Source organism: Plecotus auritus (assembly GCF_963455305.1).
Source record: "Plecotus auritus genome assembly, chromosome: 6".
Taxonomy (NCBI): domain Eukaryota; kingdom Metazoa; phylum Chordata; class Mammalia; order Chiroptera; family Vespertilionidae; genus Plecotus; species Plecotus auritus.
The window spans coordinates 325,643-566,601 of NC_137773.1; the positions used below are offsets into that span (position 1 = coordinate 325,643).

The 240,959-nt window shown below is 61.2% G+C and overlaps 9 protein-coding genes across 33 annotated transcripts; 5 read left to right on the plus strand and 4 right to left on the minus strand.

Moving 5' to 3' along the window:
• Positions 1-9,459: 9,459 nt before the first annotated feature.
• Positions 9,460-53,014, plus strand: SUN1 (Sad1 and UNC84 domain containing 1). Of its 14 annotated transcripts, none has more exons than XM_080676751.1 (23): positions 9,462-9,573; positions 23,666-23,762; positions 31,096-31,284; positions 32,677-32,846; positions 33,633-33,659; positions 33,763-33,927; positions 36,634-36,831; positions 37,554-37,634; positions 37,921-38,037; positions 39,062-39,160; positions 39,633-39,726; positions 41,238-41,296; positions 41,470-41,615; positions 42,258-42,497; positions 43,274-43,360; positions 44,228-44,271; positions 45,230-45,365; positions 46,020-46,274; positions 46,768-46,852; positions 48,475-48,590; positions 50,427-50,594; positions 50,887-50,979; positions 51,348-53,014. In XM_080676751.1, exons 2-23 carry the CDS (start codon positions 23,686-23,688, stop codon positions 51,459-51,461), a joined length of 2,760 nt encoding a protein of 919 aa, XP_080532877.1. In that variant the 5' UTR covers positions 9,462-9,573; positions 23,666-23,685; the 3' UTR covers positions 51,462-53,014. The 14 variants fall into 14 exon arrangements, with proteins under 14 accessions (XP_080532879.1, XP_080532877.1, XP_080532884.1 ...); XM_080676758.1 differs by having other exon boundaries at positions 9,466-9,573; positions 41,238-41,292; positions 41,469-41,615; XM_080676757.1 differs by lacking the exon at positions 9,462-9,573 and adding an exon at positions 21,168-21,186.
• A 783-nt stretch (positions 53,015-53,797) lies between these two features.
• GET4 (guided entry of tail-anchored proteins factor 4) lies at positions 53,798-69,440 on the plus strand. Of its 5 annotated transcripts, none has more exons than XM_080676765.1 (9): positions 53,798-54,604; positions 63,335-63,413; positions 63,556-63,637; positions 63,997-64,146; positions 65,613-65,751; positions 67,041-67,181; positions 67,662-67,737; positions 67,834-67,906; positions 68,766-69,440. In XM_080676765.1, exons 1-9 carry the CDS (start codon positions 54,450-54,452, stop codon positions 68,849-68,851), a joined length of 981 nt encoding a protein of 326 aa, XP_080532891.1. In that variant the 5' UTR covers positions 53,798-54,449; the 3' UTR covers positions 68,852-69,440. The 5 variants fall into 5 exon arrangements, with proteins under 5 accessions (XP_080532891.1, XP_080532892.1, XP_080532893.1 ...); XM_080676766.1 differs by lacking the exon at positions 53,798-54,604 and adding an exon at positions 54,676-54,916; XM_080676767.1 differs by lacking the exon at positions 53,798-54,604 and adding an exon at positions 54,684-55,128.
• Positions 69,441-71,289: 1,849 nt separating this feature from the next.
• On the minus strand, positions 71,290-108,184 carry ADAP1 (ArfGAP with dual PH domains 1). Of its 2 annotated transcripts, none has more exons than XM_080672650.1 (11): positions 107,955-108,184; positions 94,105-94,235; positions 89,701-89,792; positions 85,428-85,510; positions 79,092-79,204; positions 78,121-78,267; positions 73,550-73,633; positions 73,245-73,307; positions 72,320-72,388; positions 71,855-72,083; positions 71,290-71,777 (listed from the first exon to the last, which is right to left on the minus strand). In XM_080672650.1, exons 1-11 carry the CDS (start codon positions 108,034-108,036, stop codon positions 71,749-71,751), a joined length of 1,122 nt encoding a protein of 373 aa, XP_080528776.1. In that variant the 5' UTR covers positions 108,037-108,184; the 3' UTR covers positions 71,290-71,748. The 2 variants fall into 2 exon arrangements, with proteins under 2 accessions (XP_080528776.1, XP_080528775.1); XM_080672649.1 differs by having other exon boundaries at positions 72,320-72,391.
• An 8,916-nt stretch (positions 108,185-117,100) lies between these two features.
• Positions 117,101-120,651, minus strand: COX19 (cytochrome c oxidase assembly factor COX19). The gene is made up of 3 exons (XM_080672232.1): positions 120,516-120,651; positions 120,094-120,205; positions 117,101-117,783 (listed from the first exon to the last, which is right to left on the minus strand). Exons 1-3 carry the CDS (start codon positions 120,595-120,597, stop codon positions 117,708-117,710), a joined length of 270 nt encoding a protein of 89 aa, XP_080528358.1. The 5' UTR covers positions 120,598-120,651; the 3' UTR covers positions 117,101-117,707.
• A 7,825-nt stretch (positions 120,652-128,476) lies between these two features.
• CYP2W1 (cytochrome P450 family 2 subfamily W member 1) lies at positions 128,477-133,355 on the plus strand (the record flags this gene model as incomplete). Its single annotated transcript, XM_080674040.1, has 9 exons — positions 128,477-128,650; positions 129,272-129,434; positions 129,621-129,770; positions 129,837-129,994; positions 131,749-131,922; positions 132,260-132,398; positions 132,488-132,672; positions 132,905-133,046; positions 133,159-133,355. 9 exons carry the CDS (start codon positions 128,477-128,479, stop codon positions 133,353-133,355), a joined length of 1,482 nt encoding a protein of 493 aa, XP_080530166.1.
• A 2,263-nt stretch (positions 133,356-135,618) lies between these two features.
• CHLSN (cholesin) lies at positions 135,619-206,277 on the minus strand (the record flags this gene model as incomplete). Of its 5 annotated transcripts, none has more annotated exons than XM_080677048.1 (6): positions 135,621-136,080; positions 136,444-136,525; positions 136,899-137,080; positions 144,315-144,613; positions 145,155-145,246; positions 145,859-145,905. In XM_080677048.1, the coding sequence occupies 4 exons, from the start codon at positions 144,411-144,413 to the stop codon at positions 135,895-135,897; spliced, it is 549 nt and encodes a 182-aa protein (XP_080533174.1). In that variant the 3' UTR covers positions 135,621-135,894. The 5 variants fall into 5 exon arrangements, with proteins under 5 accessions (XP_080533176.1, XP_080533174.1, XP_080533175.1 ...); XM_080677049.1 differs by lacking the exon at positions 145,859-145,905 and adding an exon at positions 145,531-145,676; XM_080677046.1 differs by lacking the exons at positions 144,315-144,613; positions 145,155-145,246; positions 145,859-145,905 and adding exons at positions 201,019-201,142; positions 206,195-206,277.
• Positions 151,507-161,769, plus strand: GPR146 (G protein-coupled receptor 146). 2 transcript variants are annotated; one of them, XM_080673871.1, is made up of 2 exons: positions 151,507-151,640; positions 160,271-161,769. In XM_080673871.1, exon 2 carries the CDS (start codon positions 160,287-160,289, stop codon positions 161,286-161,288), a length of 1,002 nt encoding a protein of 333 aa, XP_080529997.1. In that variant the 5' UTR covers positions 151,507-151,640; positions 160,271-160,286; the 3' UTR covers positions 161,289-161,769. The 2 variants fall into 2 exon arrangements, with proteins under 2 accessions (XP_080529997.1, XP_080529998.1); XM_080673872.1 differs by lacking the exon at positions 151,507-151,640 and adding an exon at positions 152,004-152,063 and having other exon boundaries at positions 160,271-161,729.
• On the plus strand, positions 178,089-181,620 carry GPER1 (G protein-coupled estrogen receptor 1). Its single transcript, XM_080673398.1, has 2 exons — positions 178,089-178,229; positions 179,801-181,620. Exon 2 carries the CDS (start codon positions 180,284-180,286, stop codon positions 181,391-181,393), a length of 1,110 nt encoding a protein of 369 aa, XP_080529524.1. The 5' UTR covers positions 178,089-178,229; positions 179,801-180,283; the 3' UTR covers positions 181,394-181,620.
• Positions 206,278-208,195: 1,918 nt separating the features above from the next.
• On the minus strand, positions 208,196-215,058 carry ZFAND2A (zinc finger AN1-type containing 2A). Of its 2 annotated transcripts, none has more exons than XM_080673352.1 (5): positions 214,808-215,058; positions 213,430-213,519; positions 212,566-212,660; positions 211,558-211,712; positions 208,196-209,448 (listed from the first exon to the last, which is right to left on the minus strand). In XM_080673352.1, the coding sequence occupies exons 2-5, from the start codon at positions 213,482-213,484 to the stop codon at positions 209,160-209,162; spliced, it is 594 nt and encodes a 197-aa protein (XP_080529478.1). In that variant the 5' UTR covers positions 213,485-213,519; positions 214,808-215,058; the 3' UTR covers positions 208,196-209,159. The 2 variants fall into 2 exon arrangements, with proteins under 2 accessions (XP_080529478.1, XP_080529479.1); XM_080673353.1 differs by having other exon boundaries at positions 211,584-211,712; positions 214,808-215,026.
• Positions 215,059-240,959: the final 25,901 nt, after the last annotated feature.

Consider the following 240,959-nt stretch of genomic DNA (forward strand, 5'->3'; position numbering starts at 1 on the left):
TGTATTTTTGCAAAATACAGGTGGGCTAGGGTGACTTCACCTCTCCTGGGACAGATGTGCGAGCGACATTCAGCACCAGGGCTGACCCTCGTGTCTCAGAAATGGGCAGGCTGGTGAGAGGCGCCAGTGGATGTCCTAGGATTCGAACCTACAACCTTACGGTGCACAGGACGACTCTCCAACCAACTGAGCCGCCGTCCGTCTTCCAGGGCACTTGGACCATTTGATGTCCCTACCGTGAGTGTGAGTGAGTCCGTGTGCCCTGAGCCTTCCCATCACGTGTGTGCTCAGAGCTTACTGGATAACCCAGGGAACTCAGTGTCCCGGACAGGCAGGCCCCTGTCCTACATGGAAAGGTTGGCAGGAGTTTCCTGTGGCCGGTGTTGGCCTGGGAGAGGAGGGGCCGCTGGAGAGCTTCCCTGGTGCCAGGCTGAGGAAGGACTTCCTGGGAAACCCGGCCCCGGGCGGGGGCCAAGCCAGCTGCCAGCTGCCTGCCTGGCGTGGGAGGGAGCAGTTGTTCCCACCCCACTCAGCTAATCCCCTGCTGCCCCACCCCAGTGCCTGTCCCCACCGCCTCCGCCGCCTCCTTCGCCCTCCTCCTTCCCTACCTTGCTGAAATCTCACTCCTGATGCCCCTCTCCCCACTGCCCACCTGCCTTCTGGTGCTTTTCCAAGCATTTCAGTGAGGCCATGGGGAGCGGGCAGAAATTGCGCGGTCTCTCACAGGGGCCTGGTCTCCGCGGCCCGAGGAGAAAGCAGTTTATAAATAGTTCACAGGTCTGCCCTTCTATAAAAGAAGCATAAATGTCCACAGCAGAGTGACGGCGCAGACGTGAGCCTGTTCTCAGAATTTTCCCGAGTGGTGGGTTTAAGTGATCTCTGGTTTTTAACTTTTTTACATAGTTGCACGTTTCCTAGACTGGGGTTATGAGGGGGCAGTTGGCACAGCAGCTGAAGCTCCGGCTGTGGCATCACAGGGACGTGGGTTCCGAGTGTTCATCTCCCCACTTCCAAGCAGAGTGGGCACCCCACCCGCAGCCTCGGGGTCCTCGCCTGGCAGAGCCATGTGAGCGAGCCTTCAAGACCGAGTGTGCACCCAGCCAGGCCCACCAGGCCACGCTCCTAAATGCCGGCCATTGTTACTCTGTCGATTTTAGGATCAAAAACACACAAGCTTGCAGTTTGGCTCAGTGGGTAGAGTGTTGGCCTGTGGACTGAAGAGTCCTGGGTTCGATTCCCGGTCAGGGCACATGCCCAGGTTGTGGGCTCGGTCCTCGGGAGGGGGCGTGCAGGAGGCAGCCGATCAGTGATTCTCATTGATGTTTCTGTCTTTCTCTCCCTTCCTCTCTGATTTCAATAAAAATATATTTTAAAAAACCAAACCTAATAAGCTTTGTGCCAGGGTTGCTTCCCAGCCCAGTTCCCCCGGAGACGCTGCAGGCTCCTCGGCCACACGCCCTTATCACACAGAAACTCATGTACGCTTTCAGTAGCTCTTCGTCAGGAAAATCAAACCGTGACCTCCTGGCTCGTAGGTCGATGCTCAACCGCTGAGCCACGCCAGCTGAGCTACGCGTATTAGGTTTTGGAAAAATATTTGTTGACATAACTTTTTCAGAGGGGTGGGTGTCGTGCCGTGAGGGATCCACAGGGTCTGCTGAGCAGGTGGTGTGGCCCGGCCGCAGGGGCCAGCAGGCTGATGGAGACCCCAGGACGGGTGTTGGGGCGGGGGGGGGGGGGGGGCGGGAAGGGGCAGTGCTGCCACACAGGAAGGCTTCCGGGCGGGTGCAGATAGGCAGCAGGGGAGATGTTCTTCGCCATCATGTCCAGTAGCGCCGTGTCTGCTTCCGTGTGTCTCTGCAAACAGTTCCTTGGGGCACAGTGTTGCTTTATTTTGCAGTTTTCACATCCAACAGTTGGAGGCCTTATTTTTTTCCTCGTGATTCCGGCTAATGGTAACTACCAGTTACACTCACTGGTCCTATGCTTGTTTTGTTTACATAGTGGCATGTATTTAAACAGGAAAGTGAAAATCCATGGTTTTAAAGAAGCAGCTGTTTTTATCTGTTACATTACAGTGACGGCCGCCTGTGGATAATAGTGTTTTGTCAGTGTTCCCGGGCAGGCAGGTGGCTGTGTCCCCTAAAGCCCATTCTAGATGCTCAGGGGGGTTATTATTTTGTCTTTCGGGACGTAAATGAATTTGCTTAGCAGAGAATTGGGGTGTTTTGTTAAACAACTCTAGCGGGTGGGAGAGTGACCCCCAAGAGGTGTGCCCACCAGGAACCTCGAATGTGACCTCATTTGGAATGAGGGTCTTCGCAGATCTAATCAAGGTGAAGAGCTGGACGTGAGGTCCCCTGGGTCAGGGTGGGCCCTCCATCCAAAGACGAGTCACCCTCCCGGAGGAGGAAGAGAGCAAAGGAGACAAACGCGGGGAAGTGAGACAGCGAGTCGGGCACAGACGAGGCAGCGGCCACAGCCAGGAGCCTCGGAGCCACCAGAAGCGGGAGACCAGGAAGGACCCTCCCAGGGCTGTGGGTCCGTCACGTGCCAGCCATCCGGACGCGCCCGCCTCACCAAGCCCACAACAGACCCGGTCAGCAGGGACGCGCGGGTTCCTGGTGGTGAAAAGCTGGCCAGCACAGGACGTCCGGCTCTCTGTCGTGGGCCTACCTCTCCCACGGGCACACCAGCTCCCGGGAGCCTCACTGCTGGCCATAGGGCACTGCCCCTGGGAGGAAACGGGCATTTCCTTGCGGGCACCCCGCCCCTTGCCCAGCAGGACGGAGGCTCAGGATGGCCAGAGGTTGGGCAGGCTCCTGAGCCTGTGAGGTGCTGCTCTGCCTGCCTGCCTCTCCCGGGCTGGCCGGCCGGCCCTCTGTCTCCCTGACACCTGGTCTCTAGGCACACAGCCCGGCTCGGGTTTCCAGCCTGTCTCTTCCCTCCCCGGGGACCTGAGCTCACCCAGAACAAGGGCTGCTGCCTCCTGGGAGCTCACAACATGGTGCTCCCTGGTCTGCTTGTGGCCGTGAGCCGGGGAGCTGGCCGGCACGTCTCTGCCCCGGCTCCGCTCCTGGCAGGCTGCGGGCGCGGCTCCTGCCTCGGTTTCCGTAGCTGTGAACAGCGGTCCCACGCTGCTCCGGCTGCTCAGTGGCAGTGAGAAGACGGGAGGTGCGGCGTGTCACCACGTCTGGCCAGCGGTGCGCCCACAGGCAGAGGAACACTGGCCCAGTGTCCGTCTCCTGGAGAGAGAAACCCGGGCGGTGGGCTCTGTGTGCAGAGCTGGCACAGCCGCTGCCAAGCTTTCCCCAAAGCAGACCTGGGGTCGCACAGGGGGTGGGGAGGGAAGGGAATCCCCAGCCGTCGGACTGACGGGAGCCTGTGGGTAGCTGTGGACCAGCTCTGGCAAGCGCCTGCTCGCCGTCCCGTGTCTGTGGGAACGGGGGGTGATGTCCAGGCCCCACCACACCCAGGAGCTGGACCCACTTTATAGTTGACACCCGAGCTTTATGGACTCTGAACTAGCCCGGCCCACTTGCCCCCGGCCAGCCCGCCCACTCGGGGCCTGAGCCCCTGGCCCGGCGGCGAGAGGCAGGTTTCCTACCGTCCTCCTTAGGCAACCAAGGGCGTTGTATACCGGGCGCTCCCAGGGGCCAGGCAGGGCACCACCTCAGCTCTCACAGGCCCTGGGCAGGCATCCTCATCCCTGCGGAGGGGGCAGCTGGGGCTCAGAGAGGCTCAGACCTTGGTCAAGGTCACACAGCTCCAGCCGGCCGCCCCCCACCCACCTCCTCCCATTAACCCTTTGGGGAAAATAACCCGACATGTCGCCTTCCATCCTTCACACCCAGTGTCCTATTCCACGCCCATGGGTTAAAGTGTCAGAGGGACTCTGTTGAGAAAGCTTGCACGTGTTGCTTCTCTACCTTAAACCTGTTCTCCGTGAACACTGCAACGCATGCAGTTGTAAGTAAGTTATAGTTCTGTTCATGTGTATGATGGATAAGTAAGTGGAGCCCAGTTTTTTAATCTCTGTGGTGCATGTAGATATCTGTAGGATATGTGAATATGTTGTTTTTACACATAATATTCATTTAGTCATGTGTTCATAAGAAAAGTTTTAAGTATATTATAAAATAATTCTTGCCCTGACCGGTTTGGCTCAGTGGATAGAGCGTCGGCCTGTGGACTGAAGAGTCCCAGGTTCGATTCCAGTCAAGGGCATGTACCTTGGTTGCAGGCACATCCCCGGTGGGGGGTGTGCAAGAGGCAGCTGATCGATGTTTCTCTCTCATCGATGTTTCTAACTCTCTGTCCCTCTCCCTTCCTCTCTGTAAAAAATCAATAAAATATATATTTTAAAATAAATAAAATAAATAAAATAATTCTTAATAGAGATCAAGCATTCTATATTAATAAAAGGGTAATATGCAAATCGACCGAACGATGGAACGACCGGTCACTATGATGCACACTGACCACCAGGGGAAAGACGCTCAACGCAGGAGCTGCCCCCAGCCCGCAGCCAACCTCTCGGTCCCTTCCCCTGGCCGGCAGGCTCCAATCGCCCAATGACGAATAAGGAACCGGGGATGGGTGGTGGCAGGGGGTGGGGCCAGCTGCTGGCAGCTTGGGAAGATGGCCCTGATCGCAGGCCAGGCCTAGGGACTGTACCCATGCACGAATTTTGTGCCCTGAGCCTCTAGTTTATTATAAAGACTAGCGGCCCCTCGTGGGGTCCCTTGGCCTGGCCTGCGCCCTCTTGCAATCCGGGACCCCTCAGGGGATGTCAGACTGCTGGTTTCGGCCCGATCCCCACAGGCCAGGCCAAGGGACCCCACAGGTGCATGAATCCATGCACTGGGCCTCTAGTATGCATATAAGATCTTTGGTTAATCTCTTCCCGTCCTCCCCACTTCCCTCTGAGATTCATCAGTCTGTTTCATGTTTCCATGCCTGTGCGCTGAGCATCTGCCCTCTGGTGGTCAGTGCGCATCATAGCTACTGGTCAAACTGTCCAATGGTTGCTTAGGCTTTTTATATATGTAGATAACTTGTGTTTATCTTGTGGATGGAAAAATAAAAAAAGGCCACATGCTACCCTGACAAGCTCAGAGAAGGCCTGCATGGCAGTCTTGCAAGCTTGAAGACCTAAAGTAACCACAAGGGTTGGTCTGAAATTAAACTTTAACTAAAAGCAGTTATGGTGGGGAGTCATGTCCTAGGCCAGTATTTTCCCTGACGAAGTCAGCTTTTACCTTAACTGAGCCTACTGTCTTTTTGCATCTAAGATAACACACCTATGAAATGTAACTCCCCCCACCTACCCATACCCCTGGGGCACAACCAGATGCCCTGGGTGCCAGGACAGGAGACCATAAATTGCCTCACTGTTATTGTTATCATGGTAACTGTTGACTGTTAAGTATCCTGCACCCACCTAAGCATGTGTCTATCATTTTACTTTTTATCCAATCCCAGAGGTTCTCCCCCTCCCTTTGCTTTCTCCCGCCTCTCTAATCTATCACCCGTGGATTTCATGTAACCCGCCTACGTCCCCTCCTTTGACTGCAGTGTATAAAAACAGAGGAGAAACCGCCATTCTCTGGAGCACCATCCCAGTACGTTGAGGTACTGCTTTCTGGCAATTGTTGACAGTTTGGCTCAAGTGAACTCACAGAAATTCTTTACAGGTTTGAATGGTTTTCGTACGTTAATCTAAAATGGATAAGAACATAAAATAAGAATTGGCTTGCACGGTATGGAGACCAAGTTGTCTGCTCTGTAGCCAGCGAGCTGGAGACCAGGGGAGCAAGGGGGTGGGGGACTCTGGTCCGGCCACAGTCCAAGGCAGGGGAGACCCACGTCCCAAGGCAGAGACCACCTGGTGGAGAGGAAAACCTTTTCTGCTCGGCCTGCCGTGGCCTGGGTGAGGGCCACCGGCTGGACTCATCTCCTGAATCACATGTCCATCCCATCCTGAAACACCCTCCAGGACACTGGACACATAGCGGGCACCCCGTAGTCCGAACCAGTTGTCTCATAAAATTAACCAGCTGTCCCGGTTTGCTTGGGGCCATCCAGCCGTGTCCTGGTTTGGAGGAGGAGTTAATGTCCTCGCCGCCCCACTCGGGGACGCTGCCTGTCCATATACCTCACAGACCAGGTCAGGCCGGGCCCCTCGGCAGGAAGGGCCGGTCCCATCCCCTTCCCGTGGGCCAGGGAGCGGGTTTGCGAGGTCAGGGGGCACGCGTGTCCCTGTGCCCTCCAGCACTCAGTTCTCTCCTGCTGATAGTTGCCACTTGGACGGTCACAGAGGCGTGGAGCAGCCCCGAGGTGCATCGCTCTGATTGCTAGGAGCTTCGGCTTCTAGACCAGTGGTCGGCAAACTGCGGCTTGCGAGCCACATGCGGCTCTTTGGCCCCTTGAGTGTGGCTCTTCCACAAAATACCACGTGCGGGCGCGCACATACAGTGCGATTGAAACTTCGTGGCCCGTTGGCAGAAGTCGGTTTTCGGCCTGGGCGAGTCTATGTTGAAGAAGTGGTTCTAACGCCAAGCCACACTCAAGGGGCCAAAGAGCCGCATGTGGCTCTCGAGCCGCGGTTTGCCGACCACTGTCCTAGACCCCTGGTGTGCATTCAGGTTCCTCTTCCTGTGGATTCCGGTTTCTTTTCTTGTGGATTCCGGTTCCTTTTCCTGTGGACTGCCCGTTTACCTCCTTTGCCCAGTTTTCTGTTGCATTCCTGTCTTTTTCTTTTTGATATGCAGGAGCTCCTCGTATATTCTAAATGGTAGCCCCTTGCCTGTTTTTAACATTGCAAGTACCTTCTGCTGTCTCCTGGCTGCTGGCGTGCTCACGGCATCTTTTATTGAACAGGTATCTTTCATTGTGATGTAATCAGAGCCATCAACGTTCTGCTCTGCCGTAAGGTTTGTTTAAAAACCCCTCCTCCCCCGCCGCTGGGAAAGCCGCTCCTTGACTATCTCGTTCACACACCACACGGTTCCTTTCCCTTTAGGTTTTCGTTCACTTCAAGAACAGTTTTATTGAGTTTATTGAGCAAAATACAGATAACGTCAAATCAGGAACCAGCCTGTGACACTCCCGCTTGGAGAGAGCCACTGGCAGGATGTTTCTGTGCCTGACGTAGGGGGGTGTGTTGGCGTGTGCATGTGCGTGTGCACACACGTGGACTCGTACAGCACACACAGTTCTCAGTGAACAGCTCATCCCTTCCTGAAGGGGGCTCATGCCCTGGTCCCCGTGACTCCATCAGGCAGTTTTCAAGGGCTGGCCTTGCTGCTGGAGATGCCTCCCTCCCGCAGTCAGCCTGTAGGCATCAGGCTCCCGGTGAGGTTCCCGTTGTGACCATTCCCACCGATTCCGTCACCTGAAGAATTCTACCCCCTATCCCCCTCCTCCTGAGGAGCTGGACCAGGCCCTCCCCCGCCAGAGCCGCTAAGGTACCAGATGGGCTCATTTAAACTAACTCCCTGGTACAGACCAGCCCCAGCCAGTTCAGTCCAGTGGGTATCAGACCAACCAGTTGGACCAGATGAAGCCCACACAAACCAGATGGAAGGCAGTCAGGGTGGACGTGGTCCCATGAGGGAGGAGTCCAGGCACGGTTGGTCCAGCCGCCTGCTGCCTGCCCAGCAGCCCCGGTGGGTGGGTTACGCCCAAGGACCCTCAGGGTTTTGTTGACTCCCTTTTATGATCTGGCACCTACCAGGGTCCCACTGACCCTCACCAGCATCTTGTCCACTCCCCCTCTTATATCATGTGAGTTTGCACTTCCCTTGTTCATTGTTGCTGGTGAACTTTTTAAAATATTGATTTTAGAGAGAGAGGAAGGGAGGGGAGAGAGGAAGAGAGAGAGAGAAACATTGATGTGAGAGAGAAACATCAATTGGCTACTTCCTGCACACCCTCTACTGGGGATCTAGCCTGCTACCTGGGTGTGTGCCCTGACCCGGAAGTGAACCCGGGACCTCGTGGTCCATGGGATGGTGCTCAATTCACTGAGCCACACCAGCCAGGGCTGAACTTTTTTAAAAAGCTGTCTTTGGTCAATTTTGTAATATTGGCAGAAAGAAGACGGATTCTGTGATCCACCTCTAGGGCAGAATCCTTACCCAGAAGTCTCCACTAACACCTCCGCTCACTAGAAATAGCATTCCAGCCACATATGCAATGTTACATTTCCTAGTAGCCACATTAAAAAAAGAAACAAATGATGCCCAGCTGGAGTGGCTCGTGGTACAGTGTGGACTCATGAACCAGGAGGTCTCCTCTCTATTCCCGGCCAGGGCACATGCCTGGGTTGCAGGCTCGATTCCCAGAAGGGGGGTGTGCAGGAGGCAGCCGATAGAGGAAGTTCATCAGTGATAGTTCTATCTCTCCCTCTCCCGCCTCTCTGAAAACAGTAAAAATAAAAAAGAGATGAAATTAACTTGATCATGTATTTTAATGAGCTAATATATCCAAAATATTATAAATTAACACAAGTGATATCTTAAAATATTGAGACATTTTACCGTCTTTCTTTCCCGTAGTCGTATAAACTGTGCGTGTGTTTCATACTCGCTCAGCACATCGCCAGTGCTCACCAGTTGCAAGTGGCCGGGAGATACAATCAGGACCTTCATTCTCAACCCAGTCCCCTCCCCGCAGCATGAAACGGCAGCTGCCCCTCTGCGCCCCACCTCCACGCCTGTTCAGCACCTGCCCCGCAGGGAAAGGCACCTGGAAGACATGCCCAGTGACGTCTGTGCGTTCGCGGGAAGCCCCAGACGCCAGGACGGTTGTAAACCCCGTGTGGACACAGCGGAAGTCGCACAGCCCATGGCCACTGCTGCGAGTAAGCGAGTCCTCGTCACGGCGACGGCGCAGCTCTTCTTCGCGGGGACGCCGCCCTCCTCCGTCCGCGCGGCGGGCTGTCCTCTGGCTGCTGAGGGCCCCGGCCCCCCGGAGCCCGCTCCCTCCTTTGCAAAGTGAGGATAAGAAAGAACAGCTCCCCGTCTACCTCGCAGCACAGTCGTGACATTCAAAGGGCGGCGTGGGAGTGGATCGGGCGGGCCGCAGAGGCTGGAGCAGCGTCCAGGGCGCCAGGAAGGGGGTCCCTCCGCGGGTCAGCGCATCTGGGGGCGCGCCGCGCAGCTGAGCGGTTTGGGGGCGCCAGGAGGGCTAGGAGCCGGCGGCGAGGGCCACGGGACTGGCTGATGCCCCCGGGAGACCGGGGTCCTCCCGAGACACCGGGGTCCTCCCGAGACACCGCCCCGCCCCAGTTCGTTCCCTCGCCACCGACCTCGCACGTTGCCCCGCCCCGCGACTTAGCCTCTGCTCGTGATTGGCCGTGCTTCTAGATAGGCCGCACCCTCATTGGCTGAGGGCTTCAGATAGCGCGGTTGGGATTGGTGAACGTCCTCATTGATCCCGCCTCCGGCCCCGGACGCGGCGCGCGATTGGCTGGCGCCGGAACGGTCTGCTCCCCGGCCGGGCCGGGGCGGCGGAGACTAGGCCTCAGGCAGCGGCGGTGGTGGTAGCGGTGGCGTCGTCGCGAGGCAGGTGAGGTCCCGGGCGGGGGCCGGGCCGGGCTCGGGGTGCGGCGGGTGGGGCAGGGTGGGCGCCCCTCACGGCGGGCGGGGGCTGCGGGGACGCGCCAAACTGCGGGCTCCGCCTGCGCCGCCAACGGCAGCCGCCCCCGCCTCAGCGCCTGAGGCATTCGCGGCCTGCGGCCCCTCGGCCCGGCCCCGCCTCCGTCCCGCCTCCCTTCGGGCCTGTCCCTCCGTCCTTCGTCCCGTCCGCCAGCCCTCCCTCAGCCCTCAGTGCTGCGGCGTCGCCCGGAGCGATGGAGCCCGTTTCCTGCGGGCGGGCGCTCCCCTGTTATCTCGCTGTCAGGCCTCGGCCGCGCCGCCCCGTGTCTGTCCCGCCCGGAGGCCAGTCTGTCTGCTGATAACCTCTGTCGTCTGCCTCGTCGTGTATCAGTCTCCCAGCGCCTTTTGGTGGTTTTCCCGAACCTTCAGCGGCACGTTCTTGTTTGGCAGCTGCGGGAGCGCCACATTCCCCTCGGGCGTCGGTCCGGGTCCTGCGATGCGTGTGCGGGCCTGACCCGCCGCCCCCGCCTGGGCGGTGGAAGTGGGTGCCAGGCTGTGCCCTCCTCAGAAAGGCGGCCTGCACCTGCTCCTCCTGTACCCGCACCCGTACCCTCCGTCCACAGCCGGGTCCCTGCACCTGCACCTCCCCCCAACTCTGTCCACAGCCGGTTCCCTGCACCCGCACCCGCACCTGCACCTGCACCCGCACCCTCTGTCCACAGCGGGTTCCCTGCACCCCGCACCCTCCGTCCACAGCCGGATCCCTGCACCGCCCCCCCCCCACTCTGTCCACAGCCGGTTCCCTGCACCTGCCCCCCCCCCACTCTGTCCACAGCCGGTTCCCTGCACCGCCCCCCCCCACTCTGTCCACAGCCGGTTCCCTGCACCTGCCCCCCCACTCTCTGTCCACGGCCGGTTCCCTGCACCCGCACCCTCCGTCCACAGCCGGTTCCCTGCACCCGCACCCTCCGTCCACAGCCGGATCCCTGCACCGCCACCCCCCCACTCTGTCCACAGCCGGTTCCCTGCACCTGCCCCCCCACTCTCTGTCCACGGCCGGTTCCCTGCACCCGCACCCTCCGTCCACAGCCGGTTCCCTGCACCTGCCCCCCCCCACTCTGTCCACACCCGGTTCCCTGCACCTGCCCCCCCACTCTCTGTCCACGGCCGGTTCCCTGCACCCGCACCTGCACCCGCACCCTCCGTCCACAGCCGGGTCCCTGCACCTGCACCCTCCCCCCTCTCTGTCCACTGCCGGTTCCCTGCACCTGCCCCCGCCCCACTCTGTCCACAACCGGGTCCCTGCACCTGCCCCCCCACTCTCTGTCCACGGCCGGTTCCCTGCACCCGCACCTGCACCCGCACCCTCCGTCCACAGCCGGGTCCCTGCACCTGCACCCTCCCCCCTCTCTGTCCACTGCCGGTTCCCTGCACCTGCCCCCGCCCCACTCTGTCCACAACCGGGTCCCTGCATCTGCACACACACCCCCCCCACACACTCTCTGTCCACGGCCGGTTCCCTGCACCCACACCCGCACCCTCCGTCCACAGCTGGTTCCCTGCACCTGCCCCCCCCCCCCCACTCTCTGTCCACGGCCGGTTCCCTGCACCTGCCCCCGCCCCCCCCCACACACACTCTCTGTCCACGGCCGGTTCCCTGCACCTGCCCCCCCCCACACACACACTCTGTCCACTGCCGGTTCCCTGTACCTGCGCCCCCCCCCCCACTCTCTGTTCACGGCCGGTTCCCTGCACCCGCACCCCGTTTCTCTATGGCCGAGTGACACTCGTTGTATGACTACCCCGCAGCTTGCTTGTCTTCGTTAGCGGACGTTCACGTTGTTCCACCTTTCTGGAGACCAGTTCCGCTGCAGCCCCGTGCGGATCCCCGTGCGGGCACCTGTGTGCAGTTCCTAGGTGCATTCCTGGCAGTGGGGCTGCACCGTGGGTCCAGGGGTAACTGTGACTTCCGGGAAACCTCCACCCTGTTCTCCACAGCGGCTGCCCGCCTGGCACCCCACCAACCGTGCAGGGGTCCCAGTGTCCGCACATCCTCAGCAGCACGTGTTTATTGTTGTGGTTTTTAAAAAATACGTTTTGTTTGTAAACAATATTTTTACTGACTTCAGAGAGAGGAAGGAGAGGGAGAGAGACACGTCAGTGATGAGAGAACCATTGATGGGCTGCCTCTGCACGCCCCCTATGCCCTGACCGGAAATGGAAACGTGACCTCCCGGTTCATGGGTCCCTGGGTCAAGGCCCAACCACTGAGCCCCACCAGCGGGCTGTTTACCGTTGTTTAAGTCATGGCCGTCCAGTGGGCGTGTTGTGAGGTGGGAGCTCAGGTGGATGTGGGTGTGGTTCCCTGTTGATTAAAGGTGAACGTCCCTTTTTGTGCTTCCGGTGTGTGGCTGCCCTGGAGAGTTGTCCATGCAAGTTCTGCCCCTTGGGAAGGGGTCGCTGGTGTTTTTGTTGGGTGGTGAGCGTTCTGCGCGGGCTCTGGGTGCCGGGCCCTCTCCCGCACGCTGTCTTCCATGCTTGGTTGCCTCCTCTCTCTCGATGGTGTCCTTTGGTGAACTAAAGCCTTAATTTTGAGGGTGTCCAATTTATCTGAGTTTTCTTTTATTGCTCACACTTTTGGTGTGATAACAGGTAGCCATGAGGAATCAAAGCCAATGGAGACTGCCCTGTGTTTTCATTTGAGTTTTCCAGTAGTTCAGCCCTTGTGGTTAGGTCGTGGGCCCATTTTGAGTGAGCTCTGTGTGTGGTGTGAGGCACGCTCGACTCCATCCTTTTGCATGTGGACATCCAGTTGTCCCAGCTCCACTGTCGAAGAGGCTGTTTTGAGTGGTCTTGGCCTGCTGGTAGGAAATCAGTTGGCCATAAATGTGTGGGTTTATTTCTGGATCTCAGGCTGTTAGTTTATACGTCTGTCCTTATGCCAATAACATACCGTTTTTAGTAAGTTCGAAGTGTGAGTCTTCCGACTCTTTTTCAAGGTTGTTTGTGGCTATTTGGGTCCATCTGTTCCATAAACATTAAGGATTAGCTTTGCCATGTCTGCAGGAAACGCCATTGGGATTTTGGTAGTTGCACTGACTCCACGGAGCACAGGGAAGTATCACAGGCTGAAGGCCCGGGCCCGGGGCTCTCTTCCCACCCATGCCCCGGGCTGTCTTTCCATTGGCTGATGTCTTCTTTCTTCCACAGTGTTGTGTTGTTGTTTTTTAAAATATATTTTTACTTATTTCGGAGTGGAATGGAGAGGAAGAGAGAGATAGAAACATCAGTGGGTATCGAGCCCGCAACCCGGGCATGTGCCCTTGACTGGAATCGAACCCAGGACCCTTCCGTCCACAGGCCGCTGAGCCAAGCCGGCTAGGGCAGTGGTGGGCAAACTCATTAGTCAAGAGAGCCAAATATCAACAGTACAACGATTGAATTTATTTTGAGAGCCAAATTTTTTAAACTTAAACTTCTTCTAACGCCACTTCTTCAAAATAGACTCGCCCAGGCCGTGGTATTTTGTGGAAGAGCCACACTCAAGGGGCCAAAGAGCCGCATGTGGCTCGCGAGCCGCAGTTTGCCGACCACGGGGCTAGGGCTTTCACGGTGTTTTAGTGTTTGGGGCACCAGTCTTGCACTCCCTTGATTAAATTTATTCCTAAATTTGTTATTTTTTTTTTGATGCTGTTGTAAGAGGAATTGTTTTCTTAATTTTATTTTCAGTTTGTTTATTGTTAGTGTATAGAAATGCAACTAATTTTTGTGTTGTTGACCTTGTATCCTGTAACTTTTACAATTTATTAGTTGTAATAGTTTTTTTGTGAGTTCCTTGGGATTTCCTGTATATGAGATTATGGCATCTATGAGCCGAGGGAGCTTTACTTCTTCCTTTGGACGCCTTTCATTTTCTCTCCTTGCCTAATTGCTCTGGCTAGACTCCAGGAGTGCTGGGTAGCAGTGGTGACAGCAGGCATCCTTGTCTTGTTCCTGATGATCTCAGGGGAAGCCTTTCGGTCTTTCCCCCGCAGTGGGAGGTCAGCTGTGGGTTTAGTAAATGCCTTTTGTCAGGTTTCGACAAGTGCCTTCTTGCCAGTTGAGATGATCACGTGGTTTTGCCTAAGTGCTTCTTAACCAGACTTTCCGCATTCGGTTCCTGCAGTATTTGGTTCTGTCCTGAACCCTCACGTGCAAATGTATGTGGGTGCCGCGGTCTTGTCGTTGGTGGGGAAGGGGGTCCATGAGGAAAATTGGATTATTTCTCAGTGTTCCTCATTGTAAGCCTTTGATTCATTTTTTTCTGACCTAAGTCAGTTTTCATTCCCCCATTTGTTTTATAGCTTCCAAGTTTTTTACTGTTGTCTTTTCTCCCTTGGGTTTTGTTCTTTGGGGAATATATATGCCTTTTAAAAAGTCCTTTCCAAGAGGGGAGTCTGGAAGAGAGTGGAAGCTAACACCTGTGTTCAGTGCACCATTTTTAAATGGAAATTCCTTTGTGATCTAGTTTCAGAGGATGCTGGTGTTGGACAGGGTGTCTGCTCATGGCCATTGTCTCCTCATCCTGAATTTATGATGATCAAATGGCCCCCAGATTCTGTGCACAGAGCTGGTTTGAATTTGCCCGCAGGAAATGCCTGCCCTTACCTACGCCGCTCAGGTGAGGGAGAGTCCAGGGACGCAGCACCTGTTGTCCGCCGCTGCTGATTTGGGCGGCGTGCTCGGGAACGCACCGCGCACGGCGGGGCCCACACCTGGACTCATGGTGCAGGTGGGAACAAGCGGGAAGGCCAAGCACAAGTGGTGCCCGACTAGACTTGCTGCTGTGAGTGTCCGTGGCAGCTGTGCTCCCTGCCACCTGTGGGGGCCGCAGTCTTATTGAGTTGATTGGAAACACTCTCATTTTCCTCTGCCCCTCGCTTCCTCAATTTGGAACTCGTTGCTATTCTGACTGCTTGTCGGACTTGATTTTCAGATAGAGGAGGCGAGACTAGACTAGACCTGCTGGGGCTGTGTTGGAAACGGTGCACTCCCATGGGACCAAAGTAAACGTAGGGTTTTCAGGGAAGAATACTTATATGGGCTCTGTGTTCTAATCAGAGGCCGTGAGTGGCCCTCCTCAGGGAGGAGCTGCGTGGCTTGCAGCTTGAACTCTGTCAGGAGCGAGCTGCAGCTGGTGCTTGGCTTTTCGCTGCGTCGCAGAGGACACTCAGTGAGTGGTCACCCGCTCTGAGTTCTAGTTTAGGAGCTAAGAACTCTGAGAACCCTGCGGGTCCCGGACGCCAGTCACGTGGAAGCGATCGTGTGCCGATCGGATTGGCAGTGGGGTCAGAGGCGCTCCCAGGGGTCGGGAGCGGAGCTTGGCTGCTTGCTTCGGTCTCCGTCGTTCCGTTTGCCTGGTCGCACCCTTAGTTAGCCCTCCTGGGCGACGTCGGCTCGATCTAGACGAGGAACGATCAGTCTAGTGATTGCTACGCAGGCTGCAGCCCTTCAGTCCTGGGAGGCACTCGCCTTCAGCCTGCTACTTGGCATGTAAGGGTGAGGGGAAATGGTGTGGACTAACTGCTGGCATTTATAGCACGCATGCAGTCCTGTGCCTGCTCTTCTAGCTATCACTCCCGCTGTACTTGGCAGTGAAGCGGGGCTGACACCACTGTTCTCACGGATGAGGAGAGAGGTGCTTTGGATGCCCTGGGAGGACTGAGGAGGCCCGGTCCTGCTCTTCCTGGTCCATTCAGCACTGGGGCGGGGTTTCCTGGGTGTGGGCGGACAGGAGCAGAGGGGTGAGATCTCCGGGTATTTGCAGCTTAAGGGCAGAGCAGGGAGCCTGCTAAGTCCTCGGGTGCTACAGGAGAGGCGTAGTTCTTGCCCTCGAGAGCTCAGGGTCTAGCACCAGCAAGAGATGGTCGCCGGGGAGCCCAGGCAAGAGGGTGATGCCCTGGGAGGAGGTGCTGCTGGTCTGAAGGGGGTGGGGCAGGCCGGCCAGTGATTGGACAGGTGGATGATTGCGAGGCAGGAAGCAGGCAGAAATGCTCTCCAGGAGGTAAACAGGTGCCTGCCTCACTGTTTGCACAGGTCGGGTAGTGAGTTACACTTGGCTGGAAGTGCAGCGTCCCATCAGTGAGTAAGAGAGTCCGGGACCGACTGCCCATGTGTTCCTGGGCCAGGGAAGGCCTTTCCAAGCCGGACATGAGAGGCAGCCAACTCAGTAACAGATGTGGGGGCGGGGGGGGCCCTGGCCTAGGTGACATGAGTACGGTCAACATCCTGTCCAACCATAAGGAACAGACAAACCTCCCACTGGTCGCCTCACTGTTGGCCCGGAGCCCCGGAGTCTGCTGCTCCCAGCGTTAGGAACCTGTTGGGCGTGGGACACCCCAAGCTCAGTGCACAGTGTCAGTGCCGCTGAGGGTATTGGCTGTGGACACGCTCTTTCCGTGAGGAACAGCCGGGTGGGCAGCCCTCCTAACGCGGCCGTGCACTGACTGACTGACGGGTCCTGCGTGCTGGGCCCGAGGCTGCAGCAAACCTGTCCATGCTCTGTGTTCGGAGAGGCCCGCACAGAACACACCCTTTGCCTTTGGACTTTGGCTGGAACACGAGGAGCATCGCTGTCAGAGGAGCGGGGGCTCTTGTGGAGAAGGCCTGGAGCACGTCCTGGGGGCGGAGGGGAGGTCTCCAGGGAGGAAGCCTTCTCCTGGAACTCAGCGCCCTGTTGTTAGGTGAACAAGCGGATCTAGCCTCCACCTCTTCCTGCTGTTTCGTCATTTCCAAAAAAAGGAGAGAAACATCACATCTTGGCGAGAAACTGCCTTTCAGTACAGAGTTACTGCTGAAAATAGCTGACTTCTATTGTTTTACTTATTTTTAAATCTACTTGTTATGTTTGTAACAGCATTTAACCCCGCGTAGGGCAGTGCCCAGCGGGTTGGGTGTATTAACTGATTGCCCCGCGGCCGCTCCGGAGGGTTAGGTAGGTACCGTGTGTACTCTCAGGAGCAGCCCTGTGGGTGGGGTTCGGGTGCCCCCCTCCAGCTCATGAGCGCCACAGCTGAGCCACGCCTGTGAGTCTGGCTGCCCCGCTCTGCTTCATACCGAGCACTAATTATTTTTCTTTTTGAAAGTAATGTTTATTGCGTTAACTGCTTTTTATACAACCAATACTCAACTCTTAAAAAAAATTCAAACAGTACAGAAGGGGTAAGTGAAAAGGAGAAGTCCCATTCTCTGTCATTTATCATTAAACGTAGTGTAGGGTTTTTTGGATGTTTAAAACATACTCAGGTGTACAGATAGCATCATAGCATCCTATAAAGCCCTTTCACATATTTTCAGGGAATAGTCATTTATTTCCAATTGGCTGTTTTAAACAATCAGTTCATTTTTAAGGTGTCTCAGTATAAATCATAGTTGTTGTTTTTTAATAAACGTTGTTTTGCTTCTTTAAAATGAAAATAGAATGAGATGCCAGTTCCTGTTTATGATGTTGTAGGAGTCGTTCCCTGGAACATGGTCTTGGAAATAATCGTGTCTGACCCAGTTTGTGATTTGTTAAGTCTATAGGCAGAAATAACGAATGTCTTTATTAGTCTTCACATTATTTGGTTTTACAGAATTAAGATCCTGAGCAGAGTAATTATATTAAGGTTTCGTGCTGATTTTTAAAGGGGCACCTTGGAATTTTAGTTTTAAACGTGAGTCTGTACCATCATGAAAGGCCTGAATGGGCGCAGCTGCCCTTTGAAACCCACCCAGGTGATAAGGAGGGTGAGGGTGGAGCAGGGCATGTGTGTGTGTGTCTGTGTCTTGTCCCCGCCCCCCCCCCTTCTCTGGAAGGTCCTGAGGGCACAGCCCAGGGCAGAGGGGCCCTGAGGGCTTGTGTTTTGCGGGAGGAGCCCTGTGGGTCAGCTCCCCAGGGCACCGTGGCAGATGGCGCATCTGGAGCTGTGCTGAGCTGGGTGGAGGGTCCTGCCTGTCGCTGTCTCCTTGGATTGCTGCTCTGTGCACAGCTCTGAGGGGGTCAGGGGTGGCGTGCCATTCCCACGGGGTGAGGAGTTTCAGCTGGGCTCCCTTTAGGCGAGGCTGCTTCATCGCGACTAAACCAGCTCGCCGACACCGGGCTCCTCATGGCAGTGCCTTCCCAGCAAGCCCGACTGCTTCCTGCATGCTCATGCACCAGTCGGCGCCGGCGCTGGCCCTGGCAGTGGTGAGGGACTCTGCCACCCGCGCCCCTTCCCTCCAGACTGAGCGCCCAGGAAAGAGTGGGGCTAGCCTCGCTTCAGAGCCAGTGCTGCTGTTCAGGAGCAAACACAGAGCTCTCGTTTCCTCTCTCCACCTGGTGTAAATGTTCCAGGGCCGCTGGAGCAGGTGGAGGTGCTGAGGGAGGAGCCCGAGGTAATTGAAGAAGAACTTAGCTCTGTTTGCAGCCCTCAGGGCATGTGCATTGGCCTGAGCTGCTGGCCTGCATGGCCTCCCTAGCAGAGCAGGTGGAGGAGGCCTGGGCACCTAAGCATGGGGCTTCCTGCTCCCTTGCGGTGGCGCTCTTGGCCCACATCTCCTGGGGGTGCGGTTCCTGTTAGGTCTGGCAGCTCAAAATCGAACGCTGTCCACCCCAAAAAGTACTCTGTACGGGGACAGGAGTGTGACAGGCCACGGCCAGCGTGGCTTTGGGTTCAGAGGCTTGGAGAAAGAGCTGACGCACAAATTGATACACAAGAAATATTAATTTGATTATGGGGGGGGGGCAGGGAAAAGCTCAACTATAGCAGTCAAGTTCCACTGAGTCTCCTTTCCCAGCTGCTTTTATTTACTAGAATACACAATTGCCTTTTAGGAATGCAAACAGACATTTCAGTGGTAATGTTTATAGTAAACCGTAAGATTATCAGGTTTGGGGGAGTTTGCTTTAGGCCATGGAGTCAGCAGTAGGTAATAAAATGCAAATATTCACCCTGTGAACATCAGAGGGGAGCCCAAACCCAGCCTTCTGGTGGACTCCTCTCCATTTATATTAATTACTGTTGATCTTGGTTTCCAGCACAGGAGAGGCTCTCTCGTCATCCCCCCCCCCCCCCCCGCCCACGCTGCCTGCTGGGCTGGGCAGCCTGGGGGGGTCCTGGGGAGCTCTGGGCCCCGGGGAGGCCTGATGGAAGCCCCAGCCCCTTTCCCAGCCTCCCTCCTGCAGCCCAGGCCACTCCCTGGGACCTGCCTGTGACAAGGTTGGACCAGGGACAACACTTTAGGGCAGTGGTCAGCAAACCGCGGCTTGCGAGCCACACGCGGTTCTTTGGCCCCTTGAGTGTGGCTCTTCCACAAAATACCACGTGCGGGCGCGCATGTACAATGCAATTGAAACTTCGTGGCCCGTGCGCAGAAGTTGGTTTTCGGCCTGGGCGAGTCTATTTTGAAGAAGTGGCATTAGAAGAAGTGGGGGTGTCGGTCGCTTGTGGCTCGTGAGCCACCTGCGGCTCTTTGGCCCCTTGAGTGTGGCTCTTCCACAAAATACCACGGCCTGGGCGAGTCTATTTTGAAGAAGTGGTGTTGGAAGAAGTTTAAAAAATTTGGCTCTCAAAAGAAATGTCAGTTGTTGTCCTGTTGATATGTGGCTCTGCTGACGAAGGAGTTTGCCGACCACTGCTTTGGGGGCACGAAGGGAGTGGCCCAGAAGGGATGGAAAAGTGAGGAGAGTGAAGCCTGGACAGGGCCCCTCGTTGTCACATCAGTTTGCAAAACGTTAACTTCCAGTTCTTTCCAGGCGTTTCTGATGCCATTAAAGGTGTTCGGTCCACTCCCCTTGCTGTCTCAATACTCTCCAGAGGTTGAAGGCCATCAGGCCTCCCTCGGGTCTCAGGCCCAGGCGGGTGGGGCCGCGCCTTCGCCCGGATACAAATAGGAGGCTCTCGTGTCACATGTGGGCTTTAATTAGCAGTGATGGAACCGAGACTGGAAGCTCGTTTTGAAAACGCTCAGCATGTGTGTTTAGCTTTCAGTAGATGAGCTTGCAGCTCAGATAGGCTTCGCAGAGGCTGGTGCTGGCTCCAACCTGCTGGCCCCAGTGAGCCGTCCTGCTTGGCGGACTTTGTCCTTTGTCCTTGATGGAAGGGGTGAGTGCCTTCCATCTCAGGGACTGCTAACTCAGAGGAAAACGACCTTCTTTTTAAAAACTTAGAGCATGGGCTACATGGCTTCATTCCAGAGTGAAAGCTGACGCCGAAGGGCACGTCGGGCCCTGTGTCGGCCACACCTTCCACGCATTCGACTTGGTCCTGGGCTGTGCAGACCCCGGGCCCAGGCAGCTCTGCGCCGGCCACGGGCCTGCCTTACACTAGACGCCTGTCCCTGAGAACATAGCATGGCACTCGTGTGCTTACGGAGCAGACCGGCCTGAGCAGGGAGACGCAAGGCCTTCTGATCAGCACCCTGTGCCGTGGTGGCTGCCGAGGCTGGCCGTGGGCATCGGTGGGCTCTCCGTCGTCTGGGCCTGAGCCCGCTCGCTGCCCGGATCCCCACGCTTCTGCACGCTTCTGCTGCTGTTCCTCCAGGGGGCTTACCGTTGGGACTTTATCACACGTGTAGCTATTTCACCAAAAATGTACCACTGTGTCTGTGACTCAGCTGTGGCTCCCATTGTCAGCTGTGGGATTTTTTAGCCTCTTACTGCTACAGTCCCATCACAGCCAGTCATGGCCCTCGGCTCTGATAGAACTTTGTTCCAGAGACAAGGAGCCACATTTCTCTTTAAGCCACGGCCTGAGGCCTACACCGGCCTGGGGAGGGGTGCGGCCCAGCTTTGTCTGCGTCTCATTGAAACACGTGGTTGTAGCATGTTCCGCGCCTCTGACAGCTGATGAAAACATGGTTTGTTATGCATTAGAAGGGACCCAGTCTGTCTCTCCAGGTGGATGACAACGCGAGAACGTACTAATGTAACTTTTAAAATAAAGGCTGTAGGTTCACGTTCCTGTGTGTGTCCTCACCAGGCCCAGTGACTGAGCCACGGCCAGCCCTGTGCCAGGATGTGAGCCCGGTGGCAGGGCTCGTCCCTCGGAGGTGGTGCCTGGTGCCTCCGCATCACAGTCCTGGTCTGTAAACTAAATGCCATCACTGGTCGGCGCCAGGGATTCTGTGAACCAGTCCTGGGAACTTTCAGCCGCCGAGCACTTGGCGCTCCAGCTGTAGAGAGCGGGTCGGCACTAGTTAGCCTGGGGTTAGTGACGGTCATAACGCAGGCACTGCAAAATATTTTAACATGTTTACGTGAGAGATCACTTTGGGAATGAAGTTAGGAAGTTTGGGTTTTGTTAGTGAATAACTAAAAGGGACTAAAATAAAAGGAGTCGGCGATCCCTCTGGAGTCTAGAAATGAACAGCAATGGGTATCAGTCCTGGTGATGTGCAGCAGGCTGTGGTTGCCTAGTGAGTCACAAGTAAACATCCTCCGCGCAGCCTTAGCGCCCGCTGCTGGGTGTGGCTCTGAGTGGGAGGAGCCCATCCTCTGGCTCCTGGTGACAGAGCCTCCTGGGACCTGTTCTGAGCCACATGGAAGGGTGGGGTCGAGTAGACAGGGAGCGAGGCCTCTGAGCAGGTACCGAGCAGCTGCCTGCCTGGGTGGAGTACTGTCTCACAGGTATCAGAGAGGGTTAAGCGTAGATTACTGAGTGCCGGGTAAGAGAATCGTACGTATTGAATGTGTGTTCTGTTGGGCTGGTGGGCTAGGTCCCAGGAGGAACCAAGCCATGTTGGAATGTTTGTTAAAATGCAGGAGTTTTGTAGTATTTGTTGAAATTAGTAGGCGTAGTAATATTTTTATGTATAAACACTGGCCTTTATTTCTATAGGTACTTCATTTTTTAAAGAATATTTAGATTGTTTCACAGAAACTGGTGTGAATTGAAGTACATATGTCTTAGCTTATACAAATCAGTCATTTTATTTAATTTTATTTTAAAAATTCAATTTATTTAAACTAATAAAAACTCCAAACAGTTCACCTGTTTTTCCCACTTCCCATCTCTGGCAACCACCATTCTGTTCTCTAATATTTTTGTTTGTTCATTTATTTAACATTTTAAAAAATGACTTTTCTAAAAGAGAGATCGTATGGTATGTGTCTTTCTCTGTGTGACCTCACTTAGCAGAATGCCCAAGTAGTCCATCGTGCTGTCGCTTTCATTCCTTTTAGGGCTGAATAATACTCCATTGTGTACATGCCCCTCAGCTGCTTCGTCCACTCATTTGTTGACGGACACTTGGCTGCGTCCATGTGTTGGCTGTTGTAAATGCTGCTGCAGTGAACACATGGGTACGCAGTCTCTTTGAGTTAGTGGTTTCACCTTCTTTGGATAAAAACGCAGAGTTGCTGGAGGCTGTGGCAGCTCTAGTTGTAATTATGTGAGGAGTCTCCATGTTGCTTTCCCGGTGGCTGCCCCAGTTTACATCCCCCCCAGCGGTGCACGAGGGTTCCCTTTCCTCCCGTCCTTGGCAGCACGTAGCCTTTCTGCCGGTGTGAGGTGGCATCTCACTGCACTGCCGGTCTCCCTGCCCCTGAGGACCAGTGATGTGAGCACCGGGTCACGTGCTGGTCGGCCACCCCTACATCTTCTTTGGGAAAATGTCTCTTCAGGTCCTCTGCCCATTTTTCATTTGGATTGTTTGTTGTTTTGCTGCTGAGTTGTATGAGTTCTTTATGGATTTTGGATACTTACCCCTTATCAGATATGTGACTTGCTAATGGTTTCGCCCATTTGGTTGGTTACCTTTTCATTTTGTTGATAGAAGCTTTTTCATTTGATGTGGTCCCACCTGCTTGCTTTTGCTTTTGGAGTTAGACCCAAGACCTGTGCCAGCAGCTTATTGCCACCACTAGGTTTGCTTTCATTATTTCAGGCCTCACATTCAGGTCTTCGTGTTCCGTGTCAGACAGCAGTCAAACTTCACTGTTCTTTCTGCACGAGACGCCCAGTCTTCCCAGCACGTCTGCTGGAGAGACCGTTCCTTCCCCACGGCGCATTCTCTCCTGTGTTGTCGAGGAATCGATCATGTATGGGAGGGTTTATTTCTGGGCTCTCTATTCCTTTCCTCTGTGCATCTGTTTTTATGCCAATACCATACTGTTTTAATCGCTGTAGCTTTTTTATATAGTTTGTCATCAGGGAGCATAATGCCTCCAGCTTTGTTCTTTCTCAAGACTGCTCTGGCTATTTGGGGTTTTTGGTGGTTTCATACAAATTTTTGGATTGTTCTATTTCTGTAGAAATCAGTCGTTTATTCATAAATATTTTTTTGTCCAGGATGGTTTTTATTTTTACTTTTATCTTCCTTTAGATTATTCAGCAACAGATTGTGATTCACATTACTACTATGAGCATTTAAAAAGAAGTTGGAGTAACTGTTTGTGTGTGTGTGTGTGTGTGTGAGTGTGTGTGTGTGTGAGGGGGGGGGTGTGTGGGGGGGTAGACAAAGGAAAGGTTGAATCATTCCAAAGAAATCTAGGTGACAACCTGAAAAACAGTGTGCTCAATTCAACACTTTCTAATTTGAAAATACGTTTTCTTTGGGGGGAAAATAAAAGTACAAACAATGCCTTAAGCTGCTTTGTTGTCCCAAAGTTTCTGACTCTGGAACTTGGCTGTCTAGGGACGCACAGGGGTGCTTCTGACTGTGCAGTAGAGTCTTTCTATTTTAATTAACAGCAACGCAAAGTTATTTCAGAAGCCTGAGAACACATGACCCCTTCGGGAATTAAAAATAGGTTGTGAAATGGGTCCTCAGTCTTTGGAAAGTGCCCCAGTTTTCATAATTACAAGTCAGCCGATGTGGTGTCTCCCCTGGGTGCGTGGAGGGATCAGTCTTTTAGGGACTGAATACAGCACAGTGCTCCTGCACTCACGTGTAATTATGAGAAGCCTCTCCTTTGTTCTAAAGATAAGAAACAAAGAACTGCCCGCCAGCTAGCACTGCTTCAGCAGTAGACGGTGGCGGCAGGCCACCAAGCATGCGGGCGGCAGGCAGGGCCCCTGCGTGTGCTCTCACCTAACCTGACTTGCTTTTTCCACCTTCTGCAGTATGAGTTGAGACCGTGAACATGGACTTTTCTCGGCTCCACATATACACGCCGCCTCAGTGTGTGCCCGAGAACACTGGCTACACATATGCACTCAGGTGAGCATGTGTGTCTTGTCACTCCTCAACTGCCATTGAATTAACGGGGCCTCTGTGGGTCTAAAATGTTATGTTTAGGAAGGGAAAATATCTATAAACTTTATTATACTATTTTTTTATGAGATTACCGAACTGACGTGGACATTGTGAGGGTGTTGTAAAAACGGTACGTTGCTGATGACTCAGGGATTAGTCATTGCACATGAAAGGCTGTTTTAACCCCACCCAGAGGGCTGTGCCCCGACTGAATCTCTGTGGTTATGTTAGGGCCCTGTGACTTACATGGTCGGCTGGGTCTCTCATAGTTATCCACCACCTCTCCTGGGAGGACTGCCTTTGAGAGGAGGCACCCCAGGGGGTGGGCGGGCTGGGCAGCCAGGTCCGGAGCCCCCCTCCCGACGCTCAGCGCTCTGCTCTTGCACGTGCTCCGACCCGAGTCTGCACTTAGAAGGTGCCAACTTGTCCTTTGCATGTCCAGTTTATCAAATGGAAGGATGGTTGGCGGGACCCTTAGGTATCGTAAATCACAGTTAGTGCCGAAGGACGGCTCACGGATGGGTGGGGTTTGATTGGCAGTTAGAGAGTCTTTGCACCTGGGCAGGGTTTGCGCACAGGAGATGGCTCTTCTGAGATAAAGGGTGATGGGAACTTTAAGGACATGGGAGGGTATTTTAAGGACAATCCTTTGTAAGGGCATTAGTCAAATCTCACGTTTAATGATTGTGTTTCTATTCACACTTTCCATAGTAACACACTCTTTATTTTGTTTGTTAAAAGTCCTGTAGTATTGCCCTAGTCGGTGTGGCTCAGTGGATAGAGTGTTGGCCTGCGAGCTGAAAGGTCCCAGGTTCGATTCTGGTCAAGGGCACTTGCCCGGGTTGGGGGCTTGATCCCCAGTGGGGGACTTACAGGAGGCAGCAGATCCATGATTCTCTCTCCTCATGGATGTTTCTATTCTCTCTCCTTCTTCCTTCCTCTCTGAAATCAATAAAAACATATTTTTTTAAAAAAAGTCCTGTAGTATTTTATAAGAAATTGAGTGAGCCATCTCAAGTAAACTATTCCTTATTCTATATTGTGGAGCATAGTTATTATTCTCACTATTTTTAGCTTTTATAACCTATTTTAAATATAGTTTTTAGAATATGCTTGTGTCTGGGTCTCTGGGGACAGCAGCGCTGTGAATGCAGTAACTGGCAGCCTTCCCTGAGGTGGAGGTGGGTGGTGAGGGTGGCCGAGCCCTAAGGAGGAAGGACGGGCCGGGTGGTTCTACAGGCTGTGCTGGGTCTTTGTCGAGGGCAGTGGAGACCAGTGAAGGGTTTTAACAAGGAGCAACGTACCCAGGTCTGTGCCGGGAAGGACACGAGGCTGCAGTGTGGAGAAGGGGGTTCCCAGAAGGTGTCCTCTCGGCCTTGTCCTCCAGACCCTCCCCGTCCTGCTCCCCCACCCGTGGCTGATGCTCTGACCACTCTCCCAGCTGGTGGGCTGGTGACTGAGCTCCTGGTGACGGCTCTGTGTGCAGCGCCGGCTTCACGCTGCGCTGTCTCCGTGGGCACCGGAAGGCTCCTTCCCATCCTGACGGCTCTGCATTTCATGGCAGCGTTTTCCTGCTGGGAAACTGCCCAGCCCTGCCTCCTGCCTGGCATCAGCAGTCTCGCCCTTGGACTCCCCTTCTCGCCCCAGTGCGTTGTTTTGGAGCAGGTCTCTGAAGGGTGAGACTCAAGCACAGCTCTGCAGAGCCCTGGTCAGTAAACCACTGCCAGCAGCTCCCCGTAGTCCGACACCCAGTCAGGACGCCAGCTTCCCAGGCCGTCGTCTTCTTATTAACAACTGTTTTAAAAGTCGGCCTGCACAGGACTCTCCCATTCTGCTGGTGACGTGTCTGCTGGTGACGTGTCTGCTGGGTGACGTGTCTGCTGGGTGACGTGTCTGCTGGTGACGTGTCTGCTGGGTGACGTGTCTGCAGGGTGACGTGTCTGCTGGTGACGTGTCTGCAGGGTGACGTGTCTGCTGGTGACGTGTCTGCTGGGTGACGTGTCTGCTGGGTGACGTGTCTGCTGGGTGACGTGTCTGCAGGGTGACGTGTCTGCAGGGTGACGTGTCTGCTGGGTGACGTGTCTGCAGGGTGACGTGTCTGCAGGGTGACGTGTCTGCTGGGTGACGTGTCTGCAGGGTGACGTGTCTGCAGGGTGACGTGTCTGCTGGGTGACGTGTCTGCAGGGTGACGTGTCTGCAGGGTGACGTGTCTGCAGGGTGAATCGGTGCGTCCGGGAGCTGCAGTTAGCTGGAGAGATTTGGTCGGCCCCAGGTTTCCGTGGTTTGTGGCCTGACTGCACGGCAGGTGGTGCTTCCTGCTGTGCTCTGAGCGGGTACATGGGGTCTGTCTCTCCCCTCAGGTGGGGAGCTTGGTCAGTGTTGTCCACTTCCCCATTCACTGAAATCCCATCACTTCCGCGGTGGTGGGCGTGGCATGGCAGCACTGCGGAGCTTTGTCAGGCCTCCATCCTGTGGTGGGCACCCTGCTGGGTGCAGGCCTGGCTGGGAGGAGCTGGCCTTTCACTCTCGGGAGGTTGGTCTTCTACCCCTGATCTTAACCCCAAGAGGCTGAGAAGTGATGGGGTCGGGGGGTAATGTAGCCAACAGGTTGGCTGATAAGGGGAAAGAAGGGCATGCTGTGATTACTTCCTTATCTTACCACAAGGAGAGGGGGAGTGTGTCTGGACTCGGGCAGTAAGGAGCCGTAGAGAGAGGTTGAAGGCAGAGAAGAGGTGCCTGACAGTGAGGCCCCGAAAGTGAAGGCGCAGCACGATGGGCTCTGGGGTTCCCTACACTGCAGATGGCAGTGTGACTGTGATCCTTCATGAGCGGTCTGAGACACTGCCTACTCTCGAGGGGGAGAAGGAAGCAGGGACTTGGGGACTAGAGAGCCGAGGTGGAGGCAGGGGAGGGTGAACTGGAAGTGAGGAGGGGACAGAGTTAGCAATGCTGTCAGCACCTGGGACCAGGTGACCCACACAGGTTGCCAGGCAGGAGCGAGGACCTGTGGGGTGGGGACAGAGGACCTGTGGGTGGGGACAGAGGACCTGTGGGTGGGGACAGAGGGACCCCCTGCTCCTTGTAGCCATCGAGAACTGAACAGAGAGAGCTGGGAGAGATGGCCAGGCCCTGGGACAGTGGCCCGCGGGGCGGGCATCGCAGCCCTAGGCTGCTGATCATGGGATTGGAGGCCTCTGAGGCTGAAGGACATTGTGGTGAAGGTCCAGAGAGACGGGGGACAAAGGGTCAGGGTGGGAGGATCAGCTTAGAGGTAGATATTCAGAAAGCACACCACTGAGCATGAGTGTGAGGTCAGTCTTCAGCTTGTCGCTGCACACGACTTGCTCGGCCCGCAGACCAGCCTTGGCAGGTCCCCTGGCGTCCCACTGCCCACTGCCCACTGCCACAGCTCCTCGCCACCCAGGGTCCATAGTAGTTTCCGGCTTTCAATGGCAGTAGATTCCCTTCAGTCTTTTGATTAAAAGTGCATCTAAACAGATTTTTAAAGACCAGTAGGTGTCCATAGCAACACATAACTGGGGAGAGAGCCAGACTGAAACCTGGCCCTCGAGGGTGGAGCTCGGCTCCCTGTGGGGCTTCATCTATGCTGCCTTCTTTATCTCCCCGTATGTCACTAATGCTCTCACCCTCCGTTTACAGTTTTGTGTCCCCCCCCCCCACCAGCTTCACAGAGAACCAGCGAAGGGCTTGAGCACCCATTGACACTGGTGTTGCCGTTGGGTGCCTGGTTCCTCTGGTCTCCGCAGACGTTTGGGTCTTTCCACTGGGGCTGCAGCGCATCTGCCTGGAGGACCCTGTTTCATAGGATGGCGGGGCCCAGCCCAGACTGAGGCCACAGCCCCTGCTGGTCCTGGATGCAGGTCCCTGCGGAAAGAGGGCTGAGCCCAAGAGGGGATTGCTGACCCCTGCCCTGCCCTCCCTGCCGTGAACCCAGCCTGGTTTAGCTCTGGGGGGCGGCAGCTCTGTGACCAGTTGGAAGAAGACCTTCCAGGTCTTTCTGTGCTTTATGTGTAAGATGTGGTTTGTTTTCAAGTTTCAGTCTAAATAGGACGACCCTGGAGTGTGTCTTCCTGTGAGAGGAGGTACAGACCTTTTGAGGGTTCGGGCAGCCTCACAGCTTAGGAAGCATGGGCGTGGCATGTTTAGCTCCTCTCTCTCCCCACCCACCACGGGCGGTCTACATAGGCTGCTGTTCTAACATTCTTCCAGCGGCTTCTTCCTGTCCCGCTGTCACCTGCAGGGCGCCTGGGGAGGGAAGGGAGAGAGCCACTCCCTTTGCCCGTCCTCTGCATTGCTGGTTGACTGTGCCCGTCACACGGGTGTGGCTTGGACAGAGGCGGGCAGACCTGGCCGTCACCATCCTTCCTGAGGTTAGTTCATGAAGGGCCATCCGTGACCCGTAGGGGGGTCCATACCTGCATGCGGAGCTCTGCTTTGAAAGAACATGCTTTCCTTAAACTGAAGTCATCTATATATGTAATCCTATATAATAAAGAGGTAATATGCAAATTGGCATCACTCCAACACACAAGATGGCCTCCCCCATGTGGACACAAGATGGCCTGCAGGGGAGGGTAGTTGGGGACAACCAGGCCTGCAGGGGAGGGTAGTTAGGGGCAATTGGGCCTGCAGGGCAAGGCAGCTGGGGGCGACCAGGCCGGCAAGGGAGGGCAGTTAGGGGCGACCAGGCCGGCAGAGGAGGGCAGTTAGGGGTGAGCAGGCCAGCAGGGGTGGGCAGTTAGGGACAATCGGACCGGCAGGGGAGCAGTTAGGCGTCAATCATGCTGGCAGGGGAGTGGTTAGGGGGTGATCAGGCTGGCAGGCAGAAGTGATTAGGGGCAATCAAGCAGGCAGGCGAGTGGTTGGGAGCCAGCAGTCCTGGATTGTGAGAGGGATGTCCGACTGCCCATTAGTCGGACATCCCTCGAGGGGTCCCAGATTGGAGAGGGTGCAGGCTGGGTTGAGGGGCGTGCGTACACACACACACACACACACAGTGCACAAGTTTTGTGCACCGGGCCTCTAGTCTATATACACTGAGTGACCAGATTATTATAATCTCTGAACACATAATAATCTGGCCACTCAGAGTATATCCTATATAATAAAAGACTAATATGCAAATTGTCTCCTCAACCAGGAGTTCGACCAGCAGGCAGGCCAGCCAACTTCCCATGTCCCTTATCCCTGGCCAGGCTGGCCAGACCCCACCCATGCACGAATTCATGCACCGGGCCTCTAATATATATATATTGAGTGGCCAGATTATTATGTGTTCAGAGATCATAACAATCTGGCCACTCAGTGTATATATAAAAGGCTAATATGCTAAGTGTCCAACTGGTCGCTATGATGTGCACTGACCACCAGGGGGCAGACGCTCAATGCAGGAGCTGTTGAGCTGTAGTGACTTGGCAGCAGTGGTTCTCAGGTGATGCACCCCGAAACCAGAGAGGAGGGAACCCGATTGATTCCTTGCGGGGCCGCATGATTCCACCTTCGTCCATCGGTTAGGTTGTTGCTGGGGCACTGTCGGCCGAATCTGGTTTACTGCACACTTGTATTTGCATTCCATACCCTGTATGACGGCAACTTTGCAGAGTGCTCTCGTGCACTCCGGGACCCCTCGGGGGATGTCAGAGAGCTGGTTTTGGCCTGATCCCCGCAGGCCAGGCCGAGGGACCCCACCTGCAGGAGGGACCCCACTCACTCCATAGACGCCCTTCAAGCCACTGCACTGCCCCAGGTGCGCCGGCTGGGGAGGGACCGCGGGAGGTTGGCTCCAGGGCGTGTCCAGCCCGTCATGCCCAGTCCCACCCCGCAGGCCACCTTCTAATTAATTTCCTTTCAATGTGCATGAATCCGTGCACTGGGTCACTAATAGTTGTATAAAATACTTTGGGAAGAAAACAGGCGATTTTAGCCTATACCAGTGGTCGGCAAACTCATTAGTCAACAGAGCCAGATATCAACAGTACAACGATTGAAATTTCTTTGGAGAGCCAAATTTTTTAAACTTAAACTTCTTCTAACGCCACTTCTTTAAAATAGACTCGCCCAGGCCGTGGTATTTTGTGGAAGAGCCACACTCAAGGGGCCAAAGAGCCCCATGTGGCTCGCGAGCCGGTTTGCCGACCACGGGCCTAGACTAAAACTATGTCCTTGGCCTCCTTGCTGCACACTCAGCGTGGCTGCCGCAGGCTCCCACTCCAGCCCCTAGGTCCACACGAACAGCCTCGGAAGGCGTGTGGCGTGTCCCACACCTGTGATGTGGAGCCGTGGTGTCAGCTACTGTTGTTGTGACTGCATGTTCTAGTGTGAGATCTAATGAGTTTGGGAGGAATTTGGTTGGGAAACTGTTTCTGTAATATCAAATATAATGCAAAACTGTTCTTAAGCCCATTCACTTCACTCCGATTGCCAAGTCCTTCCCACGCTCTCTTGGGCAGCGGGCGTCCCACACCACCGCTCCCGTGGGAAGCCTCTGCAACACGTGGCACTCCCAGGCTCCCTCCCCCCACCTCCATGCCCTGGGTCTGCAGTCTGTCTCCCTCAGGGTCTCAGGAAACCCTCAGCCGGGTCCTGCCCCTCCCTCCTCACAGTGACCTGTGCTCACCTCCTCCTACCTGCCAGGTGGTGGCTCCTCCCTGCTGGCGACCCTGTAATATGCGTCCTGGTGTGTGGGAGCCCTGAGCACGCTCGGCCACCGGGACCTGCTGGGCAGGGCAGGAGGCATGGTCCCACCCCGAGGTGTCACAGAGTAGGTGCTCAGAGAATGTTCCTTGGTTTGGAAAACCTTGCTAACAACACAGAGGGCCACGCCTCTGAGTTCACGCTAACTCCATGGAGGGCTGAAGTGCGCTCCCGGGCTTGTCTCCGCTCGATGGTGCGTTAGAGGCAGACTAGCAGATGGTCTAGCCTAGCACCTGCTTCCTCCTGTCCTGCCATGGGTCATTCGTGACTGTGGGATTCCTGCCAGGGAGGGTCGCTGTTGCTGCTGCTTGATCGGGTGTGGGCAGCACGATTGCCCGCAGGTGGGATTCTTGTGAGTCAGCATGGCTACGTCCAGCGATCTCAGGTCTGCTCTGACTTAACCATCAGGCACCGGGGCTGGTTCCCCGCACCGATGGGGCGCAGCCTGTCTGCCTTGTAGAAAAGTCGTCACAACGCTATGGGTGTTCGGAAAGGCACCACGGGTCCCGCCGTCTCTGTTCCTTGTTTGTGTGTTTAAAGCGGTGCTGTGAGCATGCCTCTCTGACACGCTGCTCTCCTCCAGTTCCAGTTACTCTTCCGATGCTCTGGATTTCGAGACTGAGCACAGATTGGACCCCGTGTTTGATTCTCCAAGAATGTCCCGGCGTAGCTTGCGCCTGGCTACCACTGTGTGCGGCACTGAGGGGGGCCAGGCGGGGGACGCCGACTCCTGCCTCAGCAGCACAGCCTCCCTGAAGGACAGAACGGCCAGGTGAGCCCCACGCCTTTGTGCCCACACACGTGCTAACACCAGTTAGAGCCTAACGCACACACGCGTGTCCTGAAGGCCAGCTCTTGAATTTGAGGACAGGCGTGCACACAGACCCACAAGTGGTCTCGTGGCTGTGCTGTAAATAAGGGTTGTCGGCGTTGGTGTCCTGAGGGTAAGGTTCCCCAGGTCTGCAAGCCTGGGGAAGGTGTGGGTGCCCATCACCTGGGCACATGCCACCAGAGGCTGTTAGGGGCGGGGCCGTTGCAGCCAGTCTGTTACTAAAACCGTGTGCAGTGCAGACTGCCTGTGCCCAGAGGAGCACAGTGGGCGAGCTCGGTATGCATTCGAGACAGAGTGGACCTGCAGTCTCCTGTGGGCCACGTGAGAGTGACAGGTTCCCCACAGGCTCTTCTGTCGGGAGCGGGGAAGGTGCTGTCAGCAGGGACGCTGCTGGCCTAGCGGGCTGGATGCTCCGGTCGGAGTCCTCTGGGAGTTTAGAGACGGAGTTTGCACCTCCCTCCCGCCTGAGACTCAGCAAGAGACCGCAAGCTGCGATGGTTACAGCTTGGTGCGTGGTGTGGGCACGCCCGGCGGTGTGGGCACACCCACGGTGACCAGGTGTCCTAACGCCATGCGCACGCCCTCTGTGCCCGCTGCCTGCTCCCACCCAGCACTGCTCCCTCAAGGGGCTTCTGCTCCTGGTCTTAGCGATGTACAGGGTCCGAGAGCCTTAGTGTTCAAGGCCTTCATCTTTGTCACTGTGCTCACGGGAATGGGGGCACTGGGAATGCTTGCCGGACTTAACGTCCTTCCTGGTGACTGAGAAGTAGAATGGGGTGTAGGAGTGTGTGGTCACTTGGTTTAAAAAGGGAGGGGGTAGACTTAGAAATCATACGCTTTTTATTTTCATACTTAGGCAGCTTTTATACTAGGTTGTTTTAAGTTTTCACCACTACAGTTTTAGAAGGAGCTCTTGGACCCCAGCTTAGGTCTCCCTTTTCCAGATCAGTGGGTGTTTCATTACAGCAGAGAGATGGACAAAGATGCTGCCTTAAAAATGCTGTTTAGCCCAGCCGGCATGGCTCAGCGGTTGCATATGGACCTATGAACCAGGAGGTCACGGTTCCATTCCCAGTCACGGCACAGGCCTGGGTTGCAGGCTCAATCCCCAGAGTGGGGCGTGCAGGAGGCAGCCAATCGATAATTCTCTCTCATCATTGATGTTTCTGTCTCTCTCTGCTTCTCCCTTCCTCTTTGAAATTAATAAAAATATATTTTAAAAAATTTTAAATGATATGGTTTATTCTCAAAGGTTTTGTGTGTGTAAAATATAATCATTTTGTATTTACAAGAAAAGGTCTATGAACTTGTTCCTTATTCCTTTTTTTTTAGAACAGCAAAGCAGCACAGAAGTGCGAGCAAACTGGCTTTTAGTGTCAACCGCCCCTCGAGGCAGGTTGCTGCTGGCCAGAGCGGAGGTCTGCAGGGCGCGGCCTGTCTACGGCCGCCCGTGCTGGACGAGTCTCTGATCCGAGAACAGACCAAAGTGGACCACTTCTGGGGTGAGTTGTCTGCGGTGTGGTTACTGCTCAGATGGTTCGGGAGGGAGGGAGGTCATGGCCAGTGGCGCCCGTAAGGTCAGGGTTTTGCTCAGGCTCAAAGCCCACACAGGAAGCTGCACAGAATGGGTCACGTCTGCGGGTCAGGCAGCAAGTGGAGAGCTGCTGGTCAGCGCATCACTTGTGGGTACTGGCCGTCCGTGAGCAGTGAGCTCAGGCTCCCTCGGCCTCAGCAGCGGGCAGGCAGTGTGTGTGAGCCATCGGACAGCACCCAGGGTAGACACAGGGACTGAGCTGACGTGACTGAAGGCAGCCATAGGACGACCCCACTCCTGCAAGGAATGGCATGCTTTGGGCGGCAGCTTTGACGGGCGCAGAGCCGTGCTGTGTCCCCTCCATGTCCTGGCCGGCCTCAGCAGACGGAAGCCTGGGCTTGTTCCAGGAGTTATGTGCCGCTCTAGGGAGCGAGGCAGCGAGCAGGGGGGTCGGGGGGTTGCCGTGTCTGAGAAACGGCTGGTCCCGCAAACCTTGCCTGCATGCTGCATCCTTAGCATGGGCAGTGTGCGCGTGTGGGTGCATGAATGCATTTTCGTCAATGTCCTTCCATCTCCGTCAAAAGAGGGTGTGTGTGTATTGGAGAAATTGCCATGAATGTTAGGTGTCTTGGGAAGTAAATCTTGACCAGCACCATAACGCTGAGTCATTAACCATTGTGACCTTTACTTTTTTGAGTGGGTTTTGCTGTTTTGATCATTTGAGCTCAACTGCAAAAATATGTGTGTGTTTTAGGTCTTGATGATGATGGAGATCTTAAAGGTAATGACTCAGTCCTTTTTCTGCCCTACGTTTTAAGATAGAGTGTGAGTGAGGGCCCACAGGTTGTGAGCAACAGGCCCCCTCTGCTTTTTGAAACCTTCAGGTGGCAATAAAGCTGTCGTTCAGGGAAATGGCAAGGTGGCCGCAGACGCAGCCTGGAGCAACGGCTACACCTGCAGGGCCTGCACCCTGCTGTCCGAGCGCCAGGACACGCTCCCCGCGCACGGCGCCTCCTCCAGGGTCTACTCGAGGGACAGGAGTCAGAAACGTAAGTCCCGCTCACTTGTTTCAGTGGTAGGAAAAGATTCCACGTCTCCTCTTACAAACCTCGTCTCACAGGCCTCAGCATCTGCACTTTGTCTGTCGTAGACTTGAACTCAAAATCATCCTGTAAAAGTTTAAGAAATGCACCAAAAAGTAGCTGTGCTCCTTCTCATCCTCTTTCAACTTACATTTCTTTAAAAATATATTTGATTGATTTCAGAGAGGAAGGGAGAGGGAGAAAGAGATAGAGTCATTGATCAGCTGCCTCCTACCCACCCCACACTGGGGATTGAGCCCGCAACCCGGGCATGTGCCCTGACCAGGAATTGAACCGTGACCTCCTGGTTCATGGGCTGACGCTCAACCATTGAGCCACACCAGTCGGGCCATCAACTTCCATTTCACGTGGTTAGTGTTTCTGTCCTAGGAGTGTCTGAAAGTCCGTGAAGTTGCCCGTAGATGAAGCTGCTGGGACTGCGGTCCCTTTGAGACACGTGCACCCATGGAGCAGCTCCACAGGGTGCTTTCGCCTCCTGCCAGAGGGGCTCGTGCCAGTGGGAGTGAGGACGCAGTCCCTGACCTCCTGACTCATGATTGAGGGAGCTTCATTTCGGGGACAGCTCAGCCTGTTGGGGTGGCAGCTTCACTTCCTGGCCCGCGGGAAGGCACGGCTCTGGCAGCAGGTGCTGGAGCACGGAGGCCCTGGGAGGCCCTGGAGCTGTGTGACCGTTGGAACTGCTGTGGCCTCGCAGGCTGGGCTGCGGGGCTGCCTCCTGCCCCCGAGCTGCAGGCCTCCCTCCAGGTTCTGGCGTGTGGCTGAGATGCCCCTGCTGGCTTGGGCCCTCCACGCCAGCCCGACTTTCTGCCTGCGGTCCCTGTTCACATGCTCGTGGGAGGCTGGGGAGCCCTGGGCTGAAGCTGCATCACCTCATGTCCGAGTCCTTGCTCCTGTGCGCTCAGTCTGGGTGTGGGTCAGCCTGCAGGGCCGGAGCCACACCTGGCAGGTGACCAGGTGGGGACGGAAGGTGCCAGGAGGGCAGGGCCATGTTTGAGCGCGCGAGTGCTCAGTTAACATTCCTCAGGTGACTGTGGACGTAATGGACGATGGTACCAGGACTCAGGTCTTGTCACAGCTCTGACGCTTGTGGTTCTGTCTGCTGTGGCGTTAGGGACGCAGTAGGAAAGCAGAAAGGGGAAGGGGAGGGCAGTTGTAACGGGATGACTTCCTTTCTAGCGTGGCGTCGCATCGAACCTGGGTTGGCCATGTGGAGCCCGCATCGCCAAGCACTCCCTCTGCTGCGGGCTCTGCCCCAGTGTCCCGGCCTCCTGGCAGCACTGCCTGTCCCCACCCTGCAGGCTGCCGCACTGAGGCTCAGCTGTGCAGCCTGCTGGGTGGTGGAGCTTGGGGCTGGCCTTGGGCATCTTGCCTGCAGGTGCCGTCCCGGGATCCCACTGACCCGGTCACTGTCCCACTGCAGCTCTAGGAGGGTCCCAGCCCAGAGACTTGACAGTTCTTCACATTTTCATACTTGAAACATTTTTCAAGCTGATGGGTGAAAATTGGGACTTTGGTGTTTTTTATCAGGGAGACTGACCCTGCGTTACCTCTTACTAAAGGGCTCTGCTTTCCAGCCTCTGCTCAGAGTGCAGGCAGCAGAACAGGCTCTTGTCCAGGTGCCAGCCCCCAGGGTCGGCTGCTTCACGAAGCCGTTTGCAAAAAAGCTCTACTTCTACTTCTTTAAAATGACTCCAACCCCGTCGCCCCCAGCCTGCTGCCTCCTGCCCGTAGTCTGAGTCACTAAGGCTTCTGCCTAGGCGCAGTGGTGGGCAAACTCATGAGTCAGCAGAGCCAAATATCAACAGTACGACGATTGAGATTTCTTTGGAGAGCCAAATTTTTTAAACTTAAACTTCTTCTAACGCCACTTCTTCAAAATAGACTCGCCCAGGCCGTGGTATTTTGTGGAAGAGCCACACTCAAGGGGCCAAAGAGCCGCATGTGGCTCGCGAGCCGCAGTTTGCCGACCACTGGCCTAGGGCAAGTGCGAGCCAAGGTTCAGAGCACCTCCTCGCAGACCGGTGGTCTCCAGTGGTCGGTGCACTTGCCGGGTGGGGCAGGTGCTCACCCGCCTCAGTGACATGAAGAAGCTTTTCCAGGAATAAAGGTTTCTGGCAACTGAACCTTGTAGGGTATCCCCCCACGTGTGTTAGGGTCACAGAGGGAAAGTGTCAGGGGTCACATCGTGTGTCCTGGAGCTCGGGCACTAATGGAGGTGCGCTGCGCGACAAGGCCTGGTGCAGCGCTCCGTGAGTGCCCAGCTGCCTCCAGAGGCCACGCCTCTGTCTCGTCGTCCCCTCGAGTGGGAGGCTGTGCAAGGACCTGGGAGGTGCGCGGGCCTCGCCTGGCATCCGTGCTCCAGGCAGCGGGCAGGAGGTGGGTGGGCGGTCAGGTGGGGGTGGTCACTGCAGGGCCTGAGCACGTGTGTGAGCAGCACTGGGTGAGGTGAGCTCAGACGGGGTCTCGTGTGAAGATTGCCGGAGAGAGATTCGTGGCGGCAGCTCTGACGTGTCGCCTTCCCAAGTGGTTGTCTGGTGTCCACTTACAAAGCGATTCTGGTTTGCCTGACACGAATGGTTTGGCTCTGATTGGTCGGGGAGGAAACGCTGGCTTTGTGGGAGGCAATTAACTGTGTCCACGGTTTTTTGATAGGCGGTGCGTCTCTCTACGTGGATAGGATTCTGTGGCTGGCCACGTACACTTCGTCATCCTTTTCATCATTCTTAGTGCAACTTTTCCGAGTGGTTTTAATGAAGCTCAATTATGAATCAGAAAATTCCAAATTGAAAAGCTATGAATCAAAAGATCGTGAATCAGAAAGCTATAAGTCAGAAAGCCATGACTCACAAGGTACTTCAATACATTTTTTCTCTTTTTTCCACCAAATAATGCTTTCGAGGTGGAGAAAGCGCTCCTTTTCCCAGCGCGGCACGCACGCTTCTGCTCGCTCGGCCTCGGCGCGGACGCTCGTGGCTCCGGCTTTCCTCTGGGAGTGACGGAGGGGTCCTGTCTTCTGTGTGTGGCTCAGTTCTCTGGCAGTCAACCAGTGTTTAAACATTTTTAAGTCGCTTTTTTAAAACCCTCATGCGAGGATATGCTTACGGATTTATTTTCGTTTTCAGAGAGGGGTAGTGGGGAGGAGAGAGAGAGGGGGAGACATCGATCAGTTGCCTCCGGCATGTGCCCTGACTTGGAATCGAACTCCCAACCTTTGGGTGTGTGGGAGGACGCTCCAACCACCTGAGCCACACGGCCAGGGCTTTAAGTCACCTTTCAAATAAAAACTTAATATGCTCAGTTTCTGATTCTTTTAAAGCAAAAACAGTTTATTTGAATGGCATTTAGAACGATGTTTGGACGCGTTCAAGCAGCCCCGTGCGTTGTGTTGGTGGGCGTACTGTTTAGCCAGCGGGGCCTGAAACTCTCTTCCTGTCTCCTGTGCTCCTCCTGCCTGAACGAGCCACCAGCTGTGCTGAGCCGGTGGCCGCACGTGCGCTCTGCCTGGCCGGCTCCTTGGGCCTAGGAGGCGTTGGAACGCGGAGCTTTCTAAGCCTCTTTTGCGTGTGTTGCAGCTCGTTCAGATCCCTGTGGGAGGAGGACAGTAAAAGAGTTTCTCAGAGAGGACGGTGACCTCAGTGTAAATGGGGAGTCGTGTAAGTATGGCCTCGTCTTGCACCCTGCTCTTGGGTGGTTCCCAGGTTGCACGCAGGCCCCTGACGCTGGGGCATCACTCCGTGAACTCGAGCCTCCCTGGGTGGGTGGGGTGGCCCGAGCTGCTGCTTAATCCTTAACAACAGAAGCTGGCGCCACCGGGTTCATTTGCTTTGCCTTTTCTCTTGTTCATAGTGGAGCTTCCTACTTTTTCAAACTGCCATTGTTGTGCACACTTTTCGAATGGACAAGGTTTGCATATTAACTGCTTGTCACCACCACCCGCAGGCGATGACTATCGGGGGACCGGTATGGAGCACCTCGAAACCCACACAGCCACCCTCCTGCGGTCCCCCAGGACAGAGAGGGCAGCAGGGACCGCGCGGCCCACCCTGTCTCGTGCAGGTTGTCTCTCACCCTCTTCCATTTTTGTCACGTTCTCCACAAATGCCTGTTGTTCCTTGTCCACATTGGGAATCCAGATGCCCATTAAAAAAGGACAGGATTTGAGTTAACTGTGGTTTAAAATATGGAGACTGTCTCTCTTGCAAACTTATTCGTACGTGTATTTAGTATGAATTAGATGAATGATGAAAGAACTTACGTGAGGTTTAGTTAAAGGTTTAGCTCAGCGATGGCTCTCTGCCCCTCCCCGGGCAGCAGGGAGATTTACATGGAGTTAGGTGTCTGGTTTGTACCTGTAAGTTTCTTGGGAAAGGGGCACCTTTTAAGGGGAGCCTTTTTTTTTTTTTTTTTAAGCTGAGCTTCAAAAATAGTTGTCAACTGTTAATTAATAAACATAAAACAGTCGACTTTCAAAACCCTCTTAAACCATATTTCTTTGCATATCAGCCATGTCGGAATTACTTAATGGTTTCAGGAGTCGGCACACACGTGCTAACAGGAGTGGATAACTCGGCAGTCACTCTTAAAAACGAAGCAGAATGGCTTGCTCAGCGGTGTCGTGCGTGATGTGCACTGTGTGACGGGGCGCTGTGTGCTTGCTTCTCGCACCCCGTGGCCGCTGCACTCCAGAGCCCTCCCGCTGGGCAGCATTGGCCCATTGGTGTCCATCTGGTCCTGAGTGGTCCTGTCTCAGCTGAGCGTGTTAACTGGTGTCTGCGGGGTTTTACGTACCTCTCTCCGTGTGAATCCGCGGACACCGCCACCAGCCTGCGGGCAGCTGCCCCGCCATGGCGTCCGCGGGCAGGAGGGAGGGAGGCGGTCCCACGGCAGCCTCGTCTGAGTTCATGTCAGTGTCTTGCTCGGATGCTTTTTGTTTTTCTGGAGAAGGGAGTCGACTTCCTCAGAGGAGCATTGGGGTAAAATCAGACTAGCAGGTGTGTCCTGCTGTGTGGTCACTGTGGGGAGCTGCTGCTCTGGGGTCTCGTGTGTGAGTGTGCCCCCCGCACGCGTCTGTCTGCCACAGGTCACGTCGCGGAGCGGGCGCTGCGGAGGATCGGAGCTGCAGGGCGGTCTGTGTCGCAGGCCGTGTGGTCGGCCCTCTGGTTGGCCGCGGCGGCTCCAGGTGGCTATGTGTGCTCACACTCTCCCAGGCTGGGCCGCTAACACCGCAGGGAACGACTCCCCTAACCAGCGAGCATCCCCGCTTGGCCCGTGCTTGCTCCTCCTGTGGGGCGCTTCCTTCTGGGCTGGTGCATGGGCTCTGTCCCCAGTGTCCGACGCTGCGAGGGTCTGGCCGCCCGGTTTGGCCGTAACTGAGATGCATGCTCTGTGTCCCCTCCCAGTCGTGTCTGGTGTGCTGACGAGCACACTGTGTGGCTGCAGCCTGTGCTTTCCATGTGGGAGCGTGTGGATTCCTGCTGTGCTGACCAGCACCCCTTAACATACCTGCTCCTAAACTGCAACCCCTCAACTTCCCAAACGTCTATCCGTCCGTTTCCCGGTGCTCCCAGCGTGGCCGTCACTAAAGCGGTTCGCCTAGGAGCCTGGCTTTCCTGAGAACGCTCCCGGGACAGTCTGGTCTTTTCCTCTTTCAGGGAAGGCAGCCTCTGGCGTGTTCTGGTGGCTGGGGAGCGGATGGTACCAGTTTGTGACTTTGATTTCTTGGCTGAACGTGTTTCTTCTTACAAGGTAAGGAAACGGACGTCACATCTGCTTGGTGTTTTAAAGAACTGATTTTGTGCCCTCACCGGTTTGGCTCAGTGGATGGAGCTTCGGCCTGTGGACCGAAGGGTCCCAGGTTTGATTCCAGTCAAGGCTCCTCCCCGGCCTGGGCCCTGGTCAGGGTGCCTGCAGGAGGCAACCCATCAATGTGTTTCTCTCACATGGATGTTTCTCTCTGTCTTCCCCTCTCTCTTCTCTCTGAAAGATCAATGGAAAAATATCCTGGGGTGAGGATTAACAAAAAACATGCTGATTTTGTGCTAATTGTAGGACATCATTTGATTTATTCTATCTAATATGCAAATTGACCATCACTCCAACACACAAGATGGCTGCCCCCATGTGGACACAAGATGGCCGCCACAAGATGGCCAGCAGGGGAGGGCAGTTGGGAGGGACCAGGCCTGCAAGGGAGGGCAGTTGTGGGCGATCAGGCCAGCAGGGGAGGGCAGTTAGGGGTGACTAGGCCTGCAGAGGAGGGAAGTTGGGGGCAACTGGGCCTGCAGGGAAGGGCAGTTGGGGGGGACCCAGGCCTGCAGGGGAGAGCAGTTGGGGGGGACCCAGGCCTGCAGGGGAGGGCAGTTGGGGAGGACCCAGGTCTGCAGGGGACAGCAGTTGGGGAGGACCCAGGTCTGCAGGGGAGAGCAGTTAGGGGTGACCAGGCCTGCAGGGGAGGGCAGTTAGGAGTGACCAGGCCTGCAGGGAAGGGCAGTTAGGAGTGACCAGGCCTGCAGGGGAGGGCAGTTAGGGGCAATCAGGCTGGCAGGGGAGTAGTTAGGCATCAATCAGGCTGGTAGGGGAGTGGTTAGGGGGTGATCAGGCTGGCAGGCAGAAGCAGTTAGGGGCAATCAGGAAGGCAGGCAGGCAAGCAGTTGGGAGCCAGCAGTCCTGGATTGTGAGAGGGATGTCCGACTGCCCATTTAGGCCCGATCCTACCGGGATCGGGCCTAAACGGGCAGTCGGACATCCCTCGAGGGGTCCCATATTGGAGAGGGTGCAGGTTGGGCTGAGAGACCCCCCACTGCCCATGCACGAATTTTGTGCACTGGGCCTCTAGTTGTTTTATAATGATTTAGCTTATATTTATAGTCTTGTAGTATGGTATGTTAATGCCCTGCATTCACATGTCATTTTATGTTTTACGAAATGCTTTCCTGTTCTTATGGGAGCGTCACTCAGGGAGGAGGCCCTGTCAGGGCTGGGGCAGCTCCCACGGCCCAGGGTACCTCGGGGCCCATGAGTGAGGCACCCCATGCTCCCAGCGGCCTGTGTGTGCTTGTTGGCGTGAGCCCAAGCCACCACTTAGAGGCAGGGCTCCTGCAGTGGAAACACACCTGGTGGGGAAACTGTAACTGCTTTCCAACCTGTGGGCTCCTCTCATGGGACCCGGGGGCAGGAGGGGAGGTGTCACCTGGAGAGGTCAAGTGAACGGGGACCCCTGCCTTGTGCTTCCTCACGGCAAACGTTGTCATTCCTAGGTGCCTTCGGAATGTTTGCAAGTTTCTCATCGTGCTCATTCCACTCCTCCTCCTCCTCGGTGAGTAAGATGTAACCGCGTTCCCTGGGAGGGCCACTGCACGCCATCGGGAGGTGCTGAGTGAGCGTCGGGCATCGGAGCACCTTGTGGGAGGCGGTGTGCCTGTGCCGACCGGGCATCGGAGCACCTTGTGCCTGTGCCGACCGCGACCGCGTGGTTTTCTCTCCTTCAAGGTGCCGGCCTTTCCTTACGAGGCCAGGACGGCTTCCTCTCCCTCCTGCCCGTGTTCAACTGGACACACACCCTCAGAACACAGAGGGTGGATGACCCCAAAGACCTGTTCACACCTGAGACTTCTCACCTGAGCCAGCCTCCAGAGGTAACCAGTTAAAGGCCTCACCTGGCATTGCAGGTGCAAGGGTGCCCTGTTTTAGGAAATGCTTTTAAATATCAAGCTCCTTAAATGCTCTGCAGTAGTACAAGTAATGCATCTGTAAAGTAACCTCCTAATTCAGTTAATTTAATTTGAAGAAGAATAGTGTTCATTATTTTGGGAAATACAGAAAGTACAGAAAAGAAAATGAACCCACCACTAGCTTGCCATGTAAGGAAATGCACCAATAGGCATGTTTGCGTATTTTCCTTTCATGTACTTGTGTGCGTTATAGTTGACACTTGGCCGTACTATTCTGTCTTGTAGTTGTTGTTTTTTCGTGGGGGGGGAGGGGTTGGTAAAAATTTTGTATTGATTTTTAGAGAGAGAGGGAGAGAAACATCGATGTGAGAGTGACACATCAGTGGGCTGCCTCCCGCACACCCTCTACTGGGATTGAACCCGAAACCCGGCACGTGCCTCGGCCGTGAATGAAGTGGCGACACCTTGGTGCACAGGATGACCCCAGCCACAGCCACGCCGGCCAGGGCTCTGCTCTGTAGCTTTGACTTACCCTGTAGTGAGGTTACCCGATGCTGGTTTAAGGTCTCCCTCACGTTGCTGTGGGAACGTCTCCTTCCTGTTCAGGGTGCTGCGGAGGCGTCTCCCTGGCGTTGGATGAGTGAGGTGGAGAGGCAGGTGACCTCGCTGTCCGGACAGTGCCAGAGCCGTGACGAGAAGCTGCGAGAACTGACAGCTTCGCTCCAGAAGCTGCAAGTGCGGGTGGACCAGATGGACGATGGGGGTGCCGGGGTGTCGTCCCTGGTGACAAGCATGGTGGAGCAGCACTTGAAGGACCTTGGAGCTGGCGGGCTGCTGGGCTCCCAGGTAAGGCTGCGAGGCCCTCGCCGCATTTTCTCTGGGACCAAGGTCAGGAGGACACAGCCGTGAACCTGGTCCTGCTCTTCCTTTCGGACCTTAAGAAAACCAGCATCAGTGTTGAGGAGGGTGGGCTGACGGTTCTTTCCTTGAGCATACCAAGTAAATTAGACCTGCACGGAGCTGCTCATGGCTCCACGTGGGACAGCAGCTGCTCTGCGTTGCTACGCGCAGGGCGAGCTTGGAGTCCCACCCACAGCCTGGACCCCCGGGGCATCTAGCTGAGGCCCCTGAGTGCTCTCCCAGCACGGATGCTCGTGACAGGGAGCTCCCAAACAAGAGGGTGGCCAGCAGGCCGCCCTTAGTGCATATGGTCCATTTGAGTTCTCCTTTAAAGAAAAAAATGACATTTAGAAAAAGAAGAATCAGTTTCTCTGGTGTTGAGATTCTAAGTCTGGTTGGCTCAGTAAGCTTGGCCCACTGTTCTTGGCCGTCTCCCCTGTTTGCCTGAGCACTGTGGTCACGGTGACCCCAGAAGGAACCCCAGCTTGTCTGCGGCAGGCAGCCACGTGGGTGTCTTTTCTCCTGAGCTGCTGGCACGGTCTCGGGTCTCTGACATGGCGGTAGAGACGAGAGCCGTGGTGGGTGGTGAGCCCTTGCAGTGCTCTGCCACGTTGGGACCAGACGCGCTCCCCACGTGGGTGTTCCGTGTGGGAATAACTTGCCGGGTGTGTTTATTTGTCGCTTACCTTTCTCTGCCATTTGTTCTCCCATTTCTCTCCAAGGACAACTCGGAGACCTCCCACCACCAGCAGGAATCGCGCATCTCAGACTTGGAGGCTCTTCTGGGGAAGCTGGCGGGGAAGTTGGAGGTATTCCTTCTCGTCACTGTGGCCTCGGCAACGTGCTCTCCTACATGAAGGCCCCGAGGGTCGGTGCTGGCACGCCCCAGCCTTGAAAGGGCCCTTTCGGGCATCGGCTGCCGTCCTGGATGGACGTGAAGAGGGCCTCTGCCGGGCCAGGGTTTCCCTGGGAGGTTCCATGTGTTGCCGTGATGCTTCATGAGCATGTCCAGCTCCTGGTCCGAGGTGTCTTTCGAGGGGAGGCCTGCGCCCAGGGATCGGCCAGGGCAGGGCTGTGGACGCCAGGGGCCGGCTGAGTCTGTGCCTCCTGCTTGTCACGGCCACCTCCAGAGGCACCTGTGTGCAGACGAGAAGTCAGTTTCTGGAGGGAAAGTGTGTATCTCAGATGCTGAGGGAGGCAGAGGACGGAGGCCAGGTGCTGGGCTGGCACAGAGCAGGCACAGCCGGAGGCTGTCTGCTGACCCAGCGGGAGGCAGGGCACAGCCACGACGAGTCAGAGCGGCGAAGCTCACCTGTCTCCGGGCCTGAGGCTGCGAGAAGGCCTCTCCTGCGCTCTGAGCGGACCCCGCCGCCGCCCGTGGTGGGGGCGTGTGTGTGCCTGTCCTGTGCTGCCGTGGAGGTGACCGCCAGGGCACTGGGCTGGTCCGGAGCCGCGGATGTGGGACATGCACCAGCTGCTCCTGTGGGACTGCTCCTCTCTCAGTGTCGGAAAAGCAAACCCTTCCCTCCAGCCGGCAGCCGGGGCTGGGGCTGCAGGGGAGGAACCCAGGCAGGCGTGGTTATACACTACGTAGGTGTGTGTAGTTAACCACGTGGGTGGCTTCATGAAAAGCCAGCATGGCATCGTGAAAACAGGTGGTTTCTTGTGCTTTCTAGGCCATCCAGAAGGAATTGGAGCAGAGCAAGCTGAGGACAGAGAGGTAGGAGGCTCGGATGCACCACGTTCGGCGTGTCGTGGGGCTGCCACCTGGGGTGACGAGCTCCGGAGGGGACGCAGAGCTGTGTGTCTTCCTGGGAGGGGCCTGTTGGGTCTGCTGCTCTCCACAGCACCCCAAGGGCAGGGCACCCCTTGCTTTGACTTGGAATGCTTGGAGGACCGCCCTCGGGGCGCAGATAAGCCCAGGCTCATGTCACAGTGGGGGGACTCGGTGCCTGGAGCTCTCTGGCACATGGGCATCAAAGCTCAGCCCTTGTCCTGTGGGCAGGGCCTGCATGTGAGACGGGCCTTTGCACCCCACTGCAGCTGGCCCCTCGGAGCAGGGCTCCGGCCTTCTAGCCGTCCCTCGGCCGCCCAAACAGCCTGGTGCCTCAGCAGGTCCTGGGCTCCTCACTGCGTCCCATGCGTCCCTCTACAGCCAGCCCTCCCCCGAGCCCTCGGACACTGGACTCCCCTTCTCGCTCTTCACTCCTTAGTTTCATCACACAAGTCCCTCCCCCGCCCTCCAGTTTGTCTAAATACAATACCTTCACCCTTCGTTGCTCAGTGATTCCTGAGGCTCAGCTGGGGACCTTGTCCCCTCTGGCTGCTGTGTCTGACCTGCGGTCGGGCTGGACCCGTGTGCCGTGTGTGTCTGTGTGTCTCTGTCTGGCCGGCGGTCGGGCTGGACCCGTGTGCTGTGTGTGTCTGTGTGTCTGTCTGGCCGGCGGTCGGGCTGGACCCGTGTGCTGTGTGTGTCTGTGTGTCTGTGTCTGGCCGGCGGTCGGCCGCATCAGCACACGTGGGGCAGGTGCACCCTTGGGCGAAGGGGACCCTCAGGGACCCGGCCTGAGTGTGTGGAGCTCCTGTGCATGAGGCGCAGGCTGACGTCACCCACTGCGTCTGGGGCCGTGCTTCTCCCGAGTTCACTGAGCCTGTTCTCTCCCCACCCCGACCGCCAGCACGCCCGGGCAGGAGCAGCGCCTGCTGTCCATGGTGGCGCAGCTGGAGCGCGAGCTGGAGCACCTGAGGTCAGACGTGGCGGCGTGGCAGCCTCTGAGGAGCAGCTGTGAGGAGGCCCACACGGTCCTCGGAAAGGTAAGCCTCCTCCGACCCTACATCTCGGGATCGTGGCGAGTAGAGTGCCTGCTTCCACGACTGCCCGGCGCCGTTCTGTACACAAGTGTGCGGAGCAGTAACACCTGAGGGCGTTTCTGGAAACAGTGACGTTTAAAGTGCTCTGTGCCCCTCACCCGGGCCCTCAGGGCTGGGTGGGCGAGGCTGGACGCAGCGACTCCTCCTCCTCCTCGGCCTGAGGCACAGGCTCCACTTACGCTGTGCCCCCTCACACTCTTGTTCTCTGATCTACTCCAGCATGTCTGGGGGGTTCTTCCATTTAACTGAAGGGAGGAAATCGCCAGCCGGCGTGGCTCAGTGGTTCAGCGCAGCCTACGAACAGGAGTTCAGGGTTTGATTTCCGCTCAGGGCACGTGCCCAGGTTGGGGGCTCGATCCCCAGTGTGGGGCATGCAGGAGGCAGCCGATCAATGATTCTCGCTCATCCTTGATATTTCTCTCTCTCTCTCCCTTCCTCTCTGAAGTCAATAAAAACATATTAAGGGGGGGGGTGGCATTTCCATGATGGACGTGAAGAGCTGAGGGACACTGCCATCGTATCTAAGCCTTAGATTCTAAGGTGAGGGGCATATGGAGCCGCGGTGATTGCTCGTCTCTGTCCTCGTGGTTTTATAAGGTCGATGCCCAAGTCCGAGAGACGGTCAGACTCCTGCTTTCCGGCGACCAGCAGGACGGCTCCCTGGACTGGCTGCTGCAGAAGCTGTCTGCGCAGTTTGTCAGCAAGGGCGACCTGCAGGCTCTGCTGCGAGAGCTGGAGCTGCAGATACTGAAGAACATCACCCACCACATTTCTGTGACAAGACAGGGGCCAACCTCTGAAGCCATCATGGCCGCGGTGACCTCGGAGGGGACTTCTGGGATCACAGAAGCGGTAGGTGGAGAGGGAGGAGGTGACACTGTGGCGAGGGCGCTGAGGGCCGGGTCCTGAGCAGCCAGACGGGCGGTGACAGGTGGGTGCTCAGCCAGGGAGGTGCAGAGGTCGTGGGCGCCCAGGTGGCACTGCTGCTGGGGAGGACTGCTCTGCTAACCTCTGTCCCAGAGTCCGGTTGCCTGGAGCCGCACACCTGAGGTCGTGTCTCCCGTCACAGAACCAGGCCGCAGTGCCCGCTCTGAACCTGCGTGGCCACCACTCTGTGCGCCCGGGGCGGGGTGGTGGGAGCCCTGTGGGCAGGGTGGGCACCCTCGCCTTGTGGCCCCGCCCGGGTGCAGGCTGCAGTTTGGATTTCCCAGACATCCCCAGGCCTGTCGTCCGCAGCACAGCTGCTGACTGCTCTCCCTGAGACGCCGGGCCTCCGCGCCTGCCGTTAACGTACCCTTGTCTCCCTCCCCTGGGTCGGGTCCCCTCCTGCGCTGCCTCCGCCCAGCAAGCTCGCATCATCGTGAACAACGCGCTCAAGCTGTATTCCCAGGACAAGACCGGCATGGTGGACTTTGCCCTGGAGTCTGGCGGTGAGTGAGCACCTCTGGTGACTGCCGGAGGCCACCTGCTGGCAGGTGCAGCTGTAGGGGCTGCCCCTCGCTGTCCAGCACCAGGACTCACTCGGTCTTGAGTGTCGTGCAGTGTGTGTCAGCGTCGCAGGTGGTACGTGCTTGTTGTTGTGTGTCCTCGCTTGATAGGTTCTTACTGTTTTTTTGAGAGGGGGGTGGGGAGGGGGGAGAGAGAACATCCGCGTGAGAGAGAAACATCAGTTGGTTGCCTCCCGCACGCACCCAAATGGGATGGAACCCGCAATGGCCAGGGCGCTTTTTTTTACGAATTGAAGGCAGCCCCAGCAGAAGGACACTCAGTGTGTTGTGACCCCGCTTTGGTGGTGGTCGCCGAGGTGACCTGCAGGGAGGTCAGTCACGGGCAGCAGGCAGTTTCTTCCCGCGTCTCCCAGGAGGCTGTGCTCGCGGCGTGGGTGTGGGCTCCTTCTGGAACTGGGCGAGCCTCCCTCCAGCGCCTGCCTCCTGCTGGGACCGCGTCCCCGGGACCGGTCCTCAGCCATAGGCCTGCAACAAACAGTGGAGAGGGGTGGGGTTCCTCACGGAGTAAGGAAAGCGTGGTCTGTGGGCGCTGCCGGGCCAAGATCGCAGGCCAGTGTACTCGAGAAAGCAGACTGTGGCTCAGGGAAGGGTTGGGGCCACGTACATGCCTTCGTCACCTGACCTCTGTGACACTGGATCAAACACGGGAAGGTTTCTGTGACGAAATCGTGGATGCTTGTAGGACACGAGAGAGAAAGACCGAATGACTTCACGTCCGGTCGGTGGGGAGGTTTTGCCACCCTCCGTTTGACAGAGCATCTCGGGTTTCGGAACGTGTCACGTTAGGGATTACAGGTTTTCCTGGGAAAGGAGGTTCTTCACGCGCTGTCGTGTGTTGAAGGGTTGGAGTCGGCAGGGGTGGTGGTGATCTTACGCACTGTCCGCCTGTTTAGTTTGCCTCATCCCAGCAGCATAGGAAGGAGGGGGGCCTGACCCCCTAACCCCCAGCAGCTGGCCGTGGGCCTATTAAGTCAACCCTCTAACCCTCACGGTCCAGGTAGCAGCGGGCCTGATTGGATTCATTATTATTCATTGAGAAACATGAGCAGCCTGGCTGGTGTGGCTCAGTTGGTTGGAGTGTCGTCCCGCGCACTGAAAGGTTATGGGTTCGATTCCTAGTCAGGGCCCATGCCTAGGTTGTGGGTTCGATCCCTGATTGGGGTTAGGGTGGGTACAGGAGGCAACCAACCCATGTTTCTCACATTGATGTTTCTCTCCTTCTTCCCCTTCCTCTCTCTAAAGTCAATAGAAACATACCCTTGTGTGAGGATTTTAAAAAGCCATGGACAAAAGTTTATTCAGAGTTGCTGTCCCAAGAGGTGCGGGCGGGCGGGGAGCAGCCATGTTTAAGGGCCTCCGCGTTGGCCGGTGCACACTGCGCACTGAAGGCAGGCACCTCCTGGCACTGGACTTGGACCACGTGGGGCCGAGGGGGGCTGACCCACAGTACCGAGGCCAGTCCTCCCTGCGGGGCTGGCCGGCTACTCCGGAGGCGGGCTACTCCGGAGGCGGGCTCAGACCCTGACACAGGTCGCTGCTTCCAGGGGGCAGCATCCTGAGCACTCGCTGCTCGGAGACGCACGAGACCAAGACGGCGCTCATCAGCCTGTTTGGCATCCCGCTGTGGTACTTCTCCCAGTCGCCCCGCGTCGTGATCCAGGTGAGGAGCTCTGTCCGGGCCCCTGCCCGGCGGCATGTGCTTGGCGGCTGGCATACCGGGGTGCCCATTGTGACCAGCTCTGCGATGTATTTTTAGCTTTTTGTGAAGGTGTAGGGTACCTACAGGAGTGTGTGCCCTCGTCTGTGTCCACTCAGTGAGTTTTCACACAGCGGACACATGCGGGCCAGCACCCCCAGCCCCTCTTGTCCCCTCGACCCAAGGTTGGGCTTGTAACTCAGTCCCATCTTGTCTGAGGTGTGAACTGCAGGGCCCACTGTGCGAGTGAGCTTTGCCTGCTCACGCCCGAGAGAGCGGGGTGCCCCGCAGGCGGCACGCACACAGGCCCCACGATTCCGGGCGGTGTGCCTTCCCGGGGCCTCCTCCTGCATGGTCTCAGATTCCAAGGCTGCATGATGAAGAGTGTAAAGCATCAGATACATTTCGTTCGGCCTCAGGGCTAAACTGCTGCCTTACATTATGTCTTCGGAAGAAATTTTAATTGCTTTTTTAACGTGAAACATTCACATGGTAGCGACCTTTCACTTAGAAACACACGCTCAGCCTGAAAGCTCAGGAAGGAGCTGAGCGGGGAGTGAGTGCGTCCATGGGCAGTGCTGGCCCCGCCCCTCCCCTCGCCTGTCCTAGGTGCCGCTGGTGTCTGACCTGCGTAACGCTGGCTCCTCGTCCCCAGCACTCGCCAGGCCCTGGTCCACAGGGTCGCTCACCCGCATACCTCAGCTCTGCACGGCCTCAGGCGCACGCACGGTCTGCCCTGTGCCGTCGTGCTGGCCTGGGTCCCAGCATGTCCCCTGGAGGTCAGGAGGCAGCTGTCCTCTGCATGGTAGACGTGCGGGGCAAGAGTGAGCCGTGCCTGACCGGGAAGGAGGAGAGGGTGCCGGCTGTGCTGGGGCAGCAGCAGGGGTGGCTGCTCGCAGGAAGGAGTGTGGGCCTTCGCAGGGACAGCTGGCGGAGGATGAGCTCCCTCCGACGGGCAGGGCAGCCCCGGGCTCAGGCCACACCTCCTAGGAGCGCAGCCACGGCTCACTGAAGGCTGCCACACCAGGAACCTGCGGAAACCCACTGGGCACAGAGCACCGAGGGCTGCGGGAGTCAGAGCGTGGCCTTGGGTGGCCGCTCCTTCAGACGGCAACGCGTATTTAGGGCCCAGGCCCCTTCTCACAGGGCGAGCAGAGAGGACACAAAGAACCGAGATTGAGTGTCTTTTCCTCGTGTCATTCCATCCTGCCCCTCCCTCCCACCTGGTCTGGGCCGCACCGCAGAGCCGCCGGCACCAGGGCAGAGCCTCCTCCGCTGTGGAAAGGACTCTTGCCGCCTGTGCCTGGGCCGGGTCGTTTTGTACCCTCGCCAGCGTCCCCGGGTGGAAGTGGGCATGCGGGTCAGAGGCCGCTGTGCCGGCTGGGCTTCAGAGCTTGGCCAGCGTGCACTTCCCACAGCGTCAGCACAGGCACCCACCTCGGGATGATGGGAGTCTGCTCCGTGAGCCCCGGGACACCTGCCACATAGACTTGGCTCCCGGTCCTGTGTGAGCTGGGCCTCCTTGTGGCTGGGGACATGGACACCCCATGTGGCCTAGGTGGTGCGTCTCGCCCATGTTCCCTGCGGTCCTGGCCACGTGAGCTCCGTAGAGCTCACCCACCTGTGGGAGGCAGTCACTCTTCCCCAGGTTGTCTTTCGATTTGGCTTTTGGTAACTTCTTACCACGCAAAATGCCTTTACTTTTATTTCAGTGGCACCGTCTTTTCTCTTACTGCTCTGCTTTATGAATGGTGACGCGCTTGCCCAACTATTAAGTGTTAGTGTTTTGCCTTTCCCCAGCCTGACATCTATCCAGGGAACTGCTGGGCATTCAAAGGCTCACAGGGGTACCTGGTGGTGCGGCTGTCGATGGAGATCCACCCGACCAGCTTCACCCTGGAGCACATACCAAAGACGCTGTCGCCCACGGGCAACATCACCAGCGCCCCCAAGGACTTCTCCGTCTACGTGAGTGTGCTTACACCCGGGGGCCCAGGGGTGCTCTCCTCCCTGCCCGCTTTCCCCCAGAGCGGTACAGGCAGCGTGGGCCCAGCGGAGGGACAGTTAGTCTCAGTGATGGAGGAACACCTCCCGCACGGGCAAGGAGTTGGGAAAGCCCTGGATAAAATGCCCGGGTGGCAGCCTCGCAGAGGCCCTGGTCTCCGCGGTGATGGAGACGGGTTTCCCCCACTCCTGCTGGAGAGATGCCGTCAACCGGTGTCATTTCCACGATCCGGTGACCATCTGGTTTTGCTTTCAGGGACTAGAAAATGAGTATCAAGAGGAAGGGCAGCTGCTGGGACAGTTCATGTTCGACCAAGAGGGGGAGTCGCTCCAGACCTTCCCCGTCCCGGTGAGCACTTGCCGCGCACATTGGTCCCAGCCCCTGGCCCCAGTCAGCTGGCCCCGCTGCCGTGAGCAAGCTGCCAGAGGGCGTGGCTCAGCCTCGGGAAGGGAGCGGGCTTCTGCCCTCCCCGAATGAGCCTCTGCAGTGCATGCTTTGCTCCCGTCGATGTGTCCTGCACAGAAGTCAAGTCTGTGCTCACGGCGGGTTCTCAGCCACCTGAGCTGTGCCTGTGACATGGCGCAGTGCCTGTTCCCAGCCTGGCCCCTTCCTCTCAGGAGCCTCGGCGGTCGGGGGTGGGGGGGCAGGGGGTGCGTGTTGGGCTCGGGAGTGTTGATGTGAAATAGTGTGAATTTTTTTTCTCCCTTCGATTTCAGAAAAGACCTGAAAGAGCTTTCCAAATAGTGGAACTTCGGATTTTTTCTAACTGGGGCCATCCTGAATACACATGTCTCTATCGGTTCAGAGTTCACGGAGACCCTGTCAAGTAGAGACGCTCCTCACTGCTGCTGTACATTCTGTACATACGGGGCAGCCCGAGACACGGGACCTTCCCTCCGTGAACAAGGGCGTGGGACATGTGATGTCCCCTGTTAAATAAACGCTGCTGACTGCCAGCAGGACACGGGAATTAGCAATGAATGTTGTGCGCCCCTTGCTGTTCTGTCTATGGGAAGCTGCGTGTTGAGGGCTTGGGTTTATGGAGATCGTTAGCCACAGGGATCTCGGAAATTCCTTTGAATGTATGGCTCACAAAGACACTTTGTTTGGGGGATTTGTTCTTAAGCATAAAGCTGTTTATATTCATTATTTTCTCGACATCAGGAACAAAGCAATGACGTTAAAGGTTTGATGTGTTCTTGAAGCCTCTACACTTGGTGATCACCGGCCTCCAGAGGACGTTGGGGCAGCTGCCTGTTTCACCTTCCAGCACACAGCTCTGTCCAGGAGTGGGTGTCACCAAACGTCAGTCCCAGACCCCTTTCCTTCAGGGTGGGCGGTGCTTTGTTCCGCACCAGTCGTCTCCCGTCACCAGGTGGGGAGGTGATGGGAAGGTGTTTTTCTGTTTCGCTTGCTCCACTGAGAAAGGTTCTCGAAGTCAGAGGTTGTGTGCAGTACCCGGCAGGAACACGGGAGAGTGTCACCTCGCGTGGCTGAAGGGGGCCTGACTGGGACCGGGACGTCTAGGTGTAAACACACAGAAGTGCGGGCTCAGCCCACACGGGTCTCCCGCAGGCTCCCCTTCACAGTATGAACAGGAACGACGACCTCCGATCCTGTGGGGGGTTCAGGTTTTCTTTCCAACTTTGCAAAAGCAACACTAACATGCTCCCACCACTCAGGCTGTTGGTATTCCCCTGGTGGCATCGCAGGGGACTGTCCAGCGTGGCCAGTGCATAAAGCCACCACGTCCTGGACGGTCCTCACAGCGGCACTTGCACTGGCTCGGGTGGCACGGCCTTTTCTTAAGCTGTCGGCCATTCTCCTCCCATTCCTGGGAGACCCATTTTGTCATAATTAATATTTAACACTGAGGCTATTTAACACTGAGCAGGCTTTATGAATGAGATATCCACAAGGCACGTAAGATACTACAGATGTTTTAAAGTTAAGTTTTATTGGGCTAAGACAGTTTCTTGGTGTACTATAAACGTTGTATTTTCAAAAAAAGAAAATGATGGTGCTGACAGGTTTTCTGGAGTTTATGTATATTGCGCAATAGTCCTCAAATACACAAAAACTAGCTTTTCTTTTTCTCACTCTTAGAATTGGAGCTATTGCCTAAGCAGTTAAGTTGGATAAAATGTATACAGATGTTTCCTATATTAACAGGATAAATATGAGTCAGAATTTCCTATATAAAACTAAATTTGGGAGTTGGGTGGACATATTTTGAATATTAATTTATTTTTAAAGATGCAAGATAGGACTTGGTGCAGTGTATTTTTGTAAATGCTTTTCCAAATGTCTGGTAGTGCTCCTGTTGCTGCCACCAAACTAAGATGCTATTGAGATGTTTAAATAAAGAGTTTTTAATTTTTAAGAGTGCATGTGATACTTCAAATGAGTAATAAACAGCATACTTCTTTCGCCAGTCTGCTTTGTTTCTGCCCGGGAGCTGTGGGGGAGGGACGACTAGGTTTGCGTGTTCTCGCACGTGTGTGTCTGTCGGGATTTAATGTAACCGCCTCGCGCTCACCCAGCTTGACCAGCCTGAAGGCAGGGCACCCTCGGGTCGGGACGTCTCGGAGGACAGGCTGAATGGCAGAGGTTGCTTGACAAGGAGAGAATTAGGAAAGGAGTCCTGGTCTTCCGTTACTGACAGGTGTGGCCGGAGCCCGCTTCCCAGCCTAACCCAGATTTGATTCATTAGTAAAGTACAGGGCGGGCCGAACTCCAGATTGTGCCTGTTTTCCACACAAACAACGTAACCCTACGCCTGCCCCACCCTGGGTGGATGAATGCCCCGGGTTGCATGTAGGGCACTGAGCGAACAATCCGGGGCGGGCTCTGGTCCTAGGCAACGGGCAGGGGCTGCGGGGCTGCAGGCCTGGGAGGGCAGGGCTGCAAAGGCTCCGCTCCCCGCCCCACCTTTTAAAGTTTGATTTGGGGGAGAGGGTGAGAAACATCCATGATGAGAATCATTGATCAGCTGTCTTCTGCGTGCTCCGCGATTGGGGATGGAGCGCGCAAGCCCAGCATGTGCCCCGAAGGGGCATAGGTCCACGCTCAACCACCGAGGCACAGTGCCTGGCCCACCACATGTTTATTCTGGCGGCAGGTGTGCCCGCCTAACGTACACACCCGTCCCTCCTCCCTCCCGCGCAGGCGACGGCGCACTCCGCTCTGTTCTGCACCCGCTCTTTTCCAAAGACCGGGAATGTGTTGCGGGCTCAGGTCAGTGGGAACGCTGTGGCAGGTGTGACCTCGGCTGCATGGACGGGCGTGGGTTCACGACACGCACCATCCACAGTCGGTGACAGGAGCAGTCGGGGAGGGGCGCGGAGCAGGGGCGCGAGGCGGGAGGAGGCTGCCCTCGGGTGCCTAGTCCCGGCCGGTCTGAACCTGGTCTGCACCGCCCGCTGCCGCCGAGCGTGGCCTTGAGACTTGCCACCGCCGCTGAAGTGGCTAAAAGCCTTTATTTTCAAGCCTTTACACACGTCAACGATCGCTGGACCGCGGCTGCCCCCCGGGGACCACGCTCCGGCCGCGGCGCCCCCGCCCCCACCTGCGGCCGCCATTGTGGCGTCAGCGTGCCGCCGCGGTCACGTGGCCTCTCGGGCTCCGCCTCCGCCCGCGTCACGTGCTCGCCCCGGCGGAGCCCGCGGTCACGTGGCCGCCCGTCGGCGCGCCCGCCCCCGACCGCGCGGCTCCTCGCGGCCACCGTAGAGGACGTCGGGCGGCCGCCGGGACGGAAGCCGAGAGGCGCTGCCGACCGCGCCTGCGACAGCGTCAGCCCTGCGCGGAGCGCCGGCCCGATGGCGGCGACGGCGGCGATGGCCGAGCAGGAGGGCGCCCGCAACGGCGCCCGCAACCGCGGTGGCGTCCAGCGCGTGGAGGGCAAGCTGCGCGCCAGCGTCGAGAAGGGCGAGTACTACGAGGCGCACCAGATGTACCGGACCCTCTTCTTCAGGTAGCGCTGCCGCGGGGTCCCCGCCCGGCGCCCCGCCCCCGCCGCCCATTGGCCCGCGCCACTGCCTGTCGCCACGGCGGTCGGGACGGGCGGCGGGGCGCGGGCGAGGGGCCTGGGCTCCGAGCTCCCCCGCCGGTTCCCCCGCTGCCTCACCGCCCTCACTCGCCTCCCCTGCCCAGCCCCGTGGCCGGTCCCCACCCCCGAGCGCCGTTGGTGCGAAGCCCCCACGCGAGGTCGCACGGCTCTCCGCCCACTCGGAACGCAGTCATCCGCTTGTGTCGGGGCCCGTGCTCGCCGCTCGATGTCGTGTCGGTACCGGATCAGCCGTGTCTGCCACCCGGGCGGCTGTGGCACCTGTGCTGCCCACGTGCGGCCGTGCGCTGGGCCGCGGGAGCCCGGGCGGCGCGTGGGGCGCTGGCTCCGTGCGGGGGTGACCCTGGGTGGAGTGGACGAAGCAAACGTGCCTCCTTCACGTGGCTCAGGCCTCAGCCCTGCGCGGCTGCCCCGTCACGGTGCGTGTCACGGTGCGTGGGCCGTGACCGATACATGGACTTTATGTGCGTGCGACACTCCCGGGAATGACGCGCGTTCGGCGACCCTGGGCGGCTTCAGGCGGGAAACAATGGCAACTCGGAGGCCAGCTGTTGTGGGAGAGCCTTTCTCCAAACCGCCGGCGGGGCCCTGTCGCTGCTGGCGGGCCGGCTGGCCTTGGCGCCGTGGGCCTGGGGGGGCTGTTTCTTTAACGCCAGGGCAGTCGGTGCCGGGGCAGCCCGCTTTGGCTCCGTTGGCCCGTTCATGTCGGAGTAACAGGCCGCGGACGGTGCGCGGGCTGCGTGGCGGAGGGACGGGGTGGACGGCTCTCCAGGGGCAGCCAAGGAAGCGAGTGGCCGCGACCTTCAGCCTCCTCCCGCCGCGCTGAGCCGCCCGAGGCTGGGACAGGAGCGCCGGTGGATTGTGCGGGGCGCTGGCCGTGCGTGGGGGGTCTGTACGTGGTGGTTTGCACCAGCGATTCATCAGCAGAACTGGACCTTCCCGACACAAGCGGGCGCTCCCCTTGGGAGCCGGCCCTGCAGTGGTGGCCTCAGAGTGGCGAGGCCCTGGGTCCAGGGTCCATCCCACCGGCCTGGGGGATGGGGAGGAACACGCAGGCTCTCCCAGCCCCGCCTCCACCTGGGCTTGCCCCACCTCTGCCCTGTGCCTGACCCGTGACGCAGGCGCACCTTGGGAATCGGAGCCCTGGCTTCCTCGTGGGTCACCTGAGGCGCTCCTGCCCCCTCCGGAGCCAGGAGAAGGGACCGCTCTGTGCCCCGCCCCCTGGACAGCTCACGCTCGGGCCGCATTCTGGATTGGAACCCTCCTCGGCGTGTAGCTCCCGGAGCGGGCAGATTCACCACGTCACACTCACGTTTAATACCTTCCTGCAAATACGCATCCGTATATTACATTTAAGTGTTCACATAACGTGCCAGTGGGTGAGTTCGCACACGCACACCCCCCCCGGAAGCGATGCTGAAAATACCCGTGGCCTCAGTTTCTCTCTGCTCACCCTGCTCCCGGCGCCCGTGGCCTCTGCACCGGAGGCTGGCGTGTATTTCCTCGGGCTTTATCTGACATGGTGAATTCACTCCGCATGGGCCGTGTTCCCACCTTTACTGCTGGTGGGAACCACTGCGCAGATGGGCTGCATCTGGCTGCCCCGCACCCATTGGGTGAGTCACCACGTCATGCCGTTCTAACTCGCTGACACGGTGCCCCCCTCCCGCCGTTTGAGGACCAGAGAGCAGGAATTGGGCAGCCCGGCAGGTGGGCGTCGCGTGGGGCTGTGTCCACAGGAGAGGTCATGGGCATGGCCGCTGGCTCCTGGAGGCTGAGCCTCAGTGCCTGCCCCAGTCCCACCCAGGGAGGCAGCAGCTGTCTCCCCACTGGGGTCTGAAATCAGGTCTCCTGCCCCTGGGTTTCTGAGTTGGCGTTGATGGTTGATTGTGGCCTGTAACCTGTTTTGCCTCAGACCAAATGAAGAAATTTTTAAAAAGAAAGCCTTACAATATGCGTTCTCTGCTACCCCATGGGTAACCTGAGCTTCCCTACGGAGCTGCTGAGGCTGGCAGCTGTGTTCTGGGGGGGTGGGGGGACTCGAGGGGGCAGGGGTCAGCTGAGACTTGATGTGTCTCTATCGTCATTTGACACAGTGATTTTTTTAATTGATTTTTTTTAGAGAGGAAGGGAGAGAGAGAGAAACATCAATGATGAGAGAGAATCATTGATCGGCTGCCTCCCGAACGCCGCCCCCCCCCCCCCCGGGGGATCAAGCCCACAACCTCAGCATGTGCCCTGATAGGAATCAAACCCGGGACCCTTCCGTCCGCAGTCCGACGCTCTATCCACTGACCCAAACTGGCCAGGGCCATAGTGATTTTTTAAATTAAATGTATTGAGGTAACAGTGGTTACAACATAAATTCAGGTGTGCACCATTATAATCTGACGTTTGCGAGCGCTGTAGCGAGCTCTCCACCCGAGGCCAGTCTCCTGCACCCAGTTCACCCCACACCCCTCTCCTGGGCAGCCGCCCCTTCGCTCTCTGTATCTGCGAGTTTGTTTCCGTTTTGCTCCCTTCATTTTCAGATTCCGCGTGTGAGTGAAATCACGTGGTGTGTGTCTTTCTGTCTGAATTAAGTCACTTAGTGTAATAGCTTCTAGGCCCATCCACCCATCCGTGTTGTCACAGGTAAGATTTCACTCATTTTCATTTCTGAGTAATACTCCATTGTGTATATGCACACAGCTTTTTGTTAATTTCTTTCTTACTGATTTTAGAGAGAAACATGGATTTGTTGTTCCACTTACGCATTTGTTGGTTGACTCTACGTGCCCTGACCGGGGATTGAACCCCAACATTGCTGTATTGGGACGACGCTCAACCATGAGCCGTGGCCAGGCCAGCGACCATCGGCGGCACGTGGGCTGCTTCCGTGTCCTGGCTGTTGCCGGTAACGCTGCGGTGGACATGGGTGCGCGTGTCTTTTTGAGCTGATGTTTCCATGTTCCTTGGGTAAACACCCAGAGAGGGAGTGCCGGGTCATGTGGTCGCTGTTTCTAGTTTTTTTGAGGAAACGTCACACTGTGTTCCACGGTGGCTGCACCAGCTGACACCCCCCAGCGTGGCCGGCGCCCCGTTCTCCACGCCCTGGCCAGGGCTTGTTCTTTCTTGTCTGACAACAGCCTTTCTGACGGGTGGGAGCTGGTACCATGGGGGTGGTTCGCATTTTCCTACTGAGCGATGCTGAACGTCTTTTCATGTGCTTTTGGATGGAGCGTCCCCCGTCTTCCTGTGTGGGTCATCGGTCCGACGCGGGTGAGGTTTTAACGGAAAGCCTCCCGCTCGGGTGCTGCTGCGTGTCCCTGCCTTGACAGCTGTTCGTCGGGCACATACGGAGTAGCGAGTGTTACTTGGTCTTGATGGATTGCCCTTTCTCGGTATAAGACGTCCATCTTTGTCTCCTGTTACCTTTTTTTTTTTTTTAATCTTTATTGTTCAGATTATTACAGGTGTTCCTCTTTTTTTTTCCCCCCATAGCTCCCCTCCACCTGATTGCCCACCCCACCCCATGCCCTTACCCCCCGCCACTGTGTTCATCCATAGGTGTAAGATTTTTGTCCAATCTCTTCCTGCACCCCTCACACCCCCTTCCCCCTGAGAACTGTCAGTCCACTCCCTTTCTATGTCCCTGATTCTATTATATTCACCAGTCCATTCTGTTCCTCGGATTTTTTATTCACTTGATTTTTAGATTCACTTGTTGATAGACATGTATTTGTTGTTCATAATTTTTATCTTTACCTTTTTCTTCTTCCTCTTCTTAAAGAATACCCTTCAGCATTTAATGTAATCCTGGTTTGGTGGTGATGAACTCCTTTAGCTTTTTCTTGTCTGTGAAGCTCTTTATCTGACCTTAAACTCTGAATGATAGCTTTGCTGGGTAGAGTAATCTTGGTTGTAGGTTCTTGCTATTCATCACATTGAAAATTTCTTGCCACTCCCGTCTGGCCTGCATAGTTTCTGTTGAGAAATCAGCTGACAGTCGTATGGGTGCTCCCTTGTAGGTAACTAACTGTTTTTCTCTTGCTGCTTTTAATATTCTCTCTTTGTCTTTTGCTCTTGGCATTTTAATTATGATGTGTCTTGGTGTGGTCCTCTTTGGATTCCTCTTGTTTGGGGTTCTGTGTGCTTCCTGGACTTATAAGTCTATTTCTTTCACCAGGTGGGGGAGGTTTTCTGTCATTATTTCTTCTAATAGGTTTTCAATATTTTGCTCTCTCTCTTCTTCTGGCACCCCAATAATTTGGATGTTGGTACGCTTAAAGTTGTCCCAGAGGCTCCTTACCCTATCTTCCTATTTTGGGGTTCTTTTTTCTTTTTGTTTTTCTGGTTGGGTGTTTTTTGTTTCCTCATATTTCAGATCTTTGGTTTGATTCTTGGGGTCCTTTGATCTACAGCTGAATTTCTGTATATTCTTTATTTCAGACAGTGTATGCTTAATTTCTGACTGGTCCTTTTCCATTTTTTTGGCATTCTCATTAAGGTCCTTGAAGGTCTCACTAAGTTCCTCAGCGGTTTTTAGAAGATTCTTGAGTAACCTTATAAATGTGGTTCTGAACTCTATGTCGTCCAGTAGTTTGCTTTCCTCCATTTCTTTCATTCGTGACATGTTTCTTTGTCTCCGCATTTTGCTGCTTCCCTGTGTTGATGGAGTGGCTTTGTGTGGTAGGTGACCTATAGGGGCCAGTAGCTCAGCCTCCCCAATCACCTGAGGTGGACGCTCTTGGTGCACCCCTTTGTGGGCTGAGTGCAAAGTCTTGGTGTAGTTAAGCCCTGATTGCTGTTGGTACACTGGGAGGAACTGACCTCCAGGCCAATTGGCTGTGAGGACCCGCTGGGTCTATAATGGAAGAATTGCTGCGCTGGAGACACACTTATGGTGCAGGACTTGTTTCAGTGGGGCTTTGGTGCTCGCTGAGTCTGCCTCTTGAATGTGTCACTTACGGATGTGAGGAGTTGAAATCTGGTGTCTCACACTGACCACTAGGTACACTGGCTTCTGGATCTCCAATGGGGTGCAGGTCAGCTACTGTCTGAGGCCACCCCGCAGGAGCTACAGCGAGAACTACCGTTTTCTCCTCTTTGCTTGGGGTTTGGAGGTTTTGGAGCTGTCGGACCAGAGCTGCAGTTTGCTAGGTTAAGCTGCGATAGGGCGGGCCATTCATATGCTAAAGCCGCTGTGTGGAGCTTGGGTGGGTTTGTAGATTGTGCGGGGCGGGGTCTCAGGGCGTCACTAGGCTAGGGCGTGGCAAACATCGATGGCTGCCAGTCAGCCGTCTCTGCATCTCCGCGTTTCCAAGTCCCCGCGTCCCGCGCCCCAGCGCAGTAAACAATGATTGCTGGGCGCACCTCTGCAAGAAAGCCACCCTCACTTTCTGACCCGATGGCAGACAGTTCAGCTTCTCCCCGTAGGAGTTTGGGGTCCCCCGCGTCTCCCCAGAGACTGGAGTTCGGAGTAATCTGGAGCTTGTCTCCCTTCGGGTTGAAAAAAGCAGTGCTCCCAGTCGCTCGCCCGATTCGCGCGCCTCCGTACCTCAGCTTTTCAGCGCTTGTGCACGTCTCACTGCTCTTTTCTCTTTCCTTCTAGTTGTAGAACTTCCACTCAGCCAGCTTTCCCGTGGTTCTGGGTGATAGACGTTTGTCTTTTAGTTGTAGTTTTGAAATTGTTGTGCGAGGCAGCAGTTTAGGTGTTTACCTACGCCGCCTTCTTGGATCCTCCTCCTGTTACCTTTCTTGGCCTGACGTTTATTCTGTCCGATGTAAGCATGGCGGCAGCTGCTTCCTCCCGTACTCCGCGTGCTGGGGTGCCAGCGTCCCCCTTCATCCGAGTCTGTAGTCTCTGGAGCTGGTGGGTCTCGTTTCTGGGTCCGTCAGCTGCTCTGAGCCTGGAGGTGGTGAGCCCGTCTGTTCACCTCCGGTGGCCAGTGCTGGCTGGTGACGTACGGCGGCCCCGTCTCCACCGCTCTTCCCCGGTTCCTGTCGCCGTTTTAGGTCGGTGGTTCGTTCTGACGTGCTTCTCTGTGTCCTGTTTCCATGCTCCGTGCCTCGCTCTGGGTATTGGTCTCAGATAAAGCCGTCCTTGTTCTCTCCGCAGCTGCTTATCTCCATCTGCCCGACGGGTGTGTGCGTCCCGCCCCCTCCCAGGTATTTCTGCCACCTTCTCCGAGCTGTTCTCCGCGACCAAATGGAAGCGGCCGGAGTTTTCCTAAGCTGTAAGAGGACATCAGAGCGGTAGAAAAAGCAACTCCTGAAGGAAACGGCTTAGGGGACGAGTTTCAGAGGCCGCGGAAGGGCCCTGGGAGCCGGGAGGGAGCGAGGGAGCCGATGCGAAGGGGCCTGGGGCGGGCCGGCGGGAAGGCAGGGCCGGCTCGGAGGGAGCGCCAGCTGTGGTCACTCAGTGCCCTTTGCCCTTTCCCTTTTCTGCTTAATTAAGTGCTCAACACCCTGTTCGTCTGTCCCCTTCTACCTGGCGGAAGCCCGTCAGCCTGGCCCCCGAGCCGCCGCCTCCGTGAAGGTCTCAGGAGCCTGGGGCTGGGGCTCCTCCGTGAAGGTCTCCCCGGCCGCCTTGAGGATGCGGTTTTGTCCCTGACCTGAGTTTGTTACAATGTGTCTTGTCACTTCCCGCCTTGAATATCCGGGGAGCCCCCCCCCCCATACCCACTGTCCCAGGTTGCCCTTTCCCTTTCTGAGTGAGTGGAGAGCTCCCCTCCCCCATGGAGTCTTGTCTGTCTGTCTGTCCATCCTCCAGCCCCGATTCTCCTAGGCGGTCGGCTCCGTCCCGTCGCCCTGGGCGGCCTTCTCACGGGGGCCCTCCGCTCCGGTGTCTGTCTGTCCCCTTCAGTGTCCGTCTCTGGGTCAGGCGCTCACTGTGCGCGTCGGTGCCGTTCTGAGTCTCGGTGTGTCTTGCTGCTTCGTGCTGGCTGCCGTGGGTTCTCTGCGTGGCTTTGAACTTGCTGTCTGGGCACGCGTCGTTTCCTGTGTCGCCCGTCGGGGTGTTCGTGGTGTTCGTGGCTGTACTTCTCGCTGGTGGCAAGTGGCGGGCACTGTCTTCACGGAGGCGCTGAGGGGTTTACAGTCCAGCCGGTGGGCAGTCGCAGGTAGCTGTTGGCCAGGAGATGGCGCTGTACACAGGCGTGGTTCCACCTGGGGAGCCGCTGCCTGGGAGGATCTGCAAGCTGCTGGGCTACTCCCGTCCTCCCCGCGTCCCGGGAACGTGGGCTCCCCGCTTTGGGGGCAGGTTCTTGCTCGTCTGGTGTCTGCGATGTTAGTTACCTCGCTGCCTGAGGTGGAAGGGCCCGTTGTCTCAGGAGGAAGCCGAACGGGCTGGTGTGCTGTCCCTTGGGGTGGACGCTGTGGCCCTGGGGTCCATGCAGGTGGAGCTGTGGCTGTGGGTACTGTCTGGAGGACCAGGCCGTGTGTGTGTGCATATGTGTGTGTGTGTGTGTGTGTGTGTGTGTGTGTGTGTGTGTGTGGTGGGCACACCCCTGTCAGCAGTGCTGAGGCAGAAACGGCCGTGTGTATACATGTGTGTGCACATGTGTATGTGTGTGTGTGATGGGCACACCCGTCAGCAGTGCTGAGGCAGAAACGGGTGTGTGTGTACGTGTGTGCACATGTATATGTGTGTGTGTGATGGGCACACCCGTCAGCAGTGCTGAGGCAGAAACGGCCATGTGTGTACATGTGTGTGCACATGTGTGTGTGTGTGTGTGATGGGCACCCCCGTCAGCAGTGCTGAGGCAGAAACGGGCCGTGTGATGACCTGCACTGGTGCAGGGTTTCCTGCGAGTCCCCGGGCCGAGCCGCCGGCCTGCTGCTGGCAGGATGGGTGTGCCGTGGGGCCTTGTGGAAGGACAGACCTTGTCTGTGGGGACGGGGACAGCCCGCCATCGCTCCCCCGGGGGAGGGACGCCGCGGCCTGGCCTCTGCCCCCAGTGGTGTGCGCCCAGGGGCGGGCTCCTAGCTGTGCTCGCCCCGGGTCACCGAGGCCCACGGAGCGCAGGTGCTCCCGCACCGCCCGCCCAGCTCTGTGCCGACCTGCTTCCTGCGCTTCTCAGGCCGCTCTGCTGCCCTGGACACTGCGACGGACGTCCCGTCCAGCCGTCTGCCTCCAGTCCCCGCAGGCTCCGGCGGCACTGCCCCTCCCCCGCCCCCCAGGTCCTGCCCTTGGTGACCCACGCGTTCGGAGTGGGGTGCCCACGCAGGGCCAGGGGTGGCGGTGCCTCCCACGGAAGGGAGGGCACGCTGAGAAAGTCGGCGCAGCCACGGTTGGCGCTGTCCCTGTCTCGTGTGCCGTCCTGGCCTTTGGTTCTGCCCGTAGGTGGGGGTCACCCAGACTCTTGTGGTCCCTCTGACCACCCTGGGCCCGAGTTCCTGCTCCCGTCCCAGTCCTGAGGCCACGGGGCGCCCGGTCTGCTGTCCTGAGGCCCCATTGCTGACCACAGGGCTCCGTGCAGCCACGCAGGGCAGGGCGCCAGGACCCGGGTGGCGGGACCTCAGAACCCGCACGCAGCCTGTGCCCGCCCCAGGGGGAGGCCTTCCCGCCTCATCAGCTCCCCCGTGGTCTTGGCCTCCGCCTCCCGACCCCCCTCTGGGCTGGGGGGGGCGACCTGACTGGCTCTCTCCCTGCAGGTACATGTCGCAGAGCAAGCACGCCGAGGCCCGCGCGCTCATGTGCTCGGGGGCGCTGCTCTTCTTCAGCCACGGCCAGGTGAGCAGGGCGCCGCCCGGGTCTCCTCCACGGGGGCGGGGCTGGGCGGGGCGCTGTCTGCCATCCGGGCTGCCGGCTGTGTCTCTCAGCACAGAGCTTCCCCTCTAACCACATGGTTCTTGTCTGTTTCCATGTTTGGTAGCAAAACAGCGCGGCGGACCTGTCCATGCTGGTCTTGGAGTCGCTGGAGAAGGCAGAGGTGGAGGTGGCCGATGAGCTGCTGGGTGAGGCTTCTCATGGCGCAGGTTCCTTTCACCTGAGCGTTTCGGGGCCGGTGTCTCACGCCGCAGCCCCTGCGCACGCACCCACACGGAGGCCGCTGTGCTGTGCTGTGCTGTGCCGTCCCAGGGGTTCCTGCAGCGGCCTCGGCCCCCCAGCTGTGCTCCCAGGCGGGGCAGGCCCCTCTGGGTGCTCTGGGCAGCACGGCCCGGCGGGGGAGGGGGGGCGGGGTGTCCAGCAGGACCCGCCCGGGGCTGCCGGCTGCCTGGGAAGTGGTGGTGGGGTCTGTTAGCTCTGGGGGCGCTGTGGGAAGCTGAGTCCGGGTGCCCTCCCCTGAACAGGGCTCGCTCTCTGCTGTTTTCAGAAAATCTGGCTAAACTATTTAGTCTGATGGACCCGAACTCTCCAGAGCGAGTGGCCTTTGTGTCCAGGGCCCTGAAGTGGTCCAGTGGGGGCTCCGGGCGGCTGGGCCACCCTCGGCTGCACCAGCTGCTGGCCCTCACCCTGTGGCGAGGTAGGTCTGGGGCACGTGGGCTGGGAAGGCGGCCGGGGCCCCTGCGCGCCCGCGGCTTCTGCTCGTCTGTGTCCTCACTGAGCTCCCGCCTTGGCCGACGAGGACCGGGGTTCCCTGTCGCTGAGCTAAGGCCGTACCACACGGGCCGCCACCCTTGGTTATCGCCTGGCGAGGGGCAGCCCTGAGGCGTGAGGCTGGAGTGACCTGGAGGTGGCCACGGGCCTGGCCCTTCCTCCCCTGCCAGGCCCCGTAGGGCTGCCTCCCACCACGGGCCTCCTGTGCGGACACGCTCCCCACCCGCACGGGCTCTTCTCCTCGCACCGCCTGCCTCTGCTCAGCGTCCAGCACGCGTCCTGGACCCGGTCTGCTCGGCGCAGGGAGAGGCAGGCGGGAAAGGGCAGCTCCTCACGGGTCAGAGGGCTGCGCCCGCCTCACTCAGCGCGTCTCTGGGGCCCCCACCCCTCAGGCCCCGGCTGTACCTGGGGACGCCCGGAGCGGGTGCGGAGGGGCCCAGCCTATGCGTTTGAAGCCAGGACCTCAGAGGTACAGGCCGGAGGCAGCTCTGCTGACGGCGGGTGAGCCTTGGAGGCGGCTCTGCACTCTCAGCAGCTGCCCGGGAGCCAGCCTGCGGGCTGTGGGTGCGATGGGACACCTGCAGCCGGGAAGGAGCAGCCACGGAGCCCTGTGGGCCACGGCGGCCAGCAGGCCCCTCCTCACGCCTCACGCCCCCTGTGAGCGCCTCCTCCAGACTCGGCCTCTGCCCAGCGCTCGGGGCCAGTCCTCCTGCCCCTAACCTCGGCTGACGTCCCTGTCCCACGGGTCCTGCCTGGGTGCTCGGTCCTCACTCAGCCTGTCTGTCTCCACCCACAAGCCTCTGCCCGGAGCCCTGTCTGGTCTCGTTGCGGTAGTGCCAGGAGCCCTCGCCCGTCCTGCCAGCCCCTCCCGGGCGGGCCCAGCCCCTGCCTTCTCCTCAGGGGAGTGGGCCGTCTGCAGGGCCAGGTGGAGTCACCCAGTCAGGCCTGTGCTGCCAGCGGCATTTATTTGGCCCCGTCTCCCTGCCTCTGTCTGTGGGGCCCCCGGGGCGATGCCAGGCCGCTGGCCGTCCCTGCCCCTGTGGCTGCGAAGCAGCGTGCACGGTGCAGACTCGGCCGTGGGCTGAGAGTTGTGGGCATGTGTGTGTAGTAGTAACGGCTTGAAACCAGGACTCAGGCCTCGTATGTCCTGCCTGGGGCCCAGACCCCGGGGAGACAGGCACGGAGGCCGGCGGGGCCCTCCCTCAGGCCCCACAGCTGTCGCAAGGCCGGGCGGAGGGCCACCCGCAGAGCCTGGGCTGACAGCCCACGTGGCCATCGCTGCACTGGCCGTCCCAGGCCTCGGGGCGGGAGCCTCCTGCTGGCGGGGCCGGGGCGCAGGGCCTCCTGCTCCCTCGAGGGTGCCCCTCGCAGTGACAGCCTCTCCCTTTGCAGAGCAGAACTACTGCGAGTCTCGGTACCACTTCCTGCACTCGGCCGACGGGGAGGGCTGCGCCAACATGCTGGTGGAGTACTCCACGTCCCGTGGCTTCCGCAGCGAGGTTGACATGTTCGTGGCCCAGGCCGTCCTGCAGTAGGTGCCCCAGGGGGGCGGGGGGGCCCCTGGAATCACGTGACATCCCCACCGGGCCCTGCACAGACCACGCCCCTCCCCGCTCAGGAGCCGTGCAGTCAGGGGCTTCTGTCACATTTCAGATGAGCAGTGGGAGAAGTATGTGGGTTTCTGTATTTTATACGAACACCAGAAGCCCAGCGCACGAAATCACGCGGCCCCGCCCACCCACGTGCGCCTCGCTCTGCTTACGGCCCCGCCCGCCCGCCGGTCCTTGGTCGTGTTAGGGCCATTGGGTTTTTACAGTACGAAGGTTCTTACGTCACCACTGGCTTTTTTGTCTTGTTTTTGTCTTGTCCCCCTCCCCCACTCTCTCCTATGCTTTTGACTCTCTGGTGTCAGGCAGGACGGGTGATTGGCAGATTTTAGGCCGCATCTTGCAGTGTGGTGTGAACCTGCTTTCAGAGGCTTTTCCAGAGGCTGTGCTGGCCTCTCCAGCTGGGTCCGCATCGCAGCCCTTTCCCCTGAGGACGCTGCGGCTTTCGCTCCGGGCCCTGGGTCTCTGTCCGTTCGGCCCTCCCCCCGTGTCCTCTTCCCTTCAGTTTAGCTTGAAAGTGTGGGAACTCGCCACGGGGGACGAGGTGCCGGGGTCCGCTCGGCCACGCGGGCAGGCACCCACCGTCAGCAGGGCCGCCGGCTCCAGGCGGCCTGAGCCCGTCCCTTCCTGACGGGAACATTTCCCGTGGGCTACATGGAATTCCTCCCACAAACACGCCTGCCGTGTGGCCAGGCGCTGGGACGGGGCTGCTGTGTGATGGAAGGTCTGCACGCACGTCAGGCCTGACCTACTGGCAGTGGAGCAGGGTCCCCATCCCGCTCACGGTCCGGCTAGTGGGTTCAGCGCAGACACCTCTCGAGTGGGCGTGGCTCTGCGTAGAGGGTCTCGAGCCCCTTCTCATGGAGCCCCCCTTGTGCCTTAAAAAAGTGACCCCGCCCCACACACCTCGGCCCACCCACCCGCCCACCGCGGAGATGTCCTCCCTGGGCCCTCAGACCATGGGCCCCCGGTGCTGACAGGTGTGCGGACAAACTCATCCTCACCCTGTCGCCTCCCACGCTGAGTGTTACTCCCTTCAGCTGGGAGGCGTGAGAGCCCAGCTTGCTCACTTCGGGGTGCTGCCCAAGCAGTGTCCTCAGGTGTATGAGAGTGCGAGTCCCCTCTGTGCCGTGGGGGCCGCGGCTGGGAGAGGGCCCCCTGCTCACCGCTGGGCGACAGGCCTGTTCCCGTGACGGCTTGTGCTCGTTTCCAGGTTCCTCTGCTTGAAGAACAAAAGCAGTGCGTCCGTGGTGTTCACGACGTACACCCAGAAGCACCCGTCCATCGAGGACGGCCCTCCCTTCGTGCAGCCGCTGCTCAACTTCATCTGGTTCCTGCTGTTGGCCCTAGACGGGTGAGGAAGGGGGGGTGTGGGGGGGAGTGAGTGTGCGTAGATGTGTGAGCGTGTGCAGGGGTACATGGGTATGTGTAGGTGTGTGTGTGTAAGTGTGCATACATGTGTGAGTGTGCGGGAGTATGTGGTATGTGTGTGAGTGAAGATGTGTGTGTCGAGTATGCATAGATGTATGAGCATGTGCAGGGGTGTGTGGGTATGTGTGAGAGCAGATGTGAGCGTGTGCAGGAGTATGGGCACGTGTAGGTATGTGTGGGGGGGGTGCGTAGATGTGTGAGCATGTGCAGGGTATGTGGGAGTGTGTAGGTGTGAGTGAGCGGGAGGGTGTGGGTGTGTGAGTGTAGGCGTCTGAGTCGGGAGTGTGGGTGTAGGGCTGTGAGTGTGGTGTGTAGGCGTCTGCGTGGGGGGAGTGGGGGTGGCCTTTGTCCGCCCCTGGTTGTCTGGAGACCCCAGAGCTGTGCCCCTGCTGTCTGGTTTCAGAGGCAAACTGACTGTGTTCACGGTGCTGTGTGAGCAGTACCAGCCGTCCCTCCGGCGGGACCCCATGTACAACGAGGTGAGGCCCGCAGGCGTTGGGCTCAGCGGGAGGGGCCTCGCGTGGAGGGCGGGTGGGGCCACGGCGCGTCCCTCACGCGTGTCCTTGCTCCATCAGTACCTCGACAGAATAGGACAGCTCTTCTTCGGGGTGCCGCCCAAGCAGACGTCTTCCTACGGGGGCTTGCTAGGTAAGGGCCGCAGGGCAGGGCCGGCTGCCTCCCTGTCCTCCCCTCCCCCCCATCCCCACCCCGACTCACCGCCCGGGAAGGAGGGCCCCACAAGGAGGCCAGGTCTCTCTTCAGCTTTTACTGAGGGGACGGGCACGTAACGTAACTTGGCCGTTCTCACCGCCTCTGAGTGCAGTTCAAAGGCCATAAGGGCATTCACGTTGCGCAGCCCCCACCTGGACCCCGCCCAGCCCCCCTCCCGCCTGCTCCTGGCACCTCACTCAGGCCGTCGCACAGGCGTGTCCTGTCTGGCTCACGCGCTCGCAGGCATCCCCTCAGGCTGATAGTCCGTGTGTGTCACATGCACGTGTGTCCCTCGCGGGACACGGGCCAGCTCCCGCCATTGTCCCCGTGAACATGGGTGTGCCCGTGTCTGAGGCCTCCCCGTGCGGGGGTGCAGGCCCTGCTGGGAGCTGCCGGGCCACGTTGGTCCCATGCCCACTGACAGAGGCTGCCCGACAGCCGTCCCCGCAGGTGCAGGGCGGGAGCCCGGGGTGTGAGGGGCCTCTCGTGGTAGCCGACTGCACGTCCATCTTTTCACGGGCTCCTTGGCCATCCGTGTGTCTGTCCTTGGCCATCCGTGTGTCTGTCCTTGGCCATCCGTGTGCCTGTCCTTGGCCATCCGTGTGCCTGTCCTTGGCCATCCGTGTGCCTGTCCTTGGCCATCCGTGTGCCTGTCCTTGGCCATCCGTGTGTCTGTCCTTGGCCATCCGTGTGCCTGTCCATGCAGCCACGTGACCTTTTGAATTGGGAGTGTCGTCAGGAGGGCGTGGAAGGCGGGTACGGGGGCCAGGGCCTCTGACGAGGTGCTTGCTTCCAGGCAACCTTCTGAGCAGCCTCATGGGCTCCTCGGAGCAGGAGGGCGAGGACAGCCAGGACGACAGCAGCCCCATCGAGCTCGACTGACGCCCCGACCTGCACGAAGAGGCGCCCTGCCTGGCGGCGGGTTCCAAGGGCCTGGCCGCGGCTCCCAGGCGCGGTGGTTCTGGCGGCTGTCGGTGTGCCCTGGCTGAGGGCACAGGCTGTGTGGCGTGGCCTCTGATTGACCCACAATAAAGCACAGGCTTGCGCGCCACCGCCTCTCCGTCCTTTGTTTCGGGTGTGCTTTGGGGCACCGGGTCGGGGGGCTGCCTTCGGCCGCCCCACGTGGACGCCTGTGCCAAATCCCGGAACCATGCCTGCACGGTGGCATCGCAGACGTCGGAGCTGCCGGACGCCGCCTCGGGACGCAATATTTATTTCCCGGTGACGATTCCTCCCCGCGGCCTAGGTTTTCACCAGGTGCCCGGCCCACGCGAGCAGCCCGGCCCCAGCCCTACAGATGTCCCGGGGGGCAGCCGGGACACACTATTTTTTCACAATCAAAGTCAGAGTTGTAGATTGCTATACCGTGATCATGCATGAAGGAGCGGCCAGACCATGCTATTGGCTGTGAAAGTGGGACCTAAAGGGAGGTGTGTCCGTCGCTGAATTTAAATAAATTCTTTCTACTGGGTTTCGCTGTGCTTGTCCTTTCTGGGGGCGCTGGGCGGGGCCGCTGGGGCTGGGCGGAGGACGCAGCGCCGACCCGTGGGAATCGCTCTAAGTTTGGAGACGCCAAACCTGCCAACAGGTTCAGGTCACAGCTTCTGTGAGCGGCTGGGGAGTCGGCGCTGACGGGGGCCCTGAGGTGGGAGCCCCCTACCAGCTGTACAAGGGTTCTCTGGGGAGGGTGGGGGGCCATGGGGAAGGTGGGGTGCAGGGTCAGAACCCACAACGACTCCCCCAGTCCCGCCAGGTTTGAAACCATGAATTGCACCCAATGGGGTAGGTTTGGGGACACTTAGAGCCGAATGCCAGTCTGCGCCTGTGCTCAGGGCTGATGCTAGACCAGCAGCCGGCTGGGCAGCTGCGCACATAGGCCACGCCCCACGGGGTCTGCTCGCTGCCCTCCTCGGCCCTGGGGGCCCCTCCAAGTCCCAGGCTCACGGCTGTCTGTCCTGACCACCCAGCCCGGGGCCTGCAGCGTCCCGGGGCCAGGGAAGGCGGCTGGGAACCGTGCACTTTCTGGGGACACGTTCCGGGCTGCGTGTGCCCTGTGTGTCCACCAGGGGCTCAGGAGGCGGCTCGGACAGTGCAGGGCTGAGACCAGGACGGCTGTTTGCACGGGGCCTGCACTTGATTGACCACCAGCCCTGTGTGGGCAGGTCTCCCGCCGTCCCGTCGCCCAGGCCTAACGTTGTCCTGATTCCTCGTTAGGGTGTTGGTCTCCTGGGGCACGCGCACACACGCACACAGATGCACACGCACACGCACACAGACACTTGCACCTCTGGCTCAGGGCGGGTCTAGGTCGGTTGGAGGGGCGGTTGCAGCTGGCCCTGCCTGGTGGGGCCTCAGGGCCTCCCTCAGACGACGATCCTGCCGCAGGCTGCAGTCCCCACACAGAGCGAGCGTGCACGGCGGGGCTGTGGGGGCGGCGGCCGGTCCTAAGGAAGGGACCCCGTCTGCCCCTCTGGGTTGGGCACCTCAGCGGCAGGAAGTGTTTGCTCCCCAACGCGGCCATCCTGAGGTCCCTGCCCTGGCTGCGCTGAACAGCGACGGGCCAATGGGGGCCCCTCTGCAGCACCCCCATCTAGGTTTACAGCTGGTCTGAGCTGGCCAGCAGGAGTGGGCTCAGGGACAGCCCCTGGTGCCCCCCCACCTACACCTGGGTGACTCGGGCACGTCCTGGGCACGCCCCCCTTCCCCGCTGTGGGCAGGTCCTCCTGGGGCCCACGGCCCCCACACCAGCCTCCAATGCGCAGATCAAGCCACAGCACAGCCCACTTTATTGCAGGCTGTGATGGGTGGGGGCTGTAGAGAAGCAGACACCCCGCTTTGAGACGCCCCCCCCACTGCCCCAGGCTCCCCTGGGGGTCATGGTTTGGCTGGGCAGGACGAGGGGCAGGGGCTGGAGGCAGCCAAGGTATCTGGCAGGTGACCACCCCCCCTCAACCAGGCACTGGGGCCTCCTGGGGAAACGGGGCCCCCGTGCCACCCCCTCTTCCCAAACCCCTTCTCACAGACACCGTCCAAGGCGTGGAGCCAGGGCATCTGGGACGTCTCGGGGCTGTGACTGCTGACGACAGCAGCTCCCTGGGCCCAGGTGAGCTGAGCTCAGGCCTCCTTCCTCCAAGGGGTCAGACAGCAAGGGCGGGCCTGGGAGTGGGGGTCACTGGGCAGCGCTGAGCCCTGAACTGGGCCTGTGAGGAGCCCCGGGGCTGGGCACTAGGTGGGGGCCGGTGACCCCAGGACCCATGGCTTTAGGGCCAGGTTTGTCCCACCCCCCCCTCCAGCCCCCAGACCCCACGACTAACACAGCAGAGGCTCAATAAATACTTGTTGAGGGGACGGGGGGAGGGGGGAGGGGGGAGGGGAAAGGGGAGGGGAGAGGGCAGCACAGGGGGCCTGCAGGCCACCCGCTGCCCCACAGTCCAGCCTCCTGGTCGGGTGGGTCCTGCTCAGGGGGATGGGTGGCAGGGGAGGAAGGGTGGTCAGTGGGCCGGGGCGGGGAGGGAGGGGACAGCAGCATGATGGGGTCAGAGGTCAGACAGGTTGGCCCGCGATGAGGTTCTAGAGAAACAGGTCCTGGTGTTGAGGGCTCAGGGCCCCGCGGAGCCCAGACTGCCCCCGGGACTAAGCCCGGGCTGTCCTCGGGGCTGGTGGCCGGCTTCCTCGGTCCGCAGGCCCCTCGGTCCACAGCCCCTCGGTCCGCAGCCCCTCGGTCCGCAGCCCCTCGGCCAGGCCCGCTGAGTCCAGTCCTCGGCCCCAGGCCCAGCTCCCTAGGGCTTGTGTTTGAAGTGAGCTTCCACTGGAAAAGACAGGCGCTGGGCTTGGTCACAGCCACGCAGGGTGCCGTGGCCCCCGGCCAGCCCCGCCCGCCCTCACCTGCGTACTCCTGGGGCAGCATGGGCCTGTCCACCACCTTCCGGAAGGCCTCCACCCACGCCCGCTGCTCCGGCTCCGTCTCGCAGGCCAGCAGGAACCTGCGCTCCGGCGTGACGATGGTGATGCCGTGGGGCCAGCGGTGGCCCTGGGTGGACGGCGGCAGCCCGTCCAGCACCGTGTAGCCGCTCTCCCTGCTGCCGATGAAGACTTCCCCGCGGGCAAAGGCGTCCTGCGGGTGGGGACAGGCTGACCGGCAGCCCCCGGCCCACCACCCGCGGGTGCGGGGCCACGAGGGCAGTTTCCGGGGCAGCCCCCCGTCCAAGCCCAGCTTCGCGCAGGGCCGGCGAGGCCACGGCGAGGACCCCGCGCCTTCCCTCCCCGCAGCAGAGCTGCCCCAGGCGGGGGCCCAGTCTCAGGAGCGGGAGCAGGAGGCACGTCCCCCCGCCCGGCGCGGCCCTGCCCTACCAGGGGGTCCTTGAAGTACATGAGCCTCCGGTCGTCCATGGTGAACCAGCGCCTCCGGAAGCCTTCCGTCTGCTGTGGGTCAGAGCCGGCGGCCGGTGGGTTGGCCTGACGCGGCCCTTCCCCCAGCTGACCACAGCTCAGCACCGGGCGGGGGCAGGGCCGTGGGCCCATCACCCAGCAGCCTCCCCGTGCTCCTGTGGGCACCTGCCCAGGGCCTGGCCCCTGCTGCTCCTCCTGCTGTGCCCCTCCCTCCACTGCCCCCCGCCTGCGCCTCCCGCCCCCGGGGGCCTTGTCCTCCCTGTGGGCCCAGCGTGGTCTGGGCGGGGGGGCCACCTGGGTCCTGGGGCGGGGCCCAGCAGGGGCACAGGTATGTGAAAGAGGGGCGGGGCCTGACCTGAGGTCCCCTCCCCCTGGTCGTGGGTCCGTGGGGCCCCTGCTCTTACAAAACATTTGGGGGGCCCGGGCCATCCATACCCAGATGACCCGCTAGAAATGCACAGGCAGGATGAAGGCTCGCTGGAGTGTGGCTGCGCTTCCGCCTCCCCCCCTAACTCCACCCCCCCCCAACTGACTCTTCCACCTCCAGGACCCCCCAACTCCACCCCCAACTCCACCCCCACCCCCCACGACTGACGCTTCCACCTCCACCCCCTAACTCCACCCCCCAACTCCACCCCACCCCCCACGACTGACTCTTCCACCTCCACCCCCTAACTCCACCCCCAACTCCACCCCCAATTCCACCCCCACCCCCCCCAACTGACTCTTCCACCTCCACCCCCCAACTCCACCCCCAACTCCACCCCACCCCCCACGACTGACGCTTCCACCTCCAGGACCCCCCAACTCCACCCCCACCCCCCACAACTGACGCTTCCACCTCCAGGACTCCCCACGCCCCCCGCCTGAGGCCGACCGGACGCACCTTGGGCCCCGTTTTCTCCATGTAGCCCTCCTTCAGGTAGTTCCTGGTCAGCTTCGGCACCAGCTGGGGGGAGGTCCCGCTGTCCAGGTGTCTCCCCCCTCCAGCCCCCCCGCCCCCCCCCGCAGCTTGGGGCAGAGCCTCAGAATAAAGGTGGGCTGCTGTGGCTGCTTCCGGGGGCCACAGAGGTCAGGGGGCCACCGGCGCGGGGGGGTCACAGGCGTCGGGGTGGGGCCTCTGGGGTCCATGTGGGCCTTGGTCAGCCCCCAGCCCCCCACCCCAGTGGCAATGGCGGCAGCGCCACTCACGTCAGCGTCGCTGGCCCCCGGGAAGGCCACCTGCAGGTAGTGGAAGCGGGCGGCCCGGAGCGCGTTGAACCAGTCGGCCATCTCCTGGGGGCAGAGCCGGTGTTGGTTGCAGCCCCACAGAGGCCTCCCTCCCAGCGCCCTGCCCTCTGCCCGCGGCCTGGCCCCGTGGCTGAGCATCAACCCATGGACCAGGGGGTCACGGCTCGACTCTCGGTCAGGGCACAGCCCGGGTTGTGGGCTCGATCCCTAGTGTGGGGCGTGCAGGAGGCAGCCGGCCGTGTTCTCTCTCATCATTGATGTTTCTCTCTCTCCCTTCCTCTCTGAAATCAATAAAAAAAATGGTTAAATGTTAAAAAAAAAAAAAGAGAGAGAGCCCTGCCCGCCTCCCGCAGGCCCTTCCTAAAGCACTGAGAATGGGGTGGCTGGAGGGATCCCCGAAAGTTCACACTGGGCCATGACGCCTGCACCTGCCCACTGCACCTCCAATAAGGACAGGCTCACAGCAGGCCACCAGGCCCCCGCGCCACCCACCTCGGCAGGACCTCCTGGTACCATCTCCACCGCTTCCTTTCCACCACGCCCCACACCGTCTCCTTCTCAGCTGTGCCAGCCACAGGCCCTTTGCACGTGCCATTCCCCCTCCTCACCGCGGTCCTTGCCCCCGGTTACCCCTCCCCGTTGTCCGCTCTCACTCCCCCCGGTTGGGATTTTAGACCCTTGGCTCCGACGGATGCCTGTCTCCTGCCAGACCCCCCTCTCTCCATGGGCACAGCCACGTCCAACAGGCTCACCCCATCCACTCCAGGTCCTGGCCCCCAGCAGGGGCCCACACCCTTCTCTAGGGAGGAAGGGCGCTGCGGCTGCACTGCCCTCGCCTGCCCTGGTCTGTGTCCCCACAGGAAGGAGAAGTCGAGGCTCACCCATGAAGCTGGTTTGCCCAAGGCCTCGGGCCAGGTTCCTCAGGGAACAAACTGTTCACACTGCGTGAGGGCTGCCCTCTAAAGGCCTAAACCCAGGAGCTGGGGAAGAACAGCCGGGAGAGGCCTCAGGTGAGGCTCCAAGACGTCAGGGCCCAATAGTGACAGCCTGACAGGGACAGCGACAGCCTGGGCCACGGGGAGAAGGAGCCTGAACCACACGGGGGAGGAGGAGGGGGAGATGGGAGAGGAGGAGGGGGAGGAGGAGGGGGAGGGGGAGAGGGAGGAGGAGGGGGAGGAAGGAAAGGGGGAGGAGATGCAGGAGGGGAGGAGATGGAGAAGAGGGGGAGGAGATGCAGGAGGGGGAGGAGATGCAGGAGGGGGAGGAGATGGAGAAGAAAGGGGAGGAGATGCAGGAGGGGGAGGAGATGCAGGAGGGGGAGGAGATGCAGGAGGGGGAGGAGATGCAGGAGGGGGAGGGTAAGATAGCCGGGAGGCAGCCCAGCCTGTGCACAGCCCCAGGAGCTGGGAAGGGGGAGCGGGTCTGGGCTGTGGGAGGGGATCTGAGCGGAAGACCTGCTGGCTGACTGCCCTGCCCCCCCCCCCCCACGGGTGATGGAGGCGTACTCTGCAGAGGGTGGAAGAGAGGGTGGTGTGGGGGAGGTGTGCATGTGGGCACACAGCCAGGCCCAGAGCCCCCGTCCTGCAGCTGGCCCTGTGCTGGGTCGGGGGCACATGCAGGAGGGTTTCCTCCGGGGGGTCTGACCAGCCCCCATTTCAGGAAACCTCCGGTGGAGAAGGAAGCTCAGGCAGGCAGACAGGAAGGAGCATCGATGTCAGAGATAAGACTACAGTCATGGAGGACCGTGTGCATTTGACAAGGTCACGCCAACCGAGAACAAGAACAGAAACAAAAGACCTGAAGACAAGCTTGAAGGAATTTCCCAGAAAGCAGAGGGGAAGGAGGAAGTGGGCGTGGGGGGTGCGTGGCTGGCTTCTGAGTGGCAGGAGATTCGGGAAGAACGAGAACTGAGAAGGCGGAGGAGGGACCTGCAGAAGAGACAGGTGGAGAGAACTGCCTGCCGTCCGGCTCCCGGGTCCCGGCTCCCGGGTCCCCGGCTCCTGGGTCCCCGGCTCCTGGGTCCCGGGCTCCTGGGTCCCGGGCTCCCGGGTCCCCGGCTCCTGGGTCCAGGGCTCCCGGGTCCCCGGCTCCCGGGTCCCCGGCTCCTGGGTCCCCGGCTCCTGGGTCCCGGGCTCCTGGGTCCCGGCTCCTGGGTCCCGGCTCCTGGGTCCCCGGCTCCTGGGTCCCGGCTCCTGGGTCCCGGCTCCTGGGTCCCCGGCTCCTGGGTCCCGGCTCCTGGGTCCCGGCTCCTGGGTCCCGGGCTCCTGGGTCCCCGGCTCCTGGCCCGGAGGACAGGCCGGCTCCCAGCAGAGGACAGACCCGTCTGGTCCCAGGGTCAGCGCCTTCCAGACCAGAGTCCAGGTCCGGCCACGGAATCGGAGGAGCACAGCCTCCCACACGGGCCAGGTCCAAGGAGACTCGCTCGCACGCTCTTTCCCGGGAAGCTACGAAGGGGTGTCCCCAGCAGAGGCAGGAAACAGGGTCCGCCCAGGGGGGAGTCGGGCTGCAGGACAGACGCCCGCTGCCTGGGGGCCGGGCTCGCTCCAAGGCCTTAGATCAGGGGTGGGCAAACTTTTTGACTCGAGGGCCACCATGGGTTCTTAAACTGGACCGGAGGGCCGGAACAAAAGCATGGATGGAGTGTCTGTGTGAACTAATATAAATTCAAAGTAAAGGAGCGGAGGGGAGAGCAAGAGAACCGGATAGAACAGCCGGATCCGGCCCGCGGGCCGTCGTTTGCCCACGGCTGCCTTAGATAATCAGTGGAGGGAGGGGGGGTGGGTAATAAGCACGCAGGTAGCTGCGTGGGGAAGACAGCGTCAGCGCCAGGGAAGTAAGACTCGCAGGAAGGAAAAGAAAGCAGTTTGCCCTCTGGCTCAGGTCAGATAGCACACGTGGTCACGGCCAGGTGAACCCTACAGTGGGCAACCTTGCAGTGCGTGTGAGTGCGTGTGAGTGTGAGTGAGTGTGTGAGGCGGGCACGGGGCAGTGCTGGGGGCCGTCCTCTGTAGGAGGTCATGGCACAGCCGATGCAGACAGGCCTGGCAGCTGTCAGTCACACACGCAGCCCTGAGCCAGGGCTCCTCAAACTTTTTAAACGGGGGCCAGGTCCCTGTCCCTCAGACCATGGGAGGGCCGGACTATAGTTTAAAAAAAAAACTATGAACAAATTCCTATGCGCACTGCGGGCCCGGGACGCGTCGGCTGCTAAGCAGGACAGGCAGCGGCCCCCGGCGGGCCGGATAAATGTCCTCGGCGGCCGCCTGTGGCCCGGGGCCGTCGTTTGAGGACCCTGCCTGAGAGGGTTCTGGGAGGAGGCCGAGCAGGAGCCGGGGAACTGTCCCCCGACCCGCACACCCACTGCAGGGACAGTAAACTCTAAACGTCCGTCAGTTTCAGCCCAGCACCGGCCGCTGCGCAGCCCTGACCGGCCCGAAGCGACCAGCACGCGCTGGGCTGGCAGGAGCCGGTGGGCCAGGACCCTCCTCAACGGCCTGTGCTTGTCGCTGGCGGCTCTGGCCATGGAGGTGCCACCACCGCTGTCCACCTCCCCTCCAGCCAAAGGGACATCCAAGGATTTAAAGGGCCAGTGTCCTCTTTTTGCCCCTTCATTTAAAAAAAATTTTTTTATTGATTTCAGAGAGGAAGGAAAAGGGAGAGAGATATAAACATCAATGATGAGAATCATGGACCAGCTGCCTCCTGCACGCCCCACACTGGGATCGAGCCCACAACCCGGGCCTGTGCCCTGACCAGGAATCGAACCCTGACCTCGTGGTTCATAGGTCAGCGCTCAATCACTGAGCCGCACCCACTGGGCTTGCCCCTTCTTTCTTTGCTTTTCCCCTTTGGGGAGTCAGACGTTAAAGACCAGGACACCCCGAAGAAGCTGAGCATTCGGGGGAATTAGAAAGTGACCATGTGTGACCAGAAAAGGCCCGAGAAGACGTTAATCTACAGCTCAGGTTGTCTCAGCACAGAACAGCCCCCAACAACACACACTCACACTTTCACACACACTCACTCACACACACACTCACACTCTTACACACACACTCACACACACTCACTCACACACACACTCACACTCACACACTCTCATACTTTCACACACACATTCACACTTACACTCACACACTCTTACACTCACTTTCACACACTCACACACACACTCATACTTTAACACACAGACACACTTTCACACACACACACTCATACTTTCACTCACACACTCACACACACACACACTTTCACACACACACACACACTCACACACACTCTTACACTCACACTTTCACACACACTCACACACACTCATACTTTCACTCACACTCTTACACTCACACTTTCACACACACACACTTTCACACACTCACACACTCATACTTTCACACACACCCTCACACACACTCTCATACTTTCACACACACACACTTTCACACACTCTTACACACACACACACACTTTCACACACACACACTCACACACACGCACACACACAGAGAATGAAGGACCCGCCCAGCCGCGCCCACCTTCCCGTCCTCGTGGTAGATGAAGATGTTTCGGGTGCTGTTGTCCTTCAGGTAGGTGATCTGCAGGCCGTGCGGGTGTCCGATCTTGGCCGGCTGGAAGGTGGCGTTCAGGTGCTCAATCTTCATGACGGCCTTGGGCTCCTTGGCCTGGAAGCAGGGCCAGGCTCAGAGCCAGGCAGGCGGGGTCTCCACACTCGAGCTGGAGTGGGAGCGGGCAGGGGGAGCGGGCAGGGGGCTCTGTGGGAGCCCCTCTGGGCCTGGGCTCCTGGCCTGGAGTCCACAGTGATGGCTCCGGTAGGGAGGACGCGGGCGCCCCACAGTTGGGCGGGCCCTCTGCCTGCAGCACGAGGCTCCGGCTGACCTGCCGGCCGGGGCGGCCCTCCCTCGCCCTGTGCCCGGCCGGCCCCATGCTTATCTTCATCTCAGTCTCCGGGGGGTCTGCCCGCTGCAGGGCCTTGGGGACCCTCGCACCCCCACATGTTGCCTGGGGGACCCAGGTCCAACCCAGCATGTGTGGTCCTGTCCCTCAGAGGCCTGGGAAATGCCACCAGGGAAGTGCCCACACCCGTTCCCAGCACCCAGGCCTGGCTCACAGTGACAGACCCAGCGCTGGGTGGGGAGCAGGGGGCACGTCCCTGAGGACGAGAAAGTCCCCTAGAGCTGCGTGCGGGCAGCTGAGGACACAGACACGGCGCCGCTGCCCCAGGGTGGGGCCCCGCCCCCACCCCCACCCCCACCCCACCCCCACCCCCACCGCTCACATCACCCTCCCCCACCCCCACCGCTCACATCACCCTCCCCCACCGCTCACATCACCCTCCCCCACCCCCACCGCTCACATCACCCTCCCCCACCGCTCACATCACCCTCCCCCACCGCTCACATCACCCACCCCCACCGCTCACATCACCCACCCCCACCGCTCACATCACCCACCCCCACCGCTCACATCACCCGCCCCCACCGCTCACATCATTTCTGTTGAAATACTTCAGGGCACCCTCACGCTCCGTCAGCACAAACTTCCGGCTCAGAAACTGCCCGTTGTCCCGGCCGCGCTTCCAGAGAAAGCCCTCTCGGTACCCTGTGGGGAGAGGGGACGCAGTCAGTCACAGCGGGCCAAGCCGGGGCCACCAGCCCAGACGGCTGGCTGGCCCAAGGGCACTCGGCCCAGGGAACAGGCCACGGGCCTTCGGGTCAAGTGCTCGGGCGCAGCCTCTCCCACAGGCCGGGGCAGGACCACCCCAGCATCACCCGGGACGAGGCCCCACCCGCTCCTGACACCGCCCCTCTCATCCATCCCCAGAAGGAAGCACTTCCTGTTCTCGTCCCCGCTGTACAGAAGAGGAAACTGAGGCTCCGCCCGAGGCCACCTCACCAGCAGGAGCCCTGGCGGGAAGGGAAGCCGTGGCCACAGGCCTGGAGCCCTCGCCCCCCTGCCCTGCCCGCCAGGCCCAGCAGGTGGCAGCAGAGCCCAGGACAGCCGGGCGGACGGTGAGGCCCGCCGTGACCCCACCTCCTGTCAGCTGTGCTGAGGTCTCCCCCAATCCGGAGAAAAACAGCAGGGCTCGCCCCAGCCTGGCCGGCCCACCAGCCGGTGCTTCCCGCCCCTGAGCCGCCAGACGCCTCCCTCAGGTGCCCCGACAGCAGCAGCAGCAGCAGCAGCAGCGTTTCCGATGGGCGATGGGCGATGGGCGATGGGCACCAGCTCGGCCCCACAGCGGACAGCGCCTGGCCCTCAGCCTGAAGTCAGCGTGGGCTCTCAGCTCGAGCCCCAGGGCGTGGGGCGTGGGGCGTGGGCCGTGGGGCATGGCATTTCCCTGTGAGCTCCAGGCCCAGCGGCATGAGCTGAGGTGCAGTGCCCAGAGACACAGCCCAGCCCGGGGGGCCTGGGGCTTGGCCCCACAGCTTGACCATGCCCCCCCGAGAGAGACCTGCCCCCCGAGAGACACCTGCCTCCCCGAGAGAGACCTGCCCCCCGAGAGGGACCTGCCTCCCCCGAGAGAGACCTGCCCCCCGAGAGGGACCTGCCTCCCCCGAGAGAGACCTGCCCCCCGAGAGAGACCTGCCCCCCCCCGAGAGGGACCTGCCCCCCGAGAGAGATCTGCCCCCCGAGAGAGACCTGCCCCCCGAGAGGGACCTGCCCCCCGAGAGAGACCTGCCCCCCGAGAGGGACCTGCCTCCCCCGAGAGAGACCTGCCCCCCGAGAGAGACCTGCCCCCCCCCGAGAGGGACCTGCCCCCCGAGAGAGACCTGCCCCCCGAGAGGGACCTGCCTCCCCCGAGAGAGACCTGCCCCCCGAGAGAGACCTGCCCCCCCCCGAGAGGGACCTGCCCCCCGAGAGAGACCTGCCCCCTGAGAGGGACCTGCCCCCCCCCGAGAGAGACCTGCCCCCCGAGAGACACCTGCCCCCCGAGAGAGACCTGCTCCCCGAGAGAGACCTGCCCCCCGAGAGGGACCTGCCCCCCGAGAGGGACCTGCCCCCCGAGAGAGGCTCACCAGGCTCACCCAGTGGGCCGGGCCCCGCGTGCCTTCACTCATCCAGCAGCAGCACCCAGCCAGGAGGGTCCCTGGACGTGAGCTGCAGCCGGGGGCCCGGTGGCAGGGCTCTGACCTACAGCTCTGTTACTGGGGCGCTGGGCTGTGTCCCCGTTTTGTGCACAGGGAATCCAGGGCCCAAAGATACTGCCTGACCCCCCAAGGTCACAGAGCAGCCAGCAGGGAATTGGGGACCACCCTGTTCCCTGGAGGGAGGCGGCTCTTGGGGAGGCTGGGGTCTGGCCGGGGGCTCCCCGGGGTCACCATCACCCCCTCGTGGTCCCCCCAGCACCCACCACAGGGCGCACAGAGGAGACCCCCGTGCTCACAACGGCCTTGCCAGCCTCCGTAGCACGCCCCGCCCAGGCAGAGCTGGGGTTGGGACCACATTAGCCCAAGATCACCCCCCTCCCCACCCACATGCCCCAAACCCTGAGACCCACAGGAGAACAGCAACCCCGACACCCACGTGGAACACGCTGCCGGGACGTGGGGCTCAGGGCTGAGTCCAGTGGGGAGCCTGCCCAGATCTTGGGGGACAGATGCCCAGATCTCGGGGGACAGATGCCCGAATCTCGGGGGACAGATGCCCGTATCTCGGGGGACAGATGCCCGAATCTTGGGGGACAGATGCCCGGATCTCGGGGGACAGATGCCCAGATCTTCGGGGACAGATGCCCAGATCTCGGGGGACAGATGCCCAGATCTTGGGGGACAGATGCCCAGATCTTGGGGGGCAGAGTTAGTGTGCCTGTCTCCCAGCTGAACCTCACAAATGACTCAAACCCCCACCAGCCGCCAGGGGGATGCCGCGGGCCCACTGTGAGCCGCACTGACGTGGCTTAAGGCTTCCAACAATAACCCCAGACTGGGCACCAGGCCCCCACAGGGGGGGTGTGGCCGGACCTCCTGCTCTACACAGCCGGGTGGCTACGGGTGGCTACGGGGGGGGGGGGGGGGGGGAGGCCTGGGAGAGCGGGTGTGCGGCCTCAGCGGGAAGTGCTGTGTCTGTTGGTGCCCGGGGCATTGTCTGCGGGTGAAAGGCCGCCATTGAGGCTCTGGCTGGAGGCGGGCGGGTGTGGGGAGGGGCCAGAAGCAGCTGTTCCCAGGGTCACCCCCGGCTGGCAGGGGCCTCGGGGACCGGGCCCAGGGACCGCCCACATGACCTTGGCCGAGGTGGGGTGGGGAGTGCCGGGCTGGCACCTGCCCGAATGGGCCCACCTGGAGCCTGGCCCCTCGCCGCAGCCTCGCTCCCTGACAGCAGGCCCCGCCTGGCCTGTGGGTGCCCGAGCCGTGACGAGGGCCACGGTGGCTGCGTGCCCCTGGGCTGCCATCGCTGCGCCGTGTGGCCCGCCACCGAAGCCCGGCCCACAGGACCCCGTCCTGTGCACAGAGGTGCCCCCGGTGCCCTCGCCCGCCTGCCCCCAGCGCAGGCCCTGCACCCGGTGCCCACGTGGCTGCGTTCCACGCTCGGGACGCGCTTGAAGGCGGCTGGCCGGCGGCTGGCCAGTGTCCCCCAGGCTGTTTCTGTTTCTGTTTCTGTTTCTGTGCATGTTGTCAGCGTCGGAGGGTGATGCCCGTGGTGGTGACATCCGTGGTGGTGACATCTGTGGCGGTGACTCCGTGGCGGTGACATCTGTGGCGGTGACTCCGTGGCGGTGACTCCGTGGCGGTGACTCCGTGGCGGTGACTCCGTGGCGGTGAGGCCATGGCGGTGAGGCCGTGGTGACGTGTGAGGTAGAGCTGGTCACCCAGGAAGGGGGTCTGCTGGGTCAGTGCCTTTCCCTTTGTCCTCAGCGTCAGGACCACACCCTCGGAGGCCGGTGTCCACGCAGGTCTTGTCCCCGGGGGGCTCCTGGCTGCACGCAGCCTCCAGTCTGCATTTCTCCGCCCGTAGGCTGTTTCTGCTGAGAGTGCGCCCACCCCTCCCTGGTTCACCGTTTTCTGTGTGGACCACGGACACGTCCGTCATCACTCATCTCGTCGTCGGTCAGACTGTCCGCTCCGGCCACCAGGAGCCTCTCCCGCCGCCCGGTGTAGGACTGCCCCGCGGTGCCCGGGGCGAGCGGGGTCCTCAGACCAGGACGCGGACGCGGCAGCCCGCGAGCCGGGAGCTTCCCCTCTCTCCTCCGGGACTTCCGCCTTCCCCGTGAGAACGCCTTCCGTGAGAAAGTGGTCAAATCTGGCGGCAAATCGAGGCAGGGTAGGAAGTGCCCCGGGAACCCCCACGCTCCTCGCAGACCAGACCCAGGGCTGGGATGGGTCCGGGGTGGTCAGCCCCCTCCTGCAGGGGCTCATCTCTCCGTCTGCCCTCCAGGCCTGGACACGGGCAGCGGTGAGGCAGGAGGGAGGGGGAGGAAGGCTAGGGGGGCGGGGCTGGAGGCGCTGAGGGCCCCCTTTGTCCCAGCTGAGTGCTGGGCAGGATTTGGGTCTGAGTGCCCTGGCCGGCCAGGCGGTCCAGGCTGCGGGGGGCTGGACATCCCTGATGCTGCTGTCATCCTGGCGGGAGGCCAAGCCGTGCAGAGGCCCTGGGTGACAGGAGGGGAGGGGCGGCCCCTGCATGAGCAGGTGAGTTTAGAGGCTGTTTGGGTGGGACCCACGCACAGGGCCACGGCTTGGGTCCTCCGTGTCTCTCTCACACACACACACACACACACACACACACACACGCGCACACGCACGCGCACACACGCACACGCGCGTGCACACACGCACACACACGCACACGCACGCTGCTCCTGGAACCCAGCCCCGCCCCCTTCCTCCCGTGAGGACGACCCCGGGTCCACGGGCACACATCCCATCATGGCGAAGGTCACACGCCCACCCTGACCCGTCGAGCCAGAGACCAGACCTCCTCCCACGTCTGTGACCATCACACAGCCCCTCTGCGCACAGCACCGCACGCCAGGTGCCGTCGGGACCTGCGGGACTGCGGGTGCCAGGAGGGCTGGTCCGACCAGGGAGGCAGAACCGGAAGGTGGACGCGCTGAAGCTGAGCCCGACAGCTCGGACCGGCCCCGGATCCAGCTGCGCCTGAGGCAGTCCGCCCACGTTGGCCACGCATTTCCCCGCTGCCTCACCCCTCAGCTGGATCCCCGTCACCGACAGCCAAAGCTTCCTAACCTGGCAATGTCTGCCCCCCGCTCCACCTCTGGGACGAGGTCACGCGCTCTGCTGTTACCCATCTAAGACACTCCCACCTGACACAGAGGAGCCCTGGTGAGCTGGCCTGGGTTCCAGAGCAAGCAGGCAGGGTGCCGGCCGGGACGGGCGTGGGAGGGACCCGGGGGCTAAACAGGCACAGAAGGCCATGGGCGCCCCCAGCCCCGTGTCAGGGACTGTGAGCAGAGGAGGAAGTGGCCGTGTGGGTGGACGGCCATGGAGTCGGCTGCACCGTGGCCAGGTGTCGGGGCAGAGGGCTGGGGGGACCCGAGTGGCCTGCCTGCGAGAGCACTGGGCCCGAAGAGGCACTCCCGCCTTGGCACCAACGCTGGAGTGGGAGCCAGCCCCTGCCCCTGCCCCTGCCTCTGCAGCCCAGGGGCGTGGGCATGGGTGTGGAGGGACCTCTCCTCACAGCCCGTTCCAGGCAGCACACACCCACGGGGTGACAGCCTCTGGGCACGGGCCGCCCCGGCTCTGTGGCACCGCCACAGCGTCCCCTCTCGGCCCCACCTGTCCCTGCCGGGACCTGCTCGCCCAGCAGAGCCGCCCACACCGGCCAGGAGGGCCCGGCGCAGCTCTGCGGGTCCCCACGGGCAGCCCTGAGGGTCCCCACGGGCAGCCCTGCACAGTCAGTGTGTGGCTGTGAGGGGCAGGGACTCTGAGCAGCAGGGGCCCAGCTCACAGCCAGGAGGGGACAGGGACAGGGACGGGGACGGGGATGGGGAAGGGGATGGGACGGGGACGGGGATGGGGACGGGGACGGGATGGGACGGAGAGGGGACGGGAGGGACGGGAGGGACGGGGACGGGACAGGGACAGGGACGGGGACGGGGATGGGACGGGGACGGGGACGGGAACGGGAACGGGACGGGGACGGGGACGGGATGGGGATGGGGACGGGGATGGGACGGGGATGGGGATGGGGACGGGGATGGGACAGGGACAGGGACAGGGACGGGGACGGGGACGGGACGGGGACGGGGACGGGAACGGGAACGGGACGGGGACGGGGACGGGAGGGACAGGAGGGACGGGGATGGGGACAGGACGGGGATGGGGATGGGGACGGGGACGGGACGGGGACGGGGACGGGACAGGAGGGACAGGAGGGACAGGAGGGACAGGAGGGACGGGAGGGACAGGAGGGACAGGAGGGACGGGGACGGAATGGGAGGGATGGGACGGGATGGGGACGGGACAGGAGGGACAGGAGGGACGGGAGGGACAGGAGGGACAGGAGGGATGGGAGGGACGGGAGGGACGGGAGGGACAGGAGGGACAGGAGGGACGGGAGGGACAGGAGGGACGGGAGGGACGGGAGGGACGGGAATGGGGACGGGACGGGGATGGGGACGGGGACGGGGACGGGGACGGGACGGGGATGGGGACGGGGACGGGGACGGGGACGGGAGGGACAGGAGGGACGGGAGGGACGGGGATGGGGACAGGACGGGGATGGGGACGGGGACGGGACAGGGACAGGGACAGGGACGGGGACGGGGACGGGGACGGGGACGGGAACGGGACGGGGACGGGGACGGGGACGGGGACGGGGACGGGGACGGGAGGGACCGGAGGGACGGGGACGCAGCAGCGCGCCTCACCTGCTGAGTAGGGCTCCTGCTTCTCGGGGTCGGTGAATTCCTGCCGCTCATACTTGGCCCGGATCCACTGCTCGCGCAGGAGGCTGGGGACAGAGCACAGGGCGGGAGCTGGGCCTGTGGAGTGCGGCTCCAGCAGGCGCGTGTCCAGGCCCCGGAGGCAGGGCGGAGGGCCCAGCTGTGGCGTCTGAAACCGCTGGCTGGTCAGATGCTGTGTCACCAACACTTCCCCTTCCTAACACGGAGGTGCGGCCCACGCCCCATCGTTCACCCATTTAAAGTGATCCATTCGGCGGCCTCGGTACAGGCACAAGGCGTGCAGCCACCACCGCAACCCAGTTCCAGAACGTTCCGTCACCCCCAACAGAACCGTGCCGCTAGCAGTCACTCCCCAGACCCGAACCGTGAACCCCGACCGTGCAGGCGGCGGCTGTGGGACCGTTTCCTCTCGGAGCACCTGTGTTCGGGCAGCCGCAGGGCGCGAGGTGCGGGGCGGGAGGCGGGGAGGGGGGCACGGCTCCCCTTTCATATGAGTCCCTGCTTGTGAGGGGGGCTGGACTCCTGCGGGACTTAGGGAAGGGTCAGGCCCCGCCCCATCCAGGGTGAGGCCCCGCCCACAGCAAGATACCCAGACTGAAGCCCCGCCCACCCAGGTGATGCCCCGCCCACATGGAGGCCCCGCCCCCAGTGGGTCCTGTGGCTCTAGGCAGGGAAGGGCCCTCTGGCTGCACCCAGAGCAGATGCTGCCTCCTGGAGCTGGAGGGTGGGGTGATGGGGTGTGGGGTGTGGGGTGTGGGGTGTGGGGTGTGGGGTGTGGGCTGGGGGGTGATGGGGTGTGGGGTGTGAGGTGATGGGGTGTGGGGTGTGGGGTGGGGGGTGGGGGGAGAGGGTCTGGGGTGTGGGGTGTGGGGAGGGGGTGTGGGGTGATGGGGTGTGGGGTGTGGGGTGTGAGGTGATGGGGTGTGGGGTGTGGGGTGTGGGGTGGGGGGTGGGGGGAGAGGGTCTGGGGTGTGGGGTGTGGGGAGGGGGTGTGGGGTGATGGGGTGTGGGGTGTGGGGTGTGAGGTGTGGGGTGTGGGGTGTGGGGTGGGGGGAGAGGGTCTGGGGTGTGGGGTGTGGGGAGGGGGTGTGGGGTGATGGGGTGTGGGGTGGGGGTGTGAGGTGATGGGGTGTGGGGTGTGGGGTGTGGGCTGGGGGGTGATGGGGTGTGGGGTATGGGGGTGAGGGGGTAGGGTGATGGGGTGTGGGCTGGGGGGTGATGGGGTGTGGAGTGATGGGGTGTGGGGAGTGGGGGGTGGGGTGGGGGGTGGGGTGAACGGTGGGGGGTGGGGGTGGGGGTGGGGAACCTGCCACATGCCCCTGTGGACACGGGCCCGGCTCATTTCCTGGGCTTCCGCACGCTGGTTCTGGGGTCTGACCCCCCACCCCGAGTGCCTTTCTGCACCCCACCCTCCTGCTTCAGGACACCCTGCCCAGAGGGGCCAGGCTTGCCTCCTGGGAAGTGACCCCTGGACGTGTGGCTGCCTCTGCCTCCTCTTCACGTGGCCGTTGGGGGCCGCACTGCGTCCACCCCTCCCCCATAACCTCACCCCAGGCCCTCAGATGGGCCCTTACTTGGGACAGGCCAGCTGCAGGCAATAAATTAAGAGGCCGTCACCCTGGGGTGGGGGCCCCGATCGAGGGGAAATCGGGATGCAGACAGGGACGCCAAGTGAGGACACGCCCAGGAGAGGCCCTGGGGGGCCCCCACGCCCTGCTCAGAGCCCAGCGTCCAGGGGGGCCCCCACGCCCTGCTCGGAGCCCAGCGGACAGGGCTGAGGGTGGCGCTCTGTCAGCCCGGCCCCGGGAGGTGGGCCCAGGGAGACGGGGCTCTAGACCTTCTGGGGAGAGAGGGGCGCCCACGGGCCCACGCTGCTGGGAAGCTGGCTGCTCGGCGCCCCGCCGGCCCTCTACGGTGTGCACGGCATTAACACCCCCCCACAGCACCCCGCAGTCCCCCCCCCCCCGCCCCGAGGCAGGTCCCTGTGGATCCCAGCCCAGCCCAGCGAGAGGCTCTCTGAGACCCACCCTCCCGTCACCCGTGCCTCGGGCCTGCCTGGCATCAGAGCCCACGCCCCCGGATGCCCAGTCCCCGGGGGCAGCTGGCCACCCACCCGCCAGGGGCTGCCCCAGGGACGGGGTGCCAGCATCCCAGCAAGGACACGGCCTGGGGCCAGTCTGTCCCGTCACAGACCCAGACGGGCGGGCGGGAGACGCAGGGCACGAGGCGAATGACCCGACCACGGAGCCGGCTCCGCTCAGAACAGCGGCTTCGTCCGGGGCCCGGCTCCCCTGGGCCTGAGGGGCCGCGCGCTGGAGGACATGCCGCCCCGTGCCTCTGGGGGGAGGGGGGCTCGCGGGAAGTGCCATCTGTGACAAACAGTGGCCGATGGCCCAGCGCCCACCCCCCACTCCCCCCACTCCCACGGGTGGTCAGTGCTCAGCGCCCACCCCCCACTTCCCCCTACTCCCCCACCACTCCCCCACTCCCACGGCGGTCAGTGCGCAGTGGGTCAGGAGCAGGACCGGAGGTGCTGCCCGGAGGGCGGTTATTTGGCATTGCTGGCCTGGGAGGGGGCGGGAGGGGGCGGGAGGGGCATTCATGGGAGGAGATGACACCCCTTCCTGGTCCCGGCTCCTAGGCTGGGATCCGGGTCACCCTGGGAAACACTCAAACCCCCCCCACCCCCCCACCCCACCCCCGCCTGGGACTCAGCTCCCTGCTCCAAAGGGGGCTCATTCCGTTCCTCCCCGAGCTGTGCTTGAGCAGCGTGGACCACGCAGCAGAGGGGCAACCGTGGGGGGTCTGAGTGACGTGAGGGCCAGTCCCCCTGGGGAGCGCAGAGGGACCTGGGCACAGGGCGGGGGGCGGAGAGCACTGCTTCAGAGGCCCCAGGCGTCCTCAAACGACGGCCCCGGGCCACATGCGGCCGCCGAGGACATGGATCCGGCCCGCCGGGTGCCGCTGCCTGTCCTGCTTAGCAGCCGACGCGTCCCGGGCCCGCAGTGCGCATAGGAATTTGTTCATAGTTTTTTTTTTAAACTATAGTCCGGCCCTCCCATGGTCTGAGGGACAGGGAACTGGCCCCCTGTTTAAAAAGTCTGAGGACCCCTGGGAGTGTGGGGAGAGGGGGAGCCAGGGCGGGAGGCTGTGGGAGGGGCCTCAGAGTGGGAGGGTCTCCCGGGGCCCCTCCCTGAGAACCTGGGGCCACAGGCCCTCACACTCACCCAACTTCCAGAACCCACAGGGGTGCCCACCCTGTGCTGGGAGCTGGGAAGAGGGAATCCGAGGGGCCGCCCCCCCCCAGGAGCCTCCAGCCCACAGGATCCCAGGAGGAAAGTGCTAAGTGCCCCCCCACCCCCCTGTGAGTGGCCAGAGGAGAGTGGGGCCTCAGGAGAAAGAGAAAACGAAGGGAGACAGGTCCTAGGGCACTGGGGGGAGGGCACTGGGGGAGGGCACTGGGGGAGGGCACTCGGGGGAGGGCACTGGGGGGAGGGTACTGGGGGCAGGGCACTGGGGGGAGGGTATTGGGGGGAGGGCACTGGGGGGAGGGCACTGGGGGAGGGCACTCGGGGGAGGGCACTGGGGGAGGGCACTCGGGGGAGGGCACTGGGGGCAGGGCACTGGGGGAGGGTACTGGGGGGAGGGCACTGGGGGAGGGTACTGGGGGAGGGCACTCGGGGGAGGATACTGGGGGAGGGCACTGGGGGGAGGGTACTGGGGGGAGGGCACTGGGGGAGGGCACTCGGGGGAGGGCACTGGGGGCAGGGCACTGGGGGAGGGTACTGGGGGGAGGGCACTGGGGGCAAATGCGGCGGGTGGGGGTGGGGACGAGCATCCGGCCTGGATAGGAGGCAGATGCCAGGGCTGGCAGGGAACCCAGGCCGAGCGCAGCCCTGTGGGGCCCACAGAGGCCCGTGGAGGTGAGTGAGGGATACAGGGTCCCACAGCCACCCGGCCCCTGAGCCAGGAGAGCTGCACACAGGACAGCTTCCCAGACCCCGGAACCGGGCTGAGCGACCAGCTGCCAACCGCCCTTCAATGCCTGGGCACCAGCCGCCTGGCCAAGGACCAAGCCGGGCGAGGAGGCCCAGTGGGCTGCCCTGGGCGGCCGAGGCCCAGCCTCCCCAGCTCTGGGCACAGCCCTGCCCCGCCCTGCCCCGCCCGCCCGTGGCCTCCCACGGCCCCCCGCCCCCCGCTGTTTACCAGTGACCGACAAAGCCCAGCTGTTACTCACTGACAGTCGGCGGGCGTGGGCCGGTAGTAGAAGGATGGCACTTGGGACTCGTATGTGGCCCTGGCAGCGTCGTTCCCATGGGAGGCCATGAACTGTGAGAGAGAGGACGGGTCAGAGAGCCCCAGGGCTTGGCCATGGCTGGGCTGGGACCTCCCGAAGCCTTCTGTCCCAGGGACACGATCTGGGGTGAGCGGGACAGAACCTCCCCTTTCCCCGCAGGTGGCAGGGGCCCTGGGAGGGTGCACAGAGGGGAGCCTCCTGGGGAGGGTCTGAGTTCTGTCCCAGTCCCATGGCCACCCCGACATGAGACGGGCACCCCGCTGCAGGCTGCTCCCCCTCGAGGCGCCCCCCACACGGCCTGGCTTATTCAATCGGGGGACCCTATTTAGGGAGCAGCTAGCGTGTGCCGGTGTGGCTCCGTGGATAGAGCCTGGGCCTGCGGACTGAAGGGTCCCGGGTTCGATTCCTGGTCAGGGTACGTGCCCAGGTTGTAGGCTTGATCCCCACGAGTGTGCAGGAGGCAGCCAATCAAATGATTCTCTCTCATCATTGATGTTTCTATCTCTCTCTCCCTCTCCCTTCCTCTTTGAAATCAATAAAAATATATTTTTTAAAGAACAAATAAATAATAAAATCAGTTGCTGTTAGGAAGAAAGATAAATAAAAATAAATAAATAAAACCGGTCACTGTTCTGCAGCAGGTGTAACAGAAGGGAGGTCCGCTGACGATGCTTGGGCCTAAGAATCAGCCTAAGGAGGAATGTTCATTCTCTACGCAGAAACCCTGTCCCCTTGCCTGGCTGGCGTGGCCCATTGGCTGAGCACTGACCTGTGAACAAGAGGTCACGGTTCAATTTCGGGTCAGGGCACATGCTCGGGTTTCAGGCTCCATCCCCATTAGGGGGCGTGCAGGAGGCAGCCCATCAATGATTCTCTCTCATCCATGTTTCTCTCTCTCTCTCCCTTCCTCACTGAAATCAATAAAAACACTGTTTTTTTAAAAAATCAATGAAAAAAATTATCCTCGGGTGAGGATTAACCAAAAATCACGGGAGGAGGGGTGGCAAGAGATTAACCAAAGAACTTATACGCACGTGTGCATAGCCCGTGGACAGGCCGTAGTTCAGGGGAGGCCTGGGGAGGGAGCCGGAGCCGGGTGGAGGGAATCAGTGGGGGGGTGAAGGGGACGTTTGTAATACTTTCAACAATCTCTATATATAAAAGCCTAAGCGACCGTTGGACAGTTCGACTGGTAGCTATGACGCGCACTGACCACCAGGGGGCAGACACTCAGAGCACAGGCATGGAAATATGGAACAGACTGATGAATCTCAGAGGGAAGGGGGAGGACGGGAAGAGATTAACCAAATATCTTATATGCATACTAGAGGCCCGGTGCACGGATCCATGCACCGGTGGGGTCCCTCGGCCTGCCCTGCGGGGATCGGGCCCAAACCAGCAGTCTGACATCACCAGAGGGGTCCTGGATTGCGAGAGGGCGCAGGCCAGGCCGAGGGACCCCACTGGGCCTCTAGTAAAAAATAAAATGTCAAACTCAAACAGTACATAAATAAATAAATAAAACCTCCCACCTTTGACTGCAAAAACTGAAAACTAAAATAAAAAATCAGGGGATAATTTTCAGAATCATTTGAGGAAACCATAGGAGGAAACCTTTGTGACTTTCGCTTAGGAAATGGTTTCTTAGATCTGATACCGAAAGTACTAGCAATGAAAGAAAAAAAACGAACTTCTTCAAAATTAAACACGTTTGTGTTACAGAGGAGGCCGCCAAGAAAGGGAGATGTGAAGAACCTCAGAGGCACGGTGCTGTAGGAGGGCAGCCAGACGTGAAAGGTCACATGTTGTGGGTCCCACCCGTGTGTAGCTGTGTAGCGTGTGTAAGGTCCAGAGCAGGCAAAGCCAGGGAGACAGGAAGCGGGAGTGGGACCAGGGGCTTGGGGGCGGGGCCAGGACTCAGGGCGGAGCCAGTGCGCAGGGCGGGGTCAGGGACCTGGGGTGGGGCCAGGACTCAGGGCGGAGTCAGTGCGCAGGGGCGGGGTCAGGGACCTGGGGCGGGGCCAGGACTCAGGGCGGAGCCAGTGCTCAGGGCGGGGTCAGGGACCTGGGGTGGGGCCAGGGCTCAGGGCGGAGCCAGTGCTCAGGGGCGGGGCCAGTGCTCAGGGGCGTGGCCAGGACTCAGGGGCGGGGTCAGGGACCTGGGGCAGGGCCAGGGCTCAGGGGCGGGGCCAGGGCTCAGGGGCGGGGTCAGGGACCTGGGGCAGGGCCAGGGCTCAGGGGCGGGGCCAGGGCTCAGGGGCGGGGCCAGGGCTCAGGGCGGAGCCAGTGCTCAGGGCGGGGTCAGGGACCTGGGGCAGGGCCAGGGCTCAGGGGCGGGGCCAGGGCTCAGGGGCGGGGCCAGTGCTCAGGGCGGGGTGGGGCCAGGGCCTGGGGCAGAGTGACTGCTGGTGGGCGGGGTCTCCTCCAAGGGATGGGAAGGTTTGGAACTAGACGAGAGGTGGTGGTTGCACACAGTGTCCATGTGCTAAATGCCCTGAACGCTTCACTTTAAAACTGAGTTCACCACAATGCCCCTTAAGAATATAAACTGTACCTTTTGCATTTAAAAATTACTGCAAAAGGAAGTTAAAAGACAACCCACAATGAGAAGAAGTTGCTTACGAACACCTTAGGTGCTAAGGGACTGGTCTCCAGAACATGTAAAGAACTCTTCATAATAAAAACCCCGAACTCGATAATAAAAGGACAAACCGCCCATTTCCTGAAATGCGTAAAGGATTCGCATAGACATTTCTCCAAAGATGGCACACGCGTGGCCCAGAGGCAGCTGAGAAGAGGCTCAAGGCCATCGGCCAGGATGCGATCGCAGCTCACACTCGGGGGACGGCTGCTGCCGTCGGAGACAGACCGTAGCCGTGTTTACAAAGAAGTGGGGGTCACACAATCTGAGTGCGCAGCTGTTGGGAAAGTCTGGCAGATCCTCGAATGTGAGAGTCACCACAAGACCCGGCAATTCTGCTCCAGGCTGGAGAGGAGAACGCGCCCACACGGACACCCGCACCCACGCTCACAGCGGCACTCCCGGCAGCGGGAGAGGCCACCCAGGTGTCCTGAGCTGGAGCGTGACACAGGGTCCATCTGCGGCAGAAGGTGCTGGGGCAGCTGCTGCTGAGCGAGGAGCCGTGAGCAGTGCGGAGGAGAGCAGGGGACGGAGCCTGGGCTGTGTGACCCCCCCGGGGTGATACCCCCAGCACAGGGGCTGGCGGGGGAGCCGGGGAGGGCGGCAATGGGTGCCGGCTTCTTCCGGGACATGAAGCTATTCTGAACGTAGATGCCGGTGGTGGCACAGCCCGGGGACTTGGCGCTTTAAAAGGGTGAGTTGTGAGGGGTGTGAGTTACTCTCAATGAAGCTGTGATGAGTAAAAATAGTTCTGGGGTAGCGCAGCCTGCTTTGCTAGAAACCCTCAAACCACAAAAGAAAAGGCTGACAAATCTGACATCAACGTGGAAAGTTTCCACTGAGAACCCCCTGAGCAAAGTCAAAAGGCAAGTGGCCTGGAAAAGCAGCAACGGTTCAACCCCCTGAAGCATGAGAACCTCGAGAAAATGGAAGTCCCCCGCCCTGTTCCCCGAAACCTCACACAGACACTCGCTTTCATCTAAGACAAGGGAATGCCCCACGAAGACCCCTCGGGGACAGTTACTCCTTTCCCTCAGCAAAGGGCCCTCCTCGGAGCCAGCATGGGGGACGGGGGACGGGGGACGGGGAATGGGGGGGCGGGGGGCGTGGCGGACAGTACAGGCAGACTTCTCGGCTGCAGTACCGACCCTGACGGTGCACGTCCCCCGGAGCTGGGCTTCCCTGAACCCCCAGCCACCAGGGGGCCAGACCCCCCCTGCTCCACCTCCTCCTCTGCCCCACACCCACCTGGTGGTCTCCCCAGCCCGTGTCTGCTGCCTCTCCATGACATTTGGGCTAAGGAGGGGACCCACCTGTCCCCCTCCCTAAGGCCAGCAACCTCCCCAGCCCTCCTGCAGCAAGAGATCGATAGACGTGGGTCAGGGCGGGCGGGGTCGTGACCCTCCAGGGCGCCCACGAGGGTGAGCGGTAAGACCCTAAGAGCAGGAGGGCCTGTCCTCGGCACAGCTGAGCACGGCCCCCGGGTGTTGGGACTCGAGCCCCAGGAGCTGCCTGTGGAGGAGCCGTTCACCCTGTCTCTGCAGCTGCCCCACAGGGAGGTGGGGGGTGGAAATCGCCCCAGACGGATCCCCGGCCTCGGGTCCCCCCAGGCCCAGCCCTGGAGCCTGGAGCACAGGGATGAAGGGGCCTTCGAGGGCCGGGCCGAGGGCCCAGGGCGGCCCTGAGCGCCCCCCAGGCCATACCTCCACTTGGGCCTCCTCCCAGGCGTCCAGGCGGATGGACTTGACCTTGCTGACCTGTGGGATGTTGCGGTGGATGGCGGAGCAGCTCAGGCAGATGAACACGCCCAGGGTGTAGGAGGCCCAGTCGGGGTCTGGAAGGCAAAGGCCAGAATCTCGTCAGAGCGGGGCGCGGGCCGGGGTCACAGCGGGGAGCCCCAGCCTGCAGGGGCCTCCTTCTGGCCTTGGCTGCCCCATCTGTGCAGGGCACCTGGGGCCAGAGCTGCCCAACCCCGAGTGGACACTGCACCCCATGGGGGACGCTGACGACCGCAAGTCCAAGGACGGACGCGCAATGACGCACACGTTTGTCCAGCGTGACGAGGACCCCGGCTTGGCCGTGCACACAGCACACTCCGGGGTGGGACACACCGTGGGTCTCGTTTACTGAGAAGGCTGAGCAGACTCGAGTGTGGGTGATGCCGACCGGCAGGTGCTGACCCGAGCCCACGCGGGCGGGGTCAGGGCTGTGTTTCTGTGGGTTGATGTCTCTCTCCCTGACCCACAGCACAGGGGCCCTCCCTGCCCCCCAGCCCACTCAGTGTCCAGGCCCCTCCCTGCCCCCCAGACCAGCTCAGTGTCCCAGGCCCCTCCCTGTCCCCCAGCTCAGTGTCCAGGCCCCTCCCTGTCCCCCAGCTCAGTGTCCCAGGCCCTTCCCTGTCCCCCAGCCCAGCTCAGTGTCCAGGCCCCTCCCTGTCCCCCAGCTCAGTGTCCAGGCCCCTCCCTGTCCCCCAGCTCAGTGTCCAGGCCCCTCCCTGTCCCCAGCTCAGTGTCCCAGGCCCCTCCCTGTCCCCCAGCCCAGCTCAGTGTCCAGGCCCCTCCCTGTCCCCCAGCTCAGTGTCCCAGGCCCCTCCCTGTCCCCCAGACCAGCTCAGTGTCCAGGCCCCTCCCTGTCCCCCAGCTCAGTGTCCAGGCCCCCCCCTGTCCCCCAGCTCAGTGTCCAGGCCCCTCCCTGTCCCCCAGCTCAGTGTCCAGGCCCCTCCCTGTCCCCCAGCTCAGTGTCCAGGCCCCCCCTGTCCCCCAGCTCAGTGTCCAGGCCCCTCCCTGTCCCCCAGCTCAGTGTCCAGGCCCCTCCCTGTCCCCCAGCTCAGTGTCCCAGGCCCCTCCCTGTCCCCCAGCTCAGTGTCCAGGCCCCTCCCTGTCCCCCAGCTCAGTGTCCAGGCCCCCCCTGTCCCCCAGCTCAGTGTCCAGGCCCCTCCCTGTCCCCCAGCTCAGTGTCCAGGCCCCTCCCTGTCCCCCAGCTCAGTGTCCCAGGCCCCTCCCTGTCCCCCAGCTCAGTGTCCAGGCCCCTCCCTGTCCCCCAGCTCAGTGTCCAGGCCCCTCCCTGTCCCCCAGCTCAGTGTCCAGGCCCCTCCCTGTCCCCCAGCTCAGTGTCCAGGCCCCTCCCTGTCCCCCAGCTCAGTGTCCCAGGCCCCTCCCTGTCCCCCAGCTCAGTGTCCAGGCCCCTCCCTGTCCCCCAGCTCAGTGTCCAGGCCCCCCCCTGTCCCCCAGCTCAGTGTCCAGGCCCCTCCCTGTCCCCCAGCCCAGCTCAGTCTCCCAGGCCCCCCCCAGCCCCCCAGCTCAGTGTCCCAGGCCCCTCCCTGTCCCCCAGCTCAGTGTCCAGGCCCCCCCAGCCCCCCAGCTCAGTGCCCAGGCCCTGTCCTGAAGGCTGGGACGGGTCTGGCGCAGTAAGTGGAGGCCAGAGGCAGGTGGCCGGCCCAAGACACAGCTTCTAAGTGGCACTGAGAATAGAGAAGTTTCAGAGAAAAAAGCTGCGTCACCGGCGGGCCTGCGCCCAGCCGGACGCTCCCGGGGCTGTGGGCATGGAGCCTGCCTCCTGGGGGTGGACGGGTGGGAGGGCAGGCCCGCAGGAGTCTATGGGGTGGGGTGGCTGGGGTGGGAAGGGGCTCCTCTCACAGGGACCCCTCCCTGCACCGGGATTGGCTGACATCAGGGGGCCCTCCAAGGCCTGCAAGGGTGGGGGCAGTGCAGAGACCCCAAGGCCTTGGAGCCTGGGCTCTGGGGGGCCTTCCCCCAGCTTAGAAGCGCTGTGACAGGAGGGAGGGCCACAGAGGCGGGGCCCCTCCCGCCGAGCACACTCCTGTCCACTGCGGGCTTCCTGCCCCTCCACCACGGCCGCGGCCATACTTTCGGGGCGCCCAGCACACCCATTTTCTGCTTAAAAGACCCTCCCAGGCCACCTCCAGCCCAGAGGCTGCCCCCCAACCCCTAGGGACCCCCCCCCCACTGCCTGCGCCTCAGCTCAAAGGTCACGCACACAGAGCTCCCTGACCACTGGGGTGAGGGGGCACCAGTCAGAGGCCCTGTCACTTCCCCAGAGCACCCACCCACGGGCATTTCTGCTCATTTGCCTCATGACCACCCACTGCCTCGACCCCTGGAATGTACCGGGCGGTTTGCTGGACCCCTCCCCGCAGCCCTGGCCAGGTGGCCACCTGCAGGTGAGGTGCCCAGATGTCTGCACTGCCCTGAGCTCCCCTCCACCACGCCCGCCCGAGTGACCGCCCGCTGCCAAGGGACAGGCCTCCAGCCTGTAGTGACCAGGGCTGGGCGGGACCAGAAGGCAGGCATCTGTGAGACGCCAGAGGGTGGGCAGCAGGCTGGGGGGGGGGGGGGGCCACGTCCCCGGTCCTGAGCCTCCGTGGGGGCAGGGGAAACACTGACCGGCCGCCACCCACAGGCTCTCCAGCCAGACAGGAGGCCCCACCCGAGACCAAGCTTTCACGGGCACGTGGGGACCACAGGTTTCCCAGTCACAGGCCCGTCCTCTGTTCTCAGTCTCCCTTGACAGCTGCAGCGGCCCCTGCAGGCCCCGCCCCGCCCCGAGGCCCCGCCCCGCCCCGAGGCCCCGCCCCCAGGGATCCCGGGAGCTTGGGGGGCACAGCCCACCCACGGTCCCCCGCAGCCACTCCAGGACATCATGGACACGGGGCAGGCAGCCCCTCCTCGGCCCCAGGAGCCAGCTCCCTCTGCGAAAACGCTGTCCCAACAAGGAATGAGGAAATGCTCGGACCCACGGCCGGCACCTCAGACACATGAACAGGGAAGGGGGCCCCTTTTCCCGGGCACAGCAAACCCCGGGGGGACGCTCAGGCCTCGCGGACACAGGTAAGACGTAGCGGCCTTGCCCACCCCACCTGACACAGTCTGCAGCAGGGCTCGGCCGGTGGGCGGTGCCTCTGGGGATGGGGCATCCTGGGGTGGGGCCTCCTGGGGCGGGGCTTCCGGGGTGCTATCTGGTGGGCAGGGCCTCTGGGGCGGGGCCTCCTGGGGAGGGGCAGCGGGCGAGGGTGGGGCCTCTGGGGCGGAGCCTCTGGGGGTGGGGCAGCGGGCAAGGGTGGGGCCTCCGGGGTGCAGCCTGGTGGGCGGGGCCTCCTGGGGTGGGGCCTCCTGGGACGGGGCCTCCAGGGTGCTGTCTGGTGGGCGGGGCCTCTGGGGCGGGGCCTCCTGGGGAGGGGCAGCGGGCAAGGGTGGGGCATCCTGGGGCGGGGCAGCGGAGGGTGGGGCCTCCGGGGTGCAGCCTGGTGGGCGGGGCCTCCTGGGGTGGGGCCTCCTGGGGCGGGGCCTCCGGGGTGCTGTCTGGTGGGTGGGGCCTCTGGGGCGGGGCAGCGGGCGAGGGTGGGGCTGGGGCCCCAGCGTCAGGTTTCCATGGAAAACCACAGGCGCAGGGCAATCAATGGTTTTCTCCCAGAGCAGGAACGGGGGCTGTGGCTCCCTCAGCCGCCCACTCAGCGGCCAAGCCCTCGGGACACAGCGGGGTGAGCGGCTGTGACAGGTGGCGGCGGAGCCTGAGTGCTCGCTGTCGGGCCCTCAGGGAGCGCTGAGAGGGTGTGGCCCAGGGAGGCTGCGCCCAGACGGACCACCTGCCCCACATCTGGCAGCGGGCACCTGCCGCCCACCTGGTGTGTGTGTGCGTGTGCATGTGTGCGTGTGCGTGTGCGCGTGTGCGTGTGCATGTGTGTGTGGGGGGGAGGGGGCCAGAACCCATCTTGAGCAGATGCTTGTAAGGAGGGTTCAAGAAGTTTCAAGCCCTAGCCAGTTTGGCTCAGTGGATAGAGTGTCCGCCCGCAGACCAAAGGGTCCCGGGTTCGATTCTGGTCAGGGGCACGTACCTCAGTTGCAGGCTCCATCCCCAGCCCCAGTTGGGGTGCAGACAGGAGGCAACTAATGGATGTTTCTCTCGTACATCAATATTTCTCTCTCTCTCTCTCCCACCCACCCCTCCCTTCCACTCTCTCTAAAAATCAATGAAAAATATCCTTAGGTGAGGATTAACAACAAAAAAGCTTCACATAAGAATAAAAAGACCACAATCCCAATCAGATGCACAAGCCCCCCATCAGGCCTGCCCCCCTGAACAGGCCCCCCACCAGAGCTAGGAGGGAGACAGGAGGGTGTCCACATGTGTACAAAACCCCACATCCTGAGTTCAGGGTCCTCCCTGGGGGAAGGAGGGCCTGTGGTGCGCAGAGCTGGCTGGGGCACCCCAGCACCAGGACCCCTTCATCCGGCCAGGAGCCCCACACCCTCGTCCTGGGCTCCACGTCCCTGTGCCCCTCTTCCCAGGCCAGACAGAGGAACTGACCGGACCTGCTCGGCTCTCTGGCCTCCTGAGGGCAGCCGGGAATCGGAAGTCCCTGCCCAATGGGCTGGAGTCAAGATCCAGGGCCTGTGACCCCTCCAGGGAGACCACGAGGCCAGTGGGTGCGACCCTGGGCCTACAGGGCGGCGGAGGGCCTGGGGTGGACACCTATAGCAGCAGGAGGGGTGGGAGGCGGGACCAGGCCTGAAGCTCCAGGTACACTCCTGCCCCCAACGTACGGGCTGCCTGGGTGTCCCAGGCCACTACCTTACTCTCAGTCGGGGAGACATCACCTGTGGCTCAGGGCAGACCGTCCCAGGCACCAGCTCCCCTGGCCGCTCTCCCTCCCCAGCCCCCCAGCCCCACAGCCCCCAGCCCCACAGCCCCCCAGCTCCCCAGGCCCAGCCCCCCACCTCCCCAGCCCCTCAGGCCCCCAGCCCCTCAGCCCCCCAGCCCCCCAGCCTCCCACCTTCCCAGACCCCCAGCTCCCCAGCCCCCCAGCCCCACAGCCCACAGCCCCACAGCCCCCCAGTTCCCCAGGCCCAGCCCCCCACCTCCCCAGCCCCTCAGCCCCCTAGCCCCCCAGCCTCCCACCTCCCAGCCCCCCAGTTGCCAGCGCCTCTGTCTGCCCCGCTCTGCCCTGCCTTCTCCAGGCCATTCTGGTGTGACTCAGCCCCCTCTCCATTTCCAGGAGGTGGACTGACACCTGGACACATGAGGCCAGGTAGGGCTGAGCCAGCAGAACAGGTGTGTCCCGGCAGCCAAGGCCCAGCGGGGGGGAGGGGTTGGCCGAGCCCTGTGGCCCCGCTCCCAGACCTTTGCCCTTCCTGAGGAGGGCCATGACGGGAGGGCTGAGATCTGGTGCTGACAGCCATGGGGCTGGCTCTGGGCCAGCTCAGCCGGGCGGGGCAGGCCTGGGGCCCATGTCACTGTCTCATCTCCAAGGCTGCCTCCCCTCCCCGCCCCGCCCCGCCCTGTGGGGCAGCCCAGGCCCCTCGCCCTGCCAGGCGGGTGTCACCTCCACAAGCTACATTTAATATATTTTATTAATTTTTTACAGAGAGGAAGAGAGAGGAGAGGGATAGAGAGCCAGAAACATCGATGAGAGAGAAACATCGATCAGCTGCCTCCTGCACACCCCCCACTGGGGATGTGCCCGCAACCAAGGTACATGCCCTTGACCGGAATCGAACCCAGGACCCTTCAGTCCGCAGGCCGACGCTCTATCCACTGAGCCAAACCGGTTTCGGCAACACAAGCTACATTTAAAGAAGAATTAATACCAATCCTTCTCCAAATGCTTCCCCAAACTAGAGGAGGAGGAACTGCTTCCGGTCTCATTCTACAAAGCCAGCATCATCCCGATACCAAAAGCAGACAAGGAGCCACGAGAAAGGAAACGGCAGGCCAACAGCCTCACGAACGCGATGCAAAAACGCTCCACAAAATACCAGCAACACGCCGTCAGCGGCGCATTAACGGGATCGCACACCGGGACACACCGGGACCAGGGGAGGTCAGTCAGGGATGCGAGGCTGGTCAGAGGGACAGACCAAACCAACACACGGAAGACAGAAATCGCACCATCATCTCAACAGACGCCACAAAGGCATTTGATGAAACTCAGTGCCCGTTCCTGACAAGTCCTCTCAACAGTACGAGGAGTGTGCCTCCACCTAACCAAGACCACGAATGACAAGCCCACAGCCAACGCCACCCTCAGCGGTGAGACGGAAAGTTCCCCTCCGAGATCAAGAACACGACAAGGATGCCCACCCTCACCCTTTCATTCCACGAGTCCCTGCAGTTGCAGCCAGAATCAGGCAGGAAAGATAAATGAGCCAAAACCAGTTTGGCTCAGTGGATAGAGCGTCGGCCTGCGGACGGAAGGGTCCCGGGTTCGATTCCGGTCAAGGGCATGTACCTTGGTTGCGGGCACATCCCCAGTGGGAGGTGTGCAGGAGGCAGCTGATCGATGTTTCTCTCTCATCGATGTTTCTAGCTCTCTGTCCCTCTCCCTTCCTCTCTGTAAAAAATCAATAAAATGTATTTAAAAAAAAAGAAAAAAAGAAAGATAAATGAAAGGCACCCAACGCGGAAAGAAGGGGCCGTTTCGCTCTTTGCAGATGACATGACGCTATGTGTAGAAAATTCTACAGGCTCCACCCAAAACGGTTAGAACGAACAGACACACTCAGCAAAGTTGCAGGATACAAACCTCGACATACAAATAAATATCTGCTGTGTTTCCGGACACGAATGAACCGTCAGAAAGGGCAATTGAGAAAACAATCCCACTTATAATCGCAGTAAAGAGAATAAAATTCCTAGGAATAAACCTAACCAGGGGCACATCTAAGCATTTGCAAAGCATGGGGACAGGCTCTGAGGAGACATTTTCCCGAACACATCCGTAGGCGGTGAAAAGCCTGCCCGCGGAAAACTACGAAACGTCAAGGAAAGAAATTAAAGACACGGAGAGCCCTAGCCGGCGTGGCTCAGTGGACAGAGCATCAACCTGGAGACTGAAGGGTCCCGGGTTCGATTCCAGCCAAGGGCACATGCCTGGGTTGCGGGCTTGATCCCCAATGGGGGGCAAGCAGGAGGCAGCTGATCAATGATTCTCTCATCATTGATGTTTCTAGCTCTCTCTCCCTCTCCCTTACTCTCTGAAATCAATAAAAATACATTTGCCGAAACCGGTTTGGCTCAGTGGATAGAGCGTCGGCCTGCGGACTGAAGGGTCCTGGGTTCGATTCCGGTCAAGGGCATGTACCTTGGTTGGGGGCACATCCCCAGTGGGGGGTGTGCAGGAGGCAGCTCATCGATGTTTCTCTCTCATCGATGTTTCTAACTATCCCTGTCCCTTCCTCTCTGTAAAATATCAATAAAACATATTTTTAAAAATAAATAAATAAATAAAATACATTTTAAAAAAATAAAAAAATAAAGACACGGAGAAATGGAACGATACTCCTTGCTCATAACTGGAAGAAGGAACATCGTTAAAACGACCAGATTGCCCAAAGCAATCTACAGATTCAACGCCATCGCCGTCCAAATCCCCATGGCCCTTTTCACAGAAATAGACCAAACAATCCTAACATTTGGGTTTTTGTTTGTTTGTTTGTTTTTAAATATATTTTATTGATTTTTTACAGAGAGGAAGGGAGAGAGAGAGAAAGTTAGAAACATCGATGAGAGAGAAACATCGATCAGCTGCCTCCTGCACACCTCCCACTGGGGATGTGCCCGCAACCAAGGTACATGCCCTTGACCGGAATCGAACCTGGGACCCTTGAGTCCACAGGCCGACGCTCTATCCACTGAGCCAAACCGGCTAGGGCCAATCCTAACATTTGTATGGAACCACAGAAGACCCGGAATAGGCCAAGCAATCCTCAGGGGGTGGGGGAAAAAGCTGGAGGCATCATCCTTCCAGATTTCAAACTGTATTACAAAGCTACAGCGATCAAAACAGTATGGCATCCGCATAAAAACAGACGCACAGAGGAATGGAATAGAGGGCCCAGAAATAAACCCTCGCATGCACGATCGATTACGACACAGGAGAGAATGCGCCGTGGGGAAGGAACGGTCTCTCCAGCAGACGTGCTGGGAAGACTGGGCCGTCTCGTGCAGAACAGCGAGGCTGGACGGCTGTCTGACTCCGAACGCACCAATCAACGCCGGATGGGCTTGACATCTGAGCTAAGACTTGGGACCGTAAAAACGCCTAAACGAAGCACAGGGGGTGAGCTCCTTGACCAATGTTTCTGGATTTGAAACTGAAAGCAACGGAGGCAAAAATAAAGTAGGGCCACGCGGGCCTCAAACCTTCCGCGCAGCGAAGGGACCCAGCAACATAAGGAAAGGCAGCCAGCGAACGAGAGAACACAGCTGCAGATCGCATCCGATGAAAGCTTATCATTCAGAAACACACAAAGAACTCCTACAAGCCCTGGCCGGTGTGGATCAGTGGATAGAGCTTCCGACTGTGGACTGAAGGGTCCCGGGTTCGATTCCAATCAAGGGCACGTGCCGGGGTTGTGGGCTCGATCCCCAGTAGGGGGCGTGCAGGAGGCAGCCCGTCTATGATTCTCACCATTGCTGTTTCTCTCTCTCTCTCCCTCTCCTTTCATCTCTGAAATCAATAAATATATATTTTTTTAAAAAAAAAAAAAACAAAAACTCATACAAGTTCAACCACCCAGTCATTAAAACACAGGCAGGCTGGGTGGAGGGGGGCAAAGGTCGGGGGAAATGAGGACATGGGTAATAGCGTCAACCCTTCAAAAAACAACAAACAGAACACGGGAAGACGCTCTGCAGACGCCCGGGTACCTGGAAGGTGTCCGGCACCCGTCACTATTCATCAGGGAAACGCCAAGCAAAACCACGGCCAGCCATCATCGCCTCCACCCGACAATGGCGCTCGGAGAGAGACCAGGAGCTGGCTGGCGAGAAGGTGGAGAAAGGGGAGCCACGGGCCCTTTGGCTGGGATGCAAATAGGGGGGCCCCACAGGAAACAGCCCGGGGAGAGGCCTGCCTGCCCCCGCCCCCCGCAGCCCCGGGCTGCGCCTGGACCCGACGACAATGGAACCCCGAGGACAGACACGGGCACTGTGTCTGCGGCAGCGTGGCGGACAGCGGCCGCGTCGGGGCAGCCGGGGTCTGTGGACAGGTGGCTGGGTGTCAGTGGGGTCCACACACACGCTCTGGCTATGCCTCGGCCATAAAAAGGAAATCTTGCCCTAACTGGTGTGGCTCAGTGGATAGAGCATCGGCCTGCGGACTGAAGGGTCCCGGGTTCGATTCCGGGCAAGGGCATGTACCTTGGTTGCGGGCACATCCCCAGTGGGAGGTGTGCAGGAGGCAGCTGATCGATGTTTCTCTCTCATCGATGTTTCTAACTATCTATCTCTCTCCCTTCCTCTCTGTAAAATATCAATAAAATATATTAAAAAAAAAAAAGGAAACCTTGACTGGCAGCCTCAGCTTGACCTATGGACCAAGAGGTCACGGTTCCATTCCAGGTGGGGGCCCATGCCCCGGTTGGGGGCTCCATCCCCAGTGAGGGGCGTGCAGGAGGCAGCCGATCCAGGATGTTCTCTCACCATGGATGCTTCTCTCTCTCCCTCTCCCTTCCTCTCTGAAATCAATGAAAATATATTTTAAAAAAAGAAGGAAACCTTGTCATTTCGGGCAGCGTGGATGAACCCTGAGGGTGTGTGCTGAGTGGAATAAGTCAGAGAAAGACAAATACCACATGGGGAATCTAAGAAAAACAAACAAACCCCAATCGCATCGCGGGAACAGATGGGGGTTGTCAGAGGCGGGAACATGGGCGCGAGGGTGAAAGGGAAACGCGTCCGGCAATAAGATGATTTCTGGGCGTGTCACGCACACCCGGGCGACCTCAGTTCATACTGTGCCGAACGCTTGGAAGTTGCTAAGAGAGATCTTAAAAGCTCTCGTCACAAGAAAAAGACGTCGTAAGGTGGAGGAGGGAAAGAAGCACGTCCATGGTGATGGAAAAAGATTTAATTAAAAACATAACTTGCCCTGGCCGGTTTGGCTCAGTGGATAGAGCGTCGGCCTGCGGACTGAAGGGTCCCGGGTTCGATTCCGGTCAAGGGCATGTGCCTGGGTTGTGGGCACATCCCCAGTGGAGGCGTGCAGGAGGCAGCTGATGGATGTTTCTCTCTCATCGATGTTTCTAACTCTCTATCCCTCTCCCTTCCTCTCTGTAAAAAATCAATAGAATATATTTAAAAAAAAAACATAACTGCCAAAGCCGGTTTGGCTCAGTGGATAGAGCGTCGGCCTGCGGACTCAAGGGTCCCAGGTTCGATTCCGGTCAAGGGCATGTACCTTGGTTGCGGGCACATCCCCAGTAGGGGGTGTGCAAGAGGCAGCTGATCAATGTTTCTCTCTCATCGATGTTTCTAACTCTCTATCCCTCCTCTCCCTTCCGCTCTGTAAAAAAATCAATAAAATATATTTAAAAAAAAAACATAACTTGTTGCTATGTGAGGCGACGAAGGTTAAGTACGGTTATTCTGGCGATCGCGTCACAGTACATACAAATATTTAACTGTTACGGTGTACATCTGGAACTACTATCAGTTACATGTCTGCTATATCTGCAATCTCAAATATGTTTTTATTGACCTCAGAGAGGAAGGAAGAGGGCGAGGGAGAGAGAGAGAGAAGCATCAATGATGAGAGAGAATCACTGATTGGCTGCCTCCTGCACGCCCCCACTGGGCGGCGGGGGGGGGGGGGGGGGCATGTGCCCCAACTGGGAATCGCACTGAGACCTCCTGGTTCCTAGGTCTACGCTCCACCACTGAGCTCGTCAGCCAGGCTCATGTGACTTCTTTTTAAAGAAGGGTGTTCAGCTCTGGCTGGTTTGGCTCAGTGGATAGAGCGTCGGCCTGCGGACTGAAGGGTCCTGGGTTCGATTCCGGTCAAGGGCATGTACCTTGGTTGGGGGCACATCCCCAGTGGGAGGTGTGCAGGAGGCATGTGATCGATGTTTCTCTCCCATCGATGTTTCTAACTCTCTATCCCTCTCCCTTCCTCTCTGTAAAAAATCAATAAAATATATTTTTTTAAAAAATAAATAAATAAAAGGGCAGGCAGCCGCAGAGGTGGGGGAGGGGCAGACCAGGAAGTCCCAGCTTCTCCACAGGGACCCCAGCAGGGTCCCTCCCAGTACTTTCCTTGGAGAAATGGGACCCTGCAGCCGCCTCGCAGCGGACCCCACCGGGCGCGCCGGCTCCTGGCTGGCTGGGGTCGGATAGGCGCACCCAGGTGAGGCAGCTCGGGAGGCACCTGTGGGGGCGGGGCTCACACTGGGAGGGTGCTCGGTGCCACCCGACGGCAGGGTCACAGTGGCTAAGAAGGTGCCGTTCAGGCGGGCGTGGGGCGAGCTGGGGGTGGAGGCGGGAAAGGGGTCATAGGTAACACCTTCAACAATGAAGTCACTTTTAAAAAAGAAGGGGACGCCCCGGGCCTGTCACTTCAGGTAACTGTGGCTCCCAGGCCTCGGAGCTGCTGCTGTCAGCGGACCCGGACCAGGGCCCTGGACGGACCAGGCGCCCAGCTCATCCTCCTGGCCACAGACACACAGCTCCCCACAAAGACTCCTGACCGTCAGCAGGAGTCCGTGTGAGCGCTGCGTGGACGTCCGCTAACAGGAGCAAGATGCCTGCTTTCCTACCCACGGGTCCTGGCGGGGTCCGGGGGCGGAGCCTCTCCCGGCAGCTCAGGGCTCCTGGGGGGGCCACCCTGGACAGGCCGCCCCTGGGGAGGCTGGGAGACAGGGCCCGTGTTCAGTGTCATGGGGGAGGGTCGGGAAGCGGGGGTTGGGGGCTGCAGGGGTCCCCAGACCTCCTTCCTCCCCCAGCCCTCGCAGGGCCAGCTGGCAGGCCTGCCCAGGTCCAAACACCCCGCCGGCCGGCGCTGTCCTGCTGTCCAGGGCTGATGCTGCGGGACCCCACCCCGGCGGTGCCAGCTCCTGGCTGGCCGAGGTTGGGGAGGGCGAGTGCATGTGACTGGGTTCTGCCAACACCACACACGGTCCCTCAGCCGCCCCGGCAGTGCCAGGGGGGTCCCTTGCCGCCATCCGGGCCCCAGCTGCACCCGACAAGGTTGGCCCACAGGCAGGGCTTCAGCGGAGGAGGAGAACGTGGCGGGCTTTCAGGCAGCGGCCGTGGGTGGGCCCTGATGCCCCGGAGCAAAGAGAAGGCAGGGAGAGGGCACGGCAGAGCGGACAGAGCTGTGGCCGGGCGTCCGGAGTCCTGGTCTGCCTTTGAGGCACCGTGTCCCCTAAGGACCTCAGTTTCCCCACCTGCAAAATGGGGGCGCCTGCCCAAGGCTTGTCTGCTGCCAGGCCACCTGGCAGGTGGGGCTGGATGCGGATGTCCTGGGGCATCTCTCCCAGCCCCATGCCAGGGAGAGCTGGGCTCTGCGAGAGCCACCCAGGCCGTGGCCCCCGGACCCCGGACCGGAGGCCGGGCGGGCAGTGTGGCCAGGAAGAAGGGTAGGGACAGGCCAAACCTGAGAGCTGGCTCAGGGCCCTGCCTCCCTGACCCCCTGGCACTTTCCTGAACAAGTGGAAAGGCCGGTCTGGGAGGGCAGGGGAGGAGTCTGGGGCGAGGGCTCCCGCATGAGCAATCCCGGGCCATGGGGAAGCCGCCCCACCAGCCTCTGGAGGAACCCACGCTGCCTCTCCCCACTCCCCACTCCCCCAGCCCCACGGCAGCTGGCCAGCCGGTTCCCAGATCTGGGGCTGCAGAGGCCCCTCCCTGCCCACGGGGTGGGGGGGGGTGCAGGGGGAGCTGGGAAGGTCCTACTGGGGCATGTCCCAGGCCGCCCAGGTGACTGGGGGCAAATGCAGGGACTTCCCAGCGCCTCGCCCTCCCTGTGCCTTAGGTTTGTTCTGAGGGGTCCTGGCTGGGAGCCCCCCGGGGAGTGCCCAGTGCCCAACCAAACGCCTGGGAACAGTCCCTGCGTGAGGCCACCCGCGCCCCAGCTTGAGGGGATGCGCTGGGGTTGCGGCCTCCCCCCCTCCACCGCGGAAGTCCTCAGTCTGGTTCCTGCTGACCCCAGGAAGCCGGCACCTGGAGCAAAGTCCAGGCGGTGCCCGCACGGAGGATGGGGGCGGGGGTGCCCGCTCCGGGCACTGCCAGAGTCCACCTGAGCCGCCCCCTGCGGGTCTTCCTCCCCCTGCTGTGCGGGCGCAGGGCACCGGGGCTCCGAGAGGGCCATGACGTCACCGCCAGGTCGCGGGGAGCCAGGTGGACGCCCACGCCCAGCCCCGCCCGGGCGGCTCCCATCCTCCCTGCGGCCCCGCGCGGCGATTTCCTCTTTCTCTGCGGAGCCCGAGGTTTCGCAACGCGGCGGGTCCGCGGATGACAGCGCGCCCGAGCCCGGAGCCCGGAGCCCGGAGGGGGAGGGGAGGGGAGGGGGGGAGGCGGCGGCGCTGCCAGGCGGGGGGGGGGCGGGGGGGCGCGGGCCTGGCCGTCGGTCCCGCAGGTGCACTCGGCGCGCCCCACCCGCGCGGGGACCAGGCTGCGCGCCCGCGCCCCAGCCACGCGGCGCCATAGCGCCCTCCCGGTCCCCGGTCTGCATCCAGGCTGGCACCCCACCCCCGGCCCGCATCCCGGTAGCACCCCTGCACCCGCACCCATCCCGCAGCGCCCCGGCCCCGCCCGCACCTACCCGGGGCGCCGCAGTCGGCGCAGCGCGCGTTCCCGGGCCGCCGCAGCAGCTCACACACCGCCCGCGGCCGCTCCTGGGCCATCGCAGCGACGCGCCCCCCGGGGCCGGGCGGGGCCAGGAGGTCCCCTCCGCGCTAGGGCCCCACGCAGGCTGCCCGCCTCCGCCCCTGCGCCATGCCGGCCGCCTCAGCCGGTGCGCGGGTTCCGCATTCCTGCCGCCGCCGGTCTCCGCCGCTCGTGTCGCCGCCGCCGAGGCCGCCAGGCGTGTGCTGCGCGGGGCCCGGGCGCAGACGGCGCGCTCTGGCCGGCACGGCCCGCGGGCGGCCCCCAGCGGCGCGGGCAGGCGGCCTCCTCGGGGCGCACCCAACCCTCGCGCCCGGAATCCGGGTGGCCTGACGCCCACCCCATCCAGGCCCCATGTGCCACCCGCTCTGCACTAAGCCACCAGCCACGCTGCTGGGAGCCGGGGTGGGGGTGGGGGAGGGGACCTGCCGGCCTGGGTGGGGTCGGAGGTGCCAGCATTGGGGCGGCGGCGACAGCACCCGCATACCCACTGCGCCTTCCCCGGCCCGCATCCCGCCCAGCCCCCCGCTGAGTGCCGGGGAAGGAAGGGGTGCTGTGCCCAGAGCTGGGGACCCCCGCTCACCATCCTGGGAGGAAACAGCCAGCAGGTGACAAGACCCGCGCCCGTGGGTGCTTAGGAGGAATAAGGGCCCCCTCCGTGCTCAGGGGACGGGACAGGGTGGGCCCAGCGCCCCGGGAAAGCCCTCCTGCCCAGGGCCTCGTGCGGGAAGGCGAGGTGGACAGAGATGGAGGTGACGGTCCACAAAGGCTGTCCCTCCTCCACGTGCCCATGCGTTTCCTCACATTCTGTTTTCTTTGCAGTTAAGCGCAGGGACACAGCCTGTGAAGAACAAATGGCAGCAGAGCAGCCTGGAAGGTCACGGCCTCTGCCAGGCCCTTCTGGGCCGGTGGCTGCCAATGGCCCCTCAGCACCTTCGGGAAGACCCACAAGCCTGTCCGCCGTCGTACCCCAGGACCGCCAGCTGAGCACCGAGTAATCAGCAGAGACCCCCCCGACCCAGGGCAGGGACCCCACAGCTCCCAGCCCAGCCCAGGCCCTGCAGATGTTCAGGCCCCGAGCACCCAACCCGCCCCCCCACCCGCCTCCCGAGAAGAACAGAGCCACCGCCCCCAGTCCTCCTCCTGAGAGAGACATGCGGCTACTGGCGTCTCAGACTCGGAGCGGGCGCTGCTGGGCCCACAGCACCCTCTCTGCCTGCAAGGCCCCCCGGTGTGGGCAGCCTGTGGGCATGAGCGTGGCCTTCACTTCCCTTCCGCGTTGCCAGGGGTGGGAGGCCGAGGCCGTGGCCGGGGAGACGCTCTGGGTCTGAGATTCAGGCCTCGGCACCCCAGCCCCCGGGTGGATCCCGAGGGCCGAAGCAGAGAGCACCCATCTGGCTGAGTTGGCCTGGACCTGGGACCCTGGCTTGGGTGGGAGGAGGAGCGGGCAGGGCTGGCAGCAGCAGACCCCGCCCTGCCCCCCCACACACACTGGAGCTCTCGGCTGCACAACCACAGGACCTGGAGTGGCGCGGGCAGACCCGCCGGCCAGAGCTCTCCAGGGGCCGCCAGTCCTCCCCTCCCACCCTCCCAGGCCACAGCCTCTCCTTGGCCTCCTGCTCCATGGCCTGCTCCCTTCCCCACCCTGAGGCGGCCCCCCGCTGGGCCCCGGGCGGGTGAGGCAGCGGGGACAGCCTCCTGGAGGGCGTGCTGGGCACAGCCTGTGGAAAAGCCGGCCTCCCCACGCAGCCGTGGGCACGGTGTCCTCTGGGCCAGCCCTACAGAAGGCTCATTGTGTTCCACCCAGAGAAGCAGAAAAGCCTGAGGAGAGATGGGGTGGCAGCTTTGGGGAGCTCTGCAGGGGGCGCTGGCACACAATGGGCCGCCCCAGGGCCAAAGCCAGGGGGCAGAGATGCACAGCCCCCAGAGGCCCTCATAAGGTGTGGTGTCCAGGGGCCCTGAGGCCGAAGCAGAGAGCACCCATCTGGCTGAATTGGCTTCGACCCTGGACCTGGCATGGGTGGGCGGAGGAGCGGGCACTGCCTGGCAGAAAAATACTTGAAGATGTTGTTTGCTTAGTTTCCCGAAGAGAAACGGTATTAGCTGGGGGGGGGGGGGGGAGGGTGGGTCTGAGGGTCCTCAGGCCCTGGGGCTGCTCCCGGGCTGTGGGCGGGACCTGCTGCCAGGCCCCTGCGGGCACAGAGGCCGAGCACTCAGCGGGGCACAGCCCTGAGCAGAGCGGCTCCCAGGCAGCCACCCTCCTGGAGATGGGGGGCGGGGGGGACCAGCAGGGAAGCTGTGTGCACCCACCTTCAGCCTTTCCCTTCCCTGGCCCGTGGGGGGGGGGGAGGACGGATGCAATAGGACCCTGGGGTTCCCGCTCTCCCCGGGCCCCGCCCCTTTCAGCAATGGCCGTGGCACTGTGGGGTTTTTTTGTTCTTTTTATGCTCATCCGAGGATGTTTTCCCATTGATTGTTAGAGAGAGTGGAAGGGGCGGGGAGAGAGCTAGTGGGGAGGGGGGAGAGAGAGAGAGAGAGAGAGAGAGAGAGAGAGAGAGAGAGAGAGATTGGCTGCCTCCCGCACACACCCGTTCAGGGCCGGGAAGCAACCTGCAGCCCAGGCATGTGCCCGTGACCAGACCAAGCCCTTGACCCTTAGGTGGGGGCACCAGAGCTCCAACCACTGGGAACTGTGGGCTTTAAGTTCACAGGCAAATGGGTGCAACACACACAAAAACCCACCTGTGCCGGCCCGTATGGCTCAGTGGTTGAGCGTGGACCTCACGAACCAGGAGGTCACGGTTCAATTCCCCGCCCTGGTTGCAGGCTCAGTCCCCAATAGGGGCGTGTGTGCCGGAGGCGGCGGATCAATGATTCTCTCTCATCATTGATGTTTCTATCACTCCTCTTCCTCTCCCTTCCTCTCTGAAATCAATAATAATAATAAAAAAACCACTGGCAAGGACCTCTTACAGTGATAGGCCCTGAGTGGCCCCGTTAAACAACGGGCCAGGACCCACACGGCCTCTTCTCCAAGGAAGACACAGGTGGCCACGGAGCCCACAGAGACGCTCCCACTATCAGTCACCGGGGAACAGAGATCGAGCTCTGTGAGGGGCCAGCTCACACCCAGGGGTGGCGAGAACTTAAAAACGGAAGACAGCCCTGCCCGGGCAGCTCAGATGGTTAGAGCGTCGTCCCAACACGCCAAGGTTGTGGGTTCGAGCCTCGGTCACGGTACGTGCAATAGGCAAGCAGTGAGTGCGTGGGTGGGTGGAGCAGCAAACCTCTCTCTCAAATAAATTTTAAAAAATAAAAATAAAAACAAGGTGAGTGTGGGCGAGGACGAGGGGGGAGCAGAACCCAGAGGAGCCGGTGGGGCGGGAGGTGGCAGGTCCGTGGACCAGGGTCCGGCGGTGGCTCAGATGGTGGAATGCAGTGACTACCACCCAGCAAGTCCACGCTGGGCACAGACCCGGACAACTGGAAACAGGTGCACGGGTACCTGCCCACCCGGCTCCCAGCCCACCAGTCACAGCAGCTGGAGGTGGGAGCAGCCAGTGTCCACCGGCAGGTGACGGACACACGGGGTCAGCCCGCCCGGAGCTCGTCACACACACGCGTGAAGCGGCGACACACCTCACTCGGGCACGGGCCTGAGAACATGCTCGGTGTGTGCACCGGCTCAGAGGGGCGCGGCGGGCCCATCTGCCTGCGTCCTCGGTCCCACGCATTTCCCACGTTCAGACAGGACTGAGCGGCTCCTCCTGCTCCTCCTGCTCTGGACCTGACGGGACGCCCAGCTGCGCTGAGCCATGCGGCCTCCACGTGGTGACAGGGTCCTGGCTCCACCCCCTCAGCAGCCCCCCAGAAGCTGGCTTCATGTACCTTAGTGGATGGGGAGACTGAGGCTGGGAACGGCTGGGCCACACACCTCATGGGGGTCGTCTCCTGGATCACACCTGGGGCCTGAGGCCAGAGACCGGCATGAGGGACCCCACACACACCAGACGGAGGAGCCGGGAGGCCCTACAGCCTCACAGAACACAGGGTGGAAGGTGGGATGCTTTTCACAGGTCAGAGGGCTCTCCCTGCCGCAAACCAGCTCCCTCTGAGCGGGTCTGCTGTGACCAGGTCCCTGCACCATGTGGGATGGGCCCGGACAGGTGTAATGGGGCTTGTATTTCCCTCTCTGTCCATCATCCCTCCATCCATCCACCCATCCATCTATCCACCCACCCACCCACCCATCCCTCCATCCATCCACCCACCCACCATCCATCCATCCATCCATCCAACCATCCATCTATCCACCCACCCACCATCCATCCATCCATCCACCCATCCACCCATCCATTCATCCATCCATCCATCTACCCACCCACCATCCATCCCTCCCTCCATCCACCCATCCATCTATCCACCCATCCATCATCCATCCATCCACCCACCCATCCATTCATCCATCCACCCATCCACCCATCCACCCATCCATTCATCCATCCATCCATCTATCCACCCACCCACCATCCATCCATCCATCCATCCACCCACCCACCATCCATCCATCCATCCATCCACCCATCCATCCACCCATCCATCCACCCATCCATCCATCCATCCATCCACCCACCATCCATCCATCCATCCATCCACCCATCCATCCACCCATCCATCCATCCCTCCATCCCTCCATCCATCCATCCATCCACCCACCATCCATCCATCTATCCATCCATCCACCCATCCATCCACCCATCCATCCATCCATCCCCCCACCATCCATCCATCCACCCATCCATCCATCCCTCCATCCATCCATCCATCCACCCACCATCCATCCATCCACCCACCCACTGAGAGGAGGGATCTATGTTCTCAACGTGAATCTGGGTGGGGTTCTGACTGCTCAACCAGTGCAGAATGGGCAGACCCACGTGACTGCCAAGGCTGGGCCCTGACAGGAAGGCACCTCCACCTGGTGCACAAGCTCTCAGATTTCTCTCTCTCCCTCTCTCTCTCTCCCTCTCCCTCCTTGGGAGCTGAGCCTGGGAAGTCAGGTATGGAGCCCGATACCTCTCAGGCTGCCTCACTGCGGAGACCCAGTGGAGAGAGCTGGAGCCCACGATGCCCGGAGCCCACGAGGCCCGGCTGCTGTGTCAGCCCCAGTGACTGGCATCCTCCCCGCCCAGGTGAGAGGCCTCAGGTGATGAAGCCTCAGCCACCGCCCTGCGAGAACCTGGCTGAGCGCAGCCAATCCCACGGCGGAGAGAATGCCACCAGAAAAATGCGGTGGATAAATGCAGGGAGGGGGGGACGGCCACAGGGGGTCTCCTGAACCCCAACCCCGCGATCCCCACGCGCCTCAGGACGGAGCGCTGGCCTCCGGGGTGAGCCCCCCCAGCTCCCCACAGCCCCCTCTCATCTCCAGCGCAGGAACCCAGCTCCATTCCTACCCTCCGCAGCCCCTGCCCTGGGCGCTTGTCGACAGGTGTGGGCGGAGCGCCTTGGCCACCAGGTGAGCAGGCACCTGCCCCAAGCGGATGTGGACCGCGCTGCTGCCCAAGGGGTGGGGGCGGGGCATTGAGGAGCCTCAGGGGGACGCCCTGGCATGTTAGGAAGACCTGGGTTCCACCTTCAGGTTCCCCGGCTGGGCCCCCCTCTGCCCCCACGCCCCCTGCCCCCACGCCCCCTGCCCCCACGCCCCTCCGGGTGACACCCCTCCGCGCTGCAGTTCCGCCGCCGTCCAGCAGAGGCCGCCACGCCACCACCTTCGGTCCTGGAGGCGCAGTGGGTCAGAGGGGAAGGAAAAGGGTTTCCTGAGGGTTTGGCCCAATTACTATCCTGGGCGGACCAGCCCCACCCCCAAAAGGGCCCCCAGCCCGGCATCTTCAGGAGGGCGGGCCCGGCAGGCAGACCCTGGAGGAGGTGTCCCAGCCCGTCCCCACACATCCGGAGGACCCTGTCCTTCCAGCCGCGCCACCTGGGACTAGAGCGGCTGGTCCAACCCTGGGAGCCGGCGTTCGGGTGGGACTCAGGAACAACGCTCCGTCCTGGCCCCGCAGCCCCCTGTCCAGGGCGTCCCTGGGGCAGAGAAGGGACAGGCCCTGGTGAGCAAATGCGGGCACAGCAGGGGACGTGGCACCTTGGGGCCCTGAGTGGGGTCTGCGAGGGCCTGCGAGGGGACAGCAGGCTCCAGCGAAGCTGCTGCTGGCCCCTTCCCTCGGGGAGCTCACCTCTAATGCTGCTGGGCCTCGGGGTGCTGGCCATCCAGGTCCCAGACCAGGAACACCTGCCCGTTACCAAACGCTCAGGCCTCATGGCTCCTCATGGCTCCAACGGGAGCGACACCTCCTGCAGGTCTTCGGGGCGGGAGGCCCCCTCCCAGGTCCAGCACCAGGAGGACCCCTGAATTCCCGGTGAAGCTCAGGGCATGGGCCAGGCCTGAGCATTCTAGACCAGCCCCACGGAGCACGCCTGGCCCACAGACCCTCCAGGCGTCCTCAAACTACAGCCCGCAGGCCACATGCGGCCCGCCGAGGACATTGATCCGGCTCGCCGGGTGCCACTGCCTGTCCTGCTTTAGCAGCCGACGCGTCCCGGGCCCGCAGTGCGCATAGGAATTTGTTCATAGGTTTTTTTTTAAAACTATAGTCCGGCCCTCCCACGGTCTGAGTGACAGTGAACTGGCCCCGTTTAAAAAGTTTGAGGACGCCCGGCCCGTGTGGCTCAGTGGATGGAGCGTCCGCCTGCGGACTAAAGGGTCCCAGGTTCGATTCCGGTCAAGGGCATGTACCTTGGTTGCGGGCACATCCCCAGTGGGAGGTGCGCAGGAGGCAGCTGATCAATGTTTCTCTCTCATCCATGTTTCTAACTCTCTATCCCTCTCCCTTCCTCTCTGTAAAATATCAATAAAATATATTTAAAAAATAAATAAATAAAAATAAAAAGTTTGAGGACCCCTGAGCTACACCTTGGTGCCCAGCTGAGCGTGGTGGGCGCCACCAAGGGGTGGCCCCCCTAAGAAAGTAAGGGGTGGGCAGCATCTTGCCAGGCCTCCCGCAGGAGGGCTGACCTCAGGGAGCCGAGGCTGGGGGTTCTGTCCAGGAGGGGGCCCCTCCTGCACCATGTGTGGCACACAGCTGTGAAACGTGATCTGTTCCTCCGAAGAGACTCAGAACTTTATTTCCAGAATTATAACAAAGCTCATGTCTGGCTGCATCAACAAGGGACCCCTGCCCCTCCCGGTCTCACCTCACGCACACCTATAAGCCCTCCACTGGGTCCAGGCTCCAGGCTCCAGGCTCAGGCTCCGGGGTCAGGCTCCAGCTCAGGCTCCAGGGTCAGGCTCCAGGGGGTGGGGGAGAAGCCCTCTGTGCTGGGCCACCCAGGCGGCTCTGACCACCCCGGCTTGCCGCTCCATGGAGCCCCTCACCAGCCCTTGGTGTGTGGCGGCTGCCAGCAAGGCCACACTGGATTCCACCACAGAAACCAGGACAGAGGAGCTGGGCTGTGCTTATGGCTGTCAAATCACAGCCACAGGCACCTCATTTATAGACGACATAAAGTCACAGTAAACACGAGCTGCTCTGGACGGACGGCTTTACTGTTTCTGTAAAAACAAGCCGTGCTTGTTGTGAACCGGTCGTGAAGAGAACGAGGAGGGGAGCCAGCGCTGTCGGCAATGCCGGCCCGGACAGGTGCGTGTCGCTGGGCAGGACCCCGACGTGCTCCCCCCCCCACCCCAAGAGGGGGCCGCGTCACACGTGCGCTGGCTGGTTCCGACTCCCGATCCCGTTTACCGGGAGCTCAGGCCTGTCCTCGCTGTCAGCGCCCACAAAGCAAGTGCCACAGGTCCCGGAAGAACGTGAGATGCCACCCATGCCAGGGCGACCCGGTCAGTGCATCCCCGGGTCCTGTCAGAGGCAGAGCGGGAAGACGGGAGGGAGCAGAGGCAGGGAGGAGGGAGGCCGGGCCATAGGCCCAAGCACGAGGCACCTCCCGACGCCGGAAAAGGCAGGAGTCTCGCCAGAAACCCCAGCAGACGTGGCCCCTCGGTGTTTCAGGCTCCAGACCCATGTAACACACCTGCCTTCTTCCGCTATCCGGTTTCTGGGGACTGTGCGGAGGGAAAGGGCCTCCCGAGGGCTGGGCTGTGGCTGCAGTGGAGGGGGCACAGGGCAAGGGATGAGGGGGACCCAGCCCTGCACCCCGGCTCCCAGCCACGGCTCGTGTGGATGAGGCCGGGCGGACATAGACGGAGGAGGGCGTGGGCCCGGCCATGCTCCCGGCTCCCTCCCCCGAGCCCTGGGAGAGGCCCTGAGGTGCGGTGCCTCTCAGCACTGCTGTCTCTGGGGACAAGGGCGCTTCACACACACCTGCTGGCAGCTCCCCCGTCCTGTGTCAGTGCCAGGAGCCGTCCTGTGTCAGTGCCAGGAGCCGCCGCCATCTATTGGCACGCGGCTATGCTCAGCATGGCCCTCCGCCTGCCTCCCTGGCTATCACCCCTACTTCAAATTCACCGTGTGCGTCAGAAAGAGAACCTCCCCATGTCCACAAAGTTCAACTACAAAGAGTTTGACAGTATTTTTTCGTTTTGAGACAATTCCAGACTTCCCCAAAGCTACTAAAATGGAAGTGCCACACGCCCAGTTTCTCCAAACAGCATCTTACGAGACCACAGGACAAGGCGGGATCGCCTCGGCCACCGACCTGCAGACCCTCAGCCGAGGCCTCCCGCCCGACCCCCCGGCGGGGCCATGGAGCCTGGTGCCCGGGACGGCCCGGGAGTCCTCCCGGCCCAGACGCTCTGAGCAGCACTATGCTTCCTCGTTGGGCAAGGCGCTCGTAGACCGAGGTTACACACTTGGCAAGAAAGCCACCGACGTGACCTGAGCCTTCTCGGGGCATCAGGGTGGGGTGCTCCCCTCTGGTCGGCCCAGGGGCGCCTCTGTGCACGGGGCGCTCCATTTGGGGACCCCCATGGCCTGGCCCCGAGTCAGAGCTAAGCTGCAGGTCGGCGGCCATTGTCGTAGCTGCCGGAGTTCCCTTTTGTACAGACACACGGGTATTTCTAGTTGATTTCCTTTAAACTTCCCTTTAATCTGGTCAACACAGACTTTAATTTTGTAATTTATTGGGAGAGAGACATCGGTTTGCTGTTCCCTCCTCACTGGTTGATTCTCGTACGTGCTGACGGGGACCGAACCCACCACCTTGGCGCACCGGGACGGCTCTACCCAACCGAGCGCCACCAGGGCCGTTTCCGCAGCTTCTAACGTCTTTCCCACGTTACAGGTGCTCTTGGTTCTGCTTTTTCACTGTTTTGTTTTTTAAAAAAGGGAAAGAAAACCACTTTTCCAGGGAAGTTTTCTGAAATTCACAAACGTCCAGTGTTATAAGATGCGGCCGAGTGTCCACTCACAGTGAGACTCTGTCACCGTCATGGGCCTCCCAGGTGACAGGAAGCGTCACACGTGCATTTCAGACAGAACTCACTCGGGGGAGGATCACCCCCCAAAGTGATCTGGGGGCTGAGGAGGAGCCCTTCCCGGCGGCGAGCCCCGCCCACCGAGGTGCTCCGAGGGCACGCGGGCGCCCCTTTCTCAGTCACACCGAGTGACCCTCAGGGTGAGAGGTCAGCGCCACGGCTCCGTCCCGATGCCCAGCCCGGTGGTCTTCCCATGAGAATTTAGTGTTTGTCTGTCTTTCCATCCATCAAGTCTCCAAACCCCAGTTTTTCCAGTGGTTCTTGTGCCATCAGTTGCCTGAAAGACAGACGGACAGGTGTCAGGTGGAGGGAGGAGAATGAGGGGCGGCGCCCAGGCCCCAGGCTGCCATCCCACCCGAGGGACCTGGTCCCCACCAGCCTCCTGCTGTTCAGGCGCCGGGACAGGTGCCCGGGAGCCCGGGGCCCCTCCCGCCTACCACTCCCACGCAGGGGAAGAGCTGGGTCTGCGTTGTTCTGTCTGGGGAGGCAGCTCTCAGAGGCCCTGCTCACCTCCGGACGTGCCGGTACCTGCCACCCGCTGGCCACCATCACTGCCACCCCACCTTCCAGCACTGAGCGTGTGCACCCTACACCCCCAGCAGGCGAGCTGGACACCTGTGACCACCCGCGATGCTCAGACACAACTCCGAAGGTTCTGTGGGCCTGTGTGCGCTGGCCATGCTGCTGAGAAACACACACCGCCCGGCACCCAAGCCTCGAGTCCCCGCTGCCGTCCCCACGTGGAAAAGCACGGGAGCTGCGTCACGCAGCCAGGAAGCTCGGGACTTGCTCTCAGACTTGAGCAAATGGAAAGGGGGGATGGGGATGGGGATGGGGATGGGGATGGGAGAAAAATGGAGAAACGGGGCAATTACTGGCACTGGGGGACAGGGGCAGGGCTCACTGGACTGCTCTGTACTCTGCACATGCTGGACAATCTCCACTGCAAAAAGCCAGAATCCACTTACAAAATAGAGTCTACGCGGAGGGCAGACTAAGTAATTTGTGTCCCAGAAGGGCTGGACAAGCTGGTAGGTAAGCTCCTTGCTTACCACACTTGCCACTACCAATGTGGACAGTCTGTGTAGTCGGTGGTTTCAGATTACACCTGGGAAGGAGCTCCTGGGAGAGGCAGCCAAGGGGCTGGGCGGGGCCTGTAGCTGGGAGACAGGGTGGGCAGGCGGCAGGGAGGCCAGGTCCTGGGAGCCTGCGGCACCTGCAGGCCGGCAGCTGGGAAGCCAAAGTGGCTTGAGGCTCAGACAGCAGCGCCATTTGTCCCCCGGCACCACCGCCCTCTCGCGTGGCCTCTGAACTGTGTGCTGGCTGGGAGGTGTCCCCGACCTGGCCGGGTGGTCAGGGGCAGGTAAGAGAGCATCCTGGGCTCTGAGGGGCAGGCTAACAAAACCTCAGGGAAATGTCCGCGGAACAGCCGGCCGGGTCAGCAGCGTGGACCGGCAGCAGGTCACAGTAATTCCAGGGCAATGGCTCACACTCCAGCCAGGCCCAGTCACACCCTCTCGCCACGTCCCGGTGAGGAGGGCGCCTGGCCAACAGTTCTCGGAGCTGCGGCCCGACTTCCCTGCCGTCGGCGGACCCAGGACCCCCAGGGACACACTCGTCCTGAAGCCTGAGAACCCCCTAAGCGGCAGGGGGAACCCCCTGCAGGCTCAGTGGATTCTGGGGGGAGATTACTTTGGTTTACCCAGTGGGGGGCCCTGGAAGCCAAGGCCTCCGCTGGCCTGGTCGGAGAGGCGGTCAGGAGCAGGAAGGGCCAGAGACCAACACTGTGGTGGTGGTTAAGCAGCCAGTTTGGCTCAGGGAATAGAGCCAGCATCCGCCTGTGTCAGGGCGTCTGCAGGAGGCAACCATCCATGTGTCTCCCTCACATCGACGTTTGTTTTTGTTTTTTTAAAAATATATTTTATTGGTTTTTTTTACAGAGAGGAAGGGAGAGGGATAGAGAGTTAGAAACATCGATGAGAGAGAAACATCGATCAGCTGCCTCCTGCACACCTCCCACTGGGGATGTGCCCGCAACCGAGGTACATGCCCTTGACCGGAATCGAACCTGGGACCCTTCAGTCCGCAGGCTGATGCTCTATCCACTGAGCCAAACCGGTTTCGGCTGGACGTTTGTCTGTCCCGCTCTCTCCCACTCTCTCTAAAAAATTTCAATGGAAAAATACCCTTGGGTGAGGATTAACAAGTAATAAGTGGCTCTGCCGATCTGGGGCGCAGTCGGGCAAGTCATGCACCTCCTGCTGCCTCCCGACACCGGCCACCTTCCAAACGGCACAACACAGGGTGGGCCAAGGGGGTGGGAGGTCACTGCACCCACAGCCTTGTCTTCTCACTCGCTCTCAAACCGTAGTGACGGCACCCACCCAGGTCTGCAGAGAGGATGCTGGGAGGAACGCAGCCCGCGCAAGGTGCCCCGAGGGAGAAGTTCCCGTGCGCATGCGCCGACCCCAGCTTGGGCGGGGCGGACACGGGGCCGCAGGGGCCTCTGGGAAAGCAGCGTCCAGGGGGAGACGGGGCGCGATGGGGGCGGGGCCTGAGCCTGGGGGCGGGGCCGCCCCGTACTTGCCTCTCCATCCGGCACTCTAAATAGTCTTTGGATTCGTGCCTGCACAACGCGTTTTCGAACTTGTTTTCGCGGAGGCACCTCATGAACTTCTCCTGGAAGCGTTTGCATTCACCTGGGACGGAAGCGAAGGCAGCATTTTGTCTCCAAAGCGCCACGGGCCGCGCGCACACGGCAGCCTCTCCTTCGGGCCACGCCGGCAACGGGCCGACCCACGAGGCGCGCGCCCCGCGGCCCGGGCTGTGCCTGAGGGGCCCCCGTGAAACGCTGCGGGCGGAAGCACCGACTCTTCCCCCCGAAGCCCTGACTTGCCCGGGGAGCTTAGCAACCGCAGACCTCTAAGCCGAGCGGAGACTTAGGTGCTGGACATCCCGCGAGACGCGCCGGCGGGCGCCCCCCGCGGCCCGAGACCCCGCGCCGCTCACCGAAGTGGTCCAGCGGGAAGCTGCCCTTGTCCGGCGGCCGCGGCTGGAAGCTCTTGGACCCGAAGTTCATGGCTGTAGACATGATGGTGGCGCCGGAGCCTCCGAGGGCGACGCACGCACTACGCAGGCCGCCGGCCGAGCGCCGAGCAGACCCCTAGCGAGCGCCGAGCGCGTCGAGCGGCCCTCGCAGCAAGGCCCCGCCCACCCCGCAAGGCCCCGCCCCCCGCCGGGCCCCGCCCTCTCCCGCACAGGCTCCCCGCCCCCCGCCGGGCCCCGCCCACTCCCGCACAGGCTCCCTGCAGCGTGCTCTGCGAGGCCCCGACCCCAAGAGGGAGCCGCTTGTTCTTTTATTTTATTTTATTTATTTATTTATTTATTTATTTATTTATTTATTTATTTATTTATTTATTTTTAATTGTTTGAAGTATTACAAATAGTAGTACATATGTCTCCGAGCCTACTTGTTCTGCCTGGCCCTCTCCAGGCCCAGCCGCTCCGACCCTCCCAGCAACCCAGCGGCGGGAAACAAGCTCAGAGAGGTTCAGCCACTGGCCTGAGGACGCACAGCTTCAGAACACACCAAGCCCCAGGGCAGGCTACGGGCCGTCCTGGCCCTGGCAGGCTTCAGGGATGGGTGGGGGGTGTCTCCCTGGCGGTGTTATGTACGCCGGGGCCTGACCGCCACTCACCTGGTGAGAAATGCAGTGACGGAGGCGGCTCAGGACGACAGACATTGAATCTGCGTCTGGAGGGGCCCGCAGGCTGGTTCCTTCTGCGTGGTGCCTCTCCCCTTTTTTTATTTTTATTTTTTAAATAAAATTTTATTCGCTTAAGATACATTTTTATCTTTAATATATTTTTTATTGATTTTGGAGAGGAAGAGAAAGAGAAAAACATTGGTGATGAGAGAGATGGAACTGAGGCATCGAGCCGGCAACCTGGGCACGTGCCCTGACCGGGAATCAAACCGTGACCTCCTGGTTCATAGGTCAACGCTCAACTGCGCCTCTGGGCTCCCCTCTTTTCTAGTGGCTTGGATGTAGACCCATCACCTGATCTCTGCCCATCCTCACCTGGCCTCTCCCTGTGGGCGTGTTGGGTCCAGATTTCCCCACTAATCCTTGGCATAGGGCCCACCCCCTAAGGACCTCACCTAGGCTGTTCCTCCGGCCAGGACCCTGTTTCTGCGGCATTGGGGGTTTTGTGGGAACAAGGGCATCGTGAAGAGGCAAGCCCCTGGCCGTCATTCTTATTGCTGTGGCAACAATGACAACAGTGAGAGGCTCAGTGGAGACCCCAGTTCTCCACCAGCCCTGAATGCTGGGCACCCCCACACGGTGCCTCCACTTTTTCACTGAGAGATGGGGAGGTGGGTCCCCGCCGCCTGTGATTCTGCTCCGTCCACGTGATTACCAGTCACAGCACCAAGGTCCTCGGTGCACAGAGCTCACCAGCTGGCCCCTGGGACTCACTCTTACCCCCAGATCCCTGCCGGGACCCAGCACCTCTGCTCCTTCGGGGTCAGGAGGAGCAGCCACCTCCAAACACTGGCTTCCAGGCAGGTGCCTGCCAACAGGCCCCACAGCCCCACCCCAGGGCCAGCTCCTCCTCAAGGCCTGGCTTGGGTGCCCTCACCCGAGGAGGCCCCCCACCTTGTCGGGTCCCCTCTGCAGGGGCCATTGCTGGATCTGGTGCCTGTGGCTGCACCTGCTCTGTGGGGGGAGTGGAGGGAGCAGCACAGAGCGGGCACCCCGTGTTAGTGGGTCCACAGGGACACCCCAGGCTGCTGGACACCCACTCCAGTCGTCTGGGCCCTGGTCGGCCTGGGGCTCTGGGCCCACTGACAACTGCAGAAGGAAAATGGCACCTTGTTCTTGTCACATAAACAACCGTTTCACAGGCTGGAGCCAGGGCCACACACAGTTACTCATTAATCGTTTCCAGGGCCGGGACAATCGCGGCTTTATTCCCAGCAAGCCGCACTTCCCCCTTGACTGGATGGAACCACTCAGCCGTAGAAGGGGCAGCCCCACCCCCTGCCCGCAGCCTCCGCCTGCTGGCCCTGCGGGGTCATGACCCCGAGGTGACAGCCAGCTTTTAATGGACTCCTCTGTGGGGGACGGGGATGCGCGGAGGGACTCATGTTTTTGGAAGCCCTCTTGGGCGCAAGGCTGTTTCCCAAGGGTCCTGTGGCCAGAACGGTGCCTGGCGCAGCGGCATCCAGTCGATGGTCCCTGAAGCGTGACCCTGGTGGTGTCTGTTCTCATCCTCGTCTCACACGGGAACAGAGGCCAAGTCCCGGCCGGGAGCCTGTGGACAGGTCGGGCCAGACTCGGGCAGCAACCCCTTGCTTCGCTCATGAATCCACAGCGGGGGCAGACCAGCTGGGGTGGCTCAGCCTCAGGTTGGAGAGCCCCCTTTCGGACAAGGCACCCCCGTGGCCCCGGGTGCGGCAGCGTCGGTGGGAACCTGACCTCACCCATCACAGTCGGAACATCTGCCGGAATCTAACAGGCAGCAACCCCGGCTCAGGGATCCCGTTTCTCGGGATTGAGCGTCCCTCGCAGCTGAGCACAAAGAAATTTGCCCACAGCCGAAACCGGTTTGGCTCAGTGGATAGAGCGTCGGCCTGCGGACTGAAAGGTCCCGGGTTCGATTCCGGTCAAGGGCATGTACCTTGGTTGCGGGCACATCCTCAGTGGGGGGTGTGCAGGAGGCAGCTGATCGATGTTTCTCTCTCATCGATGTTTCTAGCTCTCTATCCCTCTCCCTTCCTCTCTGTGAAATATCAATAAAAAATATATTAAAAAAAAAAGAAAGAAATTCGCCCACAGGTATTTTTAGCAGCTCGTTCCGAGGCCCGAGGCGGGCGGCGTGGCCTGAGGCGGGATGTGGCGGAGGGAGGAAGCAGCTCCTCTCCATCCTCACCGGGAAGGTGTCACACCCGGACCTCTGCGCTGCCCGTCCAGGACCTGCAGTGGACGGAGGCGTGAGGAAGCACACAGGTCGCTGAAGGTGCAGGAGCCAGGGGCACGGCTGGTGGGGGCGGGGTTCCCCGTCACTGAGCCTGGGGAGACTTCGGGCCCTCCGCTGTGTGCCTGTGAGGGAACCCGGCAGAGTGGGTCGGCTTTGTTGTGGGTTGACCGGTGGCCCCACGAGAGATGCGTCCACCTGGTCTCTGCAGCTGTGATGAAGGTAGGAACCCGGACGCGGTGGCCCTGGAGGAGGGGGGCCTGCACCCCAGGACGAGGGCTCCTTAGGAGGCAGAGCGGAGGGGCACACAGACACAGGGAGAGGAGCCCTGGCATGTTGGGGGACACAGAGGAATGCGGGGCCACCAGGAGCTGGGGCCACAGAAGGTCCTCCCGGAGCCCCCGGGGGCCCAGCTCTGCCCACACTCAGCGGCCAGGTAAGGGTCTGCTCTCGGCCCAGTCTGTGGCTGCAGCCCCCGGACACTCGCCCCGGTAGGGCCTGGGGCCACTGGGAACCTGGGGGGGTGGGAGGGGCACTGGGTGTGCGCTGGGCCCAGACACCCCCATCTGAGGCCTCCGGGGCTTCCCCCAGGCCGGGCCCTGTGGACACCCGGACAGACCAACTCCACCCCAGTCAGGGCACAGGCCCCTCAGCCGCCCCAGAGCGGGGCCAGGGCTCTGGAAGGGCTCACTGGTGCCAGGACCCCCTGAGGAATGGACTTGAGGGCAGTTGGGACAGACTGTCCTGGAGCCCTGCCCCTCCCCTGGCTGGGGATCTGGGCCGATTGGGGCTCCCCAAGGTGACAAAGCTGTGTGACTTCCCAGACTCGGGTCATAGGTCGTGGCCTCTGCCCCTTGATCCTCACTCCCAGAGTAAGGGTCAATCCTGAGACTTGATGGAAACTCTGGGGACCCCGCCCTGACCCCCCTTACCTGCCAGTGTACCAGGACCTCTCAGCTGAGCCCCCACTTCCTCCTCAGTGACACGGGCCCCCTCCAGGCTGCCAGGAGGAGCTGAAGGCTCCATGGCAGAGCGGGCCAGCACCCGGCCAGGGGACGGTCCCGGCGTCCCACCTCAATGCCCAGGGCTGCACAGGCCTGGGCCCCCAGGCGGCACCCGCCTGCAGGAGGAGGCCGTGCAAGACCCCGGACCCCCCGGACCGGGTTCCTCGCCTGCAGCCCCCACCCGAGGCCCAGCAGGCGCACCTGGACTCAGGCTTCACACAGGCCCAGGCCCCGCGCAGGCGGCTCCTCTGGGAGGGGACCCTGTGACCCGGCTCCCAGGTGGACCCGCTGAGGACCCCGGGCCTTGCTGACTCCTGGGGGCCCCGTCTGCCCGAGGGGGTCTCGGAGGCAGAGTCACTGCCACGTTGGCTTCCGGGCCTTTAAGACCCTGCCCCACCAGCTCCGCCCTCTCTCCGGGCCGAGCCGCACACACAGGTGCTCAGTCAAAGCTGCCAGTGGAGTGCCCGTCCCGGAGGGCAGGACCCAGCCACACGCCTGGCAGCAGCCGGGGTGCGGGGAGCTCGGCCCAATGACCGAAGCCCCAACAGTTAGCTAGCCCCCCATCTTCCACGTGCAGTGGTCTCCCCCCCATCTTCCACGTGCAGTGGTCTCCCCCCATCTTCCACGTGCAGTGGATCCCCCCATCTTCCACGTGCAGTGGTCTCCCCCCATCTTCAACGTGCAGTGGATCCCCCCATCTTCAACGTGCAGTGGTCTCCCCCCATCTTCAACGTGCAGTGGATCCCCCCATCTTCAACGTGCAGTGGTCTCCCCCCATCTTCAACGTGCAGTGGATCCCCCCATCTTCAACGTGCAGTGGATCCCCCCATCTTCCACGTGCAGTGGATCCCCCCATCTTCCACGTGCAGTGGATCCCCCATCTTCCACGTGCAGTGGATCCCCCATCTTCCACGTGCAGTGGTCTCCCCCCATCTTCCACGTGCAGTGGTCTCCCCCCATCTTCAACGTGCAGTGGTCTCCCCCCCATCTTCAACGTGCAGTGGTCTCCCCCCCATCTTCCACGTGCAGTGGATCCCCCATCTTCCACGTGCAGTGGATCCCCCATCTTCCACGTGCAGTGGTCTCCCCCCATCTTCCACGTGCAGTGGTCTCCCCCCATCTTCAACGTGCAGTGGTCTCCCCCCCATCTTCCACGTGCAGTGGATCCCCCATCTTCCACGTGCAGTGGTCTCCCCCCATCTTCCACGTGCAGTGGTCTCCCCCCATCTTCAACGTGCAGTGGTCTCCCCCCCATCTTCAACGTGCAGTGGATCCCCCCATCTTCCATGTGCAGTGGTCTCCCCCCATCTTCAACGTGCAGTGGTCTCCCCCCCATCTTCAACGTGCAGTGGATCCCCCCATCTTCCACGTGCAGTGGTCTCCCCCCATCTTCAACGTGCAGTGGATCCCCCCATCTTCAACGTGCAGTGGTCTCCCCCCATCTTCAACGTGCAGTGGATCCCCCCATCTTCAACGTGCAGTGGTCTCCCCCCATCTTCAACGTGCAGTGGATCCCCCCATCTTCAACGTGCAGTGGATCCCCCCATCTTCCACGTGCAGTGGATCCCCCCATCTTCCACGTGCAGTGGATCCCCCATCTTCCACGTGCAGTGGTCTCCCCCCATCTTCCACGTGCAGTGGTCTCCCCCCATCTTCAACGTGCAGTGGTCTCCCCCCCATCTTCAACGTGCAGTGGATCCCCCCATCTTCCATGTGCAGTGGTCTCCCCCCATCTTCAACGTGCAGTGGTCTCCCCCCCATCTTCAACGTGCAGTGGATCCCCCCATCTTCCACGTGCAGTGGTCTCCCCCCCATCTTCACCGTGCAGTGGATCCCCCCATCTTCCACGTGCAGTGGTCTCCCCCCATCTTCCACGTGCAGTGGATCCCCCCATCTTCAACGTGCAGTGGTCTCCACCCCCATCTTCCACGTGCAGTGGATCCCCCCATCTTCACCGTGCAGTGGATCCCCCCATCTTCAACGTGCAGTGGTCTCCACCCCCATCTTCAACGTGCAGTGGTCTCCCCCCATTTTCAACGTGCAGTGATCTCCCCCCATCTTCAATGTGCAGTGGACCCCCCCATCTTCAACGTGCAGTGGTCTCCACCCCCATCTTCAACGTGCAGTGGTCTCCCCCATCTTCAACGTGCAGTGGATCCCCCCATCTTCAATGTGCAGTGGTCTCCCCCCATCTTCAACGTGCAGTGGATCCCCCCATCTTCAACGTGCAGTGGTCTCCACCCCCATCTTCAACGTGCAGTGGTCTCCACCCCCATCTTCAACGTGCAGTGGTCTCCCCCATCTTCAACGTGCAGTGGATCCCCCCATCTTCAACGTGCAGTGGATCCCCCCATCTTCAATGTGCAGTGGTCTCCCCCCATCTTCAACGTGCAGTGGTCTCCACCCCCATCTTCAACGTGCAGTGGTCTCCACCCCCATCTTCAACGTGCAGTGGATCCCCCCATCTTCAATGTGCAGTGGTCTCCCCCCATCTTCAACGTGCAGTGGTCTCCCCCATCTTCAACGTGCAGTGGTCTCCCCATCTTCAACGTGCAGTGGATCCCCCCATCTTCAATGTGCAGTGGTCTCCCCCCATCTTCAACGTGCAGTGGTCTCCCCCCATCTTCAACGTGCAGTGGTCTCCCCCATCTTCAACGTGCAGTGGTCTCCACCCCCATCTTCAACGTGCAGTGGTCTCCCCCCATCTTCAACGTGCAGTGATCTCCCCCCATCTTCAACGTGCAGTGGATCCCCCCATCTTCAACGTGCAGTGGTCTCCACCCCCATCTTCAACGTGCAGTGGTCTCCCCCCATCTTCAACGTGCAGTGATCTCCCCCCATCTTCAACGTGCAGTGGTCTCCACCCCCATCTTCAATGTGCAGTGGACCCCCCCATCTTCAACGTGCAGTGGTCTCCACCCCCATCTTCAACGTGCAGTGGTCTCCCCCCAACTTCAACGTGCAGTGGATCCCCCCATCTTCAACGTGCAGTGGATTCTCCACCCCCCCCCCCCGCGTCCCACAGCCCTGCGGTAGGACAGGCCGCGGGGGCAGTAGTGCGCACCCCCACCGCGGAGGAGTGCAGTGTAGTGAACGGGAGGCGGGTAGAGGTCTGTGGTGGGGCCCAGGCTGTGGGGCCGGGCGGGCGGCCTCTGTCGGGACAGGTGGCGGGAAGCAGGCCCGGCCAGTTCTGGTGCCAACAGCTTCCCGCCCCTCCTAGCTCCTTCCCAAAGCGGTGCCTCCTCGCCTCCCTGCCGGGCCGCCGGGCTCCGGGAGACAGCGTGTGGCCCAGGACGAGGGCTCGTAAACCGCCACCTGTCACCCGCCAGCCGCTGCGGGGCCGGCCTCTGGGCGGTCAGCCCGCCCTGTCCTGGCACAGGCTGGTGCCTCAGCCCCAGGTGACGGAGCCGACAGCACCGAGGAGCAGCTGTCACTCAGGGCCGCTCCCTTAGGGCCGGGTGGAGGCCCTGCTGGCGACCTGACACCCTGGGATCAGAGGTGTCTGCGTGCAGACCCTCGAGGACCAGCCCCACTGGCCCACGAGAGGGGCTGGGTGGACACAGGTGGTGGGGGGTGGGACAGGCCCAGGACCTCATGGCCACGGGGCCACGGAGGGAGGCTCAGCCGGGAAGTTGGGCACCCCCTTGAGAGCCAGGCCGGGCCCCTAAGCCCGCAAGTCATGGTTCCGATGGGGAGACTGAGGCAGAGGCGGGGGCCGCCCGGAGGAGCAACGGGCCACCAAGGTCCTCTGCCCCCGCCTGTCGGGACGCCCATGCACAGGGCTGGGACCTGCCCCCTCAGCCCCCACCCGCCCCCTGCAGACTCGACCCCACATTCCACACACGCCTGTCGCTTTAAGCCGCCTGGCTGTCCCCTGCAAACTGCTTGTTCCACATTCTCGGGTGGTGGGTGTGGGGTGCGGCACGCCCTCTCCGAGGCCTATAAGGCGCAGGGCGGGACGGGGGGCCCCACCGCCGCGTCCTCATGGCCCTGCTGCTCCTGGGGCTCCTGGGCCTCCTGGGGCTCTGGGCGCTGCTCTGCACTCGCTCCCGAGCCCCACGCCTGGCCCCACGCTGGCCCCCCGGGCCGCGCCCGCTGCCCCTCATTGGGAACCTGCATCTGCTGCGGGTGTCCCAGCAGGAGCGCTCGCTGATGGAGGTAAGGGGGGGCGTCCTGAGGCGTGCGACGCCCCTCGCCCGAGGAAGCAGAGCCCTAGTTCTCTGGGACCCCTGTGGGTTAGGAGGCTCGTGGTCCAGCCAGGCACTGGCCTGGTAGGGACACGGGGACCCAACTGCCCGCCTGCCTGGGGAGGAGAAAGACTCCACTGCACGTTGAAGATGGGCCATCCAAGGAGCAGAGAGCCAGGAGGACTTCCTGGAAGAGGCAGCATTTGGAGAGACCCTGATGCAGGGGCAGGTTCGGGGCAGGTTCAGCGAGGTTGTGGGGATAGACGGGGCGGGGACTGGGACAGGGCCCCCAAGGCCAGCGCTTGCTGGCATATTGTTCTGTGCCCTCATACCGGCCAGGGGAGGTCAGAGTGAGACACACCGGCCCGGCGGGCCCTTCGAGGGGCGGGGCCTGGGGGAGGCCCCAAGCTTCCAGCGCGGCCACCCCAGTGCACAGCCCTCAATCCTGCCCCCGGAGCGTCCCCCCAGGAGGAAACACCAGGATGGCCACACCCAGCACCACAGGCAGTGTCCCTTCCAGAGGGTGCAGGGGGCTCTGTGGGGTCCGCTGTGTGGCTCCCGGGCCTCTCCTCATGGGGCCCCCCACTGCCAGCTCTCAGAACAGTACGGGCCGGTGTTCACTGTCCACTTGGGAGGCCAGAAGACGGTGGTGCTGACCGGCTACAAGGCGGTCCGGGAGGCCCTGGTGGGCACGGGGCAGGAGCTGGCCGACCGGCCCCCCATCCCCATCTTCCAGCTCATCCAGGGGGGCAGGGGTAGGTTTGTGGTGGGGAGAGGGCCCCACAGGTGGGGAGGGGCAGTCATCAGCCCTGCTCTTCGGGGGGGACAGGGTGTCCATGGGGGGTGGGGGTGGGGACCTTGCACACCGGAGGGGAGGAGGCCAGCCCCCGGAGAGAGCGGGACAGTGAGCGCCTGCCTCTGGGTCGCCCCGGGGCCTACAGGCATCTTCTTCTCCTCGGGGCCCCGCTGGAAAGCCGCGCGCCAGCTCGCCGTGCGCACCCTCCACGGCCTGGGCGTGGGGCGGGGGCCCGTGGCCGACAAGGTCCTGCAGGAGCTGCGGTGCCTTGTGGGGCAGCTGGATCAGTATGGAGGTGAGTGAGGGCCGGGGGGGCCCCTTCCCTAGGGCCCCTCCCCACTGAGGCCTGTCTCCCCCGCAGGCCGGCCCTTCCCGCTGGCCCTGCTGGGCTGGGCTCCCTCCAATGTCACCTTCACACTCCTCTTCGGCCAGCGGTTCGACTACCAAGACCCTGTGTTCCTGTCCCTGCTGGGCCTCATCGATGATGTCATGGTCCTGCTGGGGACTCCCCGCCTGCAGGTGAGAGGTCAGAGGTCGCCTGAGACGGGGGAGGGGTGCCAGGGCCACCAGCCAGGAGAGGTGAGGTCGGCCAGTGAGGTTCCCAACCTTTTCTGGCCACACCCCCTGAGCGTCTCTAACATCCTGATGCCCACGTGACATAGAATTCTTTTTTTTTTTTTTTTTAATATATTTTATTGATTTTTGCAGAGAGGAAGGGAGAGGTATAGAGAGTTAGAAACATCGATGAGAGAGAAACATCGATCAGCTGCCTCCTGCACACCTCCCACTGGGGATGTGCCCACAACCAAGGTACATGCCCTTGACCGGAATCGAACCCGGGACCCTTCAGTCCGCAGGCCGATGCTCTATCCACTGAGCCACACCGATAAGGGCCATAGAATTCTTATTATTCAAAAAGCGAGCTCCCATTTGTGGGGAGGAAGCCTCAAAGGCCATGAACGTGGTCTGCACACGCTTCCAAAGGGCAGGGCGTCCGTGAATGAGGAAAATAAAAGAACGGAAGGAGAGCTGAAACACTGAGGGAGAAATCCCTAAGAAACTGTTAAAATAATAACGATACGAAGAGACATGAGAACACAGCCGAGTTCCAGAACGTAAGAGAACGGAAATGCACCAACATGTCACAAAACCTATTTATAAACTGTACACGAGGCCCCTGGGACCATAAGAAACAAAGCACTCAGTTAACAACTCATTCTCGGACTGCCCCCCCTAAATATCAAACTGGCCCTGGTGGGGCGCGCGCCCCACGCTGGGAACCACTGGCCTAGAGGCAGGCAGGGCTCCTGGTCCTGCGCCCACACCGCGGACCCACCACTGGGGTCCTCGTCACCCCTCCCCACATCTCCCACCGCGAGGGCCAGGGCTGAGGGTGGGCGGGGCCCGAGGGGGGGGGGCCTGACACCGGGACCTCTGTCCCACTCCCTTCACAGACGGGGGCGTCCGCGTCCTGACCCAGACGCCGGGTCATGTGCTCATCCTGTTCCCCACCCAGCACGGCAGGTTGGCAGGGTGAGCGCCGTCTGAGCCGTGCCCACAGGTGCCCACAGGGGTCTGGCCTACAGGTGCCCACAGGGGTCTGACCCGTGCCCACAGGTGCCCACAGGGGTCTGGCCTACAGGTGCCCACAGGGGTCTGACCCGTGCCCACAGGTGCCCACAGGGGTCTGGCTCACAGGCACCCCCGCCGCCTCCCCATGGCCCGCACAGGGCTGGGAAGGGCGTCTGAGCCCTAATTCTGGTCGGGGGAGCAGGTGGAGGGGCCGCTGTGTCCCCGACAGGCAGAGTCACCCCTCAGGACGCCGCAGGCTCAACGCCGGCACCAAGGCCCATGGTGGAGCCACCGGAAAACGGGCTGGCCGCTCCGCAGCCGGCAGCCAAACGCTCTAGCCCCCGCCCCGTGCTCCCGGGACACAGCTGTGCAGGCACAGCGAGCACCCAGTGGGCGCCGACTGCATGCCGACCCGGCTGGCCGGTTCAGAGGGGCCGAGGGCGGAGCTGAGGCCTGAAGGTGGCAAACTCCGCCCTTCCAATGGCAGCGGCTCAGCTCTCCCACGGGGCAGCCCTCGCCCTCCAGCCCTCGCCCGCCGCCGGCTTTGGCGGGTGGGGAGCCAGGGGCAGTTAGTCTCAAACTCCCAGGCGCCTCCCCCGGCCCTCGGACAGGCTTCCTCCGTCCCCGCTGTCCCGCGACCTGGGGCTGTGGGGACGGAGCCTCACCCGCACCCTCACTCGCTGTCTGCCCGCCCCCCCCAGCTGTTCAACATCTACCCCCGGCTGGGGGCCCTCCTCCAGCTGCACCGGCCGGTCCTGAGGAAGATCGACGAGGTGCGGGCCATCCTGAGGGCCCTCCTCGAGGCGCGGCGGCCCCCCGCACCCGGGGGAGGCCCCGTGCACAGCTACGTGGACGCCCTGAGGCAACAAGGCCAGGTGTGGGCCAGCCCCCCTCCCCCCCAGGCCGGGGGCACCCGGGCCCCACCTGGTCCTGCCACGCTCCTCCCCCGCCGCCTGGGGCTTCCCTGAGCCTTGGTCTCCACCTGTGAAAGGGTTCCCGTCCCGCCTCAGGGCAGCTGGGAGGAAGGGTGGGGGGGGGGGAGAGGGGCAGCTGGGAGGAAGGGTGGGCCCCGGCCCCCGCCCCCCACCCAGCAGGTGCTCAGGGATCCCGGCCCTGCCCTTCCCGCCAAGTCTGGCTTCTGCCCTTTTCTGGAGCCCAGAGCTGGGGGCCCCTGGGGCAGCCTCCGTTGAGCCCTGCCCCCCGGCCCTGCAGGGGGGAGACCCCGACGGCTTGTTTTCGGAGGCGAACGTGGTCGCCTGTGTCCTGGACATGGTCATGGCCGGCACCGAGACCACCTCGGCCACGCTGCAGTGGGCAGCCCTCCTGATGGGCAGGCACCCAAGCGTGCAGGGTGGGTGTGCGTCAGCCCCGGGGGGGGCAGGTCCCCGGGGCCCAGGGACGGAGGCCCCCAGGGACACTGGTGCCCCCTCTTGCCTGCAGACCGGGTGCAGGAGGAGCTGGACCGGGTGCTGGGGCCTGGGCGGCCACCCCAGCCCGAGGACCAGCGGGCGCTGCCCTACACCAACGCCGTGCTGCACGAGGTGCAGAGGTTCATCACGCTCCTGCCCCACGTGCCCCGCTGCACGGCGGGCAACACCTGGCTTGGCGGCTACCTGCTCCCCAAGGTGGGCGGCCAGGCTTCGGAGGGGCGATTCGGGGTGCCCTGATGCCGGGCTCACGTGGTGGCAGGGAGGGCATCAGAGCAGTAGGCCTGGGCCCCCCGGGTGGTCTGGGGTTCCCTGTGAAATGGGATGGCGCAGCGAGTGCGGGGTCCACCCTCCCTGGACCCCGTCAGGGCTCCTGTCAGGGCCTGAGGGGGCACAGGCACCCCAGCCAGCCCCGCTGCTCTCCCCGCAGGGCACACCAGTGGTCCCCTTGCTGAGCTCCGTGCTCCTGGACAAGACGCAGTGGGAGACGCCCGGCCAGTTCAACCCGGGGCACTTCCTGGACGCCGACGGGCACTTTGTGAAGCGGGAGGCCTTCCTGCCCTTCTCTGCGGGTGCGGCTTGGAGCCGGGACCTCGGGGACCTCGCCAGGACTCCAAACGCTCCTCCCTCCCCCCCCCCCGCCCCCGGCTGGGAGCTGATGCCCCTGCCTCGGTTTCCCCACAGGCCGCCGCGTCTGCCTGGGAGAGCGCCTGGCCCGCACAGAGCTGTTCCTGCTCTTCGCCGGCCTCCTGCAGAGCTTCCGCCTGCAGCCCCCGCCCGGCCTCAGCCCCGCTGGCCTGTGCACCGTGCCCACGCCCGCCTTCACCATGCGGCCACCGGCCCAGGTCCTGTGTGCAGTGCCCAGGCCCCAGGGGCGCTGACGGAGGCGGCCTGGCCTGTGCTCTGGGCCCGGGGGGGGGCGGCGGGGGTGTGTGGGGGGGTGTGAGTCACTGCCCCTGGTGGCAGCCTGGATGGACGGCCCTTTGCTCACCATAGCCCTGTTCCACAGTGTGACCACAGGCCCGGCAGCTGCCCTTAGGCCGCAGCGGGCCACGGAGGCAGGCCATCTGCCAGGCCCCGCACCCCAAAACTGGACCGCGTCCCTCCTCTCCCAGAGCAGCCAGGGTCCCACCCCTTTTCATCTGCCCTTCCCCCCGGCCCCGGGTTCAGCCGCTGCGTCTGCACCAGGACCCCCATCAGCCCTTCCCGCCCCTGTGCCCACTGGGGCAGCCTCTCCTCCCCAAGTCTGTCTGACCCAAGAAACCTGCACCCCCCGCCCTGGGCCCGAGTCTGTGCCATCTCCTCCGTGAAGACAGGCTGACGAGGGCGCAGCCAGGCCCCAAACGAGGCAGTGTGGGTGCATCCTCCTGCAGTGGGAACAAGTTAATAAAAACGAAGAGTGAGCTGGGCCAGTGTGGCTCAGTGGTTGAGCGTCGACCTATGAACCTAGCAGGTCACAGTTCGATTTCCGGTCAGACATGCCCAGGTTGTGGGCTCAATCCCAGTGGGGGGCAAGAGGCAGCTGATCAGTGATTCTCTCTCATCATTGATGTTTCTCTCTCCTTCTCCCTTCCTCTCTGAAATGAATAAAAATATATTTAAAAAACCCCACCAAACAGTGAGCCACTGCGGGGCCTCCCTTCCCTCTTCACCATGGAAACCTGACCTGGGATGGGGGCATCCGCCGGCCACACAGACGGGACTCGACTGCCGGCCAATCCTCGGAACTGCACGCAGTCTGGCCCTGGCCCGGTGCAGACAGGCCGCCCCATGGCCTCTGCATGCGGGTGGGAGGGGCACAGGCTGACGCAGGACGATGGTGGGCAGAGGGCTCTGATCGTCTGTGCCCAGCACCCCTCCTGGAGGTGCCCTTGGCCCAGATCTGCCTTTGGCTCTAGCGCTGGCCCTTAGCCTCACCGCAGGGGCCCCCCCAGGTCCCCCAAAACCAAACTACTGCCCTGGACTGTGAGCAAACCCTCCAGGGCACTCAGGCGGCGGCCTCAGCTCCCAGGGCTCCGAGGGGCGGCGTCCATCGCAGCGGAGCCCTATCTGGTTGCTCAGTGGTCAGAGCGCTGGCCCTCTGCGTGAAGTGTCTCGGGTTCCATTCCCGTCAAAGGCATGTACTTCGGCTGCAGGCTTGATCCCTGGGCCTGCTTGGAGTGTGTGCTGGAGGCAACCAATCGATGTCTCTCTCACATTGGTATTTCTCCCCCCCCTCCCTTCCTCTCTCTAAATCAGTGGAAAACTGTCCTCAGGGGAGGATGAACCAAAAAACCAAGACAAACTCCAGTGGAGCGGGGCCACCCACCAGGCAAACCCAGGGCTGAGAGGGGTTGAGGCTCTCAGTCCCGAAGCCCCTCTGCCGCTCTGCCTGTAGTGTATGTGTGCAGGCGCGCAACCATGTGTCCCTGCATGTGCATGTGTGAGCATGCATGTGTGCGCAGGCATACATGCATACACACGTGTGCACAAGAACAGGTGTGCATATGCACACACACGTGTGAACATGTATAGGTGTCTGTGCATGTAGTTATACATACCAGTACATGTGTGCACACGAACAGGTGTGTATATGTACACGTGTGCATGTGCATATAGCTGTGTGTGTACATGTGTGCATGCCTGTGCATGTGCGATCAGGACTTCAGCTGCACCAGTGGGCAGTGGATGGCCCCAGGTTGCCACACAGCACGGTGGGAGCTGACACCGGGGTGCTAGATGGGAGGGTGGTGTGACCCTCCGAGACAGGGCTTTGGGGTGCAGGTGAATAGACGCTGAGGCCCCGTGGTCAGCAAGGGACTGACCCTGGCCCTGACTCCTCCCCTCGCCCCGAATGCGGCCTCTGGTGCTCGGCGCTCAGCCCTGTGACTCCCGGGTCCAAGGCACGCACTGCCCAGGAACAAGGAACGCAGGTCCGTCTTCACGCAGACGACAGCAGGTACGTCTTCCTCGTGGGCGGCTGTGGGAGGGCAGCTCCATGGTCACTGCGGCCACTGCACAGGGCCAGCCCACAGGAGGGCCGTCCTGCAGGAGGAGGGCCAGGTGACAGACGCCCGGTGCGTCTGGGGCGGGCACGGCAGGGACAGCCCGGTGGCCGCACTCTCCCTCAGGAACACCCCTCCCAACCTGCAAGCAAGCGAGGAGGACAAGGACGAGAGCCGTGGCCGCCGTGGCCGCTTTATTGGAGGCACAGCCAGTCCCCCTGGAGCCGTGGTTTGGCCCGAGCAGAGGCTCCACGGGGCCAGGCGGGGGCAGGAAACACGTGGCCTGCATGAGATGGCCCCGGGCCCATGCGGGGCCCACCTGGACGGCCTGCAGCGGGCGGGCAGGGAGCTCTGCCAGCCTCTGGGCCCTGGTAGAAAAACAGGCTGCTTCCGGGCCCGAGGGCCGCGGGGCTGGCACCTGGTGGGGGCCCTGGCCCTAGGAGAGCAGCTGCAGCACCTGCCGGGCGCGCCGGCTCCTCTCCAGCAGGGGGTGGCCCGGGCCGGCATCCGCCTCGTCCAGCTGCCGCATCAGGGCCTCAGCCTTCTGCACGGTCAGCTCCCTTGCCCGGCCCCTCAGGCCCTCCAAGTAGGCCAGCAGGGTGGGGAAGTGCTGGTCGGGGACCTGTGCAGGAGCGACGAGGGCGGTCAGCAGCCAGGCGGGGGGCCGCTGGGCCGAGGGGACCGAGATGCCTGCAGCGTGGGCCCTGGGTTCCGGCCCTGCCACTGGTGCCTCAGGCCCATGGCGCTGCCCAGTGTGCTCACGGGGACCGAGGGCCTGGGGGCGGGCGCAGCAAGGGGAGGGGTGCGGAGAGTCCATCTGCTGCAGGCCAGCCCGCCCAGGTTCTACTGTAACTGGCCCAGCACAGAAGGGAGGGACCACCCTGCAGGGCCAGGGGCAGAGACTGGAGGGCGGTGCAGGCAGGGCTGGGAGGTCCCCTCCATCCCCCCACCCCGCCCCCCTCGGTCCCCCGCCCCCCGCACACACCTGGTCGCAGTCGTACATGTGCAGCAGGAGCCAGGTCTGCCGCGTCTTCTGAAACCGCCAGCTCTGGTGCTTCTGGGCCCAGCTGGAGGAGGACACGGGGTCTCAGCACCAGGCAGAGGCGTGGGGGGTCTGTCTGCACTGGCCTGGTGGCCTCTGCTTGGCCGGGGCAGTGTCCAGGCTCACAGTGTTCATGGGGGCTCTGGGGCCCCTCCCAGCCCGAGGGCACAGACATGGAGAGAGGCCCAGGGTGAGGCAGGGGTGCACCCGGGTCCGCCTGCAATTCCTCTGGGGTGTGGGGGGGCCCGCATCCCCGCACACCAGCAGCCTGGGACGGGGGCACTTCACGGGCAGCACAGAGCAGCCCTGGCCAGAATGGGCCGCCCCGTCCTCCCAGAGACCATGGACGTGGGGCACAGCCCAGCCTCCCTGCCCCCCCATCCCCCGCGGCCTCTCACCCACAGAGGTAGTCCAGGGCCAGCTGGGCACCCGAGGGCTTGGCTGGCAGAGGCTGGGCCGGGGCCGCGGCCGCCGCTTCCCGCAGCCGCTTCCTCTCCTCTTTTTTCCGTTCCTTCTTCAGCTTCCTCTCCAGGACCCTCTTCTCCTCCGGGGACAGCTCCGGGTCTGAGCTCGCTCCCTCCTGAGGAGAGGGCCCGCAGGGATCCAGGAGCTGCACCTCCCTCCTGACCCCGCCCTCGCCCCAGAGGCCAGGGGTGCAGACCCTGTGCTCCCGCCCGCCCAGCACTGTCAGAGCTCACCCTGCAGAGGCCGCCGGGCTCCGTGGGAGGCTCAGCCGCAGGCCTGCGGAGCCTGCCATTCCCCAACCCCCCCCCCCCGCCCCCGCACCAGCCTGCAGAGGGCTGGGCGGGAGTACACTGGCTCTGCAGCCTGGTATTGCCCTGGGCTGGGGGCGGCTGGCTCTCCTCTGACAGGGCAGGGCCTCCCGATGCAACCTCCCCCAGCCCCCAGCGGCTCACCCAGACGGCCCCCTCCCTCCCTCCCTCCCTCCCTCCCTCCCTCCCTCCCTCCCTCCCAACAACCAGACAAGTGCCACCTGGGGGCTGGGCGGCCACCACACTCCTCCAGGAAGACGGGACACCGTTCACTCTGGGTCAGGCGGGCCCTCAGAGGATGGGCCCAGGACCGCGGCCCTAGAGCAAAGCCGAGCAGAGTGGGGCTCCAGCCCCCTCCGTCCTCTGCTCCCCTCACGCCCACACCCCCTAGCAGGCCCCCCATAAAGCGCCAATCCCTTGACAACACCCGCTCCTTCTGGAATCTTCTGAAACAGTGGTCGGCAAACCGCAGCGCCGCCGTTTGCCGCTCTGTTGACGAATGAGTTTGCCGACCACTGGACTAGACTGAATGTTACCGCGTGGTTGGAAGCTGTGAGGATTGGGCAATTGTGGCATATTGTGTGCAGAGGTAAAGGGTAGGATATGACAGTGGTCGGCAAACTCATTCGTCAACAGAGCGGCAAACCGCGGCTCGTGAGCTGCATGTGGCTCGCGAGCCGCGGTTTGCCGACCACTGTTCTAAAACAACAAAACAAACCAGCTCTGTCAGCCCCTCCCTCCTCCTCCCGGAAAACCAGCTGGAATTCACCAGCGTCAGGGCCTGGGGTGGCAGCCTCAACCGGCAGCCCCTGCGCCCTCTGCCTTGGGCTGGGCCCACAGGCTCACAGGCCACCTCCTGCGGGCTCCCCGCACGTGCGCGCACACAGACGGCTGGCTGGGGGCAGGGCAGCGGGGTTCGGGGCATCTGTGTGTGGAAGGGGCGTGCCCGGTCCCGGAGGGTGGCGGCAATGACCACGGCCCACAGGCACCACAGCACCCGTCCCACTGCCACAGGCATCGCCCCTGCCCGCGCTCGGCCCACGGCCTGACCACCGGGCACAGGCCGCACACAAGGCTGGCAGCCATGGGCAGGGCAGTGCGGCGAGGGCCAGTGAGGGGGCGCTGGGCTGTGCACCCCGCGTGGGTACCAGGCCGAGTCCAGTGGCCTGTGACTGGCCCCCAGCCCTTGCTTAGGCCCAGCAGGGTCGGACCGAGAGCGGCCACGGCACAGGTGTGCCCTAGGGACCCTCCCTCTGCTCTTCCAAAGGGCCCTGGCTTCCCCTGGAGATGTGAGCATGGCCTGGAGCTCCGGACTGTCCAGTACACGGTCACTCAGTGGGGTGTTCCCCTCCCACAGCGATCATGCATGCACGCCCCAGTGCAGGGGTGCACCCGGGCCTTCTGGTTGAGCCGTCTCTGCCCTGGCCTTGGTGTGCACGGGGAGCGCTGGCCCGGCCGCCCGCACCGCACCGCACCGGGACGCGCGAGCCCTGACGCCAGAGCCTCCGAGGCAGCTGGGCTGGGGGTGTGGGCTCTGCACAGCCCTGGGCCGGCCGCCAGCAGCAGAGCTGGGCTGAGGCACCAGACCCCGGACCCTGCCCGCTGGAGGGAGCAGCTGACCCCACACTCACAGGGCCGTCAGGCCAGGGACGCGCTCTTCCCGGGTGAGACCTGTGGGAGCCCCCGGCCGGCCCGGAGGCAGCGGGACCCACAGCCAGGGTGCACCTGCCTCTCTGCCTGTGCAGGGGCTGGAGGACACCTCCCTACGGTGGTTGGGCATTTGTTTTCCAAAATGTGGAAGAGAGAAAAGTAACTCCAGCAAGAGAGAGACCCAGCACTTGGCCCCACTGTGAACAGGGACCCAAACTGCTGCCTGTGGGCTGCCCCAAGGCCGAGGCGGGACATGTGCACCCCGCACACCCTCCGCCCGGGGCCGGGCGCACAGGCAGGGAGCTGGTGCTCCCAGGAGCGAGGGCGCGGAGGGCGCGGAGGGGCTGACCGGCACCTGACACCACTCTGGCCCAGAAGCCTTGCACCAGCTGGGCGGTGCCTGGCGTCCGCTCCTTCGTCAGGAAGTGCCACCAGGACGTATGATGTATGGCTGCCAGCGAGGTGCTCTGACAGGGCCTGGGGTGGGGCCCAGGGGAGCGGACTTGGGGTGTTGCTGCTCTGTCCCCAGAGCTCACACGGCCTGAGATGTGGAGGCTGCTTCCTGGGGGAGGGGGGGGAGGTGCGCACGTCACCCAGTGTGATCACAGCAGAGGCCTGGGTGGGGGCTGGCCTGGGCTTCCTCAGGAGAGCACCTCCACCCTCCACCTCCCTAAACCCAGGAAGATCCACCCACCCACCGCCCCGCAGCCCCCGTGGGTGGGATACGTGTGCACGGAAAGTGACGTGTGCTTTAAGGGGCCACAGGGAGGGCGGGTCAGGAGGGCGATGAGCGGGGAAGCGGCTCCAGGGGAGGCCTGGGCTGGCGAGAGGCAGGTGCGGGCTCAGCCTGCTGACAGATGTGGACAGTCCCCAAGGGCAGCCTCGGCTGGGGCTGCGCCAGAGGCCCCTCAGGCACGTGAGCCCTGACCACAGCGTCTGCCCACAGGCTGTGCCGGTGGCTGCTGCCTGCTGACCCCAAAGCCGGCCAGCCCCTGCGGAGCCCGGAGCTCAGGGAGACGGAGCTCGGACAGACGGGAGGCTGGTCCCAGAACCGCTGGCCCCGAGAGCCCCTTCCTTCCGCAGGGGAAGCCACGTCCCCACCTGCGCAGGGTCAGAGCCGAAACTTCCACGGGACTGATTACCCCAACGATTGAAAATAAAAGGGTAACGACGGCAGCAAATTACTTTCTCCCTTTGCTAAAACCAATGAAGAGTGTTTCCCACAATTTTTAAAGAAACCTTTTATTTTGAAACCAGTGGCCCAGGGCACAGATTCATTAGAAGAAATATTAGAAGAAAAATTAATTGGAAAAATATTTTAATATCGCTATTCACCCTTTCTCTATAATAGAAGTGTCAGAGATGAAAGAAAATTAGTAAAATGTATATGAAAATAAATTGATTAATAAACATGATATAAAAACAAAAATGACATAAAGATTGATAAAACAATGATTGATAAATTGATTAAACTTATCCTAATGTCTCCCTGTACACCACAGTAGGAGTAAAAACACTTTCAGAGTGCTTGACTAATGTCCCTTGTGATGAAGTATTTACAACTTTAACGTCACATGCTCTTGGAACTCGAGAGAAAGCAACATAAAACTGACCATGTCCGAAGACGGGTTCAGGTAGGAATATTCCTACTCTGTCTAGAGTTTGTCCTTGTGATTTATTAATAGTCATCACACATGCTGGCATCACAGGAAACTGTCTTCGAATTAATTTACATGGGAGGCCAGTGTCAGACGGGGACAAGTCAGTTCTTGGAATCAGAACCGCCTCCCCTCCACAGATCCTGTCAATACTTCTGCTTCGATTATGTTCGGTCGCAATCTTTTGATAGTAAGTCTGGCGCCATCACAAAGACCCCATTCACTACTAAGATTTCTCAGTAGCATGATGACTGCGTCCACTCTCAATTCTAATTTATGGCACGGCATTCCCGAAGGAGTAATACCGCTAAGAAACTCGATGGGAAAATTTTCCTTTGCGGCATCATCCGTTGAATCGATGGAATCATCACTCAAATAGGCGTGAAAATCTCCATCGAGTATATCCAGTATGTCTTCATTTAATTTGTGAACGTGCTCATTTTTAGGACAAAGAACCGCACGTTTAGATATATTTTAATATTATCTATAGATCCACTATTTCCAAAGGTAGCTTCCATAATAGATCCGTTACAAGTCATTTCCCGGGGGATTTCAACAATATCCGAGAGCTTTACATGTACTGTGCGTGCGAGTCCTATGAACCGGCCGGTTGGTTGGACGTACGTACGTACGCACGCACGGTTGGTCACTCTGCCTTTTATATATTAGGTAACTCGACGCACCCTGTGCCCTGCTCCGCGTCCCTGGTGCTAACTTAACTTCGAACCAGAGCCAAGGCCCCCAGGGCCCCCATTTCGAAGTCCAGAGGGCACAGCCTCGCTCACAGCTTTGTCCGAGTTGGCACAACGCCGCAGGGAAGACGGTTACGCTCCCGAACGGCGAACCCCACCCCCCACTGGACGGAAGCAGCTGCCTAGCTCCCGCGTGAGGCACCGAGCTGCCTTTGCTGCCAGAGCGGAGAGGCAAGCGCTCCCTCACTGGCTGGCAGCGCCGCTCAGGGTGGAGATTACTGCGGAGAACGTGCGCGTCAGCAGCTCAGGGTGGAAGGTACTGCAGAGAACGTGCGCGCCAGCAGCTCAGGGTGGAAGGTACTGCAGAGAACGTGCGCGCCAGCAGCTCAGCGGCTGCGATCAGCCAGATCAACGCCCTGGAGCGTCGGTGGGCCCCGCGCAGGCGGGCGGCGGGCTGTGTGGAGTGGGCACTTGCCCTCGGGGTCCCTGGCTGGCGCTGGCACGGAGGCAGACGCGGGCTCTGGCCCCGAGGAGCTCACGGCCGGACGCAGGTGAGCTCCTGGAGGACAGGGAGAGCGGCTGCCTGACCCAGGTCCACGCTGTGCAGGGAGAGGAGAGGAGAGCTCGCGTCTCGATGGCGCTCCTGCGAGTGTGGTGGGGGCCACGGACCCGCCTCAGGTGTTAAGGGCACGAAACAGTACACGGACTCACAGGCACAAACGTGAGGTACCAGACTACAAGGAAGATCGCCAGGGCTTATTGCCACCCGGTGACCAGCCCCCGCGGGGAGCTGCATGCAGGCATCCCTGGGTGTCCCACCCACAGGTCTCCCAGCACCCACAGTGAAGGAGGTCCCATTGGGGCCAGAGATGGAGAAAATGCTTATTTTTTTCTTATCCGGGTTCAAGCTCCCCGAATTTGCGAGATGGGGCAAAGAACAGAACCCCAATGAGAACCCAGACCCCCAAGCCCTCGGCTTTGCCGACGCACGAAGCCGGGAAAAGGGCAGGCCCTCCCTGGGACTCCCCTCCCCACCGGCCCCCCTCCTTCCCCTGGGCCTGGAGGGTTCAGACCCCAGAATCTGACCTCCTTCCTCAGCCCAGCGACGGGCTGAGGAGTAAGGTCCGGTGCAGGCCACGGCACAGGGGCAGCTGGGACCCCGGTCCTTCAGGACAGGCCAGTGCTCACTGACCGCGGCCTTGGCGGACAGGGGTCCCTGCCCCCCACATCCTGGCTGGGGGTTTGGAATCGACTGGCCTGGCTCCTGTGGTGCGGGCACACTGCCTGCCCGAATCAGACGCGTTAGGACGAAGGCCACACGCGGGGCCAGAGCCACCTCCCAGGCGCCACAGCACGGCTCTGCGCTCCGTGGCTGCAAGCAACAAGCCCCCTATGAGCTGGACACGCGGGTGTTTAGAGACGGGGCGGCCACAGCACCCCGTTGGCGGCCGGGCAGAGTCTCAGGAGCACCTGGGCTTCGTTATCACCGGACAACCAGCAACCGCAGGGAGAGCGTGACAACGTAACCTTGTCTTTTAACCCGAGAACTGAACAGGTCTGCTACGTCAACAGGCACCGGAAAGCCCAGGGCACAAAGCCGGGCGGGAGAGGGCCCTTCCCCCACACTGCTCCATGTCCCAGAGCCTCACCGGGCCGGGGCCAGCTTCCCAGTCCCCCGGAGCGCTGCAGCCTGGTCCGCACCCCGAGGCCAGGCCGTCTGCCAAGGAGGCCGGCCCAGGCCTCCTCCTGCCCCCAGGCCTGCAGCACAAGGCCGGGAGCTGCCAGCCACGAGGAGCGGCGGGCAGGAGGCGGACGTGCTACTGCCCTGAGAGGGGGCCGCTTTTCACAAGACCCGACCGGGTTTCCGGGGACAAGTTCTCCGTTAGTGCACGTCTCCCAGGCACAGCCCGTCCGGTCCCGTCTGTCCCAGGAGGGCCTCCTCCCCGGGGCAGACGGATGGGAAGAGGGGAGGCACCGGGCGAGGCCTTTGGGAGAGGGACCCCACCGGGCACGCCTCGGGCTGAGCTGGCAGGGGCTGAAGGGGACGCCCACAGGCACTTGTGCTGAGGAGGGCCAAACGGCAAGTGTCCACGACCATTCCCCTTCCCCTTTACCTTGCAGCCAGAGCCAGCCAACAGCCCCCTCGGCCAGGGCTCAGGCTGGATGGGGGAATTATAAGCCGCCCCTCCCACCAGTCAGGGTACTCGGCAGCACCCCTACGGGCTCAGGACCGGACCAGGAATCCCAGCCTCCACCAGAGCACTGCCCGGGGCCTGGTGCCTCAGGGGACAGGTTCAAGTCCCAGGTGGGGGCGGAGGCACAACACGTGGACACGCTGAGCTGTGGCTGAGGCTCTGCCTGAGCCGTGGAGAAGGGGCCGCCGGTGACTGGCAGTGGGGAGCCTGCCGGGCAGGGGTGTCAGGGCAGGAGTGAGGAGCGCTGGGCGTGTAGATGGCGGTGCCTGCAGACGTGTTCCTCTGGGCCACGCTGAGTCTCAGATAAGATCACAGAACACCTGGGGGGGGGGGACCCACACGCATCTCAGCAGGAACGCGCCCAGCCCACCCGAAGGGAAGGAGCGGGTAAGAGGCCTCAGGATCTGCTGAGCACTGGCGGTGGCTGTTTCCAGAGACCCTCCCGGACGGGCTCTTCTTCCGGGGATTTGTGTGAGAATGGCTTTCCTGTGCCGGGTCTGAGCCTTCACGTCCAGCGTTTAAGGCCTCTGAGACCAGGAGTCCCCCAGCCCAGACACAGGACGCAAAACGCCAAGGGCCTGCCCTGGGCCAGGGCGCCCGCAGCACCCTGCAGCTCGGAGGCCTGGCCCTGCCACTCAAGGAGTGGCTAACTGCTCGGCAGGAGCAGGGACCGAGCTGAGCCTTGTGGCTCCAAGATCCCAAGGGCCGCAGGTCCCCACTGTCCCCTAGACTCTCAGCTAAGCCTCTGGGCTGATGGCACCCATACTGAGGAGCCCCTGGGGGCCCCCTTTGCCTTGAAGCACGCGGATGCGGTGGGACCGGTTACAACGTCCCTGTTTCTCTCACCACCAGCAGGCAAGGCAGCTTGGGGCCCGCCGCACCCGCACGGTCCAGTCTGGAGTAGAACATGGCAGTGATGGCGGCACACGGGAAGGCAAAGGTCATGTAGGCGCCATGCTTCCGGGAGCAGAGGCTGCGGTGCACGGCGGGTCCCAGCCAGGCCCACCGCCTTCGGGCTGAAGTTCAAACCTGCCTTCCTCCCACCGGTGGAAACACGTGACGTCTGGGACTCTCTGGGACTCCGCGGCGGCTCTGGCAGGTGAGGGCCAGCGGCGCACAGAGCCGATGGGCACCGAGCACAGGACCTGTAAACGCACCAGAAGCCACACTGACAGCCAGCTGGCTTGGCAGTGCCCCGCTGCCATTTAAATGACAACCTGGTCCTTAACGTTGGCCACACACATCCCGAGCCGGACACCTCCCCCACCTGGCGGACACCTCTCCCCCACCTGGCGGACACCTCTCCCCCACCTGGCGAGGCAGGCGGCCGGCCGGGGCTGCAGGAGCAGGCGGGAGGCAGGCCCTCCCAGCTGCCGGTGCCCTCAAAGGAAAAGCACAAGTTTGCACGAGATCTTCAAATAGGTTTCCACCCCCTTCACCCTCGCAGTCCCAGGCCCTGCTCTCCCCCTGGGGCTTGTGCGCCCTGAGCTGGAAGAGGAAAATGCCACGGCCCTGGGCGCCAGCCAACACTGGGCCAGCTCCCCTCTCAGGCCCCCCGCCCACCACCCACCCCGGCACCTGGAGCCCCGCAGCCCCGGCCGCCGCGCAAGGTGCGCGCTACGGGGGCACCAAACCGAAACAGCAAACCCAGACCCAATCTCCACTAAGTTCCCGGAGCACCATTACCTCGACGTCATAATTGTTGCACGTGATTTTCAAAGCCACCTCGTCACACCGGCCAGCTGTTTACGGGCAGGTTTCTCTCTCGGCAGGAAGCCCTGTGCACACAACACCGTTCTCAGAAACCGACCGCGCTGCTAGGTGGTCAGTCACAGCCAAGAACTTCACAAGCCAATGGCAAGCACCCTCGTGGGAGTCTGCTGCGGAACGCGGATGTTTCGGGTGCCGAGGGGTGGGCCTCGCCAAGGGAAGGAGGCTCGGGCTCCCGAGGCCCCCGCAGCGGCCCCGCGGCCTCAGGCTGCTCCCGGGGAGGAGCGGGGAGGACCGCCCGGCGGGCGGCGGCGGGGCCGGACGCCCCGGCTGACGGAGAAGATGGACTTGCCTGGGCCACACCCACCCGGGGATCGGGGATCGGGGATCGGGACCCCGCGGCGCCCGCATCCCGAGGTCTTCCCGGCGCAGCACCGAGGCCGGGAGCTCGGCTCAGAGCCCCCTCTCGTCTGCACGCGGGGACGGGAGAGCGGGGATAAGGCGGGGCGCCACGCCCTCACGGTGACGCCAAGGATCTGCCGGGTCCGGGGTCTCCAGGGCGGAGGCCGGCGCAGGGGGCGGGGGGCCCTGTGGGGACCCCACAGCCCCTCCGGGAGCCGCCCGCCTCGCCCCGAGCGCACGCGCAGGCCGGACTCCCGCCCCGGGCTCGGCGCACTGACCTCCGCGTCCCAGGCCGTCGGGTCTGCCCGGCCCGCGCGCCCCGCCTCGCCCGGCGCACTGCGCATGTCAGGCCGGCCCTGCGCGGCTGGAACCAGATCCAGCCGGCTGGACGGCGACGCCAGTGCGCACGCGCCGGCGTGTGGGCGGGGCTCCGGCGTGTGGGCGGGGCTCCGGCGGTGGGCGGAGCCAGGTCGCCGCAAGTGGGCACCGACCCCCCAGACCCCGCGGGTGGGGGGGCGGGCAGGAAGGGTGACGGGCACCGGCCGCCCCCACCCTGCGGGCTCCCTGAGTAACGAGGTGGTTCAGAAGGCGACGGAGGCTTGGGGCCACTTCTTGGTCCACAGCTCAGTCTCCAAGGGGCAGATGCAGCCGGGGGGGGGGGGGGGGGCGGGCCGCGTCTGCCCGTTGCCAGGCCCTGCTTTCAGTTCTCCGGGCAGCTCCCCCACACGGGAGACAGGAAATCCAACTGGTGCAGTGCCTTCGCGCCCCGCACCCCCCAGCCGCTCTCCACTTTTCTGCACATATCATGGCCCCAAGTTTGCCCGTGGGGTTGGGCCCATGCTGTCCCCATCCCACAGTCCGCCCCTGCAGAAAGGACCCAGTTCCCAGAAGCGGCCCGCGGCCTCCTCCCCAGGGCCTTTGCCCACAGAGCTCACAGCTCACTCCGCACTTCAGACCCCCGGCCTTCCACCCGCAGCTTCAGGGCCCCTTCTCTGCTTCGCCTCCTGAGCAGCCGCCCGACACCATGGCCCCAGAGCCGTGACATAGCCCTCTCCGAGCTCTGGCTGAGGCCGGGCCCCCATACCGGGAGCCCCACAAGGCCAGGGAGCTGCTGACCGCTGCACTGACACTGCCCAGCAAAGAGGACCCAGGGAGGGCTCCGGGGACCAGCAGATGAGTCACCTCGTCCTCGCCATAGGAACAGCTTGACCCTCTTCCAGAGCCCGTGTGCCCACCCCTAAGGCAAGGCTGCCCCTCAATCTACGACCTAGGATGACCACACTCCAGCAGCCAGGAGCTGGCCGGGCCTGTCCCCCACCCCCTGGCACAGGTCGGGCCAGGGGCCGAGGACGCCCGCATGGCGCTGCTGGGGGGTGCTCGAGGGGCCCTTTCTTCCCTCTCCAGTGGGTGTGGGCTTCCTGCTTTGGGTGTGGGTGTTCCAACTTCCCAGCCTGATAAGGATCTCCAAGGTTTGGAGCCAAGACAGCGTCTTTTTGCGTTTTCCCACTACCCAGAGATCCACAGAGGCTTGCTCAACCCTGGGGGGTGGGGCGGGTGGGGGGTGGAGAGGCAGGCCAGGGGCTGCCGAGGCTGACCAGAGCAGAAGGCTGCGAGGGTAGGGTAGGGTAGGGTAGGGTAGGGTAGGGTGGGCCCGGCCCGGCCCGGCCCGCCCCGCCCCCACAGTGGTCCCTGGTTAATCCCTGGGATGCTGGCATCACGCCCCCACTTGACAGACAGGGTTGAGACTGGGAAGCGTTGTTGTTTCTGAGGTTCATGGAGGGGAGTCAGCTGACGCTGCCTTCCACTGCCTTCCTCGCCTCTGCTCTCCTAGCCCCCTCGTGTGCTGTGACGCGGAGGGCTGCCCTGGGGGACAGCAGAGCAGCACGGTGCACAGGCCAGAGGTGCCGGCTGAGGACGGCTCCGCGGGCTCTCCCTCATGCCACCCCGTCACCCACACTTTACAGGGGGGAACCGAGGCTCAGAGAGGGTGTGAAGTGCGCCAGGCCTGCCTAGCCCCATCCAGTGTTCGCCTCTGACCTGGGGCCAGCCTGCAGGGCTGCCTGGTCCGCCCAGGTCACACACCAAGGCACTGCGGCCCGGGGGCTTCAGAACAGGGGCCCTCGGGATGGCACCTCACACAGCTGGTGGCATGACCAAGAGGCCTGCCTGCCGGCCCCCGCGTGAACCTGGAGGCGGCACTGGGTCCACCCGGGGGAACTGAGACCCTAGAACTCACACACTGCAAATTCTCCCAGCAGCTCCTGGTCAGGAAGAGTGGGCATGTGACGGGGACCTGTACGCATTGCCTGAGCCCCTAGTGCCGTGGTCGGCAAACTGCGGCTCGCGACCGAGCCACATGCGGCTCTTTGGCCCCTTGAGTGTGGCTCTTCCACAAAATACCACGGCCTGGGCGAGTCTATTTTGAAGAAGTGGCACTAGAAGAAGTTTAAGTTTAAAAAATGTGGCTCTCAAAAGAAATTCAATCGTTGTCCTGTTGATATTGGGCTCTGTTGACTGATGAGTTTGCCGACCACTGGCCTAGTGGGACAGGAGGTGGGGCGATGGGGAGATCGGGTCACGGGCCTCCTCGATAGGATCAGCGCCTGGTAAGAAGAGGCCCTTCCACCAGGGTGGACACGCGAGCAGACGGCCGCCTAGGAACCAGGAAGGGCCCTCAGTGGACGGGGACCCGCGGGCGCCTTGGCGCTGGGCCAGCCTCCGACGTGAGGCTCTGTCACGGCACCCTGCGGGGTGAGACGCCGCGCAGCGAGATGACGTAGGAGGCTGCAGTCCTGGGAGACACCCAGGCAGGTCAGACAGAGAGCAGGGTTACTCACGTTCTGTAATTGAGAATGGCTGTGGGAGGGTGGAGGTCAAGGACAACGGTGCCAGGAGGGTGACACCAGAGTAGAGACTGAGGAGAGGCACAGCCTGGCTGGCTGGGAGAGAGGGTCCAGGAAGAGGGGACAGCTGCCCCCCGAGTCCAGGGAGGGCGCAGAGGCCCTGGGGTGGAGGAGCCGGGTGGCGGGGAGCAGCGGGCCCTGGGGTGGAGGAGCCGGGTGGCGGGGAGCAGCGGGCCCTGGGGTGGAGGAGCCGGGTGGCGGGGACCTGTGGGCCCTGGGGTGGAGGAGCCGGGTGGTGGGGACCTGTGGGCCCCGGGGTGGAGGAGCCGGGTGGCGGGGAGCAGCGGGCCCTGGGGTGGAGGAGCCGGGTGGCGGGGAGCAGCGGGCCCTGGGGTGGAGGAGCCGGGTGGCGGGGACCAGCGGGCCATGGGGTGGACAGCAGCCGGGTGGCTGGCCAAGTTGCCGCCGACCTCCCCAGAGGCCACGAGAAGGAGCTTCCCACGACGCCCCGAGGGGAGGTCAGCAGGCAGACACGATGTTGCCGCTGCCGGCCACCCGGCCCCTGAAGGCAGCTCTGCTGGCCCAGCTAGAAGCCACCAGGTCTCACCATTGGGCCACATGCTCAGGACAGTCTGAGACCCATCCCGGGCCTCCCGGTGTGACTAATGGACGAGCTGCTTCCCCAGAGGACAGAGCAGAGCTGGCAGGACCAGGTGGACGGCACTGGAAACAGCCCTCCCCCCATACTTTCTCACCAAAGGTCACACCGTCCTGGGGCACAGAGGTCAAACCACTCACAGGAACTCATCCACCAGCTTCCTTGTCCCTGACGCGCATGCCACACAGGACCCAATCCACAGGCAAGTGCAGAGGACTGCAAGGCTCCCTCAGGACAGCCTGCCTGCCTTCCAGCCAGGGCTCTGCGACCCCAGGTCACCCTCCAGGCCCCAAGAGGAAGGCCGCATACAAAGGGGCTCTGGCTGGCAGCCCTCCCAGTCCCCACGGGTGGGTGCTGCGAGCCCTCAGTGCCCTCTGGGACAGACAGGAAGGGTGCCCGTCTCCAGACGGGTGAGCACAGTGGCTGTGACGCTCCCACAACCCGTGGAGCGGCACCTCCGACCCCTCTGCAGAGCCGGGCGGAGCCTCCCTTCTCACTGCAGAGCTTGGCGCACAACGAGGGCGCCCCCTGTGCCCAGCAAGGCAGGGGATGCCAGCTCTACGTCGTTTTAAAAAACCAGCACCAGACTGACTGCTTCTGGAACCCCAGAATCAGGTTCAGCTTCACGGGGCTCCCATAGCCCCGTCCGTGTGCCTAGGCGGTGTAGCTGTCCTCAAAGTCATCGGGTCTCTCACAGGAGTTGCCCGAGCGGGGCGGGGGGGGGGGGGGGGGGGCAGCCAGCAGCAGGTACGCGCTGCAGCGCTCTAGGGCAGACCTGCACGCCTGGCTCAGCGGGAGGGTGGGCTCCCTTGGAAGGCACAGACCCTGCCGTCTCCCTGTGCAGACCAGGTGGTCCGTCGGGGAACCCCGAGGGCTAAGTGGCTTAGACAAAGCCCAACGCCAGGCTGTCCCCACAGGACACCCCGTGGGCAGGGCTCGGCCGGCCCGGCATCCGGGACTCTGAACAGGAGGCCGTTCGCACAGGAGCCGGTGCTGTCATCCAGGTGCACTGCTAGGAGAAGCCTGATCTAGAAAGCCAAGACCGCCCGGTTCAGACCCTGCTCCGCTACCCGCTCCGTGACCCTGGGCAAGTTGCTCGACGTTTCTGAGGCTCAAAATAATTGAATTCAGTGAGGAGAGCACTGTATCTCATGGATGCCACACATTCCACCTCTCACGTTAACATCTCCAAAACCAGGAGCTGCTTATAACCAATGGTGTCAGACGGCCTTCTGTTTAGAATCCACAGGTCACGGCGGAGGTTATGTGAGTGGCGTCTCAGATTTGATGAACTGCGGGGACATAGGCCGTGAGAGGCTGTCCTCAGGGCTAGGACAGAAGTCTTCCCTCCCTGCAAGACATCCGCATGGCTGACTGGGACTGGTCTCGGCCTCGAGGCAAACGTGCCCACTGCCAGCCAGGCGCCCACGGACACCGACGCTGGTGTTGGCTGAGGAGCCAGTTAGGGTAACCACAGGGCCACAGGCACGGCGGGGCCCACACATGGACCGCACAGAGTAAGGCTCTGCCTGCCTCAGCCATGGAGTCGGCCCGCTGACCCCCACCTCCCTCTCCAGGCAGGAGATGAGTTGTCCAGATAACTGGACAGATGAGAGGAGTTGATTTATCTGCCCAACTCATCTCACTGGGCAGATGAGAAACATATATTCACTGCCCCTTCCCACACTCTAGTTCATAGATAAGTTTCCAAAAATGATCCTCACTACTGTTAGTTCTCTTCAACCTCTTTAAGGATTCTCTTTTACACAGCCTAGCGGTAAGGTATGAACCACTGAAGGCAGGACAATCTTCCCCTTTCTCTTCACCTCCTTTTCTCCCTCATCTCATTCCTATCGCTCGAAAGTTATGCAAATGATAAAGACAGTAGTTACATATTGTATAGTAATATTCCTAAAAGAATAACGCAATGAAATTTCTTGGAGGCCCGCCCTGGCTGCTGTTCGCACTCCTGGCCACACGGCACATCTGCATCAAGGTCTGCAACCTGCACACTTGGGTTTCAGAGAGATGTCCTTAGGTCCCGAGCCTGAATGTGCTGCCATGGCCCTACCGCGCGCCGCCAGAACCAGAATCGCGGCAGAGCGAACGATCGGATCTGTTCTTTAAACTTCCCCAACCTTTAATTATCACAACAGCTGCGAAGTCGACCAGCTGCAAACAATGCACTGCCTCTTTAAGCGGTTTCCTGGGGCGAGTTCCGTTTACAAAGAAATTCCTGAACCCAGGAGCCCGGGATTGGGAAACGCGCAGGAAGGGGAGCAGGTGCTCGCAGAGGGCCAGGCCGCGGGCTCCGGGGCGGGGCTGTCCCCGCGCTCAGTGCCAATGCCTGGTGCACACGGGGCCGCCTGGCCTGCTCCCGCTTGGCTGACCCCAGGTCGCGGGAGGGCCGGGCCGTCGGGCCAGCGGTCCCGGCCGCGCGGGGCGGGGCCACGCCGGGGGCGGGGCGACGGCGGTCACGTGTGTACACAGGCCCCGCGCGGCGTGCGCGCCGTGAGCCCTGACTGCCCGCCCGCGGCGACTGCGCGGCCCAGAGAGCCGGTGAGTGGGGCGCCGACGCGGGGTCGGATGGGCCGGGCACTGGGCGCTCTCGGGGGCGGCGCGCGGGGAGCGAGTCAAGGCTGCAGGCCCGTCTGGCCGGGGGCTGCGCTCGGACTTGGGTCCTTGGGCCCCGCCCTGCGCTGTCCCCTGGGGGTGGGGGCGCTGTGCCCGCGCAGGGCACTGTCCCGGGGGGTGGGGCGCTGAGCCGTTGCGCCGGGAGGGCAGCCAGGGCCGGGCAGGGTCAGTAACCTTCCCAGGCAGCTGCGCGCGGCCCAGGGAGGCACCACATGTTCCGGGGACTGACCAGGTCCTCTGGGTCCCGTGGTCATAGCCCTCGTCCTCCCGTGATTACAACATTTTCAGTGCGTTCTGAGCCACGTCCGATTGGAGATCCAGTCTGTGGCTGCCTCGGCTCCTGGAGAAGTAGGTCACCCCTGGGCTCGGACAGGCTTCTCGGCGTCAGAGGGGGCCTCGGCGCTCAGCGCCTTCTGCTCCGACCAGAAGCCCGCTGGGCGGTCCTGTCACAGCTGCGCCGCCCCTTCCCGAGGGGGAACCTCACTGGGTGCAGTGCACTCTGTGGACCTCAGGGTGTCCCCCCACCGGGGACTCATTTCAGATCCCCAGGCCACCTTTTCTGTTGCTTCACGTTGTTCTTCCAATTCCGCACGTCAGTGAGGTCATGTGGTATTTGTCTTTCTCCGACATGTCACTGAGCATCATACCTCTGGGTCCATCCATGTGGTCCCAAACGGTGCGATTTCTTTTTTGTGGCCAAGTGACGTCCCGTTGTGCATGGAGCAGAGCGGGCGTTCAGTGGCGGGGACACGGCCGCCTCCCTCTGCGTCCACAGCTCCTTACCCGCTCGCTGTGCCATGCCACCTGTAAGCCACCAGCTCCCTATCTTAAGCAACCAGCAGCCCGGTCTCCTCCCCACTATCTCATCTGGCCGAGGCCAGCGTTCACTCACGGGGCAAGAAGCTTGCTCTACAGCCTCTGCACACCGACCGTGTGCCCAGGCTGTGTCCTCACTGGCCCAAGAGGCACCGCCGATGGCCACGAGGCACTACTACTACTATGCTCTCCACGCCGCTCTCCACCCAGGGCCTCAGGCAGCTTCCTGGTGACGAGGCCTCGGAAGATAACCGGCCTTTAAAAACCATGGCTCCATTCTGTGAGTGCCGACTGCCCAGGCGGGAAGCCACAACCATGACGCCCAGGCTCAGGGCCACACACGGCCGACGGGGGAGGGCTCGGGCCCAACCAATGGTGTCCTGCCTCCCTAGTGAGTGGGGAGACACCCTGAGCACAGGGACACAGCTCTGGGGAGAATGTAAACATGGGCACTGACCTGCCCTCCCTGTACCTCAAAGCCCCTGTGGGCTGAGGGTGAGAGAAAGGCAGGGACGGCCACCCAGGGTGGGTGCCTGTGGGGTGCAGGTTACAGTGTGCACACTGACTGTCTATGAGACAATGGAAAATGAGAGCCGCGCAGAGAACACGGGAACACGGGGACTAGGCCTGTGTAATTCACGGGAGGAGGAGGGACCGCTGCTCCATCTCACAGCCTAGGGGCTGCTGGGAATCCCGACAAGAGAACTGCCACCTGGCCATGTCTTGGGGGCGGCTGTGTGAGTGCACACCACAGTCACACCTTCCTTCGGCCGTGCTTCCCACAGTTCCTCTTGCTGGCTGCGGGCTTCTCAGGCTACAGCCACTGCACGACTGGGCAGCGGCCCCGGCCCCGAAGCACTGCGGGCTTCCACGAGCAGAGGACTCCGTGTGGAGAGTAAAAAGGTGAACCTTCTAATGTGAGCTGCCAAAATGCGATGCTGCTGGGGTCTCATGTGCAACAGAGCCCCTTTGCAGGGCGGAGGGCAGCGGAGCCAGCCGGGCCGGGCGTCCCCAGAGGCCCGCCGGCCCCTCTCCTCCCACACGCAGCAGGGCCTGCTCAGGAGCTGCTGGGTCCTGATGAAAGCCCAGCAAACTGAGGGAGCAACTGTTACAAGTGGGAATGACTGGCTGCGCCTCCCCCGAAGAGCACAGCGGTGATAGGATCTGTGGGCTGAGCTTCCCCAGGTAAGAGCACACCTGGGTCGGAGCCGACGCCGGCAGGGAGCGAGTGAAACGCGACGCGCTGTTCTCGCCTGGCCCGGCCCTGTGGAGCCGGCCTCTTTTTGTTTCCGGTTCCGTGGCCTGGTGTGCCTGGAGGGAGAAGGCGCCTCAAACCAAGTGACTCAGGTAACAGAAAAGCCCAACTAACCAGTCTCCGTAACAAAGAGCGTGTCCCGTCTTCTCCAAGGAGAGGGACCGTGGCCGCGCAGGTGCCCGCTGGCCAGGACCCTGCTGCCCGGTCTCCTCCCCGAGCCAGCAAGCGGCATGCTCCCTGGAGAGAGGCAGCTCCGTCTGTGCATCTGCGCCAGGTTGCCGGGTTCTCTCTCACCGCTCGGCAATTTGGAAGCGAAAAAAGCAAAAGGCTGCAAAATCCCAACACCCACCTAGATAACGAGCCGTTTCCCATCACGCCCAGAAGGCACTGGGCTGCCATGGGAATCAGTGCGTGAGCCCCCAGGGAAAGACGTAGAAACCGCCTCTGGGAGCGTCTGCTCCGACCAGCGGGGTGTGAACTGTGGCTACGCCTCTCTGCCCACTGTACGGAGGAAATACACATTCAGGAGTCCATCTCAAAGCATTTTGATTGTTCCAGAACATTCGTGGGAGGGTGAGTCCCAGCCGAGCTGCCTGCCCACTCAGGATGCACTGCCCAGCCTGGCCTCGACCCCATACCAGGTCTCTGAAGGGTCAAAGGGCACGCCAATCGCGGGACCACAGAGCTCTCCCAGCCTCCCCCTTCCAGTCAGCACGTCTGCCTCTCCGTGGGGAAAGCCTTTCACGGCACCAGAAGCATCTCTTCGCAGACCGAGCCAGCCAGCTGCAGGTCTCAACCAAGAAAGCGCCCCTTCAGAGCTCTGGTGGTGGGAAGAGGGACACGGCCGGTGGGGCCGGGTGGAGACGGCCAGAGGCCCGGTGCTGAGGCCTGCCGGGCAGACTTCACGGCTGAGTGTGGTGGCCAGGGGGCGGCGAGGAAGGGCATCCTAGCCAGCAGTGTGTGTGTGGACAGCAGTGAGCGTGAGCGGCCAGGCCGCGGGCCCCGGCGCGGAGGAGCTGGGCGCAGGACAGCGCCTCTGACTTGGAGCTGGGAAAGGGGAGGTCGCTCTGGGGGAGCAGGACGGCTCGTGGCTGGCCGTGTGTGTGCACGGCTCCTGGGAGGCCCCTGCTCCCTGCCCTCGGCGCCGTTTCTTCCCGTTGCTGCTCTGACCATGCCCGCACCCTCTTCCCTGGAGGTGAGGACTTGTGCTGGTCCCGCCTTAGCAGGGTTCACTGCGGTTGCCCATGGCCGTGCACCGGCCGCGGGTTTGGAGTCTGGGCTCTCCCAAAGGCCCAGGAAGGGAGAGGCAGGCTCCCTCGGTGCCGCAGACACTAGCCCAGCTGGCCTGTGGTCCCTGCAGAGTGCTGGTTGTCATAGTGACGAACCTGAGCTTATCACCTCTCCAGTCCCCATTCCTGGGGCCACTGTGGATACAGCGAGGAGCTTGGGACGAGGGCAACACCAGGAAGGCCCTGACTCGACCAGACCCAAAGCCAGGCCTCTGCAGTTGGCCGTGTGCGCAGCGGGGTCCCCAGCATGCCCTTCTCTGGGGGGTCCTCAGCCAGGGCGGAGGGTGCTGTCACTCTCGCCCCCACCCCCAGGATTGGGGAGGGCTGCTGTCCGAGGCACCCCGCTTGGTCATTTGGGACTCGGGGCCGGGCAGAGCCTCTGTGGCCTGTCTGTCCCGCAGGGCCTTTCCGCTGCACGCGGACTCACGGTCACTGCCGCTGCTGCAGCCCTGCTGCGGCCCGCACCCGGGCCCGCACTGCCCTCGGGCCTCCAAGCGTCTGACAGGCTCCTGAAGGGGCAGCACTCTCGGGCCTGCAGGCGCCCCGAGGAAGAGACCACAGACGCAGAAGCACCTGCTCAGGCCCAGGCAGGGCAGGGAACCCCTGGACTCGCCTCCACAGACCTCCGGGCCGGCAGGGAGCGGCCAGTGCTGGCCTGCTCTGGAGTCACACACTGAGGACCCAGCGAGAGCCCGCCACCAGCCCAGGAGGGAGCGCGGCCGAAGGCGCTGGCTGAAGGCCCCGGCGGCCCTGGGCGGAGCCACCTTCGTGTGAGGAGGGACCGTCTTCAGCTGACGACATGCAGCCCCCCTGAGGCTCCAGGAGGGCCTTAGGGACTGATGGGACAGCACCTCCAGCGATGCTCAGAGAAACCACGCCTGGGCGCCATGGCCGCTCACCTGGTCCCCGGTCTGTGCGGCCGTGATGGTGGCCTGAGGCCACCGCTCAGCAGCAGAGAGGCCGCGGCAGCGCTCAGCATCAGGGGACACAGGTGGACTCCGCTCTTCTGACCAGGGAGCTGGCCTCGCCAACTCTGCCTGGCCTTCCTCGGAACGTGGGACGGCCGCTCTGGCCCAGAGGAACTGACCACAGCTCTGGTCCCTTTAAAGATTCCCAAGCCCCTGGGCCCCTGGCCACGTGGGCAGGAGAGCGAGTGCTTCCCATCCCTCACGAAGAGGACCCCCCTGGGAGCCTGGGCGCCGAGCCCCCTGCGGGTGCAGCACCCTCCTGCAGGGGAGCTGCTCTCTGCTCCCCCTGGAGCCCCTCCCTCCCCATGAAGACAGGACACGCCCCGAGGCAGCACACAGCCCTTCCCGTGTCCTGCCCCACGGAGCGAGGTGGGGAAGGGACCCAGACCAGGCGGAAGGCTGGGAGAGGCCAGGGAGAGAGCCGGGGCCCAGCCCAGTGCGAGAGCCAGGGACACGGGCCTGGGGTGCAGTCCGGGGGCGGGCAGGACAGACAGCAGGTGGTTTCCCAGTGCCTCTTGGGATGCCAGGGCGTGGAGAGGCTGCTACTACTGCCCGTGGACGCCAGTCCTAAGGATCGCGGGGGAGGGTTTCAGGGAGTGGATGGGTCAGTGATAAGAATGGGAAGAAGGTGGCCGAACCGGCCAGTGAGCCTGGAGGTGGCCTGGCAGAGGCGGGGCAGCACCAAGGACCTGGCCTGGTCGGGGAGGGGGCGGGGGCAGGAGCAGGCCTGTTCCCAAGGCCAGGCCGACAAGCCACTGGAGCCCTCGCAACCAGAGCCCTTTAGCCGAGGGGACGCGGGGACGCTGGCAGGATGCCGGCTGGCATGGGAGGCGCTCTGCAGAAGCGCCCGCGGCTGGAGGAAGCCGCCTCCTCTCTCCTGTCCCGTCGGGACCGAGAAGCAGAGAGACCCTTCCAGGAGCTGGGTCTGCACAGCTGAGTTCCAAGTTCCTGTCTCAGGAAGGAACAGGCTCAATACCTGGAATCCAGCTGCCGAGGCCTGTGCCCGAGGGGAGGGGAGGGGAGGGGAGGGGAGGGGAGGGGAGGGGAGGGGAGGGGCCTGAGCATTGTTGTTGGGCCCCCCTCTTGCCAGACAGTTCCTTCCCAGACTGGACTCACAGAATCAGAGCCGGGAGGGAGGGGGAATGACTGCAGGGAAATGGGGCCAGAGGGGCGGGGCCAAGGCCAGCAAGCCTGCCTCCCCGCGCCCCCCCCCCCCCCCTGCTGCGAGCTCACAGGGTAAGAGTGAGTGGTCCACACTCTGGAACGTGCCGGACACCTGCTGTTGTAACTGCGGCAGCTCTGACAGCTGCCATTCGCTCCCAGGGACCCCGGCACCTCCCCCGCCCCCCCGCCCCCCCCCCCGCCTGTGGGAAGCACGCAGACTGAAGCAAGCGGGCACCGGGCCTTGGAGCCCTAACCTGCACCTGAAGCCAGCCCCTCCCGCTGGTGCTCTGCCTGGGGTGCTGACGAGCTGCCAGCAAGCAGGCACGCGGCCCATTTCTGATCCGAAGCCCAGCGCAGTCACTGTCTGTCCCCCTTGCAGGCTGGGCCACAGGCACGTGAGTGCTTCCAGGAAATCCTCTACGGATTGTATTCCACGTGACCGTTTCCCAAGAGCCAGCCTATCTGGGCCAGACCCTGATGCTTGCTTGAGGCCAGCCATTGCTGAGGGGGCCCTGGGGACAGCAGAGCGGGTGGGTGGGCAGGCGGCCTGAAGGTGGCGCTGCTGCCTCAGCGCGCTCTGTGCCCTCCAACCCCAGGGACAGCATTGACCCGAGGCCCAACCTGAGGCCCAGAAGGTACAACTGTGTCCTGCGTTTCTGCCCACAAACGTCTGCAAAGTTCACTTCAAGCGAGAGGAGCGCCTCACTGCGCGAGCCCCACGGGGCTGGGGCGTGTGGGCCGTGCCGGAGTGTGGACAGGAGCGAGTGGGGACAGGAGCGCGGTGTGGGCGGGAGCGCAGTGGGGACGGGAGCGCAGCGGGGACGGGAGCGCAGTGTGGACGGGAGCGCAGCGGGGACGGGAGTGGAGGCAGAGCTGCTTGGCTGCTGGTTACAGGACACAGGCTGCACAGCCGGGGAGGGGCCGCGGCACCTGCGAAGGGAGCAGGGCTGAGTGATGCACTAGAAGTCCCGGTGCCCTCAGGCTGCGCGGAGTAGACGGTGGCCCGGCGCTCAGAGAACAGAGGCCCGGGGCAGGTGAGGGCAGCAAGCGGGCAGAGGCGGCGCCAGCCTTGTGAGACCTAGGGCGCATCTCCTGGCCTGTGTCCTGGCAGCGGACCACCCAGGGACAGACGCCACCTGTTCCAGTGACGCAGGACCGGTGGGAACACCCTGGTGGCCTCCAGGGGCCCTGGGCGTGCAGCTCGGCAAGGCCGGGACGGCTGGGGTGGGGGTGGGGGCGGCCAGGAAGGCAGTGTTGGCTGGGGACAAGGCCAGCGAGGTCAGGTGGACAGGCCCCACAGCCGCGCTCCCCGGCTCAGCAGGAGCCTTGAGGGAGGGGTGCCAGGACAGGAGACAGCATTCACACACCTGCGCCGTGTGCTCACAGGCTCGCTCGGGCACACGGGAGAAGGGAAACTGCGGGAGGCAGCTGAAGGGTGCCACGAACGGCTCCTCCCGCAGCTTGTGAGCAGCCACGCTTCCCCGGAGCTGTGCCAGAGGCGCCAGGGCCGCGGGGGGACCCTGTCTGGTGCACCGGCTCCCCTGGAACCCAGCCCTACAGGCCGAGGAGCCCTGTCCAGAGGGAAGAACCCACCACTTCACTGGCACACTTTGACAGTGACGTAACTGCACGTGTGGGCAGAGCGGGGCTGCCCAGCGCCCAGCCTTTCATTACCATCTGACACCCACTGCCTCGGGCTGCTGGGTGGCGCTCATGAGGCTGTTAGGACATTGCCACAAACTCAGTGTTCCTCCCGCCTGCACCATGGTGATCAGAGGGTGTGGGGGCACCGGCAGATGGCACCCTGCTGGGGCGGGAGGATGCACCCTGTCTCAGCATCCCCCTCTCCCTCCCCACCACGGGTGGGGCCTCCTCGCTGCTCACTGCTGAGCCTCTGCCTCCGGCACGGTGGTGGGACGTGGCAGATACGGGAAAGGTCTGTGGGATGTGCCACAGGACGGGCTTGGGATCCACAGGTGGCAGAGGCCTTTGTCCATGTCATGGGGGGGGGGGTGGGCGCGCGGGGCCCCCGGCAGGGCTGACTGTGCCTGTGCCTGAGCCTGGGATACATACAAGTGTTGCTCAGAGGCCCTCACCTGGTCTGCGAGCACAGGTGCTTTTGGGTCGGAAGTTTTCCTCCGAAGAACAGGGACCTGCTCTTCCTGCCAGTTCTCTCTGATGCGACTGCCGAGCCCACCCAGGCCTCCCACGCACGGGACGCACGGGGACACACGGGGACGGACAGGCCACCCGGACCTGGACGTGCACGGCCTGTGACGCGGGAGGCACAGGCCAGGCTCTCACAGGCTCTCGCGCAAGTGATGTCACCCGAGCCCCGCCCCCTGCAGGTCTCCAGCCCCCGGTGGCACGGTGCCGGTGCCGGCATCTCCCAGAGGCTCAGGCTCACCGTGACCACGCACCAGCGCCTCTGCCCGCTCTCGGGCTGCTTGTGCGGCGTCCTGTGCTACCCAGGCGCCATGAGAGACAGGTGGGAATGCGGGCAGAGGGACTGTCGATTCCCACGTGTGTGGGGAAGAGTCCAGATTCAGGCCAGAAAGCCGGGCTGCGCCCTCACTCGGTACATCACTCAGTCCCTACTCCCTTGGCAGGTGGCTTCGGAGCGGGAGAGGCCGATGAGGCTGAGCTGGCGTGGGAGGCCAGGCCTCAGGCAGGCCCTCCCTCCCCTGGCGGTGCCCTGGCTGCGCCACGTGTCCGAGGGCACTGTGTGTTCTTAATCTCACTTTTCAGTAACAGAGCTGGGTGAAGGGCAGGGCAGGACCCGAGAGCTCCCGCGGGCCACGCTGGCGGGGACGCAGCCCCAGGAGCAGCCTGGGCACACGGCCCGGTGCTCAGACCCCTCAGGGACAGGTCCGTGGCCACGCGACCACTGCAGTGCTGGCCTTCCCAGCCTGGCCCAGGCCCTGGCTGGCACCTGCGGCGATACTTGACTCTCACGGCACGTCCTTGTTAAAAGGCCCCGTTTCTGGGGTCCCCAGCTCTGGGGACCTGCAGGCCCGGGGCTCTGGCTCCAGGTGACAACTAACCTCCCCGCTCTCCCCACAGCCAGCTGCCCGGCGCCATGTGGAGCTGCGGCCCGCTCAACGGCACGGGCCGGGGCGAGGACCAGCCCCTGTGCCAGCACTCCCAGCTGGTGCTGTCGGCCTTCTCCCTGCTCTACCTGGCGGTCGGCGTGCCCGTGGGCCTGGGCTACAACGCGCTGCTGGTGCTGGCGAACCTGCAGGACCAGGGCAGCATGACCATGCCCGACGTCTACTTCGTGAACATGGCCGTGGCCGGCCTGGTGCTCAGCGCCCTGGCGCCCGTGCACCTGCTGGGCCCCGGCGCCTCGGGGTGGGCCCTGTGGGGCTTCAGCAGTGAGGCCCACGTGACGCTGCTGGTCCTGTTCAACGTCTGCTCCCTGGTGACCATGTACTCCACGGCCCTGCTCAGCCTCGACTACTACATCGAGCGGGCGCTGCCGCGCACCTACATGTCCAGCGTCTACAACAGCCGGCACGTGTGCGGCTTCGTCTGGGGCGGGGCCCTGCTCACCAGCTTCTCCTCCCTGCTCTTCTACATCTGCAGCCACGTGGCGGCCAGGATCGTCGAGTGCGCCAAGATGCAGCACCCGGAGGCCGCCGACGCCATCATGGTGTTCATCGGGTACCTGGTGCCCGGCCTGGCGGTGCTCTACGCCCTCGTGCTCATCTCCCGGATCCGCAAGGAGGACACGCCCCTCGACCAGGACTCGGGGAGGCTGGACCCCTCGGTGCACAGGCTCCTGGTGGCCACCGTGTGCACGCAGTTTGGGCTCTGGACGCCGCACTACCTGACCCTCCTGGGGCACACGTGCCTGGCCCTGCGGGGGGGCGCCGTGGCCGGGCAGCACCTGGGGCTGCTGCTCTTCGCGAAGGACCTGTCCCGGTGCCTGGCCTTCTCCAGCAGCGCCGTGACGCCGCTGCTGTACCGCTGCATCAACAGGAGCTTCCCCAGCAAGCTGCGGCGGCTGGTCAAGAAAATGCCCTGCGGGCGCCAGAGCTGCTCCGCGGACCAGGCGGGGGTCCAGCAGGTGCTGGCGTAGACGGCCAGCAGCACGGGGCCAGCCAGAGGCGCCGCGGGTGCGTAGCCTGCGGACTCGGTGCACCCCACCACACCGAGCCATCGCTCCCGCCCACCGGCCGAGTCTGAGTCCTGGGGGAGGAGGGGACGGCGCTCAGCCGGTCACAGCACTTTGCCACCTGTAGCTCTGCCGCTGTCGCCACGGGGAAGCGCCGAGGCAAGAACACACAGCAGTACAGGCGTGTGCGCTGGACCAGGTGCCTGTGCAGGGGGAGCTGCGCTCAGGCCCGGCTCCTGGAGGCGGGCGTCCCCCCCGGCGCCCACAGGCCCGCCCGCGGCCTGCTCACCCAGCCTCCCACGGGGCTTTACGAATGAAGTGATGGAAGTGAAAGCCAGTATTTATACTCTGTGTTGTTGGAATGCTTGATCCCCCATCTTAGGTTTGTTTATAAAGAGATGCTTGAAAGAAAAGCCACCGAGTATTAAAATGAAACGGGACAGCACACACGTGGATGGGGGCGCGGCCGGGGCCACCGCAGGGTCCTGTCGAGGGCGAGGCCAGGGCATGCGCGTCCCACGTGGGACCAAGTGCTTCCCTCACAAGGAGGGAAGGCTCGAGGGGCTGTGCAGGTTGGCGCCCCCTCCCCCACCAGGTGTACCCAGACCTGCCGCCTCCCGGGGGCGCTGTTCACGGGCACAGAGCTGAGGCGAGAAAGGCTGCAGGGACTGTGACCCGGGACGGCAGGTGACCAGCTCCCGAGCACGGACCTTGGCCCCTACGCTGCCACCACCACCGTCCGCCAGGTCCGCGTCAGGTGACGCCGTGTGACCCGAGCGAGGCTGGCCTACTTTCAAGAAGTGGCTGCATGGGGTCGGATGGAGGTCAGCAGGGTTCAACCGCCTCCTGCCTCCATCCAGCCGTTCCACAAGCAGCCACTTTGCACTGTGCACTTGAGGGAGCCCCCCATCGCCGCCCCCCAGTCCTTATGACAGAATACAGGCCCGCGATCCTCTGATGCCAGTTTTGAAACCCAAAAGGCCTATGAACAGAAAGGTTTTCCAAGTTTGCAGCACATTCACTTGGTAGCAGACCCTGGCGTGCAGTGGTGCCGTGTCTGCGGGAGGAAACAGCGACGCGACCCGGGTCGCCCCTCCCGTGCCGACAGCCCGGACACGAGGCCAGCAGACAGGTGTGCCCAGGGCAGTGCAGAGCGTGCCCGTCCGAGACGATGCCAGGACACCCGGTCCCAGTCCTTCCAGGCCAGGCACAGCCCGTGCCCCGCCCAGGCCTGCAGGTGCCTCAGGCCAACCCGCCCCCACCCCCAGCACAGGCACCAGGGCGCACGAGGGCCCCGTCACGGCTCCACCTGCGGACCTGGTGGAGTGAGAGTGCAGGCCCGGCTCGGCCCGCAGCCGTGGCGGCACTCCCCTGCACACGAGTGGTGCCGCTGCTCCGTCTGCAGCCTCCAGGCCAAGGCCACGGGGCCCCCAGGCACGGCGGGCCCTGGTCAGGGAGCCAGGTCGGGATAAAGAAAAGCCCCTCTCAGTCTGCCTCCCCTGCTCCCGCACAGGAGCCCTGGGTGAGGGAAACCTTAGTGCCCAGCCTCTGCCCACAGCCCTGACCTGCAGCCCAGCGGCTCTTCCCCAAACAGAGAAGGGAGCCTCAAACCACTTTTTAAATTTCCAGTTTCTCAGTGGTTTTGGCTACTAACTGGCTAGTTCCTGGCGGCCTCCTGGGGGCCTGGGCGGGCCGCTGGCTCTGTCCCAAAGCCGCCTGCGCAGGATCGAGTGTCTGCGGCGCTGAAAGCTCTTCCTGCAGGGGCACCAGCCCGCGGCAGACCCTCCCCTCTCACAGGGACCCTCCCCTCTCACAGGGACCCTCCCCTCTCACAGGGACCCTCCCCTCTCACAGGGACCCTCCCCTCTCACAGGGACCCTCTTGGCTGTTCACCCGGGCACCGGGAGCAAACCTCCACCTGCTCCGGGCCCCCCCACGCCTGCTGCTCACCCCACCCTGCACACCTGGATGGCCCGCAGGCTCACGCTGCCCTTCTTCCTGGAATGTCTGACTCCGGGGGCTTTCGCCACATCGCCAAAAAACGGGAGGAACTGTGAGCTGTGCAGAGGAGAACAAGGAGCTATTTGGAGTAGGCCGAGAGTGTGAACTCAGTCCTGCTTTTTTAACCGCTCAAACCTACGTTTGAGTTTGCGCGAAGCCAGGATACAAGCTCTCACTTACGCCCAAGGTCATTCATTCTACCAGCACTTCTTGACTATTGTAACTTTAAGTTAATTATCTTAACTTTGTTCACAACAACTCATCTGCCGTGTCATGCTTCACAAGAAGTTACATTGCGTGTCAAGTTCTTGAATTAAAATCAGTTGGAACCGGAGGCTTCATTTGTAAGCTTTGACAGCTGCCCCGGGGACCACACCACCTGCCCGTAGTTCTATGTGTTTGAGAAACTGCTGAAGAAGTCCCACACATTGGGACACCATTAAATTATCGGATACTTATTCTCCAACCTCTGAATGCTCCAATTTGTGTCTCCAAGGTTAGGCGACGTACCCGAGAGGACGACACAGCAGGACCACAAGCTGGCGCTTCGCCTCCTACCGTCCGGTCACCCTGCTGGCTCTTTCTGTGGGTCCTTCCCTCCCAGCCGCACGCCGAGCACAGCGCCCGCGGCAGCTGGCCAGAGGCAGGCGAGTCTGCGGCCTGCGGCTCCCGTGGAGCAGACCTGGGGCATCCTGGGGGCTCCAGGGCCTCCGGCCAGCGGGGAGCCCCACGGCCCCCTGCAAGGGGCCTGTCTCACCAGCGCCCTCCGTCACTGCACCGAGTAAGCACTGTGGACGTTTGAGAGTTGGACGAGGAAGTGAATAGCGACGAAGTAATTCTAACATTCCCACTGTGTATTAGTAACGAATATGCAGCCCTGGCTGGGGGCTTGGCCGAGTGGAGTGTTGTCCTGAACACCTAAAGGTTGTGGGCTTGATCCCCAGGAGTGTATAGGAGGCAACCCACTGATGTTCCCCCCCCTCCCTTGCTCTCTCTCTAAAGCAACACACGAGGCGCCAAGGCTGCACGAGAGGGATGCGTGGCACCGTGTTCCATGTGCTGCAGAGGGGGTGCGGGCAGGCGTGTCCTGAGGGGTTCCTAGGCCCCAGGGAGCTCTGCTGCTCACAGGAGACAGGGCCACGGCGCAGACGACCGAGTATGGGCTCCAGACCAGCCAGGGCCCCACACACAGGGCCTCACACACAGGGGCCTCAGAGGGAGCGTCCGACCGGCCAGCGCTGCACTGTGGCCCAGGAAGGAAGGGAGGGGACGGGAACCTGGAAACAGGAATGCTCATCGCTGCAGCACCAGCCACGCACCTCAAGTTACAAGCAGGAGTGACTCACACACGCCTTCCAGGGGTACCGCTTGCAGCGGAGCAGAGCTCCCCCCAGTGGCCGCCGACGGACCTGCCTCAGGGCAGAGGAGCCAGCGAGACCCCAGAGTCCGCGGGAGCCCCCTGCACCCCCCCACCACGCCCAGCTCGGGGGAGGAACTGGGTCTGTGCCATGAGGCTGCTAACACGCTCCTCAGCTGCCAACCCGGCGACCACAGCTCAGGCTATAACCCCATGACCTCGGGAGGCGACCGCCACCCCCAGCCAATGCAGAGCAAAGGACACACCCACCGCATGCTCCCAGCAACGGGGAGGACGCGAGTGTCCTTCAGAAACGGTGCCCTGTGGACACAGCCAGATCCTGCTGGCTCTCAGAGGTCACACCGAACTCTGCTCTTACAAACACGCCTACAGCCGCAGGGAGAAACACTCAGTGTACCTGGTGCTGCTTTGCATGTGTGCACACATGCACAGATACACATGTACATGTGCACACAACAGACACACATGTGCTCTGCATACACATGTGCACACACATGCACACACGGACACACACACATGTGCTGGCAGGACAGGCCTGCACAGCCTCGGGGTCAGGAGGGGAAGGGGTGTGGGCTTGGTGAGGGCGAGGCATGATGTTTCCGTGGCGGCACCTGACGCACGGACCGTGATGGCAGAGAAACAGCTGTGAGATAACACGGGCAATGGCAAGGGCCAGCAGACCCGAGGCCCTGGCCTCTGCTACCCTGGGACTGCCCATCAGCCTGTCACTTGAAGAGACAGACAGACAAGCGGGAGGATCAGAAGTAGGGTGGGGCCATGCAAACAACCCTAACATGTTCTCTTCAGAAGAACCCAAGCCCCCTTAGTGGCTGAGAAGGCCCTTTCCTGAGGCCCCACGTCGGAGACGCACAGGTCCCGGGGCCAGGATGAGGCGAGACGTGGAGGAAGGACCCAGCAGGAGCCCCGCGCGATGCCAGCGCCACCTGGTGGCCTGGGCTGGGACTGAGGCTCTCTCTGCCAATCAAAGAGCAGCAGGGCAGGAAGGCACCCCAGCTGCCCGCAGGGTAGTGAGGAGCCGGGCCACGGGCTGCTGGGGCGCTGTCCCTAACGCGGACTGTGCTCATGGCTGCACCGCTCTGAGCTACTGACATCACTGAGCTGCATTTCTAAACAGGTGGATGACACAGCATGCAGACTCCGCCGCCAACGAGCACGCTGTTCAACGTGCCTGAGAGACCAAGTCAAGACAGGGAGGTCCCGGGGCTGGTCCCGTGGGCAAGGGCGCAGAAGGCAGCCCCGCGCAGCACTCACCACCTCCTGTCGCTGGGCTGGCTTCGCAGCCCCTCTGGACACGCTGACACGGTTCACCCGGTTCACCCGGCCGCAGGGTGGAGGGCTCCCTCCCTGCCAGGGCCGAGCAACGACCCCCCCGTGCAGATGCAGCGCCTGCACCTGCCGCACCCGTGGCACCTGGTGGCTGTGTGGCCCATGCTCACGCCCACGGTGCCCCAGGGTGCGAAGAGGGCGGTGGGGAGGCTCCCAGCCCACGGTGCCCCCTCCTGGGTGGGCCGTGGAGCACGCAGCCTGGCCCTCCAGAGGACGGGTGGGAAGAGGCCCTGATCCTTAAAACAAGCTGCCGGCTGCCTCGGCACCTGGGCATGGCCTGGAGCCGGGAAAGGAGAGCTGAGGGAGTGGGGAGGGTCTGGGTGCCACCTCACTGCCTGGGACCCGGCGCTCCTGGAGAGGAGTGAGGTCATGGCCTCTTCACCCCTCACTGCTCCAGGCGCTCACACGCACGCCTCCTGTCTGCGAAGTCCTCCCTGACCCTGTGCTGGGCCACAGGGGCTCTGCAGGCCACGAGGCGGACCCAGCACACCCTGCCTCCCCGCCCCCACCCCACTCAGAGTAGTGGCCCGGGGCAAGAGGATCCAAGTGGGGAGCTTAGGCCCAGGGAAGGGAGACGTGGGGCTGCGAGGACAGGCCGCCGCCCGCCCCCAGCCTGAGCACTTGTCGCCTTGCCCTCGAGAAGACTGGGAGGCTAGAGGCCATGTGTGTCTGGCTCACACCCCGCGGGGCACCCTGACGGCGGGGGCGGGCGCGGGGCGCAGGGCCCGGAGAGGCTACACTGTCCTGCCAGCTGCAGCCGCAGTGCCAGGGAGCGCATCCTCCTCCTGTGGGCAGGAGGCACCGAGCCACACCAGGCCTCGCAGACGGACGCGGCCTCCACAAATGGGGCTTCTTGCAAGTCGGGGGCGGGGGGGGGACACAGGGAGCCGGGCCCGAACTCCTGAAGCCCCGAGCGCGGGGGCGGGGGGGGGGCACTGCCTCCTGGGCCCCGGGCTCCTCCTCCAGGGGCCCAGGTGTCACTCACGCTGTGGGACAAGGCCCCACGCCACCAACGTGGAGCAGATGGAAGCAGAGCCAGCACCCCCCAGGGGCGGCGGCCACACTCCTCTCACCCCACCCGCTCCGCCCTCTCAAGGGCCCTGACAGCAGCCTGTGCAACGACAGGAGGGGCCAGCTGCAGCCACAGCTCTAAGTGCAGGGCAGGGACTCGGGACCACGACCCTGCCGGGCTCCTGCAGCCTCTGCGGAGCTCACTGAGCAGGGCCGACTCAGGCCGGGGACCCGAGTGCCCTGTCCCCGCAGGTCCTCCCGTCAGACCAGGGCTGAGGGACGCGTCAGCTGTTGGAGTAGCTCAGGGCCTGCCTCCCACACTGGCCTGAGCACGCTCTTGGGGCCGAACTCGAGGCTGGGTCCTCCTGGGGTGCACAGGACGGAGGGGGGGTGGGGGGGTGTGAATGATGTCCGTGGAGCCCGATAACAAGGCACCTCGGCTCCCAGAAGCTGGGAGGACCCAGGACTGAGGGGCTGACAGGGGTCCAGCTGCCCAGCCTCAGGCTTCCACCCCACGGGAGATGCGCCGTGCCCTTACCACTCCAAGCTGGCGAGCGCTCAGCACAGTTCTTCCCACATCCACGGCCACTGGTGCCTGCAGGGACCCCAGACGGGCTGGCGCTGCTTAGCAATCCCCCAAGCTTGTACCCTCACGGGGCGAGCGTTGCACGGGGCACCGCCGAGCGGGGAGGTGTTTAAAGGGAACGGCCCCTCGGGCTCCCGACAGTGCTGGCAGGGACAAGCTGAGGGGAAGCTCTTGCTCCGCGGGGCAGAGCCTCCCTCCCTCAGGACTGTGCCCGGCTCCCTGCCATGCCGACCAGCCAACCTCGTCCTCAGTTACTCCCTCCACCTCTTACCTGCCTGGTGCCCGCTCCCGCCAGGCATGGCGAGGACGTGCTGGCGATGGAGGCCGGGAGACCTACTTTCCAACGGTCTTGGAACGGCGCCCTCACCCTGCCTGCCCACGAGCAGGGGCTCAGCACCGCCTGCAGGGCAGGAGGGAGAAGCGGCCCGACCCCCACCCTGTGAGGGCAGAGGGTAGAGCCTGCTCTGGGTGGCCCAGCACCGGCCCGAGCTGGGTGCAGAGGGTGGCGCCGGCCGGGGACTGGGACTAGACAGGTTGCGAGCACGCCCTGTGTGCAGGGTGGGCTGGGTCCTATTTCGTGCAGACGGTGCCAGCCCTCCGGGAGGGACTGTGCGGGCCGGCGTGTGGAGCTGGGAGAGCCAGGCACACAGCCTCTGTCTGCACAGCAGCCCCTCCCAGTCCACTGAACGCCTCTGGTCACGTGGCCAGACCGCACTCTGCTTAGAATACCGCGTGTGGTTTGAATTAAGACCCGATTCCTGTTTCCCTTACAGGCTGTAGGTTTCTGCGCCTGCCTGCTTTCCACGAGCACAGAGCAGTGCAGGAGAGGGTTAGGCTGCGAGGAGACAGGCCTGGGAGACCCCTGGCAGGCCTGGCTCGGCCGGAGCAGGACAAGAGCGGGGCAGGAGTGGGGCAGGAGGGGCAGGAGCAGCGGAGCAGTGCGGTGCACAGGTGAGTGCGGCCCGTGGGAAGCGTGCCCCCCGCCCTTTCCCGGCAGCCCTCTCGCTGGGACACTGGAGCGAAGCTTTCCTCTGGAAAGGGCAGCTGCTTAGACGACAGGCGGGTCCCAGGAGGAGCAGGGTGGCTCCTGGGGTGTGGACGCAGGGGCACAGCAGCTGTGCGGGCCCTGCTGGTTCCGAAGGGCGACCAGCAGCCCAGCTGAGCCAGGACCGGGCCCTGGGGGCACGCCTGCATCGCGCGCTTTCAGGGGCTCGGACCTGGCGCCAGAGTCTGTGGGCCTGGTTTTCCACCCACAGGGAGGACACGGAGCCCAAACCTGGAAGTGACTCCAACGTCCTTCAAACAGCAGATGGACAAACCAGGGCTACGCCCACAGCCCAACACGGCTCAGCAGTCAGGCTGGGGCCGCCCTCCGGCCAGTCTGCGTGGCGCCGAGAGAGGAGCGCCAGATGCCCTGCGCCACCTTTACCTCGGCCAGGTCACGCCCCAGTCGCGGCGTGGGCACAGCCACGTTCGAGACGTGGTGACGCATCAGGCCGCTCGGCTCCTAGCTCAGGGAGCCAAGGGCCTGCCCTGGAAGCACTGACGCAGCCAAGACCAGAGGCACGAAAGAGCCAGAGGACAGGGAGGGAGGGAGGAGCTGGCCAGAGGGAGACTGGCCCTCCCCACCTGCCCACCTCGGCCCTGCCCCCCACCCCGCCCCACAGAAACCACCCATCCTGTCCCGTCACTCAGCCAGAGCTCTTGCGTGCCCCCCTCCTCAGTCTGGGGAGTGCTCCTGGGTGTGGGGCCCACGCTCCCTAGAGCTGGTCTAGTCTGAAAGGCGCTGCAGCCAAGAACACAACATTCTCTGGCTTTGGCTCAGGAGCTCCCAGGGGACCGGACGGCCGGGGCAGCCCTGCTGCGACTCAGGAGGCCCCAAAGCCCTGGATCCAGGCCTGAAACTGGCCGGACAAGCGTGGGATCTGCGGCGGAGGCTCAGCCCAACTCCCGGGGACCGAATCAGTAGGACCGCTTCGGCTGGAGTGAGCACCGGCCTCCAGGGCCAGCGGGCTTGATGAAGACCCCGTGGCCACATGTACAGTGGAGCACACCTCCCTGTAAGAACCCGCAGTCTCACTTGGGTTCACCCCGAACATCTATTTAGAAAAGCCTAAGTGACCGTCCGACCAGTAGCTATGACGCGCACTGACCACCAGGGGGCAGATGCTCAACGCACAGGCATGGAAACATGGAACAGACTGATGAATCTCAGAGGAAAGGGGGAAAGGGGGAGGCCGGGAAGAGATTAACCAAAGATCTTATATGCATACTAGAGGCCCAGTGCACCGATTCATGCACCGGTGGGGTCCCTCGGCCTGGCCTGCGGAGATTGGGCCAAAACCAGCCAGGTGCATAGATGGGTGGGGTCCCTCAGCCTGGCCTGCGGGGATGGGGCTGAATCCGTGCACCGGGCCTCCGACATCCCCCAAGGGGACCTGGATTGCGAGAGGGCGCAGGCCAGGCAGAGGTGCACCGGCCTCTAGTTTAAGTCATAAAAACCTGTGTGCTAATATTTACAGTAGTTGTATTCATAACGGCCCAACGTCACTCAGCGGGTGAGCAGATAAACCAGCATGGGACATCCACACGGTCCCAGGCTGCCCAGCACGAGGCTCTGACACGCATCACGGCGAGTCTCTGTGCACAGTGCCAAAGGCCACGCGTGTGGACATTTGGGAAAGTCAGATACAGGGACAGAAAGCAGCGCTGCGGGCCTGGGGGGGAGGACACAGGACCTGTGGGTGCCTCCGTGACTAGATGCCTGTGTGGGACACACCCACACCAGCAAGCTGTGCTGCGTGTAAATTATCGTCGTCGTCGTCAATCCTCACCTGAGGATGTTTCGTCATTGGTTTTTAGAGTGGGAGAGGGTAAGACAGAGAGAAACATGGATGTGAGAGAAATCCATCGACGGACGGCCTCCTACATGAGCCCTGACCAGGGCCCAGGCTGGGGAGAAGCCTCCAACCCAGGTACATGCCCTTGGCTGGAATCGAACTGGGGACCCTTTGGTCCGCAGGCCGATGCTCTATCACTGAGCAAAACCAGCCAGGGCTGCATGTAAATTTAGAAAACGCACAGGTTCTCGGGCCAAACCGTCCAGGGTTAGGCCGGGATGCTGTCATTTCAACCGAGCGCCCCGCTGTCAGGGGGTCTGCCCCGTCCCCGCAGTGTCTGATGAGCTCCCACGGAGAGGCTTCCATCAGCACCGGCTCCTGGGGAGAACTCAGCAAGCCTGCTGATGTCACCAAGGCCCCGCCTCCCGGGAGCCCCCCACCTCTGCCCTGGCTGCTGCCTCCCGGACCGGAGGGAAGCCGGTCAAGGCCAGAGAAGCCCAGGGTATGAAGGAGCCAGGAAGGGGGGTGGAGAGTGGACTGGGGACTAATCCCATTATCTTCCCAAGTGACATCCAGAAGTGGTGGAGAGCAGAGAGGTGGCCAGCACGGCGGACAAGGTGCCTGCCAAGCCCCCCTGGGCGTCACCCCGGGCTCCTGGGGTCCGGCCTGTCCCAACTGAGAGCTGGCCATGGGTGAGAGAGGCCGCAGCAGGACTGGGCATGCAGGAGGGCAGAGAGCCGTGCCTGGCCCCACCCTGGGCCAGGTGCTTGTGCGGCGCTGCTGTAAAGGGGGCTGCGATCCGGGTTTAGTGACCCACAGTGGCCAGCAGGTGGGTCCTGTCTGTGGACCCTGGGGCCATGGCCTGTCACCATGGTGGGGGCAGGAGGAGACGCGGTCCAGCTGGACCTCCCCCAGCAGGCCCCTCGCCTCCGGGGAAAGCGCAGAACAAGGCCAGAGGCAGTCTGCAGCCTGCCATCGGGCTGAGGCCAGGCCAGGCCACGCGCGTCTCCGTCCACGGGGGTGCCCTGCGCTGAACACGTCAGTCAGATGGCAGAGCTGACAGCCACAGGCGCGGGGGGGTGGGGGCGACAACAGTGCCCAGGAAGCGCTGCACCGCGGCGGCTGCGGAGTCCGGACACGGGGACGGCCTAATGCTGTTTCCTGACCAGCCGTCAATGCCCCCAGAAGCGCCTTCCGATTCGCCCTCATTAAGGAGACATTGCAAATGGCTTCCTCTCGGCCCGGCCACTCGTCTTAATTAATTCCGCGCTGCTCACGTCCGGCCACCGCTCACCTAACACAGGCAGATGGACACCATCACCCCGCAGCAGCGTGGGTCCTGCCTGTGCGGCCTGGGACGCAGGTCGGTCCAGGGAGCGGGTGCCCGTGACGCCGTCCCCCTACAGCCCAGTTCAGAGGGTGAGGCTCCCCTGGGATCAAGGGACTGTGATGCGGGAGCCCGGACTCGCAGAACCCAGACGCTGCCCCAGAGGAGATGGGCATGGTCTGCGAGGAAGGAGAAAGGACTCTGGTGCCACCGAGCGGAGCGGGTGACTCGTGGCCACACACGGCTGGCGGCTGCCTTGTCAGACACGAGGTCCAGCACCCTGGGTGCTGGTGAGAGGGCGCCGCCGTCCTGCCCACGTTACACGCAGCCCTGACACGACCGTGCCCGGCCCAGGCCAAAGCCTCGAGGAACAAGACGAGCGAGGCAGTCCCCCGGGATGCTGCTCTGGCTCCCACATGCCACCTCGCACGACACAGCACGGAAAGCCCACAGCAACACCCAACAGCCTGTGGGCGTGAGGACCGGGCTCTCAGACAGTCCAGCCGCCGCGCCGGGGAGAGGCTGTTCGCCCTCGCTGCCCCCGAACCCGGGTCTGCAGCCTGGCCGCCCACCCGCCGCAGGGACCCGGGCTGCCCGCAGACAAGGCGAAGAGGCGGTGGAGCCAGACGCCCGAGTGTTCCCGTAGAATTACGTTTCCCATCTCACTGCCTTCAGTTTCCTTTGAGTAAACCGCAAAGCTACCTCCCAGCCTCATCTGCTACTTAGTTAGTTTAAGGAGGGGTGTGGGGGGAGGGGGAGAGAACCCCCAGTCACCACTCGGCTCCAGTAACCCTGTGGTGCCTGCTGCAGCCGCTGCTGAGAGGGCCCCCCACATGTCCTGGGTCCGGTACCCCAGCCGCGTCTCTCCGGCGGTGGAGGACGCCATTCCTCGCAGGGCGTCATCGCCAGGTGCGTGCAGGTCTGCGTGGCTGTGTCCCAGTGAGCTTGGCCACTGGACTGTTCAACTTGACCACCTCACCCGGGGCTGCGCCAGGCTGGGGGGCCTGGCCATGTTCCTCTTGGACCTCACGGTCACCAGTGTGCTGCCAACGCTGCTCTCGCTCACCGTCGCCACCCGGCTGGACAGCCTGGCCACCACCCACCTGGGCTGTGCCGCCCTCTCCTTCCTGTCCAACGCCTGCTCCTTCAACGCCCAGGGCAGGCAGCTGGCGGCGCTCTTCACGTTCCTGCCACGCAGCCCCATCCTGTCTCTGCCCGGCCACCCGGGCGACTCCGAGGCATGCGGGGGCCTGGCGGCCCTGGGGGGCTGTGCCCCTGGCAGCGGTGGCCCTGCTGGGCGTGCCCGGGAGCTGCACAGGACCGTCCTGTGCCAGCTGGACCTGCCGACCGCCTGGCCGCGTGTGAAATCGTGAAGGCCGGCCTGGGCTTCGGGCTCGCGCTCACCCTGGCGCTGGCACTCCTCACCCTGCTGGTTGCCCAGCGGGCCTGGTGGGCTGCTCCGCCCCCGAGGGACCCGGGCTCTGCCCACCCGGCAGTGCTGGCCATCGCCCCGACCACGTTCTCCTGCCGCCTCCTCCACAGCACGGTGCTCCTGCAGCGCCCACAGCCTGGCCGCCACCCTCCACCAGCCCTGCAGGCGGGCGCTGTGGACCCTGCCAGGGCGGCTCTGCCCCGCCTGCCGCAGCAGAGAGGCCAGCGTCGGCGTCTCCTCAGCCAGGAGGTGCTGAGTCGCCTGCCTGCAGTGAGGGATGGGGCTTGCGGAAGCGCACACCTGCCGTGGGGGGTCGGGACCCTCTGTCTGGGAGGCACCTACTGAAAACTAGCTTTCTGGCATTCAGCCCACTTGGTGCAAAAATGCGACCCCTTGACCCAAACCAACACCCACACCCTGCAAGTCTGGGACGGGGAGCCTGGGGAGCTGGTCAGGGGGTGGGAGCTGGCTGGGAAGGGCTGACCTGCCCCAACCGATGACGAGGACGGCATCCCGAAGATAAAGACATTACTCAAATGAGCTGGGGCCATATCAGAACCCTGCCCTAACTCACGGCTGCCGAGAGCAAGGAAGGGCTGTTGTGTGGTTTCCCACTGGTCGTCGCAGGTCTGAGCAGCCACCCACTGGCCTAGAGCAGGAACGTAGCTGGTGTGGCGCAAGGCGCATGGCCCCCAAGCCTGGCGGGCGCTCTGGGCGGCCCTGGGAGCAGCTGTTCCAAAGGCCCCTCCTCCACCTGCAGCACCTGCAGAAAGGCAGTCACAGGAAGCGCAGGAGCACCAAGCCCGGCAGCAGCCTTATTCCGAGGCGCACACACGCTCCTTCCTGCTGGGCACACCCCGAGTTTCCTGGCTGAACAGAGACAGGCGGGAAGGCACCGCTGACTGGGAACTGCCCTGGAGAGCCCAGCTCCTCTACCAGGACGTCAAGCCTACACTGCACATCCCTGCCCAGCACCGGGTGGACACGCGGGCCAGGCCTGGTGCTTTTCCCGTGGCCCGTGTCCACCATCCTGAGGCCACACGAGTACTCACGGTGCTAAGTCCCAGTGCCCCCACCAGCCCGCACCCTGCTGTCCCTGCGACCTCGCCTCTCCCAGCGCGCCCACCCTGCAGCTGGAGCCTCAGCGGCAGCCCCCAGGCTGGCTTCCTTCCCTGAGCCACACGCACCTGCGGTCCCTCCATGTCTCTGAACGGCAACAGCTGGTACCCCACCGCCTGGATGTGTGTTTAATGAATGCTTTAACGTCAACCTGCAAACCGAGGACAGACACGGGCCGGCGGGAGCCCGCTTCTCCGCGTCTACATCTGCATCCCCCTTCTGAAGGAGTTGGGTCTTAGCCATTTCAGTGGCCTCTGTCCGTACATTAAAATATTAAATGCTTCCAAAAGCTCCCCTTGTACGTCTCCTTTCTCTGCTCACACATTCACGAAGCCTTCACCATAAGTATGCGGCTGAGGTCGGCTCACAGCAGGCCCGCGGTGAGCAGGAGGCGGGAGGCAGGGCTGGAGGGTCTGCAGGAGGAGGCCCTCCCAGCAGGAGCGTCCGCACAGCCAGCCAGCACCAGGCAGACGGGAGCCGCTCCTTCCCAAGACGTGGTCATCTTTATTAGAAGCTGAACCATTCTCCTGCCGGGTGTCTGACCTTGACTGCCTTCTGAAGGGCACTGCGTGGGCTCGGCAGGCAGACCAGCAGGACCTCCTGAGAGCTGTGGCTGAGCTCCGATCGCCAGGCCTCCCTGCTCTGGGGTGAGACGTCCCGTGTGGCTGGTGGGCTTGGACCGCAGGCCAGCCCTCCACAGCCCGGGGCTCCCCTCGCAGCAGGCTGTCCCCAGCTCGGCCCCAGGACTTCACGCTTTGCGGGCGCAGACCCAGCCCAGGACCCCCCTTTCTCTCCAGGGCCGCCCCTCAGTGGGCCATCACCCAGGGCGGCGGGACAGGCCTGGGAGGGGGCGCTGCCTAGGGTCTGAAGACAGTCGTCTCTGCTCTGTGACTTCCAATGGTTCCCTCCTGTGACTCGTGCGTGGCCAGGAGTGGAAGGGCCTGAATTCTTTATGAAACCACAGCAGCAGGTGCCCTCGTCGGGCTGGTTCCAGAAGTACAGGGGCTGCTGGGAGTGGCTGCGCGAGGCCTGAAGCGCAGATGTGCCGGCCCCGTTCCTAGGCCTTTCAGCCGAGAGAGCAGCTCGGGAACCAGCCACGGAACGAGCTGTCGGCTCTCGGACCTTCTCTCCCTGTACACTGAGCCCCACATGGGAGCCGCGAGGTGCCTGCTGCTGGGGTGGACGGACGGTCGGGAGACGACAGTGCCACGTCCCGGCTCCTAGGCCCAGCTGCCGGCCCGGCTGGCCCTGCAGGGAGGCACCGCGTGACTGGTCCAGTTCCCCGCACGGAGGATGGGAGCTTTGGAGGACGAGCCAGGACACAGCTCCGGGCCAGAGAACTGTAGCACACGCAGGACCCGGCTTCCGCCCGGGGGCTCTCCAGCCCCAAGAACACAGACCATAGACCTTAACGTTAAGGGCGTGCGGGAGGCAGCCAATCCATGATCTCCTCATCACTGATGCTCCTTGCTCTCTGCCCCTGCCTTCCTCTGAAATCAATGGAAACATATTTTAAAAAGAAAAGGGGGGAGGGGGACACGTCCTGTGTGGCTCTTGAGGCCCTTCCTGAGGACACAGCTTTGGCGATCGTGTAAGGTGGGGCCGGGACCAGGACCCTGGATTTTAGCCTGACATTCTAGAACATCCTGCCCATAAACACCCCGGGAACTGGATGGTTCCCCCAGGGCAGAGCCTGGTGTGCGCCACCCGTGTGAACTCACACGGACTCACCTGGGCCCCGTGGACTGCAATCCCAACGCCGCCGTCCCTCCCACTCCCAGCTCTGGGTGGGCTGAGGGTCACGCAGCCACCCCGTGCTCCAGGAGACGGGGCCCAAGACCTGTCCGCCCCAGTTCAGCTGATTTCAGCTTCAAGCACAGAACTGGGGACCAGCCACAGGGCCACCACCCCAAAGGGAACCCACGGCAAATGCGAAGGCACAGCAGCCTCTGGAGCCGCCAGGCAGCGCTGGGACATGCCAGGGAGCGCAAGTGGCAAGCAGCTATTTTAAGGGACATGTTTGGCTATTTCAAGGTTTGGCTTCACATTATTTACTTAGCTGCAGAAGAAGCTGGACTTTCTCGGGGCTCCCTTCTCTAAATGGTGGCTCAGGCGGCAGCGCTGAGACCGCCTTGCGTTGCTGCGGCCAGAGGTGTGCCTACAATCAGACCGTCCCTGCGCGACCGCGTCCCTCGGAGGGTTAAGAAGCTCATACTGGAATCACGCTGGGGATCCAAGGCTGGAAGGGACCCGATGTCAGTGCTTTTCCACAGAAATGCATGCAGAATTCTCTGCTGAAAAATAGGTTTGTGTTTCCCAGAACCTGTCTCTGAGAGATGGTGGTTATTATCGTGCAGAAGGCCTCCCAGCTCATCTGCAATCGACCCGCGCAAAACAGGAAGCTTGTGGCACTCACTCTGGCCGCCTGGGGCTGCAGGACTCGCGTGCCCGTGCCTGTCAGGCCCGGCATCACGCCTAATGGCCTGCGTCCCTGGGAAGCACGCGCGGCCCCGGTGCTGGCGCTGCAGCAACCTGATGTATTCGTGCTCAGTAATGCAAAAGATCACTCAGAGTGCAACCTCCCGGTTTCAACAAGCTGCAACGGTAAAAAAAGACACCAAGCAGGAAGTATAAGACCCGTTAAAAGGCGATGTTTACGAAACTGCCTAATGCGGCACAAGCAGCCTGCACACGAGGGCCCTGCAGTCCCTGTGCCCTGACCCCCACATGCCTGGACGTCTGGGCCATCGGCCACCTGGCCCCGCTCTGCCAGCCCTTCTCCGGGTACAATGCTGACCACCAGTAGGTGGGCACTGGGAGCCGGCGCTACCTCTATCCTGGTCACTCAGGCAGGCGTGGGCAACAGGGGCAGGCGCGGGCCGAGGTGGGACGAGGTCTCAGGTCTGCCATCGTCACCGGCGGGACAGGTCCGCACAGGTGGCTTGGGAGCACGAGGAGGGGGAGCCGAGACATGGCTAACGTCGAAAGGAGAAAAACAAATCCAGTTCCTCATATACTTGCCAAGATACCTGCTATCTCTTGAATTTTAATTTCTTTCTGCGAATGTCTATGCAATTCCCAGGTTAAAGTCTCTGCATAGCCCTAACGGGTTTGGCTCAGTGGATAGAGCATCAGCCTGCGAACTGAAAGGTCCCAGGTTCAATTCCGGTCAAGGGCATGTACCTTGGTTGCGGGCACATCCCCAGTAAGGGGTGTGCAGGAGGCAGCTGATCGATGTTTCTCTCTCATCGATGTTTCTAACTCTCTATCCCTCTCCCTTTCTCTCTGTAAAATATCAATAAAATATATATAAAAAAAAAGTCTCTGCATATAATTCACATACTATCTCCAAGCTGAGAACATTTAGTGTTTAGTTTTAAGGCCAGTCAGTTGCTAAAACAAGCAAGAATATTTAAAGTTTCAACCAATGGTGATGGGTTATTATCTAAAGGACAAACAAAACCTACTTACAATCCCTTCGTAAAAAAAATTGCATCAGTGGGGAAGGAGGCAGTGGAACTGAAGCCTGAGCTGCCTGCCCGTGTGGGAGGAGAAAGGCCGGCAGAAAAAGGGTTAACCTGGCCTTCTCGGAGGGAGGCCGTCCAGCAGAGGGAGGCTGCCCAGCGTCCAGAGCCCAATGGGCGGCCAGCCCCGGAGCCTGCAGATATAAAGGCTGCTCCCAGCTGCAGCAGCGACGCTTCGGCTTCCGTGACGACGACGACAGGCACCTCCGCTTCCACGCGGCCCAGCCTTCCTCCGCGTGCAGCCAGCGGCCGAGCACAGTCCCCGAGGCTGGCCAGGAGCCCTCGGAGGACAGGGGGGTCTGCGCAGAGGGCCACGGGCGGGGCGCTGGCTGCGGCACAGGTGAGTCTGCCTGGGTTCCTGGATCTGCCTTCAGGTGGGTGGGCAGCCCACTGTGGGTGACAGCTGGGCACGGGTACGGGTAGACTGGGCACCAGCTGGGGCCAGGGGCACGAGGCCCCCAACCTCTAGGTAGAGCCACGCTCCATGGGAGAAAACCCCAACTCAGCCCTCACGATGTCCGTGTGACTCAGAGGCTCGGTGTGCGGGCTGCACCCCAACTCTGTCCCGTGTCCCAATGAGGACCGGCGCCCGCAGGACAGGCAGCGCCCCCAGCCCCGCCGGCCAGCACAGCCCTCCGTCCTCCTTTAATGAAAACGCTCGCCCGCCCCACAAAGCGCTGGTGACGGACATCCCTTTACAAGGGTGCGAGCCTGGGGGGTCTGACAGAACGCGGCCTGGCTTCCCTGGAGTGGACAAGTGGGAGCCCGCCCAACGGCTCACTCCGTCCAATGCTCCCCCCCTTCAGCGGGCACTTGTGGCCAGCCTGGTGGGGACGTGTCAGCAGCAGGTCGGCCCCGTCCCTGCACCTCCTCACTAGACACAGCCTGGGCGGAGGCTCCCTCGCAGCCTGTGACGATGCAGGAGGAGGCCGGTGCCCCCGCGCCCCACTCACCTCACGCTTCCCCCTAAGAGCCACCTAAAACGTCTCAGGATTCCCACGTTTAAAAAGCAGGGCCAACAGCCTGGGCAGTTTTTACAAAGAGATGAAAGAGGCTCTAGAAAAACCTGACTAAAGTCACAGGTGTCGACCCCGCCACGAAAAGGGTCCTGAGCACAGTGCCTGGCCCGGACGGGGCCTGCTCTTTCTCTGGTCTCACAGCATCTGCAGGCAGTAGGTCTAGGGGTGTCTCTCTGGGCTGGCAACACTTCAGAACGGGTGCCTGACGGCCTCCTGGGGCTAAATGAAAACTCAAATAAAAACAGTTCAAATCCATTTTAATGGGACCAGGCGGTGCCTCTGGGCTTCTCTGCCCTCCGGCGGACGCCTCCCTCTCTGGGTGGGGTCGTCCTGTGTGCTGTGGGGCCTGCCCACTGCCAGGGGCACTCCTCCGCACTGTGACCTAAGACCGCACGCAGCCGACCCACAGAGACCTTGGGGGGCCAGTGAGGTGCAGCTCAGACCCAAGCCCGTGTCCACAGAGCTGCCCCGTCAGCCAGCAGCGCGGCCGCCAGCCCCGCAGAGCCGCCGACCGGGCGGCTGCCTTGCCCACGTCCCAGGTCACCGAGTTGCTAGGTTACAAACAGCATTACAGAACACATTAGGTGTGACAGTAATTGTCAACACACTGAATAAAATTTCAATAGTACTCCCTAAAACAATCACCATTTTTATTCCTTATTTTGTCTTCCATGCCATGTTATTAAAAAAAGTTTCGGCATCTAAACTTAGTACGAGGCTTAGCAAAGAAGCGAGATTTCTTGGGTCACTTTCCTGTTAGAGAAGAGGTTCTACTCCCGTCTCCCCACGGCGCCCGGGACCCACTGTCTCTCAGAAAAGCTGGGTTTTTCCCTTCTCGCTTATTCCTCTTTCCAACAGCTGCCAAAATAAATCTTCTCTCCTCTCCTGACAGACAGTAGTTTTCCTAAGATTTCCAAACCCGTCTCCGCATTACCTCACAAGCCAGCCATTCGCCCATCAGAGGCTCCTGGGTGAGGCTGACTCACTGTCCATCCGCAGCGCAGAGCCGTCCGCAGCGGGAGCCCTCGGGGGAGGCGCCGACTCCTCTGCCTCCGCTCAGCGGCACTGTCCTCCCGGAGACACACCTGCAGGGAGCCTCCCGCACCCACAGGGCACCTGGCCTGCAGAATGACGGGTGCACTGCGGCCCTCTGCTCCCAGGTGCCTGCGGGAGCGGGTAGTGCAGAGCCCGCCGCGCCCCTCCTCCGGCAGAGCAGACTGCTGCCGCCAGGCTCCTGCTGACGGCTCCGAGTGACCATCGCCCGGCTCACTTCTGAGGACAGCACCTTCCTTTCTGAAGATGGATTTGCTGCTTACAACGGGTTTCCGAGAGCCTTGCGGCAGAGCCTGAGGCCGCACATGGTGGAGGTGTGGGCATGACTTCCCGAGCGCCCGTCTCTGGCATGGAGACCGACCCCGGAGCCTACGACGGCACCCCCGTGGCGCTCAACCTGTCCCGCGCGCTAGCCGGCAGGGCGCTGGCAAACCAGACAGGCGAGCTGGCGGCACAGCCGCACCCGCAGTACGCCATCGGGCTCTTCCTCTCCTGCCTCTACACCATCTTCCTCTTCCCCATCGGCTTCGTGGGGAACATCCTGATCCTGGTGGTGAACCTCAGCTCCCGCGAGAGGATGAGCATCCCCGACCTGTACTTCATCAACCTGGCGGCGGCCGACCTCATCCTGGTGGCCGACTCGCTGATCGAGGTGTTCAACCTGGACGAGCAGTACTACGACATCGCCGTGCTCTGCACCTTCATGTCCCTCTTCCTGCAGATCAACATGTACAGCAGCATCTTCTTCCTCACCTGGATGAGCTTCGACCGCTACCTCGCCCTGGCCCAGGCCATGCGCTGCGGCCTGTTCCGCACCAAGCACCACGCCCGGCTCAGCTGCGGCCTCATCTGGATGGCCTCGGTCTCCGCCACGCTGGTGCCCTTCACCGCGGCGCACCTGCAGCACTCCGGGGACATCTGCTTCTGCTTCGCAGACGTCAAGGAGATCCAGTGGCTGGAGGTCACCTTGGGCTTCATCGTCCCCTTCGCCATCATCGGCCTCTGCTACTCGCTCATCGCCCGCGTCCTCATCCAGGCCCACAGGCGCCGGGGCCTGCGCCCGCGCCAGCAGAAGGCGCTCCGGATGATCTTGGCCGTGGTCCTCGTCTTCTTCATCTGCTGGCTGCCCGAGAACGTGTTCATCAGCGTGCACCTCCTGCAGCAGGCGCAGCCAGGCGCCGAGCCCTGCCAACAGTCTTTCCGCCATGCCTACCCGCTAACCGGCCACATTGTCAACCTCGCAGCTTTCTCCAACAGCTGCCTGAACCCCCTCATCTACAGCTTCCTTGGGGAGACCTTCAGAGACAAACTGAGGCTGTACATGGAGCAGAGAACAAGCGTGTCGGCCCTGAATCGCTTCTGCCACGCGGCCCTGAAGGCCGTCATTCCAGACGCCGAGCAGCCAGAGGTGAGGTTCAGCAGCGTGGCGTGATGGTGAGCTTCTCCCGCAGACTCAGCACCGCCCGGGCGAGGGCACGGACGGGGTCAGGGCATGCCGGGGCCTCTCCCAGCTGAGTGCTGCCACCTTCGGGCTCTCAGGCACCCGCACCCGCCGTGTGCTGCAGAGCTGTGCCACCATGGCGCTCCCGACGGCAGTCCTGCATGGCCAAGGGCCTGGGACTCACGTGGCCCTCTCTGCGCAGACTGTCTCGCAGCAGCAACAAGGAGGGCGCTTTGGCGGAGTGCCTCGTGTCAGGTAGCTCGCCAGGAGTCTGCCCCTCGGGGGAAATGGAGCCTGAGGCTGCTCTGAGCTGGCAAGGCCCTGCCCCCCCGCCCCCGCCCGGGGCCGTACTCTGCGTGCGCACCCAGTGCCCTTGGTCCCCAGGTGAGTGAGTGACACCTGTGCGCTCAGGCGGCCTGGCGCCTTCGCTCTCTTCCATTCCATCTGGACGCAGCGTCTCTGCAGCAGCGAGTGGAGTGGCCCTGAGGGCGGCCCTGGCACACGGCGAGCCGCTCCAGCGCGCGGGGACAGTGGGAGCAGTGAGGACGCCGTGAGAACAGTTCTGGTAAAATGTAAAGCGGTGACACCAGTGGTAGCCGGCACTGCTCAGCTCTGTCAATAAGACGCCTGTGCTGGTGCCTCCAGGTTCTCGAAGCAGCTCCCTCCCGGGGCGGGTGGGGGCTCACGGAGCCCCACCAAGTCCCCTGCGTGACGCGGCTCCTCACTCACGTGAGAGCTCTTAGAGGCCAACATCTCAACGCAGCCCCTGGACACAGCGGCCTCTCTGGGGGTCTGACCCCTGCTGCACCATCCTTGGGCGGAATGTTCCACGCGGCCTCACTCTTCTAGAAGGTTCTGGCTGTCAGCACAAGCACAACCCGCAACCCTGCAGGGATAGCTGCAGCTCCGGGCAGTCAGCGAGCCCGCAGGCGGGGTCCCGAGAAGTGGGCAGGCCTGTCCATCAGGCGGGATGGGCCCCGGGACAGCAGCGGGGACCCCACAGGCTGCGCCGGATGCACTGAATCGGCACCAGCTTCTGGGCGGGCAGGAGTGTGTGCTCACGCCTGCGGCTGTAGCTGTCACACACCCAGAAACCGTCACCTCTCCAACAGATCTGACTTCTCCGTTGAGCAGGGGTGTGGATCCTGCCTGGAAACGCCAGCTGAAAAGCCAAGGGAACGCAGGTCACCAGACCACTGACCCTAAGGGTCCCCCGGTGGCCTCCACCGAGAGCTTATCGCGGGGCGCCAGCTGCAACTCGAGGTGACTAGAGCCCCCTGGGCGGCAGGGTCCTTGCACACAGCGCCTGTGCGCCCCCAGCCCCCCACAGCTATGAATGAGCTGGTCCCGGGCCATGTCCCGCGCTGCGTCCCCTGGGAGGAAGGGGCTGTCCCGAGGCTGTGGTTCCCATGGCCCCTGCACAGGCTCTGAAGGAAACCAGCTGCGTGGACTCCTCTCACTGAGCCGCCACCTGGATCCAGGTGAGTCGCCCAGTCCCCAGGAGACCTGGGTCCTCCAGGGAGGTCACAGCTTCAACCAACAAGAGACGGGGGACATCCTCCTGAGACCCGGTCCAGCGCAGAACACTCCGTCCCTGGCCAACAATGTGGCATTTTTCTTTGCTGACTCAAAAATGCAAACGGCCAGGAACCAAGAAAGCCCCAGCAGGCCACTGTCTCAGAGGGCACTGGTCTCATCGAGCAGCTCCTTCCAAGAAACGGGGTTAAATGCAAAAGATCCTCCCGCCGCCACAGTAGAGCTCTCTCCCAGAGCGGCGTCGGGCTGCCCCGAGGGGCAGACTCCTCAGGGCTCCCCGAGTCCCTTTCTAAGTCCCCCGAGTCTCACAATTCCACCCCCACCCGACCCCAGGCGAGGGCGGCTCGGACAGCACATGTCCAATCCCCCTTAAAGCCGAGCGTCTAAAGGATGGACTCCCGCCCTGGCTGGCTGCTCAGTGGATAGAGCGTCGGCCTGCGGACTAAAGGGTCCAGTGTTCGATTCTGGTCAGAGGCACATGCGCGGGTTGTGGGCTCGATCCCCAGTAGGAGGCGTGCAAGAGGCAGCCGATCAATGATTCTCACCCATCACTGATGTTTCTATCTCTCTCTCCCTCTCCCTTCCTCTCTGAAATCAGTAAAATATATTAAAATAAATAAATAAATAAATAAGAGGATGGACTCCCACACCAACCTCTGGCAGGAAGCTCAAAATAGGGCCAAAGCACGGTGTCCCGAGGACGCTGTCCTCACCGCTCTCGCCCCGACCCAAGGCCCGAAGAGCTGGGCTCTGCGCTGCCACCTGCCGTGGGAGCCCACAGGACCCCTCATGGGATGGGAGAGAAACGGGAGCCAAGAGTTAATGCGAGGACCTGGAGGAGTCAGATTCACAGAGACAGGAAGTAGGAGGGCGGGAGCCAGACAGTCTCAGTTGGGGAAGATGAGAAAGTTCTGGAGACGGCGGTGGTGACGGATGCACAGCCAGGTGAATATGCTCACTGCCACTGAACGCTACGTCTACAAACGGCTAAAAGGGCCCTGGCCGGTGTGGCTCAGTGGATAGGGCGTCGGCCTGCGGACTGAAGGGTCCGGGGTTTGATTCTGGTGAAGGGCACATGCCTGGGTTGTGGGCTCGGTCAGATGTGCAGGAGGCAGCCAGGCAATGATTCCCTCTCATCACTGATGTTTCTGTCTCTTTCTTCCTCTCCCTTCCTCTCTGAAACCAGTGACAATATATTTAAAGGAAAAAAATGGCTAAGGGAGTTCATTTTATGTTGGGTGCATTTTATGATAATAAAAGGAAAAAGTGAGAATAGGACTTTGCCTATGCAAGGGAGCAGTGAGAGGCTATGGACGGACGCTCAGGGGGAGCCCACCGCAAGGTGCTCAGTGGACAGAGTTTCGGGGGGAGCCCACTGCAAGGCGCTCAGTGGACAGTTTCGGGGGGAGCCCACCACGAGACGCTCAGGGAACAGAGTTTTGGGGGGGAGCCCACCGCGAGGCGCTCAGTGGACAGTTTCGGGGGGAGCCCACCACGAGACGCTCAGGGAACAGAGTTTTGGGGGGGAGCCCACCGCGAGGTGCTCAGTGGACAGAGTTTCGGGGGGAGCCCACCGCGAGGCGCTCAGTGGACAGAGTTTTGGGGGGCCTCTGGGCTGGGCACAGGAGGAGCAGCTGCAGCCGAGTTGCTGGGGCTGGTGAGGGCAGGAGGCTTGTGGGGTCTGACTCCACAGCCAGATGCTCCTTGGAACCCCAGGCTTTAGGAGCAGCAACACGAGCCAAGACTGATCCACAAAACTGCTCGTTCCCAACGCACACAGCACCCCACCGCTCGGTGCTGGGCGACCCACAGGTGCTTGTTCCAGCCGTTCCTGCTGCTTCACATCCCCTCCTGGGGCCCCCGGTGCCCCCACTGAGTGTCCCGAGGCGCCCCCCCGCCCCCGCTGCCCTGTGTGAGCGTCTACCTGCCCCAGCCCTTCCCTGAAGTCATGTGAAAGCAGCGCAATCGAGCCCGATGACAAGGACTCCTCCCACCCAGTGCCAGTCCCCCCGCTGCCAGGAGCAGAGCCCCCAGGGTTGGACCGGCTCTGCCCGTAGCCGGATAGGATTAACGCTAAGGTGAGGTCAGCAGGCGAGCCAGGAGGGCATGCCTGCCGCTTCCAGGTCACCTCCTGCCAAGGGCGGCCGTCGGCCCTCGCTCGGTCTGTCCCCTGCCCCAGAACAGACACGCAGGGCGCAGGGAGAGGGCTCCCTCGGACCCTGCAGCGGGTCCCCGGACAACTCATGATCAGCCGTCCCAGCCGGCCCCTCCCCTCTGGACTGTGGGGTCCATCTCCCGGCGACAGGGGTCAGCCTCCACATCGGTCTCAGGCCCTACTTCCTGGTTCATTCCCAACATCTGCTGAGCCATCTGGCACAGGAGCCCTGTGCCCTGGGGGGGGGGGGGGGGCACCTGCCCCATCCCAGGTCACGGCTGGTGCCCGCAGTCACAGCGCAGGCCCTGCCTGTCCAACCTCCTGCCTCCAGGCGGCGCCGAGCGAGGTGGGACGGCAGCGCGGTCGCCCCGAGGCTCCGATTTTAGCTCCCAGGGTGTTGTGTCTGAGCACACACACAAGCCGGCCTCTGCTGCCGGCGGGTGCGCCGACGCCACGCTGTCCTGGCTGCTCGAGGTGCAGGCGGAGGGGGCCGTGCAGACGAGAAGGGCCCCGGCCCCCACACGGCCCACAGGACGCGAGCTAAACTGGACGTATTTATGCTCGAGCAGCAGGAGGTGAGCTCTGTGCCTGGGAAACTGCTTCAAAGCAGCCACTGTTTTCCCAGCTGTGGCGCCGGCGCCTGGGAAAGCTCGTCATTCCACCACAAAAATAATCCGGAGCTGAGCAAGCAGCTGCCTCAGCTCCCACTCTGCATCTCGGACCCGGAACTGGAGCTGCCGAGTCCGCTGTTGGACAAGGCGGGGACTGCCGCTCCTGAGCTGAGGGCGCGTCACCGTGAAGGAAGGCTCCCCCCCACTCCCGCCCCCCCCCCCAAGTGCGCGTGGTGTCGCTCCCGCACCAGGACCCCCCACCCAGGCTCCACGGAGCAGGGCAGTGGAGACAACCCAAGACGCACTGCCCGACGGAGTCACGGCAGGGCAGCCGGGAGCACGGGCACTCATCCCGAGCGGCTCTGGGCACGACGCCCCCGGCTCTAGGAGGCCCATCGACACCCCCACACCACGACCAACCATTTCAGGCAGGACACCAGCGACACGCCCCCTCTCCTAAAGCACGGAAAACAGACTCGCTCAGGCCAGGGGCCCCGGCTCTGCCACAGCCCTGGAGGTGCAACTCAAGGCAGTGGGGACCCCCTGCCCCCAGGGCCTCTGGGAGCACTGCAGACGGACGGGCCACCTAGACCCAGTTCCTTCTCAAAAAAGACCAAAGGACTAAAAACAGGGAGTCTTGTTACCTCGGGATTATCTGTGAGCGCGGAGAGCCAACGTGCTTACACACGGACACCCGCCCTGCGCTCCCGCAGCCAACCGCTCGTGACCCCGCGCTGCGGTTTCACCGTGGCACCTTCTCCACTGCCCAGGAGGCTGCTTCAGACCAAGCTGAGCACCCCGGCACCGAGCCTACGGGACGCGGCTCACCTGGGTGGGGAAGATGCTTCCGCCGGAGCGGAGTGGAGCGGGAAGGGTGTCAGAGGCGACCCCGGGCCTTGCTTTCCTGAACTCCCCCGTCGTCACCTGGGCTGTCCTGTCCGCCAGGAAGCAGGGGCTGCCTCTCACCGTGAGGCCGTTTCATCCGTGTGTGGTGTCCCCAAACCTGCCCGTGCGCACACACGCCTGCCCATGCACACACGCCTGCCCATGCACACACGCCTGCCCGCGCACACACGCCTGCCCGCGCACACACGCCTGCCCGCGCACACACGCCTGCCCGCGCGCACATGCCTGCCCGTGTGCACACACGCCTGCCCGCGCACACACACTGAGTCATTGTGAAGGCGGCGTTTATTATGTACCTTTCATTTCCAAAACTGAGTTATCGGCTGTTAGAGTGCACATGCATTTGGGGACACCGCGTTTATCCCGTTAGAGTGAGCACACGTTTGGGGACACCGCGTTTATCCTGTTAGAGTGAGCACACGTTTGGGGACCCCGCGTTTATCCTGTTAGAGTGAGTACACGTTTGGGGACACCGCGTTTATCCCGTTAGAGTGAGCACACGTTTGGGGACACCGCGTTTATCCTGTTAGAGTGAGCACACGTTTGGGGACACCGCGTTTATCCCGTTAGAGCACACGTTTGGGGACACCGCGTTTATCCCGTTAGAGTGAGTACACGTTTGGGGACACCGCGTTTATCCCGTTAGAGTGAGCACACGTTTGGGGACACCGCGTTTATCCTGTTAGAGTGAGCACACGTTTGGGGACACCGCGTTTATCCTGTTAGAGTGAGCACACGTTTGGGGACACCGCGTTTATCCCGTTAGAGTGAGCACACGTTTGGGGACACCGCGTTTATCCTGTTAGAGTGAGCACACGTTTGGGGACACCACGTTTATCCTGTTAGAGTGAGCACACGTTTGGGGACACCGCGTTTATCCTGTTAGAGTGAGCACACGTTTGGGGACACCGCGTTTATCCCGTTAGAGTGAGCACACGTTTGGGGACACCGCGTTTATCCCGTTAGAGTGAGCACACGTTTGGGGACACCGCGTTTATCCTGTTAGAGTGAGCACACGTTTGGGGACACCGCGTTTATCCTGTTAGAGTGAGCACATGTTTGGGGACACCGCGTTTATCCCGTTAGAGCACACGTTTGGGGACACCGCGTTTATCCTGTGTGAGTGAGCACACGTTTGGGGACACCGCGTTTATCCTGTTAGAGTGAGCACACGTTTGGGGACACCACGTTTATCCTGTTAGAGTGAGCACACGTTTGGGGACACCGCGTTTATCCTGTTAGAGTGAGCACACGTTTGGGGACACCGCGTTTATCCCGTTAGAGTGAGCACACGTTTGGGGACACCGCGTTTATCCCGTTAGAGTGAGCACACGTTTGGGGACACCGCGTTTATCCTGTTAGAGTGAGCACACGTTTGGGGACACCGCGTTTATCCTGTTAGAGTGAGCACATGTTTGGGGACACCGCGTTTATCCCGTTAGAGCACACGTTTGGGGACACCGCGTTTATCCTGTGTGAGTGAGCACACGTTTGGGGACACCGCGTTTATCCCGTTAGAGTGAGTACACGTTTGGGGACACCGCGTTTATCCCGTTAGAGTGAGTACACGTTTGGGGACACCGCGTTTATCCTGTTAGAGTGAGCACACGTTTGGGGACACCGCGTTTATCCCGTTAGAGTGAGCACACGTTTGGGGACACCGCGTTTATCCCGTTAGAGTGAGCACACGTTTGGGGACACCGCGTTTATCCTGTTAGAGTGAGCACACGTTTGGGGACACCACGTTTATCCTGTTAGAGTGAGCACACGTTTGGGGACACCGCGTTTATCCTGTTAGAGTGAGCACACGTTTGGGGACACCGCGTTTATCCCGTTAGAGTGAGCACACGTTTGGGGACCCCGCGTTTATCCTGTTAGAGTGAGCACACGTTTGGGGACACCGCGTTTATACTGTTAGAGTGAGCACACGTTTGGGGACACCCGCGTTTATCCTGTTAGAGTGAGTACACGTTTGGGGACACCGCGTTTATCCTGTTAGAGTGAGCACACGTTTGGGGACACCGCGTTTATCCCGTTAGAGTGAGCACACGTTTGGGGACACCGCGTTTATACTGTTAGAGTGAGCACACGTTTGGGGACACCGCGTTTATCCTGTTAGAGTGAGCACACGTTTGGGGACACCGCGTTTATCCTGTTAGAGCACACGTTTGGGGACACCGCGTTTATCCCGTTAGAGTGAGCACACGTTTGGGGACACCGCGTTTATCCTGTTAGAGTGAGCACACGTTTGGGGACACCGCGTTTATCCCGTTAGAGTGAGCACACGTTTGGGGACACCGCGTTTATCCTGTTAGAGTGAGCACACGTTTGGGGACACCGCGTTTATCCCGTTAGAGCACACGTTTGGGGACACCGCGTTTATCCTGTTAGAGTGAGCACACGTTTGGGGACACCGCGTTTATCCCGTTAGAGTGAGCACACGTTTGGGGACACCGCGTTTATCCTGTTAGAGTGAGCACACGTTTGGGGACACCGCGTTTATCCTGTTAGAGTGAGCACACGTTTGGGGACACCGCGTTTATCCCGTTAGAGCACACGTTTGGGGACACCGCGTTTATCCTGTGTGAGTGAGCACACGTTTGGGGACACCGCGTTTATCCCGTTAGAGCACACGTTTGGGGACACCGCGTTTATCCTGTGTGAGTGAGCACACGTTTGGGGACACCCGCGTTTATCCTGTTAGAGTGAGCACACGTTTGGGGACACCGCGTTTATCCTGTTAGAGTGAGCACACGTTTGGGGACACCGCGTTTATCCCGTTAGAGCACACGTTTGGGGACACCGCGTTTATCCTGTTAGAGTGAGCACACGTTTGGGGACACCGCGTTTATCCCGTTAGAGTGAGCACACATTTGGGGACACCGCGTTTATCCTGTTAGAGTGAGCACACATTTGGGGACACCGCGTTTATCCTGTGTGAGGCTGCTTCGGCACACAGCCACTGGTCCTACAGTGTTTTCCTGCAAATGCTGCCTCTCTCCCGTCTTCTCTGTCCTCTCCTCACTCCTTTAAATGTGAGTTGGGTCTTCCGTCTCGTAGCTTCTCGGATTTTTCGCTTCCACGCCCACTGTGCACATCTCGGGGCATCTGTCCCGTCCTCCCGCTTCTGACGCTCTTTCAGCCGCGTCTAACCCACCCCTCACCTGTCAGGTCACGTCCCTGGTCCTAGTTTTGCTTCACTAGTTCCCTGGACTCCCTTTCCACTCTGCCGTCTCCTTTCCCATGGGAGATACAGAACGCAGCACGCCTCCACCATCGTACAATCCAGTCTCAGATCGTCCGACCGCTCACCCACTGTCCGCTGCCTGCAGGGTTTCCTCCTGCGGCTGTGGCCGCTCTTCAGGAGAGATGCTCCTGGGAGTGCCTAGGGGGGGGGGGCGGGCTCAGTTGGAAAGCCCATGAGTTCACTGGTCCAAACTGGTGTGGCTTTGGGTCTGGTTCCGATATAGCTGTGGGCCTGGGGCTCTGTGTGGGAGACTCTTTCACACACACACACCCCCCCCCTCCGCCGCCCCCAGAGTCCTGCTATGTCTGCCGCGGGCAGCACTTTCTCATTCCCATTGGAAGGCGGCGGGAGGGCCCTGCATCCTGGGAGCGGTGGAGGGCTGTTTGTTTGGGGCCAAAGTCACACACAATGGCCCACGGGAAACGTGCTTCCGAGGGAAAGCTGTCGGTCAGAAGGTGTGTCTGCGAGCCAGCAGAGAAGACAATGCTGCTCAGGACGGTGAGAAACGGGCGCCACAGTGGCAGGCAGCCGGCGCGGCCGGTCAGCGAGATGGCAGCGGGCACCACCGCGAGCCGCCCGTTCACGGTCCCACAGGCCCAGGCGCGGGGTGCGGGGTGCGGGCACTCCTTTCCCGCAGACGCAGCAGCGGGAGCGCTCCGCTGTGAGACACTGGGCTCCGGGCCGCGGTGCCGTCGCAGGTGGAACCAAATCCTGGCTCCCCGCCCGTCCCCCGTCTCCTGTGTCTGCTCTCCGGTACCCGGTCACGAGTGACTCAGAAGCACTGACAAACACCGCTCTCTGAAAGCACATTTTGCCGAGTCACTTTCTGCGGACCACCAGGAAGCCGGGCTCACAAATGCTCCCTGGCCGCCGGCTGGGCCGTCAAAGCTGGGCCGTCAAAGCCGGGCCGCGCGGGGCAGCTGGGGGGCGGCTGGGGGGCGGCTGGGGGGGCGGCTGGGGGGACAGCTGGGGGGCAGCTGGGGGGCAGCTGGGGGGCCGGCTGGGGGGGCGGCTGGGGGGCGGCTGGGGGACGGCTGGGGGCGGCCGGCCCGCCGGGGATGCTGCCTCTCCTGTGCTGGCAAAGCTGCTCAGCTCCCAGCTCTTTGGCGCTTCTTCCGGCTTAACAATGAGCCCAGAGCCCGTTCCAGTCCGGGGCACACCGCCCGGGCAGCCTGCCAGCCGACCCTACCTGTCGCCCCAGCCCCCTGGGCTTCCGAACGAGCTCCTGGAGGAAGACAGGGTATCACACACGGGCAGGGCCGGCACACCACGGCAAAGTGGACCCCGCAGGACAGCCCTGCCGCCTGAAGCCAGAAAATACCCCAAGACCAGCCTGCCCCGCCGTTTCTGGTCAGTGAAGCCACGCCCACATCGCCAGGGCTGCCGCCTGTCCTGACCCCCGACAAGGTGGCTGTCCGCTCCCAAACGCGAGTGCGGACCGAGGCCTGAAGCACAAGTAGGGACGTGCCACGTGCTGGTGGCGACTCGGGCGATGGTCTTGCGCGATGGTGGGGAGGCTGAGGGTAACGCACAGCCGCTCAGGAAAGCAGGTGGCAGTTTCTCGTGAAACTATACGCACGCACCAAACCACGCACAGCGCTCCTCCGAGAGAGGAAACGCGCCCACAGCTGTTCACAGCAGCTTCACTCGCAGAAGGCAGGCCCTGGGAACAGCCTGGTGCCCTCGGTCCTGGGCGAGGGGCTGTAACGGGGGCAGAGGGAGCGTGGGTGACGGAGCACTCTGCACCTTGGCTGCCTGTGAGGGTTAGTCACCCGCATTTGTGACGGACTGTACAGCAACACCCCACGAGGACCCCCCTCACATGCCCGAGCATGCACGCACAAGCACCCCCACACGCATGCACGCAACACGAGTGGACTGTGAATGAGTCTGGGGTGGCACCCATGTCCACTTCCTGGCTTTGATACCACAGTCTGTTACCAATGGGGGAACTGGGCCAAGGGCACCGGGACCTCCTATAATTGTTTTGCAACTTAACTATAATCCTTTCAAAAGTAAGTTTTCTTTAAGAAAACATAACACCGGGCACCCCATGGCACAGCACAGCCCTCTGGCCGCTGTGAGCGCCATCACAGGGGACTGGTTCACTCCCGCGCTGGGAGCCCACCTCGCCCACCCGCCAGGGGCTCCAGCAGAAGACGCTCCCTCCCGAGCAGGCCCCACACTTAGCCGCCCCCTCCCACTCAGAACACAGAAGGACAAGGGACCCCAGAGAACAGGACTTGGAGTGCTGGGAGGAGCCTCAGAAGTCTCCCAGTTCACACCCCCCCCCAAATCCATCCAGTGCACCCCAGAAACACCCCCGCACCCCCCGTCCCAGCCGAGCATTTCCCTCTCGCACGGGTTCTGAGAGGCCCTCGCTGGCAGCTGCACCTCCCCCTGCGGTTGCTCACCGCTCCCAGCTCGGACCTCCGGAGAGCGCAGCGCAGAGCCCGCTGGACGGCACAGTGCGGCCTGGAGCCCTGAAGGCAGCGGCGGCTCCCCGACCGGAGGTCAGCTCCGCGTCGGCCATCCCCACACGGAGGCCGAGCAGCAGAGCCAAGGTGCCCTGAGCCCCAGCCTTTCAAATCCTGGACAAGGCTCCATCTGGGATTCCAGGGGGGTTCCGTGTTCTGTGGGTTTGTCCTCGCGTGTCCTGGCAGCTGCAGCCAGGCACCTGGTCAGTACCTCCCATGAGACGCAGGAGGTGGGGCTGGGACTCAGCTGGCTGGAGGCTCCACACTCAGGCTCCGGACTGCCCGGGCCCGTGTCCGGAGAGAGGACACAGGTGTCCAAGCCCAACAAAAAGTGCCCATTAGCACAGCTGAACTCCCTGGTGGCTGAACGTCCCCTCTACGCACATACTAACTCACATTCCAAACCAAAGGTTCTCCTGCAGCTCGCAAACGCCCGTTCTCTCCCACATCAGCCTTCTGTGTGCGGTGCCACGGCAACCTGTCCCACCACAGCGATGCCACCTCCCTCACAGTGCCCACAGGAGAGGCCTCAGGGTGCCCCACCTCAAGTGCATCCCAGCTTCCTTTCAGCAGGAGACCCGGAGCGGGAGTGGGGTGGGGGGGGAGGGGGGCATGAGGCCAGGGAGGGCTGCTCTGCAGCAGGGACCACTCAGATATGGGAGCCAGCCAGCTGGAGGCCACCCGTCACAGCTGTGACCCAGGAAATGCCTTCCCACTGATGGGGAAAATGAGACATTCTTGGGGGGCTAGCAATCTGAATGTGTGCCAGTACCTAATGCACATTCTTGTTAGCCTATAGCCTAGTCACTACCCCTTTAATTATCTGGTCCTGCAAGGCCTGTTTACCCAAGTACTCCCCCCGTTCTAGAGAGGCCCCAGTAAACCACGAACAATACACAGCCCCAGACGGGGTCTCAGTGCTGGCGCCAGGCCAGGCCGTGAGATGTGCTCTCCCGGCCCCCATCCCAGCACATGGAGCTTTTTGCAAAGCCCGTGAGAGGTCCGGAAGTCCCATCCATATTTGGGGGACAAAGAAACCAAAGGGCATAAAGGGAAAGCTCCCTCCATATCGGGGGGCTCAGGATTGGAGAGGAACGGCCTCCCCTGAGCCCTGTACCGGTCCATGGAAACGTCTGGAAATAATGGGTTTCTCCTGTGCCTCCGGTACTCCTGCGCGTTCTTCCGTCGCCTGGAAAATTTGTAACGCCACTTTGGTGGCTCCATCATGGAGCCCACAACAGTGCAAACCACAGCCCCGGGCCAGCTCGCCTGCCAGCTAGCTTTGGCAAACGAACTAGATTTGGGCCCAGCCCTGCCCGCTCACTTACGCACGCCTGGCATCACTGACGGTGTGGCAGACGGGGCCCACCAAGCCCGAGGCACTTCAGAGCTGGCACCGAGGGAAGGAATTTACCAAACCCTGATTTGCTTTAGACCAGCTCTGATGAGGGGGGAGGGATGGGGACCAAAAACACTGACCCAAATGTCAACAACTATTCTCATGAAGATCAAAGAGCTGACAAAAGAGTAGGGAATTTCAGGCCCAAACTGAGGGGAGCAGAGCTGGCGCCCAGCGCTGTGCAGGGGCAGTCCACCCAGGGCAGGTGCCTGGGGCATAAACTCAGCTGGGCGAGTATGGGGTGCATCTTGCCGGCATCCTTCATTCCTTCTGAGCTCTGCACTGCGTCCCGTGACACCTGAGCTAAGCACAAGCTCCAAGCACTGAACAAAAACAGAAGAACAGACTGACTGCTGGGGTAAGAGGCAAGCCCAAGAGTTTAGAGAGGGTGAAAATGTTTAAAAGGACAGAGTGTGTAGAGAGAGAGAGAACCAAGATGGCGGCATAGGCGAACACCTAAACGGCTGCCTCGCACAACAATTTCACAACTACAGCTAAAAGACAGAACGGACAGCATCCAGAACCACAGGAAGGCTGGCTGAGTGGAAATTCCACAACTAGAAGGAAGGAGAGGGGCACACGGAGACTCAGAGGAGTTGCAAAAGGCTGAGGTACGGAGACATGCGCTCGGAGAGGACGGGCGGCTGAGTGCCTGGCTAGCTTTCTCTAGTGGGAGAGAGACGGAAGCTCCCGACTGCACTGAACCCCAGTTCCGGGCAAGACCTTGGGGTCCCAGACTCATACGGGAGGAGTCTGGACTGTCAGGAAAAGAGAGGAGCGCATGGAAACTCAGGGGAGCCGTGAAAGGCAGAGGTCTGGAGGCGCGCGCGCGAGTGCACACAGAGAGGACTGACTGCTGAGTGTGCCGCTGGCTTTCTCTAGCGGGAGGAAGGCGGGAGCTCCCGACTGCACTGAACCCCAGTTCCGACTGCACTGAACCCCAGTTCCGGGCAAGACCTTGGGGTCCCAGACTCATACAGGGGAGTCTAGACTGTCAGGAAAAGAGAGGAGCGCATGGAAACTCAGGGGAGCCGCGAAAGGCAGAGGTCTGGAGGCGTGGCACGAGTGTGCGCAGAGAGGACTGACTGCTGAGTGTGCCGCTGGCTTTCTCTAGCGGGAGGAAGGCGGGAGCTCCCGACTGCACTGAACTCCAGTTCCGGGCGAGAATCTGGGAATCCAGACTCATTCAGGGAGAAACTGGACTGTCTGGCAGAGGGCGAAACTCAAGGGTGGCTTTCTCTCAGAGGTGCTTGCAGCAATTACCGAGGGACACTGAGACCAGGGGCCTCATAGGGCAGGGCTGACGGGAAGCCAAGGCTGTCTGCTCCGCCCTGAGACTCCGCCCCATCCAAGCTGAGCACAGAGGCTTTTGCAATTTTTCGAGTTTTGTCCCATAAGGCTGTCTCCAGCACAGAAGTTCTCCCAGCGTAGACACAGCTGATCCTCACAGCCAATTGGCCTGGAGGTCAATTCCTCCCAGTGATACCAACAACAATCAAGACTTAACTACAACAAGGCTGTACACACAGTCCACAAAGGGGTGCACCAAGAGTGTCCACCTCAGGTAACTGGGGAGGCTGAGCCACTGGGCCATATAGGACACCTAGCACACAAAGCCACTCTACCAACTCAGGGAAGCAGCGAAAATGCGGAGACAAAGAAACAGATCACAAATGAAAGAAATGGAGGAAAACAAACGACTGGATATAGAGTTCAAAACCATGGTTATAAGGTTTTTTTAAACTATAGTCTGGCCCTCCAACGGTCTGAGGGACAGTGAACTGGCCCCCTGTTTAAAAAGTTTGAGGACCCCTGATCTACACTAATAAAAGAGCAACATGGTAATTGACCGTACCTTTGCAACGCCCACCAGCCAATCAGGAGTGAGCATGCAAATTAACCCAACAAAGATGGCGTTCTGCACCACCCCAGCCACTCCGGGCCTCTGGGCAGCATGGGAAGGCAGAAAGGCGGCTCTGGGCCGGAGCGGAAAGGCGGCTCCAGCCAGAGCGAAGGCGATGCCGGCAGCCAGGGGAAGGGAGGCCCATTCCTGCACGATAAAAGGCTAATATGCTAAGTCTCCGTCTGGGTAATGACATCACGTAGCAACGCCCGGCTTCCTCTCCCTAGCGACTAGCCTCCTTGGTGTTTCTTCAGCCCAGGAACACGACTTGCTTTATACCCAGGTGGAAATATTTTACACTTTAACCAAATGTCTGTGAAGCATTTTCCCATGCCTCATCTCATTTGATCCTCACAGAAGTCCTGGAGTCAGCAGACAGGAGACTTGGTAGAATCCTGTTTTCTTTTCATTAGCCAGAAAACGGAGATTTAGAAAGCTTAGAAACTTGACCAGACTGAACGGAAGTAAGAAATGGTGGACCTTGAAAGTGACTTCAGGTTCTCTCACTGCACAGAATGTAGTCAGACACTGCTGCAGTTAAATATTTTACCCTTCGTTCTCCCTGCGTGACCTACAATAATAATCTGCTTTGTGTTGGTATTTCCTGCTGTGTTGCTGACAATTACCTGAAAGAGAAGTTGGGGTGCTTCACTGGGCTGGGAAAGTTTAGCTAAATCAGAAAGCAGGTCTGATTAAGCAAGTTTATTCTATACACATAAAAGCTTAAGTTGACTCGCACATGCACGATACATATAAAGCTCTCGCTGGTGCCAATTGCACACGTGTGTTTCTATCTGTCATTGGGAATTGTGAATTTGGTTGACACTTCTGTTGTAGAGAAAGGGTGGATATCGAAGTTAAAGTATTTCTTCTAATTAATTTCCTTTCAATGTGCACGAATCCATGCCCCGGGCCCTCGTTACAAGTAACTGAAAACTGTTTCACTAGTGAGCTCTGAAGTGTGAACTATACAGACCTGCCCTTCACCCACCAGGTCAGCACAGCCAGAAGCGTGCGGACAGGCAGTCCCAGCTGCCTTGGAGGAAAGGAGGCGGGGGGAGTGTGGAGCGGGGCCCCTGGAGGTCAGGCACCAAATTCATCAGACTCGGGGTGCAGACCCTGCCCTGCCACCCCTCCAGGGGCACATCCCAGGGAACGGACACTGTTTCCAGGGGCAACGGCTGCAACCGCAGGGAAATCACTGACCCTGGTCCTGCACTTGGCTCCCTGTCCCCGTCCCCGCCCAGCCCATGTCTGTCAGTTACAATTCAGGCCTGGCAGCCCGTGCTCAGCAGTCACAGAGTAGAAAACAAAACAATGGCAGAGAGGAAATTCTGCTAAGAAGCAGGCTCCCTGGGAGCTGCTTGGCGAGATTAGCAGCCTCTCCCCGTTAAGGACAGAGCCCACTGCCAGGCCAGAGATGTTCCTGTGGCAAGTCCACTGGGTGAGGTCTCTGGCTCAGGCAGATGCTCCGGCTGCAGGTCACGGCCTCTTGGCTGCTTTGCGAGAGCCTGCAGCTTCATGCCCGCGTAACCGGCTGGGTTTCCAAGATTACCCACGCTGCCCGAGAGAGGGCGCCTGCTTCCTTCCCCTATAAACACCACCTGCCACCGAGCAGCCCGCGCTCAGCCTGGAGGGCCCACTGGTCACGTCTCAGCCGTGGGGAGCATGGGGACCAACTGGCTATGCGAGCGCCCCTCACATTCTGAAGGGGAAGAGGTTACTATCCTTCCACAAGTTCCCTGTCACTGTGGGCCAGACTCACTCCACACGCAGGACGGACAGCCTGGCCCGCACCTCGGGCCTCTCCCTTCCCCCACGTTCCGTTGGGAGCCACGCCAGAAGAGCGATGCTTCCTTACGCGGTGCTGGGCAAAGCAGCCCACGCGGCCGCACCCACTGCCGACAATTCTCAGCCGTGCTCTACGGGACCGGCAGGTGTCTCCTACTGTGCTCCCCAGGTAACTGGGAGTCCCCTCCGTTACCGCCGGACGGTGACTGTGCAGGCGACCCAGCCTCCCTGAGAAGCCAGCACCGGCACCTCGGCCCTCGGCATCAGGGGCGGCTCGAGGGTGACAGGAGCTGCACTGTCTCCCTCGGGGCTGGGCGTCTGGGGCAGAACAGACATGCTATGCATGAGCTCAGGGAGCGGGGGCCAACCCGCACCAGCCCTCCCCTCCCAACCCCCAAACGCACCGGAGCCAGAAGCCCGTCTAATCGTGTTCATGGGACACTTGCTCCTCACAACCCGTTCGTTCAAGGAAGAGACCGGTTCTGGACAGGACAGGTCTGGTTCTGTCCTGCCCCTAAGCGCAGGCTCACGAGGAAGGTTCAAGAAGCTCTGAGGCCTGACCGGTGGAGCTCAGTGGTTAGCGCTGACCCATGAACCAAGAGATCACTGGTTCCATTCTGGGTCAGGGCACATGCCTGGGTTGTGGGCTCAGGGCGTGCAGGAGGCAGCCGATTGATGACTCTCTTTCAACAATGTTTCTCTCTCTCTGTCCCTCTCCCTTCTTCCACCTCTGACATCAGTAAAAACACTTACAAAAACCAGCTCTGGGCCGGGGAGGGCAGGGCGCACGCGGAGGCCTGCTGGAGGGCATCACGCTCAGGGGCCCGGAAGCCCATTCAATGGCCCTCGCCCTCAGGGCCTCTGCAAGATGGTTACCACGGCGACGCTGAGGCCTCCACAGAGCACCCTCCTCTCCCCAGTCCAGGCTCGCAAAGGGCCAGTGCAGGTTAATGGCCAGTGAGCTGAGCAAACCAAGAGGCAAGAAGTGAGCAGAGGCCCTCACGACCAGAGCAGCACAGGGGCGCCAGCATGGACCCTGGAGGAAGCTGGACCAGCAGACGAGCAGACACAGCCCGGGGCCGCGCGGGGAGGGGACTAACTCAGGAACACCCCCAGGGGCAATGAAGTACCACCACTTGGGATCCTTCAGCCATCCTGGCGCAGGTCCAGGCCGCTGGTGCTGTGGGAAGTGACCACGTGGGGACCCGCAGCCTCCCAGACAGACATTTCCGGGAGGACAACACAGTGGCCCCCGGGGACAGCGGCGTCTCCCTTCTCCACTGGATTCCAGAGGTTCTCCTAGGACGGGGGCGGGCAGGGGCACGGTACTTTTCCACAAGCTCCCAGTGCGGGGAGGTGCTCCCGGCCCGGCGGCCCACCCTCCGTACACTCAAGTGCCGCGGTCAGCGCTCTGTCCCGCAGCCACGCCGGCCCCTCTTCCCCACTTCCCACGAGAACCAGCGAGTGGAGAAGCACTGCTGTCAGCGGAGAGCAGGGTGTGTTCTCGGGAACCGCCGTCCCCACTTCCTTGGGGGACTGGCCTCACAAGACAAGCAGGGTCTTGAGGACACAAGCCTCCGCCGACCCAACTCGCTGAGACCCACCCCAAAACCCTCCAAGTCTCGGACCTGCGGGGCCCCAGCACCTGTGGGGAAATCAGCAGCCCCTGCGCCCCCTGCTGGCCAGTTGGGGCTACGCCGGCCTTGGTGGGGCCTCGGGATGTCCCCTGGCTCGCTCTCTCCCGCTGGGCCACCTCCTGCGCTGGACCCTTGGCACCTGGCGGACACTGAACCGAAGGCCCGGGGCTGCCAGGGCCTGCCCGAGATGCAGACCAGCGCACACCTGGGCACCACAGACGGGAGAAACCCACCCACAGGCTTGCTTTTCTCCTTCGTTTTCCAGATTTCTCTTAACCAACATGAACTTTAATAACGAAAACAATCACTTTTAACAAAAAGAGCGCCTTCCCCTCCCAGCCCATCCCCGGCAGGAACGGTAACGCGGGCCCCATTTACCATAAAGCCACCCTTGGGTCCTGCAGTGGCGCGGCGGCAGCAGAGTCTGGAGAAGAGGGAAACTGAGACTCTGAGGACAAACCCCAGTCCAAGGCGGGTGCGCATTCACTTAGAGACTGGAGGGCCCAGAAGGCAGCGAGGGCCACAGAAACAGCCCACGGAAGCCGCAGGGGTGACCGAGGTCCCGGAAGAATTGGGGGTTGGACCGTGGGAGCCTGAGTGGCTGCAGGAAGCCGTTTCCATGTGGGAGCCGGGGACACGGGGTGGCACGGGGAGCAGAGCGAGCCAGCAGGCATGGGCACTTGGGCTGGCTGCACCCACCGCCGGGCAGGTGGCCACGGAAGCAGGCTCTTGACCCAGGGCCGTGCGAGCAGGAGAGCCGCCTGGGCTCCCGTGCATCCCGACCCCGTAGGTCCTCAGGGCGCAGGACAGTGCGGGTCCTGGGTGCTGGCCTGGCTTCTTGCCCCACAGCCCGGCTAAGCCAGGCACCTTCTTGGCACATCCCCGCCTCCTCTGCGGCCCAGCTGGCCGGCCAGACTGGTGCACGCTGCCTCCTGAGAGCAGAGCTGCCGACCCGTCATCAGACCCTGCAGCACCTCCAGACTTCCACGGTGGCCGCGGGAGCCCATTCCCGGGCCCCGATGCCACACACACTCGGGCTGACATCTGCTCTAAGAGGCTCAGAGGGCCTGCTCTCCTGCCCCTCGTCCCCCTGCACGGCGACCCTCCCCGACGTCCTGAACAAAGGCTACCCGTCACCTGCCCCGGGGCGAGAGCCCTCGGGGCACAAACCACTGGCCACGGTGTGGACACGCTGCCAGCAACAAGCCCTGGTCCAGTGAGGGTTTCCCAGCCTTCCTTCCGAGGGAGCTGGCGGCGGCCAGGCCAGCTGTGTGCCGGCAGGTCTCTAACGGCTAACCTGCCAGCGGAGTTAGGGAGCAGCCCGTGGCCACGCCAGAGCGTCCAGCTGTTCAGCTCATGGGAATCAGATCACCGCAGCCGGCTCGCTGGCGTGGTTACACTCCCCCCCCCCGCAGCACTGCGGACACCGCCTCAGCAAACCTGACCGCCTGTGACTAATTCGTGCATCTTTGTGCTCTGACCCCCGCGCACCAGGAGCTGGAGAGGCAGCCGACAGCGAAGCACAATCTCATTCAGCACATGGTGGCGGCAGACGGGCACACACTGCCTGTGGCGGGATTACTCTGCTAGATACGGCACTTTAGGCGCCAATTCCTACACGCAGGTTCCCTGGCCGCACTCCGGGTGCCCCCTGGGTGCCAGGCCACCCTGGTCCCTGTGCACAGCCCAAAGGCCCCGCTCCAGCCCTCACCACCTGGCGCCTCTGTGGAGCATCAAACCCCCCTGGAAACGCAGATCTGGTGGCTGCAGGACAGTCATGGTGTTCCAACCCGAGGGACTGGAATTGCTATCTGTCCTAAGAGCTTCCGGAGGACGCTGGGATGCCCACACGTACCCAGTGCCATCCTCTGCGCCACCCACACAGATGCCAGCAGCACGACCCGACCTGTCCCTCCAGGTCAGGCCACAGTGAGGCCGCGTGAGCTGCACCTACCTCAGGACGGGCTTCCGTGGAGCCCCGCGGGGCTGCCGGCGGGGTCTCTGCTGCTGGCGCCCTCTTCAACTTCCTGTCCTTTTTCTCCGGCGCGCCGGGCGCTTTCCTCTTCTGCGCGGCCATCCTGCCCCGGAAAGCAGATGGGAAGGAGAGGTCTCGGGCCACACAGTACTTGCATACACTCCCATCGTGAAGTACAACGGTGTTTCGGGAAATAGGGCGCCCATGGGAACGTGACGGGAGGCCAACCCCAGCGTCATCGCCTCAGACAACCAACCCAACCACCTGGAGGATGAACGTCTTCCTCTTTCTGAGGTTTAACCGACAGGGTCGGCAAGACTGGGTTTATAGTGCATATGAAAAAGGGTACGATCAGTAAGTAGTAACACAATAGACTGTCCGCTTACCCACAGCTGTAACCCTATTTCCCCACCCTGTACACATTCTGTGTTTCTTTTTTTGTATGTTTGGGTTTTTTAATTGCCTTCACAGAGAGGAAGGGAGAGGGAGAGATGGAAGCAATGATGAGAAACATCAACGGGCTGCCTCCTGCACGCCCCACGTGCCCTGACCGGGAATGGAGCCGGAGACCTCCTGCACACGGGATGATGCTCAACCAACTGAGCCACACGGGCTGGGCTCTATTCTGTATTTCTAACTAAACACGAACACACAGCTTTTTAACCCTCAGAGAAAAGGCCCAACACACTGACTGGTTGCCTCCCACAGGCACCTCGACCGGGGCCGGAGATCAAGCCTGGGACCGAGGCTCTTGACCGGAATCAAACCTGCGACCCTCAGGCCAAGGGCCGGGGCTCTATCCATCAGGAAACCAGCGAGGGCAAGAGAGATGTCACTTTAATGACCGTATCAAACCTTTCCAAGAGCGCACATTACAAACTCGTCTCTCCCCGATGGTTGACTATTTGGGTTACTTTTATTTCCTGCTATCACAAACTGACTCACACCAGGGGCCACATCCACGCTGTCACCAGAGCACTGGGTTGCTCACACGCGGAGCCCCTGACGCACCTGCAATGGCTCCTTGGGGTGAGGAAGCAGCAGCGCCTGGGCCCGTAAGGGGCTGACACGTGGCGAGGGCTGGATGGGAGGTGCGTCTGCTTTCTCCAGCTCCACAGGACCCAGAGCTCCACGCGCAAGAACAGAGAAAAGCCCACGGTTCTAATACAAGCGCCTTCGTGGGGCCACGTCCTGGGAAACCGAGGAACGGTGGAGGTCCGGACCCTAGAGGCATGTCAGAGGCTCGGGACCTCCGAGTGGGGACATATGAAGGGACCAGGCTGATTTTTGGAAGCAGCAGGAACTGAACCAACTCCAGCTGCTGGTGCTGGTGGGAGCAGCCAGAGCAGGAAGAAGCCCCCCCGCCCCCCACCCAACCGCTTCGGGCCCCTTTGGGTGGAGCCTAAAAAGGAGCCGAAAATAGAGAAGTATTTTGCCCAGACGCTGCCACGTGGGCATCGTGACGCAGGGGGACAGGCGCCCCGGAGCTGCGACCACATGGTGACCAGCCTGCAGACATACGCGTGCATTTCACGGCACTTCCTTTTAGTGGAAATAACCCCATCACAGAGCAACCAAGGCCTGGATACGTCAATCAGGATAAACCAGTGCAATGGGATCCATTCAAAAATCACAACAGCCCGGCCGTGTGGCTCAGTGGTTGGGCGAAGACCAGCAGGGTAGGGCAGGAGGCAGCCAATCAATGATTCTCTCTCATCAATGTTTCTCTCTCTCTCTTCCTCTCCGTTCCTCTCTCTGAAATTAATAAAAACATCTTTAAAAAATCACAATAAATGAGAACGCGTTACAGATATAGGATGAAAAATGTAGGACACTATGTGTAGTATTGTCCAATTTTGTTTTTAAGAAAACGCTGAAGTAACAGTAGAGAAAGCTCCCTTTGTGTCTGTATATCCCCCAGCTATGAACATGTCTGACAGGCATCAACAAAACCTCTGCCTAAGGGGCGGGGTTACGTGCAGCTCTTTTTCACAGCTCTTTTTCACAGCTCAGTTTTACCTCCCTTTTCTCGGGCTGTGTACTGGGAAAGCATAATTAGCACTGTGACGAGAAACCAGAAAGAATAAGAGACTGCTGACTAGGGGCTTTGAAAAGACGAAGAACTCTGCCAGCAATTACCTTGCTGAGGAAATAAGAAAAGTTAACAAATATTTACGTAACAGTCACCATAAAAGTTAAGTTAAATCTATATTCATTCTGCAAGTTACCATTAGAAAGTTTAATCACTAAGTCTATTTGCTAAAAGGGGAGAAAGACTTTTCCATGTTATAAACAGGTTTCTTTTAATAGTTCCAAGAACTGGCAACTCATGAATCTGAGCCAATGTTTGTACAGAAAACTACATTTCCTTTCACCTATAGTTAGTGGGTTATCGACAGGGGGCTGAGACCATTTGATGAGAAAGAGCAGTCTCTTCAACAGTGGAGCTGGGACAACTGGACGTCCACATGCAGAAGGATGGAGTCGGACCCTACCTCACGCCACACACAGAGCTCCCTCAAAAAGGATAAAAAACCTAAACGTGGGCTCTAAACTCTCAGAGTCTAACAAGAAAACCCAGGAGCAGCTCTTCATGGCCGTGACAGCAGCGTCTCAGATATGACACCAAACATGTCAGCAGCAAAAGGAAAACCAGGTAAGTCACTCACTGGTCAGAACCCAAAAGGTGTGTGCTGCAAATGACGCAAGAAAACAAAAAGGCAACCTACATACAGAACTGGAGAAAGTGCATGCAAGTCAGACATCTGATCGGACACTTGTCCCCAGAATGCGTCAGAACTCTTACAACTCAGGGAAAAAAAATAGCCTTATTTAAAAATGGGCAGAGAGATTTGAATATAAAATTTCCCAAAGGTACGTAAATGGCCAATAAGCACATGGAAAGATGCTCGTCATTGGGAAATGCCAATCACAGGCCATGCCACCTCAGCCCGGCCAGTCAGACAGGTGGTACCTGAGCTCTGGGGAGGATGGGGAGGACCCAGAGCTCCCTCTCACGGCTGTGGGATGGGCGAGTCAGCCACTTTGTCATGGGGAAGGGCACCTCCCAAGGCACAGGACAGAGGCCCCTGAGGGAGGGTCTGGGCCCCACAATCCTCTACGTCTAGGACAGTGGTCGGCAAACCGCGGCTCGTGAGCCACATGCGGCTCTTTGGCCCCTTGAGTGTTCTAACGCCACTTCTTCAAAATAGACTCGCCCAGGCCGAAAACCGACTTCCGCGCATGGGCCACGGAGTTTCAATCGCACTGTACGTGCGCGCCCGCACGTGGTATTTTGTGGAAGAGCCACACTCAAGGGGCCAAAGAGCCGCATGTGGTTCGCGAGCCGCGGTTTGCCGACCACTGGCCTAGGCGGCCAGTCCCAGGGCTGGTAAGCGGAGTCCCAGTTCCTGCGCCCAGGACGGTGGCTGTGTCCTGCCCACTCTGATGCAGGACTATTCCAAGTTCGGACTTGCCCACCTAGACGAACGGCCTCCAACGTCTGCTCTTCTGCTCCCTGACTCTACTGTCCCCCCTACCCTCCCAGCCAAACTCTTTATAAACCCTGTTATGACCACAACAAGCATCCCACCCACCAAGCCCACCTCCCATCTCTCTGGCTCTTTCCAGCTCACCACCTCTGCAATCCTCCTCGCCCCCTTCATTCCACGTCCACAGCGGCGTGTCCACGTCCATCATCACAGTCTCGCCCTTACACACGCTCTCAGCTCCTCTCTGGCAAAACCCCCACGCCCGGGCCTGCTCCTGCTGGCCGGAGGCCCCCAGGACCAGGCTGGTGGGTCCCCCCAGCCCCAGGGCGAGCTCTAGTGACACCCAGGAATTCCACCACTTCTCCCAACTGCAGCCACTGGCCAGTACCACCCGTCTGCTTTCACCTCTCCTAACCGCTCAAGCTCCAAAGTCGCCCCCCACCCCCCTTCCCCATTCTCAGCGGAAGACCTAACTCCCTATCACCGAGCTGCCACAAGCGCCTACATCTTGGGACCTGTCCTCCCCTGTTACCATGGAAATTGTGCAGGCTCCCACAAGGCCAAATGCTGTTCTTGGGTGCTGGGGCCCACCCCCGCCTCCTGCACCCTCTGCCTTCCCTGCCAATGAATCAACCACCACAAGGTCCCACATCTCACACAAGTCTCACACTTGCTTCCCTCTCTGGAGAAACCTCAAGGGCGGTCCACCTGCTCTCCCACCAGGCTTCCGCCCCAACCACGCCACCCAAGGGCGCTCCTCGCCACCCCAGCGCTGACAGATCCTCTCGGCCCCTCTCCACTCGACCTCCGCCTTGGCGTGTAAGACCTGAACAAAACACTAACACAGTTTCTAACAGCTCCAGGCCACATCCTTATGATGACCCTAATCCTCCTAAAAAATGCCTGCCTATGACCTATGAACCAGGTCACGGGTTCGATTCCTGGTTAGGGCACATGCCCCGTTTGGGCTGGATTCCCAGCGTGGGGCGTGTTTTTCTCTCATCATTGATTTTTCTGTCTCTCTCTTCCTTCCTCTCTGAAGTCAACAAAATATGTATTTTTTAAATGCCTGCCCGAGAAAACTCAAGGCTGCCCAAAATATCCAGCCGACCCCTGCACACCCACACACAGGGCCCCCGCGGCCCGCCAGTTCGTTCATTTACCGGGGTGTCAGATTCGGCCTCACCTCAGCTGGAAGACCCCCCAAGTTTCCCACTGCACGAGGAGAAGGCGGCGCCCTCCACGCCTGCGGGTCCCGGTGCGGCCCTCTCCCCGCCCCCGCCCCCGCCCCCGCCCCCGCCCCGCGCTCACTTCGCTCAGCCACGCCGCTGGGGGCAAGTCCCCGCACGCGTGCTGCCCCCGGGTGCTCCGCCAGCCACCGCCGCGCGATGTTTCCCCGGTGCTCATCGCCGTCTCTGACTCCCCAGCCCCTCCCCGACCCATCAAGGGCACTGGGCCCGTCCACCCGGTGGGAGCCCCGAGAGGCGCCGTGACAGAGAGCCCCAGGCGGCGGGGGGCTCAGTCTCCGCGGTCCGCAGGGCCGCCCCGAGGCCGCCGAGGCTCAGCGCCTGGCTCTCCCGCCGCCCCCGCAGGCCCTCCCTCCCGGCCCACGCCCCCACGCGGCGCCCATCCGGCCACTCGGAGACACCGCCGCGCTCGCCTACCTGCGCGTGGCCGCCGACGCCGGCTTCCGGCAGACCCAGCGCCCAGGTAACGCCGTCCCGCCCTCCGGAGCGGCGCCGCCCATTGGACGGGACCCGCCTGCGTCTCTCGAACGACCAATAGCAAGCGGCGGCCGCCAGGGGGCGGGGCTGGGCGCGGGCCGGCAGCGTCATCTCTGGACGCCGCAAGTCGCTGAGAGCCGCCAGTTGCCAGGCAACCCCTCCCCTCGTGCGGCGGTCGGTTTGGGCCCCACGCTGCGGTTTCTGGCCTGGGGCTCGGCTGTTCTGGGGCTGGGAGACCGCCGGGTGCTGGGTCCCTTGGACTTGAATGAACGACGCCGGGTGTGGTCCACGGGGACTCATCTCAAACATTACAAATGTATATAAGTTGTACGGTAAATGCCGTAATTGGAACTGTGTATAATGTTTAAACGTCACCAACATGACACGTGTGCGAAGGTTTTCAAATGCAGCAGAGCCCTATCTGCAAGAGTGTTGTAAATTCAGATTGGTGGCCATGTGTATCTGCATCGAAGCCGGTAAAATTAGACATCCGGGTTGTAGATGCCCGAGTTAAATCCTCTTTCGTTCGGTTTTTAGAAATATTTAACAGTCCAGACACTTTGAGAATGGGAGGAAAGGAAGATAGCGTGTGTGGCCCACTGCTAAGGTGGGAACTGCGAAGGGGGGTGACAGCTGGACAGGAATGTGCAGGTATGAGTCTCTGCAAGGCACATACTCAGCATTTCTGGGCCACAGGTATGAGCGTGTCCAATCTTAATGACTACAGGAAAAGCTATTCACACTGCTCCCACTGGGCCCTAGCCGGTTTGGCTCAGTGGGTAGAGTGTTACATGTGGACTAAGGGTCCTGGGTTCGATTCTGGTCATATCCGGGGTTGCTGGCTCCATCCCCTACAGGGGGTGTGCAGGAGGCAGCCAATCAATAATTCTCTCTCAACATTGATACTCCTCTCTCTTCCTCTCTCAAATCAATAAAAATATATTTTTAAAAAACAACACAAAAGCACTTCTCCCACTGGGCTTACGACTCCACAAACAATATATACGTATAGCTTCCTGCCCTGGGCAGAGATGGAGCACCGACCTACTGCTCAGGCTTGACCCAACAATGCACACAGACTCCTGACACTGAAGGAATTCCCCAAGCTTCCTCCGAATACTAATGCTGGCACTCTGTGAACGTGTACAGTGCGATGCAGCTTACCCATTTGGCACTCCACCCCATACAACCTCATGCCCTGTCCGGAGCCACTCAGTGGCACCTTAGCTCACGTGGATGCTCATGACAGAGGCTGGGAAGGCAGGCAGACCAGGGCCTCGGTACTTGTGAATGACACGAACTTGTGGGTGCAAAGAACAGAGCAAGGACTCAGTGCTGCAGAGGGACAGGAGCAGGGGCTTCTGTTCTCCTGGCCTTGCACACCTTTGGAGCCACCTGCACGAGGACACACAGGGTGCTTGGAGCTCCCCAGAAAGCTCTCTGCAACACTGACACCCCAATCCCACCTGAAGGCAGAAACAGACCAGAGGCAGACAATGATTCTTCCTGAGAAGATGAGGGTCTTCTGCCTTTAGTGTTGAGGATCAGGAGCGGTGTGGTCCAACAGACAGAATGCAAGCCACCCACCTGTTTTTAAAATGTCTTGTTGGTAGCCAGTTAAAAATCAAAACGGAAACCAGTGAAAAAACTTTAATATTTCATTTAATCCATCATATCCAAAATACATTTCAACATGTAACTGTTTTTAAGTGAGATATTTTACTTTTAAAATTTTTGGTATTGCTTTCAAAACCAGTGTTTTATTCTCAACTTGGACAGAAATTTTCATGAGACCTGATCTATACTCAGATTTCATGGTTTACAGTTCAAATATGGCGGGGTCTCTCTTTTCCGCGTCCAGCATGGAAAGAGAGATGATCCGGTTCTTCGAGTAGAGGGGCTGGGGATTGAGAAATAAAAGAAAGAGACAAGACACAGAGATAGAAGGAAAAAGCTGGGACTGGGTGGACCACTGCCCTCTTCTGATGGAGAGACAGTGACCCAGAGCCGATGCAGCGTGTTTATTTTACATCCCCAAATACCAGGAAGTTTCACCAAAAGTCAAGACAAAGGAGATTATTATTCATTCCTGACGCTTGACTGGATTTACATATCAAAACCCACTTCCCTACACCTGGGCAAAGATGAGTCAATGCTGAGAACACATCTGCCTTTTTGGCAAAGCGTGTTCCCAGGGCGTGGTTTTGTCAACGCCACTGGGTTCAGCTGACAATAATTAAAGAATGCCCATGTGCCTTCCCAGGCACTCTACATTAAAAAAATACAGTTCACGTCCCAGCCCTAACTGGTTTGGCTCAGTGGATAGAGCGTCGGCCTGCAGATTGAAGAGTCCCAGGTTCGATTCCAGTCAAGGGCATGTACCTTGGTTGCGGGCACATCCCCAGTGGGGGGTGTGCAGGAGGCAGCTGATTAATGTTTCTCTCTCATCGATGTTTCTAACTCTCTATCCCTCTCCCTTCCTCTCTGTAAAAAATCAATAAAAAAATATATTTAAAAAAAAAAAATACAGTTCACATCCCAAGTTACCAGCAGACTTACAACTTTTCTAACAACTGCATCAAGTCAATGGCTCTAACAGAGCCTGAGCTCAGTGCCTGCTGCGCTGGCGCCTTCCACGTGCTCTGTAAGGGCTGTGACCACAGCGGCTCCGATGCAGCAGCATCACCCGGGAACTTGTTGGACGTGGAAATTCTCAGGGTCCACCCAGGCCCCCAGAAATCACTCTCTGGAGTGGGGCCTGCACTGCTCTAACAGCACCTCTGGGTGATTCTAACGCATTTGGAACAAAGCCAGCAAGAGCACAGAAAGAGTCTTGGTTACGGCAGCCCCAGGAAACAACACAGCTAGACTCCAGCTTTAATTTAGAGTCCAACTTTAATGGAGATTATCTTCGTGCAACTCCTGCACCCACCACTTGACAGAGAACAATGCTCCAGGCTGCGCGCCACCCTCCAGGGCTGGAAGCTGGCTCTCCCTTGTCGGGGGAGGTGTCAGGCCAGCTCACGATCTGGGACTTCTCACCCCCTGATGCTGACGGCTCTGCTCCTGTGTGTGCAGCTATGATCCAGAGGATGTCTGTGCTGAATGCAGAAGTTGCTATGACACTGGTCACAAGCCACGGGCAGCATCTCTTTCTTCTTACACCCCTTTTTCGAGCACCGGAAGGTGAAAACCTGAGAAAGCCAGTTGCTTGTTATTTCAATTGCGTCCATAAGCAATTCTTTAACAAGCCCCACAGTAAGACCATTAACATTTAACTAGAAACAGCTCTTAGTTACTAGGGATGAAGAGGTCAAGGTCTTATTCAAACATCCTATATAGTAAAAGGCTAATATGTAAATCGACCCAACGGTGGAATGACCAGTCTCTAGGACGTGCACTGGCCACCAGGGTAGATGCTCAACACAGGAGCTGTCCCCAGGTGGTCAGTGCGCCCCCAAGGGGAGCGCCGCTCAGCCAGAAGCCCGGCTCACGGCTGCAGTGCTAGGCCGTCAGTCGGACGTCCCCCGAGGGCTCCTGGACTGCGAGGGCTCCTGGACTGCGAGGCCACAGGCCGGTCTGAAGGACCCCTGAGTGTACAAATGTCATGCACTGGGCCTCTAGTTTTACTATAAAACAATGACTACTAATTAAGGAGACAGGAAGTTTTAAAAAGTGATAAATACAAAAGCAGCTGTTAGTTGGGGATTCATGTAGGGTGATTAGAGGTGTTCTCAGGCACACACACACCCGGGGGAGTGGGGACTGGGGACATGGGAGGGAAGGAGGCCAAGCATGGCACATCACGCACAGTCCCTCAGAGGGCTGCTGGCTCCAGGGGCTCAGGAGACATGGAGGTGTCCCCACCAGGAAGAGAGCTGGAACATCGATCTACAGCGCCAGGCACTTCCGAGTGTGTGAAGGTTTAAGAATGTCAGTGAAGAGGGGTGTCCAGCAGCCTGGGGGCACCCCTCCGCAAGGACAGGTGTCAACTGCCTCAAGTGACCTGAGCGTGTGCAACCAGCAGGGACACAGGTGCTGGGCCCCAGGAGAATACCGATGTCGGCAGCAGGTAGGGGAGCAAAGAGCTCCAGAAGAACAAGGCCACACCCACATGAGGCGGAGGGAAGGACTCAGGTGGAAAGTCTGGGCTGAGCCAAGAATGAGAAGACCATGCCAGTTCGGAGCCACCCGGTTAGTGGGTCTTTGCTTTGGAAGACCTTCCCGAGGGCTGGGAGGGCAGAGCACGCAGTGCGCAGCGAGAGCAGGGGAGAGGCGAGGCCAGGAAGGGTGCTGTGCGGCTAAGGCACAGGGATGTTATTCTCTCGGGTTCGAGGAGAAACAGGAGGCAGAAGGTAACGGACCTTACATTTATTTACTGTAATTGTAATTGCTATGTATTCAATGTGACATGTTAAGATAGTTGGTAACTACACATAAGGACCCATGACTGAAACTGAGATTTAAGCTAAACAAAAGCCAGTTTCCTGGGAGGGTGGGAGACGGGGTGAGAATGTGTGGGAGTCAGAATGGGAATAGGAGCTCCATGTTCAGCTCACACTGTGGTAAAGGTGACGCCCAAACCCACAGGTGGACCTGCCAAACCCGAGATCCAACAGTGTGCGCACCTGGAGAAAACAGTTGCCCCAAACGAGCCACATGGCTGCAAGGGAGAGGCGCGGCTGTGTGCCCCACACGCTGGGGCCCAACTGACACCACCACGGCTGCCAGGCGAGAACTCGGGTCCTCTCCGCTTCCGCCTGCACGTCCCCAGGAGGTGCTCAGGGGAAAGCAGGCACGAACAGAATGGCTCTCAAAAACCACATTAACTCTCCATCTTGGGAGAAAGTGTGAGGTTCCCGTAAGGAAAGCAAACCTGTGCTGGCCGATGGCTCAGTGGTTAGAGCGTCAGCCTGCTCACCAAAGGATCACAGGTTTGACTCCTGGTCAATGGCATATAGCTGGGTTGCAGGTTCAATCCCAGGATGTCGGGGCACGTGTGGGAGGCAACCAATCGATGTGTTCCTCTCACATCAATGTTTCTCTCTCTCCCCCACCCCCTTCCTCCCTTCCACACTCTCTAAAAATCAATGGGGAAAAATACCCTTGGGTGAGGATTAACACACAAAAAAAGAAAGCAAATCCTAACATAGACCCAAATACTCAGAGAATGTGTTTATTTGGCTGTAAAAGCCTATGCCACTCACAACACTAACTTTATTAGAGCTTCAGTTTGTATACAAACGATCAGGAGGAATTTTGAGTGCGATAACTGGCCCATTCCCCTAAGGAAAACCACTTACAGAGCTGACAGGGAACTGGTCCTCACCTTCTCCTTCTTCCCAGGACGGCAACTACAATTTCTATCCATGTGCTCACCAACCACCACATCCGGTATCTCCCCCTTCTTTACTGGGATTGGGCAGTTACAAAGCGGGCATACTGGGACCTGAGCATCCTAAAAGAATGAACATAAGATGACATTCCAGATTCAGGCAAGTGAAACTCACAGGAGAAAAAGGCAAGATGGTGCAGTGCATACAAAGCAGCCGGACGCTTAACAACCCGTGAGAACACGGCTCCCAGCAGCTCCACGCCTCACACGGTCAAAACAACCTCCGAGCCTGGGCAGGAGCTGAGGAAACTTAGCTCAGTGAGAACACTGAGGTGACAACTGACATCCGGAAGGTGACAGCTAATCACAGAATCACAGGGGCCTACAGTCTGGGGGCTGAGCTGAAAAGTCACCCAGGAATGCTCCCTCAGCTAGCAAGTCTAAGAAATAAAGCATTGCCACTGATCTCCAAGGCAGACGAACGGAGTAGCTGGGCCTGGTCATCAGTGCCTGTAAACACGAGTGAGTCACCTCCCCCACTTGGAGACCTGGAATAGCCTGGAGGCTCAGATGCCAGCCAGCACTGATCAAAGCACATGACGCCAAGTCATTCCCACACTGACTGCCCGATGAAAAGCAGCAGACTGCCGAGAGAGCTCGCCGAGGCAGGCCCAGCACCACCCGGAAACTGACTACAGGCTGGGAGCCACCTGCAGAAGTCTCCTGAGGGCTGTGCTGCCCGGAACGTCCTGCGATGGTGGAGATGCTCCATACCCACACCATCCGACAGGACACAGCGATCGCTGTCCTGTGATCACGCAACACCCGGAACGGGGCCAGTGTGACTGAGAGACTGACATTAAGTTTAGCTCAACTTTAACCAAGTTATTAGCTACATGAGGCTGGAGTCCATCTTGGACAGCACAGCTTTAAAGAGCAAGAACTAGGATCTTTCGAATAAAGTATGATTAATTACCTTCTTGTATGCAAAGGGACACTTATGTGCAGCGTAGGTAAAATGATCTTTACAGAAATCTTGCTCACATACATCACATTTCAATGGAAGAAAATCTGAAAAAAAAAACACACCTCACATTTGGTTAAATTGTAACATGTCTGCACCTGGATATAAAGCAGGCTGTGCTCCTGAGCTGAAGAAACTGCACGGAGGCTCGTCGCTAGGGAGAGGAAGCCAGGCATTGCTACGTGACATCATTATGTGACATCATTACCCAGCACCCACAGCAACCCCTTCCGGGCTGGGCTGAGCTATGGGCCGCATTTTGCCCCATGGGGTCTTGGCAGCATTGGCTGTGATTTGGTGTCACTCCAGGGTGGTGGTGGGGCCTGTGTCCTACTTGGGGGAAGCTGAGTGTTAGTTTGTTGGCACCAGGTCCATGGTACCGTTTATTATTTTTAAATGGCCAGTGTGAGTCATGGCAGCTCCTGCGTTGAGCGTCTGCCCCCTGGTGGTCAGTGCACATCATAGCGACTGGTTGATCCACCGTTCAGTCAATTTGCATATTAGGTTTTTATTATATAGGATAGGAAACAGGTATTCACCTACACTAAGTTCTTTATGACTGTCAAATACATTTTTGAGGTACTCCTCATGAGAAAAAAATGGGTGTGGGGGGGTCATGAACTTCACGGTGCCAGCAACATTGAGGAATCGATAAAGCTATCTTTCCAAAGGAGAGCCCATCCCATGTGGTGTCACGAGTATTTAAGCAGCACACTTCTATCCACTTGGTCCTGGCAACTAACATAACAGCATTTCTCCCCCACCAAACAGCCAACCAATTGCCTATTTCCTGTTACCATCTCTTAAAGGGCTTACCTAGCTGCTTGCAGGTCTTTTCCGAACAATGCTTCCCCAAGTCAGGGAGCTCCATTAGGGGAGTGTCCAGAGCACAGAGGGTAGCAGCACCTACAGGAATTAGAGAGTTAGGAGGGGAGCAAGGGGGGCTGGTGGTGGCCACCAGGATTTGTAACTTGCAGCTGGAGAGAGCACACCCACATGCTCTGTGGGGAACGTTAATAAATGTCCCTGTCATCCGGGCCCCATCCGGGGATGAAAGCTTCACAAATTCTTGTCTTTCAACAAAGAGAAAAATAGGGGTGGGAGGGTGGGGAGGGGAGGAGTACCAGCTCATTTGGAATCAAGCCCAATTCAGGATTTCAGCAAAACCCAAGTGTGACTCAGGTGGACCAGGGCTTCCATTTCCAATCTGCATGGCTGCCAGGGAAAGCTGCAGCCTCGGCGCCGTTTAAGGCACAATTCCTTTCTTCTGCTGGATACACGTGTTGACATAAACAAACCTGTTACCAGGTGCGAAGTCACGCTAGTTGACTACTTTCCCGAAGAGACTCAACTGTGTCCCTCGCTGCTCCGTGAAACTCTCTTATGCATTTGGGCTTTACTTAGAACTTATTCCTTAACGACAATCTGGGGTTCATCAGGGAGGAGGCAAGCTGTTAACTCGCCGTGGAAAACAGGGGGACAACTGGTGAAGCCACTGCGCTTGAGAGAAAACGGAGGCCCACAGCAGCCTCCCAAGGTGCCCTCTGTGACCCGGTCCCCACCTCATCTAAGAAAACTCTTGTCCCTCCCAGAATTCAAATCCCGAGGGCTTTCCGGACCTTCCCATCCGCTCCCTCCGCTCCTGGGAGCATCTCCTATGCTGCCCCCTCGCGGCGGGGTAGTGTCGCTCCCTCGAAAGGGCCTCTGCCACCATCCTCACCACGCCGCACCCAAGCCACAGAGCCGCTGCTCTTCCGGGATCGATCCTGAAACCCTTCCCGGCACAGTCGGTTTGCAACCGCAGACCCGTCCTTTCCTATCAACCCTGCGGGGCGAGGTTTGCCCGTCGCTGTGTCGCAGCGCGCAACACCTAACGGGTGCTCCGACCTCTGGTGGAAGGAAATGCCGAGAGCCCCACCTCGGTCCTGGACACCGCAGCAGCGGCCTGAGAGCCCTGACCCGGGGTGACTCTGCTGGAACATTAGCGCGCTAATCCGTCCCCACAAGCCGGAGCCCTGCTGCGGCCCCTGGGCCCCGGCCCCGGCCCAGCCCTGGACCCCGGTCGCTGCGCCCCGCCCCAAGCCTGGATCCTGGCCCCGATGCTCCTGCCGGGCCCCTGCCCCAGCCCCAGGCTGGACCCCGGCCCCGATGCTCTTGCCGGGCCCCAGCCCCAGCCTGGACCCCGGCCCCGCACCTGGCTCTGGTCGAAGGCCGGCGCAGCCGCGGAGGCGTGCCGAAGGTGGCGCAGCCGGAGAACTGGGTGGTCCTCTTCTGTGTCCCAAGACCGAAAGGACGAGGAAAACTGGGCCCGAGAAGCGACCGAGGTCCGCCCGAGCCCGGGAGCGAGAGCAGCATCGCGCCCCTCCCAGGTCCCTTCCATTTATTCGCGGCTGACGCGTCCCAGAGCCGCCTGGACGCCGGCGTTCCCGCGCGCCCCGATGACGACACCTCCGGATAGGCCAATCCCGTCCCGCCGTTCATGGCGCGCCCCAAACGTCATCGGAAGTCCGACCAATCCCATCCGGTCGCGACCGTGTCGGCCCGCCCACTCCTCGACGCCCCGCCTCCCTTCTCCAACAGTCACGCAGCTTCTCGAAGCGCAGTCACCGTGACGCAGCTCCGCGCAGGCGCACTGGGCCCACCGCCAGGCGCGGGAAAGCGGAGTCGTGGGGGAGCGGCCGCGAGCGCGTGTGGCCGGGTGGCCTCGAGGCCCGCGCAGATGGACGGACCGCGCTGGACGGCGCCGGCGGGCGGCGCGGAGGGCCGCAGCGAGGTACGGAGCTGTCAGGGCAGTGGCCCGCGGGGTCAGCGAGGCTGGGGTGCCGGGTGGGCCCCAGGTCCTCGGGCGCCCTGGGAGCGTGGCCGTCCGAGGAGGAGAAAAAGCTCTTCTTTCCGGAAGAACGCGGATGGTTTAACCGTGCATAGAGAAACGGCGGCGGTACCGACATGTTCCCCGAGCCGCCTGTCGGTGCCTGACCGCAGGCTTCACTGTGGGGCGTAGGCCCGGACGTGGGCGGGGACGTGGCCGTGGCAGCCGGACTCACCCCGGGCGTCGCCTCAGCATCACGATGTCATGACGTCACCGCAAGTGGCCATCGCTGCTGGTCTGTGGGCCCCGTGAGCCGGCGCCATGCGTGCTCGGGGCAGCGCTCTGTGTTTCCGTTGAAAGGACGCCGTATGTGATGGGCGCTGTGGGTTCCTTAATGTTGGAACGGCGACAGCCTGAACTTGCTTACCCGACGCCGTCATTTCTCCCTATTTTACCGCACAGTCGTCTCGGGCTCAGGGAACCGGCAGCACTGGAGCGCCAGCTTGGCCACCCCGCACAGCCAGACGCCACAGGAAGCACAGAAATGCCAAAGCCCCAACGGAATCGCTGCGAAACAGACCCCAGTTCACCTGTTGGAACGGAAACAAGAAAACAGGGGCGCCTGTTGCACCTCAGCTGGGACCGTGCCCGCGGGTCTGTCTGCAGGGTTTCTGCACCCTGGCCGTGGCCCAATGACCGCAGAAGCTCTGCAAGCCTTGATTTTTGGAGTTACAGATCTTAGCAAGTAGGCAGGTGCACAAAGGTGGAGGCGAAAATAGCTAGGGTAGACTGTGTGTGTGTGTGCGCGCGCGTGCGTGCATTTATACACATGCTAGAGGCCCCATGCACAAAAATTCGTGTAAGAGTAGGCCTTCCTTCCCCCCGGCTGCTGGCACCAGCTTTCCTCCGGCACTCGGGACCGAGCTTCCCTCCTCCGGCTGCTGGCAGGCACCTGGGACCTGGGCTTCCCTCCCCCAGGCCACCCGCAGGCACCCGGGGCCGGGCTGGCTTCCCCCAGGCCCCGGCTTCATCAGGAAGGATGTCCGGAAGACATCTGGTCTAACTAGCATATTACCCTTTTATTATTATAGACTAGAGGCCCAGTGCACGAAATTCGTGCACGGGGGTGGGGGGAGGTGTCCCTCAGCCCGGCCTGCAAAGATGCCAGCATCCCTCACCCCGGCCTCTAGCCAGAGGGTCCTCCCCTCCCGCACAGCCTCTGGGAAGGTGCTTGTCCTGGGGCCTCCTCAGGGCCCCGGCCCACGACGCCCTGCAGCTCGGGTACTTGGGGGCGTGGGCTTTCAGGTCCGCTTCCCCGCCCAGCGTGGTGCGCATCAGCTGCCATGGGAGCTGTGCCTCAGGAGTCGCCCCCTTGGACCATACTACTTGTGAGTGTGTGGGGGGCGGCGGCCTCGGCAGCAGTGATTTGATGTCTGTAGCGTGCCCGCCGGACAACCCCCCGCTGCGGCGCCACGCTGGTCACGTCTGGACTGTGGGCAGGGGGCTTCCAGTCTGCGACTGGGGCTGCTGGGCTGCGACTGGGGGCTGCAGGCAGAGGACCCCGGCACCCATAGGGCTCCGTCAGCATCTGGAACTGGAAAGATCCATTTTTCTGGGTCCTCCCCTCCCTCCGTGCAGCTGGGGTGCGGATGCTGGGCTTGCGTCCCCACAGGCCCCTTCCCTCCCTCCACTGCCAAGGAGCAGGTGCTGGGCTCCCGTTGCTGGGGTGCCACCGTTTTGTTGCGGAGTGACGGTTAATTTACATATTACTCTTTTATTAGATAGGATATGCCCATTTCCCCCAGTCTTTTTCTGAGCTGTTTGAGATCATGCTCTACACATGACAGGATGCCAGGATACGCCCTGTGTATTTCCCAAAAGCAGACACCCCTACATAATTCTCCACCCAACCACGGGAGGAAATCACCATTCAAACGATATTAAGTTTCAATCCACAGACCCCATTTGAATTCTGACAACTGTGTCAACAATGTTCCCCACTCCCCACCCCCAGGATCCCATCCACAATCACATGTTAGTCCCTCCAACCTAGGACCGACCAGTCCCCAGTCATTTCTGTTCCTGACAGTTTTTCAGTTTTAATTAAGAACCATAGACTTTTGCCCTAACTGGTTTGGCTCAGTGGATAGAGCATCAGCCTGTGGACTAAAGGGTCCCAGGTTCTATTCTGATCAAGGGCACTTAACTTGGTTGCAGGTTCGATCCCTGGCCCTGGTCGAGGCATGTGGCAGGCCACCAATCTATATGTCTCTCACATTGATGTTTCTCTCTCTGCCTCCCTTTCCCCCCCCCCTTCCACTCTCTCTAGAAATCAATGGGAAATATCCTCAGATGAGGATTAATGACAAACACACACACACACACACACACACCAAAAAAAAAAAAAAAAATCACAGACTTTGCCCAGCCAGTGTGACTCGGTGGTTGAGTGTCAGCCCAGGAAGCAGGAGGTCACCGTTCGCCCTAGCCAGTTTGCTCAGTGGTGGGAGCATTGGCCCACGCTATGGACTGAAGGATCCTGGGTTCAATTCCAGTCAAGGGCACGTACCTCCTGAAGACTGGAGGTTCAATCCCTGGCCTTAGTCTGGGCACCTGAGAGGCAACAAATTAATGTGTGTGTCTCTGTCTCTCCCCCTCCCTTGCACTCTGTCTAAAAATCAGTGGGAAAAAAATACCCTCAGGTGAGGATTAACCAAAAAAAAAAAAAAAAAAGGTCTCCTATTCCATTTCTGGTCAGGGCACATGCCTCGGTTGTGGACTCGATCCCCAGTAGGAGGCAGCCCATTGATGTTTCTCTCTCAATGCTGTCTCTATCTGTCCCTCTCCCTTCCTCCCTAAAAATCAATTAAAAAAACATTTAAAAAAACACAGACTTCATACATAGAAGTCAGGGTTCTTTGGAAAAGACAGTGCTGGGAAAACAGAAAGTGGCAGGGAAGGAGAAAGACCAGACCGGAGACAGACGGGCTCCGTGAAAGAAGCCACCAGCGGAGTCTCCAAGAGCGGGGCAGGGCTGTGGAGGACAGGACACGTCACGCATCCAGGGTTGCCAGGAGTCCGAGTGCACTCGATGCCACATGACAGAAGTTGACTCGGGGCCCACTGATGTGTCATCAGGACAGGACGTGTTTTTTCAGTAGGAAAATGGCAGAAACGGTGTGCGCATCGGCAGAAGGTTGCAGCTTGTCCTCCATGGGTGACACTAATCTCGAGTCCCAGTCACGGCAGTGTCTGCGAGGTTTCTTCATTTGTAGGTTGGTGCGCGTTCTGTAGGGAGAGGTTCCGAGACCCACCGTTACCTTATTCTTCATCCACCGCTGCCTGACTTTCTTGACCTTTACCAGAGGCTTCTGCCTGAGTCACCGTGGTCCTTGCCACGTACACTGTGCAGTCTCTAAAATGCCCATCATCTGTTCTACATCTTTTAGTTGGCATTCTTAAGGAAAAGATTTTCCTTCTCCTTAATTTTTACTCCTCTGTGTGTAGCAGTATGGATTCGTGGATTTGTGTTTTATTCCATGGGTAGTGTTCCGTTGCTGTCATTGTTGTGGAGCGAGCGCGAGTGAATGACCACGGGAGCCCAGACCAAATTAAAATGTAGGGAGCTTGCAGCAGGACCGTGAGGGCGGGCAGAAGGCAGGATGTCTACACTATACGTACTTACACGGCCGTCCAGAAAATAACGTCCACTTGGCGGTAAGAATGCTTTTGGCTACAAATAACTTTTTAAATGTCTTGAACAAGAAGGTCGTGTGTCTCTCACGTGACGAGAAGCCCAGAGGCAGGAGACTGGTCATCAGCTCAGCTGCACCATCGCCCACCATGCTCCTCCCACCATGCCCTCTGCCTCCCCGGCGTTGGGGCCTGGTGCTGCCGCCTGGCCTCCCTGTCCGCTAGAAGGCGACTACTTCCAAGCATCACAAAAACCCTTCCTAGAAGAGGCCTCTGTCTAATGGGCTTCTCTTTCATTACGGGAAATGTGTTTTCCCAGAAGCCCCTCTGCTCCCGAGAGACCGGGCCTCCCATTGATTCCTCTTCGGGTCTGGAGCTGGGAACCCGAGGGTCACGAAGGGAGACAGGACCCTTTGAGTAGAAGCTGCCAGCGGAAGTCACTCTTCCCTGGGACACGTGGCGTGGGGCATGAACACTTCATAGGCCCGTGTTGGCTGCACAGATGATCTGAGATGAACTACAGGAGATGACGCACGTGACTTGCCCCTCACACACTGCAGTCAGCCCGAGCCCGCGGGACACAGGGCCTGGCCTGGGCGCCCAGATGGCGGTGGTGGCGGCAGCGGAAGGGCAGAGGTGGCCGCCTGTTACCCAGCACACGGGCCTGCTCCTCCGTCGGCAGGACTCGCTCAGTCCCTCCTGCGATAATCCACACGCACAGGGCTGCCTCTAAGCTGTCAGGCGGACGAGCAGGAGAGCCCGCTCAGTGCCGTCCTCCGCAGTTGTCCCGGGAAGTTTTGTGCTGGAAATGCCAATACCAAGTTGGAAAGGGGGAAGTGGGGTGCATTAAGGGTGTGGAAACACCCCCCCACCCCCACCGTAGGACTGTCAAACCTCTGTTCCTCCGAGCCACCAGCTGTGCCTGGCTTCCCCATAACCTCGCGTATCACGTCTTTCCACGTGGCCTCATTCACTGACAGGGAGGAGCCTCTGGCCCGGTGGAAGCTTCTAGAAAGGATGTCGCACCACTTGCGGCCTATGATGTGGACTGTGCAAGTCGAGGTAGTGGCCGTGGAAGACAAGCAGGCGTAGGGGATCAGGCTCGGGCGAACGGATGTCCGCATCGGCAGGAGACCCCGTTTACCACGCTTACTTCTTTGTTTCCAGAACCGTTAGCAGTCAGGGAGGCTAGGCTGGGGCGGGCACACCAGATCCTCGGCGGGCGGCCTGCACAGCTGTCCACCTGAACGGCTTTCAGCGCAGGGTCTACGGGGAGCGGCCCTGCTGGGCCAGGCGAGGTCTGCAGTTTCCCTGCGGCCCGCCGGAGCGTGTGCAGTCGTGTGTGTGTGTGTGGGGGGGGGGGGGGGGCAGGCAGCAGGGCCGAGCGCCCTTCGCCCTCGGTGGGAACGGCGGCGGCCCCGCCCTCCACTTCGCGGGCAGGTGGGCGGCAGGCTGCGAGCTGTGCGCCTTCCCCTGGAATTAAAACACCGAGCAGCTCTTGTGACGACAGCTAAGACGTCTTGACTGCAGGGGATCGCCGTCCGGGACGAGGGTCTGCCACACGTCGGGGTCCACAGGAGGAGGCGGCCCGGGGCGTGCGGAGGATAGGACTCGGTTTTCCGTTTAAATCTTCATGCTGCCCCAACTAAGTGTCCGTGAAAGACCGGCCAAACCCGAGGAGCTTTGTAAGAGTACTCAGGCCAAAACGTTGAGGGCAGGCCTGGAAGCAGGACCTGATGGATTGAGGAATGGTCCAGAGAGTGGTGGTGTTGTTTCTTTTATGCATTTTGAATCAAAGGAGCAAAACCTGAGGAGGTGCACGAAAGCCATGTGTGACGGACGAAGGGGCCGGAGAAAGCAGAGGCAAAACCTCTGGGGTTGGGTGAAAAGCAAAAACACACACTTCCTGCGCGTTGGCGGGCACGGGAAGGCTAGCAGTGAACAGTTGCTGCACGTGGAGACGGTAGGCGGGGCCAGGGCCACGGTGAGGGGTCTGTGGTCTCAGCCTGGTGCCAGGGCCACGGTGAGGGGTCTGTGGTCTCAGCCTGGTGCCAGGGGCCTGAGGGGTCTGTGGTCTCAGCCTGGTGCCAGGGGCCGTGCCTTCGGGGGTCAGGAGGAGAAGATGCTCTGACATTTCCAAGGAGTGTCACCCTCGATGTGTACGAACAGTGGACAGGGCTCACTCACGGTCAAGGCTTCGCTGTGGGAGGACGCGGCAGGCCTGGGCCGCACGGCGAGTACCCGCACGGTGACCCCGGCGGGAATCTGACCAGACCCTCCCGTGGTGGTTTGGTCCCGCAGCTGTGGGCCTTGTCAGGGTTAGAATGCGGCCCCATCTTCCTTCAGGAGGAATAGGAAAACGCTTTGGATGAACCTGGGACACGTGTGGCCACCTGCTGTGTCTGTCCCAAGACGGGTAGTCCATCTTGCTTTGGCTTACCAAGGAGCAAGGACTGTACGCACCCTGTGCCGTCAGGGCGTACCTGCACGAAGGGGTTGGTCCTGGTTTTACAAGCTGCTCTGATCGGAGCCCCGCCCGCACTGCGGCAGGACCCCAGGCTAGGACGGGGACGGCTCAGCTGGAAATCACACCGACGCGCCGTCAGCCTGTGTGTTCCTGTCGTGCTGGTTCCGGAGTGGGTTTTGAATAAGTAATAATCATCCTGATTTCCCAGGGACTCCATGTCCGGGCCAGGCCGCTCTGCCCCCGCCCCCCCCCCCCCCACCAGTCACCGCGTTAAATATTCAAGGCCCACGCTGGCGGCTGGTGCAGGAGGCAGCGGGGTCCGTGTGGAGCGGCTGTGGCTGGCTGGCTGCTGGGTGTCCATCACTCAGGTCTGTTGGCTGGGATGCAGCGCTGCTGCTTCCCCACAAATACAAGTGTGAGATCGAGGGAACAATTTCCCACTTCCTCCGAGCAGGACGCCTGCCGCTCAGCCGGCTCTGTGCTCCGGGCCCTGGGGTCCCTCTTGGGCCTCGAGGGCCTGTGTGAGGCTGAGGTTGGAGGAGGGTTGCCCACAAGCTTCCCCAGGGCCTGGGCTCATTTCAGCGTTATTCACACAGACCCGTTCCCGTGGGACAGGGGCCATCTTGGCTGTGTTGCTGACAGAAGCCCCATGGCCATGCCAAGTGCACTGTGAGATGTTGGGGTTCTGCCTGAGGGGAGGCAGGAAGTGAGGGGAGGGAGGAAGTGAGGGGAGGGGTGAATGAGGAGGGCAGGAGACGGATGTGGGGAGGCAAAAGCAGCCCTGCCCACCACCCCCGCCCCCCAGTGCACCAGCGACCCCCTGGGCTCTTCTGGGAAGGGCACCTGCGTACGTCTGTCCGTCTGCTGCCAGCAGCTGAAAGGAAACCAGACCTAATGTAGCCATCAAGGGTCAGGCCTGCCCGCGGGCCTCTGGGTCCCAGGCAGCAGGAGAGTCTGGTGGGCCGCCAGGTTCTTTCTGGCGTAGGGTGGTGTTTGCAGCCCCGGCTGTGGGTGCAGGGGCTGGCGTGGGAGATCCGGTCAGTTAGTGCACAGCCGCCTCCACGCGCCTCTGCCCTGGCTCTCACGCGCGGGCTTACCCGCCTGTCTTTCCCGAGAACACGAGGGCTCCCCAGACCTGCCCTCTCTCGCGTGTCACTTCACTTGTCGTTGACTCAGTGGTTCCGGGTGCCTCCAGCACCTCACCCGAGCTCACCTGCACACCGCCGTGTGAGGTCCATTCCCGCTCGCGTGAGCAGAACAGGCCGAGGGCTGGGGCACACAGGGCCTGCGGGGTGCGTGGTGAGGAACTGGGTGATGCTCTACCGAAGGCCGCGTTCCGCAGGCGAGGAGAGGGGCGGTGTGAGGAGACCGCACCTCCGCGCAGACGCTCACAGCCCTGCCAGGCCCGGGGCCCAGAGAGCTGTGGGTGCTGATTGTCACGTGGGCCTGGGCAGACGGTTAACCTTGTGTGGACGAAAGGGGCCACAGGCTGACCTGACAGCTCAGGGGAGGCCTGCATGGCGGTCCTGCAAACTCAGAGACTAAAGTCACCACAAGGGATGGTCTGAAGTTAAATATTTAACTACAAACAGGTGATGGTGGGCAGGCCGATATTTTCCCTATAAAGATCAGCTTAGATCTTTACTGAGCCCGTTTGCCTTTTGCCTCTAAGAAAACACATCTGCGAGATGTCTGGGTAACTTGTAACGTCCCTTTTTCTGGAGCCCCTGGGGCACAACCAGATGTGGTGGGCGCCAGGACAGATGCCACAAAGTCCTTCATTATCATGTTAATTGTTCCTGCACCCACCTAAGTATGTGTCCATCATTTTACTTTTTATCCAATCCCAGGGGGTTTCCCGCTTTGCTTTCTCCCGCCTCTCTAGTCTATCACCAGTGGATTTCATGTAACCCACCTATGTCCCTCCTTCGATCACAATGTATAAATACAAATGTAACCCGCCATTCTCCGGAGCATTATCTCAACTCGTTGGGGTTCTGCTTCCCGGCATATGTCCACAGTTTGGCTCAAATAAACTCACAAAAATTCTTTCCAGGTTTCAATGGTTTTTTACGTTAACACTTGTCTCACCAATACCCACGAGGTAGGTCGCCCAAGCAGGAGGAATGGCTGTGGCCCCGTGGGCACATGGGGATAGCCGCTGGGGACCAGGTCTTTGGGGAGGCATCTGGGGAGGTCCCTGCAGACGTCGCCACGGTGGACGATGGGAATGGTCATCCAGGAGCATCCGCAGATCGCGGGGAACAGGGTGAGACGGAAGGAGCAGGGCTGTGGTCCTGTGGGCACATGGGGACAGCCACTAGGGATCCAGGGCTCAGGAGGTGGGGCGCTCAGCAGGCGGCCCAGAGTCCCCGGTCAGGGCCGCAAAGACAGGTGTGGTGGGAGGCGCTCCGACCTGCAAGTCCTGGGCCGTTAGGGGAGTAGGGGGCCAGGAGCAGACCCGGATCTCCACATGCACACGCTCGATGCCGGCTGTCAGGGTGGAGAGCTCGGGGGAAACCAGTGTCACCCAAGCAAACCAGGATCAGAACGGGACGGGAATGCCCCCTTCACAGCTCCCAGCGACCATCATACTGGGAGCTCTAGCGAACGCAGCAAAACAGGAAAAGAATACAAAGCAGTTTCAGAAGGAAGAATGAAACCGTCTTCGTCTGCAGATGACGTGACTGTGGAAAATCCCAAAGAACCAACAAAGCCCGGCCGGCATGGCTCCGCGGTCGACCTGTGAGCCAGGAGGTCACGGTTCGATTCCTGGGCAGGGCTCATGCCCAGGTTGTGGGCTCCATCCCCAGCGGGGGAGTGCAGGAGGCAGCCGATCAGTGGTTCTCTCATCACTGATGTTTCTCTCTCTCCCTCAACAAAAAACCCTCCTGGAACTAGGAAGCAATTAGAGCAAGGTGCAGGACACGGGCTAATATGCAAATGCTGATTGCCTCCCTATGTCCCAGCAACGAGGGATTAAAATGTGCACCTGAAACCTCAATACATTCCCTGCAGCCAAACCGGGAACTCCCAGCTCAAGCCTTTGCATTTGCTGTTTCCTGTTCTCCCTTCTCCCTCCAGCTGTCCTCCCAGCCGTCCTCTCAGCCGTCCTCTCAGCCGTCCCAGGAGAGGCAAGAGGATCTAAATCTCCTGCCCACTGCCTGGAGGTCCAGCCCAGTTTGCTGCCACCAAGTGGGGAGAGGCAGACATGACACCGGTTCACACAGGCCAGTCCTGCTGGGCCCTCCCCCTGGTGACCCGCGGGGACATAGCCGGCTTCCCTGTGACGTGTGGCGGGCATGCTTTCCTGAGGGCATTTCCAAGCCCAGAGTGAGGCTCTCTATGGACTTGGTGAGGTTGTCTCAACCACTGACATAGGTCAGGCTGGTGCTTAAAACGGTTCACGCGGGGCCTGATCGCAGTCGACCCAATCAGAATCGCTGGCCTTGCACTTTAAATCTGACGGGGAGGACCATGTTTCTGCACGATGGGCTCCTGGCAAAGGGGGTGGGAGGGGGCAGGTGTGGGGGGGTCATCGCGGCGGGGTGTGTGTAAAGTGTTTGCTGCTCCTGGCACCTGCTCCACACCACGGGAAGCACACACGTGTCAGCTGAATGAGTGAATAGATTCGGGGAATGAATGAATGACAGACTTCTGTAAATATCATCACAAAACTGTTTAAATGGAGATGAAATTCACACAATATTAAATTCACCATTTTAAGTTGAACAGTTCAGCCCTGGCCAGGTAGCTCAGTCAGTTAGAGCGTCGTCGCAATGTGCCAAGGTTGGGGGTTCAATCCCCGGTTAGGGCCAGTATGAGAAGAAACCAATGAGTGCAAGAATGGGTAGAACAAAAGATCACTCTCTCTCGCTCTCTTGTGCTCTCTCTCTCTGTCTCTCTCTCTCTCTCTCTCTGTCTCTCTCTTTCTCCCTTCCTCTCTAAAATCAATGAACATGTCCTTGGGTGAGGATAAAAAAAAAGGAACAGTCTGAGTGAACAGCCAATGGGCAAGTGCCACAGACACCCCCAGGAGCGAGCTCACAGGTCCTCAGGGAAACGCGGAGAGCCTGGGGACCCTGGGTCCAGCCCTCTGCCCCGAGGTCCCTACAACCAGCAGTCCTTCTGGGGAGCTTCCACGACCCCTCCCATTCCTGGATGAAAACAAGGTCTTCAGGAGCCTGTAACCCTCGGAGAGAGCGGGGCTGCAGGCCCCGGAGAGTCTGGTTTGCACCTCAAAGACCCTCACCTTCCGAGCGTCATTTCTTTCGTGTGATCAGCCTCCCAAAGATAAGCCACCCAAATCCCCAAGGAAGCCGAAGCGCCATTTTCCTTGCAAACCTTTTATGGACGTAATTTAATACAAGGATAAACTAATAAACTAGAAACCATATATTCTAGCAGTGGCACAATAAAAACAAGCCAGTGGAAGAGACAGATGAAGAGTATTTTAGCCAAGGGAGAGGAAAATAAAATAGAAATCAGGTGTAAGTCATATTCTGCACATAAATAACTTTAAAGAGAAATAAAGATAACTTCTATACCTTTTAATATATTTGGAGAGAGGTTATTTAACTGCAGTAAAATAGTTGATAAGTTTAGCTGAAGTTTCCCATGATCAGGATTAAGTTAGTGTCTTCAGAAAGACACAAAAAGCAAGTGTCGTTTTATAGGATATTTAAGATTCTGGAGATACGCAAAATTTCCTTCTCGCTCCAGTGCCACAGATCTCAACAGGGCAAATCCCCCTTCATCTGAAAAGTTGCAAGTGATCTTTATAATTTACAAACTCTCAAAACCTCACCAGACAAAATACTATTTAGCAATAAGAAGTAAATTATTGATACATGTGATGTGACAACTTGGATTAATCTGTCCAGAGTTACACTGATGGGGACAGAAGCCATCCCAAAATGTTACATTGTGTGATTCCCTTACATCACTCAGGGACGTGGAACCAATGAGACGGCACGGGGGAAGGTGTGAGGGCTGGGGGGGGGGGTGTTATGCGGAGGGGGCCTCGTGCTGGGATCGGCTGCCTCCCTCCGCACCTACAGGCTAAAAGCGCACGCACCTGCCCAAACAGCAGACGGAACGTGGGACAAAAATCTCCTCCAGCCTCCTGGGGCCCCACCTTGATGGGCTGCCCAGGTGAGAAGGCGGCTGAGAGCGAGTCCTTCCGGCTCGGCTCCTGGGGCACCCGTGGGCTTAGGGCCTGTGCCACCTGCCCTCTCTGTGTGCACAGATGCTTCCTGGGGTTGGCCGAGGGCTCCCGAGGTGCCCGGGTCCTGTCTCAGCGTGGCCCCGTGCTGCGGGCAGAGGCGGCGGGTGCCGGGAGCAGCTGTCCCCGGGCACTGCTGTGGGCTGTGTGGGCAGTGTTCTGTGTGAGCCTAGGGCGCTCAGGAGCACCCTTGGTCCACGCAGGACACCAGGCTCTGCGAGCGGCGAAGGAGCGTGCGGAGCCGGGGGCCAGGGGGTGGCGCTGTTCGCCCGCCGTTGGCCTCAGCCCCCACCTCTGCCTGGACGCTGGCCCTCCATGTAACCACACACGGGTTAGCACAGACTTTTAAATTTAAAAATCACATGGTGACCATATAACATAGACATTGCTCCCAGGAACTGGAAGGGATGTAGAAGAGGTCATTTTGAAATCATATCTATCAGCTGGTTTCATTAATGTATATATAGGTATATAGATATTCGTGGTGTCTATATATATAATGTAATTGTTAAAAAATGGATTCCAGAGAGGGAGAGAAGGATAAAAACATCAATGATGGGAGAGAACCACCGACCGCCTGCCTCCTGCACACCCCCCACTGGGGATCGAGCCCACAACCCAGACATGTGCCCTGACCGGGAATCGAACTGTGACCTCCTGGGTCATAGGTCAGCGCTCAACCACTGAGCCTCATGGCCAGCACTAATTGGTGTTTTAGAGATGCACAGACTGTCACAAAAGCTGGTGGAATCCCGGGACCTGCTCTCAGACACCCAGGCCCCTGCGGAGAAGTGTCCGGGGACACAGTGGGCGCACACTCGCCCTGCCCCACAGGTGGTCCCGGCTCCTGGGTCCCCTCGAGCCTGCAGACCCGGGTCAGGGCGCGTGGCCCCTGGGCTCCTGGCTCTCAGCATGGGGTCAGCCTGGATAAGCAGTGTGACTTTAAATGAGTTTGAGAAAGGATTGGCGATGTCTCTTCCACATCATGTCCACACCTTAGCCAGTGTTCCGTCCCTGCCGGCCTTCCCTGGAGGTCGCATCCGTGTGAAGTGTGACTGGACCGTGAAGGAGCCAGTGACTCCTGGTCCCCTGTGGGTGCCCCTCCTGTGGCGCCCTGGGCCCTAGGCCGAGGGAGTCCAGTCCTGGAGCAGGGCCGGTCCAGAGCCGACAGGGAGCCGGCTTTCACCCCTCCCCCCGGCTGGTCTGCATTTCCAAGGAAGCTGGACCCTCTCTCCGCGGTCCTCACTGGCCAGCGCCCGGGCTTCCAGAGCGCGGGACACAGCATCTCCTGCCCCGGCCCTTTCGCCGGGCAGTGTCGGCGCGGGCAGGGAGGCCGGACTGAGGGGATGCCCTGCAGCTGCCTGCGGGCCAGGCAGGGGAGCCAGCGCCCCAGGCTGCCCCGAGGCCCCGACCAGCACGTCCAGGAAGAGCCAGTGCCGCTGCGCTGTGGGAGCCCCAGCCTGGCAGCCGGCCTGGGGCCCAGGAAGTGGAGGCCTTGGAACTGCTCCTTACCGACCTGCGGGTCCCCTCGGGATGGCCGCCCTTCCCTCTGGGGTCTGTGCTTGACCGGTGCCCCCTCGGGAAAGGGGGGCTGGGCTCACCCTGACTCCTCCTCAGGGTCCCGTCTCTAGCTTCAGCTCCTCCATCTGTGAAACTCGTCCTCCAGGTGAGGGGGGCTGGGCCCCGGGCGGGCCTCCCCTGCTACCGAACCCCTGGGTTTCCCCTCCAGCTGGAGTATGGGAGATGTGAACATACACCAGTTCAAAATGGAGCGAGTTTAGAAGAAAAGATAGGTGTGGCTATTCGCGACCTCCATGCTCTGCCAGGAAATATCCGGGTGACCCGGCCCGCTCTGGGCCCCCAGGCGGTGCCTCAGGAATGTCACCTGGGCCCCCAGGCGGTGCCTCAGGAATGTCACCTGCGGGAAGAGCCGCAGAGGAGGCAGCTCCCTCCACCCCCGCCCCCGGTGAGCGGTCCAGCTGGGCCGGGTCGCTGCGGCCCGCCCTCACCTCCCCAGAGCTCCCCGATGGAGGAGGCACAGGAAGGTGAGCAGCAAACGCAGCCGAAAGGAGAGAAGAAAGCGGATGGCTCCTGGGGGTGCAACGGGGCACTGCCCAGCAGTGGTGGCAAGAAGGGTCCAAACACCTGCACGCACGTTCGTGGCAGCTCTGCTCCCCGCAGTCGCAGGCCAGACGCGTGTCCGTGTCCGTGAGTGGGCGTGCGGGTGGACAGAGCGGAGTCTGCAGTGGGTGCGCTCGGCCGGGAGGGGAGGCGGCGCTGGCACGGCACAGCCTGGGCCTTGAATCCGTGCTCAGTGAGCACAGGCACAGTGGGCAGCGTGTGCGCCCATTGGCATCCGTGTCAGAGCAGGCACAGCCTCGGGGAGGCGTGGTGGTGGGCGCGGGGCGGGGTGTCCCACCTGACGGGGCCGCGGGCAGAGTGTGCAGTCCTGCTCCCGCTCGGGCCCGGCCAGTGTGGCTGAGGGGTTAAGTGTCGACCTAAGAACCGGGAGGTCAGGGTTCGATTCCCGGTCAGGGGTCAGGGCACATGCCCGGGTTGCAGGCTCCAGCCCCAGTAGGGGGTGTGCAGGAGGCAGCCAATCAGTGATTCTCTTTTATTATTGTTTCTATCTCTCCCTCTCCCTCTCCCTTCCTCTCAAAAAAGACCAAAAAGCCTCAGAACTATACACCCCTCAAAACACACACACACAGCCGAAACCGGTTTGGCTCGGTGGATAGAGCGTTGGCCTGCGGACTGAGGGTCCCAGGTTCGATTCCGGTCAAGGGCATGTACCTTGGTTGCGGGCACATCCCCAGTGGAGGGTGTGCAGGAGGCAGCTGATCGATGTTTCTCTCTCATCCATGTTTCTAACTCTCTATACCTCTCTCTTCCTCTCTGTAAAATATCAATAAAATATATTTAAAACACACACACACACACACACACACACACACACACACACACACAAAACCAACCGCACACCAAAACCCCAAACTAAAGAGCAAACTGCGTTTCTGAAGGCAGAGCTCAGCCTGAGCCGGTGAGGAGGAAGCCTGCGGCCATCGACCCTCCGGATCCCCATGTGCTCGGACCGAACTGCTCTTTCTCCGAGCGGCTCCTTTCCCATTTGCAGTCATTTGGGATCAGCCCTAATACTTCTTGCTTTAGAAAAGTAGTAAAAATTAATTAATCTACAACTGCACCGATAGCAGAAGTTAATAGAAATTTTAATAAAAATACAACCTCAATAAGCTTCCCTATTGTTCTAATAAATGAAATAGTAGTTTAGGATGGCAGATAAAAGAATTAATAAAACAGCTGAGGCTGGGGACCATGCAGATCAAATGAAGGGACAGGGTCCCGGCTCAACTCCCAGCAGGAGGCGCGAGGATGACCTCACGGCGCATCTTCCTCTTCACGCTGCGCGCTGGGGACCGAGTGTCCAACGAATGCTCCTGACTCGGTGGCTTATTTTTAATTATTCAGAGATGTTTATACAACACCATAACGTTTGGAGACTACTCCACCAAGTGTCCGAAGTGCAGGATGCGTTGGCAGGGAAAACAGGCAGGCGAGGGTCTAGGAAAACACTCCTGCTTCAGGGCAGGGAGGAGCAGCTTTGCAGCGTCCCGGCCATCTGGTGGCTCAGTGTCCTTGGTCTGATCGGAGGCTGGGGGAGAAGGAGACCTTGACGCCTGGAGAAGGAGACCTCCCTTCAGGGGGGTCTCCTCCCAGGGCCCACAGGGGTTGCTCCTCGGGAGGAAAGGAAGCCCAGGTGTGATGGGTGAGCAAGTGGCAAGCAGCCCATCCACAGACCTGGTTCTTGCAGGACGCGCTGTGGCAATGGAGGTGGAGGTGCCCACGTCACCCCGGCGGAGGGGGGGATGCTGAGGAGGTCTGCTCCGTCCAGCACAGGGGCCACTGTCCCGGAAAGGTGGCCTCACTGCGGCGGAGTCTGTCTTGAGTCACGGAGGACAGCCCACTGCTGGGCGGCACCGTGACCGGGGGCGTCATCCAAATGTCACTTTCCTTTTATTTTGTTCTTTTAAGTTTTACAAAGATCAAACAACTTCATTAGTAGTACTAGAGGCCTGGTCCCCTCAGCCTCGCCTGCACCCTCTCCAATCCGGGACCCCTTGGGGGATGTTCGACTGCCAGTTTAGGCCCAATCCCCAGGCAGTCAGACATCCCTCTCACAATCCTGGACCGCTGGCTCCTAATTGCTCACCTGCCTGCCTGCCTGGTCGCCCCTAACTGCCTGCCCCTGCTGGCCTGATCACACCTCACTGCCTCTGCATGCTGGCCTGATCGCCCCTAACTGCCCCTCCTACCAGCCAGGTTGCCCCCAACTGCCCCCTCCCTGCCAGCCTGGTCACCTCTTACTGCCCCCCCCTGCTGGCTTGGTCACTCCCAACTGCCCCCCCTCTGCCGGCCTGATCACCCTCAACTGCCCCCCTCTGCCAGCCTGATCACCCCTAACTGCCCCCCCTGCTGGCCTGGTCGCCCCCAACTGCCCACCCCTGCCGACCTGGTCGCCTCATGCAGCCAGTTGTTCAGTCGTTTGGTCGTCTCTCACTAACCCCCCTGCTGGCCTGGTTGTAGGCAGCCATCTTGTGAGGGCGAGAGGGTCAATTTGCATATTACCTCTTTATTATATAGGATTATCAGTACTATTAAAACAGCACATAGAATGAAAAAATAGCTCACTGTGCCCTATGACCTACATGTACATAAATAGTTCTGTTGTTCCTTTTTAGGAGTGATTCAAAGAGGGACCTGAGGTCTGACTGGCTCTGCTTGTTTTCTTCAACAAAAGCTGTAAACATAGCCCTGGCTGGTGCTGTCCGGTGGTCGGAGCACCATCCTATGCACTGAAAGGTCGCCGGTTCAATTCCTGGTCAGGCACATGCCCTGGTTGTGGGCTTGATCCCCTTTTGGGGGCGGGAAGAGGCAGCCGATCGATGATTCTCTCTCACATTGATGTTCCTCTCTCCCTCTCCCTTCCTCTCTCTAAAATTCAATAAGCATTTTTTAAGTTGTAAATATAACATGAATTTTCCTGAGAACACAATGTCCCAGGAAGCAACCATTTTATTTATTTCTTTATTTTTTAAATATATTTTTATTGATTTCAGAGAGAAAGGGAGAGGGAGATAGACACATCAATGATGAGAGAGAACCATTGATTGGCTGCCTCCTGCACGCCCCCTACTGGGGATTGAGCCCGCAACCGGGCATGTGCCCTTGACAGGAATTGAACCTGGGACCCTTGAGTCTGCAGGCCAATGCTCCAATGCTCTATCCACTGAGCCAAACCAGCCAGGGCGGAAGCAACCATTTTATTTATTTATTTATTTATTTATTTATTTATTTATTTATTTATTTTAAATACATTTTATTGATTTTTTACAGAGAGGAAGGAAGAGGGATAGAGAGTTAGAAACATCGATGAGAGAGAGGCATCGATCAGCTGACTCCTTCACACTCCCTTCTGGGGATGTGCCCGCAACCAAGGTACGTGCCCTTGACCGGAATCGAACCCGGGACCCTTCAGTCCGCAGGCAGACGCTCTGTCCACTGAGCCACACCGGTTAGGGCGGAAGCAACCGTTTTAAACAAGACTCACATAATGGCACTAGGTTCTACGAAGTAAAGAAGTGGGTCATGATACCGGTGAATAGAAACCCAGGTTCCCGAACAGTGGCTTACAGGACGTGGGCACCCCAGTGTGGGCACAGCAGGAGCCTGGGCACGTGGCGCTGCCCCCTCCCGGGCTTGGTCTTAGGATCGGACTGAGTTGGAAGTGCTCCTGTTTCACGTGGAGAAATGTGGGCGCGGTGGGCAGGCCGGGAATGGCCAGACACAGCGACTGGGATTTCGGAGATGCTCCCGGACTGAACGGGAGACCAGCAGCCGGAGGTCGGGACGCCCCGGGGGCCTGGCTGCTGTCCTGCCGATGTCACAGGCCACCCCCCAGCAGCACACAGTGGCTGTGGGGTGGCACAGGGTACATTTATCCTCTGGTCTGAGCACCGACCGAAAACAGTCCCTGTGCAGACCCCGGAGTCCCAAACGTCCCCTCTGCTGGCCGCCACAGCCAGTGCGCAGTCTCCTCACACGACCCTCTTCCTGACCGCACCCGCCCAGAGCAGCCCCTCCCTGGGCCATGGCCAGCCCCTCCCCAGACCCCTCCCCACACCCCCTCCCCAAACCCCACGCAGCCAGCCCCGTCTCACTGGGGTGCCTGAGTCCCAGGGGCACAGCCTCTATCACTAAACGGGCCTTTGGTACTGGCTGGGGCCACCTGTCCTCGACGTGCAGCCACACAGGCCTCCATCCAGGCAGCTCCTGAGCCCTGACCTTCTGGCCAGGGACCCCTTTTCAGCCAAGTCCGGCCGCAGGCTCCTCCGGGCGGCAGAGCCTGTGGAGTCGGGCCCCGTGGCATCCCAGCCCCGTGGCATCCCAGCCCCGTGGCATCCCAGCCCCGTGGCATCCCAGCTGGCCTGGCCTGCAGTCTAGCCTCGCCCCTCAGAACCGCCCCACAGCAGGGCCCTCTCGGTGAGTTCCGCCCTTCAGGGGGGCGGGGGGCTCAGCCTGGCCTGCAGTGTCTCCCACGCCTGCTTCCACCTGGCTGTTGGTGGCAGCTTCCTTGGGGACACGGCCTGACCCCTGAGGGTGCTCGGGACCCTGTGCACCTCGTCCCACAACAGACCTGGCCCGTTGGGCAGGTTCTGCACCCAGAGGCCCTGCGGGTTGCATCTCCCACTTCTTCTTGGTCCCAAGAATCAAACGGGCCAAGACAAGGGCCGGGCCCTGCCGCCCCCTCTCTAGAGCCCCGTTCTGAGCATGGGACACTCTCAAGGCTGTGCTGGGTGTGGGTGTCTTGCAGAGACGGGGGTCGTGAAGGGGTCAGAGAGTGAGTAGGGACGGGTGTGGGGCTGGGAGGGCCACCCCCCAGCAGCCTGGCCAGCCCACCAGGCCGGGATGCGCTCGGGGACCGGGTCTCCCAGCTCACGCTCTGGCCCTCCGTGTGTGTGTCTCTGGGATGGAAGCAGCCCCTGCTGGTGAGGGCAGTGGGGCCCCACCAAGAGCGCCCTTCTGCTCCTGTGGTCCGGGCACAGCCCTGGTGGGAGCGGGGTGGTGGGGGGGGGTCGTGGCAGAACAAGGAAACCTGCCCCTTAGCGTCTCCACGGCGATGTGGCAGAGTGTCAGTCCCCTCGTGACCCTGCCGCCTCCCTGGACTGCCCCTGGGACTCACCGTCACTGTCTTCAGCTTAAAGTTCACTGGAACTCTCAAGCATCCCTGTTCCCGTCATGGGTGGAGCAGGCCTGACCTTTGTTAGGAACTTCTTCAGAGCCTGTAGCCGCCCCTCCCCCTGCGCCCCCCTCCACCCCCGCTGCCATGACCACTGGGCAGGAGCCACCAGGGGAGGAGGTTCTGGTCCAAACGTCCCGAGTGTCACCTGTCCCCCTGCCTCACCCGTCCCCCTGCCTCACCCGTCCCCCTGCCTCACCCGTCCCCCTGCCTCCGGCTCTCTGAGTGAAAGTAGCGGGACGGGCTGTGCGGAGGGAACGAGCAGGTGCCCGTTAGTTAGCGCCGCTGGGCGGCACTCGGTGCTGCTGAGTGCAGGGTAATCGCAGCCGCAGGCCAGCCGGCCGCCCCTGGTCTAACGCACGAGAATGTCGCCGTTCGTCTCCCCACAGTGGCTTTATTTAACAAGAACTGATCTCCGCAATTCGGATTATTTTCTCTATTCCTTTTCATTTCAGACTCAGGGGTTATTAGCAGGTAACCGCTCGTTTCTGCTGTAAATCGGGAAAATACTCATAGAAGCCCAGCGCTGTGATTGCTGGGGGTTTGGCTTGTAAAGAGTGGGTTCATGAACGGCAAGATTAGGTGTTAAAAATGGGCTAAATTCAACACTGTGTTTTGTTCAGGAAAAACAAAACGGCATTTTTGAACCAAGCGAGGCTTTACAATCCAACTCATAGTTGGCAGAGCATCAGGACGCGGGGCAGCCACCGACTTATCAAAGCAGGTCCCTGAGGCTGAGGAGCAGGGCTGGGGGTGGCCACGATGAACCCCAGCAGCCAATCTGGGTGCCAAGCTAGCCCCAGGGGACAGCATCTCACCAAGTGGGACTGAGCTGACAGGAGAGCCGTCATCCCGCCCTGCTGGGAGCCACAGGTGCAGGCAGGCAACGGAGCGGCAGGGGCGAGTAGGAGCCGATCTGTAAACTCCTTTTTAAAAAATATTTTTCAGAGAGAGAGCTAGAGAAACGTCAGTGATGAGAGAGAGTTATTGATTGGCTGCCTCCTGCACCCCCCACACTGGGGATGGAGCCTGCAGCTCGGGCCTGTGCCCTGACGGTGACCTACTGGTTCATTCGTCGATGCGCGACCACTGAACCACACCGGCTGGGCTGTAAACTCTTAAAAAAAAAGAGTGCTGATGAGTAGAACGTGGGCCTGGGCTTAGGACGGTGGCCAGTGGCTACAGCACCATCATCCCCGGCTCCCGGCTCCCGGCTCCCGGCTCCCGGCAGCACTGCCTCGTGTCTCAAGGAGCACATTGATCCAGAGGGTGTGTTCAGGCCTCCCCCCGCCACCCTCATTCATACGCTTCTCTCCAGACTGGTAGAATTTCCTGCAAAATTATCCTTGTCTAATCCACAGAGACGGACAGTGGATTAGTGGTTGCCAGGGGCTGCGGGGAGGCGTCTGGGAGGGGAGCAATGCTAACGGGCACAGGTGTCTTTGGGGCGATGGACATTGGGTACCAGGCAGTGGTGATGACGCACAGCTCTAAGGCCGCTGAACATACTGCTGTGCACCTGGAGAGGGGACCGATGGGTGTGAGTGCCATCTCAGGAAAGCTGTCATGTTAATTTAATTAATTTACTTATTTTTATTGATCTCAGAGAGGAAGGGAGGGAGACAGAAGCATCCATGATGAGAGAGAATCATTGATCAGCTGCTTCCTGCACGGCCCCTGCTGGGGATCAAGCCCGCAACCCGGGCATGTGCCCTGGACCGGAATCGAACCCCGGACCCTTCAGTCCACAGGCCGACGCTCTTTCCACTGAGCCACACCAGCCAGGGCACAACAATGACTTTTAAAAACAAGAGGTAACCCAGGCTGGGCCACTTCCCCTTGCCTAGAAGGGTGTCTCCATGCTCTGGGGACAAACCCCGAGCCTGCTAGGACGGCCTCGCCATGTCTGTAGAACAGAAAATAAAAGCGGGAGGTGGCGGGCGGGCAGAGGGGGACCCTCAGTTACTGCATACATGTGCATCTCAGCGCAGACTTGGCCCACCGGCCTCTGTCACCCCAGTTCCATCCATGGGGACCCCCTGGGGCAGAGCCCACCTTCCCCCGCCACTCGGTCGGAGGAAGGCAGCCGAGGGAATTCCTCCTGGAGGACAGGGCGGCACCTCCTTGCGCACGCCTGCCCCTGCCGGGGAGCTGCCCAAAGTGCTGGCGGAAGCCCTTCATCCCGCCTGCAGCCGGAGGGTCCACAGCCGGAGGGTCCACAGCCGGAGGGTCCACAGCCGGAGGGTCCACAGCCTGGAGGGTCCGCAGCCGGGAGGGTCCGCAGCCGGGAGGTTGGGCAGCAGGGAGGGTCCACAGCCGGGAGGGTCCACAGCCGGAGGGTCCGCAGCCTGGAGGGTGTGCAGCCGGAGGGTCCACAGCCGGAGGGTCCACAGCCGGGAGGGTCCACAGCCTGGAGGGTGTGCAGCCGGAGGGTCCACAGCCGGAGGGTCCACAGCCGGGAGGGTGGGCAGCCTGGAGGGTGTGCAGCCGGAGGGTCCACAGCCGGAGGGTCCACAGCCGGGAGGGTGGGCAGCCTGGAGGGTGTGCAGCCGGAGGGTCCACAGCCGGAGGGTCCACAGCCGGGAGGGTCCACAGCCTGGAGGGTGTGCAGCCGGAGGGTCCACAGCCGGAGGGTCCACAGCCGGGAGGGTCCACAGCCTGGAGGGTGTGCAGCCGGAGGGTCCGCAGCCGGAGGGTCCGCAGCCGGAGGGTCCACAGCCGGAGGGTCCACAGCCTGGAGGGTGTGCAGCCGGAGGGTCCACAGCCGGAGGGTCCACAGCCGGGAGGGTGTGCAGCCGGGAGGGTCCACAGCCTGGAGGGTGGGCAGCCGGAGGGTCCACAGCCGGGAGGGTCCACAGCCGGGAGGGTGTGCAGCCGGAGGGTCCACAGCCGGAGGGTCCACAGCCGGGAGGGTGTGCAGCCGGGAGGGTCCACAGCCTGGAGGGTGTGCAGCCGGAGGGTCCACAGCCGGAGGGTCCACAGCCGGGAGGGTCCACAGCCGGGAGGGTCCACAGCCTGGAGGGTGGGCAGCCGGAGGGTCCACAGCCAGGAGGGTGGGCAGCCGGAGGGTCCACAGCCGGGAGGGTCCACAGCCTGGAGGGTGTGCAGTCGGAGGGTCCGCAGCCTGGAGGGTGTGCAGCCGGGAGGGTCCACAGCCGGAGGGTCCACAGCCGGAGGGTACACAGCCTGGAGGGTGTGCAGCCTGGAGGTCCACAGCCTGGAGGGTCCACAGCCGGGAGGGTCCACAGCCGGGAGGGTCCACAGCCGGAGGGTACACAGCCTGGAGGGTGTGCAGCCTGGAGGTCCACAGCCTGGAGGGTCCACAGCCGGGAGGGTCCACAGCCTGGAGGGTCCACAGCCAGGAGGGTCCGCAGCCTGGAGGGTCCGCAGCCGGGAGGGTGTGCAGCCGGAGGGTCCGCAGCCTGGAGGGTCCGCAGCCTGGAGGGTCCGCAGCCGGGAGGGTCCGCAGCCGGAGGGTCCGCAGCCGGGAGGGTCCGCAGCCGGGAGGGTGGGCAGCCGGAGGGTCCGCAGCCGGGAGGGTCCGCAGCCGGGAGGGTGGGCAGCCGGAGGGTCCACAGCCAGGAGGGTCCACAGCCGGGAGGGTGGGCAGCCGGAGGGTCCACAGCCTGGAGGGTCCACAGCCGGGAGGGTCCACAGCCGGGAGGGTGGGCAGCCGGAGGGTCCACAGCCTGGAGGGTCCACAGCCGGGAGGGTCCACAGCCGGGAGGGTGGGCAGCCGGAGGGTCCACAGCCAGGAGGGTCCACAGCCGGGAGGGTGGGCAGCCGGAGGGTCCACAGCCTGGAGGGTCCACAGCCGGGAGGGTCCACAGCCGGGAGGGTGGGCAGCCGGAGGGTCCACAGCCGGGAGGGTCCACAGCCGGAGGGTCCACAGCCGGGAGGGTCCACAGCCGGGAGGGTCCACAGCCGGGAGGGTGGGCAGCCGGAGGGTCCACAGCCGGGAGGGTCCACAGCCGGGAGGGTCCACAGCCGGGAGGGTCCGCAGCCGGGAGGGTGTGCAGCCGGGAGGGTGGGCAGCCGGAGGGTCCGCAGCCGGGAGGGTGGGCAGCCGGAGGGTCCACAGCCTGGAGGGTCCACAGCCGGGAGGGTCCACAGCCTGGAGGGTGTGCAGTGGGAGGAGGGTCCACAGCCGGGAGGGTCCACAGCCTGGAGGGTGTGCAGTGGGAGGAGGGTGTGCAGCGGGAAGGTGTGCAGCGGAAGGGTGTGCAGCAGGAGGGTCCACAGCCTGGAGGGTGTGCAGCCGGGAGGGTGTGCACAGGAGGGTGTGCAGTTGGAAGGGTGTGCACAAGAGGGTGTGCAGTTGGAAGGGTGTGCAGCCGGGAGGGTGTGCAGTTGGAAGGGTGTGCAGCGGGAGGGTGTGCACAGGAGGGTGTGCAGCGGGAGGGTGTGCACAGGAGGGTGTGCACAGGAGGGTGGGCAGCCTACCTCCCACCACTACCCGGGCCTCCAGCTGGCGGGACAGGGGAGGGTGCGCCCCCCCCAGCAGCTGGTGCTTCAAGCCCTGGGTGAGCCCCGCCCTGGGCTGTGGGGGTGCTGGAGGCCTTCGCAGTGGGCTTGCACCAGCACCCCAAAGAGAATCAGAGCTCTGTGTCAGAGTCACTGGGGTTCTCCCCTCTTTTTCAGAGGAAAACTCCACGGGAGGAGGGGCAGCCCCCGGCTCAGTAACAGGCTATTGGTCTTTGTTTACCAGCCCAGGCGGGGGACCTGCCCGCAGCCAGCCCGCGGCCTTCTCTCCGCTGCCAGTTCCCGTCCAGGAGGGTTACGGGGCCGCCCGCGGGATTAGCTTCCCGGAGGCGGCAGGCGCGTTCCGAGGCCGCAGCTGCTCCGCCGGCCCCGCCAAGGGCCGCTCGCTCCCTTTGCCTGAAACCGAGGGCGGAGCTGCCGGATGGGACAGCTTCCTGTGTGTGTTCAAGGCCCACTCCGTTCCCGCCCCGTCGGGCCGGCGGGCCAGGCGCGGGGTCAGCGGTGGACAATGGCAAGGCGCTCGGGCGGGGATCCGAGGGCGGGCCTTCGTGCGGGGTCTCATGCCGACGGGCTAATGGGGCAGAAGAGACGGCGCGGGCGACAGAAGTGGCCTTTGAAGGAGGGTGTCGGTACGGGGCGGCGAGACAAAGGCCGAGGCGCGCGGGCGGAGCGGACAGATGGGGCCGGCGAGGGAGCGGTCAGCAGGGGCGCAGGGGGGCGGCTCCTGCTCCCCGTTAACCAGGCGGGTGCCCCCCGCCCCGGCTGGGCCTGGACCCGTGCCTCCGTCCCCCCCCACCCCCCGCGCCGCCACCCCCTCCGCCGCATGGCCGCCCACCCTGTGCTCCGCCCGGCCCGCCGGCTCCCCGCGCCCGGGGTCGGGGAGGGATGGGTGAGTGGATGGATGAACCCTCCCACAGCCCGTCGGCTGGGCCCGGCGATCCCCAGCTTCCCGCAGGAGACCCCGAAAACGCTGCCCCCCACCTCCACCCCCACCCCCACCCCGTGGCCGCGGCCTCCGCCAGGCAGGGCCCCTCCGCCAAGCCCGCGGCCCGGGGACCCGTCAGCCAGCCAGTCCGCGGGCCCAGCGCGCCGCCCGGCCACGACCCCCCGCCAGGCGGCGCTGCGCTCCTCCGAGCCGCCGGCCGCGCTCTGCAAACCGCGGCTGTTTAATTAACGTGCAAATTGAGTAGATTAAATGACTCTAAATAATTAGCCACAGATCCTATAAACAGGATAACATATTTAATTAAGCAGCGATATAGATTTTGGAAACTGTTAATGTGTTTTAGAACGGCGGCTTAGATCTTTCACTTTCCTCCCCACCCCGACTTCAAACATGGCCCGGCCGCCCTCGGTAGGTGGATAAATATCTGGGAACAAGATGATGCTGTTCACTGATGAAGTGTGGGTGGAACAGGAGCTTCCCCGGCCCGCGCTGGCCCCGCTCGAGCGGGGTCGGTTCTGTTGGGCTCTGCACCCGGGGTGGGGGTGCAGCGCCCCCCATCCTTAACAGAGGAGGTAGGAGGATGCGGGATGAGGGGGAACGAGGGAAGTAAGTGAAAAATACAACCCAATTTCATTATATCAATCACATTTAATTGGCAATTTGTACAAGCAATGACCGGGCTGGCTTTAGGTAAAACTATTAGGGCGACAGGCGGGCGTGCCACTAAAATTCTTGGTTAGTTAATTAGTGTCTGAGCTGCGGAGGGAAGGACCCTCAGATTTACTCTCTACAAAGAGAGAGCAGCCCAGACAATTCATTAGGCAGGCGGCTTGTAAATTAGAGCTAAGTTAACCTGATTTCCCTTAATTAAAACATCTTTTCTCGTTTACGATGTGGATATAAGTAGATCTCCAGGGTTTTGAATTTTCTGCAACAGCAGATGGTCAGCTAGAAGCAGATAATAGTTAACGCTTTCTCTGTACCAGATCCGAACAACGTGAGCCGCCGGCCCATCTGAGGATTAAAGGAAGAGATAACAAAGAGTGTTAACCCTTCCCGGTCTTCCGGCTGGGGGGGCGGGGGGGGGCTCCAGGCTCCAGGGAGGGGCTGCCCTGGCCTGGGGGACCTGGAGGGCACTTCGGCCTGGACACCAGGAACCCGGGCAGCGGAGGGGACAAGGCTGTCAGAGGAAGTGGCCACGGGGCTAGCTCCTGGGGAGGGCATGGCAGGATGGAGGGACTTGGTGGGTAGCGAGCAGCAAGGTGGCCCCTCAGACTCCCTCCCAGCACCTGGCCATGGCCATCTCCCCACCCAGCCCCAGTCCCCACACTCCCAGCTCCTCTCTGCCTCGGGTCATGGGCCTAGCACAGAGACCCATCTGGGTTCAGAGGGCCAGCCTGGGCCTGGCTG

Excerpts from the sequence above, each read along its gene's own strand:
- GPR146 (XM_080673871.1), top strand. The coding sequence starts at position 160,287 with ATGTGGAGCTGCGGCCCGCTCAACGGCACGGGCCGGGGCGAGGACCAG.
- ZFAND2A (XM_080673352.1), bottom strand. The coding sequence starts at position 213,484 with ATGGAGCTCCCTGACTTGGGGAAGCATTGTTCGGAAAAGACCTGCAAG. Across the intron at positions 212,661-213,429 it reads AAAGACCTGCAAGCAGCTAG|ATTTTCTTCCATTGAAATGT; the intron begins GTAAGCCCTTTA and ends TTTTTTTTTCAG. Across the intron at positions 209,449-211,557 it reads ACCAGTTCCCTGTCAGCTCT|GTTTTCACCTTCCGGTGCTC; the intron begins GTAAGTGGTTTT and ends TGGCTTTCTCAG.
- SUN1 (XM_080676751.1), top strand. The coding sequence starts at position 23,686 with ATGGACTTTTCTCGGCTCCACATATACACGCCGCCTCAGTGTGTGCCC. Across the intron at positions 23,763-31,095 it reads GGCTACACATATGCACTCAG|TTCCAGTTACTCTTCCGATG; the intron begins GTGAGCATGTGT and ends GCTCTCCTCCAG. Across the intron at positions 41,616-42,257 it reads ACCTGAGCCAGCCTCCAGAG|GGTGCTGCGGAGGCGTCTCC; the intron begins GTAACCAGTTAA and ends CTTCCTGTTCAG.
- GET4 (XM_080676765.1), top strand. The coding sequence starts at position 54,450 with ATGGCGGCGACGGCGGCGATGGCCGAGCAGGAGGGCGCCCGCAACGGC. Across the intron at positions 64,147-65,612 it reads GGCCCTCACCCTGTGGCGAG|AGCAGAACTACTGCGAGTCT; the intron begins GTAGGTCTGGGG and ends CTCCCTTTGCAG. Across the intron at positions 67,907-68,765 it reads TTCCTACGGGGGCTTGCTAG|GCAACCTTCTGAGCAGCCTC; the intron begins GTAAGGGCCGCA and ends GCTTGCTTCCAG.
- ADAP1 (XM_080672649.1), bottom strand. The coding sequence starts at position 108,036 with ATGGCCCAGGAGCGGCCGCGGGCGGTGTGTGAGCTGCTGCGGCGGCCC. Across the intron at positions 94,236-107,954 it reads CGCCGACTGCGGCGCCCCGG|ACCCCGACTGGGCCTCCTAC; the intron begins GTAGGTGCGGGC and ends TTTGCCTTCCAG. Across the intron at positions 79,205-85,427 it reads GCAGGAGCCCTACTCAGCAG|GGTACCGAGAGGGCTTTCTC; the intron begins GTGAGGCGCGCT and ends CTCTCCCCACAG.
- GPER1 (XM_080673398.1), top strand. The coding sequence starts at position 180,284 with ATGACTTCCCGAGCGCCCGTCTCTGGCATGGAGACCGACCCCGGAGCC.
- COX19 (XM_080672232.1), bottom strand. The coding sequence starts at position 120,597 with ATGTCTACAGCCATGAACTTCGGGTCCAAGAGCTTCCAGCCGCGGCCG. Across the intron at positions 120,206-120,515 it reads CTTCCCGCTGGACCACTTCG|GTGAATGCAAACGCTTCCAG; the intron begins GTGAGCGGCGCG and ends CTTCCGTCCCAG. Across the intron at positions 117,784-120,093 it reads TTAGAGTGCCGGATGGAGAG|GCAACTGATGGCACAAGAAC; the intron begins GCAAGTACGGGG and ends TCTGTCTTTCAG.